The sequence below is a fragment of the Rhamphochromis sp. 'chilingali' genome (genome assembly GCF_963969265.1).
Source record: "Rhamphochromis sp. 'chilingali' genome assembly, chromosome: 14".
NCBI lineage: Eukaryota > Metazoa > Chordata > Actinopteri > Cichliformes > Cichlidae > Rhamphochromis > Rhamphochromis sp. 'chilingali'.
The window spans coordinates 16,428,922-16,698,840 of NC_137941.1; the positions used below are offsets into that span (position 1 = coordinate 16,428,922).

Consider the following 269,919-nt stretch of genomic DNA (forward strand, 5'->3'; position numbering starts at 1 on the left):
GTCTTAAACAGTTAGGACACACTTACTTCCTGTCCCCCAACACTTCATTTTGTTAACAAATAGACCACATCAGAAAACTTTTATAATAATGTGCTATAAAAAACAAAACTGTTCTTTTTAAATAGCTTTTAATGAACCATAACAAACACACAGAATTGAAATGAAAAACCCTAAATTTAGAGTCACACTGAACATGGCAAGTTTCCCTGGTGCTGCAGACACTTCAAAGGTGTTTGGACACCTGTTATTTTTCAATCTAGGTGCAACTGACAACAGGTACAGTTAAGATTTGCTGTGAAAAAGTGCAGGTGTAGTCTAGCTCTACCAGGATAACACATAGGTGCAAGGTGATTTTCTCTGTCTAAAAGCACAGAGAAAATCTAATACATGAGGAATGGAAGACAGGAAAGAACTGAAGAAAGGCATCAACTAAGCTTTGGGACCAATGTCTTTGTGCAAAGAGGAAGACAACAAACAATGCCAGTCCTTTTAGTGAAACCTGTGCTCACAGTCCAACACCATGCAAATTGACCAACATTCCTCAGAGAATACCAGAACTGGCTGGCATGCCAGTCTCTTCACAAATGAGAAGAGGTTCACATATTTCTTAGGGGAAGATGACCGCCAGCCATCTGCTCAAAGTGTTCTTCTTCCCTTTATCATCTTTCCTTTTATCTTGAAGGCAGCTGTTGAATTAAATATAAACATAAAGAGACAAATGACTGCTTAAAAAAGAAGTGAGAATCGTTTTAAACAGGAATAATAATGATGATGCAGTAAAAATGATTAGAATTAACACTGAAAGACTACATGGAGGGAACACTGAAGGAAAAACTTAGTTTATTATCAAGACTGCATTAACTAGTGCTTTTCAAAAGTATCTATAAAGGTTTCCCTGCAAAGTTTTACATTATGACACAAAAGATGCAACTGAAGGTGACAGTGAGCAAGTACCAATCACCAATAGCAAAGCTATTGGTGATTGGTACTGCTATTACTTAGATTTGCTAAGACCACCCTCACCTTAATATCATTTACTAATATATGAAGATTGAAAACAATTATACCCTTGTTCAAACTCCTACATTATACAACATATCTGAATGAACAAACTCATGTAAAATTACAGAAACTTTATTTCTTTTTCTTTTTGTCTTATTTTGCCATTTTACACTCAGTGCATCAAATTTAGATATGCATTTACGGCATAAAACTGGAAATTAACACCTTTATCTTCTAAATAAACATAAAATATTTGGGAAATTATTTTAAACATTTTTTCTTATTTTTACAGTCTTTTTGTGTGTGATAATGTTTTAAAAATCCGTAAAAATGTAAAACAAACAAACAAACAAACAAACAAACAAACAAACAAACAAACATATATATTCTATATATTCATAGTACAGTTTTTTGTGGTATTTTATATTAGACATTAGTCGATATACAGACAGTTTTTTTGTAATTTTATTGATATTTCACACATTCAAAAATAACAAGACATTTCTGTAAAGTGTCAACATTCAGGTAAATTTGGGGGGGGGTCTTAACACTGTTTAGGTTAGCTTAGCACAGACTGGAAACCAGCCTACTGTGGCTTGAACGGTAATAAAATGCACCTCCAAAACCTCCCAAAGCTCAGTAATTAACATATCGTTGCTTGACTGGTACAGTATGTTAGAGCTGGAGGCGGGCTGTGGTTATCACATTACTTCTGAAATGGGAACTGTGAATTTCCGTGGTCCCACTGGTTTCCTGGCAGTGAGACACGAAAGCAACAGTGTAGACTTTGATAGACTGATTATGGTCATTCTCTCCATATAAAATAAAGAAACGGAATGGGTTTGTGTTTCTTCAGGTCCAAGCTCTACACATCAACAACCAGTAAAGATACAGTTGAAGACAAAAAAAGATTAAAAAATAAATAAATAAATAAATGAAATAAGTGTAATAAAAATTGAGCGAGAAATTTAGTGTCAAGGGGTTGGCGCTCTTCATTCAATTTTCAGTGGAAAAAAAACACAGAGCTCCGGCTGAAGTTGCCAGTTCAGTAATTTTTCCGCTGAACTGGCTGTGCTGCTTCTTACCCCCGCGTTCTCTCCCTTTTGGTGCATTTTGTCACGCAGCCATGGCAACCCTTAGAGTCAACCACTATCCCCGGAAGTTTCGGAGAACTGGCAACAAATTAAATAGAGGAGAGAGAAAAATGAGCTTCTTACTTCTTTTCGGTGGAGGTTCATGCCTCGCTGCGCTGCAGGTCTCATTTCATGTACTGACTTTGGAAAACACGGAAGTGAGTTGTTTTTTTATATCTTTTTTTTTTTTTTACTTACACTCCATATATGAAGTTTATCAATCTTTCCGCGCCTTGAAATTTTATATTTTATATAACAGGCGGGAAAGTGAACTAAAGGTGACGAATTTAAAGTTAATGCGATAAAAGGCTTGGCTCAGTGTTACACCCAGTAACTTCAGTTACTCGTTTATTCTGATCAGTTCAAAGGTGTGAGGCGCATTCACCCCACCACAGGTAAGGCTTTTGAATCTACCTGCAGCTGAGGAGGATAATCAACTGATTTCATAATCAATGAAGTGTGTGGGTCAAGATGAGTATTATTAAGAGAAATCTTACTGAGGAAAAAGTATCAAATACCCCCCAGGTCCCGGCTTCTAAACTGTGATTATTTCCTGTTTTCCTTCTTTCTTTTTTCTTTCTTTTTTTTTGTTTTGTGAAATTAACTAATTTGAATTTTATTTCTTGTTCTTGACTCTGTGTGAGAATATCACTGTGGAACAACATTAAGAGAGATTTTTTGTTATTCCTCCAGTGTTTTACAGATATGTTAGATCCAAAAATCTAACATAAAGATGAATCCAGATTTTCAAAATTAATTAGCTTGTGCGACTCCTGCATAGCCCACAGGGCATTCCTGCCACACCCAGCTCCAGTCACCCAGGCTGATCCCACCTCCATCCCCACCTTAGTACATTGTTCCACCGGATAAACCTGTCAACTAGTACATTTACTCAAGCATTTCTCCTACTTCCTCATCTTGACTCAGGGGAACATATTTTAAAATCGGTATTTTCAACTTGGAAAAATAAAAATAAATCTGAACCTAAATTGTTGTAATTATGATACACAAATTTCGGCCTTTTACTTTAAGTACTTTACCTAACCTAACCATTCACTAGTTTAAAGACCAGGAGGATCCACAAAAACACAGGGGGGAAACACAGATAACTAGCAACGGTGCATTAGAGCCAGCATAAAATCTGTGTCAGATCAAACATGTGGATCGATCTCCTATGGTTAACCTTTGGGGAAAGAAGGAGAGCACCCAAAAGTAGCTTTAAATGTATGTTCGTGCTAATTTCTTTTATAGTGTAATATTTCTAAATTTACTCACAATAATTTAAATACTTCTTCATCCGCTAGACGAGAGTGTAAAACTTCCCGTGGCCATTTCCTTTGTCTCATTTCTCAAATGACAGTAAAAGTCGTCAAAGTAATATGTGAAATTCTTCACAGCCTTGTGTTATCTCTCATTCTTTGCATTTTGCAGATGTTTAGTTTATCTTTATATTTCCGTCTGCAGTCTCACCAGTTGCTGATTGTGTTTGTAGTAGGGCTGAACGATTATGGAAAATAATCTAATTGCGATTTTTTGCCCCAATATTGCGATTGCGATGCGATATGCGATTATTTTTTAAGGTCTTTGTCTTCTGTATTATTAAACAAAGACAAGCAATACATCATATAGTATGGCCAATACTATATTACATTAATTTTAAACTGTTCTTTCCTGGAAGACAGACCTCTGTTATGATGACATGAGGTGATGCATGAATTGATGACTGACATTTTTATTTAACTTCTTCAATCACAACAGTATATTTGAACATACACAATAGTTTATTTTTAGCTTACAAACATCTGAGCATAAAGTGCTGACAAGGAACCCTGGTGTAAACATTAAAATGAAAGTCAGTACAATGTGCAGATTGCAGAAATATACATTAAAAAAAATCAGTGGCTTTACCACACTCAGTTTTTCGACATCTGTGAACTACTAGACAGTCATTCAATTAAAAAATAATATTAAATAAATAAAACTAATAAATAAAAAATACACACATCTTACTGATCTCTGCAGTCAGTAACATTACACATAAAGTGCAAACATAATAGCAATTGTATAAACACACACACAAACACGCCTTTAAAATTTAAAGGCGTGAAATTGGACGGTCTAGTTCTGATTAGCGTCACCGCTGTCTCGGTGGAGTTTAATAAACTCGGCCGTCTGCTTCTTGCTATCTAAAATATAACCAGACACTGGTGTAAATTCTCGACTGTCTCATACTTCTGTTTAATAAGTTTTCTGTTTGACGTTTAGTCAGCTGTGTGAAAACCAAGGAGGAACCCACCCGGGGGATTAATAAAGTTTTATTTTATCTAATCTAATAACTTTAATCTCAGCCAAACCGATTTACTCACGAACAAACAAAACACTGAAAAAAGCCCAACAATAACATTTTTAGGTTGTCTAAGTGACTTATATATTACGTTTAACCCGAGCAGCGAAACTCCGCGGTGATCTGAAAATGATGTGCCGGGAGTTGTGCCGTTCTCGGCCGCATCAGTAACCCTCGAGCTCCCGGCTAGCTGTCGAGCTGGTGGGTAGCAGATGCCTCTGAAAACGTCGAAGCACTTTTGCAAATATGGGATATCTTGATAAACCGAGCAGATATTTGATGTTTACACAACTACTTTCTCGCCTGAAAATATGTTAAAAGTTTATTTTGTGACCCTGAAAGATTAGTATGAGTAATTTTAAAACTTAGTAGCGGCCGCCATTGCTGGAAACTGGAGTTTGGCTGGGCCGCGCTATGAATTCTGGGATATGGTAGTAATTTGGACAGCCTTCGGCGCGTCGCTGTGACGTAATCGGTCTACAAATGCGGCCTCAGGAGGATGCAGCCCATGAATTTGGACATGTCCAGAGTATAATCGCAGCCTTTGCGGTTAAAAAATTGCACTTGATCATGTCGCGATATTATCGCAAATGCGATATATCGTTCAGCCCTAGTTTGTAGTCAAAACAGATGATTTAATCTTTCATTCTAACAGGTTCCCTCACAGTGGCGCCATTGTGTATATATGTAAGGCCTTCATGCTACATGCTGTCACCATCTATAATGCATGATATCAGTCTGGGAGAGAAGCATCTGCCAGATGTTATTGTCATCACTTTAATCATCGGGCATTTTTAAATAATTTCACAAATAAAGTATTTCTCATTTACTAAAAAAACCCCAAACCCAAAAAGTTTAGTCTTTTTGGTTGTCTGTGAAGTCTGCCAAGCCCACAGGCATCACGTCATGAGCGCTGTAAAGCATGTTTACGGAGCTTGAGTGTGTCAAGTCACAGCAGGTTGTTAACCTGCAGTAGCATGCTCAGATGGTTTACAGATGTAAAACTATGCATGACAAATAGGAGTGTGAATGTGTGCGCAAAGTCAAGACAACATATTACAGGAATATGCAGAAGAGTAGGTGTAAGGTCATTTCCTTCATTGAAGAAAAGAGCATTAGGTGTACGGTTGGCCAAACAGGAGTGACAGGATGATCCGTAAATCACAGCATGGTTTCGTTACTGTCTATTCCTCACATCCAATGCAAATACAAGTGCTGGTTTTCTTTACAAAGTAGATTCAGATATGACGAGTATTTGTACAAAAGAGCAGCCGGTTAACCAAAGAAGAATGATGGAGTAGGCATTCAAATATGACAGGTCTTTTAAGTAATTAAAATAAGGAAAACAAGTCAAGACTTTAGAGTCATACCTTATTAGAAACCCTGTCATTCTAATAAGGTATGTAATCATATTGGCCAACCGGACTGGCACAATTCAGAACCGTGTCATTGATCTCAATGATTTAATCATCAGATGAAGCTGTCATTTATCAGCAGCCTACACTCGTAGTTTTGACCCCCTCACACAGCCGCTAAGGGTTTTGGCTCAACCTCCTATGTTATTGCACATCAACACCTATTTGTTATAATCGTTTAACCATGACCTATAATATATATGTATAAAAGTTCCCGAAGTTATTTGAATATAACCTAATAATAATGTTCCACCTTCTTCTTGACCTTAGAAAAATGTTTCTGTACATCCTCGGGCTGGTGGCTGTTTGGTTCGTTTATCGCTGGTACAGAGAAACCAAAAGAGTCTCCAACAAGGAGGACAAGTATGTGTACATCACAGGTTGCGACTCCGGGTTTGGTAATCTCCTGGCGAGACACCTGGACAAGCTGGGCTTCCGCGTGATTGCAGGCTGTTACACCGGGAAGGGTGAGGATGAGCTGAAGAAGGTCTCCTCCGACAAACTGACCACCATCCACCTGGACGTCGCCGACTCTGAGAGTGTGAGCAAAGTGGCAGCTTTCATCAAGACTCTGGTTGGACAGAAGGGTGAGTGGCTCAGTGTAAAGTCTCCCATTTTTAACTGATGAACTTAAATGTCAAATATTTGGATTACATGCCAGGAAAAACCAGGATTAGTTAAAGTGGCTGTTAAGGCAATTCATCTGTTTTCACAGTCATTTCTTTATTTTTATCGCAAAAGTAGTCCATCACAGTAATTTTTAATCGCTTTAGATAGGCGTGAGTAGAATAAATATACTAATGAAAGAATTATTCAGTATTGTTTTCTTGAATAAAATGTGAACAAGACTGAAACTTAATGTAAAGGCCTTCCTTTTTCACAGTGAGGACTGTGTCAGTCTGTATACTCCTATCTGTTGTCAGTATAGTCAATAACCCAGCTACCCACCCACCCACCCACTCTGTTTATTCCAGCATGAAGGAAAATAAAATAAAAACCCTGAACAACTGAACTGTAAGAACAATGAAGCAAAGAGAACATCTCATTATGTTAGTGTTTTTATTCATCTTTAGGCACGAAAAAAATATTTTTGAACTTCATTTTTTTTTAAAAGCATGTACTTTTCAAAGAATTTTTTACATGTCAATTTCGGTGGACAACATATGTTTTGACTTGTGAATTTGACAAACAAATAAATAATATACATTGTGTGTTGTATTTATGTGCAAGTATACCACCAACGCTGACACAAAGACAAGAAAACAGCCTTTGAATAGCTGTCCACTGTAGTGACCACTATGCGTAAAAGGGTTAATGTATTTAATGACTCAGTGTTTGGATTTGAAGTGTGCCTGCAGGAAGAGCCAGCCTGTTTAACTCCTTTCCAGTCATTTTAGGGTTTGGGGCTTGTTTTAATGGTTGATGGCCGCCCCTCCCTGAGCCTGGTTCTGCCGGAGGTTTCTTCCTGTTAAAATGGAGTTTTTCCTTCCCCCTGTCACCAAAGCGCTTGCTCATAGGGGGTCATATGATTGTTGGGTTTTTCTCTGTATCTATTATAGGATCTACTGTACAATATAAAGCACCTTGTGGCAACTGTTGTTGTGATTTGGGGCTATATAAATTGAATTGAATTGAATATCAGACCTGGGAAATGAAAACAAAGTTCTGAGCCCAATTTTTAAACTGGCTTTGAGAAGTTAATGTTATGCAGTGGAAAGTGAAGTGTATCTGCAAATCATTTGACTTTATTGTAGTAGATGCTTAGCTGCTCATATCAGTGATTTTTCAAAGTGTGGATTCATGGAATTGAGTCTAGATTAGAAACCGGCAGAGCATGTTTATCACTTTAAAGTGGGCCTACATGACATAAAATGAGAAGCAAATACACAATGTTCTTAAGAGTGGTTTGCTATGATTTCACAATCAGTCTGGGTTAATGACCCAGAAACAATATCTCCCAGCAATAACACAAAGAATTTAAAAAGTTATGACATTTGAGTTTTCCCAAGGGCCACAGTTGGGGAATATTTTTGACATCTACTCTCTCCAACAGCAGTTTGTAAGGAGATAAAGTTACGTTGAGTATAAATTAGTTAATCTTACTGTTCCAGCCCTCAACAACAGTCCCAATTCTCATGTGGCCCTGTTTTTATGGTATACTATATTTCAACATTAATGATTATAACACGCAGTCCAAAGCAGGGATTTGTGTGTCCGTACTGTGGCTCTCATTGTGCTTCTTGTTGTTGGGTTTGTGTTACTTCAGGCCTCTGGGCTGTCGTGAACAACGCTGGAATCTCAGTGCCGTCCGGTCCCAACGACTGGCTCACCGTAGAAGATTTCAAACCTATGATAGTGGTCAATCTGCTCGGTGTCATCGATGTGACCCTGAGTGTCCTCCCCCTCATCAAGAAGGCCAAAGGCAGGGTGATAAACATCGCCAGTGTGTGTGGTCGAATCAGCCCATTCGGCGGACCTTACTGTGTGTCCAAGTATGGAGTGGAGTCCTTCAATGACAGCCTCCGGTGAGAGCACATCTGACTTTTCAAGCCTGTACATGCGTACCCTGTGAGTCTGCTGACTTGCAGCATCTCATTTTGTGTTTCAGTATCGACATGACACCATTTGGAGTCAAGGTGTTATGCATTGAGCCCGGGTTCTTTAAAACAAACGTGACTGACACAGCTATGTTGAAGAATAACTTCATGAAGCTCTGGGAAAGATTACCTCAGGAAGTGAAAGATGACTACGGGCATGGTTTCTTGGACACAAGTGAGATGCTTTATTTCATTTAACAGATAAGACTTACTCGGATACATTATGTTTTCAAGCTGTTCATCCATTGCACTCCTTTCCATCTTCAGCCTGACATTGTATCTACTTTAATCTCTTCATTTCATGTGACTGTGCAGAATCAATATGCAGCAGACAAGATTTCGTGCACCAGAAGCTTTCTGGACTCTTTTCAGCTGCATTAATCTTGCCTATGATCCCGACTGATGATCATTAGTCCTTTAATTGAATTGAATCATTTTTACAGAACTCATGTGTGAAACATTTCTCTTTTTAGCGCTTGAGCAGTTGGACGAGAGGTACAGGCAGATTGTAGACGGGGACCTGATGAAGGTGGTCGGCTGTATGGAGCACGCCATCTCTGCCCTTTATCCACGCACTCGCTACTCCCCCGGGTGGGACGCCAAGTTCCTCTGGTTGCCGATGTCGTACATGCCGAGCTGGCTCTCAGACACGTATTTAATTAAAAGTAAACCCAGACCCAAAATATCTGCGCTGTAGTTTCTGTCACGTCAGTCAGTGAAGCATTTTGGGCTAATCTGAAGATTATATGGGCGTGTGTTTATTTTCTTACGATAATTATGACTCTAGACATTATTACATCTATTTAATTGATTAATAGAGCTGCACTCAGAAGAGTACATGTCAGGTAATGAAGAAACCTTTGAGCACTGACAATTAACTTTGTGTCAAGTCATGTAATAATCTTGAATGCTGTGTCATCTCACCTTTGCTAGTAAAGCAAAAAATCCTAACATGTATTCGTCCTACATATCGAAGAGTGTGCTCTGTAACCTTTAGTCAGAGATTTTGTGCTTTCACAATTGATTTCAGTTGAAAGGGGAGTGCTGTTATCAGAACCAGGGCTCATGGACTCTGAGTGTATTACACAAGCCCAAGCGTGTAACCTTTTAGACCCTCCTGTTAAATCGGACTATGACTCTGCAGACTTGTTACATAACTTCACCTTCAGCACCAGGTTTTGATGTAGAAAGCACCTTTCAGTTAATTTATATTCCCAGGGGTGAAGCAGCAGAAACATCTAAAGCTGTAACCATGGTATGTTTGTATTATTTTTATGATTATTATTTGTTCTACTATTGTACATTTAGTGGTGCTTAAATTTGTGCTGTTGGGGTCTTGGTACCCATTGTGATCACCTAGCTCAGCTAACGTCTGGATAAGTTATTGGCTGTTTATTTATTTTACACTAAGTTAATTAGCAGACTTGACAGGAGTGGCTCGATTGAAACCTTTTGTTATTTTTGTATGCGTTTTTTGGGGGGGGTTTTGTTACATTTTACTTTCAGTAGATAGCCTAATGAGATCTGATGCCATCTGGTGGATGAATGAAAATTGTCATGTTTTTAAAAATCTGTTTACCCATAGTGTAGTTTCTAACATGCAGATAGTTTGGCTTTGAGTTTTCACAGGGTTATGTTAATGAAACACAATTGGTGCACAAATAAAATAAAATGTATTGAGAAAATGCCCAAAATCGTACACATTTTTTTCCAACTGCATACTTCCTTATTCCCGCATGTTCGTGTGAGAAACAAAGAGGACAGGATTAAGATCTTTTAATAAAATCTCTCACACCACAATGTAAAAGAACATTGGAATAATTCTTTACAGTTTTATTGTTCAAGTATATCGCTGAGTGTCTATAAAAAGTAATGATCCAGTTTTTGGTAAGTCTTTTATAATCGTGACCTCTAAGCAGCATTTTCCTGTAGTTTGAGCTAACAGATGTCAGATAACTGGGCTGTAGTTCTAGTGCTTATCAGTTCAGTTTGAGTTCTCAAAGCACTCTCTCACTTCAAGCTTCATTCACTCACACATATACACTTTTTTTTTTTTTTAATGCATAACATTCATGCACACACATCAGGGGCAAGTCAGGATTTAGTATCTTGCCCAACGATACTCCAGCATGCAGACCAGGGGGGCTAAGGATCAAACCACCAGCCTCCTGAATAATAGATGAACTGCTGTACCTCCTGAGCCACATCCGCTCCCTCATATATTCCCCTCTCAAATGAGTTCTAGGATAACATAATGTTACCATATGAAATCTGGTAAAGCAGAAGTAAAAAGTAACACATGAAAGGTCAGTAAACCTGTGCTCACAAATATGCTGATTAAATCTCCAAAAGTTGATTCTGTTCATCTGGACGTAGCGTTTTGTGGGAGAAGCGTTTCGACTGCAGGTTTCCCCGATCTTATAAACAGTACATTTGCATAATGACTGAAACCAGCCCACTGAAGGAACAATGGGCTGGGAGGTCAGTTCCTTAATCTTAGTTATGCAAATCCTCATGACCATTGATCAACAACCACCGACCAAAACCCACTGATCAAAGACAACTGATCAATGGCCATGAGTATCGTTCACAGAGAGTTGGGGAATGGCTGCAATCACAGCATTGTAAGATGGCGAAAGATGTACCCTTAGGCCCCCTCCTCGATTCAGAGATGGTCTTTCCCTTTTCACATAAATGGCCTCCTTGACTCCGCGCTCAAACCAGCGTTCCTCCCTGTCCAGGATGTGCACATCCTCATCCTTGAAAGAGTGTCCACTGGCCTGTAGGTGTAAATAGACTGCAGAATCCTGGCCTGACGAGGTAGTTCTTCTGTGTTGTGCCATCCGCTTCGCCAGAGGTTGTTTGGTTTCCCCGATGTATAAATCCTGGCAATCCTCCTGGCACTTAACAGCGTACACTATGTTACTCTGTTTGTGTCGGGGGACCCGATCCTTGGGGTGGATCAATTTTTGGCGCAGCGTGTTTTGGGGTTTAAAAGCCACAGAAACCTGGTGTTTAAAAAAAATGCGACTCAACTACTCCGATACTCCTGACACATATGGGATCACTACAGGTTTTCGCTTGGGGAGCGGTTGTCCTTCACTCCTGGATCGGCTGGGGCTTTCTTTAGGTGCCTTTCCAGCTTTTCAGTCATTATGCAAATGTACTGTTTATAAGATGAGGAAACCTGCAGTCAGCTGAGACTGAAGAAGTCACTTGGATGAGTGACGAAACGTTTCTCCCACAAAACGTTACGTCCAGATGAACAGAATCAATTTTTGGAGATTTACTTACCTGGATGATTGAGAATGCATCAAGACATACTGATTAAATGTATTCAGTTTAACCTTCCAGCTTTCAGACCTGTGAGGGTAGATGCCAATTTTCTGTTTGGGTGAACTGAACTTCATTTGGGGACATATTAATCAGGTGTGGCCACATTTTCTTAGATCTCAGTCTGTTCTACTCAATACTGGGTTAAGGGCTCACTTAGTTGTGAATGGCTTTAAAAGCTATGTAATTCTGCCATAACCAGTTGAGCCACAAGGGGGAGCTGAAGCTAAATAATAGCAGTGGCGCCCTGGTTTGCTAATGTGGTTACAGGCTTTAACACTGAGACAAGTTTTAAATCTTTTATTTAAGTGTTAAATTGCTTTATTCTTCGATGTCCAGAACTTTTATGTGATGCTCTGCTTTATGAAAAATAAAACGAGGCTAAACAAACATTAAGAGGCCGTGTGTATAATTCAGGTTTCATTACTGCTGCTTAAATGTTTTGAAATGCATCCCAAGTTTCTCCCACCAGGTATTTACAGACCGTCTAGCAGCTTATTTGGCAGGGGTAAGACGATTTCTCTGTTTTTGTATAAATTAATTACTTTATCCAGAGATTAAAATAAAGTAGAGGATGGCATTATGAATGTGTGAAGTCTTTCATTTTAGTTGTAATTTTTGTGTCTTAGGTAATCCTGTCACACCTGGCCCTAACCTGTGTTTTCCTTCTGGCCACGCTCGCTGCCGTCCGCTGGTACATCAGAGATTCCTACAAGGTTGATGGTTTCAGCCAGAAACATGTGCTCATCACAGGCTGTGACAGCGGCTTTGGGAATCTTCTGGCCAAACAGCTGGACCGAAAAGGTTTCCAAGTCATGGCCGCCTGCCTCACAGAGAAAGGTGCCGCAGACTTGGCAGCGGCTGCCTCCCCCAGACTGAAGGCCTTCCTGCTGGATGTTACGGACAGCGCGAGCATCAGGAAGGCGGTGGAGTCTGTGAGCAGAGAGGTCGGAGAGCGAGGTGAGCCGGGCGGACAGCAGGGGGTGCACACTGATAGGGTGCCAGTCAGAGTGAAGCACTGGGAGAGATAAAGCCAAGCTGGTCCATCCCGTCATCAACCCATCATCCTCCTACTGAAACATGTAACACATCTTGCCTTTTAAGGGAGAAACCTGCTTCTGACATAAATCAAGACTGTAGACTGAGATCTGACTACCAACTGTGGGACAGCATGTGCTGAAAACAAATGTTATTACTGATGGGCAAAAAGTAATTCCATCATTTGATTTTATCTATGAAAAAGATTTTTACTGAAAAAAATAAAGGTGGCAAATGTGTAAAACAAATGCCATAGATCAGTTTGTCAGGCCCATGCTCTATGTAAGTGGCTCCTAACCTTTTTATCTTATAGATCATTAGAAAAGAACCCATATGTCTGTTTTCACCTGCTTCTCAGATGTTCAGTGTGTCAATGACAGATTTTCACCACATAGATTTTCAAATTTTTCGAAACCCAGGGGGCAAAAACATCTGATTTTCCACAAGAACCAAACAAATTTTACATAAGTTGGGAAAAAATACTATTTTGTATGCAAAAGATGTCCAAAGTCATCTCTGCAATGAGTCTACTCCAGCAAATAGGAATTATAGACCTGGCTTCATCCAACATTCAGATGCATATTAGCACACACACAAGGAAGTTTCATGCCATACTTACAAAATGCCTACAGAAAAGGATACAAACCAAAATTTGGCCAACCTGTGTATGTGGAGCATCTCATACTCTTCTCTAGGGTTGAACATAGGTAGCAGATTGATCAACTTGTACTAAAACCTTGCACAGCAGGTCAGTGTTTGACATCTGGAGATGCAGAGAAGCATCTGCATGGGCTGTAAGCAGTTTAATCTGTCAAGATTACAAAGCAAAAGATTTAAAAGATGAAGGTCATGAGCTGTTTTCTGGTGGTCGTTATTGTGTATCCTGCAGGTCTGTGGGGTCTGGTGAATAATGCAGGAAGATCGACACCCATCGGCCCAACAGAATGGATGAAGTTAGAGGATTTCACAAAGGTTTTGGATGTGAATCTGTTAGGAGTGATTGACGTAACCCTCCAGTTTCTGCCTCTCTTAAAGAAAGCTCGGGGCAGAGTGGTGAATGTAGCCAGTATTCTGGGACGACTGTCTCTCACTGGTGGAGGATACTGCCTGTCCAAATGGGGAGTGGAAGCCTTTTCTGACAGCCTCAGGTATGAACATGTGGTTAAAAACATACTGCTGAGGTGGGGTTTTTTAAGTCATAATTTAAAAAAAAAAAAAAAAAGAAAGGATTAACACTTGGGTAGGCAAGATGGTTTTGGTGACATTGGACCAATAAAATAATGTGAGTGTCCTGATGCTTTGATAACTCCACACTACAGTTAGTTACGCATCTTTTAAGGGGAGATCAGGAGACTACTATAAAGCGATGTTAGCAGTAGTTGAAAGAGCTGAAATCTTCAATTCACTTTTATTCAGTTTTATTTATATAATATCAAATCATCTCAATGCACTTCATAATCCCCCAAAATACAGAGAAAACGCAAACAATAAGAAGCCCCCTATGAGCAAGTACTTGGTGACAGTGGGGAAGGAGAAACTCATTTTTAACAGCAAGAAACCTCCAGCAGAACCAGGCTTTAAGAAACACTTCCAAAGCTTTTGAATTCATGCCTATTTTCAAATAACAAATATTTGATATTTGTTATCTGTTAATGGATCTTTTGTCCAAAAATGGACCCATTGACCTCTGCCTATAAAAAAAAAAATACATACACATAAAAATACACATAAAAATATAGTAAAGCAGAAATGACATCTACCACAGTCTAATGAAAGTATCAAAGGATTGAAAATACTCACATATTAACTATGCCGCAGCATAGTACTGATGGAGAAGTGCTCAGTAAAATTCTTTCACTTGCTTTCAAGAGACACGCTGTCTGCTTTGTCTGACCAGGAGGGACATGCAGCACTTTGGTATTAATGTGAGCATCATCGAGCCCGGTTTCTTCAAGACTAACGTGACCCGCATTGATCTTATTGACGCTAACCTGAGGAGGCTGTGGTCCCGCCTCCCTCAAGATGTGAAAGACTCATATGGAGCTACATACTTTGATGAGTGTGAGTAAAAGTGCACTTTGTTTAAATCAGCTACAGATCAACTAAACAGATGCTCTGTAAGATCACTTTTATCTGATTATTGATCTCTCAGATGTGAAAGCTCAGACCTTCTCCATGGGACTCTTGTGCAGTCCGGATATCTCTAAGGTGACGAGGTGCATGGAGCACGCGCTGACCGCTCGCTTCCCACGCACACGTTACGCAGCAGGCTGGGACGCAAAGCTTTTCTGGATCCCTTTGTCCTACCTCCCTTCATTCATTGCAGACTTTATAGTCAATTTGATTCTCCCTTCTCCTAAACAAAAGATGTAAATAGCAGACAGCCTTTAACATCGCTGTAAAACTTTGTATGACTGTGTCATTACTTCTCTCCTGTGTATATGTTGACCATGTTCACCCTAAGCTAAAGCTGATTGAGATTTTCCCACACAGCATCTCTAGGGGTTAGAAAAGATGATTCAAAAAAAGATAAAACAGTAGCTCAAATAACCACTTGTTAAAACCAAGATATACAGAAGAGCATCTCTGAACACACAACACATCAAACACTGAAGGAGATGAGCTAGAGCAGCAGATGACCCCACCGGGTCCCATTCCCATCGGCTAAGAAGAGGAAGCTAAGGTTACAATGTGCACGGGCTCACCAAAATTAAACAATACAAGACTGGCCTGTTGAGTCTTGATTTCTGCTGTGACATTCAGTTAATCGGGTCAGAATACGACATAATTAATATGAAATCGTGGATCCGTCCTGTCTTGTATCAGTGTTTCATGGTGGAGGTGGTGGTGTAATGGTGTGGATCTAAAGGACCTAAAGTGTGCCACATATTTAAGCTCATATGTTTGAAATTGTTTAAACACCACAGCCTATGGTGGCGACTTCCAGCAGGACAACACTAACTCATTTAGGATGTTGTGGTAGGGGAGATTCACACCATTAATGTGCAACTGACAAATCTGCAGCAACTGTGTGATGCTATCATGTCAATAAGAACCAAAATCTCTGAGGAATGTTTCCAGCATCTTGCTGAATCTGTGCTGTGAAGAATTAAGGCAGCTCTCAAGGCAGAAAGGGGCAAACATGGATGAACATGACCCTAAATCTTTGTCTCCCTCTATGCATTTGTTTGGTGTCCAAGGCGTAGCCCCCAGACCTCTCTAAGATCTATAGATGGACCGTAACAATAAAGTGATGAAAAAGAGACCAAGTTACAAAATAAGAAATTTATTCATGCACGTCTCAGCAGCAGAAATTGAATCCATTTGGACATTTCCTCACAGATAACATTTTTTATTTGTCCTCATTATGATACAACATAGATCAATCTGTAAAGAACTTATTAGAAAATGTCTACATCTGTATTCTTGGGTTGTATATTGCTCTTTAAGATGATCAACTACATATCCACGCAATAGACTTGGGCACATTCAAGTACTGTTCCAAACTAATTTGGCCATTATTCATTTCAGTAATATCACTAAAAAACAATCGTATCAATTCAAAAGTCGCAAAGGTGATGTAAGGTAAAAATGAGTTTGATTAAGAAGGATAAAAGTATGCTTTGCACACGTATTTAAGCCTATGCATCTGTTTATATTGGAGCACATACTGAAGAGATATAAAATCGAATCTGTCTTGCTTCAATTAAGCCGTGAAATGAGGTATATATTCAGTGGTGAAACAGATATTATTACCCATCGCATTTCTCCAATTTCCTTTGATCATTTTGTACATTCACAATGCAGCTCGCCTTTTATATGTGTTATTTTCTTCACGCCGAACTATTTAGGATCTATTCCAGAATATTTCTGAAAAAAAATCTTACTGTCCAAATTTACAAATATACAACATATTTATTAACATTTCTATCAGCAGCTTCAGTGCAAAGATATACATATCGTACATCAGGATAAAGAAACAAAAAACATTAACACAAAATTGGCATAAGAAATGTCAGAAGGCATAGTCACGGAAGACGTTTTTCTTTGTTCTATAGAAATGTACTTCTCTCCTAAAACGATTTGAGTTTTGTACACAGGCTGCATAAAAAAATAAATTCTGTGCAAAGTGTGTTTCATTTTTCAATTCCCGTCTGCAAGAGAGGGGTTATACGTCACTGTCCTCTTTAACGAGGTTGGCCGTGTCTTTGAAGCTGTCCTCGGTAGGCGAGAAGGTGTTGGGGCGATCCCTCTTCTGAGGTTTGGCAGGGGGGGCAAACGGAGATGGCTCAGGGGCAGAAGAGTCCCCGCTGCTTCCTACGGGCTTTTCATCCCTCATCTGTAAAACAGCACAGACGGTAAAAAAGAGAAGCCCCTCCCCACCCCAACTTTCTGTTTAATTTCTGATATCTTAGAAAATGGCCGGACATACCTCTGAATATGAAGGGTTTTCAAATGTGGTGCTTGGCTTTAATTTTCGTTTGAATAAGCTCCACTTTGACTCCTGCAAACAAAACACAGTCACTGAGGTGGCTCCATGCACGGGTGCTTTAAAAGTATTTAAAGTAGATTTCTTTTGACTTTGTGCACGTATGATATTCACATGGACAGGTTGGGTGCTGACGGTAGACGTGTTTACCACGCCTACGCTCGGGTCTCCACGGTAAGTCGGGTTTACAAAGTTGTTCTCCCGCTGATCACTGCTCACATTCACAGTCACCTGTTTTAAAGCAAAAATGTAGCAGTTTATGATTATAAATCAGATTAATTAAAGGTTCATAAAACACAATCTAAAAAAAATACACAGCGATGTCTTTGTGGTTTGTTTTTTCCTCCTTTGTGTAACATAATAGAGGCACCAGATTAGTGTTATTTTGGCAGCACAGGATCTCCAGTAGTTCCTCTTTATATTGTTCATTTCTATTTCATAATAAATGTATAGTATACACTTTGTATAATAGTCATAAGGAGATACTAACCCAGCCTCAGAGGGTCAAGGCTTAATGTGGTGGGATGTAAGTATATTATCTGCTTCTATTCTATTGTTAATTTGTGAACCTCTTTCTTTTTTTCTTTTTTTTTATTATTTTACTTGGTTGTTAGTCAAAATGATTTTAGAGCCAATTTCAATTCCTATTCGTTTTCTTTAATTAATTTCTACAAGCTGTGTAGGTCTGAAAGTCCCTGCTCTAACCTGTAAAGTGCAAAAGATATTCATTTGTGAGTACCTGCGTGGCATGAATAACAGCAGGGTCCCCAGACACGTGACCAGTGGCATACAGTGGGTTCTCAAATGTAATCGGCTGCCTCCCAGGCTCCATGGCAAAATGATCATCCTATGGGGATATTATAATGGTGAGATTGTTGATATAGTTATTACTGAACTTTTAAATATTTGTTAAGCTCTCAAACAAGCACTTCTTGAAGTTGTACGCGAACATGTTCAAAAACGCTGATTTTGTACTTTTAGTGATCCTGGAAATGATTAGCTGCTTGTATGCATTTATCCAAGACTCACCATCTGCATGCCTGTGTCAATGAATGACACTCCAACGTGTGAGGGTCCGAGATCCACATTATCACCCGACCGAAACGTCACCCCATTCCCAGTGTCAGCGGATTTCACCAAGCTGCTGAGGCTGAACAAAAACAAAACACAAACACCTGAACTTTGGTCTGAAATCTATACCATGAGCTCCATCACAGTTTTAACTGAAAAAAACTGAACCGAAAAGAAGTGGTAGAAACCTGGGTAGTTTGGGCATGGAGGGGATGAAAGAGCCTGTTCGTTTGTAGTTGAGGAAAACTCCAACAGCCAAACCTCCAGTAATCAGGATGATAATGACTGCCAATAAAATAGCTACAGCTAAAGGAAAAAGGGGGTAAATATGCAGATTCATGATACAGGACATTCGCAGTGAGATGCAGATCATTAACGTGACTAATAACATTTTGCTGACAAGCCCATTAGTGTTTGTGACTTTTAGCAGACCTGTTAGTTTATGTTAAACATTGGTCAAACTAATGTGTTAATTAGCTAGCTATTAAAAACTCTGAGATTTCATCCACTCAACAAATTCTGCAAATGCTGAGCCAGAATGTTCCCACCTTAAAATTTTAGGCAAATAAGCAGTAAATAAATGTGACGTCTTCAGCATGCATGCAGGAAATATTGCTTTAAGTAGAGCTTGACTGATATAGGATATAGGATACAGGACTGATGCTGATATTTGGTGATTTAAAAAGCAGCCAATATTTTTCTGTGTGAAACATTTATGTGTAGTTATTTATGAGCTCTTACTAAGATAATATGACAATGCAGTTTATAAATAAACTTCTTTTCATCTCTCAACAAGTCGCAGATTACTCGATCTGCTCAGATCAGCTGGTTGTTGCTTGTCGCTTTCCAAACAGTGAGTTAGCGACAAAAGTCGCAGAGTGCCCTCTGGTGGACAAAGTATACCACTCGTAACGTAGTTAAATCAGAATCAGAATACTTTATTAATCCCTAAGGATATTGAAAGGTCCCGTCTCTTCTTTAAATATTTCTTCTTTCTAATGCCAATAACAATATAGTGGCAAATAGCTGCTACTGGCTAACAATAACACTGGGTCTAGTTTCAATACTAAGACATTAAAAAATGTTAGTTAGCTTATAAGTAAACGACCATACCTGTTCCTGCTGGGGCACCCCTCGACTTTCCCATCTCACAGTAGCTGCCCACATAGCCATAAGGACATCTGCACAGAATCATGATCAAATGCGATAACAATCTTTAGCCGCAGGAAAACCTCACTGGTAAAACAACCCGAAGTGTGCTGGGAAATTCCAAAGATATGAGGTATCACTGACAGCGATGGGTAAAAATGGCCGTGGCACATGAACTCACTTGCACTTGGGCAGGCCCCCTTCATCAGTGTAGCAGGTTCCACCATTCATGCATCTACATGCAAGCGGCATTGCAACAGGAGCCTCAATGGCTGCAGGAGCAAAAGCCAGGCGTACCAGAGAGTCAACAACAATGAAACAATATCACAGCACAGTCTCTCAAAACCACACAGGAGCAGCCAAGCACGAGTGGAGGATGGATGTATTGATGCGAAACCCCAGCTTATGTGAGGGTGCAGACAGTACATGCACTGCGGTTGTTGTTATTTACCTGCGTCACATTCGTTGGAGTCAAACTCCACCGGAGAGGAGCCTTGCGGGCAGGCACAGGTGTATCCACCAGGTCGAAGAAGACACAGGTGACTGCACACATTCTTACAAGGGTTGGAAACTAATGACATCAGAGAGCGAAAGCAACACAGTGAGCAAAATAAAAGTATTTTGGGAAATATCTTAAGCTGGCAACACATTTCAAGACATATTACCACTTCACTAGTCCTCATCTACAAGAGAAAACACTTAAAACTAAGCCCTTTATAATTACATTGGTCCCTGTGTCTGTGCTTAACTACATAAAAATAAGTTTAATGTATTGTGCTTCCTGCCTGAAAATTAACAAATTGCAAAGATTTGGTCTAACTCTGTGACTTCAAATGATTTCTACAGAAACTCAATTTATCTGGATCTCAGTTTTATACTCGCAAGTATGCCTATTGTCAGTGAGGGTTTAGGTTTTTCAAGCTTTATATTAGTATTCTTGGATTGTTTGCCTTTATTTATTCGATAGAACAGCATACAGTGGGGCAAAAAAGTATTTAGTCAGCCACCGATTGTGCAAGTTCCCCCACCTAAAATGATGACAGAGGTCAGTAATTTGCACCAGAGGTACACTTCAACTGTGAGAGACAGAATGTGAAAAAAAAATCCATGAATTCACATGGTAGGATTTGTAAAGAATTTATTCGTAAATCAGGGTGGAAAATAAGTATTTGGTCAATAACAAAAATACAACTCAATACTTTGTAACATAACCTTTGTTGGCAATAACAGAGGTCAAACGTTTACTATAGGTCTTTACCAGGTTTGCACACACAGTAGCTGGTATTTTGGCCCATTCCTCCATGCAGATCTTCTCGAGAGCAGTGATGTTTTGGGGCTGTCGCCGAGCAACACGGACTTTCAACTCCCGCCACAGATTTTCTATGGGGTTGAGGTCTGGAGACTGGCTAGGCCACTCCAGGACTTTCAAATGCTTCTTACGGAGCCACTCCTTTGTTGCCCGGGCGGTGTGTTTTGGATCATTGTCATGTTGGAAGACCCAGCCTCGTTTCATCTTCAAAGTTCTCACTGATGGAAGGAGGTTTTGGCTCAAAATCTCACGATACATGGCCCCATTCATTCTGTCCTTAACACGGATCAGTCGTCCTGTCCCCTTGGCAGAAAAACAGCCCCATAGCATGATGTTTCCACCCCCATGCTTCACAGTAGGTATGGTGTTCTTGGGATGCAACTCAGTATTCTTCTTCCTCCAAACACGACGAGTTGAGTTTTTACCAAAAAGTTCTACTTTGGTTTCATCTGACCACATGACATTCTCCCAATCCTCTGCTGTATCATCCATGTGCTCTCTGGCAAACTTCAGACGGGCCTGGACATGCACTGGCTTCAGCAGCGGAACACGTCTGGCACTGCGGGATTTGATTCCCTGCCGTTGTAGTGTGTTACTGATGGTGACCTTTGTTACTTTGGTCCCAGCTCTCTGCAGGTCATTCACCAGGTCCCCCCGTGTGGTTCTGGGATCTTTGCTCACCGTTCTCATGATCATTTTGACCCCACGGGATGAGATCTTGCGTGGAGCCCCAGATCGAGGGAGATTATCAGTGGTCTTGTATGTCTTCCATTTTCTGATGATTGCTCCCACAGTTGATTTTTTCACACCAAGCTGCTTGCCTATTGTAGATTCACTCTTCCCAGTCTGGTGCAGGTCTACAATACTTTTCCTGGTGTCCTTCGAAAGCTCTTTGGTCTTGGCCATGGCGGAGTTTGGAGTCTGACTGTTTGAGGCTGTGGACAGGTGTCTTTTATACAGATGATGAGTTCAAACAGGTGCCATTCATACAGGTAACGAGTGGGGGACAGAAAACCTTCTTACAGAAGACGTTACAGGTCTGTGAGAGCCAGAGATTTTCCTTGTTTGAGGTGACCAAATACTTATTCTCCACCCTAATTTACGAATAAATTCTTTACAAATCCTACCATGTGAATTCATGGATTTTTTTTTCACATTCTGTCTCTCACAGTTGAAGTGTACCTCTGGTGCAAATTACTGACCTCTGTCATTATTTTAAGTGGGGGAACTTGCACAATCGGTGGCTGACTAAATACTTTTTTGCCCCACTGTAGATTAGACAGAAAAGTGGGGAGCGATCATGTGGGGGATAACACGCGCTGCAATACTGCCACACCCGAAAGCCATTGCCTGCTGTTTCTTAGTTGTTATAGGAGGGTCGCCAGCTAATGCAGGTCACCTGTGTCTTGCAGGCTATAAAAGCTGGCCCAGATAAACTTATTGGTGATCGTTATGTCTTGGTTTGATTATGTTTAATAAATGATTTTATATTTAAGTCAACTTCTTGTGCAGACTCCTTCCTGGCCACCTGCTCTGATCCAGTTTGTGACAAATGGGAGCTCATTCAGGATCTTTACATTGTGACTAATATCTTAGGGATATCCACGTAAGATAATAGTTGGTTACTTTAGTTTATTTATTCTGTGGTTAATGTAGGAAGAGAGCAGTAAAAGGTTCTATCTCAAATTTAAATCCAGGCCACTGAAGCATTAAAGCATGTGCTAACATACTTAGCCAGGTGAGCCAAGCTAGCACCCAGCCCTACGTGCTTATTGTGTAGCTTTGCATGATTCACAGTCAGAGTTGTGAGTTTAAGATTTGGGATATCCCCCCTGATGTCCTTTCGATACGGTAATATCTTCCACTCATAAAAATGTTTTTGTTCATAAGCGAAACATTTCTAGATGTAGAAAAAAAATTACAACATTTAGAGTCTCTTGGAGTTTTTTTCATACTGTTTGAAATAGGTTTGAAATTCTGTTCAAAGAATGAATTAAAGAGAACTTAAACTATCAACGTTGAATCCAATAGTCTCTGAATGCCAACACTTCACTTAGACTAGTAAGTGAATGAAAGTAACCATGACTTATTTGGCATCAATAGTAAGTTGCATGTAATTACACTAACATTCTTAATATCCAACAGAAGAGTGAAACCTTTACAATTGTTACATAATTGACATGATATATATTAGATAAATGAGTTCTGACCTGACTGATTGTGTCGGTGCTCCTGGTAAATTCGGATTTGTGTCAGCCAAGGGTTTATGGTGAGAACTTTCACTTTGTTTCCTCTCCCGAACTTGTTTATCCTCCACACTTCACCTTTGTCTTTTGTTGTCCAGTACACATGTCCCTCAAAGACATCCAGACTGTAGGGATGTCCAATGTCTGGGAAAAATAAGAAAGAACACAAACTATAACTTACGCTGAATCTGTCAGGGTTTTATCTGTTTAAATGGTTTCCGCAGATATTAGTGCACTGACCTCCTGATATGACGATTCTCCTGTCTGTGCCATCAGGCTTCATGGATTCAATTATGTTTTCTTTGGAGTCACACCAATAAATTCTGTTTCCATTCAGATAGTCCACAGTCAAACCAGTAGGCCAGCCCAGGTCCTCCTCCTGTACCAACACCTGTCTGTGCTGACCATCCATCCATGCGGACTCTATCCTGGGGTTCCTGCCCCAGTCTGTCCAGTACATCATCCTGTCCAGAAGCAATCACAGAAATAACCCATTTTTTCTCCAAACACTTTAAGCTTAAATCTTTATAAACAAATGTTGTATACATCCTCATACCCGAGTGATGGGTTCACAACAATGGCAGCTGGCTGGTTGAGATCAGTGTGGATTAACCACTTCCTGTACCGCCCATCAAGTTTAGCCACTTCAATTCGATTGGTCCCAGCATCCGTCCAGTAAATGTGCCTGTGAACAGTGATTTAAAAAACTGAGTAGAGATCATCATCTACAGCATAAAAGTAAAGCCTCATTCCTGATTAATTACCTGCCAACCCAGTCCACAGCGATACCATCAGGATTGGCAATGTAGCGCAGATTCAGGTCCACTTCTTTCACCGGGTTGTTGCCGTAATCATTGAATGTGGTCATATAGGCACGTTTGATAGAGCCAAACTGAGATCCCCGACCCAGAACTGTCCAGTACACAATACCTGCACACCAGAGGAAGACCTATTTTACTCATATACCCTGCATGCCACAATATTTTAAAGCTATACCGTAGCAGTCTTACTCAGGCCTTGACCATCTGGATCCCACAGGTAGTCTAAGGCTTGGATGTGCTCAGTGTTGTCTACATAGTCTGAATACTGCTCAGAGGACAGGTTATACCGACGAATGCGAACGTTGTCTGGCAAAAGCATCACTGGTGGGTTTCCTATACAGACAGTGAGGTGTTGTAAGTGAGGTTGGGAATCATAAGAATTAAACTAAAAGGTTTATAAAGAGCATTATCCTTTACCTTGAGCAGCACACTCAGTCCCATGGGGCTCGCCAAAAGAAAGAAAGCCGTCAGCACAGAAACACTCATAGCTGCCCTTTGTGTTTTTGCAGTCCTGTGGACACGTCCCATACACCTCACACTCATTCACATCTGAAGAACAACAAAAGACAACACAAACTGAATGCTATAAAACACGTCTGTGGGAGTGTAACTAGTTTTAATACACCACTGACTAACGTGTGTGTTGTTTACCTTCACAGTTGTGTCTTTCTGTTGATTTGGGCTTATATCCAGGTCTGCAGGAGCAGAGGAACCCTCCTCCTGTCAGGTCTGTACAGTTGTGTTCACAGATGTTGGCACTGCATGAGTGCCCACTGGTTTGGTCTGAGAAAAGTGGATTTAATGAAAACATGCTCTGAATGTAAAGCTGGACACTCACAAATGTTAACTGCGTGTTAACCATTATATCATGCAGTCACTTTTTCTTACCAAGTCAAGAAAAGTGAAGTTAAAATATGTATTCTGTCACAGTCCCAGAGTTTGGGGTTTGATTTCTACATTTTCTTTTTCTAGTAGTACGTTGTCATTTTTGGGATTCAGCATTTGGATTCATGTTCCCACTGTTTTTGTAGTGTGATGAGCTTCAGTTTTATAGTCTAAGTTCTACTTCTTGTCTGGTTTTATGGAGCTGTGGATGGCTGATCTTTGATTTACTTACTTTTCTGACTTGCGTTACTTCTCATCTCCGCTTCCCTTTTCGGCCCATTCTGTTTAAATAGTCTTGCCTCCCTCTTTGTCCTTATGACATAATTTTTCTACCTTCTCCACTTTTTCCATTTTATGTTCAGTCATGTTTCTTTCAGCTATGTTTACTTCTATGTTCTGGAGTGTTTAGTGGAGGTTTCAGACTTTGTACTTTCCCAAGTAAAGCGCTACATTTTGTTGTGAGGTCAGCCTGTAGTGTCCTGCATCTGGATCAGTCTGTTTGCCTACACTGTTCAACAGCCCCCAGACTACAATGAGAAATCAGACAGCTTCTGCTACAGATATATTTATATGTTGAATCTGTTTACACATACGGTACTGGATTAAGTCAGTTTAGATTAGAAATTTAAGGGGTCTTTTTGTACTTATTTATCCACTCTGACTCTGTTATTAATTTGCTCTTTGCTGATATTACTTACGACAGCCAAGTTCATCAGATTGATCTCCACAGTCGTCATAATCGTCACAGGCGTACTGAAGAGGGATACACTGTCCGTTACTGCATTTGTACTCATCATCTGTACAAGGTCCATGCGTTGGCTTTTGACCTAAAAGAGGAGAAACATGGTGATTCTCAACAGAAGCTGTAAAGATATTCAGCTCTGTTCAAGTATAGTAGTAAAGAGTAAAAAAATGTGTACTTACAGTTTTCCTGCCTCTCATCAGAGCCGTCACCGCAGTCATCGACTGAGTTACACAGCTCGTGGCTGTAGATGCAGCGGTTATTGTCACAGTGAAAACGAAATGGAGCCTCACATTGGATGTCCACTGTGGACGAACAGAGTAAACCTACTTTAGCAGATTCAACCATTCAAATGAGCAGCACGCTGTACAAAAAAGTGTACACGAGTTAGCGTGCTGTTAGATTTGGCTTTGTGTGCGGTGGACTTGAGGGACTGTGGGTGTTTTAATAACTTCTTACAGCAGAGATGAAGCTCCTCGTCTGAGTTGTCTCCGCAGTCATTGTCTCCATCACATTTCCAGTGAGGCGGGACACAAATGTGGTTCTTGCATTCAAACATGAATTGGGGGCAGTATGTGCCATTGGGATAGCGGGTTGCTGAAAGTCAGAAGCAGTCTATTAAACTAAATCTGTGACTTTCACACAAGAAAATCAATAACCAAACTCACAATCATCTCTCCTAATGACGCCTCAACAATCAGGAAGCAAATATAAAGAATCCAGTTATGTTATCAAAGAGTGGACACAGAAAACCAAATGATGAGAGACACTCACGGCATGACGTCTCATCCGTGTAGTCCAGACAATCAGCATTCCCATCGCATTTGAAACGTTCGGCGATACAGTGTCCACTGCCGCACTGGAAGTAGCCAGGATGACAGGTCCGCAACTCTGCAAATAGGGAATAGCATAGTCAGGTGACAACAGCTAAACTGCATATAGCAGGTTCATCAGCTACACAGTTTCTAGACTGATCAACCTCATAGTTAACCTACAGGTTACATCTACAAACAGCCTTAAATGATTAGTCAAATTATAAAGCTCAGCCTTAATGATGCAGTTACAATGCATAACCTAAATGTGTGGATGAGGCAAAAACAGTGGCATTAGGTCCTGAATTTAAAACACTTAATACTTATTAGTTAATGTGTATTTGAGACATTTTACGAGTTTTTAAGGAACCCCTGACAACCTTTTATTTCACACATATATTCATCAAGAATAAGTTTCTAAAGCAACGACCCGTCTGTCCAACGCTCACTGTAGAAACTCTCATTTGTAGCAGACTGAATAAACTCTTTTTGAAAAACGGACTGTTGGTGGTCCTGTCTGTCTGTGCTTCAAAACTGAAGGTTTTATTGCTTCTTTGTTTAGTGCGGCCCTCTGTTACTCACAAACAGGCCGACCCTGAGCCAAAACAAAGAGCCTCCACTTACCACAGTCCCTTTCATCCGAGTTGTCCTCGCAGTCGTTGTCATGGTCACAGACCCAACGGTTGGGAATGCAGCGCAGATTATCGCAGCGATACTCGCTCTCCGTGCATGCGCGTGGTGCTGGGAGAAAACATGGAAACACAAATTAAACAAGGTGGAATCCAAGAAATGCACAAATATGACTTCTGAGAGAAAATGATGAAAACTACATCAGAGGCTCTTATGTATGTCGCAAACTTTTCAACATAAAATGTTTAATGTATGATTTGCTTCCATATCCAAATATTAAATACTGGATCTTATGTTAACTACAGAAGTACACGCACACATTACTCTGCACTGAGCTCATGAGTTCAAGAAGACAAACTCTCTTGGCGTGGGCAACCAGCACAGCAACACTGTGCTGCTCTGATTAAACACCATTGCTTCCCCTTTGAGTAGCAACATTATCCCTGTTACCTGGCATATTCTCAGACATGTTTAAATTCTTCAGGGCAAAAGGTGACAGACTCCTTCACTCCCTCTTTCTCAAACACTGAGGACAGCCTGTTTCTCCAGCAGTTGATAAGACTTCCTCTCTCACCGCTCCGCTGTCGGCAGAAGTCTCGAGCCTCTTACGAAAACCTCCCCAAATGTCTGAATAAATGATAGCGAGGCTATTCTTTGGGATCAACATCCTGCTTTTATTTGCACTACACTAAAACCCCACAATAAAAATAGTTAAAGAGACAGCTGTCGGAACAGCCGACACCAAAACACAACCAAACCGCTTTCACACATGAAGTCTGGACAGTTTGGCGGGAAATGTCACGCACATATCAGGAGATCTATTTTCTCACTGTTTACTTGGACTGTGCCATGTCAAAACATCTACGATGGTACTGATGTACATTTTTCTGTGATATAAAAGTGACAGCATAACTTCACTTTCAATGACACAAGCTAAGAGATGTCTGACAGCGAGAGCCACGCGCCAGCATCCAATGACCTAAAAGGGGAGCTACTTCAACAACCTCCAGCTTATCACAATACTTTGTGAAATATGTTAGAAAATTGTTCCTGCTAAAGGTGGAAACAATAAACTTGTTTTACTACTTGAGGAAAAATACCTCGTCATTACTATTGCACTATAACGCTGCTGCCGTTGGCACCTCGTTTTAATAGATTTACACTTCAAATTAGGTGGCGTGGCATCATTCAGAGCAGCTTACGGAAAAGGATGGAACTTTGTTTTGCTTTTATTTGTCAGGGATCATGCACATTACTGATCTAAAAAACAAACAAACATGCCTTGTACCTGATTTAGCTATTAGCTTGGCCTAGAGCAGATGCACACAACAACAAAAAATAATCTTTACTTTATTTTTAAACATTTTTTATACATGAAATCTCTTTGTTTATTTCTTTTGGCTCCTGAAGCTTCTTATTGATATCAGCTATAAGTGCATTGCATTGCATTTCCAAGCAACAACCTAACAACTGACTAAATTATGTAGCAGTTATCAGAAGTATCATATCACTTCAATTTAATGACAACAATAATTCATTTCAGTTATTGTTTTATATCCACAGAAGTTGAATTATTCATGATTATAAACCACAGCCCTCTTTGCTTGTGTATGTGCATCCCAATAACCAGACTATCCCATTAAAATATAAGTACAGTATAAAAATCCAGATTAAAGGTTATTAAAAAGTGCTGCATTTAAATAATGCTGACTTTTTTTCTACATGATGAAAAAAAAATCTACATATCTTTTCCTGTACCATTGTCAACATCCTTTGTCCAATATATCCACTGTCTGTCCTCAGCACATCTCTAAACCGTCTCTCTTTGTCTCCAAACCACTCAAACTGAACGTGATCTGATATTTTTAGAAATAGTTCAAAGTGTTTATCTGTGAGGGCCAAGGTGACTCACTGCAGCTGCGCTCGTCTGAACTGTCCCCACAGTCGTCGTCCCCATCACACCTCCATCTCAGTGGGATACAGCGGTGGTTGTCACAGCGAAAGTCTCCGTTAGGATCACAGCTCAGTTCATCTGAAGAGAAGACCAGGGCGCTTTAAAGCAATAATGGCTGTTATACACCAATATTTTTTTTTAAAACTCAAAACAATTGGCTTAACTTTTTCAAACCTCCAGTAGAGGTACAAAAGACTTGTAGAAGCAAGCACAAGAAAACATCTACTACTGTATTTTTATATAGGGATAGTAGAATTTTTTTAAACTAAAATACACTAAAGTATTATCGTATTTAAAATATTTATACAGACAGGATATTTAAAAAAATCTACTAAATACATTACAGTGTGACAAATTTGTCCTGAAATGTCAATTAAAACTTTAAAAACACAAATATAAATTTGCTGTCAGTATACAGCATACATTACATTAGACACGCGTATTTAAACTAATTGCAAATAAGAAACAGTAAACTGAGTGCATTCTTTGTTTAGCATTATTTATTATAAACGTTCTCCGGCACTAGCCTGTCACTATGTCGGCACCAGTCTATGATGTATTAACCATTAAAGTATTCTCACTGTTGAGAAAATCTTATGTGCAGCAGTAAGAGATGAGAAAATATGAGGCTTTATCAGCAGGCACACTGAATTTCTAGACATTTAGGTAATGATAAAATGTCAGTTTGAAATAAAAGAGATCTTTCTTTTTAATTAAACTGCAAAGTGGTAGAAGGAGGGGAGCAGCCTGCCAAAGACAGATGGGTGACCTCTATCCATGCCAGTGTATGTCTGTGGAGGATAAGGCTGCAGGAGATGAGAAGCACAGAAGGGAGAGGAGTGCAGCAGAGCTGGTCTGAGCCATCGCTACCACACAGTGCTGGGGGTCAAAGATAGCGCGGTGTTAGCTAGTCCTGCCCTCTTAGCCCCTCCACCTGGCCCATCTGGTACATTCTTACAGAAAGATTAGCACAGATCTCCACTCCTGCGCAGGCATGGCACTAATGGAGTGAGGGCCTCTGATAAGAGACGGGAGGGCCGCGGCGAGTGTGTTTGGATCGTAGCAAGTACAAAGAGCCTTGTGTGAACCCTGCCCCCACGCAAGGACAGAGCACCAACACACACATATGAGCACGTACAAGTGGACTCAAACCAGTGGACAGCTCATAAATCTGCCGTGCTCCCTGGGAGAGGTAAAAGGTGGGGGAGGGTAAGTGGTGAGATGCTCTCCATCAGCATCAGCACCTCCCACTATCACACCGTGTAATGTAAACACAGGAGGCTGAGGCGTTGGCTAATTGCCCTTCACTCGCTCCTTCAGCTAATTTCTTGTTTTGAATCTATTTTGAAATCCCTAAAAAATCTTACCTTGGATGTAAAAAAAGAAACATCAGGCAGTAACGCTTTAAACGAAGGCATGAAGTGTGTGTTTAAGAAAAACACAACATTTTCAGATTGCTGCCGCTACAAAACTGGACTAAAACTCACCACAGCCCTGTTCATCACTGTTGTCTCTGCAGTCATTGTGGCCGTTGCAAACAGACCAAAGCGGCACGCAGCGGTAGTTCGTCCTGCAGGCAAACTCTGTATGGTTGTCACATCGATATCCTGGTCCCACTTTGGAGAAAACAGTTCAATAATTAATATATTTTTTTAAATACTAATATCTATGGATACTTAACTTATTTTAAAGGGTAACATTTCTATAAAATTATTACAGATTTAAGTTCTTTAATGTTTAGTTGATATGCTGTAATTTACTTACTGCATTCTTCCAGCGGTTCGTCAGAATTGTCACCACAATCATCATCTACATCACATTTCCAGCTCTGTGGGATGCAGCGTCCGTTGCGGCACTTAAACTGTCCAGGGCGACAGGTCCTGGAGGAGCAGTGTGCAGGGTCCTCATCGGACTGATCGCCACAGTCGTTCTCACCATCACACTGCCACGACTCAGGGATGCAGCGCTTGTTTGCACACTGCCACTGGTGTGACTCACACATGTGTGTAGCTACAAAGTATACAAATGTGTACTTTTAAAATCATTAGGACATGAGAAGCAGGTAGGAAGACATAAAAGCCTCAAAAAATGAATAAAAAACCTACCACAGAGCACAGCGTCTTCATCTGATCCGTCGTGACAGTCCTGGTTGGCGTTACACAAAAAGTGCGGACTGGTGCAGTTTCCATCGTTGCACTGAAACTGACCAAGCCTGCAGTGTCGAGACGGACAGGTGGAGGGCTCGTCTGAGCCGTCCCTGCAGTCCGCCTGACCATCGCATTTCCACCAAATAGGAATGCACCTGTTGAAGCAGAAGTGAGCATTATGTAAAGCTTTAAACTGCTTACTTATCCCATGTGTTGAATAACAAAGTCCAGTCCTTTACCCATTCAAATGTATTGAATTTCCTACATATAGACTCTGATTTTGAGGAAGGCTGAAAAAATACATCTCCAAACTTTCACATTTTCAAATACAAGGGCAGCTATATAAATACACAAAACCTCGGCAAAAGTATTTAAGACCTGTAAGCATGTATTTTACACAAACACTAGGTGGCACTATTCTTCAAAGGCAGTCTTAAAAAAGTGAATGTATTCAAGTTTTTGAACTGGTGGATGAGAAACTGGAAAGATGAAGAATTTTGGGGAGAATCCCCCAAAAAAGAATAAAAATGCATAAAGTCATATGAAGGCTGTAAGCAGCAGGGACATTTTTGGGTAAAAACATGGTTATAAATAATCTTGTCCTCCCTATTTCCAATAATGTATCACAGTCAATTCAAAAATTATATTTAAAAAATGTAGCAAATAATAAAAAAAGACCAGAAAACATGCCAAAGATTAAAGAAGCTTTAACAAACCGTTCATTGTTAGCACATCTGTATTGGGTGCTGGTGCACATGGGAAGGCATCGGGTCACACCTCCTATTTGAATTGTCAGGAAATGGTCTGGGCACTCACAGGTGTGTTCTCGCCCCCCGTGACGGATCAAGCACAGGTGTGAACAGCCTCCATTGTTCACCGCACAGGGGTTGTTTACTGTTAGAGGAAGAGCAACACTCATTAAAACACTTTGGTCTCTAGAAAAACAGAGACCAGGTACGGTTTAGTCCTTGGTGAATACCTGCAACAGGATTCACTCACCAATAGGCTGCCTGTAAGGATGGTACACGTGGATGTCAAATGGTCTGTGTGTGGTGTTAACAAGTACTTGACGGCCGGAGCCGTCGTATTTGTTGCCTTTCTCCACCGTGCGCGTGTTCCAGTCAGTCCAATATACAGTGTCCTCAAACACAGTCAGGGCAAACGGGTGAGGCAAGTCTCCGTCGTACACCGTGTGTCTGTGCTGACCATCCAAGTCAGAGTATCTGACAGAAGAAATACATTCACAGAGTTACTGGCTTCCTCTTACGGCAGGGTAAAAGAATCTGCCTGTTTTCAGGTGCACTTACTCAATGTAGTTGAGGTGAGCATCGGACCAGTAGAGCCTGTCGTTTGTGTAGTCGATTGTAATACCGTTGGGCCACTCGATCTTTGTGGTGATGATGGCCGATTTGTTGGTTCCATCCATTCCAACACGACCTATAAAGGCTTTGTCACCCCAGTCTGTCCAGTACACAAATCTATCAGGGGGATAAGACATATACATTATTTAACCTCTTGAGGCCCTACATACCTTGTATATAATGTTTTGCACTTTGCCAAAAAATGTAGACTGTTTTGTGTTGTGCTGTAAAATGACCCCACTACCCCGACGTGAAGCTGTATTTTAAACAAGCAAAACAAAAAAACAAAGGATGTAACAACTATATAACCAGGTACGAACTTCTTGTTCAAAACAGAAGCTGAATTTATAGACTTATAAAGTGCAACTAATCACAAATAGCTAGCTGAAATTAAAAATACAACCCAAGCAAAAGCTCAGGTTGCAGGAAGTCAGGGAAATACCCGCTTAGCATTGAGAGTAAGTGTTTTAACCGCAATTGATGGTTATTTAAGTGCTGTGCTACATGTTTTGGCAGCAGGATAACAATGAAACAATAAATGATAATTAAAAGCAACAATAATATTAAGATACAAATAAAACATTTCAAAAAATTCTACAGTTTGGGGATTACTTAATGTTTTCCAGGTACCACAATAACAGTTATTTGCTTACTGAATGCTTCTAATCAGATCACTAATATCTACACTGTGAAAACTTTGGACATGAGTAATCTGGTCCTTGTTACACATCAAAACTAAAGGTAGAGTCTTCAGATAGTATAATTAAAATCAATAAATTCTGATAAATTGCCTCTGGCTTTACACAAAAACAAAAGGTTGTCCACATTTGTGAACAAAGGTGCAAGGAACAAAGTCTTTATAATTTTAAGTGGGCTTGAAAAGAGAAGATCTTCAGTTTTGCTTATAATTTTTTTTTTTTTAAATCTGTAAAAACACACCAGAACTTTGTCTGCTTCTATACTAAGCATAGTGAAAAGAGCCTTAATGGAGACATATGAGGGAAAGTAAGAGGGAAAAAATTTAATAAATTTCTTTAATTTGTTAAGTTTACTGATATTTCAGAAAATCTGCCAACATGGGTTTGGGCCTGAATCAGAATGACCCTTTAGAGTGTGACACGTCAATAAGCATAAATCTGTACCAGATGGTTATTTCTGACCATCTGATAAGCAAACATATTTATTATATTTGGATTCCTCACCCATATTTGGGATGCAACACAACGCCTCTGGGGTTTTCAAAGCAGTAGGTGTTATTGGCATCCACGCAGTGTTCGGCTAGTTTCTTGACAAAGCGGCCATCCAGTTCAGACACTTTGAGACAATCCAGGAAGCTGTCCACCCAGTACAGTTTCCTGGCTACCCAGTCAACTGCGAGGCCCTCCCCATGCAGAACTCCATTAACCACCACCTCTCTGTTACTGCCATTGTTATGCATCCTTTCTATCACTCTGCGGCTCACATCAATCCAATAGAGACGCTTGTCGACGCGATCAAAGTCCGTGGCCACCACACTGGTCAGACCCTGCAGAATGAGAGAATAGGCCACCCCATCTGTTGACAGATTCCTCAGGTAGTAGCGGTTGCTGAAGATCAGGTACGGTGAAATGTTGCTGTTCTGACGGCAGCTGCGCCCATCCGGCTCTCTGAGGAAACCTGGAGCACACTTGCACATGTGGGAACCAACTGTGTTTTCACACAGTTGACTGCACACGCTGGGGGTCTCTGTACACTCGTCGACATCGTCGCACGTTTTGCCGTCAGACATGAGGCGGTAGCCAGGACGACAGGTGCATATAAAGCTAGTAGGTGTGTCGGTGCAATTGTGATCGCAGTGGTGAATGGATGGGTCTGTGCACTCATTGATACCTACAGTTAGAGAAGTAAAAGAGCCCAAAAATTAAAGTAATAAAAAAAAACATTTAACCTTTTAACTTGCTATTAATAAACAATTACCAATTACTATATTATAGTGCTAGATCTATAATCAGTTTGCTAAATTAACATTCTTGGATGTATTTGTTTGTTACAGATAAGTGTAACAATTTTGCAAAAGTGGATACAAGAGGAAGAATTTGCATATTTGTCTCTCTGAAGCTATTCATTTGAAAAATCCTATAGATATAGAATCATCATTTCTATATTAAGAAACAGTTGTTTTACTCCAGAACTTCAGCCACTGGATACATTTAGAACTTCTTCAGATCTTCTTTACTCCAAGTAAAACAAAATAACTGCAATGACGCAATTACCCTTTTGCCACCATAACACTTACAACTATGCTTGAACATTTAACTTTCATCCAGTGACTGTCATTCAAACTCAAAGTCAAATCTCATTTACACTCGGCTCATGTTTGCACACCCTGTCCTCAATTTTTATTATTATTATCATTATTATTATTATGGTAACAGGCATACATTAAGAGTCAGATAACTGTGTGTCACACAACCAGGTCCTTTAGAATCACCAACTGACCTGATAAGCAGGTCTTTGGACAGGTTCAGACCAGGCGGCTGATACACTGCTGTGCTTTTAAGCCGTTTGCTAGATTGGCTACCTCGTGTAACTACTCTAACTACACTATCAAGTACTTAAGGTTGGGTTGGTAAGTGTTCTCTGTGTTCTCTTTTAGTTTAGTCTATGATATGGACTCATACAACGCTTTTTTTTTTTATTCAAAGCACTTTTCAATGTACACATTTTTAACACTCACACACATGCAAACCTGGACAGATACATCGTGGGATACTTGGGATACTCTTCCCCAAGGATGCTTCAACATACAGATGCAAGAGGTGAGGACTGAACCACGAACCTTCTGAATAGTCAACAGCCCTCTCTAAATCCAAGCCTAGGTAAGAATTGTGCAACCAGCAAGGAGTGTAAAATGTCTATAAGTGTGGCTGAACAAATAGTATGACTTCTCTATAACTGAACATGTATGATTTCACACTAGTACAATTCAAAAAGGCAAGTCTAGTTTATATAAATATGTTTTCTTGCCTTTCCCAACAGCCAGATTGAAAATGGCTGCCGTCTTGTGTTTTTGAAAGACTAATGAGGTTTATCAAAGGAGATAATCATAAAAGAGTTTACATACCATATTTGGTGCTTGTATGCACCTGTGAACAATTTCCCTGTAATGTTAAATTATCTGAGGCTCTATTGTTTTACAAAGGTAGGAAAGCTTCAGTTGAGTCTGTTGCTGAGCATTCTTCTCAGTGAGGCTCACATCTCATCAGAGCGAGGAAATGCTGTCAAAATACTTTTCACTCACCGCATCCTTTCTCGTCGCTGTTGTCAGAGCAGTCATCACTCCTGTCACACACCTGGCTCAAGGAGATACAGTGACCATTCTCACATTTGAACTCCCCCGGGGGGCAGGTGGGTGCTGGCGTGTGGCACATGTGCTCCAGCTCATCGGACTCATCCCCGCAGTCGTTGTCGCCGTCGCAGACAAAGTCACGTGACACACAGCGGCCGTTCTGGCAGGTGAACTGATGTTGCTGGCAAGGTTGGTACGTGCAGCCCTGCTCATCGCTGCTGTCTCCACAGTCGTTACGACGGTCGCACCTGATTTGAAGAGCAAAGAAAATGAACTCAAATTTCCAGTCAGACTCATCACAGATGATATCCCAGCGTTCCTTCTAACCTGTAAGAGCTGCGTATGCAGAGACCATTATTACAGGTGAACTCGTTGATGCCGCAGGACCTGCGCGTGCAGTTTTGACGCTCATCTAAAGCATCCGCACAGTCCGCATCGCCATCACACACCCAGTCACGGGGAATGCATTTCCTCTGAGGTGGCCTGTTGTTCACACATGTGAACTCTGCACTTGAACACGTTCGATTGGCTGAAAAAGACAAACAAAACAGGCAGGGGCTTTACAAGAAGTTAAATATTGAATGCGGTGACCCAGCGTCAACCTACATATTTTGTGAATCCAAAAACATTCCAAACTGTATTTCAAAACATGCGGCTATGACCACAAATTCTTTATCCGTCTCATGTGATCACTTCACATTGTTTGAAGTGAGTCTCCTACAGCGCTGAAGTCTTTAGCTTCAGGCATCTTATTTTTGGAGCGCATGTCGGTGAAATATAAGAATCTTGATCCACCTTGAGCCAGGAAGCCAAAGAAAGGAGACATGCACAAAGTAGCGAGTGAAGCAGGAGAAATTAGGAATGTCAGCTCCTTGGACTGGAGACCTTCTACAGGACACTTAGATGCTGGCAGCTCACTTCCATTGTCCCTACAAACAACACTCACCCAGTGGTGTGTACCTAAATCAGTATCCCGAATAACAACAGGAAGCAGGAGGGGGCAATCGAGAAGTGGTGGAGAACAAGAGGATGGTCTTCGAGGCGGGATGGGGCGGTAAAGAAGTGAGAAGACGTAGTAAAATAATTAAGCAGAATTACCAACTCGTGGCTTAATACCTCTGCAGTCAATAGGATTTGCTCTTTAACTGAGTCAACGGTGTAGGGACGAGCCTTCCATTTTCATTTTGAGTTATTGTGTAAAGTTATGTTCAATAGCGTGTGTTTTAAAGCATTACATCACACCAGAGTTGACCTTTAACCTCTTGGATATTAAATCTTATTTAATCATTTTATCTTGTTAAACATTTCTGTGAACTTTTGCTCGAGTGGCTGAGTGTGTCCCAAGATTTTTGTGATACTGTAGTTGGGTGAATATAAAGTCAGGTCCAAGATTTGGTTTTTTTAGATCGTGGTGACCTTTGACCTTTGAAAAGCAAATTTTAACTCTAACCACCAATTTTTCCAAATTTGTACCAAGTTGGACATTCTCTCAAGGCACTCGGGCAAGCTCACACTCGTGATCGTGGCAAAATTTAGTCGAGATTTCAGGTTATTATCTCATAATTTTACTCATGGATACCCAGTTGTTTTTTAACTGCTGGACAGCTGCCATAGTTACTAGTGCCAGTCTTCTTCTTCGTGTTCTTTTGGATGCTCCCTTTAGGGGCTGCCATAGTGAATCATCTGCCTCCAGGTGACCCTATCCGATTATTTCTCATTAGCTTATTGGATATAGCAAAGATGACCAACTGTCCTCAATGACCCATGCACGGACCAGCACTTGTATCCATGCTGGTTACAAACACAAAAAAGACAAATAGAAAAAAGAGTGAATGAAAAAGGGGGAAAGGATATAGGACTAAAGGACACATACCACAGTTATGTCTCTGATCTTCATCACTCATATCACCACAATCATTGTCCCCATCACAGATCCAGGACGAGGCAATGCACCGGCCATCATCGCAGCGAAACTGGTCTGTGTTGCAGGTTCGGATCAATGTGGCTGCAGGCACAAATCACACACATTAAAATGTATATAATACACCAACATGAACACAGTGTGGCGACTTTATAACATATGCCAACTCGTTTCTATCCAATGTAAATGTTCACTCCCTGTTTTTTTATTTTTGTAATTGCCAATTATCTCAGGTACTTCCCCCATCTGCTTTTCCACTAATAAAGAAGGCACAATACAACACTGGCAAAGCTTTCAAAATAGTCATGGCAACTCCACATTCCCATGCATGGTGAGCTATCTAAACAAAAGCCAAAGTGAGGCTCTGTAACCCCTGGTGGACAAAAGGAGGGGGAGGTGCTGTTTGTCAGAGGACATTGAGGGGCGTCACCACACAGGAATGCAGCACACAATAGGAGGCCTGACTGACCACATCATCAACAAAGAAATACACCACTGACTTGCAGTCCCCGCTACATCACTCACGGAGCTCTCTCACACAGCACACAGATGCAGATTGGCGGAGAGGCATAAACACACAATAACAGAGCAGCTGATGACGGGGAAGGGGGCAGACACACAAAGCCAAAAGGCCCATTTTGGTGGTGAGAGAGTTTTTTTTGCAACACTCACTACAGGAGAGGGGTTCATCAGAGCCGTCACTGCAGTCAGCCCCTCCATCACAGTACCAGTGGGCGGGGATGCAGCGGCCACTCGAGCAACGGAACTCGCTCTGGGAACATGTGGATTGAGCTACGGAGAGGATGCAGAAAGTCATGAAATCTCTTTTTATTTCTAATATCATTCTGGCTCATAATGAATCTTTTTGAGGATTAATATACAGTATGCTGATTTGTAGAATCTGGGAGCTGAAAAGTAAAGATCATTATGTGACAACCTACTAGAATAATTACTTATTCATATTTTTTAAATTGTTTTCTCACATTGTATTACAGAAAAATGGTTGCAAATAAAAAACTTAAATATCTGAAAAACCAATAAGTGTCTGAAGTAACATTATGATGCCACTTGTACAATTTTGTGTCAAACAGCAAACCTACATAATATTCATTATCTAATTGCAGTACCTGAATTCTCTATCCGCTTCCTAGACCATACAGCATTTTACCTCTTTAGGGTTGTAATAATGTAATACAATATGTCAGATGTTATTAAATCATTACGTTGCCTAGCAACCACCCAGCAACGAACTAAAATGACCCATTTTTAGCACATAAACAACATCTACCTCTCCTATTTTTTATTTCATTCATTCTTTTCCTTTTCTTAATGTGATTAAGTATATCATTTTGCCAACACCACAAACATGCCGATGGAAATGTACTAGTAATAAAAACACAGGAGAATAGCAGAATGAATGAATGAATGAATACATAACATAAAATCCCAATACATCAAATTATAGCTACGTACAATGTAACGCTCCACCTGTCCGGTCCAAGTCCATTTACTTATCCTTACAGAAACTGTGGGCTGGTACCAAAGTTTAAAATAACAATTTGCCTGATGGCACATGCTGACAATTATATTTCTTTAGGTTACTTATACTCACTCTTTTCTTCGTTGTGCCACGGGAAACAAAGGAACGTAATTATAAATGAATAAATGTTTTTTCACTTATTTTTCTTCATAAATTAAATAAATGTTATTAATAACACCCATGTCTTTTCTCCTACTTTGGCAGAGATTTTTAGCAACAGCAACAGTTACCTGATGCAGTTATGCATCAGGAAAAAATAACAACTTGATCCTGATATTGTTGTTGAACTTACCACAGTGTGTAGGACTCTCATCACTCATATCCCCACAGTCGTTGTCTCCATCACACAGATACGAGCGTGGGATGCAAATGTTGGTAGACTGACATTTTGTTTGCTCTGGCTGGCAGGTTCTCTCCGCTGAGATGATCGCAAATGAAAGCACATTTAATGCAAAAACAACTTCCAGTACTTTCCTCTATGTGGCACACTAAGGATACTCACGGCAGTTTCGTTCATCAGAGGTGCCATTGTCGTAGCAGTTGTTGATACCATTGCAAACATAGTCCTTTGCAATACAGCGTCCGTTGTTACAAGCAAACTCTGTGTTTGGGTCACAAGGTCTGAACAGACAGCCCACTTCATCGCTATTGTCCCTGCAGTCATCATAATGGTCGCAGCGGTAGTGGTAGGGCACGCATCGCCCATTGCCACAAGTAAAGACTGTAGGCTCACAAGTGTGGAAGGCTGCCAAACAGAATCGAGATGAGATCAGAGCTCTGGCCAGAAGAGTGAGATTGAAGGAAATGGGGGCTTGTACACTCGACCATTAAAAGCTCATTTTACCTGACAAGGCAATAAAGGATGACAGCAACTGTGGGACTGCATGCAAAGACAAGTATATTGATTCATGTGTTAGTACTGATTTGTGTTATTGCTCAAGACGGTCATTGGAAAAATAATCATAAATATGCAGGAATACACACCAGCGTAGCTGAGGATTGTTTTATGTCCTTGGAAATAAAATTTTAAAGCAGAAAAAGAGCATTTGTTAGAATTAGTAACTTTAAATGATTAAGAGTTGCATTTAACAGAGAGGAGAAGGACCTCAGGAGGGCTCTATAAGGACTGCTGTGAGAGTGAGATTGTTGGTAACCCAATAAAACTCGTGACAAATTTAGGATTACCGTGAACACCTACCACAGACTCTTTCTAACTCGTCACTTCCATCTCCACAATCGTCGTCATTGTCACATTTCCACTGGGCTCGAATACAGCGGCCATTCATGCAGGCAAACTGCCCTGGCTGGCAGCGAGTCCCATTATCAGGGATACAGTGTTTGTTGTCGGCGAGGTACCAGCGGCCCTCTGATGGACACCGACACTCAGCTCCATTAGGTCCTAACGTGACAAAATTGCAGAACAGTTTGTGTTATTCCTTCTCAATTAAGGCACTAGAAGAAAAACATGCTCGAGACAAAGGGGTTTCTTGTACCTGGAGTACAGATGTGGCTGCAACCTCCATTAAACTGCTGGCAGGGACTGTCACACTGCTGCTGCTTTCTGCCAGCTAAAACGTGGATGTCCATTGGTCGAGATGGAAGGTTCTGGATCATAACCCTCTGGTCAGAACCATCGTGTTTGTTGGCTCGGTAGATGCTGCGGGTGTTCCAGTCAGTCCAGTAGATGAACTGGCCAAACATGGTCATAGCAAAAGGGTAGATGGCTGTGCTGACAATAACTTCACGGTTGGAACCAGTAAGAGAGGATCGCTCAATCTTCTGTCTGATGGCAGAGCAAACAGATTATAATGGCAGTTGCTGCAGATTAACAAGACAACAAGATAAAATAAGATTTTTTCAGCTCTTACAAGCTGGCATCTGCCCAATAAAGCCTCTCTTCTTCATAGTCCAGGGTCAGGCCATTGGGCCACACAAGACTACTGTTCACGATCTCTATTCTGAAGTTTCCACCTAAGGTGGCACGCTCAATCTTTGCATGGGTTCCCCAGTCTGTCCAATACATGTATCTGTTGAAAGAGAAAGATTCATTTATAAATGTGCCGTTTAGTCTTACGAACGAAGATAGAGTGCTGTGTAAATCTTACCCCCTGCAGGGATCTAACATGATGGCCCTTGGCCTGGACACATGAGCAATTATAGTTCTTTGGGAGCCATCAACAGACATAGAGCTAATGCTCTGGTTGACATAGTCACTGTAGTAAATTCTTCTGTTTATCCAGTCATAAGCAATGCCATCAGGAGCACCAAGATCTGTCAAACCACAGAGATCACAACGCCATGAGCAACGCATCAACACAACTAAACTTACCAACATGAGTGTAAAACATACCTGAAGCCACCACTACAGGAGCCGAGATGGGAGAGGACAGGCTGATGTAGCTGATCTTGCTTGATCCTGCACCGGAGCTCTGGGTAAAGTAAATCCTTCTGTCCACGATGTCAAAATCCAGTGCCACAGAAGTACGAGGCACATTGACGACAGGGAAGGGCAGCGCATGGTCATCCGGATCGAGTCGCAGACTCCGGACAGTGCTCTCCGTAGTATAGATAAGGTAATCGTCCCTTGACACCACACAGCTTTCTCCATCTGCTCCAAGATTCCCAAAAGCACAGCTGCATTTTTTATTCTGACTGCCTGCATTAGAACCTGGGAGAGCAAAGCAGAAGTGGGCACAGCCTCCATTGGCTTCCAGGCAGGGGTTGTAGTTAAGCGCTTGTGCACTACTGGGCTGGGTTCGCTGGTCAAAGATGGTAATGTCCCTCAGCATATTGATATTGTCTCTAATGACAGCTGGCTGCTCTGTGTTTCCTGGCACTTTGCTTGCTTGGAACACCTTCTTCAGGTTTCTGTCCACCCACAGGATGTTATTCTCAAACACTGTAATCCCGTAAGGAGTTGGGTAGCGGCTGCCATACCTGACTATTTCTGTCTCTCCTCCTTGGGGGCTGACTCGAGCAATCATATCCAGAGAGTCATCGACCCAGTAAACATAACCAGTTTGAAAGTCCAGAGCGAGGCCTCGAGGCGTGATGATCCCTGAAGATACTAAAACCGTGCGATTGGTTCCATCCAAGAGCGCGCGCTCAATTTTTGGGTTCTGACCATAATCAGCCCAAAATAAGTATCTGTTTCTGGGGTCTACAATGATGTGGCGTGGCATGTCCACCTGGGTCTTGAGCAGCACCCTACGGAAAGTTGTGTTCAGGTGGAGCACCTCAACATACGTCTCAGTCAGGAAGGCATTGGTGAAATACAAATTCCCTTAAGAGACAAAACCAGTAAAGTGTGCATTTAATATAGTATCAACTCCAGTCATGTTAAGATAGTTTTGAAAGAAACTGGTCGGTCATGCTTGGTGTAGCAGTATAAGTTACTGGGATGATTGTGTTATCAGTACAACATGGTAACTGGACTAGCATTTATAGTCTTTTTCTAGTCTCGGCTCTTTCACATGTTTTCTGCCGTTCATTTTCTTGAGTGTAACCAGCATTTTGCAGCTTGTTGTAAATCCTGTGTATTTACAATTACTAACCTACCTCCTTGACTGCTCTCGATTAGGTAAGATGTTGTGAAGTTGTTTTTCTTTATCACAGAAGTAACTGTGATATTGTGCATGTTAGTTGTCTTCTGTGGTCTCTCAGGCCTTTTTGTGTTGCTGAGTTGGCCAGTGCATTCACTCTTCAACACTCTGAATCAACTGAATCAACTTCAGATATTATCTCTGCTTCATTTGTCATGAAATAACAAGGCAATGGGCCTCATTTGACCGTGAAGCTACTTGTCAGTCAATTGTCAAAATTATTTTTGAGCCTCTGAAAATAGAAGACTGTGGGTAGAAATGGCCACAATTCCTAAACAGTCATTGCAAAAATTCAGCAAAGCTCCTTGAATTAAAGCTGAAAGTCTGCATTTCAGTGAAGTCTTCACTGTTTTATTTAAAGTCCACTGTGATGGAAACTGAGAGGAAAATAACAGACAGTGTGACTGTCTACAAACTACTACAACTCCATAAGAAGGGACTGTGATCTATTTGTAATGTATTGTACATATATTTATTACGCTCAGATTTAGCCATTCTTATATTTTGCTTGTTTTATGTTATTGTATTTTTAATGCTTTACAGTTATTGTATTTTTTTTCTCTGTTGCTTGTGAAGCTCGCACACAAGAATTTCACTCACATGTACTGTACCAGTGTACCTGCACATGTGATGTGACAATAAAAGTGATGTGATGTGATTTGATTTGATGTGCTAGAAGTTAAATGAATCTCACTGCTGCAGAGTATTGCTTAATGCTAAACAATAAATGACCTCTATAGGAATTAAAGATGCTAAAGCCTAGGTACAGAATACATCCTGTAACACAGATTAGTTTGCTGTAAACCCATCTGCACATTACTTGTGTGGTAAACAAAACATGTGCTTAAATGAATGAACGGCATACCTGCCACCCAGTCGACACCAATGCCTCGTATCCCGTTGCGTCCGATTCCAGATGTCACAATGCTACGTAATCCTGAGCCATCTGGCTTGATTCGTCTGACCCCGTTCTGTATCGCCACAGTGCTGCTGAAGTCACACCAGTAGATGAAACCAGAAGCCATGTGGACATCAATGTGTAAAGCATTACGGCCTGTAAGAGGATAACCCAGTCATTAGAGGTCATTACTGTCTCTTCAGAGGGAATGAATGCAAACAAACAACAACAGATCACTAATTTATTTAGTTGATTACAACAAAGACTAACCCACATTTTAAAAACGTTATTACTAATTTTATTATAACCTGCATAGTTAATTATGTATGCAACAGTATTACAATCTCTGACCTCTTCCAGCTACTGGCACCATGGCCTCAGAGTGGTCTGACCCTTCTAGACTGAAGCCTTTAATAGCAGACAGAGTAGAGATGACGACGTAAGACTGGTAGGGAGAGCAGGTCCTGTTGTCGGCATTAACTTTAAAACCTGTGGCACATGCACAGGTGAACAGACTCTGTGGCCGAGGCAGACAGAGCTGTTCGCACGCTCCCACGTTGTTTGTGCAGCCATTAGATGTACCTGCAGAGGCTGAGAGCGTAAACAGAATCCAGTGAGACTAAAGAGCAACAGCAAAGATAATATAGGCAGTGAACTGAGGCAGATCTGTGTGTTACTCACTCTCTCGAAAATGAACTTTCAGAACTCTGAGTCCAGACACGTTGTCTCGCATCACGACCTTGTTGGCTCCAGTGGACTTGTCCACACGCTCTATCACCTCAAAGTTGCGGTCAGTGTAATAGAGGTAGTTCTGATAGACAGCCACACCCCAGGGGTGCGACAGGCCTGTCACTATGGTGATGCGGTTGCTTCCGTCGGGATCGCCACGTTCAATCTGCGGCATTTTAGGGAAACCAAAACAAATTAGTGCTTTAAATAAATTGCAAATAATTATCAGGATTAAAGCACCTTAGAGAGAGCTAAGTAAAAACCCACCACGCCAGTGCTTGTTACAGCCCAGTATAACTTGTTCTCTCGGATGTCCACAGTAATGAACTCAATGTGATCAAGATTGTTTGTGAACAGGGTGACGGGGTTCAAGCCATCCATGTCTGCAGATGCCACCTTGGCAGGGATGCCACTCTCGGTTCCCTGGTCTGTCCAGTACAGTTTGCTTAAGAACATGACAGACAGTGTCAGCGTCTGCCTTTGCAATTTAATCACAGATGCAATACACATGCATATCACGTTTAAAATTTTTTAAAAGTTCTAGCAAAACAGAGAAGCACACTGTTATCGCTAAATGTATACTGTTTAAATATGAGGCGCAACAATATCAGCATCTACAGCAATAACACACTTTCTAAGCTGAATGAACTATCTTCCATTTGAGAACTCATGCCGATGAAGTCATAGAGCAGAAACTTAATGAGCACATAGTGTCTTCATGCGGGAGTAAAAAATCTTAGAAATATCTTGTGCTTGACTGCACACTGCTGGGGTTTTAGAGTGCAGTGTAGTATTCAGTAACACAAGTTGAGATCTCTCTAGAGGCCGAGCAGATGGCAATGAGGAGGCTGTTAGAGCTCAGTAGCTGTGTGGTTGAGCGATCTGTGCCAGGACTGTGTTAAATAGGGCTTACCCACGTGCTGGGTCCACGGCAATGCCAACAGGACTACCAGCGCCAGTTGGGGAGCCGTTATTCGTGATTAGGGTTTTCCGGTACTGTACCTCCCCTCTCAGCTTTAAGACCTTTGCCAAACACAAAGAGGTGCAATTATTGTGCTGCACAACTGCATTGCAACACTAGTTTTTTTTTTACTGAACATGGCATTATTCGTTTCACCTCAATAGACTGTGTAGCTGGATTGGTGTAGTACAGATTCTCTGTTATCCAGTCCAAGGCCAGCCCAACCGGGGAGCCAAGAATGGCTGCAGGGGCAAACTCTGTCCTGTTAGTGCCATCTGACTTCACCCTGTGGATCTCACCCTGAAGGAGGACAAAGACAGACATATTAACCTCAGCATGAGTCTGTATTATGTCTTCTTAGCAAGTTTATTGGCTTTCTTTTTTTTTTACAATGAACCCTTATGACATGCACAGGATGTCTCTACACAACACTTGAGTTCCTTATTTACTTTTGGGAAAAGGCATAAAGAACTATAAAGCTGTATAGTATTTCTGCACAGTCACTTACTGGGTGCTCCACCCAGTAGATGGTCTGTTCATTGTCATCAAAATCGACATCGTAGCCATTTTGAAGCCCAGCGACAGGAACCATGGCATCATTACTCTTGTCATCCAGGTTCAGGGAAATGCCATAGATGATGCTGTCTCTCACAACGACCAGGAACGGATCCTCAACTAAAGATGGAGTAAAAAAAGCAAAAAACATTAAAAAGACATTAAATGTTTTTTTTCTACAGTATGACAGCAAACCCAAAGCAAAAAAAAAGAAGAATACTTTTAAAATTATTAAACAAATTCCAAGACAGAGCTCAAAAGATTTGCCCCCAGGATGCTTTCAGTGCATGATATCTGGTGCAAATCACACATCCCTAGACATCCCTAAAAAACCCTTATCTATAAAGAGGATTGACTGGTGAAAGCTGGTTGCACAATCTGATTTGCTTTGTCATCACAGATTAAAATCAATGAATGGTTGTAGGGCATTTTCATTCTTGGATAATCGCTGGCCTCAGGGGGAGACTGTGTCCTGTTTGGTTTGAATGGGTTGAAACCTGAGATGAGTTAAGCTGGTGACCTAACTAAGACTCCTTGAACACTGAATTAAAGGTCCCTTGTCTTTTTAAGACCTTGAAAGACACGCATATGATTCTTAATATTTATAACTGGAACAGCAGTTTACAGGAGAATCTAAATGGGAGACTGTTGACAAGTATCTGGATCGTTCAGGTTAGTGTTTTCAAAGATTTATTCTCTTACCAGCATTGAGATAGCTGCAGATAAAGCATGAAAGCGCCATCCTTTCTGCTGTAGCAATAACCACAGCTGATGAAGACCTGAGTATTTCAACATATCTGCTACATCTGATCTGACTTCCTTTTTCATCAAACTGAGTGATGAGTGTTTTCCTCCATGTGGCAGGGCGCATACCTCTGGTGCAGGTGATTTGGTCCGCTGCCAGCATCCAGCCTGAGGGGCAGGCACACGAGTAATACCTCGGTCCCACAGCAGACAGGAGGCAGATATGAGTGCAGGAGCTCCTCAAGCAGTGATTTTCCCCTGCAAGTTGTCAAACAACACATGCACACAGACAGAATCCAAAAAGTCAGGTTCTCTCATCATGTGGCCAACAAAATGGTCAGCATCAGCGGATAAAGATGAAGCAAAGACTAGATCAGGTTCAGTCTATTCATCATACCTGCTGGCTGCCTGGCTGGGTGCACTGCCACCAGACCCATGGGCTGAGGGAGGTTGAACAGCATCACTGTCTGGTTCTCCCCATGCCACTTATGAGCTCGCATCACACGGTTGATGTATCTGTCGGTCCAATACACAAAATCCTCAAAAATGGTAATTGCGTGGGGGTGTTGCAGTACCTTTTCATAGAGAGTAGCAAAAGAAAAAAAAGTGTGTCTCACACATGCTATTCAGAAGAAAACTGATTATTAACATAAACGTTATCATTATAGATGTATCACTAGCATAAAGTCTGCTATCTCATACACTCACCAGGTCACTGGCCAAGACTTGCTTCCTGTTGTTGCCGTTATAATCGCAGAAGTCAATGAAATCCAAGTAGGCATCGGCAAAGTACAACAAATTGTTTGGGTAGTCTATGGTTAGACCATTAGGCCAGTACAGTTTGCTGCTTATGATAACAGTTCTTTGCTTTCCATCCATGCTGGCCCTCTCGATGCGGGGGTTCCTCCCCCAGTCGGTCCAGAACATCAGGTGAGCACTAAAACAAAAAACTCTCTCTTAATATCAACTTCTTTGGTGATGAGAAGCTGTGACCATAAAATACAGATTAAAACACACAGATCCAAATTCTTCTCACCTGTCTCTCGGGTCCAGCACTAGACCTCGGGGGTTGGTTACATTTTCACTCACTAACACAGTTCGGTGGGTGCCGTCCAGTTTAGACACTTCAATTGTCTCCAGGACGTAGTCAGTCCAGTACAAGTTCCTCCCCACCCAGTCCACTGCAAGGCTCTCTGTCACAGTCACTCCACTGTCGAATATCTGTGCATTAGAGACTCATTCTTAGTTAATGTGCTTGACGGTCAAATCTGACTTCATTCAAAGCTGTTTGCAAACTACACTCACCACGACTCTGTCGCTGCCATTTTTGTGAGCACTCCAGATTCTGTCCTGGCTCGTATCAGACCAGTAAACCCGCTCAGTGACTGAGTCAAAATCTAGGGCGACAATGTTGCGTCCATCTCGAACAAGTGACCGGACTACGTTGGGTTGGGTGGTAATGTCATCTTGTACAATTTGATTCCGACTTGCCACCAACAGGAAAGCCTGACGAGAATCTATAAACATGAATCAAAATCCCTGTTATCTATTTTTCAGTTTCCATTCTTGTGCTAATAAGAGGACTTATCAGCTTTTGTGTGCAGACCAAAACCATACAAAAGACGGTTAAATAGCCCCTACTCAAATGACAATCCTTTGGGAAGGAGCTTTTGTCCAAATAAGGTCCTATTGTATTGCAAAGTCTTTCAGCAGGTTATCTGTTGGGAAGAGGAGCTCATGTCAGGCACGCTCCCCATACACAGCCCTTTGTTTGTGATTATGTCCTAATTACACTGGTGATGGGCAGTGAGTGACATACATGTTATTTGCCTTATCCTATGAAATCAGAGCAGCAAAGAGAGACAGGACAGAAGAAAAAGAGTGTCAGTCTTGCAGTCTAGGGTCTAAGCTCCCCTTTTGATGTGCCTCCTTACAAGAAGAAGCACAGTGGAGAAAGTATGTGCTGTATAGGCAAATGACTACAAGGCTGATGATCTGCCTTTTTCCTACTTTTATCCATCATGAGATTATGGATAGTTTTTAAATGAGTTGTATTCAGTGCACAGAAGGTTTGAGCTGTATCCATCCTCACCTGATGCCTTGCAGGTACGCTGGTCTGCTTCAAGAGTGTAACCATCCTGGCAGTGGCAGCGGAAAGAGCCTCTCTCATTAAAGCAGTGCTGGCTACATAGTCCAGGGGGATTACACTCATCAATGTCCTCGCAAGTTTTGGAGTCATTGCTAAGCTGATAACCCACAGGGCATGTGCACTGGGCCCCAAATGGACCTTGGATACATCCATGGGTGCAGCCAGCATTGTTGTCTGAGCAGCTCTCCTGATCTGAGTTAAAAGCAGGGAAAAGACAATTAAGTACTGGGGGAAAAAAAGTCAATTAGGCCTTTAATAAATATGCAGCAATCTAATAATAAATTTTTAAAAAAGCAGTCACTACATTAATTAGGTATCCTCAGAAATATTATTCTGAGCCAGAACTATTTTTATGCCTGTTTGTGGTACATAATGAATAAACATCTATATAACTATTAAAACACTAAATAGAAATGCTGCATCTGTTGAAACATGAATCAAAACTACAACTGCAGAATTTCTAGCAGTGATTGAGAGTTTGCTTGTTCCTACCTGGCAAAGGTTCATCTGAAAGTTGTGAGAAGGGCAAGAAGGGAAAATCACAGATCATTTTCAAGTTAATACAGGACAAATCACATACATGCTTGATTTTAAAATGAGAATACAAAGACAAACCGATGGCATTCAACACAAAATTTCTGTGAATTTAAGGCCCTCCTGCTTATAGACAACAAGAACCAGAAAATTGTCAAATTAAACTAAATCAGCTGAGAGATTGATCCTGTTTCGCCATGTGATGTGAAAATGTAATTGAATTTGGTGAGGCCAGACTCAAAAATAAAACAATTAAGTGCTGATATCCAAAGATTACGGTCTAAGCTGAAGAAAGCAGAGAACAGACTTACTGCAAAGGGGAGACTCGTCAGCACCATTGGGGCAATCAGGAGTGTTGTCACACACTGTGGTGAGGTTTATGCACACACTGTGACCGGGACACTGCCACTGCCAGCTTGGACACCGGAAAGGTGGTGTGGGACAGTCTCTTTCATCACTCATGTCTCTGCAGTCGTTGTCCCCATCGCAAATCCAACTGCGGAGCACGCAGTTTCCGTTATCGCAACGGAACAGCGAGGAAGGGCAGGTGCGAGGTGGGCAGGCGTGGTGCTCATCACTGCCATCCTCGCAGTCTGGATGACCGTCACACTCCCATGAAGATGGGATGCAGCTTCCGTCTGATTGACACTGAAACTCACTCTCGTGGTGGCACATCCCTGGGGGCCTGGTAGCTGAAAAAAATTTAAATACATTAGCAAGCTAAATAATTATGCAGGACTTTGCTAGTATAACCTCTGACCACTGGAAGCATTTAAATACTTACGACAGTTCTGCTCATCTGAACGATCGCTGCAGTCAAAGACTCCATCACATCGGTAGTAGGAGTTGATACACTGGTGACCCCTGGAGCACTTAAACTCATTCATAGTGCAGTTGTATACTGAAAAAAATCCAGCCACATACATTAATGCTGATATTTTATATTTCTGAGCTTAGCTATTATGCATATAGATCAATAAATTAAGAAGCTTGGGAAATGTTTGTTGAATATTAAAGAGGATACTGTAATGCATGAATGACCGAACAAATTAATTAATTCCTTATAGGGAAATGGGCTGTATGAATAAGACACCAGTTCATAACAACTTCTCAAAGTAAGAGACCAGGCTGCAGCAAGTCTACAATTAGGTCTACAGAAGTCAAAGTGATCTAGTGAGCAACTAATATTATTAGTTTTATAACTGCAGGCAAAATGAAATTAAACTGATTTTATCAAACACGCACATGTGCTCTAAACACAATGCTTGGCACACTGCAAGTAAGCACCACACTAAACCAGCAAAGTTTATGGGGCTAGCAACTCTGTGTATAATCTAGAACGCTACTTACTGCATCCCTGCTCATCCGCCCCATCCACACAGTCCCTGTCTCCATCACAGACATAGTTAGGATCTATACAGCGGTGGTCTGGACACTGAAACTGTCCCGGATGGCACGTGTTTCCCAGATCTGTCAACGCAAAATGTTAGAAAAAAACATGAGCCTGTGAGTTCATCTCCTTCATTAGTGGGCAATGCATATAATAGTGTACAAGTCTTAGCTTAAAACGATGTTATTTTTAAGAGGAAAAACAACCATGCTTCTTCAAAATCTAATCAGTGGCAACGTGCAGCGAGTCCACAAAAGAGTCAGTGTTCTCCAAAGAAATAAACAGGATCTTATTAGGGAACTTGGGTCTGGTAGCGAGTTGATGTGCATGTTGCCTGAGGAGTTAAATCATTAAAATAATATTTATAAAATATTAATCTTCACTAGCCTACTGACTAGCTTTAACACACTCACACACACATATATATATGTAAAGAAAGTTTTTTCAGAGGACTCTATGCAATCCTGTGAAAAACTAATACAACCTCACTGGTTCTATATATATTAAGAGCAAATAGCAAGCAGGTGCTGCTAATCTAATGCACGTAATTAACTGATTATTAGTGAGTATCAAAGGTTTTGCCAGATTGCTCATCTGTTGCTGCATCTGCTCATCTGTTAACACAATGCTGCAATCTGCCCAGGAGTGGAAATCTCATCAAATTCACCCTAAGGTGAGATCATAGAAAACTTAGAGAAATACAAACGCCCTCCCCAAAAAACAATAATTACATCTCAGACTCTACAGGCCTCACTTAGCAATTTAAATGTTATATTTCTTGAGAGTATCGTTAGAAAAAGACTGCACGAGTGTGGCTTGTATGGGTTCCCAGGAGAAAGCCTCTCCTTTTAAAAAATGAACGTGGCGGCATGGTTTAGGTTTGCAAAATTGCATTTAAACACACCAAAGATTTTTGGAACCACATCAAAGATTTTTGGAACATTTGTCAGATAGATGAAACCACAGTGTAGATGTTTGGCCACAATGCACAGAACCATATTTGGGCAAACCAAACACAGGATACCAGTACAGACATCTCCAGCTATCAAGCATGGTGGAGGAAGGGTTATGAATTGGGCTTGTTTTACAGCCACAGCTCTCACCATCTTTTGGTCATCGACTTGACTACAACACCTCTGAAAATCAAAGTATTCTAGAGTCAAATGTGACAGCTGTCTGACAGCAAAAGCTTAGCTGAAATCGAGTCATGCTACAAATCAATCAAGCAGCAGATTTACAACAGCATGGCTAAAAAAGAATCAAGCTGTTGCAATGGCCCAGTCACAGTCCAGGCTTCTACCTGACTGAAATGTTGTGATTGAACCTTAAGAAAGCTGTGCATAAACAAATGCCTGCAACCCCCAGTGAAATAAAGCAACGATGTAAAGAAGAGTGGGCAAAATTCCACCACAATTAGATGAGAAACTGATAAATTCATACAAAAATCAGTTACTTTCCCGTGTGTATTGTGTTGAGATACCATGATAAATCTCTAAGCAAATCCTATTTATGTTAAAGTGTTAGCTTCTTTAACAGCACTTACGGCAATCAACTTCATCCGAACCGTCGACACAGTCATTATCAGTGTCGCAACGCCAGGTGTGTGGGATGCAGCGGTGGTTGGCGCAGGTAAACTGATTGGCAGGGCACGTTCCAGGCACGTGTGTTGGGCAGTTGATTTCATCGCTGTTATCAAAACAGTCATTTTGCCCATCACAGCGCCATCCTGCAGGCACACAGCGCTGATTGGCACAGGTGAACGCAGAGGGGGAACAAGTGGTGTCTAAAACAAAAGAAAAGGTATCATCTTTAATTTAAACCATATTAACATAAGCTGAGTAAAAACCCAAAGGCAAGATTTTTTGTAGGGTTTATGTGGGATTATATAATCAACTAAATTAAAGAAAAAAAAATGCATTACTATTAATGCCACAGTTGACTTCATCACTGTTGTCATGGCAATCATCAACACCATCGCATCTGTAGCTGTTTGGGATGCATTTGCCGTTGCCACAGGAGAAAGAGTTGGCCCCGCACTGCAGTGTGGGGGGCTCATTGGAAAGGTCCTCCACACAAGCCCGTTGGTCTGGCGACAGCTTCATGCCATATGGGCAGCCACACACCCTCTGCGAGTCTGGGGCTGGGAAGCAGAAGTGGCTGCAGTCTCCATTAGGATTTGCCGGCCTGTTGCAGAGGTTGGAACCTGAGAAGAGGAGTGGAGGCTAATTAACAGGAATATGACTGACAATTGCAGGCTGAGGCTACGCATGGCAAGCGGAGTGAGAAGAACAGTGAATAAAGGTACTCACCAATCTGAGAGTTGGAGTTGAAAGATTTGACATGCATGATGCCACTAATGCCTCTTCTGATAATGACCATCTCCCCACCGTCGGTCTTGCGCACACGTACAATGCTTCCCATGCGCCAGTCAGTGAAATATGCATAGCCTTTAAGGGACAGGAGAAATGGAGCACAGCCACAGTTACTTCATCTTTCACCAACATCTGCTAACAACAATTGTCCATTTAACATGATCATCACCAAAGCAAGACATGACAGTTTTTAGTAATCAAAACTCACTCATCATTTAGATCGAATGTATGATATTGTACTAGATAACAGGGTAACTTAAAGCTGATGCCTAACCTTCAAAAATGGTGAGACCAAATGGATGGGAGATCTGGGATATGCGGTCCAAAGAAAGTCTGTTCCGTCCATCAAAGTTGCTGTGCTCTATTTTGTCAAAGAAGGCATCCACCCAATACAGACGCATAGAACTGTGAGGACAGCAAAGCAAAGAAATATCAATTTACAATCAACAGCCACATTGAAGCTAAGAGTGGTTCATAGGAGCAACAGTTTATGGGTAAAAAAGAGTAATGGTATATTGTTCACCTCCAGTCGATAGCTAGGCCATTTGGCCAACCAAGAGTAGTGTTTACAATAGACAGCGCATGTGACCCATCACCCCAAGCTCTCATAATCTTCGCTGGCCGGTACCAGTCAGTCCAAAAAATATACCTGATGAAGAAAATGAATAGCACAACATATTTAATTCAGAAACTCTCCCACTTAAGCAAAACCATTAAACTGCATGACATGTTTATCTGAACTTTTGTCAGCGCAGAGCATTTTTGTTTATTTGTTTGTTTGTTTAAGCCAACTTCTTAGTCTTCATTACGATACTGCCTTTCACATAATCAGCTAATCTCAGCTATTTGGCACAGGGGCCTTATGACTTTGAGGCCAAAGGAAATAACAGCTTGTCCTAAATAATCATTCTTTTTAATCAAGGCAGAGTTTAATTTGTGGATACTTTATGAATGGGTGACCAGGGACCGCACTTTGCATGGGACTGCATGGCATTTTTATGCCTCCTAGCTGTATGAGCTGTATATAATTTAATCTTTAATTTCACATGGGGGACAATATGACATGAAGAGACACAGCAAATGTGAACTCTACAGATATGGTGCGAATTTATGTGAACAGCAGCTGAATGCAGTTTTTACAGTTACTAGTATAGAAAAAGGCAATATATTAGTGCAAGAACATTAGAGCATAAGGTTAGATGGACAAACTTGTAGTTTTACATTTTCCTTCAGTCCACTGTAAAGCCCTGGCAAAGAGAAGATGGAGGCATTTCCCAATCATGTTCACATATGGCTTCTTCTTTGCATCATAGAGTTTTAACCTGCATCTGTGGCTGGTACAGTGAACTGTGTTCACAGACAGTGATTTATGGAAGTTTTTCAGAGCCATGCAATGATTTCCATGATAGAATCATGCCTGTTTTTAGCACAGTGCCACTTGAGAGTCCAAAGTTATCAGGGTTATTAGCTATTTTTGGCCTTGTGCACATAAATTTCTTCACATTCTCAGAATGTTTTGATGCTATTATGCACTATAAATGATGAGATATTCAAAGTCTTCACAATGTACCTGGTGCATGTAATGGTGAGCATGAATTTGCTTTAAGGAAAAACAGACAGAAAAATACTAACAATTCGTTGATGTTAAAGTGATTTACCCAATAAGAGGATGCACTACAATGGCTCTGGGGTTATTGAGGTTACGAATGATGGCCCTCCTGGACTTATCAGCTAGCTTCATGACGGATATGCTTCTATATCGGGGGTCAGTCCAGTAGAGGTTCTTTGAAATCCAGTCGTAAGCCAGGTCCTCCACTCCGTCTACTCTGTTGGCTGCCAGTACCTCCCTGCCTGTGCAGATCAAAGCAGTCAGAGCACCGTTTAACATAGAGATGAAAGAGGAACACATTTAAATAAATAGGCTGTCAGCTTCCATTTTCCTCTTCCGGACCGGACAGAAAAAACTAGAGCAACTCCAAAAACAACACCCCTGATCAGAGCAGTGCTGTTTCTTTCTTTCTTTCTTCCTCTGTGTGTGTGTGTGTGTGTGTGTGTGTGTGTGTGTGTGTGTGTGTGTGTGTGTGTGTGTGTGTGTGTGTGTGTGTGTGTGTGTGTGACATAGTAGCTACTTTCACTTCATAACAAGAAATTCTTGGTCCTTATTATTTCTATTTTCAGGTCTTTAGGCTGATATCAGTTATATGAAATATGATCTATTTTACACGATCTGTGCTCCTGTCAGTTCCCTCCCCCATAGCAGCAGCCATATCTTTAGTTTAAATTCAGCTAGACAAGCTGCTCACCTGTCCCATCCACCTTCTGTTTATAGATAATATCTTTGGCTGTGTCTGAGAAGAAGATGGCATCATCCTCAGCACTAAAATCCACTCCAACAAAGTAGGAGGGGGATCCAGTAACAGGGAGAATGATGTCCTCTTGAGTAGAGAGGTTGAAAGGGATCCCTCTTATAGCCAGCTGGCTGGAGAACAGCAGAAACTGTCTCACGGCTGTGGGTTTGACATCAGCAGACAAGATTAAAGAAAACGGACATTAGTGACACAGAGCTGAGTAGAAAACAGTATAAAACTCATGTTGATTTCTGTATACACACTATTTTTGGCATTTTAAACCAAGAAACATACTAAAGTCTGCAAAAAAAACCCAAACTTGCAACAATTAAACACAGAAATAATCTCTTACCTAAACATCGCTTGCCATCAGCATGCAGGTCGTAGCCCATGCGACATTTGCAGCGGTAACCCAGTCCTCCATTGTCACTCCTGTGGCTCAGGACACAAATCTGCTCACATCCACCTCTGTCTACACTGCAAGGGTTTGGCACTGGACACAAAAGAAAGCAATCCAGGTTACTGGAAAACTTATATAATCTCGGTAGACTTATACTTTACATTAGTAGGAACCATGAGAAGTATGAGCAGCATCAGGACCATCATAATGAAGATTTGTTTCTCTGATGGTCTTACCTTGTGGCTGCTTCAGCTGATGTATCACTGCTACTCCATGTGGGGTCTGAGATGTTCTGTAAACCACTTCAGAGCTTCTATCTGTAAACTTGTTGGCTTTCATCACAGCCATCTTGGTCCAGTCCGTGAAATAGACATTGTGCTCAAACAGACTGATGCCAAATGGATGAGGGATCACAGTACCTCCGTGAACCACTGTTTTTCTATCAGAAAAAACATTAGGGATGTTTATTTATTAGAATATATAAATGAAAAATCTTACTACTTGTTGCATTTGATTAAGTATTTACCTATGCAAGCCGTCATAGGTTGCAGTTTCAATGTAGTCATAGCGGCTATCAACCCAGTAGATGCGCTTAGCTTCTATGTCTAGTGTGATACCAGCTGGCCAGCCCAATTTACTGCTAATGATACCATAGCGGTTGGTTCCATCCATGAAGGCCCGCTCCAGGCCCGGTTGTCCATTCAGTGACTCCCAATCTGAGAAGAACATATACCTATGAAAGGAGGGGAATATATTGAAGTGGGATTATTAGATCACAGCTTCTACATATAAAAAGTACAGCACATGTATTGTCTAACAGAAACTCCTACAAAATCTTTAAAGGATTTTCCTCTTTTAATTAAATCCAGCATGTACAGAATAGCTATATGTCTCCAACGTGGGTGGCTGTACATTAATTTAGGATAAGCAATTTCTCTGTAACCACCTGGCTCTCCTTCCCCCATGAACTAAACTATTGGATTACAATAAGGGTCATCACTTATATTGCTCCTCACTAATCCACCCAGGGCAATCTGCTAATCTCACCTGCCTCCCCCCCCTCCACCCCATTATTCCATGCCAATGGAGCACGACAGATACTGAATGTGGGGATTGGGAATGGAAACACAGATGAATGGAAACTGGGAGATGTGCTTACCCGACAGTGGGGTCCACCGCCAGTCCTCTAGGGTTTCCGAGGTTTTCAGTGATGAGTGTGACCCGGTTACTTCCATCAAAGTCCACCATGTCAATCCTGTTGACGCTGGCCTCCACTACATACAGTTTATTGTTCACCCAATCCACTGCCAAATTCTCAGGGTAGTCAACTGATACATTTAAAACCACCTGCATGTTGGAACCGGCCATATCCACGGAAAACACCTGTACACAAAAGATGCCATTGTTTTCAGAATATTAGTCTTTAGGTGGTCACGCTTTAAGAAAAAAATATAGGAACATTTTACAGGCTTCATTCATCTGCTTTCTAGTGAATCTAAATATAATGCTTATCCAGTCTCATTAAAGTAAACCCTAATATTAGCTTTATTTTTTATTTATGTATGTATTTTTAAGACCATAGGCCCAAGATTTTGTCTGTCACCACTGAAATTAAAGCCAGTATGAATGTGGATTGCATACTGGCATACAGTTATAGCTTAAAGCTTTGACAAGTAAGTATTTAAGTGCAATATAGAACAGTCAAGAGTCAAGGAAGCATCAGACAGTGTGTTTGCTTATTTAAGTTTTCTGGCTTTTGACATTTCTGTCAAGTTTCTGTCTCCCATTACTATGAATTCAACAGATTTTTGGAAAACTTGACAGTGTGCAGGTGGTTAGACGGGCACTGCTTTTAGCAGCTCTGCTTCATTTGAAACAAGATCCACACGTCTTAAAAGCAGGATTTCAACTGACCTGTTTAAAGAGAAACTGAAGATGTGGAAATAGCCTGGTAGTTTAACCTTTCCGGTTGCATTCACATGCCCTGTTTGTGCTCTCCCTACTTTTAATCGGACATGCTGCCATGGAGGTGGCTAATATTCACAGATGCCCAGTCAGCGGTAAAGTCATGTGAGAAAGTTTTCACAGGACTCTGTGTAATACTGTGAAAAACTAAGTACACTTTTGCTGCTTACATAGGAATCAAGAGGGTAAGCAACAGCCAGGTGCTGCTAATCTAATGATTATCTGATCATCAGCACGTGTGAGCGCTTCTATAACAGCAGAAGCTTTTTCAGTTTGCTGGTCTGCAGCATTCAGGTGTGTGTTAACACAATACCACAATCTTCATGAGAGCGAATGCCAGCAAATTTACCCCAAGGTCAAACAGAACAATACTCAAGAGCTAAATCTCAGACTCTACAGGCCTCAGTTAGCATGTTAAATTTAAAGTTTATGACAGCATAAACAGAAAAACACTGAACAAGTATCAAGGCTCATTTGGAAGGGTTGCCTGGAAAAAACCTCTTCCCTTGAAACACAGTAGCATCACTGTTCGCAAAGCTCCATCTGGAAACCAAAGCGGAGATTTTGGCCATAATATACAGCACTGAAAACACAGCACGTCATGTTATTGCTACAACAGGAGGCTCTACAAGCTATTTAATCATGGCATAGAGCCCTGTGAAACTCAACTTTTTCAAACAAATAATTGTTCTAGCTTTAGAGGTGATAAGTAACAGAGAAAAGAAATATTTAAAAAACTGTACTTAAATAAAATTAGAATTTCAAATGAATTAATTTGAAGTTATTAATCCCCTAAATTCATCTTACAGCTGTAGGTAGTGGTTACTTTAAAACAAAGAACAACTTTAAAACCTATTGTGACATAATGACTGTATAATTAAGCTACTTAAGCAATCTGACACCATATTTAATGAGTAAACCATGGTTTTTACTAAGGTACCTGGGTTTTTCCTGCAATGGAAACACAGTAAAGGAAAAATGCCTTCAAAAGAAATATATACAGTTATTTCTGAGCATTTGATCAGCAAAAATCTCTATTAGGTTTGAGGAAATGAAACCCTGTCTGCCACAATGTGCGTAACTCCAATCATGCTGTGACTAAATCCTTTCTGGGAAACACTGTGCAGGAAAAACTAGCTGCAATGTTAAAATGCGGGTCATACCAGTACTAAAACCCAGTGGTATAATGTAAAAGGTTGCATACTGGCAAAGCCTATTTTGGTATGTAATAAATACTTTATACACTTTATTTCTTTTTAGTTTACTTAAGTATGGTTTGAAATCTAACAATTTCACTTTATTTTGTATTGCTACTTTACTTTAGTAAAAGTACTTCCTCAAGCACAGTGTCACCCTTTCAGCTAATTGGCTACAGTTTAAAGCAGAGACAAGCCAAGACATAATCTGAACAAAGACATTTTACCCGGCCAAAGAATCCACATTAATGGACAGTGTCACTGAAAACAAATACTGCGTGATTAGATCCTACAGGATTGAATTACAAAAATTGCACTGTGGTATGTGAACATCATACCAGCCTATCAGACAGGTTTCAAGATTAGGCCATTTGGATTCCACTCCATATCTACTTCCCCTTCATTATGACCCAGCCACAATGGGGCCAAAAGCTATCCCATTATTATAGTATCAACACTGCTGATATCTTATAGGATGACTGAAAGAATTTGGTCCTGGCCAGCGCGAGTCTAACTCGAGCATTTGCACAAACAAGAAATTGGTCTTACATTCTAAAAGATGAATGACTAACACAGAAGTAAAAGCTCAAACAAAACAATGAATGTGACAGTTCTTTATAAAACACCTTATTCTGGATGGTATCCGTCCAGAAGATCATATTAAGATTGTAGTGAAAATCGACTCCCACTGCAATCCCTCTGTTCTGTGAATTAACTAAAGTGCGCAGATTGTTGCCATGGATGTCACCTATCAGCAGGTCTCTGCCATTAGAAAATATCAAGGAAGGGACTCCAGCTGGAAGGGAAACAAAATACAAAACCTTAGAAAAGAACGCAGCCAAATTTTTTACACAGGTTTCTCACTAAAGCCAAAGGCACAGAGGTCAGCCTCTCGGACAACACTCTTTCTATGTTACACAAAGGCTAGAGACAAACTAAAACAACATTTACTATGCAACAATGCACCACAAAGAAACTCGCACAATGTGTTCAGTAGCTGCCAAAAAGGAGAGGTGTCTATGCTAATAGACCTCATTTGGCTAGATCATTCGAACCTTCAAAATGTGAACATTTGTTATGTATGTTAAACTGTTTAAACAGAGAGAAAGTGACACTTACTAGAGGAATCAGCTCTGCAGTATCTGTGCTGCTCCAGGATGTAGCCCTCTCGACAGCTGCAACGATGGGAGCCGATCCGGTCCTCACACAGCTGGTCGCACACGCCCCACATAGAACAGTCGTCAAAATCTTTAAACAGAAATCAGTATCAGCAAGTGAGGACTAAACTCTTGTTGTTTTATTTGAATACACAAACACACCCGAGAGCCGAATCTCAGCCTGGTCTGTTGCGCTTGCAGCTGCGATCAGAAGCTTACATACACTAATCATGGACATGTATTTTGTAGTTATTTTAGGTTTTTAATAATTTCTTTGAATTGTTCTTCAAACATGCTGGTATGATTATAGCAAATACATCTTTATGGATTCTAAAGAATTAGACAAGAATTAGATGCATATAGTTGAATTTATTCTGAAATTTCTCTAATCCACACAAGGTCAAAAGTATGCATACAGGCTCAAATATACACATACATTCACTTAGATTGTTTAATAAGTGGTGCTTAAGGTTCTACAATGTATTTTAATTTGACAAGTCTATTAAGTTCTTGGTTGTGATCAGGACTTCTAAACAAGTTGCAAGATCATCCGTTTGAACGACTGTATATAAGCACAAAAGACTGAGACAAAGAAAAAGATTGAGGTATTTGGCCACAATGAGAAGAGGAGAAGTAAATGCGAGGCTTTCCAACCCAAGACAACTGTATCAGTTGTCAAGCATGGTGGTGGTAGCATCATCCTCAAGGACTGTTTAGCTGTCAGTGGTACTGATACACTGCACAAAGTGGATGGAATAAAGAAGGAGGACAACCTCCAAATTCTTGAACCTCACCTCAGATAAACATCTAGATGGTTAAAATTTGGACACAGTTGGGTGTTCCAACAGGACAATGACCCTAAACACGCATCAAAACTGGTTTTTGGAAAGAATAAAGCAGACTAACATTAACACTCTGGAATGGTCTTCCCTATTGAAAGTTTATGGGCTACACTTAAAATCTGAGTCTTTGCTAGGAAACCAACCAGTTTAAATGTATTCTACCATTTCTGCGAAGAAGAGTGGTCAAATTACACAAAAAGCTTATTGATGGTAACAGACACTTATTTATAATATAAGGGTTACAAAGCCATTTCTAAGGCTTTGGGACTCCATTGAACCACAGTGAGAGCCACTATAAACAACTGGAAAAAACCTGGAACAGTGGTGAGCCTTCCCAGAAGTTACCAGCCTACCAAAAGTACTCCAAGAGCGCAGCAAGAACTCATCCAAGAGGTCACAAAAGAACCCAGAACAACATTAAAGAACCACAGGCTTCACATGTCACAAGTTAAGGTCAGAGCTCAAGATTCAACAATAAGAAAGAGACTGGGCAAAACTGGCATCCATGGGAGAAAGAATAAACCCACTCCTCTCACATTTGTCATAAAAACATCTTGACAAGACAAACGCTTTTAGGAAAATACTCTGTGGATCGACGAAACAAACGCCGAACTTTTTGGAAGGTGTGTGTCACATTACGTCTGGCATAAAACTAACACAGCATTTCAGAAAGGGAACATCATACCAACAGCGAAATATGGTGGTGGTAATATGATGGTCTGGGGCTGTTTTGCTGCCTCTGGACCTGGAATACTTGCTGTGGTAATTGCAACCATGAATTCTGCTGTCTACCAAAACATCCTGAAGGAGAATGTCTGTCCATCTGTTCGTGAACCCAAGCTGATGCACAGGACAATGTTCCAAAACACACCAGCACCTCTGAATGGCTTAAGAAAAACAACATGAAGACTTTAAAGGGGCCTAGTTGAAGTCCAAACCTGAATCCAACTGAGATGCTGTGGCATGACCTTAAAAAGGTGGTTCATGCTCAAAAATCCTCCAACCTGGCTGAATTAAAAAATTCTGCTAAGAAGACTGAGCCAAAATTCCTCCCTGGTGCTATAAAAGACTCATTGCCAATTATCGCAAATGCTTGATTGCAGTTGTCGCTGCTAAGGGTGGCCCAACCAGTTATTAGGATTAGGGGGCAATTACTTTTTCACACAGGGCCATGTAGGTTTGGATTTTTTCCCCTTAATAATAAACACCTTAATTTAGAAACTGCATTTTGTTTTTGCTTGTGTTGTGTTTGTCTGATATTTAAATTTGTTTGATGATCTGAAACATTTAAGTGTGTCAAACAGAAAAAAACATTGGAAATCAGAAACTCAAAAACGTTTTCACACCACTGTGTATATTTGAGCCTGTGTGCATACTTTTCACCCTGTGTGGATGAGAGAAAATCCAAAATAAATGAAAACTTGTGCACCCAATCTTTGGTTTTTGAAGTTGTTAAAGATGTATTCCATATAATCATATCACCCTGAAAAAAACAACAGTTCAAAATATACTCATACTTCTACCGTCACATGACTTGGTGCATCAAGATGTCAACATAAACTACACATGTTTGGCTTTTAGAAACATAGCAAAAGAAACATATTTCTGTCATAGTGAAAAGCATTTAAAAAATCCCAACTCACCCATACCACTGTTTAGTCAAAGATGTTAGTGATAGCTACAGTATCTACCTATACATGTGCGACTGTTGTTGCTGTTGACAATGTATCCAGAAGGACAGGAACAAGTTCCACCACCAGGAGAAGCATGACAGTGATGCTCACAGCTCAGGGAGGCACATCTCCAAATACCTGACCAAAAAAGAAACCTGACTGCTGATATATTCTTCAGTGACACCGTTTGTGAGATTAGATTTCCTAATGTGTACTCAATAGTACACAACACTGGTTGTGTTGATACTAACTGCAGTTGCGTCCAGCAGTGGTGTTCGTTTCATCCTCTCCATCTGGACAGTTAGGCGTCCCATCGCAAAGCTTGTCCAAGGGGATGCACAGGCCAGAAGATGGACATGGCCATTCTCCTGGGTAACACTCCCGTTGTACATTATCTGTAGATAAAAAAAGAAATTCATCCACTTTGCAGGATTATGCACAGAAAGGGAAAGCAACAATAAAAAACAGAGCTGGAAAAAGTTTTAAAGGTGGTACAGTTGTTGGGAATAGAACAGATATTCAGTGGTTCTGATCTAAAGAAAACTGTGGCTGGGTCATTGTCCGGGAAATGGCTGTCACTTTAAATTGACGTAAAGGAGTGGAGTTTTGAGGGGGGTCACATGGGGGCTCAGAGAGCTTCTGCAGCCCATCCTTTAAAAACACACACTCTTCACAGCCATGTGGAGGAATTCTAAAGCACTTTGGGGGGCTGCACAATCTTGTGCCACAAAGAGGCATTTGAATACCACACTTAAGGGAGCACAGGCATAGTATCACTCTAAGCCAAACCAACCATGGTGACTAAAGATGAATCAGGTTTACACAGCTCCAGTTCTTACCCCTTTCAATGCTATTTGTCCAGCTAAAGTACCAACGCTTCTCATTCTAATTTTACAGATAAATCAGATAAACGTTGACTGATTTTTTTAGCTACTGTATACATACCACAGCCTTTTTCATCTGCATTATCTTCACAGTCATCCTCTCCATCACAAAGCCAGACTTGATGGATGCAGCGGCCACTGGGACAGGTGAAGTAGTTGCCTCTACATGTAGGATATGCTGCAGAGCAAGGGGGGGAATAAGACATTTGTTTATCTGCACCAAAATAACTGTAATTAGTGACGGTGACAGTGACAGGAGCCACATACTGCAGTTAAGCTCATCGCTTCGGTCTCCACAGTCATCGTCGTGGTCACAGACGTAGCGTTGAGGGACACACATCCCATTATGACATGAAAACAGGCCCGCATTGCAGCGCTGTGCTAAAGAAATCACAGCAGAAAGAGAACAAAAAAGGGCTTGATTTGTTGATTTTGTCATCTTTCTGGTTGTATTTTTGGAAGACCCCAAAACGTCTTTCACTTCATGCATTAGCACCAAAATTTATTGTCTCCTTACTGCAGTTTGCCTCATCAGAGCCATCACGGCAGTCGAGTATCTGGTCACATCTTTGGGTCCGGTTGTAGCAGGCCCCATTGGCACACCTCAGCTGTGTACACTCGGGATAATCTGTAAGATTAACCCATCATCAGGCAAATGTTATGCATTTAAATCAACCTGACAACTGTGCTCTTTTCAGCCTTTAACACGTGAAAAGCTCTGTGAATAGGAGGGATAAGAGACTAACATTTAACAGCACCACCACAGCACCAGCAGTTGCCACAGCATTCTTTATGCAACTGTGAGATTACCACCGTGTGCAGTGCTGCGAGTCTACCATGTCGGCACAATAATGGCATAGCAGCTGAACTTCAGCTTGACTAATCCACCAAAGAATCTGCAATCAACCTCTGACAACAAGAAGCATATTGTGGTCCATTCTGTCAGTCAGCGAGCCTCTTAATCTTAACAAATTGATTAAAATGCCACAGGAGCCTGAGATAAAAAAAAAAAAAAAAAGTGGGGGGAACCACCTTGGAGAAGACTTACGGCAATTTCTCTCATCGGAACCATCTGAGCAGTCTGCCAGACGGTCACATTGGTACTCTCCTGGGATGCACGCACCATTACTGCAGCTGAACTGGCCACTGGTGCATGTCCTTCCAGCTAGGAAGAGATAAAAAAAGTTTGTATTCATCTATGTGCAGTTCAAATTTCATTTTATTGTAGATAAAGGGACTTAAAAGTCATCACCGTACCTTACTTCAGTCCCACAGACTATGTGGGGGGTCATTGTTAATCATTTCAATGTCCAATCCCACATGGCCATAGTTTATGTTTGCAAGAATTCAAATTATTTCAAATATTTCATTCTAAGTATTTTTTAATAAGTTTACTTAATCACTGAACAGCTCCCTTTATAATCTGATAATGATGTAATATACTCACGGCAGTGCTGCCTCTCATCTGAGCCATCCTCACAGTCTTCCTCATCGTCACACACCCATAGGTTTGGGATACACTCGCCGTCACTCAGACACTGGAAATGGTTGCTATCACACGTTACCTGAGCTGTGAGACAGAGCATTTCATTACTTACGCCTCCTGAATGAAATCCAAAAGTACAAATCTTACTGCTGATCAAGTGTATTTTTTTATTACTTATACTTTACTTGTGCTTAGCTACAACCACACTAACGTTACTAATTACTGTACACACAGAAACACTTTATTGCAATATATTTTCATCGATAGCAGGATTTAGTTCCTTCCACTACCGAAAGCACTCACATCTAACAAGCATCGTACATGAAATATTAAAACCTTTGCAGGCATCATATTGGCAAAAAATGCAATTTAATAAGTAACTCACGGCAGTCGTGCTCATCAGAGTCATCGACGCAGTCTGACGTCCCGTCACAGTGCCAGTCACCGGGGATACATCGACCTGTCCCGCAGCGGAACTGCCCCAATTCACATCCTGCATGCAATCACAGCTTGAGTTCAACTTAAGCTTTTTTTCCCCAAAATGTGCATTCTATGTTAAATTTCAATTTTAGTTCTATTCCTGTTTGTCATCCTGTCCAAAACAAAACATAAATAAATACAAATAAATTATGAATCAATTGTCTTTTATATATGCATTGAAAAACAGGCCATGGGGAGGGAGGGTAGGTGTTCTCTGATATAGTCTGTTGCAAACAGCATTGATGAGCCTTGGAGACAAACGTGCCAGCCATCCAACCGACAGTTACACAACCTTCACTGCGCTCTTCCCAAGCTTCCTTTTGATGTTCTCACTGAGGGGCAATGGTAGAGATAAGGTACCATGGCTCTACCTTCCCTGACGTTTACCAGGAGAGATTGATTCAAGCAGCATAGTTCAGAGGCAGAGCACTCCATCAGACCCCGTTCAAATAGGAATGTGCAATTTTGATGGGCTCTTTGAGAGCCTGATTTATGGTGCATGCTTTTCCTGTCCAGTCAGAAATGTAATTAGAATAAATACTGGTACTGGGTGGTACCGCAGCCATTTCAACCCAAATTCTTTATGAGAGGAAGTGTGAGGTGGTGATTGGTGGTGCATGCTCAGGGTTGGGGGTCTGTCTCTGTCCTGTCTTATCCAGCATTTTGAAAACAACGTTCCCCTTTGATCAAATACCTTCTTGAGAATTTTTAAAAATCGAGAGTTTTTATCTAAAATCTAGGGCTTTAGTAACCTATATCATGCCTTTACAATTTCACAATAATGGTTTTGGCCACAAGGAAACATTTTTATGGTGCAATTCAGCTTTAACTGAGTGAAAAGGTGTCTGCAAGGTCAGAAAAGCCAGCGGGCAGTTGAGTGATGGTACTAAACGCTATTTAAAGGAAACACAGACTATATTTAGCGCCAAGAGTTTATCATTGCTTTGAGTTATGGACTATTTTAATGATAGATTGCTTCTAAAGCAGTTGTGTGGTCACTGCCGGTGCTTCTGCACTAAAATAGTTGTGTAGGTTGCCTTCTTGTCTCCAATTAACTGCTTTACAAACAACTCAACAAAAAAAAGGGCCACATTTTTAACTCTGCCAGCAGCTATCCAGGAAGCAAACCTTTTTTCCTGCTCAGTTTACTAATGATAAAATTGCTCACAAACTTGCTCAAAGGAGGTCGTTGTTACAAGTCAATAATCCTGGAGGTTTCAACTATAGCACGGAAGAAGCGTTGGATGCAGGACACAAGTAGCAAAAAGACTAAAACAGCATATTAAACAAAAACAGCATATATACGCTGATAAAAAGAAGTGTTGTCTGTGCAGGACAACTAGGAGTTTCAAAAAGAGAAAAAAGAATGACAAATAATAACAAAAATATATTGATTGCTATTGACTGTGAAACTGGACGCAATCTTATCAATGTAAACATCTAAAAGAAAGTGATTTTTCCAGAAAAAATGTTTCATTAAGACTTACATAAGAATATAATCGTGATTTGTAAGTAAGTACACTTTAAGGTGACAATTTTTATTGTGACATGATGCTTCACTCGGGAACTTTTAAGCAAGTAGCATGCTGCTTACCCATTGATGCTTGCCAATTAGTTATCTAATGATATTACATGTAACAATGCTTAACTCAGGGAGGGCAAACACTTCTTTTATAGCCTTCTGCTTTGACTACATCTTGCTGGCACTACATTACATCATTTATCTGAAATCAGTTTTCATGCTGAAGATTTACTTGCAATGAAGTTTTTTAACATTTATGTATTTCTCCTTATTTACTTAAAGAGAGAAGTATTTGGAGTACTTCTTCTACCACTGAAATAAATCTAGAGGTGTATAGACGCTATAAATGCACACAGTGACACCTTAAAGGCCAGTATGCCAGGAAGAAACCAATCTACTGGATGCTTTCAAATGCAGCCAGTATTTCCTGACAGCATTACTTCTGGGAATGGTGACAGATACCGTGCACTGATGCCGAACCTTTAACGGCACTATCTTGTGTTAGGTTTCTTCTTACATTCACAATAGAACATTTTTCCAAATCCTTAAATTATGTTGTTAAACTGAGAAAGTCAGTCAAAATTAAGCAAGGACAAAGCAAAGGTCTTATTAAGAATGCTTTTTTTAAGTGAGTGTGTGTGTGTGTGGGGGCGGTGATGATGAGTGTTTTCTAATGAGAGTTTTAGCTGAGGCTTTTCTGTAATGTTGTTGTTTTCCTTTCCCCTTCCTTCTGGCTTTGTCTTTTCTAATTAGCAACTTAAACCCACAGAAGGAAAGAGCACTGCTCTGTCTGAGGATGAGGATAAGAACGCCCGACAAAGAAGCGCACGAGTGGAATTTTCCTCCGAATGAAGTCCTCCAAACGCCATAAATCCCTCTGTGAAATTACAATGGCACAACAGAGGTGTGAGCAGTGATGCAAACTCGTAACTCTGAAGTGTCGTCCTAAAAAAAAGTAGAGGAAAGTAAGCCTTACAAGCTGCTGAACCAGAGAAGAACATACTATATGCCACCTTCTGACAAAAAGAAAAAAACTTGTCTGTCCACTGCTGTTGTGAAACATCTCTTTCTTGTCACATGGGGTATGTCAAAAGAAGTCTTCACGCTTTCATCAGTGCCGTCTTGTTTTGGTGCAGCCCTCTGCACTCAATGGATGTGAGCGGAGAAAAGTTGAGAAAACGTCTGCTGGCAGCATGAAACGCTGTCAGAGCGAAGTGCTGCTGCCCATTTCATATGGAAATCAATGCAGCAGAATGCAGTCAATTGCCAAACAAGTGACTTTGGCTCTTAGTGCTACACTCAAAAACGTCTAAAAAAAAACAAAAAACGAGGCAGCTTTGGCAGTGGCATGGGAACAAAAGGAAGGCATAAATAGGGCGAGGAATAAAGCCTTGGTCTGGTTGGAATCGAGGAATGCTCAGCTTTTTGATGCATGGACCAACAAAACAGTAAGTGAAAGGAATCATAAATTAAGTTGTCACAACCCAATAACACAGCTACTGGACATCTTACTTCTCCTCTACGCTGTGTGTCACAGCTCACGAAGCAGCTGGTTGGAGGCTAAACTCCATCCTTGGTGTCTTTAACGTGGACTTTAACGGGGGAGCTACCAAAAGGATTTGCTCTCAATTTGTGTCAACTGTGCTCCAGTTTCTCCCGCAGTGTTACTGTAGCATGCAGACTTAGGCTCCTACACCGGAAAGACGCTTGGCCACGGGCACAAGGTTTAAGGTGCACGTGCTGGCTGAGCTTGAAAAGTCTCGAAAAGTTTCAACAAGAAGGAAAACATTTTTATTGACGTCATTACAGACTGGAACTAAAAATAGGTTTCAGTCTGTAATCTGTCTTGCAATTTGCATGTTGTTTACTAGTATATTTAAATAAAAGCAATTTATAGAGCTATTAAAATTTGCACTATGCGCCTAATAGGCTATTAAGATTCCCTGGTAAATGATAATTGGAGATAACAGCTCAACTTGCTGACAAAACACATCCAAAACAGCAGAAATGGCAGATAATAGTTAATAAACCAACACCATGAAATCTTCTCAAACAGTCACGTTAGCTATTAATGCCAGTGTAAGCATTCAGTAGTAGTATCAAGCTCAAGGCCTGGATAATGTTTTCCAGAAGGTCCTGGAAGAAACAGTTATCAAACTAAAGGATTTTTGTGGAGGATCAGGAAGAGATTAGAAAGTACCCTGCCCCCCTCACAGTAAAACAAGCCATCACCAATCTTATATTCTAAGTGACAAAGCAGGCCAGGGAAGCCAGGGAGGCAATGTCCAGCAATATGGTTTAACACGGAGTGGTCATTCATAAATTCAGGTTAAAGATAAATAAATAATATTTAAGCAGTCAACTAATCCAAGCTAATGATCGACATGCACAAGCTGACTAAGTGTGCTGGACGTCTGCTATTTTTCTCAAGTCATCATTTTGTGCCCTTCAGCTGTCATCAGCAAAATTCATCTTCAAGTTGCATGCAACTGCCAAGATTCAAAGGAAATGCCAAGTGATTTTTTTTAAAATGCTACAGTCTCAGTTATACGGTACAGTTATATTGTCTTTGTTTTTTGTTGGGTTTTTTACATAGACAGGCCCGATTTTCTGCCTTTTAGCCAGTGAGGAAATAGGTCTAGGATATTTCATAACAGTAAATAAAAAAGCTGTAGCATTGACCTCACTTTAGGTTTATTTAAAAAACAAAAAAACTTGAAACTGTTTCTCTCTTGGTTAGAAATGATTCCTTTCTGCAGCAGCTGCACTGTAATTAGTTGCTTGATTCACAGTAAGGAGCTTACATACTAAGGGTTGAGCAAAAAGAAAGCAGATTACAATTTGAGAAGTAAGATCTTAGCCGTGTTCCTAACACAACAGACAAGCATGAGACTGTCACGTATAAAGAGCAGTGTGTGAGCTTTTTTTTCATGTGTGTGTGTGTGTGTGTGTCTCTCTCTCTCTCTCTTGCATTAGAAAATAAAGCTGGAATCTGAGCCGAATCGGTGGGTTTGCAGCGTAAAATCTGCTCCACTGAATGAGACTTGTACCAGTGGCCCACAGTCCTCGCAGATTGCCTGTAAGTCACATGCTCTTTTCCGTTACCTAGCAACAGTAAAGCTCAGGCAAAAGTTCCTCAAGATAACTTCCAATCGGTGTGAGGAAGGCTTTGTGCTCAACCTTTAAAGTAATACTATGTGTAAAAGCATTTAGCGCCACAGACAGAATTACTTTACCTGGTGGCTAAATTAAAAATAAATAAATAAATAAAAATACAGTATCATCCTGAGTGCAGGCACTAAACCAAAGGCTTTTGAATTAACAATACTATTTCCACCTTCTTTTGCTCTTTAAATTCCATCAAATATGATTGATTTTCAGTTTTCTCATATTTTTTTCCTATGTGCAACAAGTGCAGTGCAGCGCAGCAGTTATGCAGTTCCTCAATGAGTCATTCAGCTAACATCCTGTGTGGACAGAGAAAAAAAAGTTTAAAAAAATCACAGTACTTACCTTCAGAGTGGTGCCATGTAACACAGCATATAAGGACAAAAAGGAATTTAAGTAGCAGTGCTCTCCACATCCTGGCTGGTCCGTCCAGCTCCGCTGTGCAGATGGAGGAGCTGTAAGGACTGGGGCTGGGATGCTGTTGCTTTCCTCTGTCTTTCTTGGCCCGCTAGTTGATGAAAAGGGGCGTGCACAAAGGCCAGGACAGCCGCTCCCCCAACCCAGCCTCGGCCCTCACGATAAATCCCTCTGGGCTCTGGAATCTGCATAATGCCGAGTAAGGTCCGACTCGTCCCAGTGCCAGTGATTTTTCACTCTCAGCGGGCTATCACTTTGATTTAGGGATTGAAATGGGTGCCTACTGGTTCTTGGGGGGAAAAATAAAGAGTGGGCGACTAAATAAAAAAGCATGCAACTACAACAAGGCCTTCTAGGGCGTCCAAGAAGGCCCAGGCAGAGAACTTAATCCCAGTATGGTTGGTTAGAGCCCGAGCAAGGGCCATGTTTCTGGCACATATGACGACAAACATGCACTTTGTTAAGAGTCTTTGTAACGGTGCTTTGCAAAAGGAGGTCAAACGATTATTAGATTATCTAATGGTAAACTAACGGAATTATGGTGTAATGATCTCCCTAAAATAAAAATATACAAATTTAGCGCCACGGAAAAATGCAATCATCAAAAAAAATAAAATAAATAAATAAAAAATATAAACTGCTACTACTAAAATAATAATAATAATGGTTTTTTTTTAAAAAAAAGAAAACCTACTGTTAACCAAGTTGGCGGCCGATAATAAGCTCAACATCGCCCTCATGCGGCCGAATAGTGGGACTCGATAAATCAGAAGAAAGGGCGGTTCAAAGATGGTTGCCATTAGCGACGGTGCAACCGAAACTACCGAGACTTTTAAAAGATATTTTCAACGAAAAGTGGAAGTTAGGTACGGAAAAAATGTGACTGAAAATCTGTATTATATGAACTCGACATGGCAGTTTCACAGAGCAATGCAGAGGAAAACATGAAGATGGAGGGCAGCGAGGTGAAGGTGTGTTTAAAAAAGCAAAACAAAAAAGTTAGTTCAAACTAATACTAAGTTTACTTTCTCGACAATTCTTAACTTTAAGTACTGCTGTATTACTTAAATGCTTTAAATGAGGAATAAATTTAAGCTAAGTGAGCTAAGTGTGTGAATAAACTGGAAACATGCTAAAAAAAGAATAATAAGAGATGGGTAACATAAAAAGTATAAGCTAGCGATCTTTTAAGATGCGCAGAGTATCTAAAACCGTTAATTACCTAAAAGTGTTTAGTCGCAGAAGTACATTTAGCCCAATAGTGTACTTAAAGAAAATTATGAGCAATTGCTCTACAACAATAGCACTGTACTTAGTACATTTAACCGCTATAGTTAATAGTCAGACCTGGGGTGTCAAACGTAAGGCCAGAATCAGCCCGGCGAAGGCTCCAATATTGTTAGGTGTCTTTTACAACTTTGCCTTATTATAAATATCTCATCCCATGGCCATTCACGTAACAGCAAAGTAATTATTTTATAGACTGAAATTTTATACATTTACTTCTTACAATTGAAGCCCAAAGAGTCATGCTGACAGATTATCTTTCAATTACTACGCATGTAGTAGAAAAACTGAGACATACTGTTGAAATTTCTCTTCTTTGTCTTGTATTAAGATATCTCATTGATTAAATGTGTAGTAAATTTCTTTTTACATTGACTAAAATTGGAGTTTCACTGGCTGAGATCAAAGTGGGCTGTTTGTGGCCAACGATGTAAAATGACTTTGACATCCCTGAGTTAAATACACTCACCAGCTGACTTGTCCCCATTTAAAATGGTCAAGACAATCTGCTTCAGTGTTTTAATATGCTCTGCATTCAGAGATGCTTTTCCACAAGTCATCTGGTTATTTGAACTACTTAAATTGCTGAATCATGAATTGAACTATTTAAAATACTTAAATTGCTTTTCGTCCCCATTTTGATGCTGAGTTTTAACTAAGGAGAAGGTTGAATTAACCATGTCTACATGCCTAAACACACAGGCTCAGGATGGACAGCTGCCTGCCTTGTCAGATTGGTGTGAGAGAAGTTATTGCCATGTTTTAACATTAGGTTTCTTCCCTTTGTTCACAGCATATGGACTGCATTCAGAAGTCACCTGGGAAACTTCAAAGTCTTCCCACGGAGGATCTAACAGAGGAAAAGATGTTGAGGTCCAGAGTAGATGAGCAGTCAAGTTTGATCTGCATTCTGAAAAACAGAGCCGACGAGGTGTTTCTCCGATATCAAGCCCTGCAGAAAATCAATGCAGAGCATGAGGACCAAGTGGCACGCTGTCAGAAAGAACTGGAAGAGGAAAGGAACAAATCAAAGATACTGGAGAAAAGATTTATGGATTTAGCTGCCAACAATCAAGCAATTATTGCTTTCATGGAGGAGTATAAAAATCATAACAGCCAGTTAAAACTCGAAAACGAAAAGCTGCAGTCAGAGAATGAATCGCTTTTCTCACAGAGGTTACATGACAGCCAAGTGTTAGTGCAAAAACTGGAGGAAGAAGTTAAACGGCAGATAGAGAAATATGCACACAAGAGAAAGGAATATCGGTAATTAACTCTAATTAACTCTAATGCTTGAATCTATTGAGATTCAATCTCAGACTTTTGAAAAACAAGAATTATTGAACAGTAATAAAAATCATTAAATATATAGTTGTTAATTTCTTTTGAATTGTTTTACACTAAAACTTAAGGGAGAAATTAGCTGGATGCCAGATGGAACTCCTGGGACAAGAAAATCTGCATATAGCCAGGGAAACATCACTAATCAATGAGCTACAGGATGCACACCAGCAGCACAAAGAGGCTGTGGACAACTGCAAAGGTGCGTAGAAAACTATAGGTCTATCTCTACAGTTTACAAAATAATGTCTTTCTTTCTGCAAACAGAACTGAAGCTGCAGCTACAAGAGGCTGAAGAACAGCAAGCTTTGAATGAAATCAAAATGAGAGAAAGGATAACAAGTCTCATGAAGGAGAAGGACAAGTTTTTGTGTCTTTCTATGGAAAGAGGCAAAGTGATACAGGTCAATAAAAAAACAGCATTGTTCTAACTAATAAACACACACAAATGCTCATGAATGAATGAATGGCTTCATTAACATACAAACTGCTCTTAAATGCAGGAGAAACAGGAGGAAATCCAGAACCTGGAGACAAAATGCAAAGAAGAGAAGAAAGTGCAACTGGAGGCATTGGAGAGGTACTAACAGTGCTCACGTTACATTGCTCTAAGACTTTAAAGTTTAACTGACTTTCTTATTTTCTCCTCTACTCCTGTCCTCGTGTCTTAGCCCTTCCCACTAGAGAAGTATCAGTTTTGCCTCAAGCCATCACTTTAAAGTGTCAAATGAGAATGTTTAACATCTGCACTATAAATTTTGTTATGCTACTTACAGCACTGCAGGACTAAGACTTTATGATCTCCAGTGTTGCAGTCCTCATGCTATTCTTTTATATTGATCGATTCTTTTAATTTACAACATGACAAGGTATATCTAAGTTTCTTAATCACAGTGACAGTGAAGGCCAGAAAGTTTGATCATCTTAAATAAATGAAAAAAGTTATAAATACAGACAATTAGTTTAGGGACTCCTTCCTCTGTGATTTGTCTATTCCAGTTGTGTGCTTCACCTTTTATACACTGAAGGTAAAAATGCATCCTTCATTTTTACTTCTGTAAGCGAGCCTCTCTCTTCTTAACACACTTTAGGAATTGCGACATCCTTCAACATGGCATACTAAGATTTATTTCCAGGATCACGCACAGAAAGACTGAAGCACAAATGAGAGCGATCTTCCGTTTGTTCTCGACTTTCAGATTTGCACGTGAAGTAGAAGCTGTTAACAAAGATGCAAGAGTGAAGTCCCTCCAGTCTGCTCTCGATCAATCTGTGAGAAAGTTCGAGAAGCTAAAAGAGGTGCATTGAAATAGGCAGTCTGCAAAATTTCATGGTCGCCCAAACTGAGGCTGAGAACATGTTCCAAATGTTTCATTTTCACAGGATTTCGACGCTTTCAAGGAACACAGTGACAGCCTCCTCACACAGGAAAGGGAGCTGAATAGGAAGCTGCGCCACATAATTGGATAAACATCTGGTATGTTTTCTAATCAGTATGATGGTTTTTATTTATTGTGAACAAGTATGCATGTTTGTGGACAATTTCGAGGGAAGGGTGGGGGAAAAAAAAGAAAGAAAGAAAGAAAGAAAGAAAAGAAGCCATGGATACAACACAAATTTACTTTTTTTTTTTTTTTTTTTTTTTTAATTTAATCTTCCAGAGAAATGGAACCACAACAAACATACTTAGCATGACACATTAGAAGTTCCTCAAATAGAAATTACACTGTACAAATGTTCATCTCAAAACTTTCCGGCCTCAGAAAGATATCGTTTACGCATGTTCCTCGGCCAGTTTCTCAGCCTTTTGGACTACTTCTTCAATGGGGCCCACCATGTAGAAAGCCTGTTCTGGCAAGGCATCATATTCACCTTGAAGAGAAAAAAAAAAACAACAATAACCATTACTATAAAAAGCACACCAAGTTGATGCCATTTAAAAAATGTCTTTATATCAGTGGTGCACTTTACCTCCTAGAATGCTCTTAAAGCCTTTGATTGTTTCCTTCAGAGGGACCAGCTTGCCCAAATGACCGGTAAAGACTTCAGCTACCTGGAAGGGCTGAGACAGGAAACGCTGGATCTTGCGTGCACGTGCTACAGTTAACTTGTCCTCCTCAGACAATTCATCCATACCAAGGATAGCAATGATGTCCTGTAATGACTTATAGTCCTACAAAAGAAAGAAAGAAAGAAAGAAAGAAAGAAAGAAAGAAAGAAAGAAAGAAAGAAAGAAAGAAAGAAAGAAAGAAAGAAAGAAAGAAAGAAAGAAAGAAAGAAAGAAAGAAAGAAAGAAAGAAAGAAAGAAAGAAAGAAAGAAAGAAACAGTCATTAGTTTTTGCCTTTTGTATTGATTGTTTGTTATTAATAAATTGTTATGGCATACAGCTTACCTGAAGAATTTTCTGCACACCACGGGCAACATCGTAGTGTTCAGAACCAACAATATTGGGGTCCATGATGCGGGAAGTTGAATCTAGGGGATCCACAGCAGGATAGATACCAAGCTCGGCGATAGCGCGGGACAGCACGGTTGTCGCATCCAAGTGAGCAAAAGTGGTAGCTGGAGCGGGGTCAGTCAAGTCATCAGCAGGCACATAAATAGCCTGCAATACAAATCAGTTTAAATAAACCAGAAAACAAGAGCATGCTGACATGTAATTAGGATTAGCATCCTGGGAATTCTTACTTGTACTGAGGTGATGGAGCCTTTCTTAGTGGTGGTGATTCTCTCCTGCATTGTACCCATATCAGTGGCCAGTGTTGGCTGGTAACCCACGGCAGAAGGGATACGACCCAACAGAGCAGACACCTAAAGGATAATGATATAAATATTAAAGTGAGATGACATAACTATTAGGTCTAACAAAAAGTATTTTTTATTTATTCCATTTCAAACCTCTGATCCAGCCTGGGTAAACCTAAAGATGTTGTCAATAAAGAGGAGCACGTCCTGTCCCTCCTGATCGCGGAAGTATTCTGCAACAGTCAAACCGGTCAGGGCAACTCTCGCACGAGCACCTGGAGGCTCGTTCATCTGACCGTACACCAGTGCCACCTGAGAAACACGATGCAAGAGTCCCAGGAAACTGAAATCCAACAGCAGAGCTAAAAACCAAACTTTTACTGCTACAATACAATGACTACGTATGTTTTAACAGCTAACTTGTTAAAAGGCTCTGACCTTTGAGGTCGTGTCCTTCAGGTTAATGACACCAGACTCAATCATCTCATGGTACAAGTCATTTCCTTCACGGGTTCTCTCGCCCACTCCAGCAAACACAGAGTAACCACCGTGAGCCTTCGCCACATTGTTGATCAGCTCCATAATCAACACAGTCTTGCCAACACCAGCACCACCAAACAGACCTTTAAGGAATGACGCATACACAATAATAAATTAACAAGGAATTCTTGTGTGAAAAAATAAATGTGGATTTTATAAAAAAAATAATAAAATAAAATAAAAAATAAATAAAAAATCAACAAACCGATCTTTCCACCCTTGGCGTAGGGTGCCAGCAGATCTACCACTTTGATGCCAGTCACCAGGATCTCCTGCTCCACACTCATGTCAGTGAACTCAGGGGCTTCAGCATGAATAGGAGCAGTCCTGCCAAGTAATGTTTGTTATTGTAAACATGCTTACAATTGAATAAGACAGGTGCCATGTGTGCTTTATCATCTGTCAAACCCATTAATAGTAAAGACACATTTTAACTCTTATTTGAGTAAAACAGACAAAAGCTGAGATATTCACAGAGGGTGGAAAAGTTTGAATCCTTTCAATACTCACTGCTTTGTACTAATTGGACCCCTCTCATCAATGGGTTCTCCGATGACATTCATAATCCTGCCCAAGGTCTCGGGGCCCACGGGAATCCGAATGGGAGCTCCAGTGTCAAGAACCTTCTGACCACGGACCAGACCCTCAGTACCGTCCATGGCGATGGTTCTGACTGTGTTTTCACCTGAATGAATGTACAAAGAAAGACATTAAAGGACAAATATTCACTCTGGAGCGTTGAGCTGGCTCGTTTCAGCACACTCACCGAGATGCTGTGCCACCTCCAGCACCAGCCGGCTCTCACGGCCTGCCACCTCCAGGGCATTGAGAATGGGAGGCAGGCCCTCATCAAACTGGACATCCACCACAGCACCAATCACAGCTACTATCCGGCCATTGGCCAGCGAAGCCTGAGCAGCTGGGGCAGCATAACCCCTGCCTGAAAGGACAGTGAAATGAATGGCAGCACATGACAGCAACAGTTCATGCTTCCCAGAGAGACCATGCATACTAAATTAACCTATGCAAGTGAACTGAAGTACATCTAGAGGGCAGGCAAATTAACTGCCTGCCTATAAAATACTGCCACATTTTTAGGTTTTCTTAAATGCACTTCCGTATTCTGTTGTAACTGAAGCACACAGACTAACTAAAACTTTGGAACAACGAGAGCACAGGGTCTGTGGCAAAACAATGACCCGCTTACGAAGGTCATTCATGGAAGACAGCGAAGTAAAACATATCAGGAGTAAAGACAAATACCTGAAGCAAAAACATGCCTAAATAACTGGTTCGCTCATATTTTAGATCCTTTGTTTGGCTAAAATACCCACTGATCTTCAATGAATGGAGCCTTAATGGTACAGGCCTGTTCCGCCGGGTTCGCATCTACTGGCTGTAGTAACAAGCGACACATAATGCTGACAGTCGGCCACAGTTTTAAACTTTACTTACTGGAATAGAGAGCCGCATTTCTCCCGGGGATTGTCTTCAGAGAGCTGAAGCCAGGCTTCAGAGCCTGCAGAGACCCGCTGCAGCACCGTCCCAAGGCACCCAACATGGTTAAGATGGCTGAAGGTGACGGCGCACTCTGCTTATGGCAGATCTCTAACCGCTGAACCGGGCCCTTCTGAGCATGTGCGGTATGAGTTGATTTTATGCCTTCATACACCGCTAGAGGGCAGAGCCGACATTTCCAATAACATACAGTCGCGATACAGGTAAAGGGAATTAGTCCTTCACAGGCCAACTACTCCCTGTATATAGATTTACTCCAACTGAAAGGTTTGGACTGGATTTTTAACTGGGAGTTTAATTAAAGGGGGAGTTATTGGTCAGCAGATTTTTAAAAAAAAATTTATTTATGTATTTATTAATTGGGGTCAACTGTAAATAAAAAAGGCTTAGGAATGCTGATTATGGCTGCAAGTTAGTTTGCCAGCTTAATATTAGGAGTTTAGTTTTATTCACTCACAAAAATGATTCTTCACCCTCTCAAGCATTAATTATAATAATATTGAAGCAATAATTTTGAATGAAGTGCAACTGAAACATATCAAATCAAAGGTTTATTTATTCAAACAATTCATCAAGGAAAAAGTTATTTGTATAAACTATCCATTAAATTTAACTTGTGTAATAAAATTACATGTTAATAAATTAGATAAATTCAGCATTTTGTGAAAATTCATGATGAGATGAGTACGAAGGAACACCTCAAATCTTATCTGTTGGGGGACTGCTGTTGCTCACTTGGTTAAGTGGATAACCTGAATGCTGAAAAGCTGCAGCGGCTTGGGATCATGGTGATTTCCTCCATGTCATTCTTTCTCACCCTGCCTTTATGTCTGGCTTTAATGTCTGTCTTTGCCTATCAAATGAAGGCGAAGATGGCCCCTACAACTCTTCAGGTCAGATTGTGCTTGCATACATAGGTTGGGATAGTGTATTTTGAAAGAGATACTGTAGTAGTAATGCATATAACTAATTTTACAGCTTATAAAAACACACTGTGTGATGCAGAGATGCTTTATGAAGCCAACAGCCGAGACTGAACATATGACAGTGCTGCGAAATGTGGAACTTGTTTCTGCCAATGAAAATAAGTTGGAGTTTTTATGCCATCTATAAGTTCAAAAGTTTGGAATTATTTGAAATTAAATTTTAAATTTATTAGCCCTGCGACAGACTGGTGACCTCTCCAGGGTGTACCCTGTCTCTCGCCACAAGACAGCTGGGATAGGCTCCAGCCCCCCTTCGACCCTGAAAAAAAATAAGCGGCAGAGAATGGATAGATGGATGGAATTTAGATTTACTCAAGAAAATTCAGACCTCTGGGAAAATCTTGACTCGTGGATGGCAAAAAAAAATTTGGTTCTGGTAAAAAAAAAAAGGTTTGTTTCGGACCTTTCCATTTGGACTTTGGGTGCTCTTCCTTTGCACATCTGGTCAACAAGTTTAGGTTAACTGATGATTTTACATTGGTGGTACATGTGAATATGAAAGTGAATAGTTGTATTTCTCAGTGAGCCCTATAACAGACAGGCAAACATATCCAGGGTGCACCCTTACTTTCTCGCCAGGCCATTTGGTGACATTCATTGGATAAGCAGTTGCAGATCAGAAATATCGACCGAATTCTTTGTAATCCATTTTGACCACACCTGAACTTTACAGTCATACACCCTACATACGAAGTATACTGATAGGCTGTCATTTGTCATAATCCAAAGATGCAGTGTGTGTGTTTTTTTCCAAACCATCATTCAGTGTTGCATTCCTTTGTGTCAGAAAGTCTCCTCTAATTACTCCTAGCCTGCAGGTCTGTAATACAGAGCCTCTTCACTTTAAGCACAGCAGGCAGAATGCTCTGTGAATCCTCAAGAACCGTCCTCATCTCTAAACCACACCAGGAGCACAATGAAAGGTCACCTCTGCTTCTGCAATATCATAAGGTCATATTTCATGGTCTGGAAGGTGAAATACCACCTGCAGTTTCCTTTTATTTATTTTCTGAAAATTGAAGTGCCTGTCACTGACTTGGAGGTTTTAAGCTTTATTTGAAGCTTCTGAATAGCATAGCATAGCATAGCATCTTTATTTATAACGCACTTTACATCCAACAATGTTGACCAAAGTGCTACAAATATAAAACAGAGAGGAAACAGTTTAAATTACATATAAAATATCTTAAAATTAAAAATAATATAATTAATAAGAAACATATTAAGAGACATCAACAAGTCCTGCTGTGCTAAAAGCCAAGGTAAATAAATATGTTTTAAGACGTGATTTAAAAACAGATAAGGAAGGTGCCTGTCTAATATGTAAAGGCAACTCATTCCACAATTTTGGTGCTGCCACAGCAAATGCCCGATCCCCTCTGAGCTTACGATTAGTCCTGGGCACGCTCAGGAGGAGCTGGTCTGCCGACCTGAGGGACCGGAAAGGTATGTATGGATGAAGAAGCTCAGAGAGGTACACAGGGGCAGCATTGGACAAACATTTAAAAACAAATAAAAGCAGAGTTAAGCAGAATCTATCTTTCTTTGTGGAGAATACTTGGATCAAAATTCTATTTGATTGCCACCTTTTTGCACCTCTTCACTGGTTTTCATTGCTTGGCATTTAAGCGAACATAAATCTTGGACCTTTTAACCCATTTTTCCACAGGCAGCACTGTTATGGTCATTCCAAAGCCCCAGTGAGACCGAAGGTGACGAGGAATTTGGCTTTAGAGCCTTTAAATTTTGAACCTCCCACACCCTTATGGAATTTAATTACAAAAACATCACTAAAACCATTCCAATTTTACGAGCTCACAGCAAATACAAAGAATTAAGCATCTAACATAACGCTATTTAACTATAGTGAGTTTAATGACATTAATGATTATAGAAGAATCTAAATGCAGCTAATTAAACTCTGTAACTATAATGATTTCAATCCATTACTTAACATGATGAATATAATTCTGTGTTATTCTGTAGTTCAATTTGTAGTCATTAAAATACCAAGTTCACCAAACATGCACTACATTGCTTCACTCTTTCAAACATATCTCAGCGATCTCTTTGCCTCAGGCAAGCGCAGGAGTGTTGGCCTTGCTCCATTGGATCTGGTCTGTCGGTGCCTCCTTATAAAGGAGGAGTGAATGTCTGAGGGTCTCTTAGTCTCTTCTGCCAGCAGAACTGACGCTACTGCTGCTTCACAATCAATGAAGTGCAACCCACGGTGCTAGTTGTCCTCTGCTGGTCCTCTGCCCACCCTGCTGCCTTTTTTAATTCTGCATTTTTCACGACTCCGAAAACAGGACTGACTGCAGCAATTGCACAGGAAGCTGGCTTGTAAGTCAATGTGAAGAAAGTCTCTTAATACTTTTAAAGATCTACTACCTTTCTAAATGTCACATTTAAGAGTTTGATTTCTCCAAAAAACAACCTGCTACACTCTGATTTGATGTGAAGACCTCTTTTGTACGGTGTAATTTTGACTTTAATTTGTCGTTGCTGTATTCTCTAAGGGGCAAGGATGTTTCTTACACCACTGCTGCTGGCCACAGCACTTTCCAGCATATGGGCCCAAGACTTTTACCAAGCGAGGAAAACCATCAAGAATTCTGGAGCCAAACCTCTTGCTGCAAATATCTACAATGATCAAGGTAAGAAATAAATGAATAAAGAAGACAGTTTTTAAAGTGATGCATTAATATTTCTTCATTCTCAAAACTTAAGCAGTATATTTCAACAAAATAAGAAACACAAATTCATAACCCCAACTGATTTTGCAAAACTTTTTACATCTTCTCAATATAAATTTTTGGATTTGTTACAAAAATTGCAGCATTTTCTCATCAAATTGATTGAGATGCAGTCAATCAGTTAATCAGATAACTTGTTCTGTGTGGTCACAGCCATCCTTGATGAAGACTGTAGCCTGGAACTTGCCTTCCTGTTGGACAGCTCTGAGAGTGCAAAAGACAATCATGAGGATGAAAAGCAGTTTGCCATGAACATGGTGGACAGACTCCGAGGTGTCCGGCTGCAGACTGGACGCAGCTTGAGTTTGAGAGTTGCTCTGCTGCAGTACAGCAGCCACGTTATCACAGAGCAGACCTTCAGAGATTGGAGAGGAGCAGAGAATTTCAAGACCCAAATAGCCCCAATAGTCTACATTGGGCATGGCACCTACACCACGTACGCCATCACCAACATGACCAAGATTTACCTGGAAGAATCCAGCCCCCACAGCATCAAAGTAGCAGTGCTGCTTACAGATGGTGTTTCCCACCCAAGGAACCCTGACATTTTCTCTGCTGTTGCTGAAGCCAAAAACCAGGGCATCAAGTTCTTCACTTTGGGCATCACCCGAGCAGCCAATGAGCCGGCCAATGTTGCTAATCTCCGCCTCCTTGCCAGCTCCCCTGCTTCTGTCTTTCTCCGTAATTTACAGGATAATAACATAGTCAAAAAAATCTCCACTGAAATTGTGAGTATTTAGCATTAAAGCTCATCTCTCAGTAGACAAAACAAAAAAGAAAAGTGATGTATTTGCTTTGAATGGGAGTTGGTACATTGATATGCAAGCTTCATGAAATCTTATAGAGATGAAGTGATGACAGTGCTGTGGAAAAAACAAATGAAAGATGTTCATGTCCGTTATGGATTTATGCCTTTCTCCCGAACCTTTAAAAAGACACACAAAGGAAAAGCCCCCAGGATTTTCTTTTCCGTCTGGTAATCTCTAATTGTATTACTGTTGATATTAAACTGCCTTAACAATTAAAATTAATAATTGGGTTAAGGCGGTTAGATTTCCTGTGGAATAATACATGGTGTGCATATATCCATTTCCATTGCATCTGACCACTTTATTTATTACACACACTCATTCACTCATTGTAACTCATCATTTTAAAGGACTTTAAAAGTTAATAGATAATGCAAAGTTAAGATTTGTATACCAAAATCTCATTATTTCCTAAATTTTTATCAAAACCAATGCATGTAGACACGTAAGTTATGCTGAATCAAGACAACACATCTTGGCAATAACAGAAGAAACCTAATAAGTGTCTGAAGTATGTTTGTACAACTGACAACAAGTCCATTTCTATTTTCTTTGCAGATTGGCTTAGCTGATGAAGATGTAAGTACAAGTTACAAATATTAACTCACACGAACTGTAGATATTTGATATTCAATAAAATGTCATTAAGTAGCTAAATTATTTAATTTAATTGACTGTTAAAAAATGGCTTTTATCACAGTTTAATAATCGTATCTCTGCTCTTTGAAGTGCCCAGTGGCTCAGAGATGTGCTTGTGACAAAGGAGAGAGAGGACCCAGTGGGCCTGCAGTAAGTATGAAAATACACCATAAGCAATGAGTTTTCTTTGAAGTGTCGCACTCATCGGTGAGAAGGATTTCAGAAACATTTTATACGAACCTGATATTTTAGTTATGATTGCTGTGTCGTTTTTGTTCAGACGGGATAATTGCTTGCTTTTTAAATGCAGCTTAGAGGCATTTGCACAAACAAAGAGGATGGGTGGTTCAATCCCACCATCTTAAAGAAGATTAATGAAAAAGGACCAGAGACTTTCATCTTCTATTTGAAGAGAAATATATTTACTTACCCTCATCTAGTTATTATACTAATGTGACATCGGATGTGACCCATGGAAGACAGAAGCATCACATTTAGAGCTTCCTGTAAAACTGATTCTTTGGCCATAGTAAATCTCACTAATCTTGCCATGGTCAATGGGACGAGGATAGAAGAATACTTACACAAGATGATCTGAGCTGTTCTACACACATACTCACATATTTTACTCATAACAACTTTAGTTTAAGCCCTTCTCCTGCTCAGATAACGTGGTCAAGTTATCGGCAGACAGTCATATTACTGACTGACAACTACTGTGAGACCAGGTGCTTTCACCACAGAGAGATTCTTCACATTCTTACACTCAGACTAAGAGGTTCTCATAATTGCTCTTATTGGTAAAATTACCACAAACTAGGGATTTCTGATGAATAATAACTGACACACACTATCCAGGTGCAGCTCAAAACAATGACCTATGGCCATGTGGACAAGATGTTTCATGTTTCATATTTTCAGCGATCATACAGATCTGTCAGAAAGGTCCCTGACCTTTTTCCACACGGTTACTCGGCAACAACTTGGTTGAGGTTAAAGGTCATAGTGTTATCTGCTGAAGTCATTTTGTGCACAGCAACAAGAATGCAAAATTTACAAAACAAATTATCAAATCTCTATCTTGATTTTGTTGCATTTTCCAGGGAAAGAAAGGTCGCCCTGGTGATGATGGAGCCCCGGGGCCTAAAGGGCAAAAGGTGTGTGCCCTTTGATAGATATGTGGACTGCTCTGAATGTTAAGCTCTTAGCTTGCAGAAATATTCATGAGATACTTAATACTTCCGTCTTTTGCAAAAAGACGTTAGGCTTCCCTGAACTTACAAAACTCGTGCTTTTAATTCACTTCTTCGCTTGTGTCCAGTGGAGTACCACAAGGTTCAATATTAGGTCCGATTTTATTTTCCTCATATTCATATTACCTTGTATTTAAAAATATGTGAATAACAATCTGTTGTTGCTCTTCCTTACCTCTAATATACTGGTGACAGCAGGTAAGAAATTAGGTTCATAAGGGTAACTTTAGTGCCTATGATGATAAACATGCATTTTGTATAATAGCAGACATTTTTTCCATGACTATAAATGCTTGCAGAGCTTTCAACCCATGTTTACGTCTTGTAATTAAGAGCTACTTTGTAATTAAAATGTTTAAGAACTACATTTACATCTTTCCAACATTGCTTTACATGCTAGTATTGATTTACATTGTAACTATGAAATGTCTGTGTTGTCTTTCTTAATCTTAACTTTTATTTACTGGCTTCCATTAAGTATAGTGACTATGAGGTCTTTCTAAATTATTTCAGAATTATTATCTGAATTGCTTTAACACACTAATAATGTACAAGTATCCATTTTTGTTTCTAAACCTGTTTCTAATCCCACCTAAGGGTGAAGCAGGATTAAGTGGAGTACCCGGGCGAGAGGGTCCAGAGGTAAATGACACTATTTGTGATCAGCATCTTCATTGTTTCTGAAACTTGTTCACACATGGCGTCTCAATCATGTTTATTTGCAGGGAAAACCAGGTTACAGAGGAGATAAGGTATGAAATTTAGATTAGTAACAGTGGTGGGATGTTTTGGAGCGAATTGAAGCCTGAACTGTTTTTGTAATTTCTGCGCAGGGTGAGAGGGGTGAATGTGGCACTCCAGGAATCAAAGGAGACAGGGTATGACATTGCTCTTGGTATTAAACATTCTAACATTAACTAACATTTTCAATTTAATGGATTTTACTAATTGTGTATATGGTAATTGGGTTTATGGTCTGTTTCCTATGGTTGTTTAATGTGTTTCAGGGTCCTGAGGGGTCAATAGGAGAAAGAGGACCCCGAGGCCTGCAGGTTAGTATGAATTCATGTGTCTTAACATAAATTTAATAAGCAACTTAATAAGCAGACAAAACAGAGCAGCAAAGTGTTATACCTCAGAATCAGTGGGTACTGTCTTCATCACTGTTTTTCATCAGTTTTTAGTTGCAACTCATATTTTCTCCTGTCTTTGTCATCTTGTTCAGTAGTAGCCTTCATGCCTTAGTGTCACCTGTTTGTTTTCTTCCCCTAATTTTATCATGAAGCATCATTTTTTTGTGTTGTTTTGTTTGTACTTGCTGTTTTTGTTTCCCTGTGATCATCTGGCATCACAGGTTTGTGGTGTGGTTGATTTTTCACACCTGAGCTTTGTTTCACTTGTGTCTTGTTTTGTAAATGATGCTTTGTGTGTTTTAAAAAGGATAGACCATTAGGAATTATTGAAGATGATTTGTTGAAATATAGCATTTAGTTGAGCTATTTGGCAATTAGTTAATGATAACCCATCGTAACAGAATGCCTGCAGTGATAGGAATAAAGACAGGATCTCCTGGAGTCTAGACACTGGTGCCGGCGAAGATGAAGATGGAGATTTGGATAGAGCTGTGAGTGACCAGGTTCAGCAGAGATAGGGACAGGGAAGCAGGCAGATGAGTGATTACAGATTTTCCTTATTAAACTTACACATAAGCTTCATTTGAAATCCTGTCAGTTTCTTTTTTCTGGTGCTTAACCATTTCATGTCCTGCATTCTTTTGGATTATTACCTTTGAATTTGTTTTGTTATGCACTTTAGCAATTAGCATTTAGTAACGCTGTTTTTTGCTCCATTTACTAAACAGTTCAAATGTTTGTGTCAACATTTGAACTGATTTGAACTGCACACCCACAATATTGTGATATTTCAAGTGATGATCAGTCACCGTATGCTGTTCTTATCCAGGGTTTACCAGGACCGCATGGAGACAGGGGACCTGAGGGCCCCCAGGGAAAGCAGGTCTGCCACTTTCTGACAACTTTTACTTATCCTACCATGCACATCTGCTGTGACCTTTGCATTTCCTCTTATGTTGAGTATAAACAAGAGGTTAGAGTTTTTCTACCTCGGTAATAACTCTATAACACAGAAGCCGGTTGTCTTCTAATAGACCCCTGCGTGAAGACTTGGCAATGAGCCAATGTCTTCCCCATCATTACTTCCATTCAGGAGCTCAGGGAAAAAAACATAATGAAAAAGTCTCACTCTAGGCTCTCCCAATGGCCCATATCCTGTGTCTAAATACAGATTATGGGGTGCCCACACCATCTTCAGCTTTTCCAACAAGGCTTGCACTTAATAACACACATGGAAAGTCTGTGTATGCTCAGTGTCTCACCATGTGAGGACCTGTATGCATTTGGAAAGATTACAAGGAGTCTTGGTGGTCCCTATGCAATTTGTGCAAGCACACAAGCAAGTCGAGTAGCTGTAAGACAAGTCTTTGTATTAATTCCTTGTATCAGTTCAGATTAAAACTGTAGACAGAGACTTTATTAAACAGTCTAAGTGATTACATGATTTTGAGCTTATTCTTCTTATCTTTAGATAACAGCTACCATTACCCCAACTTTGAGAGTCACCTTTGATGTAGTAATGACCTTTGGGCCTTCTTAACCTTATACACAGGAAAAAATAAAACATTTCAGTCCTTTTTCCATCTTTTTCATACAATGAAACCAAGCTACTAAAGGTTTAAATTAAGTGGTAACAAACGATGAGAGATATAAACATTGTCGTTCAGTACGTCTATATGCTAATGCTTGCAAGTCCAACATACAGTTGTTTAAATAATATGTTTGTGAATACAGGGTGAACGGGGCCCATCCGGCCCTCCAGGAATTCAAGGGGAGACTGGTATTGGGCTTCCTGGACCAAAAGCAAGTCATGTTATGAACTTTCCTCTGAATATTGATCGTCGTGATTGTGTTTGGGTGACTAATTTGCACTAATATTTCTCTTCAGGGTGACATGGGATTCCAGGGCAGACCAGGTCCTCATGGTCCTCCAGGAGTGGGTGAACCCGGCCTTCCTGTAAGTTCAGAAGCATCAGAGTCTGTGCTACAGTTTTATAGCTGTGAAGTCAGTGTTGGTGTTAGTGGGAGATCTGCTCTCTGAAGAAAGTCTGTATTTTGACTTACAGCTAGCTATATTGTACGCTGATTATCTTTACAGGGGGCGCAAGGACCACAAGGTGTTCAAGGGGGAAAAGGACCCCAAGGTGAAGGGTTTCCTGGGCCAAAGGTATTTCTTTAAATCTATCATTAGAGAATAAAAAATTTGGGGTTGTGTTTAAAAGGCAGGCGAGTGAAAGACAAATGATATTTTTGAAAAAATATTAAACATTATTAGTGTATCCTCCACCAAGGCAAATGTCCTACATTGCATTTAAGATAAGATATAATTTATTAATCGCAGATTTTGGAGGAAAAACAAACCTGAACCAAAGCCCATTTTAATAGGTTCTTTCTTCAGCCATGCTCCACTTCTCCCCAATTTTTGATAAATGTGACACTGGTAGTTTTGCATAATCTTGCAAATAGAGGAGGAAAACACTATTTTGAAACCATAAGAAATATGGCAAAATATTGATCTGAACTAATCTGAGAGTGCTTCACCTCTATATCACGACACTGAAAACACACCTCTGATCTCACACTACTAGACAAAATGAGTGCTGCAGATAATCTGCCTTCATTATAATGATCTTTAAACTAACTACTTTCATCATTACCAACTTCAAAATCTATTACAGTAAATATTCCATGAATCATTTGCTGTATCTGAAGGTTACAAAGACATAAATTGTGATTAAATAAGCTCCTCAGCGAGCATTACTAAAAGAAACAAAGAGTGTATGATTCAGTCTCAGGTAACTAGTTGATACACATCTGTCAAAATCAGCCTCTGTTCCAGCTCACTGACTCACAATACAGGCGTTCACTCAAGCGTGTATACACACTCTGTTGTTAAGCCTAAAAACTATGTTTTCCCCATGCTGCCACATGCTGCATTTTAAAACACACAGCAGACGTCTCATTCAAATAGAGATAGCTGGGATTCAACCAAGGGCTTAGCAAGACATGTTAATACTAATGACAGCAGGTCTTACTGTGTAGCAGCAAAGAAAACAACCTAACCACAGCGAAGTAAAAACAGTATAATAACCGAGTAAGAGTAAAAACCTAAAATAATGTTAGCAACACTCTCTTTATAAAGTTGTTGAAGTTTCTGTGTAAAGAATTCTAAAAGCAGTTTTATTTGTTGAGGGAATTAACACTGAAATGTCCTCAAGCAGTTTTAATCGCTTTCAGACTTTCTGGTGATTATACTTTTTACTATACCATCCTATTGAGAAAAAACCTCCTCTCCATTCAGATTTTTTAAATGAACAAACACTAGTTTAGATAAAAGTATTGTACACTCAAAAATTGTCAGAAAGACAAACAAACAAAAACATGTCATTCCTGGGTCATGGGATCATTGTGAATCACTCAGCAACAGGAGCAAACATGCCCTCCTGCCATGCTTTACTGAAACAGTGGGATTTGGCTGTGACCCAATCTTGACTAATGGAATTAACCTGACTTTGGTCTACAGGGGGATCGAGGGCTGCCAGGGCCCAGGGGACCGTGGGGACAGCAGGGTGTAGGCATCAAAGGAGAAAAGGTGGGTTGTAAATGAAGTTAATTAAGAAAATTCAGTGCAACAACAAAGACTGTTCACAACAAAGGCTCTAATGAAATCCACAAGGGGAAACTCTAGAAGTCCTTTAGGCTACAATGTTGTGACTGAGTGAGGCAAAATACAGGAGTGCGTTAGATTAAACATCTGGTTACTGTGGGAATGTTAACGGTAGTGCATACAGCAGGGCTGCACTATATACTATACAGTTAGGTAGCTATAACACAATCTTTCATTGGCTGCTTGTGAGTTAAACATTTATTAACCTGAAAAAAGGTTGATAAACACAACAAATGTGAAAATACAGTATATGAAGATAAAATGAGTCTGGGAACTTACTGTACATAACCATATTCTGTATGTGTGTACAGGATATGATGAAGTGTAATCTATAAAATAAAAATGAGTTTTTGTTTGCATTGCTGTTGATCTTTACAGTCTTTCTCATGATATGAGTTTCCTATACACTATAATACTAATTCTAGCATTTTCAGGAACAAACTAAAACCCACCGGGAGGCTGAGACTGGGCCTGCATACTTTTGTGCAACAATAGTGATTCCCTGAAATCAAAATCAACTTTAAATCTTTATTAATGAAAGGGAAACCAAAAGGACACAAATTTAATGCAAAGTGCACAAAAAAATCTCAGGGATCACAAAAGAGGAAAGGTTTCCATTCACCCTCTCTTCTACAGCTAACACTGGGTGAACACATGAATGTTAACAGTAAGTATTTATGATTATGATGGTTTATTCCCAGGGAGAACTGGGCCAACCAGGATTGCCAGGGCCAACTGGACCAATAGCAGTGGGCATACAGGGAGAAAAGGTCAGGGCGACATCTTTATCTAAATGCTATTTGATTGCCTTTATTTGTTCTGACACATATGCTGAGGAATTGGAATGCAGTAGCACCACACATTAAAATAACCCTAGAATCATTATTATTATTGTACAGGGAAATGAAGGACCAAGAGGCCCTCCAGGAGTCAGAGGTCTTCCAGGAGAAGGTCTACCTGGGCCCAAGGTTTGTTAAAAAACCCTTAAGATGCATATTCAGATTATTCGGGTTTACTTGTTTACTTTAGTCACGCAGACAAGATAAGAACTTGATTCCCGGTCAGTCTAGAACTAACTTTACCCTGTCCTGTTATATCAGGACAAAATAATTTAGCTGCTTGCCATAGTTATCAAACAGAGACAGCAGAAAATTAAAACTACTACAAATGAATAAAATAAAAGGTAAAATATTTCAAATTTAGAATTATTATTAAATCTGAAATATTAAGTTTTCAGATTTAAGTTTAATTAAACGTGGTAGGATATGACTAGAATATGACTTCTCTTCAAAGGGAGACCAAGGTTTACCAGGAGAGCATGGAGCTCCAGGAGAGACAGGTGTTGGTGAACCTGGGCCAAAGGTAAGATAAGACATTTCCTGAACAAAGTGTGTCAGGCTAATCCTGGTCTAGCAGCATAAAACAGTACTGAATACAGCAAAAGCTGGATGTGAAAACATTCTGCTGTTACAGGGAGAACCTGGAGCGGCAGGAGTGAGTGGCCTGCCTGGTCTGCCAGGAGAAGATGGAGCTCCAGGGCAGAAGGTAAAGCAGTATCTGACTGATCATTTTAACAATGGTTATGAAAAAAAGTCTTATTATTTATTGAATAAACCCATTCGTTCTTTTAGGGTGAGCCTGGTTTGCCTGGTTTAAGAGGTTCTGAGGGGCCACAAGGAGTTGGCACTCAAGGCGAGAAGGTATGTTTATAATTCAGTAGTCTTGTGTATCCCACAGTTTTCTTAATGCTACTCACAAAATATATTTGGTATTCACTCCCAGGGTGACCAGGGTGTTAGGGGCATCCGTGGGTTACATGGACCTCCTGGGGTCTCAGGACCATCTGGACCAAAAGTAAGAATTTCACAGAACATGATGATAATATCTTACTGTGGTACAAAGCGTCCGTGATAGTGTATACACATTAACCCAAACTTTGAACGAAGCCAAAAAAAAGAGTCTTCTACCAGTTGTTGGCAGCACACTTGTTGTTAAAATAAAGACAAGTGTGAATAGGATCTTAAGTTCCTCAACAACTTCCTTCCAGGGCGAACGCGGGATACCAGGCCAGCAGGGCATGCCAGGGCAGCAGGGACGGTCCATAGCAGGTGCAAAGGTAAATAAATTTTCTCTTTACACTGATCTTGGTAAGCATCCACCAGTGTAGTCTGATGCAACATAATGCATCAAAAAACTGTTGCTGTAGTCAGACTTAACTGTCTCGCGTTCAGGGTGATATTGGTCCCGCTGGCCCACCTGGTCCTATTGGAGAAACAGGCCATGGACTACCTGGTCCAAAGGTAAATGCAGTCCTAATTTATTAGACGCACTGATTAAAACACAAAGGTTTGGGCCTCATTGTTGAATTTGTTGTACCAGGGTGATCGCGGCTATCCAGGTTTACCAGGTCCTGCTGGCCCAAAAGGCCAAGGCATCCCTGGCCCTATGGTTAGTATCAACTGCCAAGACATGACAAATTTCTAAATGTTTTTCCTGCAACTCTGTAATTAGTTAATGTTGTGCAAGGTTGCTAAAACTGGAATAATCTCTGTACTTTATCCAGGGTGCTCCAGGCCAGCCAGGACTACCAGGTGAGCCCGGCCCAGAAGGAGTGGGATTTCCTGGACCTAAGGTTTGTACCTACATGCTACGTGATTCTGGGATAATCTAGTTAGTCTGTTATTATAGTTTTTGCATCGCTGTTTTTTGGGAGGTGGGTTTGATATGTATAAGGATGCCTGTTTTATACTATCATGTCTTTTTCAGGGAGACATTGGGTTTAGAGGATTGCCAGGTTTGCCTGGTCCGCCAGGAGAAGGCTTACAGGGACCACTAGTAAGAGCGATTACAGTTTGATCTAATTGTTTTTAATTCTACATGCTAATTCTAATGTTGACAAATTATAATATTGAAAGTTGTATTTTGAACATATTTAATGTATGTGCTGCTTTGTGTAGAATATGGATTCACTAATATACTTGAAATTCTATGTGTTAAGGGCAATGTTGGAAGGCCAGGTCCTCCAGGCCCAACTGGACCTCAAGGAGAAGGTATTCAAGGTCCAAAGGTAAGTTTTTTATATGTTTTGTATATTCATTCATTCATTTTTGTATATGAAAGAGTGAAGCGGCATTTTATTGGTGCTGACATGTTTCACAAGTGAACTGCCTGGCAAACCGGCCGCAGGATAAACACAAAAATAATTTATGACCTTTCTTGAGTTTGGATCTCTTCTGTATGATTCAGTGAATAACACAGTCTAATTTCAGGGTGAGCCAGGATCGCAAGGCATGACTGGGCCTAGAGGGCCTCGGGGAGATGGGCCTCCTGGAGAAAAAGTGATGAATTTACATGCTGCTTTCAAATATTTTATTGATGTCGGATTACTTGGTCTCTGACTGATAATTTATTCTTCTGTTATGATAGGGTGATCGTGGACTACAGGGTGAGAGGGGGATAAAGGGTACAAAAGGAGACATGGGAGATCCTGGAGTCCCTGGTGAAATGGTAAAATAGACCAAAATAACAACGAGTAAATAAATTACTCATATATGTGTTTTTAACAGCACAAAACTGAAACGTGAATGTTGTTTTTCATCCTTTTTCAAATTACAGGGAAGGCCTGGAGAAAAGGGAGAACCAAGCCTCACTGTAAGTTCAGTAATTCAACATTTTTTTGGGGCCATTCAAAAAAGTAAAAACATTTTCCACCGACATATGTTTTCCATATTTTTCAGAGAGAAGAAATTATTAAGCTGATCAAAGAAATCTGTGGTAAGATTGAGCCTTGTCTATTTTAATAATGATTAATAAACAATTGTGTAGAAACAGACAATGTGGCAAAGTAAAATCTGCAATTAAATCTTTTAAATCTGTGTGCAGAGGAGCTTTGAATTCATTACTGTCATGCTGGTATTTTATTAGTTTGCCAAAGCAGCAGCCAAAAAATATATGATTATGCCATTTGTTTGTCTGTATTTTTGAATGTCTGCATTCTAAACCATAGACTTTAAATGCCTTTACAATGCAACACGGAGCACTGACATTGGCACTGATGGAGGATGTGCTCAGTATGTGCCCCTCTAGTTTAAACTTAGTCAAACATCTATGGATGTTTTGAACAAGAAATTAAAATGTTTTGATGACAGGTTAAAGTACTTAATACTATTCTGTTTAGTAAGCAAAGTGCATGTAAAGACTGCAGTGCTTAACAAATGCATTAGATCATCTGTATACAGTATACATGCACTAGTGAGATAAAACAGAAAATGCTAGAATTGCACTCGCAAAACCTGGAGTGAAGACTTCTTAAACAGGGTTTTAGTAAATTAAAAACTATAATTAGCCATGGTATCTTCAGAATAAATTGGAATAAAAATATTCCACTGACACTGCAAATCCACGAGAACTTGTATTAGCTGAGGCAAGAACTAGCTAGTGGCCTAGTCGACACCTACTTGTCATAAAGTTGCCTGACCCTAGCTTGTTTATCATTTTAATAGCTAAAAGAGGAAAATTAGCTTTAAAGACCAAAATCTGTTTGTACCAGACTGTCAACATGCATATTTTTGTTGTAAAGTTGGTTACTTTGAAATTTGAGTCTGTAGGGACTGACTCAGTTATGGAGCCAGCCTCAAGTGGCCACTGGATGAACTGCAGGTGCCATCATAGCAACCAGCTGCAGAAGCAACACTCCTAGGTTTAAGAGGGTTTATTGTTATTGCAGATTGTGCCAGTATGAGTAGCCGCTGATGGTCTGCCTTTGCCCATAAACTGCACATGTGCAATAAAGCAGTCATGTACTAACTGCACTTTATACCTTTTCAGGATGTGGCATCAAGTGCAAGGAAAGGCCAATGGAACTTGTCTTCGTCATTGACAGCTCAGAGAGTGTTGGGCCTGAGAACTTTGAGATCATCAAAGATTTCGTCACAAGGTTAGTGGATCGGACCACAGTTGGCCGCAACGCCACCAGAATTGGCCTGGTCCTCTACAGTCTGGATGTTCATTTAGAATTCAACTTGGCTCGCTACATCAGCAAGCAGGACATCAAGCAGACGATCAGAAAAATGCTTTACATGGGAGAGGGCACTTACACTGGCACTGCAATTAGAAAGGCGACTCAGGAGGCTTTCTTCAGCGCCCGCCCCGGTGTCAGAAAAGTAGCCATCGTCATCACTGATGGTCAAACTGACAAACGAGAGCCTGTCAAGCTTGATGTAGCTGTGCGGGAGGCTCACGCTGCAAACATTGAGATGTACGCCCTGGGAATTGTCAATTCCTCTGATCCAACCCAGGCTGAGTTCTTACAGGAACTCAATCTTATAGCCTCAGACCCAGACAGTGAACACGTGTACCTCATTGATGACTTCAACACGCTAACAGGTGAAAGTCAAAGCCAGATACTTTAAATATCGTGAGGAGATTTAAAATGCCTAATAATCCCACTTTTTCTTTCATTTTTCCACAGCACTGGAGTCCAAACTTGTCAGCCAGTTCTGTGAAGATGAAAATGGTGCCTTTATTTACAATCACATTACCAATGGACACCGGAATGGTAACAATGGGCTTAGTGTTAGTGGAAATAATGGAGCAACTACTAATAACTATAATAGCTATGGCAACAATGGTTACATTTTTGGAAACAATGGATATGGGAACAGTTATGAAGAAGAAATCCAAAACCATAGACACACCAACAGCCGTGGCCGTGGAGACACTTTCACACTGCCCATCAGTGCCGATCCTCTTCCTGTTCAGGTCTCGTCTTCACTGTTTTAATTACATAATACTTTGTTACTTACAGTAAATGTATTTATTGCAATATTGAAACACTGTGCTGCTGTTTCACACAGGTAACAGAGGATGATGATGGTGAAGATTTAGATTTAAGGGCTCACGTGCGGGGTGACAAGCATCTGTCTAGAGTCAACAAAACAACATTTATATCACCTGGTAGAGAAAGTTCTGTGTCCAAAACAACTGTTGTATCATCTTCATCATCATCTGTATCTGGAATATCTTCATCAACACTGACTTCAAGTTCCTCCTCAAACTCAAATCAGTTACAGCCTGTGGTGATTCCAGTTCAGCCTGGAGGTGAGTACCACACTCCTGTACTGGATATGTCACAGAAAGAAAAACATAAAAACTAAATGAAAATTACCTGCTGAGGCAAATCAATACACTGTGTTAATAAAAAAAAAGGTTGTAAGCAGTGTGGGGTTGTAGTACATGGAAATTCTCCAAAGTAGAGTCGTGAAAAGGGAAGATTTCAGGGGACTCTGTGCAGTATTGCAGTCTAACTTGTAAAAGTTTAGTAGCAATAACTTAAAGCAGCTGTTTTCTGTATAACTTTATTAGTCTCTCACATCATTTTGGAATTTTGGCCCAACTGTTACAGTTTTTCTTTAGTATGTTAAATTTGCAGAAATTCATTTGTACACATCTCTTTTAAGGTCCTGTCACAGCATTTCAGTTGAGGGTCAAGATCTTCATTTCCATTGGGCCATTAAAAGACATTGGTTCTTTTCTTTTTAGCCTTTTTTTTTTTTTTTGTAGCTTTGCTGATGAGCTTGGTATCAATGTCTTGTTGCAAGAACTAATTTTGACTATACACTTTAAGAAACCTTGAATCTATCAGCGTTAGCTCTGTCGGGAAAGGGCTAAGTCTATTCTTCTAGCACATAAATGTTTTTTTTAGTAAACATGTGTCTCACATACCATTCCCTCGTCTAGATCCCCGCTGTGACCTCAGCTTGGACCAAGGCACCTGCCGAGACTATATCATACGCTGGTATTATGACAAGCAGGCCAATGCTTGTGCACAGTTCTGGTACGGAGACTGTGGTGGAAATGGCAACCGTTACGAAACAGAAGATGAATGCAAGAAGACTTGCGTTCTGCTCAGAAGAGGTAAAATCTGTAGATTTTAAACAGTAAATGTGCATTTTTGTTTATTGGTGTTTCTTCTGTGAGTATCATTTTGTCACTTCATTGTCCATTTCAGGTGGATAAAAGGAGGAAACAGCATCACTAGGAGTCCAGCTCTACAACCTTCAGCTTTCCTCATTTTAATGAGATGCCTTGTGACTCTTGTGTCACAGTTGGCCTTAGACACAAAAATATTTTTAATAAATAGAAAGACAGCTGACATGTTCCTGGTTTAACAGAAACAAAATCAGATTGACTTTTATTTTATTAAAAAGCCTTTCTTACCTCGGCGATATTGTATTGTCCTTCCTAGGCTTAAACTTCTATGGATTATTCTTATACCTCACCCAGACATGCAGTTTATATATGCTGAATATATTTAGAGTAAAACAGCATTAGTGAAATGTTTTATATGATGCTGATATATGTGTTTTGAGTACTTTTGTGTTTTCCTGTTGGTTTTTCCTGATTCTATTGCAATGTGTCCACATGGGTAAAACTGGCAGCTGTAATAAAGTAACAAAGGTGTTTTACTACATGTGTCCTGCTTCCAGAGGTCTGCTGCAGATCAGATCTTCTTCTTGATGCATTCTCAATCATCCAGGAAAGTAAATCTACAAAAGTTGATTCTGTTCATCTGGACGTAGCGTTTTGTGGGAGAAAGGTTTCGTCACTCATCCAAGTGGCTTCTTCAGTCTCAGCTGACTGCAGGTTTCCCCAATCTTATAAACAGTACATTTGCATAATGACTGAAACCAGCCCACTGAAGTAACAATGGGCTGGGAGGTCAGTTCTTTAATCTTAATTATGCAAATCCTCATGACATTCTCATGAATTTTCTAAACACCAGGTCTCTGTGGCTTTTAAACCCCAAAACACGCTGCGCCAAAAATTGGTCCACCCCAAGGATCGGGTCCCCCAACACAAACAGAGTAACATAGTGTACGCTGTTAAGTGCCAGGAGGATTGCCAGGATTTATACATCGGGGAAATCAAACAACCTCTGGCGAAGCGGATGGCACAACACAGAAGAACTACCTCGTCAGGCCAGGATTCTGCAGTCTATTTACACCTACAGGCCAGTGGACACTCTTTCAATGATGAGGATGTACACATCCTGGACAGGGAGGAACACTGGTTTGAGCGCGGAGTCAAGGAGGCCATTTACGTGAAAAGGGAAAGACCATCTCTGATACTCTGTACATCTTTCGCCATCTTACAATGCTGTGATTGCAGCCATTCCCCAACTCTCTGTGAACGATACTCATGGCCATTGATCAGTTGTCTTTGATCAGTGGGTTTTGGTCAGTGGTTGTTGATCAATGGTCATGAGAATTGGCATAATTAAGATTAAGGAACTGACCTCCCAGCCCATTGTTCCTTCAGTGGGCTGGTTTCAGTCATTATGCAAATGTACTGTTTATAAGATCAGGGAAACCTGCAGTCAGCTGAGACTGAAGAAGTCACTTGGATGAGTGACGAAACCTTTCTCCCACAAAAAACTACGTCCAGATGAACAGAATTAACTTTTGGAGATCAGATCTTCTTGTAAAGATTGAGGTTTTCTGCAGTTTATTCATTTAAGTTATGTTGATTTGAGCAGTCTGTATATCTCAGGTGATTTTTAAAAACATTTTAATAATAAAATCAAAAAGGATGATTGTTTGCTTTGCATCTATTAACTTAAGCACTACAATTGTTTCCACTAATTCCATTTATGTTGATGTGTCTGCAGTAAAATAGGATAATGTCAGTTAGTGGAAACTGGTATAACTACCAATTGTATTTTGCCAGTTTGTGGATTCTGTACTGCCGTTTTATAAAATCCTAATCAGTAAAATTGAAAATCCAGAGCATATGATACCATAAACACACACGCAAATAGTATAGGTTTTCAAAAGTTTTCACAAAAATATTATCCCAATTTAAAATGTAAGCAACTCAACATTATAATTACATTATAATTTCAATATAAAGCTTTGTTGTTTTCCCCTGGTGTTGGTTGTTGTTTGTTTTGTTTTGTTTTGTTTTGTTTTAATTAGCACCGTCCTCCTTATCATACCTGCTTATAATAAAGCCCTGATTAGTAATCCAGCTAGGCTTAAATTTGAAGCATTTGGCACTATGGTTGAAATAAAACAAATATGGAGAAGAATTGGGGCCATTTTTGTCTGAAAATGGTTAGGGATCAAGTATTCGCCTTAAGCACGGATACACATTTTTGACCTTTCGGCTTGCCGTCTGTTGCCGTGGTGATTATGACGCTGGGATGGCTTTTTGAGATTAGCCTCTTTAGCTGGAATATCGACTGCAGAAGTACATCAAGCTTTACCGCAACGAGCTGTGGGGGTGATAACCTGCAGCCATGGCGTCTGTTTTAGATGCTCTGTGGGAAGACCGAGATGTTAGGTTTGACATCACTGTACAGTAAGTTAATTTGTCACCGCCCGTAGAGGCTAACTGGTTAATGGAGCTTAGCTAAGCTAATTGCCTAGCGTCATTATTTACACCGACACTGTGATGCGAGGTTTTCCTGATAAATATATTAAGTTTAAAGTGTTTTCGTTTTTGCGGTGGCTTTATATCGCACGCACTGAGTGCCAATATTGTAATCCATGCTGTTCATAGGCAGATGAAAACACGTCCTGGAGAGGTGCTCATAGACTGCCTGGACTCAATTGAAGATACGAAAGGAAACAACGGAGACCGAGGTGCTTTTGCTACCTTAGAGACTGCAAATATCTAGACCAGATTTTTTATAGTTTAATTTTTTTCTTTCTTTTCATTTTGAGTTTTTGACCTCAATTCCATTTCAGTGAGTTGTCCAGTGAGGGTTTACTCGTTACATTTGAGTTTTTTATTGCTTAACATTTTTAGTTTTCAGTCTAACGATGATAACCTTGATGCTGAGAGCTACTAACAAAAATAATAACGGATCATGGTGTTCACTTTTTTCCAGGACGGCTCTTGGTGACAAATTTGAGAATCATTTGGCACTCGTTGGCTCTGCCAAGAGTCAATTTGTGTAAGTACACCTGGATGCCTCCATTATTTGACTTTGTGTTGTATGCATCTTTTTTTTTAATCTATTTGAATTGTTTAGTTAAAAGTTTAGAAAGGATGAAGGGAGGGTCGCTATGAAGAGGATATAGAGTAGAAACACAGTTGGTCCAGATGACATACAGTGGGATGCAAAAGTTTGGGCAACCTTGTTAATAGTCATTATTTTCCTGCATAAATCGTTGGTTGTTACAATAAAAAATGTCAGTTAAATATGTCATATAGGAGACACACACAGTGATATTTGAGAAGTGAAATTAAGTTTATTGGATTTACAGGAAGTGTGCAATAATTATTTAAACAAAATCAGGCAGGGGCATAAATTTGGGCACTGTTGGTAAATGGCCTGTATTTGTATAGCGCTTTTCTAGTCCCTAAGGACCCCAAAGGGCTTTACACAATCAGTCATCCACACACACTAGTGATGGCAAGCTACATTGTAGCCACAGCCACCCTGGGGCACACTGACAGAGGCGAGGCTGCCGGACACTGGCACCACCGGGCCTTCTGACCACCACCAGTAGGCAACGGGTGAAGTGTCTTGCCCAAGGACACAACGACCAAGACTGTCCAAGCCGGGGCTTGAACCAGCAACCTTCCGATTACAAGGTGAACTCCCAACTCTTGAGCCACGATCGCCCCGCCCTGTTGTCATTTTATTGATTCCAAAACCTTTATAACTAATTATTGGAACTAAAATCGGCTTGGTAAGCTCAGTGACCCCTGACCTACATACACAGGTGAATCCAATAATGAGAAAGAGTATTTAAGGGGGTCAATTGTAAGTTTCCCTGCTCTTTTAATTTTCTCTGAAGAGTAGCAACATGGGGGTTTCAAAACAACTCTCAAATGACCTGAAGACAAAGATTGTTCACCATCATGGTTTAGGGGAAGGATACAGAAAGCTGTCTCAGAGATGTAAGCTGTCTGTTTCCACAGTTAGGAACATATTGAGAAAATGGAAGACCACAGGCTCAGTTCAAGTTAAGGCTCGAAGTGGCAGACCAAGAAAAATCTCGGAAAGACAGAAGCGACGAATGGTGAGAACAGTCAGAGTCAACCCACAGACCAGCACCAAAGACCTACACCTACAACATCCTCTTGCAGCAGATGGAGTCACTGTGCATCGTTCAACCATTCGGCGCATTTTACACAGAGAGTGATGCAGAGGAAGCCTTTTCTCCGCCCACAGCACAAACTGAGCCGCTTGAGGTATGCTAAAGCACATTTGGACAAGCCAGCTTTATTCTGGAATAAGGTGCTGTGGACTGATGAAGCGAAAATTGAGTTATTTGGGCATAACAAGGGGCTGGGAATCTTGTTAAAGTTGGATTCCTCTCAGTATCAGCAGATTCTGGAGACCAATGTCCAGGAATCAGTGACAAAGCTGAAGCTGCGCCGGATCTTTCAGCAAGACAACGACCCGAAACACTGCTCAAAATCCTACGGGAAGCGTTTAGAGCAGGGGTGCCCAATCCCGGTCCTCGAGAGCTACCGTCCTGCAGCTTTTAGATGCATCCCTACTCCAACACAGCTGAATCAAATGGTTTGATTACCTCTTCAGCATGCCATCGTGTTTGGCAAAGGCCTGATAACAAGCCATTCATTTGATTCAGCTGTGTTGGAGTAGGGATGCATCTAAAAGCTGCAGGATAGTAGCTCTCGAGGACTGGGATTGGGCAGCCCTGGTTTAGAGGCTGTAATTTCTGCAAAAGGCGGATCTACTAAATATTGATTTCATTTCTTTTTTTGTGGCGCCCAAATTTATGCACCTGCCTGATTTTGTTTAAACGATTATTGCACACTTTCTGTAAATCCAATAAACTTAGTTTCACTTCTCAAATATCACTGTGTGTGTCTCCTATATGATATATTTAACTGGCATTTTTTATCGTAACAACCAACGATTTATACAGGAAAATAATGACTATTAACAAGGTTGCCCAAACTTTTGCATCTCACTGTACCTGTGGAGGTATGGAGATGTCTCGTAGAGAGGGGAGTGAACTTTTTCACCAGATTTAAAACAATCATGGCAGATGGAGAAGAAGTGTACTGATAGAGATTTTTAAGAAAAAGGGTGACGTGCAGAGCTGTTATAACTACAGAAAGATAAAGTTTAGGATCCATACTATGAAGCTATGGGAAAGAGCTGTTGAAGCGGTTACAATCAGTGACCTGCAGTATGGCTTCATGCTCAGAAAGAACAATAGTGATGTGATGTTAGCTTTGAGAGTGTTGATGGAGAAGGTCAATATAAGTTGTTCTTTGTTGTTTTGGATCAAGAGAAAATATATGATAGGTTGGCCAGAGAAGAACTGTGCTACTGCTTATAGGAAGTCAGGATTGACAAAGTACGAGGACAGTGAGACAGTGGTGAGTTGTACGTTACGAGTCAGAGATTGTATATGTGTGGGAATGAAAAAGGTGACAGGTTTAACAGTGAAGCAGCAGTAGTGAACGTGGATAAGTTTAACTACCTGGGGTCAACCATCCATAGTGATGTACGTTCCACAGGAGAGGAGAAGAAGAGAGTGCAGAAGAGTGAAAGGGAAGGTTTGCAAGATGTCAGTGAGACCTGATATGATTTATGGTTTAGAGACACAGGCAGTGACAAACAGACAGGGGGCTGAAGTTTTTCTTTTTTGTTTCAGCTGTAGGTTACAACACCATCATTAACATCACAACAAGGACAGCCAACTCAGTAAGTAAACTCGTTTTACCTGTGCATTTTGTTTCTGTTTTTAAACTATTTGTTCAGAATGTTTTTACACTTCCTCACATCAAAAATATTTAATTTCATTAACACTTCTTAACTGATGCACCTTAAGTGTGCCAACAGGTTTTTTTTTTTTATCCATTATTCACATAAAGTGGACAAATGTCAAACCTGTAGGACAAATTACGGCAGCATTGTTTTTTTGTTGTTGTTGTTTTTTGGGGTTTTTTTTGACGTGCTAAGAATTAAAGTGTATAAAAGTGTTGGTAATTTAGGAAGTAATTACTCTCTTCCAGAAATTAAGAGGTCAAACTGAAGCTCTCTACATCTTGACCAAGTCCAACAACACGAGATTTGAGTTTATTTTTACAAATGTGGTTCCAGGAAGTCCGAGGCTTTTCACCTCTGTCATCGCTGTCCACAGGTAAAACAGCACTGAGGGAGTTTTTAAATTATCTATCAAACATACATCTTTCTCATTGTTTTAAAATGTGACTTGTGTTGTTACAGAGCCTATGAGACTTCCAAAATGTACCGGGACCTGAAACTGCGAGCTGCACTGATTCAAAATAAGCAGCTTAGACTCCTGCCCCGCGAGCAAGTGTATGATAAAATTAATGGAGTCTGGAATTTATCCAGCGATCAGGTACTAGTGTGACTTTTAAAATATTTGTTTAGTGTTTCTCAGATAATATGCATGCACAGACTAAAATTGAACAAGTTACCACACTGTTTTAAAGAAGTATTTACAGGCGATTGAGATGTTTTTGTGAAGAGCTGTTTGATTGATTTTATTTAATTCCAATACATATCCCAAACCAATAAATATCACAGACAAACACATGTAAGCATATTAAGACGCGCATGATAGTGTGCGTGCAGTAAGTACCAGAAACGCAAAGATCAACTTATTTCCATTGTTTGTTTGTTTTAAGCGGTTCACATTTAAATTATGACAGTTAAAAAAATGTGAAAACATATTATAGAAAATAATCTCTAAATATGTGAAAGTGAGTTTCCTTTGATGACGCTGTTTTAGGGTAACCTTGGAACCTTTTTCATTACCAATGTTCGGATTGTGTGGCACGCAAACATGAATGAGAGCTTCAACGTCAGCATTCCTTACCTCCAGATTGTAAGTACAGTCAAGGTCCTTCTAGAAGCAATTGTTACCACTTGGCAAACATCTTGGCAAAAACTACAGTGTAGGCAATTGTTTCTGCAGTTAATTTAAAGTATCTTTCTAAATAAATAGGAGAAGAACTGTTTGATTATCATGTCAGTGATCACTGAGATACAATAAATACAGAATCGCAACTGAAATCTGATTAAATCTGCTTTAAAAGTTTGACGCTCTGATTGTTAGATTTCTGTTACACACATTACACAACATTATAGTTTAATTCCTAGTTCAACCCAGTTTGCCTACATCTTATCAGAGCATATCATGTGAATGGACACAGTCAGCCAGGAACAAATAATAAGTACACTTATCTGTATCTTTACCTTCGTTAGGCGTGGATATGATTGCCACCACATGATTAAAATTGTCCTGAACACGATTGGCTCACATATTTCCCAAATAGAACTATATGATTTTTATTCAGGGAAATGTTTCTCTCATAAAATGTTTCTAGTAAAGCTCGAACAATCAGTCATTGTCTGTAAATGCATTTTATGTGTTTACGATTATAAAACACACTCAGTAGCCACTTTGTTAGGTACATCTCATCAAGTGTAGTCCATAAGAGCACATTTGGGTTGTGGTGGAACTGGAGATTCTCATCACGGACATGCCGCTGACAAATTTGCTGCAACTGTGTGATGATGTTGTGTCAATATAAACCAAAATCTGTGAGCAATGTTTCCAGCATCTTATTGAATCTATGCTACAAAGAATTAAAGCAGTTTCCACCGGTACTTGCAAGATATACCTAATAAAGTGGTCTGCCACATAAATCAGAAGTCTTATTATTTGGTTCTCTTATGAAGTAATGTGTCCTGTTCAATGCAGATCAGGATGGTGTATAACATATTTTATTTCCTCTCAAGTGGTCTATCAGAATAAGAGACTCAAAGTTTGGCCTGGCGCTTGTGATAGAGAGCTCACGCCAGGTAACTTCTATGCAATGTCATTTACAGTCTTCTGATATAATTCTATTATTGGGACTTTCTTCTTTAGTTTTTGGTCTTCTAATATACCAAAATATCCACTTTGTGATTTTTAGAGTGGTGGGTATGTGCTTGGGTTTAAGATTGACCCAGTGGAAAAACTCCAAGATGCACTCAAAGAAATCAACTCCTTGCATAAAGTGTACTCTGCTAACCCCATCTTTGGAGTGGATTATGAAATGGAAGAAAAGGTAGGCATACATACACAATATAAGAATCACAAACTCAAAAATAGCCTGCAAGTCTATTTTTGAGTTCACAGCTGTTAAGGAGATATTTTAATGTAGCTGGCTTTCCCGGCTCTTCAGCTGATCGTGTTGTCATAGCACTGTTTGTCCTAACAACGATTTCAGCCGCAGCCTTTGGAAGAGCTCACAGTGGAACAGCCTCCCGATGACGTGGAAATCGAGCCCGATGAGCAGACTGATGCATTTACTGTGAGTGTGCCTGCTGGCAACCCTTACACTCATCACTCGTCTGGGAATCAAAGGTTTAGCTTTCACACTCTCAGAATAGCTATTAGCTAATATCCTCCAGCATAATGAACAAACATAAATTTATGTTGCCTGGCGCTCGTGTCTGGGAGTCATCAACTATTTACTACAAGCAGAATGCTTTATTTTAATTTACATTAGCTTTTTTAACTACATGTGTTCATGTGTTTGGTTGCAGGCCTACTTTGCAGATGGCAATAAGGTAAAATTTCAATATATATATAATAATACAATCATCACAGCTTGCTATAAAACTTAAAAAGTGCTATAAACCTGATTTCTGTTTTGTTTTCCCAAAGCAACAAGACCGTGAGCCAGTTTTCTCTGAGGAGCTCGGTCTCGCCATTGAAAAGCTAAAGGACGGCTTCACTCTTCAAGGGCTGTGGGAAGTAATGAGCTGAGATAACATCAAACACATGTACATATTTTATGTAGTTGTTCTGCTTGTATAGACAATATTGCTTATAGCTCTGGTTAAAAGATGTACAGTTTTGCTGAGTGCAGTTTCCTAAAAAAGAAAAGTAAATTGTGACGTTTACTATATAAAACATTTTCTTGTAGTGAACTTGAATGTAATATAAATAAAGATATTCAAACAGATGGTGGAAAGTAAATTTTTTGATGTCTTTATATCTTTGTAGCTACTGTGTGTGTAAGGGACACAATGGTCTGAGAACAGGCCTTGAGCTCTTGTGGCTGCAGCTGTTCGCTGACCCCCGGCTGCTTGTTTGGTAACTCCTGTGGAAATGCCTCACACACCGACACAGGCTTGCACACTGTAGCGTAGAAGTCATTACTATCACTGAATTCTGACTCACTCCACATGTAGACGTCCCTGCTCACAGCTGTGGTATAGATGCCAGCTGTTTGTGTAAACCTGCAGAGCACTGGATTGCACTGTGGTGCCACTTTGTTTAAAAGGTGTTTTGTGTGGATGATTTTTTTTTTTTTTTTTAAATTTAGTCAAAAGTGAATAAAATAAGGAGATGATGTGTTTTTCTGTTTGGTACAACAATGTTGTTACTAATCTTTCGGGGTGACGAGGCACATCAGTTGCTTTTACTCCATGACAGCTGTGTGAGCGCACTGCTTTGGCCAACCTGAATTCTTCATGGATGGGGTGTTTGGCTATATTTAGAGGGGCACAGTTATATTGAACTGGCTTCAGACCTGCCTGTCTATAGTTCTGTCTTCACCAGCAAGGACGGTCAGTTTTCCCTTACTTCAATCTACTTCCTGTCCCACAAGAATGGATCCCCAAGGTTTGAGGGAAGATCTTCGTCTGTTTCAGAGCACTTTGCTCCAGGATGGGCTCAAGGAGCTTCTCAATGAGAATAAATTGATTGACTGTATCCTAAAGGTCGGAGACAGAAGCATCCCCTGCCATCGGCTCATTATGGCAGCATGCAGTCCTTATTTCCGGGAGCTCTACTTTTCAGAGGACGGTAAGGAATCAAGCCAAAAAGAGGTTGTTCTTGAGAACCTTGACCCCAATATTATGGAGGTGATTGTGAATTACATGTACTCAGCAGAGATTGACATCAACGATGACAACGTGCAGGATATTCTGACTGCTGCCAATCGCTTCCAGATTCCCTCAGTGTTCACAGTTTGTGTGAATTATCTCCAGAAAAGGCTGAACAAGAAAAGCTGCCTTGCCATCTACAGACTGGGACTGATGCTGAATTGTGCCAGATTGGCAATGGCGGCTCGAGATTACGTCGCAGATCACTTTGAAACCATAGCCAAGGATGATGATTTCTTGGGGCTTGCTCCACCTGAACTCTTTGCCATTATCGGAGCAGATGCGCTCAATGTGGAAAAGGAAGAAGCGGTGTTCGAGTGTCTCATGAGGTGGATCAGAAAGGACAAGGACAAGCGTGTGAAGTCTTTGGTGGAGGCCTTTGACTTCATCCGTTTCCGACTGCTGCCGGAGAAGTACTTCAAGGAGAAAGTGGAGAAAGATGACCTCGTCAAGGCTGATCCTGAGGTCCAGAAAAAAATCAAAATCATCAAGGAAGCCTTTGCGGGGAAGCTACCTGAGAAGAAAAAGGGGCAAGATGCAGAGGAAGGAGAGGAGGGGAAGCTGCCTGGTTACCTGAATGATAACCGCAGATATGGCATGTATGGCAGAGATGTGGTTCTGATGATTAACGACACAGCTGCGGTGGCCTACGATGTCCAGGAAAATGAATGTTTTCTGGCAGCAATGGCTGAGCAAATCCCCAAAAACCACGTCAGTCTGACAACAAAGAAGAACAACCTGTATGTGCTGGGAGGACTGTTTGTGGATGAGGACGAGAAAGAGAATACCCTGCAGTGTTACTTCTACCAGGTAGAAAGTGCTCCTTTAATTCATATTAAAGCAACAATTTGAATCTTTTTCTTAATCTGAAATCATTGTTTGCAGTTGGACAGTCTTGCTGCTGAATGGATCGCTCTGCCACCCATGCCCTCCCCCAGGTGTCTCTTTGCTATGGGTGAATTTGAGAATCTCATCTTTGCTGTAGCAGGAAAAGATTTACAGACCAACGAGTCTCACGACACCGTCATGTGCTATGACACCGAGTAAGTTCAACACATTTTACAAAAGCCTTGCTTCACGGTTCTGCATTGAACATTTCCTATTCCCTTATTATCTGCTTCAACAGAAAAATGAAATGGACAGAAACAAAAAAGTTGCCCTTAAAAATCCACGGCCACTGTGTGGTCTCTGAGAACGGGCTGGTATACTGCATTGGAGGAAAAACCGATGAGAAGTAAGGCTGCAAATACCCCAAATATTTACACGTTAAGTCAAACCACGATTTTCACATGTTATTAACTCTTCCCTGGAATCGTTTCTGTCTGTTAATAAAGTAAAGCAATCAATAAGATGTTTGCATACAACCACAAGAAGTCAGAGTGGAAAGAGGTCGCTGCCATGAAGACACCCAGATCCATGTTTGGCGCTGTTATCCACAAAGGAAGGATCATTGTTGCTGGAGGTGTCAATGAAGAAGGCCTGACAGCTGTGTGTGAAGCCTACGACTTTGGGACCAACAAGTAGGTGCTGCTAATATAAACCATACAAGTTCCCTTTTTTAAACCAGATTTAGATTTTCTGATTTGTAGAAGATATAGATACTGTTAAAAACATAAAAATAGATTCACTAAAAACTGTTTTCACACTACCATTAAAAGGTTTTACACAACCCCCCATTTTTTTCTGTTTTTAAATCAAACATGAGCAGCCAATGTCCAGGAGACAATATTAAACAGTACAAAGGTGAGCGGTAATCCAACTGGAGTAATCTAACTGGAGTAAATAATGATTATTGACAAACTAAAGATTCAGGGCAAAGTCAAAAACTGAAAAGCCCTTCATTTTCATGGAGAAATGGGGCCTGTCATTAAATTAAATTCAGTTGTATTTATATAGTGCTAATTCACAACAACCGTCCCTTCGAGGTGTCTCTCGTAGATTAAGAAAATGATGAAGTTACAATAAAGTAATTTAAGCCTTGTTCACACAACAGAGGCAATGCTGGAGAAACCTGTGTTACTACACCCTCTGATGCCCTGTAAAGGCATTACCTCTGCAGGAAGTAGAACTTTATTTTGATATTAGAATGATTAGAAACATTAGACTGCAAGATAATAACCCCTAAACATTAAAAGAACTGCATGGTTGACTAAAAATGATGGACAACCAGCACTATCTCTGAAAATAACCCCCCTTGGAAGTGTTCTTTTATGAACTGGACAGAAAGATGAAAGGATTTGGTTTCCCTGGGACAAACTGCAGTAGGGTCTTTAATGCTCTTGGCAGATTGTTGTGGAGCTTACCCCAGCTGTCACTCGTTGAGAGGTGGGTGCACCCTGGATAAGTCACCTATTTATCACAGGGCTAATACAGAGAGACAAACTTTTCAGAATACATCTACAACCAATTTAGAATCACCAACTAACCTAACATGCATGTTTCTGGGCTGTGTGAGGAAGCAAGGACTTTGCAGACATGACACGAGTGGTATCTGAAAAAAGCGTTTTGATGAGAGAAAAGGCATTCTGTAAGGCCTACAAAGCTCATTTTTAAATAGATCTTTCAGGAAATTAAAAGCACACAGGAATTGCTTCATGTTACATTTATGTGCATCTTCTTGCAGGTGGACACCATTTACAGATTTTCCACAGGAGAGGAGCTCAATCAACCTGGTGAGCTGTGGCGGACTGCTGTATGCTGTAGGAGGCTTTGCTATGGTGGAGAATGAGAACAAAGAGTGTACACCCTCTGAAGTCATTGACATCTGGCAGTATGTTTTTTATTTTACTTTTGCATTATGTATTACAGTTTTCTACATGATATTTATTTTATTTCGGGGGGATAAAATATTTTAATTCATTTATACTTATTTTGACTCTTTTTTTTTTTTTTTAAATAGATATGAAGATGACAAGAAACAGTGGACTGGCATGATCAAAGAGATGCGTTATGCAGCCGGAGCCTCGTGTGTCTCTATGCGCCTGAATGCAGCCAGAATGCCCAAACTGTAACAACACATCATGCATGTTCACTGTTACTGATGCAGGATAGAGAATACTCTGTACATGTTTTTATTCAGCAGGTTATTTTTCTCATTTTCACACATGCCTGCCCTTCTTTAATAAAATGTACCATCATGTTATAAAGTTTTAATGACCGAGTGCTACTTTAGGCTGCCAGCATGTGATTAGAGTCCACACAGAAAAATGGTTTCATTACTCTACGCGTACCTGATTTCAGTTCTCATACATAGTGTCCATGTTGAAAGAAATCTCCGTCCCGGGTTTCTCCGTGGATCGGGTTTCCTCCAAGGCGTGAGCACCGATAAGCAGAGTTTTGTCCTTTCCTTATAAGATTCCTAATTATTCAAAGTAACGCTCAGGTATGCCGTTCAGCTGGGTTAGTTACGACGTCGGGAGCAGTTAGGAGAACAAAATGATACAGAGACTGTTCAGGTTGCTCTCCCACAATCAACTCAAAGGTTTATTCAGTATACAACAGTTTATATAGAGGAAAAAAAGGTTCGTGTGTCAGCAGGTTCTCAGTTCAAACCGGTACAGACCAAATAAGGAAACGTCTTCCTGCCTTCTGAGCAAAGAAGTATCCTTTGTGTAGTTTATCAGTTCAGCTACAATTTATGATCATCCCAGCAAAATACACTCCTAGACATAGAATACAGAGTTCTTTCATTAGTGAATTCTGAAACAAACCACCTGGCCTTTAACAAGCTCTTTTCTAAAGGATAAGGAAGGGAGGATGGGAGTAAGGAAGTGGTCTCGTCTCTGTGGTATTTTCGACCTTGGGGTACCAGCCTGTGAGTCTTACACATTAATTCTTGGGTCACAGAGAAAGAGAAAAACAACTAGTAAATGGGCCTTATTGAGTAACAGTTTTCCTGTATAATATCACTATAAAACAATATCCTGTAAATGCTACCATGGTATCAAAATATCACAACACATGTGTACCTCCAAACCTTCTCTAGCAGAGCTTCTACTTTTAGAAGTCTTGCACAAAATCCTTTCTCTAGATTTCTATTTTGGGTAAAAGGAAGAAGCAGCAAGGGGCAAAATCTGGTTCTGTGACACTGGAACACATTATTTGTGCATTAGTCTTTGATGTGACTCTTCCACTGAAAGCTGCTGTTTGTTGCCTCATCATCCTCAACATTTGCAGAGAGCCCATGAAAGCACATAGAGGAATAAAAAAAGGATAGCCGTGCTGAAAGTGATCTTGAAGAGTAGATCAGTGTTTAAACTTTTTTAAGTGAATCTCATTTTAATTGTGGATGATTAAATTATGTACTAGTGCATTTTACTGTGCTCATGGACCACAATCTGAGAACCCTCGCTCTATAGCACATCTGAGAATTCCCCAACACATGGTTTTCTTTTATAGTATTGAAATCAGTCACAAATATACCATGGCTCTTTGGTATTTTAGACACGGTGTTTTAAGAGGTCAACATCATGTATGCAGAAAAATAAAAGCAACTTTAAAAAAAAAAAATCTAAATACTGTTGGATGTGTGATCCCCTGATAGCAAAAACTCAGGATTCCACTCTTGTGTGGCCCTGTGCAATCTGACACGTGTCAGCATAAACATATAATGATGCATTAAAACACTAGTTCTAAGTAACAGATATGCAATGATGTTTAAAAGCTGGACAGTCATTTTTTGCAAAAGTTCACTGATCTAAATATTGAAAATATAAAGCACAAATACAATTTTTCAGATTTTATTTAGAAAAAATCTTATTAATTACAAAAGCACATAATACACAATCTCATTTAAGGTGAATGAGGTAGACTCATGTCAACTTTAGACTATAATTAAATATGTGGGGATTTTCTGTGCTGCGTGTTCAGTCACAGAAACTCCGACTTCGGTGCTGAAAGCAACATTTCAATCATGATTTTATAAATAAGGGCTTTCGGGAGGAACGCTATCTGAATATCTTCTTTTTTAGATATTCCTTCCAGGCATCCTGTGTTGAAAGCTCCATAGAGTTCCATTCAAAGTGAGGGATCTGCGAAACCGAAACATCACCAATTACTGCACAGCAGGTGTATTGTAATATTGCTAGTATTTAAACTGGATGCAGTTAGAGAACGACATTTAACATCAACCAGAGTAAAACTGTCTCACCTGAACAACACGGTATCCCAGAATTTCAAGGTGTCTCTTTCTCATCAGGGCTTCACCTTTCATGTGATGAGTGTTTTTGCAGAAGTACTTTGAATCAAGAAAGTCCACAGCGACACTGAGAAAAAGGCAAAGTGAGGATGTCAACATACTAAGTATCCTTGATCTGTGTAAATACAAGTACATATAAGGATCTCCATACCGCTGAGCTCCAGTTGGAAGCTCATCCCTGATGTTTTCCAGTGAGCTTGTGTCCCAGTGAACTTTTCCTCTGTCTGAGATCTGCAGTGTGCTTGGCTCGATGTAGGACAGCGGCTTCAAGTGCTTGTCCAGTTTGCATTCAAAGTCTGGAAAAAGACAAAGTGACGTGTCGCGTTTTTAAAAATGAGACTGCGTGACAACATCATGTGCAGAGCTCCTCGAGAAAGAAGGAAATCTGGATCAGGATTTGTTTATGGTATTTTCCTGAGAAAGTAGTTATCAACTTGCGAAGTTAACCCTCCCCCATCTCCCCCAATCACAATTACTGGCGAGTGTACTGGCAACAGAACAACTGATTATTAACCCTTAAGTTATCTGGATATGACAAAATCCTCCTTTGTAGTAACAGACCCTGTGGTGCTGATTGAAGACTGCTTCCTACCATGTGTCATATGCATGTCGTTTCAGGACCAGAAATTTAATATAACTATATGAAAGGCTTTTAATTAGGAGTTAAACTGATAATATTTGAACTGAATCAGTCCATTCAATACATTTAAAGACTTTTACAAAAGAAAAACAGTGTAAGAAAATACGGTCACCTCATATTACTCACCTATGGTGTAAAAATATGGCGTAACAACTGCCATTTGAACACAATTAAGGCCTCCAAGAACTTCACCCAGCATTTTGTGGATCTGCTGCTGCACAGGACTCACAGAGCCATTCCCTAAAAACAAACAACTCCCATGTAACTGATATAGCATTAAGTTGCAGCAGTTTTAAACCAAGCCTACATAAAAAGAGAAAATTTGATTTCAGGGCATCCTCTTACCTTTCCTATGCAACTGCTGGCAGTAGCGCTCATGAAACCAAGGCACCTGGTACTCCGGACACTCGAGACACACGGCACGGTTGAGCTCCATGAGCCGCAGTCGTGTCCGCATGTTGAGCGCATCGGGCAGGGCTGGAGGAAGCAATATAAACACTTATATTAGTCCCATCAGATTTCACTATGGAAGCTGTGGCACAGATGCTCAAATTTAAGGAAACTGGCAGCTTACTTTCCAGTTGTGAATCCAGCTTTCCCAGAAAGTCTATGCTGAAAATTGCTCTGATCAGTTCCTCGGGAAAATGGTCAGCTACAGCCAAGGAGTATGCCAGGAGGACCAGCAGATGTGGGTCAAAGGAGCCTACAAGTACATACAGTGAGTGTAAGCCTAAAAATAAGAAAGAAAAATTATCTGCAATCACACATAATAACTTACTGAGATGAGGAGTGAAGCGTTTAATACAAGCATCATACAGCTCGTCTACTTGTGGAGGGTCATAGTTAAGGACAGAAAAGGGGAGGAGTGTGGCGTATGTTGCTGAGTAGTGAATCTTAAAAAAAGAGACATGAAGAATAGAGGATGTCAGTATGCAGTATTTAACATAGTGATCCAATGAATGTCTCTTGAAGCACCTTATGGATGTGTTCAACAGTCACACTGGCGATTCGGTCCATCAGAGGAGGGCTGAGATGATTTATCCTGGTTAGGAAGAAGGCCAGTTCGGAGACGTTGGTCCAGTTTATTTGGTCGATCATCCTCTGCAGCGTGATCATGGTTTCGTCCAGCAGCATTTCCTCAAACCACTCCCCCGAGACGTACTTGAGCTCGTCCAGCAGTAAGTCCAGCCGGTCGGCTGTTTGCAGCCTCTCGTGCCCGCAGCGGTTCAACGTCTGCAGCAGACGCACGTACTTGCTGTGAGTGTTGTGGCGGTAGGACTGATCGTTGCGCACCCACTTGGCCACGGCAAAAGAAATGGTGTTAAGCTCGCTGAGATTACACTGCTCCACTACCGCGTCTACCCGAGAGACCACGGCCTCCTCGAGTCGCGGACAGGGCAGCATGGAGAGCACACGGGTCAGCATGGTCACTTCGTAGGGGAAGACGCTGTGCTCCAAAAACCTGAGAGACAGAAGGGCGTCAGTCTGCATTTTATCCAAATAAACTGTGAAGCAGCAGTTGCGCCTTTGGCAGACACTTACTTGATCAAAATGTTTCTCAGTGTGGCGAAGAGCTCGGGGTTTTGATACTGCAACAGAAAAAGGGCTTGTGTGATTCTGGCCACCTCCACTGACTTGTAGAGGTGAAGGTTTCTCTGGATTACCGATGCAATTCTGAAAAATGATTAGTTATAGTTACTGATTATCTCTACTGTCAGGCTACAAAGGCTCTGATCCAGGAACTGATTATAAGGCACACCACACACAAGGTGAAGACAACACCAGGCATACTGTAACAGGTGGTAACACATAAACAACTCACTTGTTCATTAAGCTAAGGTTCCTGCTCTGAATCTCTTCTAGTGCTTCAGCTACAGCCAGTGCCTGCTGTGCATTGAGCTCATCCGCCAACAAGAGGGCAGTGTTCTCCAACCTGTAAAGAATCAAAGTGGATATCAGGTCAGTGGGAACTGCTTTAAAGAGATTTCCCCTCATATCACGCTACTGATAATGAAACAAACCTTTCTCTGATCTCTGGAGTAGCCATAGGGGCCAGAGCAACAAACAGTTTGGTGAAGGAGAAAGGATCGATGCTCGAGTCGATCAGCTCGGTCAGCTTTTGTTTAGCAGCTAGCCTGAAGTCACAGTTGTTGAACTGCAGTGACTGATACAGCCCTAGGATGATGCTGAGATTCTCTGCATCCAGTCTGGGGATGTTACGCAGGAAGATCTCATTGCACCTCTCCAGCAGCGGTCTGTGAATGTACTTGATGTTGCGCAGAAACTGCACCATTCGTCGCGGGATGTTGTAATTCGAGGGATCCGTGGTGTGCAGCAGGTGATCGGCTCTGCTGATGAGAGCGTCCCGCAGCTGGGGAGACACCAGGGATGACACGCTGATCATCAGAGCAGTCAGGATCCTGAAACATAATAAAGCGGGGGGGAGTGACGACACAACAAGAGGTGGTTATATTCAAAACACTGATAAATCATGGGTCGCCCAACAAACCTGGCATCATCAATAGTTGGCAGCCTCTCATTCACAATGCTGGTTATGCGGCCCATTAGAGGACTGTGCTGAAGGTGCTGATCATTTAAGCAGACAGCAAATTTGGACAGAGAAGCCATTGGAAACCTGCAAAAAAGTAAATCATGACTGTGTTTTAACCATTACACAATTTTCTTTTTTTTTTAAATTAGCCAACATTTTCTTACCGGTCTATTCTTAGCCATGCTTCTGAAACCAGTTGCTGAATAAGAGAGTCATGTGGCTCCATATTCAGCCTATTAGAAGGAAAGCATGCATGTTAACCTTTGCAGTCATATAAACTGAATACACTGGATAATGTGTGACCATGTACCTAAGAAAAGCGTAGAGGATATCGATCAACATGAAGTCATCCATGAGATCTATTTTGTTTTCTGCCAAAACCCGAAGAGTCAGGAACTGTTGGTGACTCTTGATGAGGTCCACAGTCCGGAGCATCTCCGGTCTCTCCTTCTGAAATTGCCACAGCAACCGCACAGCATAGTTCACGTGGTCCACTGTGAGCTTAGCCTTGTTCTTGCCCACTACATCAAACACATGGTTTTCAGCAGAGCACACCTGCAGCTGCTCCAGCACCTGGTCTCTGGTCACCGCCCCTCCATGAAGGAGCCTACGGAGGCAGGAGTTCACAGATCGGAGGCGAAACATCATCGCAGGCTTGGGCTCAGCTCTTCATTGTACCTGTGTCCACTGCTCTGACCTCCTCAAAGTGAGCTGAGATCAAACCCCACACAGTTACAGTCTGGAGGGATGAAAACAACCTGCATGACATGGTCTGCGAAAACACAAAAACATTTCAAACTATGCTCAGAAACAAACACTGACTCGGGATGAGGGGCTGACCTCTTTAACCAAGAAGCTGGTGAAGAAACTGTCCGCTCGGAGGCTTTCTACTGGTAACCACTGGACTGAAGTGGAGGCTGCTGCCTCACGTGTTTAAAGAAGCAATCACCTAAACCCCCCAACAACCTCGGACTTGCCCTTACAGCTGCATTCTTGCCTAGATTTCTGTGTATAATCGAGATTCGTGCATCACATATCTTAATACAAAAAGGTAATAAAAACGTCTCAAAGTCAAATTTACCCTACATGTGTGCGCTGAAGTTTTACTTCCGTAGCAGTGACATAAGGCAATGAGTGTTTATTAAACCCTGGATTAGGGCTTTCAGGCAGTGGCTCGTTCAGGTTTATATATTTAAATGATTTCTTGCAAATCAATCAATCAATCAATAGAAAAAGGTAAAATATGATAAAACATATTTTGTTTTATTTTATGAAAGTTTGTTTCTGGTGATGGAAAAAAAACTTTACCCAGGCAAAGCTTTGTCGAAGTTTTGACTTAATGTGTCAAAATCCTTGTTACTTTTGAGTGAATTAAAATGTTGAAATGCTTAAATGCTCAAAATTTATAGTTATCCAATCGAAATTTGAAGATGCTAAACCGTAATTGTGTCTTATGAATAAAATAAACAGTAGGAGAAAGAGCTTCTAAATTGTTAATTATTTGTTAGTCATTCAAAATGTTACTTGTTTACAGTAACCAAAACATTGAACCGACCGTATAACAAAGTAGCTCAAATAAAGTAGAATTGCTCAGTAACATAAAATACAATATAACAAGACAAAATTGCGCAATAAACTATGGATATGAAGTGGTCGCAATTTTTAGCAACATGAAACGGCAAATGTAACTGGTTTTATGTCATTGCAGGAAAGTGACTCGGCAGCCCAATCGAGCATTTGCGCCTGCCAGGCCAGTTTCAGGGTAAAAATGGCCCCACGCCCTGACCGGTGCACGGCTCTGGAAACACATTGACGTCCTCGCCGCGCCATCTTTAGAAAACACTGAGCCCAGCACTGAATGAAACTTCATTTTGCTTGTTTGGGAGAGCTGCTCGCCTTACGGTGCGGTATATTCGGTTTTCCAGGTGATGTACTGTTGCGTCAGTCTTACTTTTATGCGCCGTTTAAACTTGCTGAAAATGTACCGCTCACTTCTTGCAGTAAATTCTATGTACATGTCTGCGGCTAACGATAGGTGACTTGCTAATGCTAATGCTAACGCTAGGCCTGCCGTTAAAAAGATACGGTGGGGGGGGCGTGTGAAACTGTAACGTGAAGGTCCACGTTAGTGAGTGTGTGTAAGCGTCGGTATTTGTTATTTTTAAGCATGAAAACGTGTGTCTGCTGTCCGCTCAACCAGTCGACCGATACTTAATCGCGCGGTTAGCTAGCCGAGGCTAATTTGCAGATAATGCAGCTGCTATAAGTCGCATGGGAACTGTATCGGTACTTTGTTTGTATTGATATCATGCAGGCGAACAGAACTTAAGTGAACTTTTATGTTACATTTAAAGAAGCCACCCGTGTGTTTAATTTCTGCTCCTGAATGAAGTTACTGGTAAGGTCTTAATGGTCAGAGTGGGGGTTGTTCGATGTTCTGTCATCCTTGTGTTCATACCTTGTTTCTCATTTTCAGGTGATCATGGGGATCAAGGTACAGCGCCCTCGCTGCTTCCTTGACATTGGAATCAGCAATGTACTTGGTAAGAAGGAAAAAATTCTGGCTGCTTTTTGGTACTTTAAGCCTTGTGTGGTTTACCAAGAAAACACACGTGGTTTATTTTCTTTCGGTCTTCTTTAAGTTTGTGGGGGGTTTGCCTGTACTGAATAGAACAGGGCAAACAGGAGGGTGGGAAGAGAGTGAGGGGACAGACAGCAAGCTGTTAAACCCAAGTCCCCTGCAGTGAGGACTATAGATGGGTTGCATGATCAACCAAGTGAGCAAAACATCACAGTTAATTCATAGTCTGAAGATGAGGTTAATGCTGACCAAAACAAGCTAGTCAGCAGCTGGCAAAGGGAAAAATATGGATGTCAAAAAATGTGACAAGTGAAGGCAATAATCTTTAGCTTTGTTCAACAGTACTCTGTAATCTGCCCTTAAAGACATGAATGGGGTAGTAAAATGTTTCAGTATATGAACACTACACACTGTTTATTAAATTTGCTGAAAATAGCCTCAGTGTAGTCTGGAACTACATCAATGCCAGTTTATATTATATTGTCAGATGAAAGCTCCATCAGGGTTCAACTTGCACACATCTACACAGTCCTTTTATTAACATTATTTCCATTTTTTGTTCAGATCCTGAACTCTAGACCAGGAAAAACTTCTTTTAGAAGCGCTAGTGGATTTTATTTTATTTTTTTGTGCATTTTCTGCAAGAAAGTGAGCAGTCTTGTGTCATCACAAATCTTACCATCCTTACTATTAATCAAGGCATTTGATGTGTACTAGTAAATTTAAAAATTAATTACTTTTTGTGCACCTATAACACCTGTTCTTTTGTAAAAAAAAAAAAAAAAAAAAAAAAAGGTGTTTGTATAGATTAAATTATAATGATGAAACTCAGACTAACAGTGCAGTGAATGGATACATAACCTCGTCTGTTTTGTTTTTCTCTTCTTCTTGTTTGGTTAAAGAGATTATTGTGTTGTGTGATGATTAACTCGGTGATTCACGCTTCTTGTAACCACTGATCAGTGTGCTCCATTGTACTTTACACAGAAGTAAATTTCTCTGATCTCACTGTCTCCTCACAGTTGGCAGAATCGTGGTGGAGCTGTTTGCAGACATCTGTCCCAAAACTTGTGAAAACTTCAGATGTCTCTGCACAGGTGAAGGAATTTACTCAATAAAACTATTCCACAAATGATGACAATTAACAGCACAGGTTATTAATCAGATATGTGGTTTGGTCCAGGTGAGAAAGGCATTGGGAAGGGAACTCAGAAACCGCTCCACTACAAAGGATGCCTTTTTCATCGAATTGTAAAAGACTTCATGATTCAAGGAGGAGACTTCAGCGAAGGTGAGTTTACAGGACTTGTAAATTTTATATTCGACATGGAAGGATGGTGTTACTTATGAGTCAACAGATTTTTTCATGGTTCATGTTTTTTTTTTTTTGTTTTTTTTTTTTTTTTTTGTTTTTTTAATCATAGGTAATGGAAGAGGAGGCGAATCCATTTACGGAGGCTTTTTTGAAGGTAAAGAGGCCACTGTGAATGCCATCAGTTATTATCCAAACTGACATTGGCTTCAAGATGTCAGTACAATCTTCTCCTTTTCCCCCCCAGACGAAAGCTTTGCAGTCAAACACAACAAGGAGTACCTGCTGTCAATGGCCAATCGGGGTAAAGATACAAATGGATCCCAGTTTTTCATGTAAGCAACATCTGTTCCTACCTGTAATTGACATCGTGCATTATTAGTTGCATTTCTGAACTTTGAAAGTGATTAGATGCTTCTTTTTTTTTTTTCCCCTTGAATGTCCTGCTTTCACATCTCAGAACAACAAAACCTTCTCCACATCTCGACGGGTAAGTGCCTCCCAACTACATTTTGAATTATTAATTAATCCCATTATGCACAATGCACGCAGCATGTAATGAGGCATTGCTACCACTTTATTTTCTCAGTGTGCATGTGGTTTTTGGTCACGTGATCTCTGGCCAAGAAGTCATTCAAACCATGGAGAGCCAGAAGACGGACCCCAACAGCCGACCGTACGCTGAGGTGAAAGTTTTGAACTGTGGAGAGCTCATCCCCAAATCTAAAGGTGTGTTTAAATAAAGTATATTCAAAGTTTTTTGTTTGTTTGGTTTTTTTTTAAATGAGTTTCAGTCATCATAATAATGCTGTTTATGTTGTTGCAGCAAAAAAAGATGCAAAAAAGAAGAAGAGGGCCTCATCAAGCTCCAGCAGTAGCTCCAGTGACTCGGAGAGCTCCTCAGAGTCGTCCTCCGAGAGCGAAGAGTCAGAAAAAGAATCCAAGAAGCGGAAAAAGAAGGCAAAGAAGCAAAAAGAGAAACAGAAGGAGGACAAGAAGAAGTACTTCATTTATTTTCACCTATTCACTGTCTGCTGTGTAAATGGCACCAAGTGTCTTGCTACTGACCCACAAAATCTTTACAGATCAGAAGCTGAAAGTGCTGAAGAGAAGGAACAAGATGAGTTGGTTACATCTACAGTGCGTCCTGAAGAAATCCCACCCATCCCTGAAAATCGATTCCTTATGAGGATAAGTCCCCAGATAGCCCAGAAGCCAAAAGAGGAGGTTAACAAGGATCAGCGAAATAAAGACGAAAGACCAAGAGAAAGGTGTGTTTGAGAGTCAGCCAATATCACAAATATCAAAAAGTAATACAGTTTGTTCATTTTCACGCCTTCTCTCACCTACAGTACTGGTGCAGCTTACAACTCTCAATCAACATATCACAGAAGACTCGTGATGACTCGATCTGGCAGGAAGATAAAAGGCAGGGGTCCAAGGGTAGGTGGACCAAACGTTTTGCACACTTTACGTCATACAGCACGATTTATTTATAACAAGCTTTGTTTTGTTTTTACTTATGCACAGGCATGTTGAAGATGCTGATTTATGTTTCTCCCATCTAGAGATACCGGACCCCATCACGCTCTCGTTCAAGGTCTAGAGATCGTTTTCGGCGCAGTGAAACTCCCCCACACTGGCGACAGGAGATGCAGCGTCAGAGGATGAGGGCAGTCACAGTAGAGCGATGGATTAAGGGTGACAGGTAAGATGATATCACCTAAAGTCAAAGATGTTGTAGAAGTTCCCTGTAGGCAGGACTTGTTTTTTGTTTTTTACTTAATCCACTTTAAAGCACTTGAGAAGAAATTTTTGTTGGGCTCCATATTTCAGATTTAAAAATCATACATTGCAGTGTGCATGTATGATTTTTGTTATTTTTTTTACGGTCTTTGCATTGCTTTATATTAAAAAATATAAAGCAATTGAAAGGGCAGTAAAAAGGTTGTGAACACTGCAAATGGATCCTGACAATCAGCAGCTTTAGCTCCATTTCCTCCTAAGCTGGTAAATATTGACACCTCTGCTGTGCACCTAGCAGAGATGAAGTGTTTGTCATAAAACGGAGAACCTGCTGAGCCTCGAGCCTTGTACCTGAGATGACCACAGACAAGCTGTTGGTAAACTGCAGTGACCACTGAAAAAGCATGAATATTTAAACTGTTGGAATATTATTCCCAACATGTATGATTTCATTTCTATAACACTTTTTAAAACTTTTAAGGGCCTAAACCATTTCTTTTGAGTTACAGTACCTTTGAAACTCTTAATACATAAAGATGTGACAGACTTTTTTTTTTTTTTTTAGTTAATAAATGAGCCATGTGAGTGGCTTTTTTCCCCCTCAGAAATGACAACTCAATTTGACCACTCTCAAAACCCTTAATCAGAATTACTTTGCAGGGCAGGGAGAGTCCTGCTAAATCATTTTTGTTTCAGATATGCACATGTTGTCTTGAGGTGGCTTCCATCACTCTGACTCGTCCTATGAGTTTTGTCTGTTAGAAAAATTAAATATTTTCAATCCCAAATGCATACTCAATATGATTATTATTGACATACACAACATAGAGTTACATGTGGTATATGGTGCATACTTAATAAAATTCCCATATCATATGATATCCCAGTTTCAGACTGAAGAAGTCACTTAGCTGAGTGAGATGTTTCTCCCACTAAAAATGATGCATCCAGATGAAATTACCTGGATTACTGAGCAGGCATCAACATTATATCACATGGTGCATGTACACTCACTGGCCACTTCTTTAAGTACACCTTGCTAGTACTGTTGTACCCCTTTTTACTTTCAGAACTGTATTAGTTCTTCTGCAAGGTGCAGGTCACATTCCTCAGACATTTTGGTTCATATTGACATGACGGCATCACACAGTAGCTGATTTTCCAGCCTTACGCCCATGATGAACTTTCATCACGTCCCAAAAGTGAGATCTGGTGACTATTTGAGTACAGTGAACTCATGATTTGCTGATTGAGCTTTGTGACATGGCATGTTATTGTGTTGGAACAACCATCAGAACATGGGGTACACTGTGCTCATAAAACGACAGGCATGGTTAACAATAATAAGGTGAGCTAAATACACTCAATTGCTGTTATGTGATTGACAGATTATATATTAGCAGCTAAACAGGTGTACTTAATAAAGTGGCAGGTGAGTGGATGTGCACTTGATTATATAACAAAACAACAGAAAAGTTACTTTTTTAAAATATTTTTTTTGTCTGCCAAATTGATGTTTTGTCTAACTCCTAAAGTTTATTATTGTTATTATTCTTTTTCTACTATTTCTTTTACAGAGGTGACATGAATGAGGGTCAGGATGAGGCTGCTAAAGCACAGAAAAGAGAAAGACGGACTTCAAGTTCAAAAGCTGAACATACAACTGAGGGTAAAAAAGACAAGAAAACTCGATCTCATAGATCTAAAAGTAAGGAGGAGGATACTGTAGCGAAGGATGAGAAGCATGATAAACAGAAGGCAAAGAAAAAGGATAAATCCCATAGTCGCAGTAAAAGCCGAGAAAAGAAAAGGTCAAAAAGCAGAGAGAAGAGTCACAAGCACAGAAGTGACGAGAGGAGAGGTCGCTCAAGGAGCAAAGATAGAAATGTTCATAAGAAAGAAAAGGAGGCAGAATCTGATCACAGTAAAGATAGAAATAAGGGTCATGAGTCTGACAAAAAGCATAAAGAAGACACAAAAGGTAGAAATGGTGAGAGAACCAGGACAAAGTCCAGAAGTAAAGAGAGAGCTGCCAAAAAGGATGAGCACAGATCAAGCAGCAGAAACAAAGACAGAGGTAGGACTTCAGCATCAAAAGAGAGAGAAGAAAAAAGAGAGAGGGGCAGAGAGAGGGGCAGAGAGCGCAGCAGAGAGCGCAGCAGGAGTCGGGAAAGAAGACACAACAGTGATAGGGAGAGTAAGAGACAAGGAACATCCCGGGATAAAGAACATCGAACAAGAAGCCCAGACAGAAGTAAGGCTAGGGACTCGCACAGAGGCAGGCGCTCGAGAAGCAGGAGTGGCAGGCGAGACCGAAGCAGGGATCGATCCTCTCATAGAAAAGTCAGAGACAGAGAGGCTGCCGGCCAGAGGAGGAGACGCAGTAGCAGCAGCTCTGAGAGTGACAGAGAAGAGAAAAAGAAGAGTCATAGGAGCCCAGATTCTAAAAGAAGAGACAAGTCCAAAGACCGAAGGAGCCCGGCCAGCCAAAGACCAGACAGTACGAAAGGCAAAGATAGAAATGATAGCAAGAGGAATCGGTCGGGGTCTAGCTCCAGCTCTGACAGCAACTAAACGCGCAATGTTCTTATTTTCTACAGCGTATATGTAGTACGCAGCGTCAGCTTTCCATCTACAGTGGGGCACAATCACAGTCCTCATACAGTACAAAATAAACAGTTCTGCCAAAGATAACATGACTGTAAAAGGTTCCTCAAAGCTAATTACTTGACTGTTAAATAACTGTGGTATTCAGATAACAGACTGTAGAAAAGACCTTAAATAAAAAGGCTCATACCTGAAGGTGCAAACTGTAGCATCCTCAACCTTTGGCTGAAGTTTGGACTTTATGGGGATTGTGGGTTTGTCCACCACTGAGTGTGTAACACAGTTAACTGGTAGCTGACATTTTGGAGCCATTCTAGAAACAAAGGATTTGTAACTACAAAGTGTGTGTACTGCACAGGCAGGGCTGTAAACGTACCAGGTATTCTTCTAAATTTTACATTATTTAATCGCGTGAAGTCAGATTGGAGGCAAGTTTTCTTTTTGTTGTTGTTTTTTTTCTGAATTTTACATCATGTGGTAAATTCTGTAATTCTGTCTTGACTTACAATTTTCTCTGATTTTAGTTTGTTTTAAAAAAAAATTTAAAGAGGGGGAGAAAAAGATTTTGAAGGTATCCTCGAGTTATTTTAATGTCAATCAGCCTGGAAGAAAACACTCGTGTCTTGCATGCTCATCTTTGTCATTGTGTGTCAGATTATGTACACCCATGATGTTTCTTTTGTTTTTGTTTTTTAACCATTTACTGTAATTCTGTTGAAAGAGAAAATGTTAATGCCAAGCTGTTAAGTATAAGATAAAAGCAGTTTGTTTCTGTTCTGTTTGGTTCAAACTGATTTTAAGAACTGCTGGAGTGTTTGAAGAATTAAAAGGCTCTGTTTGATTTTAATTCATTGTTTTTTGTTTTTATTCGTTAAGTGATACCGTTATTAGTGAGTCATTAGTGGTTGTATCACTCTGTCGTTGCAGTGGAAATCCGTTCCCAGGTTATTTTTAGTTTGGATGAGTCATCTTTCCATCATTTCAAATAACAAATTCTGAGTGATGTTCTTTTACTCCCTTCAAAGCAAGGGAGTATGAATTCTGTTTGTCTTAGTCTAGTGTCCAGTTTTCAAGATATCATTTTCAAATTTTGTGTGATTGTTGTTGCCATAACGGCTAAAGCTGATGTAATTTTTTCCCCCTAAAATGTATAATCTTCAACCTTCAATATATAGTAGGCTTTGGGGAACATGAGTACCGAGATTGGCCAAGCACCCTTATTCTTAGCACCCAAGGTTAAAGTTAACCTTAAAAAAACAAATTCTAGAAACCATATCAAGTACTATATAAAAGGGCATACAGAGGGCTGTGTAACACACTTTTTGTATTATAATACAATGCCCCACAACCTCACATTGATACATTCATGCAACGTGAAACTTCGAGTATCTTAAAATCTCAAGTTTTATAGTTTATATAGCTAAAGTTTGAAGCAGAATTGGCTGAAATTATATGGGTAAAGATTATAAAATGCACTTTTAGTATATAGTGCTTGAAGGTCAAAGTTCAGGATCATACTAATTATGAAAAAGCTTAAGTTTCCTTTGGATCATCTCCAAACTTCAGAGCAATATATTAGTTATCGGGGTGCATAAGCACGTTCCTTGTTTGAGCTCTTTAAAACGTTTAAGTAGAACATGACTTCACAATGACACAAAGATTAATGTACTACACTACATTTCTATATTAACGATGCTGACATCAGCATAAAGCAGCAATGTTTTAGTGTAGCCCTTTCCCTTCAAGGCAGTGGTCATGTGGTTCCCACAGTTTGTGTCGTGGCCCCCTAGTGGGATATGAAAGTACTGCAAGTAGGGCACAAGAGGTTGTGGGAAGTCTGGGGCCTATCTCGGCTGTCATAGAGCAAGACAGGCACACGCTGGACAGATTGTCAGTCCATCACATGGTTACCTGTGCTCAGATGAGCTAGTGGATTCAAGCCAAGGACCTTCTTGCATTGAGACACCAAAGTGAATTACTCTTCTGTTCCTCAATATATTAGTTATATATTAGTTTAACATTGCCATTAAATATTCACATTTTAAAAATACAGGACCAGCAAAACAGTGGTATGAGAACATATTCATTCCTGATCACTGACTGTAGATAAAAGTTATTATACTGTTATTGTTTCTGATCTATTTCTGAACTTCAACTCTGCTTGTATTTTGTCAAAAAAATAAAGGGGAGCAGTGGCTAACAGCCAGTAAATAAACTCATCAGAAGATCAAAATTGACCAATGAAAAAACAAAGAGAATATATTAAACTTGGACAATGAACAAAATTGTCTTTAAAGTTGAGGTTGAGACACAGAAGATTTCTATATTTTGAAATAAGCCATGGCAGTCTCAACCTTGGTAATGATGGCTTTTTACCACTGGTCTCATTGTTTAGTGGATGTTTACCATGACTAAAACCTTCAAAACATTACGGTTTATTAAATACAACATGGGCTCCCTGGCCGCAGGGAGAGTAAGGAGGCACAATCAGTATCAAGATGTTTTTAGCATGTTTGAAAGCAGGTTCAAAAACCTCTGAGCAGATTAACTCTTGAGTTTTTAGTCCCAGAAAACCTGAGTATGTTGTCTCTGAGTTCAGCTCGTTACTAGGATTCACCATGGCAACAGATAAATAAAGATCAGAGCCTCTATTTAAAATCCAGTGGACTAATACGAATCTTAGTGTGGTCCGTGACATTTATATTAAAGAACCGGATGGAAGAAAAGAGCTTTGTCTACTTAGTGATAATCACAGACAGCTTCAAATACACAGTGCAGTTTACACTCATCATGATAATTTGGGACTTTTATTGATTTCTTTGAACTGTTCTTTTTACAGGTTGAAATGATCGTGCAGCACACATCTTTAATAACCTTAAAAAAACAAAAACTGAGTACACAAGTTTGAATTTAATTTAGATTTGTCTAAACCACACAGGGTCAAAATTATACATGCACCCCAGCTAATCTTTCTTAAATGTCCCTTAGCAAGTTGCACCTCAAACAGACCTCAAGCTGCAGCTCTACAAGCTGAAGTTCGTTTAAAATGGTTGGTTTCCTGGCATAAATTTGTTTTTTTAAGCATAGTTCACAGATTTTCAATAGGATTCTGGTCCAGACTTTCAGAAAGCTATCCCAGAAGCTTAATGCCAGCCTGCTTTATTCCTTCCAACACTGGTTTTTATGTGTGTTTGGGATCATTGTCCTGCTGGAACACCCAGTTGTGTCCAAGTTTCAATGGTCTAGCTCTGAATTTGAGATAAAGTTGAAGAATTTGTCAATAATCATCCTTCATTATTCTATCCACATTGTGCAATGTACCAGCACCACTGACAGCAAAACAGCCAGAGCACGATGGTACCACCGCCATGCTTGACAACTGGTACAGTGTTTTTAGGTTTTACTCCTCGAAACATACCTCTTGTCATCTCATTCTTTGTTTCATCTGACTGTAAAACTTTATTCTAGAAGGCATTTGGCTTTTCGTGTGGGCAACTGCAAATTTCAGTTCAGTTTGAAGGTGTTGGAGATGTTTGGAGCTTTTTTTCTTGCTTGTCACCCTCTCATTTCACAGGAATGTAAAGCTGTCTTCGTTGTGGACATTTCAAGCAGTTTCTAGGCATCAGTATTGGTGGTTACTGGGTTGATGCTGAGCATTTTAACAGATTTCATCTAATCTGAGGTAACAGTGTGGTTCTTCACGCAGACCATGGCATTGTGTGCTATATCTGAAGAGCTTGCACTTGCGTACAGTTGTTTGAACTGATGATCCTGGAATCTGCAGTTGTTTAGGAATGGATTGGAGCTCCTTGGACTTGCCATTGTTCTGAGTATTGGTCAATCCAATAAGTGCTGTCAAACAAATCCTTTCTATGTTGGCAAAGAGAAACTTCCAGTTTTAATCAAACATGTTCACTAATGAACGGTCTTGTGAAGTTAAAATACATTGTAGAACCTTCAACAGCACTTATTAAAAGATTTAAGTGATTGTATGTATATACTTGAATCTTCATTTTGTCCCTGTCCAAATCTGACAGGGACAAAATGCAGGTGACATTAGGGCGTTCGGGATGTGGATGTGAGACCGAGTGTTTCGGCTGATTCGGGTGTAGAAGGGGTTTGTGAGTTTGTTCATGAAACCTGATAGCAAGCAGGTTAGGTTCACACAGCCTGACTCAGGAACAGTGTTTCCCTCATATCAGAGTTAACAAACTCACACTTACTGAACCTGCTTTCTGGAAGTGCACTCAAACTGGATGTAACCTATCACCATGTGAATCCAAGTCTTCTCTTGGCATCCTGAATATCTACAGCTTGGTGAAGCTTTTTGATGTTCTGGGTGGCCAATGACACGTATTTGGGCATCTGAGCTCCAGTGCGGTCCTGAACAAGGTAACTTGGCCTGACTCCACTAAAAACAGGACCGGACCCACCTCCGATCCCTTCCCTCGCAGCTTTACAAAGTGGAAACACGTTTCGCTGAGCCTCTGCTGCAGCATTGATGATTTGCTGTGAATACTGCTGGAAGCGGTTTTCCTCTTCAGCGATGAGTTCTGCATTCTTCACTTCAAACTCATGTTCCTGTTGTCTCAGCTGCTGAAGTCTGGCACCTTTTTCAGCCTGTATTTGCAAGGCAAAGGCAAACGAGTTTCAGTGAAGAAGGTGCAAAGTTTCTGATTAAAACTTAAGTTTTGGCCGACATTACCATTTGCGCAGCATTGAAGTCTTGCACCTCTCTTTCTTCTTCTCTGATTTTCTTAACCTTTAGTTGCTGCTTCTCAGTAAATATTCTGTCAGCCTCTTTCTTGGCCTGCAGTGCTTCTTGGGCCTTCTTCCTCTCTATTTTGTCCTTCTCCTCCTTCTCTTGTCTCTGGTAAAACAGTTTGCATTACACACATGATTACATTTTGTCAGCAACAATATGGATTTCTCTACACAGAAAAGACACATTGGAGGATATATATACACTGTGATGGTATATTGAAATAAATAGAGCTTGTGTACCACTTTGGAATATTTAAACATCTGCAACTCAGGGATCTTCTAACCCTAACCCATGTAGTTTACGAGCACCCAAAGCTGTTGAGCTCATAAATAAAGCTCTTAAGAAGACATGGGAAAGTGATTTAAGTCTGAAACAGGATGAAAAAGAATGGAAAATAATGTGTACGAGCAGTAAAAGGTATTTAAGGTACGACTCTTTCAATTTAAGATCATGCATTGCCTTACTTTCTGTATACTGTTGAATACCATTATAAATGTGTCCATTAAAAATAAAGAATGCATTTACAACGAGACATTTATGTGATGAGATGTGTTGGGGCAGGAGAGAGGATTGTGGTTTTTTTCTTGTAAGTTTAAATAAAAACTGTTAATTAGGGGGGATGGCACGACATTAAGAAAAATTGGACTTAGAGGAAACACACTGGATGTTTCATGCTCGGTTTGAGATACCATTAGCTCTCTGTGTACACTGATGGACTTCAACATTGCAGCTTTCTTCTCATCCTCCTCCAGTTGCTGCTGCGCCTGTTTTGCCTCGCTCTCTGCGACAGCCTTTGCGATCTTCTGCTCCTCGCTGACAGCTTGCTCCTGCTGTGTGACCGTCAGTTTGTTTATGATCCTGTCTCTACGTGTCTGGGCCTCTCTAGAGAAGAAAATGCATACGAGTATCCATTATATTTAAGAAGATGTAGCACTGGAGATACTTTGATCCAGAGCTATTTATTGATATATACTGTTTTACTCTGTCTTACCTAAGCAGCTCTTTTTCTTTTTCTTTGCGTAACTTGATGATTTTTTGCTTAGTAGAGAGAAACAGTTTCCTTTGCTCCTCTTCAGCTTCCCGTTTCTGAGCATCCGTGGCTCTTACGAGGTCTCTGTTGGTGATATGCTCCTGTAAAATGCATTAAATAAACTTAATGTCCAGTGAACTAAATACTAGATAAGATTCAGATAAGAGCCTACCTGGCGAGCTTGCATGAGGCTTCTTTTCTGATTTGCTTGTCTTTCTGCCTCCATCCTTCGCTCCAGCTGATGCAGCGCTTGGAGACGCTGGATTTCGTCTCCATCCTTCTTGCTCTCCAGCTTCTGTCGCTCTCTCAGTAGCTCATTTTCTTTTATTCTGAGGAAAAGTAATCATATAATTGTCATTGTCCTGGGGTAGTGGTGTTTTGGGGATTTAAAATTCTTAACACATACAGCTGGAGCCTGATTGTTAGGTCTTACTGGTTTCTCAGGTCTTCTGCAGCAACCTGTCTCACAAGCTTCCTCTGCATTGCCTTCTCCTGCTCCTGTTTCGAGGCTTCATCCTCTCTAGTCTGTACCATATGCAGAAATGCTTTGTCCACATCTATATTGGCACTCTTTCTTCTTTGTTTAAGCTCAATCTGAGCATCCCTCTCCTTCAGCACCTCTGTCAGCAGGAGTGCACTCTGTGGAGGAAGTGTTAATCATTTGTTAGGTGAAATTGTGCAGTTTTATACACAAGTGGCATAATAATGCACAAGCGAGACTAACATGTAGTCCTTTGACTCTGTCGGTTTGACAGTAGAGCTGAGTCTTGGCTTTTTCAATAATCTCCTTCCGCCTCTGCTCCTGGTATTTTGCTTCTTCTAAATCAGCCAGTCTCATTTGCTCCTCCTCAATTTCCTTTCGAATCTTCTTTTCCTGCAGCCTTTTCAGCCTTTGTCCCTGTGACAAGACATAAGTGTACGTAAGATGCAGTGTGTTTTTGTCTTTGTGTTCCAGCTCTTTTCAACCTAGCAAGTGCACATGACTTTATTAGTATAAATCTAATCTTAGGAAATGTCTCTCAACATGGAACTTACATGGAGGGTATCAGGCCAAAGTTTCACCACCTCCTGTGACTGCAGGTGTAGGTTCTCTCGCTGTTTAGCTGCCTCTCTTATTCTCTTCTCTTCTTTATTAACCCCACACAGTTCATCTTGAATCCTCAGCCATTCAGTCTTACGTAAGACAGTAACATGTCGGAGGTCTGGTGGCTGCATAGCTCTAATGGCTTCATCTGCTGACACATTAATAAAGAAATTACCACTGGAACATGTGCTACAGCAACCACTGATCACACCAAGGTTCCTACTACGTCCCTAGAAGATATTATACTCATATAGAGAAAAAAACCACAACACCCCACTTGTAAAATAACTGACTTTCATAGTTGTACTTCTTGGTTGAAGTGAAGTGAAGCAGGATCTTGGAAAGACTTTCAAAATTTAAAATCAAAAGCACTTATAGGCTAATAGCCTCGACAAACAAATAGCTTAAATAAATGAGCATTACATTCGGCTCCATCTAGAGTTTTTGGTTCAATAATGGCTTAAAACGGCTCTGGTAGCAAAGGTTAACTATATAACTACACATAATAAACTTTGAAATATCTGTTTGGCTCTCACCATTCTTACTAGCTCCTCTACGACGGCCGTACAGAACCACCGCTGCCATTCCTATCGGATGGAGTGGCTACTATTATAGAAAATAATGTCAAACACAAAAAACAAAGTAAAGGTTCTCTTTTATTTTATTATAGTTGAAAGCTGGCGTTCATCAGACTGCCCGCTCTACGTAGCCTGAGTTTGTTGCGTCGTATCCAGGCAATGACGGAACCAATCAGAATCATCCTCTGAATACTGATAGGCAGAGCCCTCGGAGGGTCAGCGGGGCTCAGGAGAGAAAGCTCTGTTTTTCTCAAATTAGTAGGCAATAAATCCATTGATCTACAACAGTATTTTATACCGCAGTCAAGTGTATATATACACACTCGTATACACTCTGAATTCATTATGTAAAAAACTAGGGAAAATGAATGGCGTGACACACGTTTTTTTGTGATCTTTCCATAGTTATACACATTTTCTGCATGGGGATGCATGTTCAGTTATCTCACTGACACCAAGAGGAGAAAAGTGGTTGTCTAAACTTAGAAAGAACAATCTTGTCTATGGTTTAAAACAACATCAAATATGTAAATTAATTTTTTCTAAGCACCACATTTGTACTTTGTACAAATTTGTTTTTTTTCTTACAAACATAGACCAGAACGCTGTGAAGTACAATGTTTGGTTTATTAAAAACAACAAGCAGGTAAAGTTTTTCTCATTGCAGTCTTCAGGCTGAGTCCACCTGTGATTCACGTGCTGACAGTTAGGGCTCAGTTTTTACTACTTTTACTACTCTGATGTGTCAAAATATGCCCACTGACAAAGCCTGTAGTTATGAAAAAATGTTAAAAGAGTAACTGAAAGTAATAGATGAATGGTTCATAAAGTTTTTATTTACAGTATACTAATTAAACATGATGGGAAATCTGATGACAAAGATGGAGTCTCTGATTTGGACAGTAATTCTGGTTTGTAATAGGACTCCTGGCAATTTCAGATTAAATAATTTTGTTGTCTTTACTCTTGTTTAAGATCTTGGTCAATGAAATCCATTGTAAAATCTGGTCCTTTAGGCATATGCAGCTGTGTGACCATGACAGATGTGCTAAATTTACTGAGCCAGCAGTGAAACATGGCCTGTCATGTGCTGCCTAATGAGTCAGGTGATGAACAGTGTCTGTTGAATTAAGACTCGCCTGACCTGACTTACTGTTAAATGGGGAGAGTTATGGACCAATTTGATCTTTAGGTGATTACATCTCTCAGATCCTTTACTTTGCTACTTATGTTTCAGCTGTTATAGTTTATACTCAGTTATTTGATAGAGTTTTGAAGGTTATTCTGAACTGTGTTTCATACAAGGCTATGCTGGTAAACTCTGAGAAACAAAATATGGATCTAGAAATAAGCATAATCAACACCTCATGATTAGAATTTGTTTTCAATTTGTAGCAGAGTTTCACTGAACGTCGGAGACAGGCTAAGAATAATATTTTTCTACTGTTTGTACTTAGTAAAGGTAAAGTACTTCATAGTACTTACAAACTAAAGATGTATCCCTTTCCAGCTATGAATGCGGTTTATGTGTTTACTTTTATTTGCAATCTTTCAGTTTCATTTTTTCTAATTTGTACAGCATACAATTCATATATTATCCCTGGTATAACTAAAAACTATGCATCGTTTAGAGTCTCGAGTTAGGGATTGGTGTATGGATAAGCTACACTGAGTAACCTTAATATCATCTGATAGTTGCTATACTGCTTGTATTACATTTAATAAGCCATTGCTGCTCTATTGAACTTACAATATTTTACCTTTTTATATATTATTTTTTATTTCAGTTTATACTCATTTCCCTTCAGTATATGTATCTGTTTAGATTAGTTTGATACTTATTGATATATTTTTGTCCTATTCTGTTTTATTCAGCAACATATCATTCTACTTATTGGCACTATTTCTTATATGTATTGTGTGTTTGTCTTAGTTTTTAACTGCTCTAACAAAAGCATTTTCCATCTTTGCCATAAAGGAAACATATCCTATCCCATCATATAAAATAAAAGCTAGCAATCAGTTAAAGAAAATCTCAAGTTGACAAATAAAAGTATGTACAAAATAAAACACCCTATCCAAATAAAATCCAAGTCAATAGAAATTTTTAAATGAGGATTTCATTTATCAAGGGAAAAAAGTTTACAAGCCTGGCCCTATATGAAAAGGAATAATGAATTAACTGTGATAAACCATTGATTTTGGAAAGTTAAGCTTCATTAGCTAATACGAAGCCTTATTGCTGCCAGACTTGTTGAATCCAGAAATCACTTAAATAGAACCTGCCTGACAACGTGAAGAAGGCTAAAAGCTCTCAAAATCTAAAGAAACAGCTGAGAAACAAAGTCATTGACATCTATCCGTCTGAAAATGGAAATGAAAATTACTCCAAATGACTGCGTTCTGCTGTTTCAGGTGCTTCCATGACATGACTCCAGAAGGACATAAAATAACTCAACTGCAGGCCTCACCTGCCTCAGTTAAAGTCGGCATTCATTATTTAATAATAAGAAAGAGACTGGGTAAAAAATATCATCCATGGGAGAACTCCAAAGAGAAACTCACAGCTGAGCAAAAAGAACACAAAGGCTCATCTCACATTCACCAAAAGAAACCTTATATAATATGAGTTTAATTTATATGAAGCTTTGAGTCCCGTTAAATCTGACATAAAACGAATACAGCATTTCAATTAAAAACAAAACAAAACATCACATCAGCATGGTGGTGGTAGTGTGATAGCCTGTGGCAGGACAGTGATATGAAGCACACCAGCTAGTCCACTGAATGTCCCCAAAAAATAAAAGGAAGGTTAGATGGAAGATTGAGATGCTTTGACCTGACCTTAAACTGGCTATTCACACCAAACGTCTCCCACTGTGGCTCAGTTAAAGCATTTCAAAGAAGAGTGGGCCAAAATTCCTCCATGTGAAATGTGAAAGACTCATTGCCAGTTATCACAAAAGCTTGATCGCAGTTCTTGCTGCAGAAGTGGCACAAGTAGTTATCGGGTTTAGGAATAGCTTTTTTCACTTAATAGTTTGAATTATGGTTTAAAAACTGCTTTTTGTATTTACATGTATGTGTGACAAATGTGCAAAATAATAAATAACGCTGATCCATTTTAACAGGAGGCTGTTGCTAACCTTGAACCAGCACTACGTGTAGTCTTACAAACCAAAAGCCAGTATTAGCCTCAGTTAGAGTACTTCTGCACTTTTATTTTGAATGCAGGCCATTTCCAGGATTTCCAGTATGCATTGTTCGGATTTGACTTTCTATGCTTTGAGAGCTGCAGGCGGATCCACGTAGAAAGGGGGCGTCTTAGATCAGAGACGACCATTCAAAACCGGCAGAAGGAAAAAAAAGAAAAAAGAAAAAAGAAGCAACTCCCCGATCCATCCATCCATCTCTTCTCCCAGATCACTCAGCACCCACCGGTGGCCCACCAACGAGCGACCCGCAGAGAAAACACCAAGATGGCCCCGATCTCCATCAAAACCGTGCTGATTAGTGAAAGTGTCGACCCTCGCTGCAAGACGATTCTGGAGGAAAATGGCATCCGAGTCACGGAGAAGCAGAACATGACTAAGGATGAATTAATCGCGGAGATAAAGGTAGTAATGGCACTCTGCGTTATATTGCGTGATTTCTTCACATGCACCCGCTGTCGGGTTTATTTTTTTCTTCCTACCAAGCAGGTTTCTATAAAGTTTAGTCTAAAGCCGCTTTCGCTCTAATCGGTGCGCATGTGCCCCTGCACGCCTAAAAAAGTTTTTGCGGACTAGCAGCCGGCATTTTTTATTCCGTAACACAATTCAACCTGACACGTGTAATTAAATGATCCCGGCAGCCAGTTAAAAACTGATTTATTCGGTTAGTACCGCCCATTGTGAAGCTGATGCAACTCATTCGTGGTGTTGTGACTATTGCCGCACGGTCAGACCTCCTATCTGCTGCAAGTGCATCGGGCGGCCATTGATTCCACTTCTACCCCCAACCCAAACTATTCCATCAATCCCACATTTTCTCCACAGAGCCAATGTGTGTATGTCTAAGAATATGTGAACAAATTCAATTTGTCAGATTAGAAATAATGAGCTGTTCTCATGTAAGCTGAATGGACTGTACAGGGCTGGCTCTAAAACTTCTGGTGCCCTAAATGACATGAGGCCCCTGCAGGGGTGTCTTAACATTATTGTACACCCTGGGGCTGTGAGCCTTTTGGAGCCCCCATAGTCCAAAATGTATTTATTTTTAAAAATTTATTTTAGCCTATTCTCAATAAACATTTCAATGTTGAATGACCATTGGATGGCTGTTTCTCAGCATCTAGTCTTAAATTTAAAAAAAAAACATAGCTCTGAGATGAAAATGGACTGGTTGTGTTGCTTAAATAATGCCTGTACATCCTTGTTGGGCTTTCTAGCAAGAAAAAGCTTCTGTTCAAGAATTTTTAAATGATTTATTATGCTTTTGTCCTCTAGAATAAAATAAATCAAGAATATACACCACAAGGGTAACACAAAGTGTTCATCTCTCACACTGAGCTAACTGATCTAATAACTGGCTGCAACACAGGCTAATAAATCACCATGCAACAAATGGGATAGAATTTACATGAAGATCAACATAAGCGGCTTAAAAGTGTCCTTTATAGTTAATAAGAATAACATTTGGTAATAGTAGTGTGTGTGTGTGTGTGTACACGAACCAGATGTTGTTTGGCACTCTGCTGACAACTATTTAACAACGTTATCAGTCAGATGTCATTTTGCAGCATGATCAGTTTTGAATGCTGCAGTTTCAACCATTAAAAAAAAAAAAAAAATCTTTACGATCTTTGTTTTTTTGTTTGTTTGGGGTTTTTTTTGCTTTTTAGTCTGTATTTAGACAAGAAAGTGGAAAGAAGAGAGGGAAATCTGAGAGCAGGAAAAAGACACACAGTGAATGGTCTTGAAGCAGATTCAAACCCAGAACTCGGCACCTGAAACAACACCTGTCTGTGTCATGTCATGTGCCATGACATGACACAGACAGAGATATAAAATCACATTTTATTGTGGAAAAAAGTTATTTGCATGGTTAACAGGTGTCCCCCTGGCAATGGGAAACTATAGAAGTCCATGTTACATTGTAACAGGGGAAAAAACCCCACTATAACCTGTCTTGTAACATTTCTGGTTGAACAGAGGTAAATCATTTGGCATAAAACAGGCCAAAGATCAGTGTTAGAAATGAGGAATTAATGAGAATTATTTAGTAAGTATATCATATCCTGGCATAGGATTTTTGACTGGTTCACAGTTCTTATGCTGCTCAAAATAACTGACACCCATTGACTCTGTGTGAACTATTGGGTGTATTTAAAACAGCTCTGCTTCTTTCTGAATCTCAGGACTATGATGGCCTCGTGGTTAGATCTGCAACCAAGGTAACAGCTGATGTTATCAGTGCTGCTAATAATCTCCAAATTATTGGAAGAGCTGGGACCGGTGTGGACAACGTAGATGTTCCTGCCGCTACCAAAAAGGGCATTATTGTCATGAAGTAAGCCTCCAGTTTAAATGCAGATTTTCTTCACTGTGCAGTTCCAGTATACCACTGACTTTACTTTATAACTGTGTTTTTCTGCAGCACGCCGAGTGGCAACACGATCAGTGCTGCTGAGCTGACATGTGCTCTGCTCATGAGCCTCTCAAGGCAAGACGAGTCATGTCATTTCTGAACAATTGCCGAGAAGCTCTGTGGTTGTAATTGAAGTGCAGTAATATTCCATTATTACGTTGATCTGTTTTCAGAAATGTGCCACAAGCAGCGATGTCAATGAAGCAAGGAAACTGGGATCGCAAGAAGGTAAAAGCATTTTCGCTTGCTCTCCAGTGTGCTGTTTGAACGGCTGTTTGCACTGGGAGCATCAAGCCATTACTGTTGCATGGTTGGCTCCATTGTCCACTCAGTTGTGAATAATCAGATGGGACACTTGGATCTGTGTACTTTGAGATTTTTGGAGGTGGGTCATTGTTTTGCTTCCGATTTTTCAGTTCATGGGCGCAGAGCTGTACGGCAAAGTGCTCGGAATAGTCGGACTTGGAAGAATAGGAAAGGAGGTCGCCTCGAGGATGCAGTCATTTGGCATGAGGGTCAGCATATGATATCTGCTCACAGTTACTGTGATATTTAAAATAAACAGGCATAAAAAGATGACAGGTTGTTTTCTCCTTAACAGACTATTGGCTATGATCCAATCACTCCTCCAGAGGTGTCAGCCAGCTGGGGAGTGGAACAGATGTATCTGGAGCAGCTCTGGCCCCAGTGTGACTACATCACTGTCCACACTCCCCTGTTGCCCTCTACTGTCGGTGAGCTAAACACCAATCATATGTCGGTCGATTATAACGGTGGCGCAAAGTCCATCAGCAAGATGTGGAATTTCTCTTTGATGTTCCCAAGGTCTGCTTAACGATGAAAGCTTTGCCAAGTGCAAGAAAGGCGTGAAGGTTGTGAACTGTGCAAGAGGGGGCATCATCGATGAGGAGGCTCTGCTCAGAGCCTTGGAGTCTGGACAGTGTGGAGGAGCAGGCCTTGACGTCTTTGTGGAGGTTTTTCTTTTTGTCAAATTGATTGATTGACTTTATTTTTATTAAATAAAGAGATGTTGTTGCTTAAATTTCACATTGTCTTTATGTTTTTGGCTACAGGAGCCACCTAAGAACCACTCACTGGTGGAGCATCCCAATGTCATCAGCTGCCCTCACCTGGGAGCCAGTACGAAGGAGGCTCAGGCTCGCTGTGGGGAGGACATTGCCCTGCAGATCGTGGACATGGTGAAGGGAAAGAACCTGGTCGGAGCAGTAAGTCCTACATGCTCGTCTTAATACTGTGTTTAAAAAATAACTCCTCAGACCAGAGTTATAAATTTGCTAAAGGGCTACTGAAGTGATTGTTTGGCGGATTTGTGTAAAATGAATCGCTAAAGAAGCCTAAATATTCTCAAGCTTCAAAAGCATCACTATCAACAAATCAGACTTCATACCCACAGTTATCTGTACAGGAAGTAGTGGACTGTTTTACAGACTGCCGTGCAGCAGGTCAGAAGAAAACAGGAACCTAATGGATATCACAGCAGTGGTTATTAGCTTTCTTTGTCAAGCCAGGCTTTCTGCTTCGGGTTCTGTCCACACTTGCCATAAAGTGGGAATTTGATGCATCATTTCACTTTTCATCTGCACCAAATGGACAGCAGAATATGTCAAGTATTATCAGATAAGCAGATGATTATAAAGCTGTGAAGAATATAAAAAATAAAACTGCAGCGCTGTTTCTGGAAATAAGACAAGCGAGCAATGCTCGCAGAAAACCGTCAGTCTCAGGAATTTGTGAGTTAAATTTTTCTTTATTTCTTTTACTCCATGTGCCGTCAGTGCTGCAGTTTATTTTGAATATGACAGCTGCACATTGGACATCTGGAGCTTTAAAACTGATATATTTTATTGTTTGTTTAGTACAAAAAACATAAAGCAAACAGTGGTGATACATACAAAGAAACAGAGACTGAGCAGGAAACAGTATCAGTAGATAATCCAGTTTGATCACATTTGGAGGGTGTTGGTAAAAAAAATTATAAAAAAAAAAGCCCTCAACTAAAATAAATAATTATAACCTTTTTTTTAAAAAAAAGAAAAAAGAATGATTTTGTAACAGATTTTAAACTGTTCTCCTTATGCAGGTAAATGCTCAGGTCTTGGCTAGCACGTTCTCCCAGGAGTCGCAGCAACTGATTAAACTCGGAGAAGCCGTTGGATCTGTTCTTCAGTCTTTCAGCGCGTCTAAGAAACCATTCAGTCACGTTCAAATTACTACACAAGGTAACATTTCTGGTTTAACCAGTTTCCTGTAACCAAGCGACCTCAAGGAGAGTTCATCTCATAGGAAGGAAAAATACTAGGAAGCAGTTTTTCCTCCCTCTGCTGGTGTCACAGTGAAACTGTCCAATCAGTCGTGTGGGTTTATAAGCTATTATAGGAATATCATTTCTGTGTAATTTCTTTTGTCTTTTTTTTTCTAAAACAGTTTTACTTTAAAATATTTTGCCTATAATTAAAAGCTTTTTGCACTCTGCTCAACAAACCAGGGGATTGCATGAAGTCCTCCACTGGTTACATGACTTCAGCTGTGCTGGTGGGTTTACTCAATCATGAATCAGGATGTTGCCCGAACCTCATCAACGCGCTGAGCTTAGCTAAGGAAACTGGAATCACGGTACACCGTCAATTTATTCAGGCAAATAAAACATGAGAAAAACAAGTGGAATATATGTCAAATAAATCTTTTTCCTTTATCTCAACTTCTTCAGGTTTACCAGGCCCACTGTGCATCTGCCGGGGCCACTGAAGGCGTGTGTAAGGTGGAGATTGCGGCCAATGGCTGCAGCTACAAAGCCAGCGGTTCAGTTCAAGGTGGAGCACCTGTCCTCCTGGAGCTGTGCAACAGTGTGTTCAGACAGCCCATCTCTCTCACTGGAAATCTGCTGTTCTTTAAGGCCCCTGCGAATCCTCAACTCCTGTCCTCACTGGCTGGTAAGAAAATGTAGACATCAAAACTATAATCTGTGAATATAAAAGATTTCACTGTACACAAATGGCCTCCACAGTCATCAAATCTCAGAGCAGGTTTGGGACATGGTTGAAGCACAGATGTGCTGCCAACAAATCTGTAGCAACTGTGCAATTCTATCATATCAATACTGGTTTGTTTCAGCACCTGTTTGAATCCATGCAACAAAGTATTAAGCGAGAGAAAAAGCAGGTCCAACCCAGTAGTGCAATAGAGTCGCCACCCTCTGGACAATAGATAGAATGCACAAACTCTCCCTCATTGTATATTCAAATGTATATTCAACATTCACAATCAGTAACTGAGAAAAGTTTCTTTTCAGTGTTTTACGAATTAATTTATGACTTCCATTAGTTCCATCAGTTTTGGAGGCTAAGGCAGTAACCTTAAACACAATATAAAGAGTCAAAATTGTTTCTCACTTCAGAACAATTAAATGGAAAGTTTAGGTTGGTGGTAGATAGTTTGCTTGTCTGTTAAAATGTGTGTCTGAAAACAAAGCATGCATTCTTGTTGTTTTTCCTCAACTGCTTCTTTACGCACATTTGTTTTTGAGTTTGAATTTAGATGAAAGCTGGCCCTGAGTTGTGAGAACTAAATTGTAACCTTCACCATGTTTCTTTTCTTTCCATTCACACCTATTTTCTCTCTTCAATTGTTCTTTGTTTAGGAGTGTTGGCCACAGAGGGAGTGGAGATTGAGTCTTTCAGTGCTCCTGCAGACCGCTCTGGGGATCTGTGGTATTGTGTGGGGGTGTCCTCTCTCTTGAGAGATCTCAGTGCCTTGAACTCCGTGGTGAAGGATGCAGCGCAGCTCAGCTTTTAAATGACAGCGCAAAGCACTTACAGAGGCACTGAATAGCATTCAGGATGTGAGATCTGTAACATTTTCAGGAGCGTCTAATATAAATGATCCGGTCTTTGTGTTTACAGCTAACAACTTGTGCAGAAGTTGCAGTTTAAAACCTGCATTTTATAACATTCCAGTGTTTAGATGTTTTTATTAACTTGTAGAAGTAGAAATTAAATAAAAATGTTCGTTGTACGCTGCTCAGTTTGTTGTATGATCCTTTTAAAGAAGACTTTCTAATATGAACGCCTTATATTTTAATATTTTAAAAATACTTCACTACACAGCTCGAGTTCAGTACGACAGCCCTTCAATAATTCCTCTATTAAAATGTTCAATGTGTGATTTGTGTCGGTTCTATGGGTTTTTTTTTGCCCCACTGTTATTAATTTTTGGTAAGATTACACAGTAAAGGGCTGCACAACACATCCCAGAGCTAGTGGCAGAAAGCTGCTTTGTAGGTTGTAGCAAGCAAGCAACAACACAACTTTTTTTCATATGTAAATCTGTTCCTGTGGCATCATGGAAATCTCACTCACTTTAGATCATCTCATCTCACTACTTTCCACTTCTAAATAAGAATACATTTCAGCTCATTGTCTCAAAACAGAGTAGCCAGAAATAGGCATTTACTTTCTGTAGACCTTCAGAAAATATGAGTCCTACCACATGCAGTGCATATGCTCAGTTCTCTGAATCCTTAAGCAAAGATATATTTTACTCCATCCTCCCAGAAAACCACAGTGGATGCCACAGTAGTATATTTTTCAACAATAAATAAATAAAGAGATTAAATAATGGAATCTGTGGAATCGTTGCATGAAAAACTTAATTCAATCTGTGTCCGCTGCCTAATCAGTCATGCAGTTAGTCCAGCCTACACAGCAATCTGTTTAATCCACAGCAAAGCGCTATGGCTTGTGGTAAATGTCAGATACAACAGTCCTTCTGCATCCATATATTGGATGATGGATTTGAAACAAGCATTTCACATTTGGATTGTTCACTCTTTAACGACCTGTTGTCACTAATTTTCAGTAAAGTTGTTGTGTAATTTTGCATACCTCAGGCTTTTCTTCCTCATTTCCCTTCCTTAAGAACGACTTCTTGACAGCCACCTTGAGACGATTTCTAATGTCACCAGCAGATGGATAAACTTTAGGACCTAAAGCATCTCTCAGGTCCTGTGTCAGGTCTTTGCTGTTTTTCCCCCCCTTCTTTCTTAAGAACGTGACTTTTAGATACTGTTCGTCTGCTGAACACAGAGTTTGATTTTTTTTAGGCCTGCAAGCTTTTGTTTGTCCTTTGCTTGTCCAGTTTCTTAATTTTTATTAAGGACACAGTGAATGGCATGCTGCCATATGCCGTTTTTTGTCTTAATAGCTCTTTAGAAATCATGCTGTTGTTGCAATGCCTGTCAAACTGTGATGGAATTTTTCATAGATTCAACTAAAGGAACAAATTAGGTGTTTGTACGATAAAGTGGCTAAGGATACAATTTATAATTGGTTCTTTGCTAAGTTGTCTGTTATGTGTATACACAACACTGGTTCATCCCTTGATTGAGGTGGCTTTTTATGCTTGAATGATTCATATATCAATGTTAAAGTGCTTAACAAAACAAAACAAAACAGAAAATCTCTATGAAAATGGTGAGGTACAAGAGCTGGACTGAAAATAAGTGAAAAAGCAGCCAATGTGCAAAGGGCCTTCAGAAAGCCCAGAGAGCTATCCCCTAAGACCACCTGAAACAAAATTACACGTCTGGCTCATTGGAAGCAAACTATAAAGAAGTTAGCTCAAGTTTTTTTGCACGTTAATATAAAATTAAAACATTTCACCCGTTCACACAGACTTCTGTGTTACATAAAACCGGTTATGATGTTGTAACAAGAGACAAAGTGCGATTCATTTTGAAAGTTTAATTCGATATTTTACCTCAGTTGGCTGTTTTATCAACATCAGTCGTTTGATTTATAAGTTAAACGTTCAGAAAATACTGAGTGGGACCGTCGCAGTGCTCATTTTAACAACAGTTAAACGATAGAATAAATTCATGAATAAAATCCTTCATTGGACTAAAAAGAAAAGACCTGCCTCTCTGTTGCTTTATAAACCCAGGCGGCTTGTTATGGGGCACAAAAAACAATCTGTCTTTTAAAAAAAGGTTTTACAAAGGCTCTGTTATTACTAGTTCTAATGCAGTAATATTGTTTCATTATATATGATTTGCTGAGATTAACACATATTCCGTCTCTGCAGCCCTGTGCTGTTAATCCTCGTTAGGATTAGCTAAAGCCTTTACCGCACTCGAATTGGGTTCAGAATACCATGGCAACGCCAAGAATGGTGAACACATGAATGGACCAGTGCAATGACTTCTTCTTCGTCGTCGTCTTCCCTTTCTCCTTCTTGCGCCCTAGTAAAAAGCGACGCTCATTTGTATACTATTTGTATTCTGTTTGCGCCTGCTGGGTGCACAGAAAATGTGCCGTTCGTGAGCGCGTCACGAGACTGTGGATGGATGGAGGTTATATTTAGACTCTGAGAGAAAACGGTGGGGTTGGGTGATTCCTCTGAAGGAGTTTTGTCAAGGACCCGCTGTTTGAGACTACAGAGCAGAGGAGAGGAGAAGAGAGGAGGAGGAGGGGGTTATGGACGCTGCGCACAAATACCAAAATAGGATCGAGCTGCCTGCCTGCGACTGTCCTGCGTGAGCTAAATTGAGGCTCATGTGTGGTGGAGACGGGAGAGCTTGAGGACAGTGTGGAAGGAGAGACAGAAAAAAAAAGCTCGAGTCATTCATGGAAATAGGGTGAGTGGTAGTCAAGCAGTGTGTCTGCTTGGATACATGGATTAAAGCGTAAATGCGAAGACTCTTCTATGACCAGTCACACTGCAATTAATTATAAATGGGAATGTGACGCCTCGGTATTGCTTTGATGTTCGCCAGCCCTGTGTGTGTGTGTGTGTGTGTGTGTGTGTGTGTGTGTGTGTGTGTGTGTGTGTGTGTGTGTGTGTGTGTGTGTGTGTGTGTGTTTGGCTTACATTAGACACATACTTTCTCCATCTCTCTTTTCTAGATATCATGTCACATAAACAAGCCGAAATCTACACATATGACTTCTGTGATGGTGACCATCCGGCAGAGCTCCTGGATGCGCTCAGGCACTTCTACATTAGCGGGCTGTTTACCGATGTCGCTCTGCAGTGTGGCGAGTCGGGACAGGTGTTTCACTGCCACAAGGCGCTGCTGTCAGCCCGCAGCTCCTATTTCAAAGTCATGTTCACAGCTGACATGAAGGAGAGATCAAACAGCGTCATCAAACTGAGCGGCATAGACTACGGGGTGCTGGGTGCTCTGGTGGACTATGTGTACACTGCTCAGGTGTGCATCACTGAGAGCAACGTACAGAGCCTGCTGGAGGCTGCAGACTTGCTGCAGTTCGTTCCTGTGAAGCAAGCATGTGAGGAGTTTCTCATTCGCCTCCTGGATGTGGACAACTGCCTGGGCATGCACGCTTTCGCTGAGCTGCACCTGTGCCCTGGGCTGGAGAGGGAGGCACGCAGAGTGATGCTGAGCAGGTTCCCGGAGCTCATTCAGCAGGAGGAGTTTCTAGAGCTGCACCCTGAGAAGATGAGAGAAGTCTTGGCTGTACAGAGCCTCACTGTGCAGAAAGATGAAGTGTTGATAGATGCTCTCGCCACATGGGTAAACCATGACTTAGATAATCGCATACACCACGTTTCAATTATGCTACATTCCATCCATCTGGATCTGGATGAGATTTACTTTAAGACCACGTTAGACGTGTATAGACAATACTTAAAGAAGAATGATGGGAAATTGAAATCTATAATCATCCAGGCTTTAAGGTCAAATGGAAAAGAGATACCTGCGGCTAGAAAAATGTCTGCCAACATGTATATCATTGGAGGGTACTATTGGCACCCCCTTTGTGAAGTCCACATCTGGGATCCTATCAGCAACACATGGGTGCAAGGAAAGGACATGCCCAACCATGCAAGAGAGAGCTACAGCGTCAGTTTACTTGGTGCAAATATCTATGTGACAGGTGGCTACAAGACAAACACTGTTGAGGCCCTGGACACTGTTTCAATTTATAACTGTGACTGTGATGAATGGACTGAGGGCTGCCCCATGATTACAGCCAGGTACTACCATTGCTCTGTGGCGTTGCACGGCTGCATCTATGCCATCGGAGGCTACCGGGGAGGAGCTCCAGAACGAGACACCGAATTTTATGATCCGTTAAAAAAGAAATGGTTCCCTGTGGCCAAAATGATCCAAGGTATGCTGAAATACTGGGATTGTGTTATCTCCAGGGCTGAAATGATGAGCAGGATATAAATAAATGAAGGCAGAGGAAGCAGTTTCACCACAAGGTCCATTTAGTGGAGTTGTATGAGTTCTTTATGGGCTTCTTATAGGATGAAAAGCTGTTGTTTAAAACACATGGTCATAATACCATCTGCTGATGAAGATCATGTGATTTTTGACTGAAAGCTCCTGAGCAGTTCATACATGGAACTTGTTGTTTCTCAGTTCAAGAATGAGCATTAAAATCAAATGTCATTATATGTTTTTTTTAAACAGTATCATTGACAATCATTTATGTGACTCATACCATTTACGGTAGCAGCTATTTATTATATGTTCTGCACAGAACAACAAGCCGACAGAGTTCACATTAAGAATTGTATCCACCACCCAAAGGGAGCGAGCAGGCAGCTAACATTACAGCTCAACAGAAGGAGACACCATTAATGTTTAGATAGTGTCACACTGTTGCGAACTCATGCTTTTCAGCATGGTTAGATGAACTGTGGGGGTATAGCTTAGCAAATAATTGAGTAGTTCATAACTGAAACTGCTTGAAACAAGGTTTGCAGATTTTTGAACGACTAGGCCACAGTTTCTGCGAAAGCTGCTGAGTTTTTCCAAACAGTGCTTTGATAACCAGATGTCAAGTGCCAGTTATTTCCATTTTATTAAGGAAAAACCAGAATCTGATAGAGCTGATATCTACTAATCTGAACAACTCACACCAAAAAGATTCAGATGGATAAATGGCACTACAGGCCAGAGGAAAAACATGTAATTTTGATTTTGGGTGAACTGTGCCTTTGCACTGTGCATATATATATATATATATATATATATATATATATATATATATATATATATATATATATATGTATATATATATATATATATATATATATATATATATATATATATATATATATATATATATATGTATATATATATTACGTGATAGACAGTTTGGAGTGTTCAAGTGATGCTTATGATCTCTGTTTTCTTTGAAGGTGTAGGAAATGCTACTGCGTGTGTAATGGGGGATAAAATCTATGTAACCGGAGGTCATTATGGCTACAGAGGAAGCTGCACCTATGAAAAAACACAGGTGTACAGACCAGATGTCAACGAGTGGAGCATCATTACAATAAGTCCCCATCCAGGTATGCGTGCTAAAGCAGACCAAACAGAAGCATGAGTATATTAAATGCTGTTTTCTAAGGTGAACTCCTCTCATTTCAGAGTACGGGCTGTGTTCTGTGTCTCTCAACAACAAGCTGTATGTGGTGGGTGGACAGACGACGATTGCCGACTGCTACGACACAGAGAGAGACGAGTGGAGAACGATATCGGTGATGAAGGAGAGGAGGATGGAGTGTGGGGCCGTGGTAATAAATGGTTGTATTTACGTAACAGGTGGATACTCGTACTCCAAAGGGACTTACCTTCAAAGCATCGAGAAATATAACCCTGAGCTGGACTCGTGGGAGATAGTGGGGACTCTCCCCAGCCCGACCAGGTCACATGGCTGTATTTGTGTTTATGGTGTTTAGTGACACAAATTTTTGTTTACTGATTATTTTGTGCCAAATGGATCTAACAGTGACTCCACTGAAGAGAGCTAATATTCCACACTTCATATTTATCTCACAGCATGTCAGCCTGCACCAGATCCTTTAGGAAGCTATTTGCCAAACTGTGAATATAGTGATGAATACCAGCTTTTCATACAAAACTCAGGGGCCTCATGTTGAGCGTTTTTTGTTTGTTTGATTGTTTGTTTAAAATAGACTGAAAAGAAATGAAAAAAAGAGAAGATGACATTTTATAATCTAATAAGTATTATTTAAAAATCACACTACAAATAGACTTTTATTAGTAGAGGTGTACTAGGTTGTACCTTGATTAAATAAAGTACTAAAATGCTAATAAAGTTCTGTTTGAGTTCAGTGAATTTTATGGACTTAAGAAATTTATTTGGCACTTCATTTGTTATATCTGTTAAACTGTTTGTTAACACAAATATTAAATAACCAGTCACATAGCAGCAACTCATTGCATTTAAGCACGTAAACATGTTCAAGATGATCCCGTGAAGTTCAAACTGAATGGGGATGAAAGGTGATTTAAGTAACCTTGAATGGTTGAGGGTTGTTGGCATTTCACAAACTGCTAATCTACTGGGTTTTTCCCAGATAGCTATCTCTAGGGTTTACAGAGAGAAGATGTCCAGTGAGTGGCAGTTCGCAAGTTGAAATAACTGATCCAAGACAGAATGACCAGACTGCTTTGAGCTGATAGGAAGGCAACAGTAACTCAAATAACCACTTAAAGCGGGGCTAACTTGGCAGCAGAAGACCAGACTGCATGCCACCCCTGTCAGCTAAGAACAGGAAACAGGCTACAGTACAAACAGACTCACCAAAATTTGAACAATACAAGACTGAAAAATGCTGATGAGTCTTGATTTCTGCTGCAACATTTGGATGAAAGGAATTCGGCAAAAACAACATGAAAGCACGGCTCCATCCTGCCTTGTAACAAAGGTTCAGGATTAGGGTCTTACAGTATGGGGAATATTGTTTTGGCACACTTTCAACTTCTTAGTAGCAACTGAACATTGTTTATTCACCACAGCCTTCCTGAGTATTGTTGCAGACCATGTCCATCCCTTTATGACCACAGTCTACCCATCTTCTGATGGCTGCTTCCGGCAGGATAACACTCCGTGTCACAAAAGTGAAAAACTGGTTTCCTGACATGACAGTGAGCTCACTGTATTCAAATGGGCCTCCACAGTCACCTCCACAGTATTTTATTCTTCCATTGTTTTTATTAATTTTTGTTGCTTTAACTTTGCACTGTTCACTTTCTGCTGTGACACAACAAATTTCCCACGTGTGGGACTAATAAAGGTTTATCTTATCTTAAATTCAAATAATTAAAAGAAGACGAGCTACATTGCATTTTTTTAAAGTTGATATCAAAAGAGAAAAATACTGATAATAATAACATCAGTCTTTTCCCAAACTTAGGTGGGTGATATTTACGTCACACATACAACAATAAAAATACAATGTAGATGTCTCCCAAAACAAAGTCAGGAAAGAGGCAAAATTATTTTAAGCTAATGAAATGTCAGCCTTGATAAAAGTCTGACCTTTCTTACAACAATCGGTGCAACTGAAGTCCTACTATAATTGTTTTTAAAAGGTACACACATCAATAAAAAACAACCTAATAAATACGAAAAACAAAAACTTTAAAATGACACATAAAAACTAAACGCCGTGATTAGAATCACAGCGGCATCTTGTGGTTGTGATATATCATCGCAGTTTATAATCCAGGTATCAAACTTAACACACTGTTCGCGTAAATACGTGACTTAGCAAAAACAAAAAGCAAACAAAAATTCTATTTTTAAGCGCGAATATGAAAAGCATAAGAATGTTTAACAGGTATAGGAACATGTAAAAAGAATACTGAAGTTTTTGGATACATTTGTAGTCTTACGTTATTTTTATTTCAGGCTTGGGAATCTTCCTGTGTTTGAAAAACAAATGCACATCGATCAGTTTGCTTAAACTTTTAAATAAGAAGGTAATGTCTTGTGATTTTAAAGTGCACTCTGGCTAAGTTTGAATTTAAACATTGTGCACTGATAAATTAAGTTTCTTAATTTTAATTTTCTGATTACCCAAATATGTACTAGAGAAAATTATTCCAAAGCATTAGCACGTATACATAATGAAAAAGACCAAATTTCTTGTTGTTCTGCTGCAGGGATCAAGCACAGAGGAGCTTGCGCGAACATGAGTCTTTTTTGGCCCTTGGTGGGCTCCGTAGCACGCAGTTCCACAACGTGCGAGCAGTGAAGTGGGGACTGTTGGTTTGAACAGCTTAAACTGCTTCTAGCTGCGACTTATTATGTAAGTGTAACTTTTTAAGAGTGTGAAAACAATTTTTAAGGCTTTTTATGTTACCCAGGGAGTGTTTTATAACGTTACTAAAGAACAGAGTGGATTTTCTTCCAGCAGGTTTAAACAGCGTGCTGCAGCTAGAATAGTGTTAGCAGAGTAGCGGTGACTACTTTAATTTACCTACAAAAAAAAGTAATTCACGCACTAACAAATCACGTAATTTAGTAAAACATGTACCAATAGCGTGGATAGACAAATGAGAAGCTGCTTTTGTTGTGTTGATGCCAAGCGTGGCCCGTGTACTGAAAGAGCTAAGCTAACAAGTTAGCCGTGGAGCTAGATGAGCCCGTAGTTAATTATGGTGACTGAAACACGTCGGTTTAGTCCTGCGATGTGCTACAACTCACAATTTTAGGTTTAGGTTCCCTTTTGTAAGATTTAAAACTGGGCATCTATCTGAAGGTGTGTATCTAAATGTAAATATATAGCAACTAAATGATATTTAATAGTGCATATAACTGTGTAACTGCATTAAGTTATTACTTTGGTTATTATAATCAAGTCTTAAAGATGGTTCCTGTATGGCCTTGCAGATAATTTACAAAAACTCAGACAACAGCAAGGCCTCATACCAGCGTTTAATAATATGACAACGTGGCCAATAGCTAATCATATTTTTTCCCTAGTTCGTTTTGCTTGTATGTTGTTTTTCAGTTTTGGGTTTTATTTATTTATTTTTTTGCTTTGTGTTGTTTGTTTTTTCCGATTTCTTTATACTCTTCCTCGTGCTGTATTTGAACTTTCAGCCAGCACAACATTGATCAATGTCGGCTAGGGAGGTTCGTAAATATTATTTGGTTTGCGGATAAGCTGATGTCAAGCAACATCCCTAGAAAACTTTCTGTGTTTACAAACATAAAATATCAACATATAATAATTCTAAGGGTGAAAAAGCCGATTTCCCATTAACATGGTTCAGGCTGCCTAAGCCTGGCAGTTTTTTGTTTTTAGTCATTTTATACCTTCTGTTTAAAACAGTTGACTCTTTGAGTACTAAAGTCTAATATTTGTTAGAACAACCTGTTGTATAAATTTAATCTTTGCCATGTTTTAGATTGTTTAGATTTTTGATTTCACAGGTTGTCATACAAGTGTTTTTCATGGTTTTTGACCTTCAGATATTTTTACTTGATTCTCAAAAAAATTCATTTCTAACAAATTAAGAGGTACATCAAAAATCAAATGAAATGGAAAATAATGAAAATATTTAAGTGTCATAGCTTTGTTTTATGTGTAATTCATGCAAATTATAAACAATTATAAACAAAATTACAAAACCCAATTTAAAAGTTCTTTAGGATTTGTTCCAGAAAAATCATTTTTAATCCAAATTTTATTCCTTTTAATCTTTAATGTATTAGTAAAACCAAAATCTTAATATATTTGGCCAAGCTAATCGTAAATTGTAAGTTATCCTATAGGATCTTATGTGTGGGTGTGTGTGTCCAGTCTGTTTTAAAACTTATGACAATCAAGAATTTAGATAAGTGAATTGAAATTTTATTAAATATAGATAAATATTGTGAATGACGTCACCTGCAGTACCTTCACATCCCAACAGAGGGCTGCGACCCACATGTTGGGAATCTGCCATTAATATAAAATTTACATCCATCCATCCATCCATTCGCTTCCGCTTATCCTTTTCAGGGTCGCGGGGGGTGCTGGAGCCTATCCCAGCTGTCATAGGGCGAGAGGCAGGGTACACCCTGGACAGGTCGCCAGTCTGTCGCAGGGCTATTTAAAAAAAAAAAAAAATTACAAATTTACAGTTAATACAAAAAAGCTCCCCGAAAAAAACATTTCGATTTTTTTGTTTCATATGTAACATGGATAAAATCTCTTCTTGTAAGATATTTTTATTTAAATGTTTGTTGTAAACATCAGAGAAATCTCTAACTCAGTAGGACACCTTTCTTTTTGTTTTGTTTTTTTCTATGCAGAACCAAAATGGCAGAAAGTCAAGAAGAGATGTCTCCACTGGAGGGGAAAGTGGTGCGACAGATCGAGGTATTTCCAATTTAAAGTTTAAACTCATAATTTGGTATTTACCAGGTAAAACTGGTCCTGATTTGGCTGTAAATGATTCCTACTCAGTACTACTTTGGCGATCACAATCTTCCAAGAGACCGGTTTCTCAAAGAGCAGCTGCAGGTCGATGATGGCTGGGTGACTTTGGAGACGATGCTTAAATTCAACAGGTTTGTTTATTTCTCTTTAATGCTTTCCGTGTCAAATAATTACTGTATTTATTTTATTTTAGTCTCTATTTTTGGCTTTCATTTATTTACCTATGCTTTTTGTTTATTGAGATTTTAAGGGGGGGAACTCTACTCTGAAGTATATAAGTGGGGTTTAAAAGTCCAGGCGCTATCTTCAATTTGTTCATCTTTAGATTACTATTCAGTACTACTGATGTACTTACTTGTGTTTACTGATTGATGAGAAGTCTCTTTAACTTAAGATTTTTAGCTGATTGCATTGTGTATTTATAAATGTCATCATCTGAGGTCTCTAACTAAACTTAGGACTGAATTTTAGATGCACTTTTTAAGGTGTTGTTTGACATTACGAGACGCTGCACTAAAATCTACTTTGTAAATTTGTTAATTAAAATTCTTTCACTGTGAAATTGTATATACCTGTGGGGTATATTTGTTGGTTGCTTATATTAGACACTTTTTATTACAGATTAACTAAATACTATGCTTATCACAACTCGGCATTAAACACTGTGCTTACCTTCTGTGCAGTGCAGTTCTAACACTGCTTTATCTGTTGAAATATGAGCACAGAAAACTGGCCATAAAGCCTGCTAAAGCACAGAAATTAGCCACAGAAAATTAATAAATGAAAGCTGACACATGATGTAAAATGCTCTGACAATTTCTGCTAGTGTGTCCTATCAAGTCCCACGTTTTGTCATCCTCTAGAGGTTGTAGTTTTGGATATTTTGGATGTTGGTGTATATATGTGTGTGAGGATCTTTAAATGCAGCATGCGAGTGCAGCTAATAGGAGGAGACAGTGCCTGTGGCTGTAGTGAATGTTAGTTTCAATGTGCGTTCACATTGTGGTCACTGCATTGTTGAAGTGGCTTTTTTCTCTTCACCACACCTGTAATGACTAAAGGAGGTGTGATTGAGGGCTGACAGTAATTGGCAATTAACTAGCTTAATACCAGTATATTATTTATTATATTTATTGTTGTGAAAAACAGCCTTTTATGGACTGCAGTTCTATTCCACTTAGTGTAAAAATACTAGCACAACATGACATACTGAAGCTGCAGTAACAACCTTCAGTCCACAAGGACAAGGGTAGGCTTTTGAGTATAGCTGTTTGGGGTGGGTGTGCTGGGCAAGAAAAGGAGGATAGTGATGACTAATCGGTGTGTTTGGACCCTTTCTATGATTCATGATGGGCAGGATGAGATGAGAGCATGCTGTGCCTCAGGTTCACTTGTTAGCAGTCAGGTCACAAGTGGCCACAGCAAGGGCAAATTAACACAGCAGGAGGAATCCATTCCTGTAATCCCTTTATTAAAGTGTATATTTAGAATGTAATGTAGTGTGTGAGTCAGCAAATTACATTCTAATTGAGCTTTATTACTTGAAATGGGAGTGCCCACCCCACTCACATACATAACATGACCAGGCTGAGAGAATTCAAAGAGGGACAATTAGATAAACTGCAGGGTCTTCTCCCTTATAATGCAGATGAATGCATGCATCATTAGTGTTAACACACAGCCCTACAGCCGCCTGTAGCTGAGTGTTTGTTGAAAGATTTGCATTCTTTTCATAGGTTGAAGTCTTTAACCACAGACAGCAGCGTCCTCATTGCAGCTCTGGAGAAGTCAAAGACTGGTCTCTTGGAAATCAGTGAAGACAAGACAAAGATCAGGAGGTCTCCCAGCAAGCCCTTACCCGAACAGGACGATGAATACAAGGATGCACTTAAACACAAATCTGTATACATGGCAAGTTTTTTAGTTTTTTTAGTTTTTTTTTTTAAACTGTATGCAAATGCTTTGAGAATGCGTAAATATTTGTTTGTGCTCACAGTGGCATTCAGACAACTTTTATTTTTTTCAAACTAATGCAGCGTAATGCAACAGTGCAATACATCTTTAGCCTACCCACACTCTTATAAATTGTGTAGACAAAATCACAATTATTCTCCACCTTGATTGTATTCCTACTGTTTTCCCTACATTTTGTTTTTTCCTCATCTAGAAAGGTTTCCCTCTTGAAACATCCCTGGATGAGATTCAGGAGTGGCTGAATGGCAAAGGCTCGGTAGTAAACATTCAGATGAGGAGAAACCTGCAAAGGCAGTTCAAGGTACGGGAAACAGAACTTGAGATGTATATAATTTAAAAAAATATTTTTTTTCAATTTTAGGAGACCTTCCCTTATATAATTTTTGTATTTCTGTTTTTTCAGGGATCTGTGTTTATCTGTTTTGACACTGAAGAGTCAGCCAAGCAGTTCCTAGAACGCACGGATATAAAATCATTCAAAGACAACGAGATGCTTGTGTTATCAAGGTAGGCTGTGATGCTTTTTAGGCACTAGCTAGCAGCTATCAATGGTGTCAGTGATTTAATAAAGAATTCACTGATTTAAGAGGTGTGGCAGATGTGTCATATATGTACTTTGATGCCTTTAAATCGGATGAAGTAGCTTGCATAACTTCTATTTTATTTTTTTTTAATCTTTTAAATTGAACAAAGAAACTGAACTGTTTTGTGTGTTGGGCCAATATAGACTTACAGGCCCATCGTACTTGACCTTGTGAATAATGTGACAGCACATCTGCTGATGATGTTTCAGCTTGCTGTGCACTTCCCGGCATGGAGCCTGTAAAGTTTTTACCAGCATTTAAATGATATTAGTAGAGAAGCCGAGAGAATCAGAGATTACACAGGGGGTTTTTTTTTTTTTGGTGAATCATACAAAACTACTATATCCCAGAAGAAAAATACAGGTGGTATTTCTGGGATACAGAGAATAGAAAACAGCTGTAACAAAGTTTTACAATTATACTAAACTACATACATATATCTGGATGATAGAGGTGGGAATCACCATACATCCCACGATACGATATTATCACAATACTTAACACACGATATGATATTATTGCGATTTTTTTTTTTTTTTTTTTTTTTTTTAAATATTTTGCAATATTCAGATTCTGTACATAAAGTTAAACTTTATCAATATTCATTTTGTCTAATATCAAAGTCTCGCACTCAGTCTTTCTCTCATTTCAGTCAGTTTTATTGTTGACAAAGTGAACGGTTTGTATTACAGTCTAGTCCAACTTAACTGAATACAACCATCTGGTACAATTATAGCTATTCTGAACTAAGCAATTTATGAAAACTATGCAGCCCCTTCAGCAACTGAAAAATTTGAAAGTAAATTAAAACAAAATATAAATTTACATCAAATAAAAAAGTTTTAAACTTAATTAAAATAAAACATGTTCTTAAATTAAAATAAGTAAACTGTCATGTTTATTGCTGCCAAAAAAAAGTTAAACACATTTGGACAGTGAAGGAATGTCAGGATTCTTGCTCAGAAAAAGGATCAACATGCTCTGAGCACAAAAACCTTTTTTGTAACAAAATATCGATTTCTGCTGTCCCTGTATCGATACATTATTAGCAAACAAAATATCACGATACTACACAGTATCGATTTTTTCCCCCACCCCTACTTTTCGTTCGATCATGTCGGTTTTAACAAGTAAATGTTTCCCGGCATGGAGCCTGTAAAGTTTTTACCAGCATTTAAATGATATTAGTAGAGAAGCCGAGAGAATCAAAGATTATACAGGGTTTTTTTTTGGTGAATCATACAAAACTACTCTATCCCAGAAGAAAAATACAGGTGGTATTTCTGGGATACAGAGGATAGAAAACAGCTGTAACAAAGTTTTACAATTATACTAAACTACATACATATATCTGGATGAGATGCATTTTTTTTAACTGGGGTTTTGCAAACCTTTGAATTTCTCTGTGTGAAACAATGTAATTGATCAGCTCTTTTTTTTTTTTTTTTTTTTTCAGGGAAGCCTACCATGCCAAGAAGGTAGAAGAGAGAAAACAGTTTAAAGCAGAGACAAAAGCAAAAGTTAAACAGTGAGTACATATTCTTTAGTATCTTTAATCATAAAACTGGATTTTACACTTTGTGAAAAATAACCTTCCTACTTCTGTCTTTTTTATTCAGGGAAAAGGAACAACAGCAGAAACACGCAGAGAAAAAAGAAATGGTAAGCTCTCCAAGTGTTTGTGAGCTTATTCTGCTAATGAACGCACCACTTAAAGAATAAATAGGCTTTGTAATGATGTTTTCTCATTTTACTTGCAGGATCTGCTTTTGGATGAGCAGTCAGGACGTTTACTGAAGTTTTCAGGAGAGCTTGAAGGTGTTTCAAGAGAAGACTTCCATGAATTGTTCTCTGGCATCGAACACATAAAGTGGGTTGACTTCACAAGAGGGGCCAAAGAGGTATGTTCTCCATCTGTTTCTTCATACATGTGGTATAACCTTATCTACTTACATCATTTACTTGTGTAATTCAATTCAACATGTTTTAATTGTAACCATTTGTTTTGTGTGTTTGTGTTTTTATATTTGTGCGGGTTGAGGACATCTGGTGAAATTGTGTCCTTGCAAGAGAGACGAGATGTCTGGGGTTGTTTAGACTAGTGGGGTGATGAATGATAATATCCACATCTGTGGTAATTATAGGAAATTTCCAAGGACAGAAAGCAGTTTTCATTGACAGTACAGAGAGATTTTGTCTCTTGGAGAAAGGGGGTGATGTCTTCCTCAGGTTTCTAATGTTTGCATGACAATAAAGAGACTGATAAACCAGAAAACTGAAGTCAGGTTTACAGACTTTTTTTCCACAACACAACATGGTGGCATGACTCAGGATTGAAAATGAGTAGAGCTGTTTCATTTCAAAGAAATACTATTTGTTTAAATATTTTTTTTTTTTCTCCTCCTGATAAGGGCACCCTTCTGTTTGACGGGAAAGCACAGGAAGCGTTAGATAAAGCCAAAAAAGAACACGGAGAGGAACTGAAAATCAACGACAACACTGTCACATGGCAGCTGCTTGAAGGAGATGAGGAGAAGGATGTGATGAAGAAGATAATAGAGGCTCAACAAGGATCATTCAGCAGGTGCAGAGGCAGAGGTGAGATGCATTTCCATGTTGTTTAACATTGTTGACTGCATTGGAATGTAATCAGTTAATGTCAATAAAGATACAGTTCCACAGTGTCATCTATATGATTTAGTAAGGTAGTCTTGTCTGTCGTAAAAGGTGGAAGAGGAAGAAGAGGCCGACGGGGAAGAGGTGGCAGAGATCAAGGCAGAACTCAATACCAAGGAAAAAAGATGAAGTTTGAAAGCGATGATCACCATGAGGAGGGTAAGTTCAAAATCATTTAGCGCTTTTAGTTCATTCAACTCAAAAATTTCATATCCTATTCATTTTCAGTTCCTAATGGAGTCCCCCAGGGATCTATCCTGGGCCCTCTTTTATTTGTCATCTGTTTCCCATTTGTCATTTTTCTAACAGTTAAACTCATGCAGATGAAGGCACAACATTGCTGCCACCCTTTCCCTCCCTTTGATAGCAGATCTCACGTGAAAAACAGAAAACAAAGTAGTGATATATACTCACGATATACACTAAACTATAGATGTGTAAGACAATGGGCCACTATATAGAGTCAACATAAAATAATCATGAATCCATTTCGCAGGCTTACATATTCTCAACATAAATAATGAATGGTTGCCAGGAAGCATAGAATTTTCCAGCACACCCTCTGATGGTGAACTTAATCTTCTCTAGATGAATGTGGCTCACCACGTCTCTGATCCACTGGCCAAATGTTGGGGGCCAAGGATCCTTATTTTCTATAAACTTAATATCAGTTTCCGTTGTTATGTTGATGACATTCAACTCTACCGGTCTACTAAACCTACTGCTGTCATCCCACCCACTGTCCTATGTGTTTACCTCCAGAAAATCAAATCCTTGCAATTTTCTCAAATTAAATTGATAAAATAGAGGTTCTCCTCATTGGCACCAAATCCACTGTCTAAATGTAACAGTTTCTCCTTTCCTTCTGGTCCAGACTCTGGGTGTCATTCTTTTCAAGCACACTCGCCTCCATCCATCTCTTTTTACCTGACTGTACTGCCATCCTTGGTCACACCTCGGTTAGGACCCACCTACTGTAGCTCTTTTTGGTCTTTCTCTCAACTTGTTCATAAACGTCAATTGTTACAGACTTCTGCTGCTTGCATCATCACCAGAACTCAGTCACATCACACCTGCCCTTCAAAAGCTCCATCGCCTTCTGCTAAAATATTGCACTTCAATATTCTGCTTCAAAATGTAGTCTTGGGAACATATTGTAGTCTGTGTTAAGATTATTTCTTATCTAATTTGTATTTTCTTTTTTGTTTGTGTTTTTTCCCTTTAACAGCTGCACCTATAAAGAGAGAACGGGAAGATCCCGATTATGGTCCTGCAGCAAAAGTTATCAAAACTGAAAATGGATCTTAGTTATGACTTAAAATCAGTTTTTCTTTAATGAAAACGTTTATTACAAACAGTGAAAATGGAAAATACAGAGACAACTTGAGTCCATTCCAGTGAAAGCTTCAAGCTTTGGAAAATCGTAGGAAGTCCACCTGGATGTCAACCTGGAGAAATATGTTCAAAGCATCATTTTGCAGCCTTTTATGTCCCCGAATACTGTGCCTCTTATATTATTTGTGTACCCATGTTTCTCTTTTGAAGATGTTTTGCATTGCATTCACCTTAAACTTTTTCACTATAATTTAATTTCACCAGGAGATTTTAGTTTATTTTGCAAGACCTGTGTGACATCTAGAATGTGTGTGGAGTTAGTTTTCCTACATTGACTGATTGAAAATATCTTCTTTGCTAATTTGTTGTTTGCATATGTGGACTGCAAATAAATCATTTACCAAAAAATGGGGGAAATCTGTCCTGTGTCACATTTAGCTGGAGAACATGTACTGTCTGATGTAATCTTACCGATTTCTTTTTGTGGAACTTGTAAGATGCTGGCAGGTCATATCGCAGTTCTTTAATAAAAGTATTTAGTGAATATTTGAATATTTTAATAATAGAAGAGAAAAAAAAAGATTGGCCTTATTTTTCTTACCTGCTATGACTTCCATCTTTACTCCCCAGTCATTTGCCTTCTTTTGTATGTGCTGCAATGGGATCATAAAAAACAGATCAGGCATCACAACATTCATACTGTAGATAGAGATATGAGTTTTGGCTTCATATTTAATGGTCACATTGATAAATTAACTGCTAAGTAAGATGTAAAAGATCAGCTTTCAGAGACCTGAGAGACTGTCAGGGGCTGGTGAACTTACTTCTCGTGTTGACGTTTTATGAAGTGAGTAAACGGCTGTCTTTGCCATGGTTAAAGCAGCTCGGAGGAACTTCATGTCCATACCTTAAACAAAACAGAACAATAAGTAACGGGCTGTATGAAGGGTTAAAGGGATGCTCCTGTGACTACAAATGCACAGCCTGCCCGAAAAGATGTGACAAATTAGGCAGCTGGTGAGTGGACGCTCAGGTGGACAAAACTGTCGTCACTGCCTGTCTGTGGCACAAAATGGTTTAAAAGAAATAAAGAAGCATGTTTGGGGGCTAGTTGGTTCATTCTAAACTTCATGGACTGATCAGCTACTTGTGGACACACACACAGTAGTGAGGTTTTAAACAGTCAGCGCTCCACAGCTGGACACATGAAGTGAAGAGAGTAGTGTGCACATATAATTGCAACAGTAAAGAACTGTGCAAACGACAAGTTGCCGCTAATCCTTACTACCATAACATAAACACGGAATAAACTTAAATGTATTATTTCTTTGAGTTATTTTGCATTTTGTTAGGCTGGGGGGCTTAAGTCTCTAGTGCTTCAGTTATAAGAGGATTTTCAAAATTAGTAAAGAAAGAAACCGTTCAAATTTAAGGCATGCGCTCACCTTGGTTGTGTTTTGTCCCAAATGGTGGATTCATTATGACAGTGTCAAACTTTTCGGCGTACGCCTCTGGCTCCAGACGACACATGTCACACTGGATCAAATCCACGTTAGAAATCTCAAACTCCTCTGCGTTTCTTCTGAATATGTCCAGAGCGTCATCGTCAATATCGAAGCCGACGCACAAACTGCAGAAAGAAGGAAAAAGGATAGATACAGCGCAGAGAATAGACTACAGTAAGCCACGGCTATGTTAAACTTATAAACAATGCTCTCACCCTGCGTCAAGCATCGCAGCTCCGATGCTGAGGACTCCGCAGCCACATCCCAGGTCTGCTACGAGTTTACCCTCAATGTCATCAAATGTACTCTGGATTGTGTAGAGCATACATGCTGGGGGGCGGGGGGGAATAATGAATACAAAATATGTGCTGTTACACGCTCAACTGATCGTCACTGTTACCGTCATACCTGCAATATGAGCACTGGTTGGATACTGCTCAAGAAGGATTTTTGGCGCTTCAAATGTGTCCACCTGCTGCAGACAGCTTTCTAATTCCTTCAGTTTCATCGCTTAAAATGTCCCAACTTTGCGTGCAACAGTGGGTTAATTTAAATTTCCTTCTTTAGTTTAAATCACATTGAGAGGATAATTTGAGCCATGATTTCTACTGAAGCTAAGAAGTTCCACGGGGTAAGCAGCTGTGCACGTCAACCAAAACAATCCGACGATAAACCGTGGTAGCGCACATGTTCCTACCCGCGAATGGTGTTTATGACACTAATAATAATATTAGTGATTAAATTAATGATGACAATATTGTTAAACCGTTTTACAAAAAAAAAAAAAAACTTTTAGTTTAATATCCACACTTTTATAATAATCTGTCATTTCCCTTTGTTATCAAAAATTTACAATGTTTTTTTTAAAAAAAAATAATAAATACATATTTTTTGCTACATAGACACGCAGATTGCTCTGTGCGGACAGTTACTCTATGTGCTTTTTGTTATCTGCACATGTAGTATTTTATTATTATTATTAGTAGTAGTAGTAGTATCTTCTTTTGATTACACAAAAGATAATCTGCCTCTATCTCCTTCTACCTCCAGTATCCTGTTCTGTCACCCCAACCATCTGAATGTTCTCCTTTACTACATGAATCCACTCTTTGAATCCTCTCTGTGGTCTTCATCTTTTATCCATTATCCCTTCTCTACACATGTCCAAACCATCTCTCTATTTTGCTATTCCGGTCACAGTGAAAACCTCAGCTCTGACAACTCTAGCTCGCTCTCCTTCACTTCTCTTGTGCACTGTCCATTGTTTTGGATGGTTGACCCTAAGTATTTAAACCCTTCTGTCTTCAGTACCTCCAGTCCTTGGAGCTTCATTCTTACACCTATGTCCCTCTCATTCACACATGTGTTCTGTCTTGCTTCTACTTCTTTTATTCATCTTCTCTCTAGAGCAGGCCTCCACCTCTCCACCCTCTCTTCCACCTGCTCAATACTCTCACTATAGATCACGATGTATTCTGCAAACGTCATGGTCCATGAAGAGTCCCGACCACTGGAAACAAGCAGGGGCAGTTCTCACCATCTCACTGTCATCATACATGTCCTGCACCACCCTTGCAAAGTTTTCTACCACTCCTTACCTTCTCATGTCGTATCAAAATTGAACATATATTAACATAACATAACATTATATTATATTATATTATATTATATTATATTATATTATATTATATTATATTATATTATATTATATGTACCTTACGTCTTATTGCTTAAAGCTAATTTATGTGATAGATATTTTTTACACACTTAGATTTTTGTTAGTTCTTGCGATTTTTTTTTTTGTTTTTCCCCTCTCCTATTAGATGTGTCTACAAAAAATAAAAATAATGCTGATAAAGATTCAAAAACTCAACCCCCACAAAAAATTAACGAAAAGAAAATAAATCCCTAAATTCCAATACTAGGTTTAAGTAGGTCAAATACTGTGTAGATTTATTTCCAGTACATGAAGTACAACGAGCGGAAATTACTTCAGGAAATTCTCTAGCCAACAACGACGTAATCAGCCGTATCGCGAGAAAACCCGAGAACATGGAAACAAGACAACAAAAATAAATTTGTGGACAACAAGCCAGAGTGCATGATGGCGGCGTCGCTGCTACGCCGGGACAAGAAAGCCACTGCCGCCCACTTGAAGGCAGACTTAAACCGGACTGACAATAGCTCCGGAGTCCGGCAACTACAGGAGCTTCTTGACGCTGTACTGAATCCCGAAAAACCAGCGGCGGACGGAGAAGCTCTTGACTGGTGTAAATGTCTGATTGCAGGAGGCGAAGGTTTCGATGAGTTCTGCAAAACGGTGCGCTCCTATGACAACGCGACTCTGTGCGGCTTGGTTTGGACGGCTAATTTCGTGGCATATCGATGCCGGACCTGTGGCATCTCTCCGTGCATGTCGTTGTGTGCTGAGTGCTTCAATAACGGAGACCACACGGGCCATGATTTCAACATGTTCCGGAGCCAGGCTGGTGGGGCCTGTGACTGTGGAGACAGTAATGTCATGCGAGAGAGTGGGTAAGTCCGAGCTAGCTAACCCGGCTATGCTAACCGGCGCAGCCAGTGACATTTTCTCATGTGTGTTGTCAATGACAGTTTCCATATAAATTTATGAGATGCTGTTGCAGGCGGACAACATTTTTCAATCTAGCGATACTCCTGTCATTTATAAATACAACCCACGGGCTAAGGGTTACCTAGGCTAGCTAAACTCCAACGATCATACTGGGAGGTGTAGCTACAGGTTTCCGTGTACCTCTGTCTGTGGCTCTTTAGATATGGTGTGGTCTCCTTTCTGCTGTCAAAGTCTGAATGATCGTTAAGTAAGTGTCATCATTTTATCTTAATGTTTAAACAGCGACTGTCTCTGTTACTCTCTGACTCAACATCATATCTCTGTTCTTGATTACAGTTTCCTCCTAATCATAAAACTTAATTTCCACTCGCGGTTTAGATAAAATAATGTAGTAAACTATTAGCCTGCTTCCAGAGTTGGCCTGATTATCATGAGATGATAATTTAGTTTGTTACGTGGAAAGCAAAATACTGGGTAACTGAGTAAAAACCTATATAGAGATTCAGCATGCAAGAGTCTTTACTGCTATTAAGTAAGCATAACGAAATTATAGTTATTGTCCCTCAAATGGTGCATAAAGTGTACTTATACTGACACACACACACACATACTAATACATAATGTGAACATATACATACTTGTGCATAAATTATATAGAAACGTATGCCATTTTGGATGATGTAAAGAGTAAGATTGGACTACATCTTTATAAATATGTGATGTATATATCAGGGTTGTAAATATGTGGAATTGAGCAGTAATGCACTTTACATGCGTTATTTACAGATTATGAAATCTCTATAAACAGATTATATGAATGTAGATATATAATTCTAAGTGTTATGAACAGATGATCATTTTTTTAAAAATATTACAGTCTTATGATCTTCAATAACATATGAATAATTTGTTAGACTATGTTTTTGTGTCATACTGATTCATTAGCTCATAAAATTTGTGTATGGATATTTAATGATGTATGAGAAAGAGGTGTGGTAGTGTGTGGGCTGCTGTGAATAACCCTTTAGTTCCCACTTCAATCAACCATTATTACCCAAAGCCCAATCCAGTAAATATCACAACAATATATTCATGAAATAAACCAAAAGGAAAACTCTTCTGCTCAGACCTCTGGGCTGTTTCAGAAGCTGAATGCAAATTGTACTCAATTTCTACCTGATAATTAAAACATGCTAACAGTTTCTTGACCAACTTTATCTTCTTTTAGTGCACATGAAGGAACAGCAGGAGCGGTCAAATGTACCTTTCTGTGTGACACTGTTTTAAAAAAACATTTCCTTTCCCCTGACAGGTTTTGTCGAAGGCATCGGTTGAGAACTGGGGAAAATATCCCCTTAATTCCCAGAGACCTGCTCTTGATGTCTGAGATGGTTCTTCCCCGCTTTATCCTGTGTATCATACAGTATCTGAGAGATGGATATGTTGAACCAGGTGAAAACAGTCATAACAGACACATGAAGTACAATACTTATTAACCAACGTAAACTGAACCTGTAACTTTAATGTGTGGTTGTCACCAATTAAAGGTACAACACCAGACACTTTCATTCGCTTTAACTTCAGTGGTTTACATCTGATATGATATTATATAAGATGGAAAACATGAGCTGCTGTGCAAGCCTTATACAAGTGTTATACAACTATTTACACGTAGAGTTACTTTCACTGAGTGCTGGGTCTCACGGGTCTCGCATCTCTTCTCTTATTTTACCAGACACCTCAACTGAGAGAGATCTACAGAAAGTCCTGCAACAGCTGGAGCCTCAGATCTCCTTCCTTGAGGAGCTTACAAAGATGGGAGGAGCAATGAGGACTGTGCTGACAAAAATCTTGACCAATCAGCAGGCATTCAAGGAGCTGAGCATGGGTAAATATCCAGCTTAGGGTTTGGGCTCAATTAACAGAGCATTACCACTGATTTTTTTTTTTTTTTTTTTTTGTAATTTTAGGTCAGCAATGTACTAATTGTGAAAAATATTTTACTTGATATATGTGAACCAAAAAAAAAAAAAGAAATTAGAAGGTTTTCTTGCTCACTGCTTAACTGTTGCAGGCCAAGAGGAGAATTTGTATGCTAAGAAGAACTATGACAAGTATTTGTCAGCACTGAAGAATTCAGGTCTGGTATCAGTGGAGGAAAAAGGCCAGAGTGCTGCTGCTGATGTTGGTGTTGGGGCTGAAGGAGGTGCAGGCGCGATGGTCCTGTTAGGTAAGATGACATGTTTTTTTTTTTTCTTTCAATAATCATCCATCTGCTTCACATCTTTAAGATAAAAAGAAAAAAATCATAATACTCTCCATTTGTTATTAATTATTATTTTTATTTGAATACATTTTAGTATTGTAAACGAGTCCACATTCCTATAAACGTATATTAGATTCTTTTTCTACCAAGTTTTATATATATTACACATGCAGTACTTTTTAAAAATGTATAAATAAATGCACGTACAGTGAATAAGAGACCAAACATTTCATAAATAAGTTTGTTGGTGCTATAATAACAGGTGACATATGTTCTAACTGTTGCTAAATAGTAATTAGTCCATTTGTTTTGTTAGGAAACAGCGGACCAGGGAGTCCAGACGAGCAATGTAAAGAGGTATGTTAAACTAATGCTTAAAATGACACTGACCTGATAATGAATGTGTGTTATTTTAAGTAATACGTTTTTTTTAATTCCTCTTTTTATAAAACTGGTAAAGCCATATCACTGACCTGTGCAACATTAATGTTGTTTCTAATTTATGCTCAGTCAAAAGATGCTCAGTTGATGCCTTAATGAAAATTTGCAGACTTCTTGAAATTTATGTTGTTTTGTGTTTTCTTCCAAGGAGGATCAAGATGGAGGACAGTCTGTTGGTCAGAGGAAGAGGGTTAAGCTGAGTAGCAGTACCAAAGGTGCATGAAAAGAAAGGCATTCACACTATAATGTCTGAACTGAGCTGAACTGTGTATTCATTATGTCTCTTTATTGTCCTCAGACCCTTGTATTATTGAATCTCTGAAGCATAAATGCTTCCTGGAAGAGTTGCTGTTTTGGACAATAAAATACGAGTTTCCTCAGAAGATGGTCACCTTCTTATTAAACATGTTGCCAGATCAAGATTACAAGGTATTTTCTTTTCCAATTTTTCATGTGCAAAAATTAATGCCGCATACCACCTTTCAGATGCCTGTCTGATCTTAATTTTAACCTCCTAAGACCCAAACTCTTCCACGGCATGCATTTTTAATTTCTCTTTGATATTTGGGCATATTGGGACCCGATGAATGTAAAAACAAAGAATTACCAGCTTCTTTTTTTTTTTTTTTACCTGATTTTTGTTTCTTAGAAAAATAAGAGCCACATATGAGGATATTCGTTTAAAATTTCGATAGAACAGTAGCAGTATAATGTCCTTGTAAGTGGATATCAGGCTCTCAGAAAAATTAAGTATTTTGGTCTACAAGGGCCTGAAATGTGATGTCCACATATGTGGACGCCAGGTCCTTGGAGGTTAAAGGATTCCTTCCTATGACATGGTGCAGACCAGGAGCAGTTATACAGCTCACAGGCTAAAAGTGGTCCACAAAGGCCTCCAAAGGGTGTCATTTCATTTGGCTTCGTTCTGCACCAGAAAGCTGTTTGCATGTCATTGAGAACAAATTAGAGATGGGAATTATCGTCATCATCTTCTTGCTGACGAACGCATTAACCACAACCTGCTGCATGACACCAAAGTGGTATTGTTAAGCCAAGGACCTGCACCCACACGTTTACAACAGTGGTGTTTCTTTATGAGTTTACAGCAACTGAATGTGGAACAACTGACGCATTGTTGAAATCGCACAAGACATTTCAGACTTTTTTTTTTTTTTTTTTTTTTAAATAGATGGTTTATTAAATTCTTATTGCATCTCAGTATTTTTGTCCTTGCAAAACTACTCTAGTAAATGATTTACAGGAAAAAAATCCTTTTTGAGCTTAGACCTTGGTGCAACTTCCTCCCCTCCTTCCTCCTCCGTTAAAGCCAGCTTTCTTCTGATTGGTTGCCCTTCGTAAACAGAAGGTTTGAACACCAGAGAAGTGTGGTCACAGCCTGAAATAACCGTATTATGGATATCTGGTCCCAGTTACACCATACACAGCCTGAAATTGGAATGTTTCAGTTGTTTAAAGCTTGAGCTGGGATTACATGCACATATTTGAAATTATGTTTCCTGTGTTTAATATAAGAATCTTACCTTCTGTGCTTTGGGATTCATGCATTGCCTTTTCATCATGCCTTTTCAATATCAAACTGGGCTTAAAAAAGCTCAGTATGTATGAGTTTTTGAAGGCAAGCCTTAATCGTGTTATGGGCTTCTTGTCTTTCTCTCTGGCAGATCACCTTTACAAAAACATTTGTCCAACATTACGCTTTCATCATGAAAACGCTGATGAAAAGCCACGAGTCGGATACGATGTCCAACCGCATCGTTCACATTAGTGTGCAGCTGTTCAGCAACGAGGAGCTGGCTCGACATGTCACAGAGGAGTGTCAGCTGCTGGACATCATGGTCACAGTCCTCCTCTACATGATGGAGAGTTGCCTTATTAAAAGTGAGCTTCAGGGTAAGTCGGCCAGTTTTCTCACTATTTTGATAAATGCTCACTCGGGTTGTATTATTAAACATGAGAAGGTTTTTTTTGTTTTCTTTTTTTAAATGGTATTTTCCAGGTTATTCATTGTTGATATTTTTGTCTTGAACTTATTAATAAAACTGAAATTTGGATTTAAATGGTTTTATATGCACCTGGTCAAAAGATCCATCATGACACAAATAATGGATGGCATTAGCTGCCTTTTTTATGTCTAATTGTGCAAATCTGTTACATGAAGCCACTGAGTTTTCTAAAGCAATAATTAAATATAAATGCTTCCTAAAGAACAAAGAACAGCTGCTAATTTTGCCCTATGTTTTTAATCATTCTTGGTGCTTGTATAGCCTGCACAGATGTTTCATTTCATTGCTGGCTCCAAGTAAAATGAGCTTGAATCTTTACCTGTTGGGTGAGTGGATGACGTGGGCACCCAAGTTTGTGGGTGCGATGACGTGAGAACATGGCGAGTTTAAAATTAATACCATAGTTGTTAGACAAGTTTGAATCTCAGTGACCTAGACCTCAAGGTTAAGGTCGGAGGTCAAGTTTTCTGAAAATTTTGCAAATGCGGTAACTTGAGAAGGAAGTCACCTAGGAGTTTGAAATTGATACCATAGGTATCTACTAAGAGGCTGAGCAGTAGCACTGGCATAGACTCCTTTTTTAATGCAGCACTCATCATTGTTGGCAGTGTTATAATAACAGCCAGGTGTTGATTTAAATAACACATTGACCCATGTCTATGTATTTCTTTATGTTTATTTTCTTGTAGATTCCTAAATACGATTTGATTCCAATTGTCAGTGTTTCCTGTCTCGCTGTCTTTCTTTTTTAGATGAAGAGAACAATCGGCATGTTGTGGTGAACTGCAGTGAAGCACTATTGAAGAACAACACCTACTGGCCCCTAGTTAGTGATTTCATTAACATCCTCTCACACCAAAGTGTAGCGAAAAAGTTCCTGGAAGACCACGCATTGTTGATGCTGTGGATGAGCTTTGTGTCGTTTTTCCAAGGTAAGTCCTATTACTTTCTTACACTTACTTACACTTTAAGATCACTGGATTAGATTGAGGCTTGTATTAATTAATTCTTGATTTAAAGAAAAAAGCTTCAAATTTTCCCCTAGCCTCCTTTGTTAAATTAATGCTATGTTATCCCAATGAAATGTACTCAAACAAATGTACTTACACCACAAAAGTGATTTTGTTATTATAGTCAGTGTGAGGCTAGTGAGTATTTTCATCTGTGACTCAGAAAGTTAATTTCAGACAATGCTTGTATCCCATCTATTGTTGGTATGGTGGGTTCAGAGATATCAAACCACATGGATATCAGTGTAATAGATCTAGTTTTTGTTATTCAGTCACAGTCAAGTCAAACACAACGCTTGATTTAAAAGCGTGTTCCTGCAGATTTATTTAAACTTCTGGGCTTATTCAGAAGGAGATTTGTTGCCCTCCTTTTAAATAGTTCAACCAAAAAGCAGAGTTGTGGTGCGATAGATTCTTTATCACTGGATTTGAATTGTGGTTGGTGCTGCTGGCTTTTTACTGCACTCTACCACAATCCTAAAAATAACGCTCACCCTTGTATAGTGGGCCTGAGTATCCTCTTGCTGACGCTATGAGGACAGTGTCACTATTACCCTGTATCCATGCGAGCCACAAACTGACACATTCAATAGAGAGTTTTGTAATTCACATACTTGTTGACATTTTATTAGGTTACATATAAATATGAGGGGAAATGTTGAATTTTAAAAACGCAGACTTGTATTTTAAACTTTTTATGTGCATTGAGAAGTTGTGCATAACAGGTTATAACCATTCTGCTGCTGTCATAGGTATGAATCTGAATAAGCGGGAGTTGAATGAACATGTGGAATTTGAGTCTCAGACGTACTATGCAGCATTCGCAGCAGAGCTTGAGGCCTGTGCACAACCAATGTGGGGTCTCTTAACACACTGCAAAGTCAAAGTAAGTCTCACTCACAGGATTAATGGAACATGCGTTATAAGCACCCCAAGCTGCAATCACTTACTACATAATACTATATCAAATTTTTTACATCTGATTTTATGTGTTACCAGGAAACACAAGAATACACTAAAACTGTGGTTCGATACTGTCTGGAGACCTTGCAGATCTGGTTTGATGCCATTGGCTTCATTGATGAGGTATATTAATGGCAAACTGCCGTATGTACAAGTAATATTTTCCCTCCCCTGTTTCACATAAATGTCTGTATATCTGTCATAGCCTGCTCCGAATCAAGTGACATTTCACCTGCCACTCCACCGCTACTACGCCATGTTCCTCAGTAAGGTATGCCACCTCATCTTTTAGTGCACAGTCTATTCTCTTTGGTGTCTGTGTTTATGTGTTTTTAAAGTTGATTGTTTGGTTCAAAATCCCCAGGCTGTAAAATGCCAAGGACTGGATCTGGACAGCCTCCTTCCTGACCAAGAGATGTTGATGAAGATCATGGTGCATCCACTCCAGATCCAGGTATAACAGTGGAAGACAATAGATTTGGTTTTACCTGCATGTCTAATGCACATCTGTGTCCATGCACTTATTGTAACAAGTAAAAGTATTTGCAGACTACGTGGCTTCAGGTTAGGAGAAGGTTAAGTGATTCCAGCCTACCACGTCTAACACTGGTCTGCAGAGACTCCTCACTCAATTAACACTTTGTTCTATGTGACTGTAGGCGTGCCTGTCAGAAATCCACAGCAACATGTGGGTGAGGAATGGACTGCAGATTAAGGGACAGGCTATGACTTACGTGCAGTCACACTTCTGCAACTCCATGATTGATCCTGACATCTATCTGCTGCAGGTGAGGACTCCTGCTTCACAGACAATACTTGCTGAGTGTCACTTGTGTGTGTGTGTGTGTGTGTGTGTGTGTGTGTGTGTGTATATATATATATATATATGTATTTCTTTTATAATTTCAATTTAGTTTTTAAGTCTGCTTTCTCTCTTTTATTATTGAAGGTTTGTGCATCAAGACTAGACCCTGACTACTTTATCTCAAGTGTTTTTGAGAGGTAAGCTATATTTCTGATAATATTATGCTACATAAAACATTTAACATTTGCAGATGGGTAACATCTGGTTTATAAACTGTCCTCTGATGCAGGTTTAAAGTAGTCGACCTGTTGACCATGGCGTCTCAGCATCAGAATGCCGTGTTGGACTCTGAGCAAGAGAGACCAATGCTAGAAGGAGCACTTACCTTTCTGGTCATACTAACAAGCCTTCGCATTCATTTGGGTGAGTGGTACAGCAGAGGGCTGTGCAGCATCTTTATCAGAGTAGCAAACTACCTTACGGTATATAGAGTTACCCTAGAGCTAATAAATCATTTGCTGAGGCTCTGCGAGGTGTTGATAGCTGGTAGGTCGTGTCGCTGTTGGCACGAGTTCATGTAACCATTGTTTCTCTTTGCTGGTGCAGTTTTCCTGTATTTGGCACTCATCCCAGGAGTGTTTTTCTTTGCTGTATTACAATAAGAAGTGACTTTTTCACGTAAAACTCTCCAATGAAGTCCTTTACTTGGCTGAAAATGTCATTTGAACTATTTCTAGTATTTGTTCATGGAGATAACCAAGGACTTTGTAAATTATACTCTGACGCAAAAGGCCTACATTGACACTCCTCTCTTTGCATATATTGAAATATAACTGTGATACAATTTCTCCCTAGGGAGATAGTGCTTTCAGATGTTCTGCTGACTTATTCATCCATATTACAGAACACTGCATTACAAAACTGCATTATGTTAAAGAGATAGTGGTCACAGTCTGTTTTTTTAAAAAAAAACTCCTCAGTTCATAATTATCTTGCCAAACCTCAAAACTGAGCTCTTACTGGTGTTTAAAGTGGCAATCTTGAAGTTTTTTCATAGATCATTTTGAATTTATTGAAAGAATAGACCTGTAAGTTGTTCCTAATTATTCATTTATTTAAGACATAAAATTAAATGTCTGTTTCATTACGGTCTCAGAAAGATGTAACCAACTGGTGATTGAGCCTGTGCTTCAGTGATACACTTGTACTTTTATAAACTTTGTAAGCTCCCAGGAAAAAAAAATACCAGTATAGTGGCTTTAGGTTAAAAAAGTATTTAGCTCCTGAAACACAACTTGTGAGCATATCTTCTCCAGTGGCATGAAATGTAACATGTTTGTCAGTGAGATTACGATTTACTGCTGCACTCAATCAGAAAAGCATCTACAAATCGTGACAGTGGTCAGTGGCTCTGGGTTTCAGCCGGTCAGTTACCATAGCGAGGTAACCGACTCGCTGTGGTTTGCTGACTCATGATGTGGGCAGCAAACAGCACTGCCTGATTCCTTTATTAAAACAAAAAGTTTCTTTTGTTTCCCCACTCTGTAACTCTGTGGCCTGTAACCACCTCTGGCTTGGTTATTGCCAAGACAGCCAGCACTAAAATTTTTAAGATTACATATTGTCAGCCATTTCTCCTATTTTGTCAAGTTTCTGTACTGGTGAAAGTCAGATCCCCTCACTGTCAGTTTGCCTTCACACTCTTCTTCTCATTTTCACCGACAGGGATGACCGATGATGAGATCCTTCGGGCTGAAATGGTCTCTCAGTTGTGCATGAACGATCGTACGCACAGCGCACTCTTAGACCTTGTATCCTTCAGTCATTAACAAATACTTTCTGAAGAGAAACTGTATTCAGTTATCCACAGTATATATGTATTTATATATGTTTTATTTTTCCTTAAGAGATTTTTCGTAGATTCCTGAAAATCCCAACCCAAAGAGTGGCATTGTACCCGGTAGCTGTAGTTTTGAGGATATGCTCTCTGCTGTAGCCGACTTCAAAGCACCTGTGTTTGAGCCTGGAGGATCCATGCAGCAGGGCATGTACACACCCAAAGGTAGGATATTCTCGTGAAGGAGAAGGCAGGATTTCCTAACAGATCTTAAAAAAAAAGTAACAGATGTTTATAAAAGTGTTGTTACAGATTTTACAGAAGTGTCTGGTATGGTAAAGGCAGACGTTACACGCAGTCGTTGATACTGTTATAGAAGTAGTTTAGTTAAAATATGAAACCTAAGAATCTATTTGACGTTTTTCCACCAGCAGCTAAACAAAATTTTCATCAACAGTTGTAGTCACAGTGGGACGGAAATAAACAACATTGCAAATAACTGGTGTTTAGTTCATGGCTTGTTTGTGGGTTTTAACAATTCTGGGTTCATGTCCTCGCTGAGGGCTTTCTGCTTGGTGATAGCATCATCATCTGAGCAGCATGACGATATGTCTGCTGCCCTCCACTGGCCAACAGTAACATTAGCTTTAAGAATGCGTGTAATATTTTAATATATTTTTGGAGGCTTTTTTAGCTGTTATTTGATAGGATCGCCAAGATAACACAGGAAAGCTGGGAGAAAGACCAGGGGGAAGAGACACAGGCGTCAGGACAGAGTCAAACCTGGGTCTGTGCTTTAGACTTGCAGCTAATGGGTTGCCTGCTCAACCCAGTGAGCTAAATCAGCACCCCAAAAGACTGTAATATTTAAGAGCTTTTTAAGACTAGATCTAATGAGCTGGTCGCTGAGCTTTGAATAGAAATTATGATAAAATATATTTTTTTTTTATCATATTTTTAAATATTGTCTTATTTTTGTTTTATGGCCTAGAACTTACAGCAAATAGTTTTTCAAACCAACAGCAGTCATTTTAATCACAAAGCTGATATCTGATTTCTAGGGAGTTTACTTTGTTCTCCAGCAAGAAGCATATGAGGTAATATACACACATTATGGGTGGTGCATTCTTGTGAAATAACTAATTGTCTTATCCAGTTCACGGAAAGAATAAATGTTGTCACTTAAAAACGAACATATGTTAAATCTATTCTATTGCTTTTTAGATCGCTCCCTGTTATAGTTAAGAATGGGGCTCAATCTTTTGCACTAGATCTATGTCCTCAGGGCACCACTTGGGGGCAGACTTACACCACTTATGATGGTGACAGGTGAAAAACAGGGAAACCATGAAACAGTGTCACTTTGTACCTGAGATTGCAAAGCATTTCTCTTCCTTTTTTTCACTAGCTGAAGTGTGGGAGAAAGAGTTTGACCCCATCATGGTCGTTCTCAGAACAGTCTATCGCCGTGATGTCCAGTCCGCAATGGACAGATATGCAGCATTGTAAGTTTGATTTTCCCCACACATTTCTATTTTCTGTCACCTTCTAAACTCTGTATAAATGTTTCCTTTGCTCGGCAGTAGTTTTGTTGCTGTTTTCATGTTCAGTCATGACAAAAATCAGGTCGTCTCTCTTTCTGCTGGTGAAGGGACATGATTACAAAGGTCAGCTCTGCTAGGTGTTGAAGTGATTCCAATTAGATTGGTGTCGAGAGAGCTCAATATTTCAGGCTAAATTGTAATGCAGTTGTGGAAGTCTTTCTTTTTTTGATTGTCCTGAAGACGTCTCCAAGGATAAACATGTCAGCGGAGGTGAAGGAGATACTTTGGGGGTTAATTTTCTTTCTGGCTTCTGAAAATACTCATTAAACTAAAAGTGGCTCACTCTGTTTCTGTGTTTGAAATGGCAATTGGTTAGAGCCTTTGTAATTCATGGATGGATCACTCATCCGCCTCTTTCACGTACATGCTTTCAGTTTTCTCTTCAGTTTTTGTGTCCAGTACAGATGAAACTAGAGCATATTTCTCTCTCAGACATATTGAAGCTGCCTGTGCCACCTTCAGAGTCTGATACCAGCCTCATGTTGCTCATTCACACTGTTTGAATATGATGGATTACATGTCAGGCTCGCCCTGGCTCGTGTGATAATAATCCCATCATCACTAATAGAGTGCTGCCCCTCGGCTCTTCTGTTGTGTAGACTGAAATCTTTCGTGATTTATTCTGAACAGCATTCGGTGTCACTTTCCCAAACGCTTATTTCTCTCAACCTAACTCTGACTTCTCTCATTATTACTTGTATGTAATGAGTATAAAAATTGATTATTGCTAGTAATTGCTTTTTTGATTTGTTTTCTCGCCTCCTTTTTGATGATGATGTCCACTAGTTTGAAACAGTTTGGCATTCACACTGGCAACCCCTGGCCACCATACAAGGAAAGGACTCCTCTGCACCCATGTTACAAAGGTCTAATAAGGCTGTTGCACTGCAAGACGCTGCACATTGTGATATTCACTCTACTTTACAAGGTGAGTCTTTCACCCACTACCAGTGCCATATAAAACAGCCAAATCCATAGTCTCTCTTTGCAGTTTGTAGTATGACTTGGTTTGCAACTGGTGCTGAAAATTGGCGCATCACCAAATAATCATCTTCATAGTATCGATCAGGCAAGATGTATTTAAGAATACAAATTCATTGACAGATGGCCAGTTGAGGGCTTGGTATCAGTAATGAGAGGCTGATCTATGGATGCATAATAACTTAAAAAAAGCAAACACATTGACAGCTAAACCTTGTGTTATTTGTTCTCTGGGGTAAGCTAATGGTTTGATCATGTTCTAGATCTGGATGGATCATCAGAACATGTCTGAACACGTGCTGTGCATGGTGCTGTACCTGATTGAACTGGGTTTGGACAACCAGATTCAAGACAACAAGGAGGATGAGGTAAGATAATTTGCTTGGTTTAACTTGTAACCACTTTCCTCACTGTCTAGGCCCCTAGTGCCAACCAGTTTCTCACTGAGTCATTGTCGTCGTCGTCTTCTTCCTTTTTTTTTGTTTAGGAGCCTTGCATTGAGGAGCACTGTCACGACAGCTGGTTCCCAGGCACCAATCTCCTCTCCAATCTGCACCATGTCATCAACTTTGTCAGGGTGCGGGTTCCTGAGACCGCTCCAGAGGTAAAGAGAGAGGCACCTCCCAGCACCAGCACCGAAGCTTCTTCTTATGGCCAGGTAAAAGGAAACTCGGTGACAGGCCGTGCTTGTTTGCATTAACTTTAAATTAATTTGAGTTACATTCCTATTTCCATCCTCTGTGCTAAGCTAACTGCCAGCTTGCATCATAACTATGGAAAAGGAATGAGAAAGCAGGATTTTTTTCTAAAAACATTACTGCTTTTAAAATGTGTTTAATAAATAAATAAAATTACCCATCAGATGCTGTATTCAGAATATATCTTACCGCACCACTAGGGGTGATCCTACATGGAACTAAATGCTCTGAATAAAGAGTTTGTTGTCAAGATAAAATCAAAAAAGTAGCTGAGAGTCACTTAAAGAAGGTCTCTCTCTTGTTGATGGGGTTTTGGATGGTCTGGATAGTTTTTGGCTTGTTGCCACTATATAGATTTATTCTCTAAAAACTTTGTCTTCTTAAATAGAAATCACAGCAGATTTTGACTGATTGTAGGCCTTAGTGATCTATTGGTCTGGAAGTGAGGGTGTAACTCTTCTTTTAGGTCTGTCCTGTCAAACATGTGGTTTATTTATCATCTTGCATTACTGGTTGCTTCATGCACCACTTTCATATCATGATTACTTTACTCGTTCCACAGAACTCCAGGCGTCTTTCAGGAAATTGGAGAGAGGTAGCTGTTTGTACTCATTTCTATGAAAAGACTAATGCTCGAATGAAACAATCAGCTGCATTAGCCTTTGTTTTATCTCTACTTTGAAAGACTTCTCTTGTATGTGTTTCTTTGATGCATTTCAAAGGAGTTCTGTCTTGTTGTGTTATGGTGTGTGTATGTGTGTGTAATGCTATGCTTCAGCAGTTCCCCTCCCTCTTGACTGCTGAAACTAATTACGTGTGTAATGCAGGTTTGGGGTAAACGCTTTTTAACCGCATGTCAGAATGATTGATGTCCCTTGACTGGGCTGTATGATGTATGTTTATTTAACAGTGCAGCTCAGGTGCTTTTTTTATGTCAGGTCAGGTCAGGGCAATCCTTCAGATGGCTTGTATTTGAATTTTCGTTAGGAGTCTGGTTGTCCCAGCGCTATCAGCTGCAGTGTTCATAAAATGTCAGCTGAAATAATGAACATTTTATTTGACTTTTACGTGCACGTTCCCGTCTGAATATGGTAATGACACCGACCTACAATCCATCAAAGTCGACCAGACTATTAGTTATATTAATAATTGGAAATGGTCTAGGTGCTCCATAAAAAAATTGTGAAATTTGAAGAGCTGTGTCATGTTTCTCTTTATTGTGAGCTTCACGTGTGATATGTAATATTTATTCATGTGTGTTCTTCTAGATTCCTGTACTTTTATTGATAAATAATGGATTATGGTTCTTGATCTAATGGTGTCTCACTATATTGGCCAAATATTTCATCTTTTTGTAAAGAAATGTTTGCCTTCAATGCTTTCTTAGAACCTTCGCGAAGCTCAGGTGTTCAGTCTCGTGGCAGAACGTAGAAGGAAGTTCCAAGAGATAATCAACCGCAGCACCACTGAAGCCACGCAGGCTGTCAGGCCCAAGAGCTCCTCGACACGCTGGGTTCCGCCAGGCACGCCCCCGCAGCTGGTCACAGAGATCCTGGAGATCCGTGAAAGCATGCTGTCCCTCCTCATCAAGCTCCACCAAAAGATGTCGTCTAAGCAGAACTCTCTTTCGGCATCTTGGCTAGAGGACATCGAGTCGAACCGCCTCGCTCACGGAGACGGCATAACAGCCATTGAACGTATCCTCACCAAGGCAGCCGCGCGCAGCTGCCAAATCAAGCGTAGCATCCAGGACATTTGTGGAAAGGTGTGTCCACCAGTACCACCAAAGAAGAACAGTCCCACTGACAAGAAAGCCATGGACAAAGAAGAAAGGTAATTATAACTTCAGATTTTCATTTACACACCTCCGTGCTACATCATTAACTTTATTCTTAATTTCTGTTGAGTAGTATTTTGTTATGTTTTTATGATATTGCATTCAATAATTGATCTTTATCGAACCTTTTGAAGTCATGGTATTGTTATCATTTATAAGACATGTGAGTGTAAATAAAGAGATCTTTACTATTTAATCTAATTATCTTGACTAGAGGTCCAGATGTGCAAGATGCAGATACGCTTTAATGTGTGCTTTAATGTAATGATTTCATATGTTCTTATTCGATATAAATCCACATAAATAGTGGCTCTATTGCTGCTGGCTTTGTACATCTTGTACTTGAATGGAAATGCACTCCATTGACTGTGTGAAAAGTTAAAATGTGCAGGATTTGCCTTTTCACCACACATTCACCCACTAGTCCTCTCCTTCCCCTACTTTAATGATGATGGAACGGCTTATAGCGATTTGATAACAGTCTGCTTCTGGGGTTGGTTGGCTTCACCCCACAGCTAAAATTAAAGTTACAGCCTCTTCTGTTCCCATGAACTAGATCAGTGTCCGTCACACAGCAATATAGGCAGTGGCAGTGAGAACTAAGAAGGCCATTCTTCAGTCTGGTTGTCGGTACCCCTTAAGCCATCAGTGAAACTATTGAGCTGTGACACTCCTGTCAGCATTTGTTTATGTCCTCTTATTAGGGACTTAATTTACAGTCAGCTCTCGCCTTTGTATGCACTGGTGAGAACTAAACCCACGAGATTAGCTTAATAATCAGCTTTTCCAAATTTTAAAACGCAGCCTTGTTGAAATCAGAAACATCCTGTGTGTGTGAAAATAGCCCCTGTTACATGCACATGCTATGGGTGATCAAGCAAGCTCTGCACAATAGGCATGCTTTTCCACAGAATACTGAGGGATCACTTATTCGAAGGGGAACGCTAATAATAAATCCTCTTAAAACGAAGAAAAAAATCACCATATTATGCAACACTTTCCATCAGAAATTGCTGTTTCTGTAAATGAGGGACAATCATTTATCACAGGACTGATTGTATCTCCCTCAAAACAATCTGATCGGGGGAATTAAAGCAAATTCTTTCAGTAGTTGATTAGATTATATGGAAATATAGACACATGGCATTTATTTGGTTATGATCTCAGTGACCTATCAAACAAACTACTTCATATCTACCAAAACATTTCTGTTTTTCTTTCTTTCAGGCGTCAAAGGGCTAGAGAGAGACAGCAGAAACTGCTTGCTGAATTTGCCTCCAGGCAGAAGAGTTTCATGGAAACAGCCATGGATGTCGGTAAGAAAAGGCTGACTGATCTTCTTTTTTGCCAGCTTGTTATGTATATTTTAGAGTTTCTGAGCTTAAAATTCTTAAATATGATATGTAGCTAAAGTCTGTTTGCAGAAAAGCAGCAGCAGTAGCGCCAGCTTCATGATCATTGCTCGCAGGCGTTTGACAGTTATGAAATGAAAACTGCAAAAAAACAATGCAAACATGTGCAATATCATATCACAGTATCACAGTCATATATTTCTCACCACATGGTGGCATAACCCAATCACAGCTGTTCCCTGCAGCTTGAAGTTTTATGAGTTAGTCTGGACAAGTAACACCAAGTTAAATGGCAGATATACAATTATATGCAAAGGGTGATGTGTTTCTGCATCGCAAAGTAGCACAATTACTTAGTCACCTAAAAACACACCACAAACTACAGTGTAAATAATACTGTACTATTAATTGGTTCTAAATTAATAATCAATACAGAATTTATGAATTAGATATTAAGGATCTAAGTTAGTCAATCTAGAATTAAAAGCAGTAAAGACAGAATAAATCCATAGATAAGCTGTAGCAAGTTTTCCACGGCGTTTGGATCAACCTTCATCTCCAAGTTCTTAAACTGTGAAAAATGTGAAGTATTGATTAGTATTTGCTGCTGTACTTTGTCAGAAGTTATTAGTAAATAAGAAAACGATTCATTGCTTTTTTTTTTTTTTTAAACGTCCTTATTTTACCCTTAATGTCTTATATTTTTGTGCAGTACTGCAGGAGGGAAAGACCTTTTAAAAATCATAAAACACATATTACCACTTTCTGTTTCAAGGACATTTTGCCAGTGTAGCCCTTGAAGCGCTGTTAGCTAAAATAAACTCATCATTGCTGTATGTTTTTCACTGGGGCAAGGTGACAGTGGGCCGAGCCCGTGCGTACGGTCTCTGCAGGCCTTTCAGGAGAAATTGCGAGTAGGGTGATCCTGTGGGAGTGTGGGTGGCTGCTAGCTGTGAGGGCACATAAGATCAAAGCACTAATGGTAGACTGGACTCCCAGGGCCCCCCTCTGACACAGCATGGTTAGCAAATGAATAATGGCCAGTGTGTTCAGAAGGACTGTTCTGATGTCTTTCTAAGCACTCGCTGCCGAGCCAGAACACCAGCTGCAGTCTCAGTGCTGGATTTTCACAACATAACATGAGTATTTCCATTATGTTGGTGACAATATCGGCACAAAGAAAAATTATTATTATTATGATTATTGTTTATTCAGTCTCCGCCTTACTCTGTTAAACAGACCCGTCTGTGAAATGCTGTATCTGTACCAGAAATACTCTGGATCATTCAGAGTCAACTTACTGCTGTTTTTTTGGGAAAAAGATCTTGCAGCTGAAATTTTAAATGTTACGTTTCAATTCACCACACATCAAATTCCTGTTTCCTCTTCTGTATTGCTGGAAGCAGAAATATCAAAGATGGCATCTTTAATTAAGCCAAATGGATGCAATTCTATGTAGATGTTATTAAGATAGTTTGTTAACTAGGATCTTTTTAGTAATATGTTGCAGTAGGACGGCAGCACAGTGATGGGGCGGTTAGCACCATTGCCTCACAGCAAGATGGTCATGGGGTTTTAAGTGTCTGGTTCTCTCCATGTTATCCTGCTTCCTCTCCCAGTCCAAAGACATACCTGGCATGAAGTTAATTGGAGGATATGAGTTGGCCATAGTTTTGAATCTGATGGTTGCTTATGAGTTGGCCCGGTGATAGACTGGCGACCTATCCGAGGTGTACCCTGCCTCTCGCCCTATGCCAGCTGGGGTAGACTCCTGCCCCCCCTTCCGCAACCCTAAATTGGATAAGGAGAGGAAATGGATGGATGTTGCAGTGGTTTAGCTGTCATGGTTTTTGATTTGGGGTCTTTTTTATAGTTTGAGTCTAACCTTTTCTAAGAACTAGGCGCCAACCTTAACATGCAATATTTTTAGGAGGGTGCCACAAATGCATGCTGTTGCTGGTGTGCTTGTTGTCTTGCTTTTTGTGTGTGTCTGTGTGTACACATGCACGTACGTTTATGGCTCTATGTACTCAGATGGCCTGAGGGTACAACTGTAGCACTGACATCTAATGCAAACAACTTTCATTTCCTCAGGAACACGGTGACCTCTCCTGCGAACATGTTTTCCCAAAAAGCAATAAATCAATTTGTAACACAGCTCGACATTTCCGCGATGTTTATTGCTCAAATTGAACACAGTTTTTAACATTTAAAATGAATTTCACATCAGTAAGTAATTTCTAGCACTGTGCCAGACTGACATGTGAGGAGTAGTAGAAAACAAATCCCATTTTAGTTCCCAGTATTTTTAAAACCCCACTGTGTATGCAGGAAGGGCACTGGGGGACATGCTTTTATTGAAATCAGTACAGATGTTTCCATTACAAGTAACATCAGAATGAGAGTGATATCATGCGTTTCACTTTTTGCTTTCCTTCCAGCACTCACAAACTAGCATGCCATCCCAGTGTCATCTGATAATACTCCAGAAAGCTTCTTTGTATGTCAGACCTTTTTGTCTTTGAGTGTCAAATAAATGTTCAATGAGACTGAGGTGGGAGATTGTGAAGGATAGTCAGCAGCACTTCTCGGTCTTCTTTGGTTTTCAAGTAGTTTTTGTGAAGCCTTTATGTGTTTGAGTTCATTATCCTGCTGTAGTGTGAATCCTTTTCCACAGAGATGAAAACCAGAAGGTATGTCAGGCCTCTTAAAAAATCAAGAGGTACTTCTCCTCTGGAGGGTGTAGTCAAATTGTCCAGGCCACTCCAAGCATTTGGCCTTGTTTTCCCTTACAAAATGAGGTTTAGAGACACTACTAGATAGTGGTACTACTTTATCTTGTGAAGTTTGCTCTGATAGATCACGCTTTGGATCTGTGGAAGGGATACAACCAACTGACCCGTGACAAAGGCACTGACATGGTCAAACATGTCTTCTTTTTTTAAATTATTTAAAACCAGCATACTTTTTTTCGTTTATATTTTTTTACTGTGATAGTTTATTTGGATAGGAATAAAGTTTTTACACTTCAGCCATAAAAGGCTGATGGAGTATTGTCGTCGCTCCGATGGACAAGTGGACGGCGTGGACACCTAAGTTTGTGTATGTGATAGCTCGAGAAGGAGGCAACATAGTTCAAATCTCAGTGAGCAGGCCTCAAGGTCAGAGTAAGTTTTCTGAAACTCTTGTGAATATGGTTGAGAACAAGATGACATAGGATTTTGCAATTTGTGTATTTATATATTTTTTTTAATCAATATACTTTTTTCAACACTGTTACATAAAATTTTGCATGAAATGTTTGTCTTTTTGTCTTTATTGTGGCAGAATCCCCTGACACTGAAGCAGCCATGGACTTAGGAGCATCTGAAGTGATGGAGTCCGAGATCCTTTATGACTGCGTCATCTGTGGCCAGAGTGGACCTTCCACTGAGGACCGACCCACTGGCCTAGTAGTTCTCCTCCAAGCCTCTTCAGGTAATTCATTTGCCAGCAATTTCATCTTCCAACATGAAGCTTCTGACCTTGAAACAAAATTTGCTGTCAGTGACCATCAGTGGATCACCTATATTATTACTGTCTTCAGTGACTGGACACCATCAAACTTTAAGTTGAAAAAAAAATCTGCTTAATTTTAATATATTTTTAGAAATCTAAGTCTTAAGTGTAAAAGTCTAAATAATAATTTATTGGTTTGAAAAATAATTGACAAATTATTGTGAATAATCCTAGTTAGCAGCCTGGATAATGTCTGCCCACTGCCACAGAGTGCAACTTTTCTCACTGGAACATCTCATCCCACATGCCATGTCTTATTCATAAAATGTTCATCATATTAACTTAAAATCATTGGGGCTGACGGTTGTTTCTGTGTTGCAGTGCTCGGGCACCGCTGCAAAAGCACGGAGCCTAAAAATCTGCCGACGAGCGACGAGGAACACGTTTACCCAGCAGACACGTGCGGCGCGGCTAATGATGTCAGGCTCACACTCATGCAACAGTTCTTCAAAGATGTACGTGATTCACAGAAAATACTGATGCCTATACACAAAAGATTAAAAAAGTCACAGATCACTATTGTGGATATGGATTTATCTTGAATCTTAAAATAGCCTCTTACTGAGATCTATTTTAAATGTATGTCACTAAAGTGAGAATCTACACCTGTTCTTAGGTGTTGAAGCTGTAAGCTTAAATTAGTCTAAAATGTTATTTATAGGCCTCTGTGACATTATGTGTGTTATTCTCTAAACAGTGATCACTCTGAGTATTGAATATAATAAATCCAAAGATGACCATTTGCTTCATAAGTAACACGAACTTATTTACATTTGTTTTATTCAGTTTGTTAAACTTCTCAGCACCTTAAAATAAAATACATTTTCCTGAAAGACAGGAGCCTGAAGATGTATTTGCATACTCTAATGGATGTTTTTTTTTTTTTCTCTTATGATTTCTGCAGAGTTCCTGTCTGCAGTCAGTGTCAATAGGTTGGGATGGTGGCGTCTATGTCCAGACCTGTGGACACACTTTGCATATAGATTGCCATAAGTCCTACATGGAGTCTCTGAGGGTGAGGATAAGCCTGACCTCATGGAATAATTGTTTGCTTTATTGCTTTATTGGTCAACTATGTCAGTTGGTTAATCATTCAGACCATTACTCATGTTTAAATATCAAGAGTCTCTGTTTCCTATTTGTCAGATTTTTTTTTTTTTTAATGTTTAATTGGAAATTAAAATTATATGATGATGTTTGGAGCTAGAGCCTTATATGTTTAGACCTTTCAGCTGAAAATGCTCTTAACTATTGAGTTTAGATTCTATACTGTAGGTCACATTTGATGATTTTTTTGTTTTGTTTTTTTTCTCCACTCCCAGAATGACCAGGTCCTCCAGGGTTTCTCTGTTGACAAGGGCGAGTTTACATGCCCGCTGTGTCGACAGTTTGCCAATAGTGTCCTCCCCTGTCGCCCTGGGAGGGGCACTGAAGCCGGTACCTGGCACACACCCACAAACAAGAAGACGTCTGTGCTCGTAAAAGAGGTGGAAGAACTTCAGGAGAAACCTGGCCTGTTCCCAGTAAGTTTGATGATTAACCCAGACAGCATGTCTTTAAATCTGTACTCTGCATTTAGCTAGTGGCCACATTGGCAGTGATATTAATGACTGAAAACAGTACTTTAGTTTGTAACGTTGATGGAGATTGAAACAGGGCGGTTCTTTTTCATAGAGACTGTTCTCTCCTTTTCTTTTTTTTTTTTGCTTAAGCTAGATTGATGCCAACTCTAAAAATTTCTCAAATGCCAGTGTTTTATTGTCTTTTTCAACTTTTTGTTTGCACGTGACCTGTGCACCAGACATTTTCAGCTTTCAGATTACCACAAATAGACTTGAAATATCTGCCCAATTTGTTATTACCAAAAAAATAAATAATTAAATGCAAGCAAAAGGACATTTTCTTTGAATCTTTGCAATGCATTTGTCCCATTTATCCTGTAGTTTCACTAGTCCAGCCCACTTGAGATCAAAGTGGGCTGTATGTGGCCCATGATGCAAAATGAGTTTGTAACCACTGCCTTAGGTTAATCGGTACTTTGACTTAATTTATTGTTGTTTTTGGTCTTAATCTCCAGACGGAGTCTAATTTGAGTAAAGAGATGGAGTTAGTAATCAAAGACATCAAGAACACCACCCAGAAGAAGTACATGGACTATGGCAGGAACCCTGGCTCCCCTGACAATGATTTCCTCTTCATGTATTCAGTGGCAAGGTAAGAACCAAGTTATAGTGGGATTTAAAATTTAACACTACTTATTTTCCAGGATTTTAACATTAATAACTCCTATGTGACTGTGCATTGGAAAAACCTCCATTTTTGGAAACGTTCCGAGCAAAAATACAGGGAAAGGTCAAATGTGATTAATAAATTCAGAAATTAGGGGAAATAGGGGCTTGGAGCTGTGGAAGGGATAAGATGATAATCTGTTAAACTAGTTGCTTTCTTGTGGAAAATGATACAGCCCACTTTCATTCAGATCAGAAGCATTAGCTTAACTTCTGTTGTTTGTGAACTAGTAGTCTCTTTAACCTGCTTTCCAGTCTTAAAGGATGCTGCATGAGAGTATTCAGTTTACAAGTGACTGTGATTGTGTCTTGTTACGTTTTTGTTCTGTGTAACATTAATAAACAGAATTCTTCTGAACCATTTTGTCTACATCAAACAGACCTTTTACCTTATGGCAGATTGAACTTGAGTATAAGGAGCTTTGTGAGAACTCAGTCCTTCAATCGCTGAGCAGTTTTTCCCTGTATAGAGGAATACTTGGCACCCTGAATACATTTTTTTTTTTTTTTAAAGGTATATTTGGTGTCCTTCTAGCCTTTATGGATTCTTTTTGATTCACTGCATTCCTTCATGGAGCTCCTCTTTCTCCACAAACTCACACAGTTTTACACACTTGAACACACCGCTGACTGTTGGCTGCAGCGCTTTAGATACCTTTCTGCTCTTTCTTTTGTCGGTTAATGTCAGATCTTCAACTTGAATAGCAATGATCCTTCATGCAAACAGACAGTAGAATCCTCTCTTTAGTGTGAACAAAGTCTTCTCTAGTTTTTTACTCCTGAAAGGCTTCTGAATAACTGATACTGAAATTCAGTACTGGAGTTTATAAGTTGTACAGCAAAAATTCTGGACCGAAATGCATAGTTTCTTGAGTTGTTTCTCTTTGTGCTTCTCATTGTTGGTCTTAAAAGTGTTTTCCAAACCAGTATAAGCAGCTTTGTCACGATAGTCTGCAATAAAATAATACTCACTCTTACTCCCTTCCTACTGATTATGTCTGATTGAGGATACAGTGATTACACACTCTGAATGCATCTTTCAGGTGTTTCTTCTCACCAAGTTATGGCAAGCTCGCCAAATCACATCTCTTTTCTGCTTGTCTTGGGATTAACTAGCAGTGTGCAGTATTAATTGCATCAATCGTTAGCCACAAAATATACTGGAATGGCTGAAAAGTCAAAATTACACAGTCCTTTCTCTGGGTTTTTTGTATGTTCTCAGCAGACTGGTCACAGGTAAGAGAAATGACTGCCCTCCAGTTCACCTTGGGGTCTCTGACTCCACCCCACTCCCATTCCAAAAACTTTGCCCTTTTTGAAGCGTAACCACCGAGGCCTTTTGCCCACCCAATGCTGTGGTTCCCTCAGCCCTCCGCCCTGAACGGAATGATCCCTTGAGTGTGTCTGGGTGCCTGTTGGCTCTCTGAAGTTCAATGAACAGCGCAAATTGCCTGAGGAGTGGAAAATTCCTCTGTCACAGGGGTGCTCTTATCAGCAAAAGCCAGATGGAGCTTCACCGTGGCTGCATTATCTAAGTGAAATTGCTTTTTCTCCCAGGAAACCCGAGGATTTGCCCCCCCTCCTCATTGGCCCACAGGAAGAAATGGCCAGTGATAGGCTAAAAACAGGCCCAGATCAGTCTTATTTTAGCGATGCCTATCTGTTTTTACCATCAATGTACTTTTTATCTATTTTTTTCAGTGTTCTAGTTCTCTGTGTGAAATAGCATGAATTAAAATTCAGAAGGAAAAATGTGTCGATATGCATGAGAAATCCGTATTGGGGATTATGCACGAACTGTATTCGGAAAGGCTTTTATGCTAATGGTTTAGCTTGTGCAAAATCAGTCTTGGAAAGCTGTCACTTATTTGATATGGAATTGCTGCTGCAAAACAGGCGCATTAAATAGCAAATGGCGTGACTAGGCAGCATCCTTCATCTTCCTAATCAAATTGGTAAAAGAGCCAGGCCATGTAACCAAAAGCTGAATATGTTGATCCTCAGCCATTTATGCCAATACACACCTTCCCTCACAGACAACCGTGCTCTCTGCTGTTGTCCTGTAAGGAAGTTGGCTTTTTTTTTTTTTTTTTCTTCTTAAGTGGCAAATGTCTCAGTTTATACAATTGGGCAGTATTAACACCTATTAATAAACATGCATTTTACGTGAAATAAGTTTGCTAGGTCAAAAGTAAAATATTCTTAAATGGATGATCCATGTAAGCTATGATGCTGTTGATGCTGCTGCTCGAAGAACAGAGCCAGCTGTGTAGACGAGCCTGGAAACCTCTTCTATCGTATTGATGAAAACTTGTAAATGGTGCTTTTTATAATGTTTAATTGAGTCTTAACACTGAAGAAATCTGCTTTAGCTCTGGTATATGTATACAGTATAGTACCTTTGTGTCTGCTGCCAACTTGGTTCAGTCTCTGTTTAAAAGGAGATTTTGAATCTTAGACTTTCACCTGAATATGTGCAAGGGAGATGTATATGTATTTTTGTGCATGTCTAGTGTGTTTCACGTGTGTACCAGCTGAATTGTCTAATATGTGTACCTCCTGTCTGCTAATGCTCATGTCTCTGTCACCTCAGGACAAACCTGGAGTTGGAACTTGTGCATCGAGGAGGAAACTTGTGTTCTGGAGGAGCCAGTGCAGCTGCCAAACGCTCATGTCTCAGTGAGTAGCTTCTCTCTCACTTGCTCTTATTTTTATATTTTTATTAATTTTCGACTCGTTGTATTGGATCCTATATTCCATACCATGTGTGACACTTGTGGCTTGATACTACTGCCTCTTTTAAATGTTAAAAGAATTACAATTTAACGAAATTCAAATGAACAATTCAAAAAAAATAATCTTGATTTATTTTAATATTAACAATCTGTGTCTCCTGTCAAACATACAGCAAGACGTGTGTTTATAACAAAATGTTTTCTCAGAAAAAAAGGGCCACAACATCAAAAAAGTTCAAAAACAAATCAATTAAAAGGATAGAATGAAGCCAAAATGACATGGGTCACAACAAACAAGTATTTCTGTTAGATCTGAGGCTCCAAAAATGTTCAAAAATGGTCCCCAGGCTGGTTGAATCTCCTCGAAAGCATGACATGAAAGTTAAAACCACAGTCTAACCAAAAGTTCTCAGGTAAGGGGATTTTTTTTATTACACACACTGGATAGCAAAAACCCCCTATCACTGAAAGCAGACTACTCCTGGGTGAACCAAGGCCAATACAACAAACGATAATGGCTGTATTCCAAGGAACAGTATACATAATTTTTTTTGTGTAGTTTAATGCTTCATCACGTTTTTATTATCAGATTTAGCCTATATGTCTATGTTAACAGTTCATTTTCCCCAGTAATGATCACGTATACTTTTATTTCTGAAACTGACACAGAAACCATGATACAAACTACAATATCATATCAAACAGTTGTTGAAGCAGACTAGAAATCCTTTAACTTAATGAGTTTCAGAAAAGTGTTGTATTAACTGTTTAGGAATGCAGTTATTTTTACACATTTTGCTTTTTTTCTTTTCTTTTAAACCCCCTCTAACGAAAATCAGTTGATGAGTTTAATGTAGTTTTTGGAAAATTGTCTCATATGTCGTGTTTACAGTGTAAGACAAAGTTGGTGCAGGAAAAGAATAAAATGTAAATCTTTGGTGGCGCAATAACAGATTCTGAAATGTGTTTTTAGGTTTAATATCAGTTAGAGTGACATGTGTTACTACAGGTGGATGTATCCTGTTCTCCATCAGCTGGTATGTAATAAATTGTCTGACTTGCAGTCAAACCCATTCTTGGATTTGACTTCTATTGCTGAGGGGGGGAAAAAAACAACCCAACAACAAAGGGTCGATTAGAAATGGCAGGAAAGGATAGATGGTGTCCCAGGTGAGCAGTTGCAGCAGTCGGGGTAAATGAAGCTGACAAATGGGTCAAGTGCTGACTTGGTTGATTGTGTCACAGCTGACAAGGGCATCTGTCTAGGGCAGGAGGAAAACTGTGATCTTAGCTGAATCTCAAAGGAAAAGCAGAACATTGCATTGAATTATCAGTTCTTAGAAGATAAATTAATCTCAGATGTAATCAGTTGTAAAATAAAAACGAATAAAGGATGGATTATTGCAATAGGAAGTGTGAATCGTGAGTCTGGAGAGAGTTAAGGTTGTCGTGTAGCCTACACGCCATTCTCCATTTGTTTAATTGTTCTGTCAAAGTTGCGGCGGCTGCAGTGAAATGGCCTGTCATCCCTGAGTGGCTGAAAAGAGATTTCACTCCAGAGGTTTGCCATTTTTGAGCTACATTAACCATGTAGCCATGCTGACAGCCAAATTTACTCAGTTGCAGTACATTAGTGCTCATTCTTCTTAGGGAAATGGATTTAAAGGGAAAACAGCCGACGTCTGCTAACTGTGAGAGCCCATGGGGGTTTTCCTAAGCTTGTTTCCCAGTAGGGGTTTGGTCTTTTCAAATGACGAGGATACGATTGACCACACAAGCAAGAGCTCTTCAATTCCCCTGAGATGAGCTAAATCAAATCTGAAAAGTCCAGGCTTGAAAGTGGCATCAGTTCTGGGTTTATTAAACTGCAAACATTTGAATTAATCTTGGGGACTACATGGCTCCTACTGTGCAGCGACATTAAAGGCGACTCGTGCTGACCTCAGTTGTTGGTCTTCTAGTACATGGCGAGTGTCAGCGGTGATATTTGTGTTCTTTGATTGTGTGTGGCTGATGTGATTTTTTTTTTTTCTTTTTTCTTTTTTACATGAAGACCACTGTGCAGTGAGATGTGAGTATGCAGCAGTATTCCCTCAGTGAAAGTCTCTGCTGACGGTTTTAAAGATCTTTTTCAAAATGTGGTTATGGTTTAATAAATCTCATGTCTGACTGGATTTTAGCTGCTTTGGTTTCCGGCTTTGGTTTTAAGGGTTTACCGACTGTCCATCCGTCTGCCCATCTCCTTAACTGCTTATCCATTTCAGCATCCCGGTTCTCTCTGGGTACTCTGGCTTTAAAGCCAAAAGTCAGTACTAATTATCATTCACGGAAAACGGGGGAAATCAAAATGAAGGTGGGGAGTAGGGTTGATCAGATTGAATAAAGGGTTAGGATTGAGAGACAAGAAGACTTAAAGAGTACAGCAATTAACTGATGGAGCACCGCAGTTTTAATTACATTAGTATATGGGATTTTAATTTCTGTGATCTAGCATAAGAAACAACAATCGTCATTAGCGACATCTCTCCTCCATTTCTTTCCTCTGCCGGGTTAATTCCTGGTAAGAGGTGAGTGGTGGTGAGGGATGAGAGGAAATGGGCTCTAGTGAAGACAAATGGTTTTCAATTGAGGACTGAAAGACTTTTTATGCTGTGCCTGTTTTTTACCTGTGGGGGGCAGTGTTGCTCCAAGTATAGGTGGCACGCACAAAAGTCAAATTTGCAGTGGTGATTATTTGAAGCACTTTGCTGCATTACAGCGTGATAATTCATTGTCAGCCAGAATCCAACAAGATTCATGTTGGTCATTAGAAATGTTAAACAGAAATATGTTGCATATATGTCTGTACGTCACAGTCAGACTATATAAAACTTGGTGGTTTATTGGAACTAGCATCATTTAATTTTGAGGTTGAAGTTAGATTTAAGAAAGCCTGATTAATTTGTGCCAGTACTCCACTTTGAAACATTATAACTAAATTCTAAATAGTCGGACATTTCCCTGCTTTTTGTGTCTCGGCATACATTTTGGCACTCGAAAGGAGTCCAGACAAAGACAGTTGAGGCTCTGAGGTGTCCTGCTATTAAAGCATGCGTATAAACATGCAAAACTGTGTGCACAGGAGGTCTGTCTTCATGTTCCATTAGTTTCACATCGAACAGGTGCAGCCCGACTGAAGAGTTTGCTCAAGGCTATCGAAATAGAGTGAGTCCATCTGGCCTGGCCTGGTTTTATCTGAGCCGAGCATTAGCCTACAGTCAGCCCGAGTCAAGTGCTTTCATCGTTTGATCTACGTTAAACGCTGCCATGACAATAGACACAGAGATGAACCTCATAATAATAGTGTGTTTTGTCTTTGCCTCTTTCAGATCAGCTGTTTCACGTGTTGGCCATGCACATGCGTCTGTACAGCATCGATTCAGCCTACAACCCCTGGACGAAGTTGACTCAGATTGTACAAATTAAAGAGGCAGAGTGAGTGGCGTAAAGCCTTAAGTACCTCTGCTAATGGGAAATCTATAAATCTTTTCATATGTTGCTCATACCTTCTAGGCTTTACTGGTTCTCACACAGCTCTGCCCCCACCCATCGACATAAACATGCAATCAGAGTGCCACTTTGTCCTCTCTCTAAACACCACCATTTCCTCCTGCCCCCAGCCGCTTTTCCTCCACACAAAGAGGTGCTAAAAACAGAAAAGGGACCATGCTTGGTTTCCATAGATACCAATAATTGGTACATCTAGCAAATTACCGGGCACTCCACAGAGAGCGAAACGACCCTTTCGAATTCACTGTACTGAGAAACAACGCCATCACACGAGCAGCGCGCCTCGCCTTTCAGCTCTCCACCTAGCTTTGCACTCATTCGCGCACGTCTTTCTCTGCCTTGAGGACTACTTTACATTTGAACATCTTAAAAATATGAATTTTCTTGCATGCTGTAAAAAAAGAAATTAATTTAAGTGCTTGCAAACATTAAACAATACAGTACAAGTCTTTGCAACCTTTCTTCCCTGTTAGTGTTGTAAGACAGCTTTTACACCTGTTACTGTTAAGTGCTCGCAGCCATACAGCACTCTCAGTGGACCCATTTGCCGTTTAAAAATACTTTGTTAGGGTTTTGGGAGGAGCAGTGTCATTGACACCCTTAGGCAGTAAACCCGATATAGTCTGGTTAAATAGGGCAGAGAGAGATGTTTCTACATAGATGCAAAACATTTCTCTCACCTTATTGTTTATGATAGAAACGAGAGTATTCCAGTAAAATTTGTTCGAAGGGACGGAAGGTTGAAAGCTCTCTTTTCTAAGGCTTTCTTCAAGTGCACAAAGGAATTAACTGGCGAGTGGTTTGGTAATGGAAGGTATTATTCTTTAAGTGCAGTTCCTCTAGTGCAAAACCCTCAAGGCCTTTCAAGGGTAGAGCGGAGATGGGGACCTCGCTAAATTGTCAACAGAACAAAAGATATTTAAATGGAGATGTCATGGCACACAAATTGAATATGTAACTAAGGTTGCATTAAAGATACAAGGAACGCCTTTTCAAGCCTTGTATTAATTCAGCACATTTACACAGCAGGACCTTTGTTCTCATGCCTTTTAAAGTCCTTTCCACATATTCAATAAATAACATTGCTTCCCTTATCTACCTGCTTATATAGATGGCTTTTTGCAAGTCAGACATAGACATTACACAGAGATGTTCCTTATTACTTTATTAAAATATGGCAGGATGTTTACAGGCAGAGAAGGTCTAAAATTTGCATGATATTTCTGCCACAGGTTGGTCTTGAAATCTATTTCACTGTCGAAGCTTAGAAACCTCCGTAAGCACAAATCAAGCTCATCTCCACTTCTAATTGTAAAACCAACAATTCTGACATCTGCTTTATCATTTAAAGTGTTTGAAAAAGAGTCCAGCTGTCCTGTATATTCAGGTAGCTATACACAAATGTCAATCAACAAGAAGTGACAGGTTTTATTATTGTATATGTCTGAAAGATGCATGCAGAACTGCTACAGCTAAGCCGTTTGCATATTCCTTTTTAATTTGATGAAGGGATACTTGTGCTTTGTCCAGTATGTGCTTTCCAGGGTTTCCCAGATATTTGACTTGAGGTTAAACTTAAGCTTTTTTTTTTTTTTTTAATTTTTTTTTTTTTTGCTTTTTGCAGTTCCTTTGATGAAGAGAGGCCTGAGGTACCCATGCTGTTTCGAGACGTCCCGTCGCTCCTGATTATCTTTGTGTTAACGATGCCCCAGCCTCTGCGTAAAGGTACAGTAACTCTCTCTGCATCATGGCACTACAAGGCAGCAGGGGCTTTCTCAGTGGATGCACCACAAGGGAAGCCCCATTATCAGTCGTAATCCAGGCTGAGGAGAAAATGAGAAGCATTTTGCATGTCTTATCTCGGTTGCTGTTGCTGCTTTGGCTGTGTGTGGGGGGGATCGGGAAGACGTGACCCAGACTATGGGGGTGCTCTCACCTCCTTTGTGGTGCCCTTCATTTCTGCATCTGCCCCATCTTACTTCTAAACTGTGCAGAGCCACCTTAGAGACCTAAGTGGAAGAATCATTAGTGAGTTCTGGAACATGAACAAGGCAGATTTAACAGAAGGGTTAGCTCATAAGTGGAAATGGCTGCATTTTAATTAATTGGATGTCTGTTAGATATATTTTTGTTTTAAGGATTGCCATATTAGTCTCAAGATGGTGCTGCTTAGTAGCACATGGCACACCACTGCGAACTGAAGATATATACTGATTATTACAGTGTTCTGGAAGATGGAGAATATACATTTTATTTTAGAGTGGTGAGAGATGCTCGTGAATTAACATGCACATGCATTTTCAGGTGGATTCCTTTATGGGAAATGGAAGGAGCAAGACATTTTCTGTCTCCGAGAGGTCCTCTGCATGTGATTCCTATAATGGGAAAAGCCCAGTTTTTAAAATTCTATGCATAATTGTGTGTAGTGACACTAGTTACAGTGACCAGGACAGAAGCTGTCAGCAACCCCTTTTTTCTGCAGAAAACAAATTGCACTCTTTGTTGCTCTTTTCAGTCACCAAGTTAAATACCTTTCAGGCTACATTTTCCAGCTGAAACACTCTGCTAATTACTTTGCAACACAATGCCCCTGTGAATAACAGCCGTCCTCCTCCAGCGAGCGTGTTTGACGAGAGAAGATCTTCATGAATTCAAAGTGGCACAATGCTCACAGTGTCACCTTTTGTCCTTTTTTCTTTTTGTAGAGCACTTTACCTGCGTGGTGAAGATGTTGTACAACCTGCAGTTCACTCAGGCTCTGGCTGCACTGTCAACAAAGTTCAGCTCAGAGGAAAGGCAGGCCTGGAGCACATCTGGAGCACTCAAGAAGGTAAAAATGAAATCGCATTAGTGTCGTCGTACTTTTCTGTTCCCCCCTCTCCTTCGCACAGAGTGGTGGCTGCAGGGGGAGACAGAACTACTTGAGTTTGTGACCTTTCTGCTAGTGATGCAGTACACTGCCCATTTCTTATTTTGTATTGATATTTATTCTATGGCATTGTGTTTATTTTTGGCCTTTTACTTGAATTTCTTTATTTGCTTTGGTTTTTTTCCCCCTTTCTCCTTTGCCTCTCGTGCAGTTTGCCTCCTCCTCTCTAGTCGGTGAATCAGCAGTCATTATGTCAGACTTTAGGCCACAAATAGATGGTCGTACCATATAGATAATGACGAGCACTAATGACTTCACAAACCTTAAAGTGCTGCTGAAACTGTTGTCACTGTTTTGTGGTTTTCCGAGGCTTAACACTATCATTGGGTCCAAATGACATCTCCTACTTGTTGAACGACTAGAATCTTGATTGTTTGCGAGCACCAGCTTCCAGCACTGTAAATCATTGCGCGTGAGTCGCTGTTCAGCTGTTTTAGGCCCTGCAGTTTCAATTATGTGCATTCCACAATCGACAGTATCAATCTTCATTATCTGGAAAAGCAGTGTTGCTGGAGAGTGCTGCATTAATTGGCAATCTGTCTTCAGTCTATTACCATTGTGTTAGTGAGTGGCTGGTTTGAATGTCAAAAGACGAATAGCCGAAACCCTCCTCTTTGGGGTGTTGTCATCCATAATGGAAGTATGGATTTGTATCTTCCCCCTACACAGTCACGAGCAGTGGAGCGAGGGCATTCACGGGCTTCCATTTTTAAATCTACAACAAGAACAGCATCTACGCTATTGTAATTAAATTGAATTTATTTTTTATTTTTTTAAAAGATGCAGAAATATCACAGCCTTAAGGAAGGAAATCGGTAGACTTGAAATTCCTCCACTATAAATCTATGACAAAGGACAGCAGACGAGATAAGGTGGCTGTTTTATATTCCGCCACCTTCAGCTTGATAAATGCTCGCAGCTTTTGCTCTGTATAACATACGAGCCAAACCGGTTGAATTTTTATCAGAACACACATTCAGTAATGTCTCTACTGCTTATCAGATGTTATATTAAAGAATTATTCTGTGTTAGCCATTATATTCTATAGTGCAGCACATTGTATGCACAACAGAAGGACTGTGGAGAATTTGCTAGAATTATATAGAGGGATTTTGTTTTTTTTTTATATTGAGAAATATGCTGGTTTAATAGTAGCCATTTCTAATTTAAAACAGTTTTTTAAATGTCCAACACGGTGGTCTGGTAGCAAACCAGAGAGCATGGTCTGTCTCTGTGTTAGATTGGACACATGCTCAGGATGTACTATGCCTCTCGTCCCATCATAGCTGGGATAGCCTCCAATCCCAGCATAACCCTGAATTGGATAAGCAGAACAGATGGATGGAGGGGTTTTGGTTTGTTTTGTTTTTTCTTTTAACGTATTTGAGCTCTTCACTTTCTTAGAAATGATCACACAAGTTTCCAATACAGTCATTAAACAGTCTTTAACCTGACAGCCTCTCTGTGATGTCCAGATTTGCCTCTGTGACTATAGTTCTTGTGTAAATCTAATTGAGCATTTCCAGTCATCAGAGTGAGTTTGATTCAAGCTACCAACTCTTCCTTGGTTCACATGAGAAAGGACAACTTCCCAGCCTGATTTACTCACTGTGTGGAAAACAGTTTAGGCCAGCTCCTGGAGACTCTTAAAGATCCAACACCTGTTTTTAGCTTTTCCTTGAATTCATCAAACGTTTTCAGATGTTTTGTACTGAATGGTACAATAGATATTAACATCTAATAGGTTCTTATAGGTTTAAGTTTGTGGAGACAAGACACCGGCGAACACGGAGAGAGACATAATAATATCAAAACAGCAGGAAGATTTGTGTTAATGTTCACCAGTAGATGAAAGCTTATATCTGTTGATCCTCCAAGAAGTTTATGTGTCCGATTAAACGGAGAGTTTTGGCCTTTTTAATGTTTGTCTGCATTTTTATTTTCTTCCACAGAGCGCTGCAAATTCTGATAAGTCTTTTGAAGCACTGCTCAGTCATGTTATCAGTGAGCTCTCGAAGGACAAGAGTGTCTACAAGGTGAACTCTGAAGAAGCAACAATGGTGAGGCACTAAAATGACTGCTTAGAGCATGACTGCCTTCAGGATTACACTCTTTCTCCTCTCTGCCTCTTTCGTTTTCCCTTTAACAATAAATTGCCCATTACCGTGGGAGACTGTGTTTAATATCTCTACTGATCTCTCTAGGGGAGATATACATCACTGTATTATCAGCGAGCTGTAGGCTGATTATTGATCAGGTGTTACTGCTGTTTCCCTCTCCAGCTGAGCTCCAGTGTGTGGTCCCCGCAGTCTATCGAGTTCAGCCTGCAGCAGTTCTGCCTGCCCTTCCTGCGCCTCTCCTGCCTTTTGCAGCATCACCTGTATGGAGACAACCTAACCGGCTGCTTGGTATGATTCATCATAAATGTCATCCTAAATGTTAAAACTGCCTTTTCAGACTAACTGACTGCAAAGCGGTTTGGCTTCTTACAGGAGGAAGAGGAGTTTGCATCCTTGGCTGTATGTTTAGGGCTTTTACCCTCCGCCCCTCAGCCTGCCAACACCGTGCAAAGTGCCTCGTGTCTGGAGTGGCCAGTCAACACCTTTGACTTGGTGACGCAGTGGGGCGCTGAGGTCAAAGGGCTCTCTCAGATACATGCTGCCGAGTCACTGGTATGTTTATGAACTTCTCATTTTTAACAGCGTGCAGTCGAGCAAAGCAAGTAAAGGTTTCTTAAAATGACAATCAAAAAATACTCACATATTCTATAAGAAATACTTGGATTTTAATTTAACTTAATGTGCCAGATCTGATTCCTGTATTTAAAGTTTAGTTTTAGCCTTTGTTGTACCTCTCACATGTGTCTAGCTGACCACGTGTCTTGTGGCCTCCTCCTTTGGGTCAAAGTGTAATAAGGAGATAAAATCAGTTCATTGCTGGGTGTCTGTCTTCTCCTCCTCAGACCTTGCTGGTCCACGATCCTCAGTGGGCAGCGCCCCGTCTCCTGCAGCTGCCTGACAACTACAATATCATCTTCCAGTACTATCACAGAAAGGCCTGCTCTGCCTGCAAAAAGGTGCCAAAAGACCCCGCGCTCTGCCTTGTTTGCGGCGCTTTCGTCTGTCTCAAAGGCGTGTGCTGCAAGCAGCAGGGCATCTGTGAATGCGTTTTGGTGAGTTTTCCCACTATAGTTCCATTTTTATCATCTTCAAAGCATTCTCTGTGAGGCTCAGCATGCAGAATTGACATAGCTGCTTGTTGAAGTCGTCAGCTTTTAGCAAACCTTTTTTTCCCCCCCACACTTGTCACTTTGTAGCACTCCCAACATTGTGGCGCTGCGACAGGCATCTTTCTACTGATAAATGCTTCAGTCATCATCATCATCCGTGGACATCGTTTCTGTCTGTGGGGCTCTGTTTACCTTGATGCACACGGAGAGGAAGATCGGGATTTACGGTAAGACGCGTAACACCCAGTCACACTTTTTTGTTAATAGATAGCATAGAGTCTTTAGAGCAACTCTTTAAGTACACTTATAACACTTGGTGTGATTCTAGTATGAATTTAAATGTAGTTCCCCCCCCCTTTTTTTTCCTCACTCCTGTTTTCCCCCCTCTGGGATGTTTCCAGTCGTGGCAAGCCTCTCTACTTATGTGAGGAGCGGTATCGAGTGTTGGAGCAACAGTGGGTTTCACACACCTTTGATCACATCAACAAGCGTTGGGGGCCTCATTATAATGGACTCTAAGATCTTCCAAAGTCCACTGAAAAACCACATCCCATGATGGAGAAGATTTTTTTTTAGTTTTGTTTTTTTTTAGGGATTTTTTTTCCTTCTGGCTTATGTGTCTGCCTTGATCAAAATATTTGGAAACTCTTGCTGTGATAAACACAAACATCCAGCGAGGGCTATTTCTGCTACAGCCTTGGTTTATGTGAAGTTTGGTGTACAGTCATGCCTAAAGATTTAACACGTGTGTGTGTTCAAGTGATTTATTGTGTGGTTTTTCTACAGGGAAAAACAGAATTTGGTGAGATTAAAGTAAAAAAGTAAAAAAAGAAAAAAAGGGGGGGGGGATATAAAAAAAAAAAAGCACAAATTTGCCCACAAACCGAATTGGTTTGGGTCAGGCTTTTAAAGTCGCTCCAGTTTATTTGGTTTAAAAAAACAAAACAAAAATCAATTGCCGATTGTCCCTGCAAAGTTTGATTACTTTACCACCATTTCTGATGTAAACGCATATCCCTATTATTTATCAAAATGTGCTCTGCTGTGCTGGCATGAGTTTCAAGCTCCTGGTAAGTATAGCGATGTTACTGCAGTGTGCACTCATTGTCTGCTGACATGTGATAGGAGGCAGGACAAGTCCACCCATCAACACACTAGAGTTTATTTTGCTAACAAGCAAAGACTCTTTCTTTTATGGGTCTAGTTGCAATCCATCCTCAGGAATTTTTTTTGTTCTTTTTTGTTTTTGCTGAAATACGTTTTAGATATTTAAATAAATGCTGCTGCTCATTGTTCAAGTAATTAATTTTAACTTTGAAGAATTTGTTTTTGTTTTTTTCCTAAGGTTGTGTTTTGGGTTTACCGTAGATGGCTGGGAAATTTGACTCAAACTCAGTTTAATGGTTGAGGAGGTGTGCGGTCACCAAGTTACACCCACTACACTTTTCATAGCGTTGGCCTTTTCACACTGTTTAACTCAAAACTCCACCTTTAAGACACTCAGCTGTCTTAAGCCTCATCATCACCACCCCCATATAAACATGTAAGTCTAAACATTGAGGGAAGGCAAAGAGATCTCACTGCACATCTGGTGTCCTGAGCGTCATGCAAGAGCAAAAATGCTACATGAGTTCTGTCAGTGTTCTCTCGAGGTATGAAACTCTGTGGGAGTTGTGTTGCTTCTGTGAGGATACTGCAGTACTTGTCACTCGTCTGTCTGTGCCATCAGAAAAAGGCTTTCCCTTTACGCTTCTGATTGCCAGGTCATAAACTGCAGTACAGAACATTTATTATTATTATTATTATTATTATTATTATTAACAACTATCTGTTATACATCATGCATCATGTAGTTGTGGTTTATAGTTGCATTCCAACATTGCAAGACTATCAGACTTGAGTATCTGTTGTACACTGTGCATGACATCCTTTAAGCCACCATTATTTAAGTGTCTTAGCGATTATCATCTTTTTTTTTTTTTTTCCTGGAAGAGAAGTTTCATCCAGCCGTGCCTGCAAGATTAAGGGGGCCTATTATGCTTATTTCCAGCTCCATGATTTTAAATGAGACTTCATTAGAGAAACTTTGCTTCTTCACAGTTCACAAGAACATAAAAAGCCCCTTATTTATTATCATTTCTTCTTCTTCTTCTTCTTTAAAATGTCTCTTCAAACCTCTGTCAACCTAAAAGCTCACTTTCTTCTGATTGGCTGCCCTTTGCCTGGCGTCCCAAAAACCAAAACCTAGTGCTTGCAAGCTCCGCCTCCTCATCTCACGTTCAAAACTGCAGTTCGGCACAGGAGTTGGGGAAAACTGTTGTGAACTGAGCAGCTTAAAGGAATTAGTTGTTATCAGCATCCAGCACATCAATGACCCAGTTTATTTGTAAATGACAGAAAAAGAGAAAAGGCATAATAGGACCCCCTTTTTTTAATGCTTACTTTCAGTGATGAGCACACAGCTGATATCCCTGATGTTTGGTTTTGAAATGCTGGGTCACATTGTGCTGCATCGCAGAATCTCTAAGGAACAAGTCGACACTTGAAAAACTTCCTCTTGAATTCATGCATGCTGCTTTTTGTGTTTTTTCCTGTCTCTCTTATTTTTGTTGTACCCACTTCGTTAATGACCGCAACCAAATAGCCAACGATGGGTGTAAATTGTAACTGAAAGCTTTTGTGTGTTTTCCTGTATGAATGGGGAGAGAATACAGTACATTACTGTAGGTGCTGACTCAAACTTTCTGAGTTTGACCAGAAAGTGTGACTTGGGACATTTAATGCAAAATGTAACATATGTGAATAAAATATAAACACAGTGATTTTGTGTCTTTTTTCATTTTTTATGATCATTTTGAACATGACAGTAATTTCTCTGTACTGGATCTCAATCCAATTTATCTCCTTTGGGATGTGGTGGGACAGGAGATTAATATTTTTCTTTCATTTATCTAATCTTGGCTTACTTCAGTCTCTTTTCACTATTGTGACTTGTAGAGGTAATGCAAATGTTATGACACGTACACCTCTGAGCCTGAACAGCAAATTCTGGAGATACTCATTCAGACTTTACTGTATTATTCCTGCTGTGAGAGGATGCTGCCATCCTTCTCTGGGGGTAGACTGGTCTGCAACAATGTTTAGCTAACATTCCCACAGGAAGATTACATTGAAAAGAAATGATATTATTTACTGTGCTGAGTGAAGAAGTGGTGACTAGTCATTGTTCAACTCATAATGAAAACTGCAGGTCTCTGGGCCATTGGTGCTCAAATCCGAGGAGGTAGAGACAGACAGATCTGGTCAGGTTTTCAACAAAGACGAGAATAGAGGTGCTGCAAAAAAACGTTGAATATATTTTAAAATCCAGTACTCAACCATTATCATTATAAAAAAGAAAAACTACAACACAATTGCAAACAAGTAGCCGTCTGTGCTGGTTTCTCCTTGCACTGCTCCATCTAGTCTCTGGCCCAGTGCTCTGAAAAGGGTTTCACTGCCATGTGACTGAGCAGGATAATTGGTGTGAGGCCCTCTGGGTAAAGACCAATGGTCACACAAAGGCTTTGGTTGCTACCAATTAGGCCAAAAAGAAGTAAGAAAAAAAAAAAAAGTAATCTGCACAGGCTGGGAGTTTTTATGAAGGACACAGCTGAGACCGTGTCACCAGTGTCAGGCTGGGAGATGCTGCTGTTACAGGCCGTCCTCCGGGGGGCCATCACTCGACATCTCCTTCTTTTCCCCCCACGCAGGTAAGTAAAACGCTGCTCTCCACAGCATGAATATACTATTCAAGGTTACATCAGGTGATACTGGTCAGCCAGTTAACCGTTTCCGGTCTGCAGGACAACATGCTCAGGTGTCCATACTGTTAATAATTAAAGTCTTTGCTGAATAAACAGGGAAATTACTTCGCATATGTTGCTATGGACGGTAAGATGGGTCTAAAGAGTTGATTCAGACAGTGTGCTTTAGGCCTTTATTAAACTCACACGGAGATGGAGATTCAGCTGTGCAGTGATGCTCTGTCTTAAACAGGTTCCTGTTTTGCAGATGACAGAGATGGAAATACTGAGGCGACAATGTCGAGGTAGGTACGAGACTCCTCATCTGTAGCAAATGTACAGCCCTAAATCTTAAACCTAAATATCTTTAATCACTGTGTCAGTTTGGTTTTTACTTTACTCTGTGAAATACTGTAAACCAGCAATCATTCAGGGAAGAAACCGGAAGTTACATGAAAAAAAGTTAAATAGGCTACATTATGATAGTTATGCAAAAATCCCAATATATACAACACTTTTTGTGTTTTACACTTACTTTAGCTTAAAATGCTCCTTTTTCTTTTCTTTTCTCTTTGTCTCTGTTCATTACCACAGTGGGTTTAAAGCAGAACAATAAAGATGTGAAATGTACACTTCCATCTTTAGTACAGAAGCTTCATCACACTCTGAATTTCCTTCTTTTATAGGCTTTGCCAGACCTATACCACCTTCAGTTTTGTCTTTACTTGGTGAAAGACATGGTCAGGTGACTGACTCTGATGTTTAAGAGTATTCTCTTTATTGGCATTAAGAAGCATTGGGCTTCAGCAGGAAGTATAACTCCATGCATTTAAGAAGATGTCCTGCTTCTGGTCAATAAACAGCAGTGACCCAGTTCCGTTGGCAGTCAAACAGGCCCATGTTGTCACACCACCTCTGTGTTTTCAAGGGGTCTGTTTTGCCTCAGAACTGCTGTTGATTTGGTTAGATGCTGTGAAGTGGTTTTCCAAGTAAAAGATTCTGTAATCACCCTCTTTACTGCATTGTTGATTTGGCCACTTCGGAAGCTTCCTGTCTCTCTGATAGGTCAGTTTGGTATTTTTCTGCCTTATGGTAGCCTTCTTTAGCCTTCTTTACTTGGTCTGATGACTCTTTGTGCCTCTATGTTATGAATTCTCATTCTCAACAGCTGCCGAACTTAAACAACTGGAATCAACTCCAGACTTTATATGCCAATAATGTGGAAACAGACCACACATGGCTCAAAGCTGCATGTAAACTGTGTAAAAAATGAACAGACCTTATAAAAAAAGGTTTTAAACCTGTTTCTTAAACCCCTTGAGTTAAAGTTTAAAGTGTACAATTAAATCACTTGCTGATTACATCAGGTGTTGGTGTCCATACACGACACTGTGTGAAACACTTAAAGACCTGACTTCAGGTAACACATTATTAGAGTAACACTAAAGAAAAAAGCACTGGGTCACCTACACATTACATTAACAGGAGCTGCCTGGCCATGGAAACCCCGGCCATGAAGCTCCCAGCACACAGTTTTGGTGCTGATGTTAATGCCAAATGAGGTACAGAGCTATGGACTTATCAGAGCATCGGCAGCTTTTACATGCTATCCGCCTCACTCGACTCCAGTCTGTAAACTTTACGTGGTTTGCTTGTCATGCCTAAATGTTTTCCACTTTACAGTAATACCGCTTACAATAGATCAATTGATTATCCTGAAGGGAAGAAAATTTCACAAACTGCCTGATGACTGACCAAAACAAATGTAAGACCAAAAAATTGCTTCCCTTGCGTTCAAACAGTAGCACAGCCATACTCACATCCATCACAGTGGCACAGCTGTGGTGTTTGTGATGATATGGCTGAGGTTAATTTATAATTAATTATAAATAATAAATTATAATTCATTTAAGACTGATTACTTAGATGGTGATGGTGCCTTTTTGTTATTACAGTTGATGCTTTGTGTATCCAAAGATGTCAATCAGGGATCATTAATCATGCAGGTGCACCGCTAAGATTAAAGATGTTAATGTTTAAAATAAATGCATTTGTGTCTGCTTGTGTGAGGCTTTGGCCTTCCAGGGTGAGAACAAGGGCGAAATGCTTCAGGCCTGACTCATAGCTAGTGGAGGTTTACCGTAAAGCCTCTTCATATCCCCTTAAAAGGGATTATTGGTTTTTTCCCCTCTCCATAGACTTACCAAAGGGGTTTACCCAGCGGACTTCCCATAAGGCTCTGCCACAGAGGGTGGAATTGTGCGAGTTTGATGGAAGCAGAAAATTAGATTACTGCCTTTCACTCTGTACTGTTTCTGGTGACAAAGATGTGCTGCAGCCGGTCACGTCATGTGCAGCTGTTACCGCCTCAGACCTACACTTAGCATTATGTAGATGCACAGAAAATGTGCCCGATGAGCAAAGGCAGAGCAGGGTAGTTTTTCCAAATATAATCACCGTGTTACTATGCACATATTCCTGTTTTGTAACTGAAAATACCATGTACCACTGTGTATCAGACACAGCATCCCTTTTTTAGCTGTGCTGACAAGAATGGTAAACAAAGGGTAACCTGAGCACTGCAATCGAAGAGCAGCGGTGTCCTGTTCTTAAGCGCTATTTCACTGTATCTCCTGCCCATTTAAAGAAATTCTCGTTGCCTTCTTGCAGTAAAAAAGAGCTCGAACAAGTCTTTATTGATCAGATTTGGTTCTCATTTATGTATTTACATTGTTTATTTATTAAGTAGGCACCGAGCGGTTTAACACAGTTCCAGTACAGAGCATAAAACTGATGCTGAGCTGAAAAGAGACATTTTATAGCTGATGCTATTTTTAACCTTAGTTGGCTTCCACAAATACATTGTATAATTTAAATGCTTTAATGGTCACTATTATGCCGATAATCACTTAGCAAACATGTCAAGTGGAATGCAAGAAAAAAAAAAATCAATAAATTGATCTTGTTCTCTTTCAGCATCTGTTTTTTTTTCTTCTCTTAGATGCTATAAAACTTTGCTCAGTCTATTTTGTGATCCCTCGTCATAGATTGTACCTGTCTACAAATTATAGTCAGAAAAGTTTTATTCAAGAAATATAATACCAGTAATTGTGTAGGAGATTAAATGAAGGCATGGTTGTTTGGAGCGGCTGTTTCAGCTCCAAGTACACGCGTGGAGAGAACCTTTTGTGTCTAAAAATGTTTTTAATTTGCACAAAAAACTGAAGAAACATGCTCTCTATGTTTTTAATTAGTTTGTTAAAAAATAATAGTCATATTGTGTTTTTCCCCCCCTTATTTGCTACTGCTGTAGTGATTAATCAAAATGTGACAAATGCCCATATTTGGGAAAACGTTCAAAATGAGGAACGGTATAAAAATGTTAGAAACTTTGTCATATTGCTTTAAGGTTTATAAGGCTGTAGAGCATCAGAAGCTGTCTGAACGAGTGAAGCAGCAGCAGCTCGGTGTGTAAAGGACATTATGAGCTGAGTGAAGATAGGCAGAAACCATGTGACTTAGAAACTGTCACGGACTTCCTGGTTACTGGGCTGCAACAGGGGATGCTTCATATCAGCCACCATTATGAGTGGCTACATCTGCCACCTGAATATTTAACAGCACTGTGCATCAGGTTGCAGATTACTAGTGAATTATTAATCCCTATAGATTGGCATGAACTAGCCTGGAGTGTTTTGTGGTGAGGCAGTGGCAAGCACGTTCACAGTAGCAGGTATGTCTCACTTACAGCTTTATCATCTGCACTTTATTAATTTTAAATGAGTTATGAATAGATTTAAGCGAGTGAGCTAACATGTGGTATGTTTTTGATGGATTCTTTTCAAAAGGTAGGTTTTGGGGAGGGTTTGTTGCTCAAATTGGGTGAGATCAAAGTTCTTGTGCTTCTTGTAAAGTTCTAAAAATCTAATATTTACACATTAATCACTAAATTAATTGTACATTTAACAATAATCTGCATACAGGCTAGTTGGAGGAAAACGTTGCAGATATCTCAGAGAAAAGCTACTGTAGAGAAATATGAGCTGTCTGTTATAGAAAAAAATAGAAGGTGTGGTGGCAACAAGTGGCAGGTGATGTTACAGTACTTACAGAACTTGCAGTAGACATCCTTAAAGAAAAAATATATTATTAAATCTCTATTATTAAAACTGAATGACTGTAATTAGTCTTTACTGCTACTTATGTAAATTCCAACAGTGTGTGCTCCACTTATGTGGGCAAACTAACTTTCTATGTGATGAGATAAAAACATTACAGCTCATGGGGGGAAAACTCTCCACTTTGATGGTTTTGCAAAGAGATGTTGATTGATGGGTAAGACAACATATTTGTTTATAAATAGTAATATATAAGTGATCTGGTATATTTGTATTTAAATGTGTGATGTGAAAAAACTCATAATTACAGCAGGCACTTTGGCTTTTTCTGCGATCACATGCAGCTCCTTGAAGGACACTCTGAAGGGTGTCACTCTGTGCTGCATGTCTGTGCGTCTCTGCAGAATCGTGGTATATCCATCTAATATCAGTTAGCATGCCATTGCTCACGGTGCATGCACAACATTTCATAAATCTGTCCTCATGTGTGAGTTGCTGCGCCCCTGAGGGTTAAACATCATTCACTGTTTTTCCCATCAGTATGCGAACTTCCCCAGCCTTTCTCAGGGTCATACAACCTCCGTGATGCATAACACATTTATGACAAAAGGAGCATTCGTGGGATTGCACACAAACATCCCTCTCCATCACGCTTATCTGGATTATGTGTCGTTTTGTAAAAATAAGATTCATGCATCCCGACGTGGCTGTATCACTTGCTGATCCATCATGTTATTTGTTCTCAGCTGTTTTGACACTTAATCCTTTGCATCATTGGCCATATATGTTGTATTTTGCCACAGAAGCATCACATGTTGACTACAAGGATGATTTACATTGGTGTTTTCCATTCCCGTTGGTCATTAGTGCTGAAGACGTGCAAACGCTTTATAGTTTTATACAACAGTTTATTTGGAGGTGTGGCAATGCTTCAGTGTTCACTCAGGACAGCGCTTCTCAAGATAATCTCTGACCAATCCGATTGATCTTTAGAAGATTGCACTTCTTAGTGTGCAGTGACAAGGTCCCTGTGGAGAGGGCTAATTCAGTAGCTGTGGGAAATGCCACTTGTTGCCTGTCCTCCCATGGAGGCCATTCCTGTTGCTACTGGTGTTGTTATATTATGATCGCCAGAGAGTCTTTGGTTGTAATTCTTCTCAGCCCAGATGAGTCAGGAGAAAATAACACTTGCCATGTAAGTAGAGTGTTGTCCTCTCCATCCATATCTGTGGACTTATTTTGCTTTGATTTGTCCAGGTCGATGCAGTCATTGGTTTTAGCTGAACAAAAATGCCTCAGGGAATAAATGTACTCTGTGTGCTTTACCTGCACAGTTTATAGGTTTTAATTACTTGCTGCTCTGTCACGGTAAGGTTCAACTGTTATTCACAACAAGCATCCTTTCTGCAAGACGAAGTAGTGAAGGTTTTAAGGGAATTAACATTTCCATTTGTTTCTGTAAACTTTGCAAATTATTCAAGATTTATTTTTTTAAATCTTGGTAGGACTGTTTTTATTGTCCAGGAGATCACTATATGGACTGTACCCCTACAAGTCCAGCATGCTTGGACTGGAGACTCTGGGCGATCCATCAGGTGACTGGGATATAGTGGAAACCATTGGCAAAGGAACTTATGGAAAAGTCTACAGAGTGACCAACAAAAAAGATGGGAGTCAGGCAGCAGTGAAAGTGCTGGACCCGATTAATGTAAGTCTGATTAAAGTGTGTTTACTGCTGGACCCGGCTTCTTGTTGACTGTTTTCAATCTCACAGAACTGGTTAGGGTTTAGATGCAGTATCTGTTCAGGCTATTTTTGCAGAATAGTAATGATGTGTATGTATGATGTCAGAAAGTTTGAGGTGTATGAGTTTATGCTGATGCTGTTTGGCAGCGAAGTAATGGCGATCTTAAGGTGTTTTGTTGTGGGAGTAGATCTAGCTCTGGATGAGCACCCATTAGCTCAGTGGTTCCCAGCTTATTTGGTTTATAGCACCCTGAAATGACACTATTTGATTTAACCAAGACAGCAGGCAGAAAGAACAAATGAATGTTTGCAAATGCAGAAGAAATCTGTTGAACAACTCCTCACCTGACTGCCATGACCTTTGTGATTATGCGATTATGAGAGGAATATGCTTTGTAGATTTGAGCTTTTGCTGTTTGCCCTTCCTGGTGCTACCCCCAAGCGATTTGTGTTTCCTCTTGGTCTTGAACCAGGGATCATTTGCATGTTAGGTGAATGTGTAAACCACTACCTACACATGCAGTTAAGACCATGGAAAATTCAAATACCTGAATTTCACTAAACTTGGTGCACAGACTTCTTGGATATGAAGATAACATATAAACTGCACAGCAGTTATTCGTCAGATAATTGCATTTCAATAAGAGAGAGATCATTTGGAAAAATAAATTATTTATTCAAAGACAGAATTTGAATAAAAGCTATTTGGTGATCAGACTCAGATGAACCATTCCAGCAGAGCGGACACCCATCAGTGATAGAAACTGAAGATGAAGATGACAGGTTAGATGGGGCTCCGAGAGACTGGGGTAAAAAAAATAATTATAGTTGAGGTCTAACCGACCACCTGTTTAGATACCCACATGTTGCTCAAAGGAACCACACGTGACTTTAAGTCTTAATACAAGTAAAGCATCTGAGTTATAGAAGAATGTATCCCCATGGAGTTGTCACAAAAGGGAGAATTGGAGACAAATCCTTTTTCTTTTTGAAATGTCACTGTCAGCCTCCTAGATTCACTTGCATGGCAGTGGACCGTGCTGTTAATTGAATCTGAGGGCTTTGACCCACATGTTGGGAACCACTGATTTAGATTAGGGCATGCTAATGTAACGTGTAAATACAGCCAGTTCTGCCAGGTGTTATCTCATAGCTAAACAAAAGCATAACTAAACCTGCCTAAAACTCCTAAGAGGTTTAATTACTCTGCAAATCCATTTTTAAACACTTTATTTAGTTGAACCTGCACCTTTTTTATTGTTTGTTACCTTCTATGGCCTTTTTTGGCTCTTTGTACATCACTCACAAGCCTATCCTGTAGAAGTAAAACTTAGCTTAAAGATGTAATTTAACTGCTGGCTTTATGCACATTAAACCTCCAGGTTTTCCCGATGAATGATATGATATCTGACATTGCATGTATGGCTCACTGTAACCTTTTATTATATAGTGTTGGTGAGGAGGTTTCTACCTTGCAGGACCTCATAATACTGCGACAGAAAACTAAAACCACTGTGTTTTTCTTTGTAACCAACTTGTCTCAGCATTCGAGCCATTCAAACAGAGTAAGTTGCCGGTACTTTTCCCCCTCTCCATCTTGATGCAGTCGTACTTGCACTTGCTCCTGTGATATATATCAATGTCTCCCCTTTTCATTTATTTCCTGTCGTGCTAAATTTAACGTGCTCTTACCAGAAACTGTAGCTCCTGCATCGCCTGTATCCTCTCTGTATAACCGTCCATTTGTTTGCGTGATAAGGATACTGTAGACTCTGAATTGGCAGCATATTGTGGGAGTGTGACTCGGTCTGAGGCGAGCCTGTGATTGTGTCAGTGGAACAATCCCCATCCTGGCAGCGCTATCCACCATGATGCGCCCCTGATGGCCATGAAGATGAAGCTGCCTCCTCTCCCATCCCTCTCCCTGATTAGACTGCTGACACTATCACTCAGACATCCAGGAAGAGAAATTCTGCCTCTCTGACTGTTGATCTTCCCTCCCACTGAGATTTACTTTGATAGAAAAGTGCTTCCAGAAATAGTTCAGCACAGTGGCCCATCCCTTCCTTATTTACTGAGTTTATAACCCCAATTTTAGGTTTCTTATTATAGTAGCCTAGTTCACTAAAAATGAAACGCAGCCTGAAATATTGAAGCACAAATACACCTTTTATAACACATCACAGTGTTGGTTTATCTCTTTCCTTGCTGTACTTAAACACTGCTTGTTTGCTGATGCTGTTTAAAGGATGTGGATGAGGAGATTGAGGCAGAATACAACATACTGAGGTCCCTGCCCAACCATCCTAACGTGGTGAAGTTTTATGGCATGTTTCATAAGTCCGACAAATTAACTGGCGGACAGCTCTGGCTGATACTGGAGGTGAGCACTTTATTATGTATATTTGTATAACACGTGTTACACTTTTCATACTTTATGAAGGGCTTATTGTCAGTTCTCATTAATGCAACTGTGGTTGGGAAAATTATTGCGACCATGTTCTATAAACTGGCAATCTGAAGAAACTGAAGACAGGGACCAGGTCTGCCACAGCACACAGTTAGTTGCTGTCTTCAAAGTGACGTTGGTGTTTCAAGACAGCCATTAAAACAGTCACTCTGTCAGTCTGTTATCAGTATGTGATCTCATTGGCCCTGACAGGCTAAGATTAAATGTAATGTGTTGGCACTTATTTAGAAACTGGCTGACTGCAGTCTTTCTGAGTCAGACTGCGATTGTTAGGAAATAGGTTGCCTCCCGTCGAGCAACTTGTGCAATCGCTTTGTGATCAACAGCTAGTCTCCTTGCAGTCTGTTGCTTATAGCAAACAAATTCAGTGCAATCACCAAATTTTTCATAGTTGCAAGGAGGTTGCTGTCTAGTTTTTACTCTAGTGTGATTGAGCCATAAGAGTTAGATCCTTATGTTTGTAGGTTAAATATGAATCTACACCATAGCCAGTTAGCTTAGCATAACAAAAGAAACAGCTAGCCTGGCTCTGTCTGAAGCTGTCTAAATCTGGCTCTCAGCCCCTTTAAAACTCGGTAAAGATGATATTCTGTCACTATCATTTAAATCCCTGCAAACAACAGTGTAGAAAGAAACAACACATTTTGGTTTTATTACCAGGTTTATACCACTTGGAAGCTTTTGCTAATGCTTTATGTCTGCTTTGGCTCAGTGGGAAATGGGCCATTTGTGTGTCAGGTGTACTCTTCAGTTCGGCCATAATAATGGTGGATAAAGCTGTCATTTACCTCAAAGACCACCCATGTCTCTGACAGTCAACAAAACGGCAGAAAGGAAGAAGCGTGCTAGTCAATAATAGCATTACAAGTTTCAGAAACAAAGAAATTGAGAGAAAAACACGTTATTAGGCCTGAGGGATACACAGTGTGAGGTTGGTGGGGAAATGCCAGGGTTATTCCAAGCTTCAAATTAACCATGCCTGTATGCACAGTTAGTGCAATGATTGTGATACCAAACAATCTGTTACCTGGAGTGTCTTTTTCCTGTATTTCGTCACAATTTCATAATCAAATGGCTCAAGTAAATAAAACCCCTATTTAAAAAATGAAGTTTAAAACTCTTAAATCCTTTTTCACATAGACCGGTGACAAATTAAAGGAAAAACATTAATCCACTGTGGCTCACAGTCTGAGAAACCTGGGAATTAGTTATGCCAGCAGAGACATTTTGCTGGGATAGCTTTTGCCTTTAGTCAGAAGGTCAGTGCAAATCAATATAAAGTGTTCTGAGTTATCAGCTTTACAGCTTTTCAGGATCAGGATCACAGTGACTGGTTTGATTAGAAGTCACCAGTTCTTAACCTGTTTGAATGCTCTGAGACGTTTTGGAGTGATGTGTTAGGTTAGCTGATTCACAGACATGAAGAATCTTTGCATATTGAAGCTGCTCTCTGACCAAGTACTGACCAAACACAATAACACCATACTGAGACACTTTATGTTGGTTTACCCTTTAATTTGTCGCTCTTCTGTATATAAGAAAGCATTGATCTGGGTCTCAGTTAGCCAGGAAACACCACCTACACGAATGTCAATGCTATTGTGCTGCTCTGCTTTCTCTAACTTGTGTGTGTGGGCTAGCTCTTTCCATGAATCATAATCTGGAGTGGTGAGTGATGGACGAGTCACTGGAGTTTCTCTGTCTCCCTCCCAGCTGTGCAACGGCGGCTCTGTCACAGAACTCATCAAAGGCCTGCTGATGCGTGGCCAGCGTCTGCAGGAGCCTGTTATCGCATACATCTTATGCAGTGCCCTCTTGGTAAGATGGCCCTCTGCAAAGCTGCAAATGCAGGGGGAGGAGGTGGGACACCAACATGCAGAGAGCTGGCTGAGGATTTATTTTCAGCTGGGGAAGTGTGACAAGCAGTTATGAATGTCTCTCCTTACGAACAGCTGTGGGAGTTCTTTTATGTAGTTTGTACAGCTCAACTTTTAATGCATCATATGCAGATTTATTTATTTTTTTACGCAAATGACTAATTGTGTGTCGTGATTCATGCTCAGCAGCACCTTGCATTATCTGTCCTCTAATTTAAAAGGGTCTCCAGCATTTGCACAACAACCGGATTATCCATCGTGACGTCAAAGGCAACAACATCCTCCTGACAACTGAGGGAGGAGTCAAACTGGTTGACTTTGGTAATGATCTTTGAAAGAGGCAATTTAGCCGCTCCAATCTTTTCTCTGAAGTGCGCTGTTATAGATAAATGACTCTTTTTTTGTGAGTGATCTTTTGGAAGTGTCAGCAACATTGTTTGTGAAGGCAAACACAAGCGCAGGATAAATCATTTAACCCACACTTTAGTCCCATGCTCACCATAACGTCTTTTAATTCATGGACCGTAGCCTTAGCCCGAAGCTATTATTGCTCATTTAAATTGCATTATTTGATCCTTTGCATATTAAAAGAAAGCTGCTATGGCAAATGACTTTGAGTCACCCCCAGGCATGTTTATGTCCCCTGTGTCATGGAGATGAAGTGGACTCACGCTGATAAAAATCTGTCCTACATAATTTGAAATGATTATAGCCCATTATTATTGCTGCTTGGCAGGTTGCCACACTAAATTATATGCCAGGATTTATTGATTAGTTCAAACATTTACTGTCTGCTGTAATTTATCCCAAGAAATATTCACGCTAATGAAGTAAGATCGAATTTTGCGATTCTTTTTCCATTTCCATTTTTTTTGGTAGGTGTTTCAGCTCAACTGACGAGCGCACGACTGCGGAGGAACACGTCAGTCGGGACACCGTTTTGGATGGCTCCTGAGGTCAGAGTCTAAGGGCTGCACACGCATGTTCATGTCTGGTAATGCAGCAGTAAAACATGCACACGTGTTTTAGTGGCTAATGGATTCTTTTTATATACATGTACAGTGTGATGTAGCTGTTAAACAGAGCGCCTCAGTTATTTCCGTGTGACTCTCCCTCCCATGTGTCATTGTGTATTCCTCTCCACGGGTGCAGCTCTTGAGGTCGCCTCAAGGTTAATAGCTGGGAGTCTGTGGCCCCTCGGCTTACTCTTTTGGCAGAAATGAGGTGCGGTGATTGAGCTGGTAGGGAGGGACCTCGGGGGCAATTAGAATAAACTCAGCTGTAAAATGTAGTGCCAGTTATAATTATTGACTGTGGCAAAGAGAAGCTCGTACCCGGAGCTACTGCACTGACCTGCCTTTCAGTGCTTGTTTTTAAATGGGCTGTGAATGAGCTTGGCTGACTGTTTTTGGCATTAAGAGGATTTTTTCAGGTTCACAATGCTTTTTTTTTTTTTTTTTTTAAAGTAATTTTCTTTGAATCATTAATCTGAATTTAATACCCTAAAAATCAAACAAAATTAATCTCACCCCTCTTAAACGGACTTTCCACTCGGTGACTGTCTAAAATGGACCCTGTGAATTGTTTCCAGGTCATAGCCTGTGAACAGCAGTACGACTACTCCTATGATGCCCGCTGCGATGTGTGGTCTCTCGGCATCACAGCCATCGAGCTGGCAGACGGAGATCCCCCTCTGGCTGAGATGCATCCAGTAAAAGCCCTTTTCAAGATCCCACGGTGAGTCCAGTAGAGGGCGCTCCTGCCACACAGCTGGAGGCAGCTGCCACAGGGACATAAAAAAAACCCCTTTCCTTACTGTCAGGAGGAAAATTCTGAACTGAAATTTATGATCAAATGGATAAAAGGTAAAAATCACTGCGGCTTCTCTGACAACTGATTTTGTGCTGAATTTAGAAAATAAAAAGCTGAATCGGTAGGCTCTGCTTCACTCTCCCAGTTGCCGCTGCATTTTCGTCTTTGCTATCTGAAAGGACGCATCTGCTGAATAATCAGTGTTTAAAATCTCCATCATCAGAAACGTAGAAGTGTTTGGCCTTAAAATTAATGCAGTGATTGAATCTGTAAAAATATTCACTGCTGGAAACCGTGTGTGTCTGATGATCATCTGAGAGCTTAGTGGCTACACGCAGTTGACCTTTTGTTATCAGTACAATCGCGCAATTATCTCTCAGTTAGGTAGAGATATGCCCCTTCTGATTGCAATTTGCATTGGTGATTAGCTCCATTCACATTGAGATGAGGCTGTCACCTCCTCCCAGTCACAATATTATCTCCTCCCTGCCAAGACTCGGGAGCAGGCCTTGTGTAGCAGGAATTATGGGAGCTAACGCAGCATTTCATCAGCACCAAATTTTAACCAGAATGTAAAATAATTATACGAGAAATTACAGCTGATGGCAGAGCGCATGGGTGAAGATTTTGTCAGGCTTTGACTCTGTAACACATTTGTAACTCTTTTTCTCGCTTCGGGATCGAGTTTGGAGGATTCATCATTCATGTCTTTATGTTTTGCACGGAAATAAATGCAATTATTTATTGAAATGTGCAAAAAATAAGTAAGGCAAAAACAGAGTTTGTACAATTCCAAGTTTGATTGTCAACACTTGGTATGATTGCATTTTCTTAGAGCAGTCTTCAGGAATAGTTTTCCAGGCTTCTTGAATGATATTCAAAGCTCTTCTTTGGATGTCAGCTGCCTTTTGCTTCAATAATGTTGAGGTTTGGGCTCTGAGGAGGCCAATCCATGACTGATAGTGTCCCACTGTGTGCTTTTCTATTAATGTTTGCTTCTACTGCACTGGCAGTGTGTTTGGGATCATTGTCAGGCTGAAAAATAAATCCGTTGCAAATCATAAACCAGTCTCCGTGATGTTTTACAGACGGCTGTAGACACTCACTGTTGTACCTCTCACCTATACATACATATATATACATATAGATGAGAATTTGAGACAGAAATGTCAAATTCTTCCCTATTTTTTAAAGACACGACTTTCAGATGCTGTTCATCTGCTGTAGATGTTTTTTAGGCCTGCCATTTCGTCTTTTATCCCTCAGTTTCCTAATATTTGTAAGGACACACTGCACAACATGCTGTTATACATTTTAGGATAATGTCTCTTTGGGAATCACCTCGATAGTGCAAAAACTTTATTTTGGGCCTGTCAAACTGTGCCATCTTTGGCATATTTTGTCAATTCAGCTAAAGACATGGAAACAAAATATGTGTTTTTGTGACAGGCTGCTGGTAAAGGGCCTAAAGATGCACTTTAAAATGTTATGTGTAGATGCGACACTGGTTCATCCCTTGAGTTAAGCGCCTTTCAGATGCATGTATGATTCAGAGGTCAGTGTTAAGTAGCTTAGCAAAAAAAATCCCAAAAATCCTCTAAAAAATGATGAGGTACCACAACTGAACTGGACTGAAAATGAATATAAAAGCACCCAGTGTCCAAAGAAACGTTTTAAAGACCTTCACAAAGCCGGGACTGTTAGTCAAGACCACAAAAATTAAAAGAAAGTCTGGCTTCTTGGAGGCAAAATATAAAGAAACAAGTTGCAGTCATACTTCCCTATTAATCACCAGCCATAATATTAGACATTTCCATTTCACCAGACAGTTTTCAATCATTCCTTGAGGTTTCTTTGACCTTTCGCCCTTTATGAATAACTCTGATGATGATAGAATTGGAAACAAATACTTCAGTGACATTTCGTCATCTTTTTTCCAATCAAAATGTGTATTTTAGCTTTTTAGTGTAAAACGGGACCTTAAAGGTTTAGAAGTTGTTATAAATCACCATGAATGTGTCGAACCATGAAATGATTCTGTTAACATGTCATTTATCTTAAATATGTTTTCCCCCATTGCTGCAGCGGCGCAGGCAAAATCATGAGAAAAACCTTTTATGACTTTGAGAATAAGGAAATGAGTTTCACCTTTGGGTCTTCGGTGGCAGTGAGAGTGATTCATGAGGAAATCCAAGAGATTCATCGTCACAGGTTTCGATCAATCCACAAATTTTTTTCCTTCTCAATTTAATACATCACAAACTATTACTAGCCCCTGGAGGATCTTAGAAAAATGCATACGCTATCGGACCTAGAGCCACAAATCGACCACGCCCAAAAAGTGCTATAAAAAATTTATATATTAATATTTTATTCCACTTTAAATTAGCCAATCTTTTAAAACTACTTCTCCCTGAACTATCAATGTAAAGTTTTAATTATATTTCGGGGGTTTTAACCCTTTTAATCGCAGTTTAATTACATGTGCGCACCGTTTTTTTTTTAGCCCCCCGAAACAAAACGAAATATTTAAAAAAAACAAACATTTGAAGTAATATTTGATTGTTATTATAATTAGGCCTTTAGATGGACTAAAGATTGGCACCAACCTTCATTTCGATCGCCTTTTTTTTTTTTTTTCCGGACCAGAAAATGGTCTCCAGGCGGCAAATGCTCCTCCTCTAGGCCGGAATCGGTGCATGCTCCCGGGTTGACTCGCGACGATGACCGGGGCATGTTGCGTCGGACCCCTTTTTCCAACACACACATCCGGTACCACGTCACAACAAATACGTCATTTCCTGTTGATTAAAAAAAAAAAAAAAAAAATCCAACCTCAAACGGTCCTGGGGCCGAAAATTGTCCCGCCCGATCAGCGGGCGAAGCCGCTGCAGCACGCCGGAAATGACGCTTCATTCCCCGCAGGTCTCTTTAAGCAGCCCGCTGTTTTCCAGCCCCGGGTCAAATGTGGAGCAAGGGCGCCACCCGGTGGACAAATAAAAAAATTACAACTCTAAGGCCAGTACTGCAAGCGGAAGCGGAAGCATTACCGATCACGATCGATTTGACCGTAATTTTTTTGCCGTGAAAAATAGCGTTTATAATGGGTTTCAATGGGGCACAAATCGACCACTAGGTCCGATAGCGTAAGTTTATCGATAGCTTAGCCACTGAAGCTAATTTCCGGAAGTCATACTGAAATTTTAACAGTAAATGTGACCGAACTTTTTTTTGCAGACTTTCGCTATATTCCATTCAACACTGTGCAAATGGCAGGTAATCAAAATTTGAAAATAGCCACAAATCGACCCAAGACCCTCCAGGGGTTTTAAAGGAGCCTCTACCTGGAGTATTGTCCTTGAGTGGTGCATGTTTTATGAAACCTGTGTAAGCGCTAAAACATGTAATGAGCATTTTCATCTCTCTGGTATTTTACAGTTGCACGTAGTAATGTGTTTCCAGGCTAAAGGTTTCACTGTCGGGTAGTTAATCTTTTCTGTATTATCCACTTAGTCATTCTTTCTCAGCTGAAACACATCCAGATAGTAAAAAGGAAGACAAATATGCACAGTTGTGGATCACATTCCTTGCTTTCCTATGCTGTTTGCTGGACAGTCTCTCGAGTCAAGCTGTGGATTTAATTGCCCATGTGTGGGGCCACTCCTGAGCCCAGCAGCAGATAGCCATTATGTCACCGCTTTGGCCGTGCTTTTGGTGGAAATGATTCTCATCCCAGCAGGCTACCATGGATGATAAGAGAAGCACTGACAGCTGTCAGAGAGGACACTGATGAGCTCGATGAATTAGGGGCACCTTGGTAAATGGTCTGTTTGTGCGACAGAAAAATCACACACTTGATGAGTTGTGACACCCTGTTGAAGCATGCATATGCTTGTTGCTTAATTTCTAAATTGAACCCAAGGTGTCCATGATGCTTTTTTAACTATTACCTGCTGTTTTGAGTGCGTATGACAGATGTATGATGATCATGGTGACCATGAATGAAGGTAATGGAGCATGTCAGAGGACAAAGCTGTAAAATCAACTGCAAAACTAATTATAGATACTCAAGATGGTGTCTGATATTTAATATGCGGAAAGGTTAATTGCTTGAGCCAGTGCTCTCGTTGCCACACAGCCTCACAGTTTCCATGTAAAGTCAAACCAAAGTGTGTGTAAAATACTTTGTAAAGCTTAGAGGCGGCTGGCAAAGATGTCCAAGGTTGTGTTTATTCAGCGTTACCCCTGTCGATATTAGCTACGTATTAGATAGTACATGTATGTGTCTGAGTAAGACCAGGACAAGCAGAATAAAAGTAAGTGATGGCTTGTCAGAGGCAACAAAGGCTAACACAATCATTCAGCTGAAGGAAAGATATCCAGACTTGTGTGCTGTTTTGTATTATAGTGTGTGCAGCAGAACAGATGTCAACAGAAGTGGTGTCCCCTATTGCTTTCAGGACACCATATTTTGAAGCCTTGGTGTCAGCGCTTTTTTCTGCCACCATGCTGGTCGTCTAAATATGGCAAACACTGCCGTATTTAGACCAGAGGATGGAGTGCTAATTCAGCAGCTGATGCTAGCAAGCTCGATCAAGAAGCTGCATTCATAAGCTGCGTGGGTGGAGCGCACAGAAACAGACACCTGCTAATAAAGCAGGATATTAATACTAGTATTACTATCGCTATTTTACTCACCAAAAGTGCAGCATAAACCTGGTTATTTGCCAAATATTAATTTAAAAAAACAAACTTTGAAAGCCACCACAGATAGAGACGAGAGGTCCACATGAGGAACTGGAACTGTTGTGGTTGGCGGCAGCAATAAGTTGAACTCAATATTAGTTTTATTTTTTTTGTAAATGTTCAAGGGAGATGGGGGTTATTGTAGCTGTCATAGGGCAAGAGGTGGGGTACACTCTGGACAGGTTACCAGTATATCTATAAAAATGTGGACTAGGTAGAGTAAAACCCCAACAGCTAATTAATCAATATTCCCATTTTTTCCCATTTTAGCCTCCGCCTATCCAAGCATACATTTACCTGTGTGAACAAATCACTCTCTGTTGTGGTCCCTTTCACTGATTGCATGCTGCCATCTCCTCTGTAACCTCATGTACACAGATTAGTAGTTGGCATATGCCATGGACATAACAGCTCTCGTCCAGAGCCAAGGAGAAAAGTCAGAATTGCACACTTTGTTTATGGCCATGTTCACGAGTGTTATGGATCCCATCCCTGCTATATAGATTACTTCCTGGTTCCAGAGTTATCCGAGTTTCATATTGTAATTTTTTGTAGCGATTTCTCCATTAAAGCCACTCTTTAAGCTTTAGCCTTGTCTCAAGAGTCATGCATTTGAGTCATGCATTCAGCCTGTCTCACAGCTACTCTTGACAGATTTCCCGCAATGTCCTCGATCCATCTTGTCACGGTTCACTGCTTCTTTTTTCTCAGAGAATATAAGGACGGCAGAGTCCACCAAACAATCTTTGAGAAATTCTCCATTAAAGAATAACTTATTGTTTTTTGCAGTATTATGGGAAATTGCTGAATTCTGGTCTTCTAGCACAGGAGTGTATGGGGATTGACTCGTGTTTGCAGCCTGCCTCGAGTGGCCATTGAAGGAACTGCAGCTTTGGCACTTTAGCTTGGCTTCATTTTTCAGTCCTGAAGGTTGCTGGTGGATATAGAAATGTTAGCATGTATGTGCCCTGTGCTGCAACCAGTGGTTAGAAATTAGTGAGGTTCCTTATTCCTCAAACTGTGCCCCAGTAGAAAAGGCCATTCTTCTGTAGAGACTAGGTCCTAAAGCTGCAACACAATCAAACCCAGAAATTTTGAAAGCTATAAAGGATTTTATTTTGTACAGCTTCCCTCTTTTGCAGGAGCAACAGTGTCTATAAAAATATGAACGCAGAGTGTTGTTTGTATAAAACAATGAAATAAAACAAAATGTCAAAATACAGATTATTCCTTCCCCTGAAATTAAAATAGCACAAGGGAGAAAATTGCTTACTCAATGGCTCGCTGTGCCTCTGGTTCACCAATTAGGATTCCTCATGAGTTATGCATTGAGCTGACCTCCTAAACGCCAAAACAGAGGCCAACAATTCTCCAATTTTTCCTAAAGTCTTTTCAAAATAAAAGCCGTCTAGGTTGTCAGACTGTCCAAGTGATTTGTACAAATTTCTACTGTATTATTTAAAAGGTCCAGACTTTGGCTGCCTCGTAGCTTGTTATGACAATGATCTGTGCCTAAGGCTGTTTTTAGGCTTTGTTTTAAATGCTATTTTTTTTATTGCAATAACTGCTGATGAACATTTAACAGGTTATGGAGCTAAGACTGAGAGAAAACGCATCCATCCTTAGTTGCTTTCTTGGCTCAAAATCCCTCATCCACCAGCAAAAATGAAATATTTTTGTGGATGATCAGGGTTGGAAACCTGCCACATTTTCTGTCACAGATGAATGGCAGAAATAATGCTGAATTTTGAAACCGTGTACCCCACTGATGTTTTATCAAATCGCTCATTGTTACTGTAAAAAACCTGCCACATCGCCTTGATTTTTCTATATTGGCATTTTATGTAGGAAAATAAAGTCAGTGTAGTGAAGTAATTGTACACTTAATGTTCCAAATTTCCCATTATCTGACACTGACGATCCCTGACAGGAAATCACTGTCTGGTTGGATGACTTTCCAATCACGATTAAAGGCTTCTCATATCTCCACCTTTGATGCAGTTATCTTACCGTCTCTGTGTGCTGTCCTGGACTGGAGGCACTGGTGATGTAGCTACCAAGGACATGATAAATGTAGCTGTAGTTTCTCAGTGTTCATGCATGTATGCTCAAAGAAGTACTGGTGCTGTGGCGGCAGTGATGGATGAGCCAAAATTTTAAGTATGTGCTCCATTCGCTGACTAAGTCTTTATTTGGGGCCCTGGTACTCCTTCTCTGTTAAGCTTATATAAAGGCCACTGTGTCTCTGCTTAATGCAAGCTGGAGAATACAACAGCAGTGTGTAAGGTACTGAAACCTTAAGTGTGGCTTTAGTTGATTTGTGAAATTTAAAGGATGTCACTGCTTGTTTCAGATGCTGAAGAACGGTCAGGTTTTATAATGACGATGTTGACTGTAATCACACGTGCTGTTTGCAATGTCTGCATTGTGTGTCCAGGCTGGAGAATAGACTATGGAGAGGCTTGAAGTACTTCTTAAGTTTCTCCTTGAATATAAATTGTAATATTTTATGTCCTATGGTAAATACAGGACTTAAAAATTACACATATCTAGTATCATATTCAGACATTTTACTGACTTTATTTTTGTCTTGCTACAGCTGTCAGGGGTTGTTGACACCTCGATCCACAGTGACTCGAGCCTGACAGTACGAGCTCTGCCTGGTCCAAAATTTGAATAAGCCATTCTTGTTTACAACATTAGCTGGCAGTACTCGCAAAAACTGAAGGAAAAAATGCGGCCTGAGTTCACTAAGCACAATGAGTGCTCTTGACAGTGTTATCAGCAGTGCGCTGCTATATTGACTACGTAACGTATAAGCAGTATGGTACGACGTCAAGGCGAGAACGTGTCTTCGGGCTCATATTAGAGGTTGCATTGAGGCAGTCAGTTACTGGCTTTGATCTGCACTTTGGAAAGGATTGCCTGTCTGAATTCTTATCAAAGACTCGACTAACTTAGTGCTGTAGAAAATGACAGATTTTGTGCCCTAACACCCCCCTTGCCCTTGTATCTTTAAAAAAAGATATTAAACATATGCCGTGTTTTTCATAAACTAAACTGTTTTCATTTTTAATTCAAACTGTGTTTTTCCCTCTTTGCTCTGCTTGTCTGGCAGCTTTCTAGAGCAGCATGTGCGATCTAATTAACACAGTCAGTAAATGCATTGACCAGGTGTGTCACTGTTTGCCTGACAGTGACAGAAAGCTCGGCCTCCGGCTGTCAGGCTGACGGCTCCTGGTGAAGATGACTGTACTCAGGCTCTTTCCAGCCTTGGCTCCTCATACAGACCTGCTTCCTGTCATCGTGCACACTTGAAAAGTGTTAGGCTCATTATGGATGGCCTCCGTAAATGCTGCTGACAGAGGTATAACTAGCTCCCATAATTTTGGCTCCCAATGGCAGATGCTTCCTGCCAGACAGTGGAGGAGCAGTTATCATTTGTCACTTTTTCTCTGGCTGCCACAGACCTGGACCCCGATCAGCTTGTCCTCGGACCATCAGACTCTCAGAGGAGTGTCATGGTCGCACTCTAACTGTCAGCCGTCATTTGTCAAATGATTCAGGAGACATGCTGACAATCTTGGTCATTTACAGCAATAATCATTTAATGCGAATTTCCTTTAATATCTCCTTAGCTTTTGTTTTTTTTTAAATGTTGTTTTGATTTGTGTTTCAGAAATCCCTCACCCACATTACGACATCCTGAAGAGTGGAGCAGGAGTTTCAGCCATTTCATCAGCCAGTAAGTCTCCTCTGACTTCAGCCTGTCAGCCTTTGTCATCTTACAGTCAAGATTTTGTAGAAAAGTGGACGTTTTCACAGAAACGGCTGTGAAGAAAGAAAGATTTAATATTTGGGCCTCCTGCGGGAAATTACAGATTTTGCTGATTTATGGTGACAAGAAACAAATAGAAGCATTACAGGAATTGATTTGGGAAAAAAAAGGTGCTGTGGACAGAAGCTCAGACTTCTATCCACAGCACAAACGGTATTAAGGAGAAAAAAGGAGCAGCATTTCAAGAACAGAACATTTTTACTGTTATCTGCTATGTCATAAAAGTGAAACTGAGACAATATCTGCTCTCACAGCAGGATTATGTTCCACAGTGGGCTTCAGCTTTGAAATACAAGCTGTAGCTTATGAATTAACCTTTTAAATGCCACTGAAGATCTTTGAGGTGACCTTAAAGATGCTGTGAGTGCCAAGGCAACCTAAAAATACTGTATCTCAGAACTATGGGTGATCTACATTATGTCGTATTAGTGCCATTGATACTATAACAAATACTGAGCTCAGAGGATAATCATTCTGAGAATTTCTCAGCTTGGGTGCTGGTAAAGCTCAGTGGGTTCAGTAGGCAGACTGTTTGCTGTGAGGCTGCTGCAGAGGACATGGTTAGAATCCACTGCGTGGCCTTATACTGTGTTGTCTGTTGTCTCTCCCAGCTTTTCAGTCTTCTCTCCACTGTCCTATCTCAAAAAAAGGTCTGAGATTAAAGCCATAGATTTACAAGAAGAACTTGACATACACCAAAAGTCTGTAAAATTGTATAGATTTACATTTACTGGATAAAGTAATACTACCTTTCAAAATATGTTCATGAAGAATGTTAAACATTAAATGTTCCTGGAAAAATAATAATACTAATTTTAAATATAATACTTTCATTACATTGCCTCAAATAAAAGAGGAAACTTCAAATAAGAAAAGGTCAAATGTACAAAGCAATAAAAACTGTGGATAATTAATTGAATAATTATTAATTCATTAGTTATTAGTTTTCACATATTGAGATCCCTTCCCAGACGCCTTAAGGCCCACTCACATCCTGGGCCATCTGACCTCAGGAATTTGCATGATAAGGTGGGGCCAGGTTTCACAATGAACACACCCGAAACTCTGGCTGATTGGGACCCACGCCCAGTTTCCCACCTTGGCTCAGGCGATTAGAGGATCATCAGGGGGTCCTTTTGTCCCTCTGTGGGGGGTCACTCCCACTAGGTTTATATCTGGGACTCTCCACCATTTGACCTTAGAACTGAAGAAGCTTCTCGGATGAGAGGTGAAACGTCTTCAAGCAACTTAAAGAAGTCCAGACGCTTTCACAGACATATCACCAGTCGTCTGTTCATGCACAGAGTATACTGAAAGAAGAGCTGGGCTTGTTTTTGTCATAATTATGTGATACACCCAGTGAGTGCTGGTCAGCTGGACCTTCAGATAATTTTATGATGAGAGCTGTTTTCTACAGACAGATAACAAAAAAACAGAATTAATTGAAGAGGTCACTAAAACATGACCTCTGAAATTTAATTTAGACGTGACTCTCGTAAATCTGTTTTCGTTTTGTTTTTGTTTGCTTTTATTATTTTTAGTGCTTTATTAATGTCGTTCTGAAGCGTGTTGATGTGTGTTTTTAATGGAGTCCCCTAAATGATCAGCTGCCCTTACCCTAATGGGAATCCAAATAAACAAATAAAAAATACCATGTCAGTGCCTCCACACATAAGACAAATAATAAGACAAATCTTTTTTCTTTTCTTTTCTTTTTTGCATTACTATTTTAGTAGTGCAATGAGTGTGTGAAACTGTAAAACATATGGAGACAGATCTGTACATCAGGGGGGAATGTGCATGTAAATATAGAGGGAACTGAAATTGATATTTTATTGCCCGATTCTATCAACCTCTCTTTCTATTCATTGACTTTCTTTTGTATAAATCTGCCACAGAGGAACAAACTAATTCACCTGAGTTATCAGTGCTATCTGAGGGCCAGATAACTTATCATTTCCTACACTGTGCAAAGCTAATAATGTCAGAGGTGGCTTGTAGTGGAGGCCTAGAAAATACAACCCTAATATCTACTGCAGAGAGGCGTGCAGGCCTTAACTGTAATGAGAAAATAAATTCAATTTGTTTGGAGGGTTATTTGTGTAGGGATGGTTTCTGATTGCATTGGTGGAAAAAAGAGTAAAAACAAGCAGACGTCATCTGCCTCAAAGGCCTGTTGGATTTTTTTTTATGTCACTTCAGTTTTTGATTGGTCAGGAGGCATATTTCTCCTTAAATCAGCACAGATATTACTTTTTTACAATGTCATTGTCCTGGTTTTTATTGGCTACTCTTTGGATTGCAGCTCTGTAATCTGGGTTAATGGATTGTGTGATATCATATCAAAGTTAATCTCCTCAAACAAAGCCCACCAGAGTTCAATGTGAGGAGGCTGGACAATGTTATCAAGCTTTGCAGGCTTTTTGTGAACCCTCTGACAGTCCTGTCAGGCTTGTTGTGTATATGTGTGTGTATGGAAGGAGGAAACTGAGGCGGAGGGTGGGGGGGATAATAAATCCATCACCGGTGTCTGCACTTGTGCAGCCAAAGAACTGACTCCTATGACAAAGTGGCCTGCCTTTCAGTCTCCCAGCAGCACAGCCTTGCTAATAGCAGCAACCTCCACTTAATGTTCTGACGCTAATGAATTCATGGAATTAACTTTCTGAGCCTAAACTGATAAAAGAAACAGAATTTCAGTGTCGATTAGGTGTTAGAAGCTAGATCAGTGTTTTTACTCCTATCTTTCCTCTGAGTGCAATTGTTGGTGTTCAGAATCTTTTAAGTCTTTGGCTGTAAACGAACAGCACGAATCTGGATGTCTGGTAGATGTATCGTGGCACTCGGGTAGTGATTTCCAGTCTAGCAATATATCAAAACTGTCAGAGGGTGAAGCCAAATGTGTTCTGCGGGTGTTTCAGTGTGTGTGTGTGGCGCAGAAGAGTCAATATTAGAAGAGCCTTTGTATCAGCAAACTGACATCAGTGGCTGAAGGGTTGCTGCAGGCAGGCCTGTATCACAAAGTGACATCACTTGCTGGCAAACACTGCAGATCACAGATAGGACCTGCCGCTGTGCCACAGCAGGGCTTGTTTGGACTCGGGGCCATGGTGATAGTGACCATGTGGTCCTCGGAGAAGGATCGATTAGTGACCCACGCTTAAAAACACTTGCAAGCGGCACCGCACTGGTATGAGTATCACTCACAGTTGATCCAGACAAATCAGCTCCCCGCAATGTTCAGGTGACTGCACTTAACTGTTTAATTCACTCTGATTTATAGACTGATGAAGGACAGTTTGTCTGTCTGAGGGTTTTAGAGGTAACTGTGTGATATTTTGTTGCTTTAAGGTGTCTGATAAAGGATTTTGAGGCACGTCCATCTGTGACCCACCTTCTGGAGCACCCCTTCATCAAGCAGGCCCATGGCAAGGACATAGCTCTCCGTCAGCAGTTAGCAGCTCTCATCCAAGAGCAGCAACAAATAGGCTGCAAAACCAAATCCAAGTAAGTATCCCAAATCTTATGTTTTGTTTTGTTTTAAATTTCCCTGTTATGAAATAGTAAAGATGCAAACTGTATTAGTTCATTTGGATGTTGAAGATCTCTATTTCACTGATAGGCATGGATTGGGTGCTGATATTTTTTCTGTCCAGTAGGGGGCAGGGTCTCATCTTCTTACACTCCAGCACAGAAATGAAGATGAAACAGAGTAATGGAAATTACAGTATGTGATTAAAGAGAAGTAAGGGCAGTATGACTAATTCAGAAGGAGTTATTGTGCTGAGTAACCTTAGATTAATAAATCCCAATTAGTCCAGTGGATGTACTTAGTACACATCACTTCTCCAACCAATTAACCCAATGATGGAATAATTAAATATAGATTTGCACCCAGAAATAGGTGACATGGCAGCATTACAGCCTGTTCACTTTTAATGAGCTAATTAGTTATTTCCTTCATTAATTAAAATAGCAACTACCTTACAACCTCCTTATGTGTGTAAAAAATGAACGCAGCCATATGAAAAGGCACATGTTGAAAGTTAAATCTTCACCCTGACACTCACATGGCAGCAAGCGACAGAGCAGAAAGTCTCCTGTTTACTGGAGAAATACTGACTTTGGCATTGCTTAATCTTCATTATAAAGGAGTTTGCTGAACCTGCCCTTGACTGAGAGTCTTGATGTTGTGCCAACTCTGTTTACTCCCGGGAGTGTGCAGAGTCTGTGCCTGAGCCTGATCCCGAATTCCTGTCCACAGTGAAAGTGGATAATGGGATTAGGAGCTTGTAGGGTGAGAACTGGGCTCGCCTGGTTTAGTCTCTCATGCCACAGATCAGCAAACAATGACTCCAGATAAGAATAAAGACATAGAGAACTTAAAAGTAGCTGCCGTAGGTGGAATAGTGTGATTTACTTCAAAGCAGGAGCGAGTGAGACGCTAGAGGTCTCAAGTCTTTCTCTAAGGGACATGATGACGGGGATTGACTTTATAGGGACCACATACTGAGCATATTTCTGTGCTGTTGCATTTACACTATATTCAGAATAGAGAATTAATTCAAAAAGTAGATGAGGAAAAAGCTCCTAACCTGAAGCTTGAATTTATATTTCGAGCTAGTCTTATGATTGTATATTTATTATAATGGAATATGGATGCATGTTACAAATGTGACAAAAGAAAAGAAAAAAACTATTGTTTGTGCTTTTGTTGAAGCCCCAAACCACCAAGCATTAAAATTAGGTTGCACAATGCAACCTAACTAGTCCACGTTTAGAGATTACTTGTTACTGTTACTTAACCCTGTTTTATCATAAGCTCTTCAGGCTTACGAGTCAAAGAAGTGAAATTAAATATGGCCCACTTATCTGACCTGACACTTGATTAAATGCTTATTAATATTGTTTGAAAACTGGGACGGCTTTCAGCTGCATGTTAAAAAAAAATAGCATAGACAAGTCAAAATGTCATGATACTAATACTGGGCTGGTTAGGTTAAGATATGTTATGGCTATCTCAGTATTACTATATGATTTCGCTGAGTACATTCGGCAATATTATTATTGTGGTTTCTAAAAAAAATGAAAGAAAAAATCTGTCAAGTTCATTTTTAATTGTATTTGCTTTTTTCTTCTTGTTTGGAACGTTAATAACTCTGGAAACAAAAGTGGTGAAAGAAATGTTAACGCTATCCAAAATGCAGTATTGCTCCCTGTGTTGTAGTACCAACCACAAAGCTACTGGTTATTTATAGAAGTGCATGCTGCAGTATTGTTTAGTCTGTCGTGCTGCTAATAAACTGATGTACTTAATCACACTTACAAAAGCAAAAATAAAAAAACCAAAGTAAATAAAAACTAGGGGTGTTAGATGTTGTTTAGATATAAATGCACTGCTTCCCCTTTCAGCCACACACTTTCCACCCCATTCAAGTATATATAATGAAAAATTGGTATGAAAGATTTTGTTCAATCAAATATAAAAATCACAAGGTCAAAGAGGATTTCACAATTACCTATACGTGTAAATAACATGCTGGAATTATATTCCAGCTAGACTCATTCTAGTAGCTTTAAATGCCTTTGCCTTAAAGTACAAATATACAAATATTTTTCTAATATTAAAATCTTGATATGGTCTACAAATACAGAAACCTTGATTTCACAAGGTAATGTGACAGTTAGTGTAATTTATTATATGGAAATGCAAATACAATTTGGAGATGCATAACAAAATGAGTGTATTGGTATTTACTAAAGTAGATGTTACTGTTGTGAAATTAAAACATTACAGAGCTTAAGTGTCTTATAGGAAGATAAGGAAATGGGTCACTCTAGCCCAATGGTGTGTGGTTGCTGTGCAACATGATGTCATAATAGAACCTTCAGTGATTTGGTGTATTATAAAAAGGTTATCATAGGAGGCTGGACAATGAATATTTATATTATTAGCACAATATAAATATTTGATTGCTGAAAAAAAACCCCTAAATAACCCCCTAAATTTAAGAAAGATTGTAAGTTTGATTTTTTTATGCTGTTTTAAGCAACTATTTTTGGCAGTTATTCTCAGATTTGTGACACTTTATTGACTTTTTAGACTGTAGATGGCCTTTGACTGGATGTTGCTACAATTGGCTCCCAGCAAGATTTTCACACTAAAGTCTTAATTGGAACAAAGTGGGTTAAGCTCAGCAAAGGGCTAGATTGACTAGCTAGTACTGGTAGTTACTCACTTGTAAAAGGCTTTGTATGCAGACTTAACTATTGGAGTCTGGATTCATGGTAGTATATGGGATTTTTGACTCCACTAAACCATATTACGCTGATAAAAATGGTCTAAATTTTATGGCTGTTAGGTTTGGCTGATGTCAGTCTCTTCTCTGTGGAATTGACTACATTCATGTTGTCCTAAGCGACTATTATTGGTAGTCATGCTAAGATTTGTGATGCATTACATGTTATAGAAATGTCAAAATGTCCACTCTGTGTTGTGCATATACACATACAGCACACAAAGCAGTAGGCACTCACAAGCACCGCTCTGTTTTACTCTCTTTCTCACACTCTGTGGTTTCCCCTGAGGTTTTCGTGGAGCCAGCTGGAGGTTAGTTGACCTCTGTCCACAGGGGCTCTTTGGAGAGTGATAGGTCAAAACATGAATAAAGTGCAACCACATCCTGTGATAATAGGAGTTTTGTCCCCTGGGAAAGCTTAAAGGGCCTCGTGAAAAACATGGAAGTGACTGGGTATTACATTCAGCCAGTCACACTACTGTTTCTCATTTAGTGGTCACTTTACAGGCTTAAAAGGCATCTCGTGTCCTTGACTTCATACAGGCACGTCCGGATCAATACTCGTAAAACCCTCATAATAGAGAGCTGTCCTGATGATGATCTGGTGAACCTGGAGTTCTTAGACGAGGTAGGATTTTATGTGTTTATCTCGTCATGCATTGATGAGCCCAAGCTGAAAAGTTGTTGATTTTAGGCTGTGTGTGTGTTTTCTTTTCTGCAGGAGACAATCATCAGCCATCTCCACAAGAGGTATGATGAGCTGCAGGTGTACACTTACGTCGGTGACATCCTCATCGCTCTCAATCCTTTCCAGAATCTCAGCATCTACTCTCCTCAGGTCGGTAACACATCAGTCACAAATAGTTTTTGTGTTTTTTTTACAAACACAGTGGAAATGATGAATGGATGCCAGTCATGATGCAGGTTCTGCTTTAGTGGATACTCTATTTGTAGGGCTAGTTATTGTTATTATTATTATTTTGTTTTTATTCACAGTAACAGCAACTATTATGGCAATTGTCATATTAGTTAGTGCAACAATCTGGCCCCCAAATTTTCTGCTCAGTCAGTTTAAATCAACTATTTTTAATCTTTTAAATTACTCTAAACATCTCTAATGCATAGTCAGCAACTTTGCATGCATTTTTCCTCAAATTTTCTCTTCACTGGATATCCGATATTGATATTATGTGACGCTGCAGAGTTTTGTCTTCTCCAAGCTGTTGGTTGTTAATTTCTTCAAAGCCGTAATAAAAATAAAAGTCTTCATGAATACTTTTATGCCCCTTTTAGTTCTCTAAGCTGTACCATGGCGTAAAGCGAGCTGACAACCCTCCACACATCTTTGCTACTGCAGATGCAGCTTACCAAGGCATGGTGACATTCTGCAAAGACCAGGTATCTTCCAGAAAAGTGACTGAATAGGTTGAAGCATTGTACCATGCAATCCTAAAACTGATAGAATAATAATGAAAATTATTTTGTATAAAGCACTGTAGGTTTTACAAATGCTTTCGAGCAATTTCTTTTAATTACAATCAGTTATTTTTTAATGTCGATTTGGAAACTTTTGGACAAAAGCAAAGGAGCAAGGAAATGTTAGTAAATAACATATGAAAAAATTATGGTATATGATGTCAGTGTTCCCGCTTGATGAACTGTTATCTCGTTTGTTTAGTGTATCATCATTAGTGGAGAAAGCGGTGCTGGGAAAACAGAAAGTGCTCATTTAATTGTTCAGCATCTTACTTTCCTGGGAAAGGTACTGCATAGTAGCTCTTTGGTCACTATTTTTCATCATCATTTCTAACTTGTTAATACCAGACTTAACTACTTGATATAACTACTTCATAAACTATCTTAAAAATCTACCAGAGTTCATGAAATAATTATTTTGTTGCTCTCAGGCAAACAATCGGACACTCCGTGAGAAGATTTTGCAGGTTAACCCTCTCGTCGAGGCCTTTGGAAACGCTTGCACGGCAATCAATGACAACTCCAGTCGCTTCGGCAAGTACTTGGAGATGAAGTTCACGCCGACAGGAGCGGTTATTGGGGCCAAGATATCTGAATACCTGCTGGAGAAGTCGAGGGTCATCAAACAGGCTCCGTAAGCAGCTGCCCTTGCTTTTTTCCTTCCTGCGGTTGGATTTGAGTAATTCATCTAACTTCTGCTTGTTTTTCCTTCAGAGGGGAGGAAAATTTCCACATATTCTATTACATATATGCCGGCCTTTACCACCAAGACGAGCTGAAGACTTACAGGCTGCCAGATGGGACACCTCCCAGGTTTGTGATGCAAATAATCCCATCATTCGCTCCTCACAATGTGGAAACTAATTTGACTGTCATAACATGAATCTGCAGGTACATTGACAGTCAGCACTGCAAAGTGATGCAAGACATTGTGTCAAGGAAACAATATAAAGAGCAGTTTGATGCCATTCAGGAGTGCTTCCGAAATATCGGCTTTACAGAAGAGGTACTAAACACTCAAGCAATCACATATGCAATGTTTGGGCACAGATCTATTGAGAGCTGTAATATATAAAATACGTAATATGTAACAATTTTCTTTTGATATCTTGTTTTTAGGAGGTCGACTCTGCTTACAAAATTCTCTCAGCAATTTTGAATACTGGGAATATTGAATTTGCCTCCATCACATCCCAGCATCAGACCGATATTAGTGAAGTGCCTAACTCAGAGGCCTTAGAGAACGGTGAGATGTTAGGCAATGTGTGTTGTAAGCATTGACTGTAAATAAAAAATGGTCATCGGTGACTCCCATAAACTTGTACGACCTGAAGTGTTTTAGGAAGTTAATCACTGGCTGCAAAAAAACAGGATTGTACATCTTTAGCTGCTTTAAAAACAAGAACTTGTAGGGTGTAGTGTGATTTTGAATGTATCTTGGATATTCTCTAAACCACACATGGTCAAAAGTATGCATATAGGCTCAGACATATACATTACCTCTCACTAATATTTGGTTAAATGCCCCTTAGCAAGCTGCACCATGATCAGCAAGCTTGGATATTTGACCAATCTTGTTGGGAGAATTGGTAGAGCTCAGCTGGCTTTTAAATAAAGTCCACAAATTTTTATCCATCCCCAAAACAGTTTAGATGTGTGTTTGGGATCATTGAGCTGTTGATTTGAGGTGATGTTGTAGAATTTGAGAAAAGGGAATCTTTCCACTTTCCACTTTAAATATCTGCAGTATAACCATGTTATAGTTTGTTATTATAGTATTGTGATAAGATGCAGTAATCTCTTCACTGTGAAACTGATTGACTGTCTCGCCTTTTTCTCAGCTGCGTCTCTCCTCAGCATTGGACCCGAGGAGCTCCAGGAAGCACTTACCTCTCAGTGTGTGGTCACGAGGGGCGAAACCATCATCCGCTCCAACACCGTGGACAAAGCCGCCGATGTCCGAGACGCCATGTCCAAGGCGTTGTACGGACGCCTGTTCAGCTGGATAGTGAATCGCATCAACTCACTCCTGCAGCCTGACATGAATGTCTGGTCAGTGCGTGCTAGTGATGAACAATTTGTTTGCATGCCCACTGTTTTTGTCTTTTCTGTAATTTCTTGGGGTGTAATTTCTCACTCAGTTTCTGCAAAGCTCTGATGACCTTTCTGGAAGTCTGCAGAGGTAGATGCAAACATGAAGAGGGGAATATCAATGGGAAAGCACAAGACAAGCAAAAGGAGAGCAAAAAAGAAAAAAGTTTTAATAAATTTTTGATACAGAGTTGCGTGCAGAGAAAATAATGTTCAGATGATTAAAAAGACTTCAGAGAGACTGCAAAGAGGCTTTTCATTGATCCAAAAGAATTCCTTCATAAATATGAGCATTGACTGTCAAGGAGTCGTCTCTCAGAGATGAAGCCAGAGTTCCCGTCTGCATTCCAGTCATCTTAGCCATTTCCTTATTGCCATTAATAACCTGGTAGCACTGGTTAAAGGTGACCTCTACATACTGTGGGTAATGACTGATCATGAAAGTAGCAGCTCCAAGCACTGAATATAAAATACAGGATCATAAATATCTATGCTGTGTTGCAGAAGTGAGTATTGTTAGTGCAGACATTGAAAATAACTGGAGGTTAAATCAATAGAGACTGAAATAAAAGCCATTTAAGAAGATCTGACTTTTTCAAAGACGGTGTTTATGATTTCTCGTCAGACTAGGCCATCCAGACCAGACTCCGTATTTGGGTGGAACTTGGATTATCATTAAAGTTTTATCAATTAATATGGCTGCTGGGGATTTGCTTGTTCCATCGCATAGAAGAATAAGTTTGTTTGTCCCCCTTTTTTTCCTTTGAAGTGCCATAGAGAGCGGCATGAATGTGGGAATCCTGGACATCTTTGGATTTGAAAACTTCAAGAAGAACTCGTTTGAGCAATTGTGCATCAACATCGCAAACGAGCAGATTCAGTTTTATTTCAACCAGCACATATTTGCTCTCGAACAGGTGAGTTCTTCATGCATAAATAGGTTTTAAATGATCCGCTCTAATGCACAAAGTAGAAGATACCACTGTAATGTGTTTGGGGTGAAAGAATAACACAAAATATGCAGAGAACATTCCATTTAAAACACTATTATGGAAATTAGTCACTTAAATAAATTTGGTGTTTACACAGTTACCAATTCAGAAAAGCTCTCAACATTAATTTTTCCTACAAGTCACCCCAAATTACTCTCTTAATTGATTTAATGAAGCTGTTTACCCTGAAGTGCGAAAAGCCTTTTTTCCTCGATGGAGATGAATTGACATCAATCAGAAACCCTTTTGTTTGAAGTAACTTTGCAACAGTCTTTTTTAAAGAGAACTCAAGAAAAGTGGCTCGGTTTAGTGATGTGGCACATTTTCTCATTAGATAGCTCAGTGTGCATTTCTTTAGAAAAATACAAACTATTATTTATTGAGGCCAAACTCCGCACGGCATATGGACTAATAATAGCCTCTGCACTTTCATTTACATTCACATTTTTAGCTCTCTCCAGGACCAGAAGTGTTATTGGAAGCTACATTTTCCCCGTTCAGATTAATTATAGCAGTGATCTCTGAAAAAAAGGCCTTTAGCTTGTGGAAAACATCCTCCCCTGATGTAGGGCTAATGCTCGGTGGAAAAGGGATCTTTATTTTGTGTGTGGATGTCTTCAGTCTTGCTGTACACAGAAACTGATTATTCTGACTTAATGATTTAAACATGAGGATGGTTTAGATCCATTGGTTCCACTTTATTAGTAAAATATATATTTAAAACAACTTTTTGATCTGAAATTAAATAGATGCAATAATGTGATTTGACTCTGGGTTATTTGCACATTGAAATAAATTATGAATAAGTAAGTGGCTCTATTTGTTGGTTTGGAGCTGTTCTGTTTTATGCATTCAGTAAAAGACTCTATTACGCTGTAAATTTCAGCCGTAGACACACACAGCTGGCTGCAAGTGTGTGGTTTGCTTGATTAGAAACTCTTTTTTTTTTTTTTTTTTTTTAAACCACACATGCACATTGCATATTTAGCCTAGATTGTTTAATTGGGTCATTTAGGGAAACCATAACTAGATTATTATTCTGCATTCACTGGTTCTAATTAGATGGAATACCAGAGCGAGGAAGTTGATGCCAGCCTGGTGGAGTATGAGGACAATAGGCCCATTCTGGACATGTTTCTGCAGAAGCCCATGGGTCTGCTGTCCCTGCTGGATGAAGAGAGCCGCTTCCCTCAGGCCACCGACCAGACCCTAGTGGGTAAGATTGGAACTACAGTCGCAAACATGCTGAGATGTAGCACATAAAATAACTCAGTTACATAAGAGTTCACAGATCAATGCATAATGAGCCTTCACGTGCTGTAATTTTCTTCTACATGTCTTCTTTACAGATAAGTTTGAGGACAATTTGCGCTGCAAATTTTTTTGGATACCAAAACGAGTGGAGCTTTGTTTTGGAATTCAGCACTATGCCGGACAGGTATCAGATACTTCATTGGATGTGTTTAACTAACAATCTACTGCCTTGATGATGATGGGTGTGAGCATGTAAACCAGTGTTCAGGCCTTTGAAATGCTTGGTAAAACCTTCTATTCTGATTATGCCTTTACTTTGAGTATTTCATAAACATCTGCATACTTTATGGAAGGATTTTTCTCTACATCTGTTTTGGGGTCTGATTAGGTTTGTTGTGACTTAAAAAAAATTATTACATCCCATATAGAGAAAAATAGGAAACAAAATCCTATAAGTCTGTGATCCTTCACATTTTCTCATAATGTTAACTTTTTTCATACTTATTTCTTATAAATATCTTATATGAAGAAAATGTGAAAAGAGACACTTTTTTGAGTGGATTATAATATGAGACATGCGAACATATGAAGAGTGGCACAGTGCAGCAGTGGTTAGGACTGGAGCCTCATAGCAACCAGGTCCTGGGTTCAAATCTACCACCCAGCTGGGGCGCCCTACAATGAGTCTACCCTCTTTCCCTGCACCTGCATAGATTCTCTCTGGGTACCCGAGCTCCCATACTACAAAGATCTGCCTGTGTAGGTAACTGGTGATTCTAATTTGGCCAAAGGGGTGAATGTGAATGGTTGTCTGTTTCTCTGTGTTATCCCTGTGACAGATTAGAAACCCTGCCTGTCAACTCATGACAGCTAGGATAGGCCTCAGCCCTTTTTCCCTGTTTCCCTTCTTTAAGAATGGCTTCTTGACAGCCATCCTTCGCTGGGAAACCATTTTTGACGAGGGTTCAGCAAACAGTAGATTTCTTCCTATTTCTTAAGGCCATGACTTTCAGATACTGTTCATCTGCTAGACATTTTTTAGTGCTGCTACTTCTTCCTTTGTCCTTTAGTTGTTCAGTTTCCTCAGATTTTTTAATGACATACTGCACACCATGCCGAGATATGCCAAGCTTTCAGCTAATAGCTCTTTGGGAATCACCAAGCTGTTTGAACTGTGTTATTGGAATTTTTCATAAATCCAGGACTGGATAGCGGCACAGCAAACTTATCGCATGTCACTGAGGAAAAACGCAGGTGTTTCTAAAAACATCTGTATTCCAGTAAGCTTTGACAGTTTGGCAGAAGCAGCATGCGCAACACCGGCAACTGAACCTCAAATGGATTTCAGCCATCAGTATTTTTATTGCTCACACCTGTGGTTTTTCTGTGGTTAAAAGGAACATCAGTTTTCTCTGGGATCTTTTTACCCTCACATAAGATGTGTGTGTGTGTGTGTATGTATGTATATATATATATATATATATATATATATATATATATATATATATATATATATATATATATATATATATAAATTAAACCATAAATTAAACCATACCCCAGCATTAATTTCAGCCTTATCATAGAGTGATGACAATTCAGATTCAGAAAATGTGAATTGACTGTTACACGTACGTGTATTTCTCATGTCCTACTCAACAGGTAATGTACAATGTGAATGGCTTTTTGGAGAAAAACAGAGACACTCTCCCTGCAGACATTGTTGTGGTGTTGAGGACGTCAGAGAACAAACTTTTGCAGCAGCTGTTTTCCAGCCCCTTAACTAAAACAGGTATGATATAATGCTATTTAGAAAATCTCAGCAACTAACCACTAGCCACAGAGGAAATGGAAACTTTCCTTTTGTTAACAATTGCGGGACTATATCACTCAGTGAATAGTGCTGCTGTGTACTCTTCCCATAAATGTTCAGGTAAGTGGGTTTCTTTAAGACGCGACTCCCAGGCATCTGCTGCCCCCCCCAGCCCCCCTTCATTTCAAGCCTCTGCGTGCCGTGCTCGGATAAATCTGCAGTCTCCATTATCTCTTGAGAGGCTCAGCTCTCCGCATGGCGCTCTGTTTTTATTTTCACTAAGCTGTCCCTCTTGGTTTCCCTCTGCTGAATGCTATCTACAGATTGTGGGTGCAGTGGGATATTTTTATGATAAGGTTTCTAAATACCCAGGGGATGAAAAAAGAGTATTTAGAGAACACAAAAGCAACTCTTCCCACCTCTTTTCTGTTGGTTAAATGAAGGTAGAGTAATGTGCTTGTCATTAGCTGGGGCTGGGGCCCTCCTGGTCACTTGATTTAGCTGAAATGCTAATAGATGTTTTATATTATCAGATTCCCACTTCCTACTTTTATTTCAGCTAAGCCACTTTATGTGATTCACTTCCTTTTTTAGGCACCTGTAAATTCCTGCTTTCTCTCCCAGTGGCATTAGAAGGAGATTCGATTCACAAAAGGCACCTAAGCTGAGACTCCTGTAGAAATCTGTGCAGCGTGTCTGCAAACTTCAATTGCTGGCTGTGCACGAGGGAGCCTTCAGCCACTTCCTTTCTGCAATTACGAGCTTCAGAAAAGTACACTCTATAAAACCCAATTCAGTGAACACTTAATTTCAGTGCACAAAGGCACTGAATAGAAACTAAGATGTGCTGCAGTGTTTACTGCTGCACTCCTGAAAGCTTCTTTATTTCCTTTTTTCTTTTCAACTGTGTTTGTGTCTGTCCTGACTATCCTGAAATGTTTAAGATTCTTTTAGAAACACCGTGCTTACACAGATCTTTTTTAATTTTAGAGTCAGAGGTCCGATTTTCATATTGCAGCTTGTGGACCCGCAGATCATCTCGTTAGATAAAGAGCTATGAAACACTGCTCGGGCTTATCGTGCCGGAAAAGATGGAGCACTGTTTAAGTGAGATACAGTAACGCATGAGAAAATTATAAATCTATTCTTCGGGGTAAAATTTGTGGGGAGATTTAATTTGCATTTTACTCCACATTATGGATTCTCTGTTATCTGTGAAATTACCATTATCTGGGGCGATCTGATGGAAATCTGTTTTACACCAGGGTGGTTTCACTGTCTGGGCCGCCCCCTCAGTGTGTCACCACTAGGGGACATCATCGTAGACCTGCAGCGGCCTGGATGCAGAGATGAAAGCGAAATGCTGGATCTGGGGTTTTGGACTACACATATTGTGCATGAATGCACTGGAGGTTAATGTTTGTGGTGATGCACATGTCACACTGCAGTGAGGACACAATACCTATAAATCAGACAATTTAGCTTTTTGGTTTCTGTCGACTGTAAAACAAGCGACCGCAATTTGAGAATGTGATATCCCGACCGTTCATGATTGAAGGGTAGCAGGGAAGTGTGAAGGCCTCAGAAAGTAAAAAGTTCCCAGGCGGTGAATAGCGAGGGCACTTGAGCCTTGCAGAATGTGGGTCCTTGAGGCTTGGACATGTGGTGGTGTTTTGTCAGAGGAAATGGGATGTATTTGCATGGACAAATTCCTCAGAGCCAGGGCCTTTCCCAGATCAGGGGAATCACAGTGTTTGAATTGGCAGAGCTCACTTGGGTCTACCAGGGCTTGGGCAACCCACGGTCACAGTACAGTGGACGTGTGTGTGTGCGCGTGTGTGTGTGGCCTCAGGGCTGCCTGGCCCTGCTGATTGTAGCATAGCACATCTGCACATGCACACTGCTCATCGAGACTGCCAGTTCTTTGTCAGAGGATGGAGTTCACAGATAGTGGGCCGCGCAGGCACACACATGCTATATTCTCATTCAACCGATAAGGTTTTAACATCTTATACTGTACGCTGAAAAATAACAGGTATGAACGGGACCTGCACTGATGTAATTTGGTGTCATTTTGAATTATTCATTGGCAAGCCACCATTTAAAAAATTAATCACGGGATGATTTCTGTATATAAAGATTTACTATTACATGCCGTCTTTGAAAGGGATGCTATTAGCACCTAATACATAGCATTCGTGACTTCTTATTACCAGCTTCTAAACAAATAAACCCTCCCTGAGTTTGTATGCATCTTTGTATTTTCCTCTTTGTATTTGCAGAATAAATAATTAGATATATCATAGATCCTGCACTATCCTTCAGAACAAATGTGAAATATTTATCCTCTGTCTGAGTTTTTCCCATTTATTTTCAAGTTTATACTATAATTTAATGTCCCTTTGATTACATTTATCTCATACCTAACTCCCCTAGTTATTTTGCAGATTTAAAAGCAAAAAGCTGTTTTTAATGGTCAGTTTTACCACGTCACATCACAATCTGAAGTCTAATATTTGTCAGCTGGAGCATTTATGCCATTTGCCAATTGCTGCAGTTGCTAAAGAAGCTCATGCCGTTAATATGCTCTGCAAGATCTTTAGGGCTGTGGAGTTCATATTGAGCAATTTACATATTGGTTTTACATCTTCACACAAAGCCACAGTTGCAGCTCTCCCATCCTCTGCCATCTCCCTCCGTCTCCCTTCATGTAAGGAGATCCTCCTGTGTGGAAGTGACAGGCTTCTCCCAGCGATATGACATATTTGGCTCTTTGTTCTCTGCCTTTTTTCATCCCAGTCGGCAGACACTGCAGTCTTTCACTGCACTTCCACATATTCTCTCTAGCAGGAGAGACACTCACCAAGTAATACTTTTGTTTGAATTCTCTCCTAATCGCAGTATTGGGGAATGTTTTGAGTCAGCAGAGGGATTTTTTTTTTTTTGACGGGCCTTGCACATCAATAGCAAGAAGCCGGCTCTCCTAAGTCACATGGTACAACATCCTTTGATAAATGCAACACTGTGTTGTGTCACTAAAAGCCAATTACACCATGCTTTTTTATGATTGATCTGCTTTGACAGTAGTGGATGGCATTTAAATCAACAGCCCCCGAAGCCATCTCTAGGCATAACCGGTGGTGGTTATAGAGGGTGGGTAGGGTGGCGGGGGGTTACGGGTGCTTTAATCTAATTTGCTTGGTTGCTGAGTTGAGTTTCTAGATCACATGTTTTCAAAAAGAGAGCGGGAGAGCGGGCAGAAATATCCAGCAAGGCTCTGCTCACTCAGCTCAGGAAGGCTGCTCTCTCTTACAACTTTGATTGTCCCCCGTGTCGACAGCTCGATCCACAGCTTCTGAAGTACAAGGCGCACACTGGCACTCATAAAAGCATGTAGGGAGGTGTCATATTGAACGCGGGATTGCTTTTTAATCCCGAGCACATTGACTATTCTTGTCAATAGAACCCCAATACAACTGCCAGCTTGAGCTTTTTTTTTTCCTACAGGATTCTTGCTGGGCTTAATTTTCAAAGTGAACGCACAGATGCCAAGGAAGGGTTTTTTTCTTCTCTTTCTACCCCCCACTCCCCACACACCGCTCTGCCTCTCTCTGTTTGCGTCTTGGTAGTCCATGCCAAGAGCAACATGCGTGAAGCAGAAACGATCAGTGGGACGCTCCTCCACCTGTTTCTCAAGTCTGAATGACCTGGGAAATATTCCCCTCACCTGCTCGCCCTCCTTTTCAATTATTAACCTCTTATATTTCCACTCCTTTTCTCTTTTCGTTTTATTTTTATCATGAGAACTCTGAGAATAAGGGCTGTCTCCATCTGTAACTTAAAACACATGTAGCCTATTCTTCAGCTGAATCCGCTTTCAAAGAACAAATCTTCCTTTTCTAGCTCGTCTCTGTGTTTGAATAATTATTATCCACATCATTAGACAAGCTCCTTACTGTATCTAAATTAGAAGGTCTTCTTTTCAGGCCGGACATCACAGGTGTTCCCTTGGCTTCGTGTCTCAGGAGGCAGAAATCTTTGAGGATACTGACTATTAACCAATGCTCTAATCATCTAGTCAGGAGGGGATATGAAACCCGCCGGAAGAATGAATTAATACGACCCGCCAAGGAATACACGAAGAAAGCAGCGAGTGTCCATTTGCAAGGCTTAGGTACAACTGTCATAGTTTCTCTCATCGCAGCGCAGCCCCTTCATCTCCTCTTGATGGTGTCATGGAAGTGAGAGGCGTAAAAGCACAGTGACACTCCACGAGCCCGTTCCACTCGCAGCCGCTAATTCATCATGACAAATGTGCTCAGATGATCTGGCCCAGCAGCACTAATGGGGAGAAGAGAGAGCGCACTTCATTTGCACAAGACCCACTCCAATTAATCCATCCAGCTTTACTCTGGGCTAATTGGAGCAGGGCCCTCCCTGCCTGTGTGCTGGTAATATACCCGACACAGTTTAACAGCCCCTGTTCTCAAAGATCATACTTTTTGTGCGTGCGTGCGTGCGTGCATGTGTGTAGGTTTTGCCGAAGGGGCCTTTGAGGTTGTAAAATCTGTTCCCGGTATCCTAAACACAAGACCTTCTCACAAACATGTGTTCATAATGAGCAATTAACTGCTCACATTTCCATCATATCGGGCTTTACTCTGTCCTTTCTTCTATTTTTGGGTTCCAGTTTTGATCCGTTGGTTATTTTTCCAAACGTATTTACAACAAATATAAAAAGCATATTTTAATATGGCAGAATGTCTTGCATTTAGTTTGTTGCCTGATACAAAAAAAAAACTGATTTATTAGCAGAATAAACAAGCAGATGCATAAATAGAAATCGGGAGATAACTGTCAAAAGCTAAAAGCAACATCAGTACTAGCTTAAAAGACTCTTTTGAAGAGTGCTCACATCATATGTTTTTGGTTGTTTTGACTACAGCAGTGTGTGTGTGCACATATTTGTGTGTGTGTGTATCTATGTGTGCTATGAACGGCACATTGCTTTGGCTCAGTGCAAAACCCTTTGGCACCAGTAGGACACCCTTTGTCTAAAGTTAGAAGTGCACTGCCTGTTAATTAATCCATCCTAAATTGATTTTGATCAGTCCGGCTTTTGATTGAAGCTTCTAATACATGTTTGATAGTGCAGCGTCCTCTGGGAAAAGGCAGGCGCTGATCCGGTGTTTAAGTTTCTGGCTCGCTGTCAGACGATGTCCTCACCAACCGATGCGAGTCTTGAAATGATATCGCAGAAGACGAGAGCATATTTGCATTTTCGAAGTTTGTCTGTGTGCGGTAGAAAATCTAGAACAATTGTTGGGCTGTCACTTTGGCTTTATCTTTAAAAAAAAACTTAAAAAGGTTTTCCTTCTTGCCATACACGGCTGCTCGGGTAATGCTGCCTCCTGTGTCTGCAGACGTATTTTTCTAAAGGTGTGTGTGGCACATCTGTGCAGCTATTGTTTATTCATGGAGTAAACCCTTTGAAATGTGTTAAGATACTTCCCACTCATTATAAAAATCCTGCCACCCATGGATTAGGACTTTGATGTCACCAATCCTGCTTCAAAGGCTTCTTTCACTGCTATTAATCACAGTTTAGCCTCTGAAGATATAGCCAGAGAAAACATTTGGACATCTTGTGCAGAAACTTTGAAATGTTCAGACTGTCTTGCATATGCTATGTTCACATCCTTTCCACTGTGTGTGGGGCTGTTGGACTGCTGTGCACACAGATGCACTCCTGAGCCCATGGATTCAGCTTAGTTTTTTTTTCTTTATACTCTCCTGCTCTATGAACACCAACATAGTGGTGCACGCTTTATACACCTTTTTCTTGTATGTTGAATAAAAAAGAAAAGAAAATCAATCCCGGAGTGTTTACTGAAACGCCGCTGGCTCATTCCCAAATATTATTTGCTTTCTCATATTACTGCATGAAAGTCCACTGGCTTCATTCTTGTGTTCAACAGGAAATCTGGCGACGTCCAAAGCGAGAGTCACCGCCGCCTCCAGATCTCTCCCACCACAGCTTGGTTCAGGACGCACCAAGGTGAGCATTCAGCCGTAGCCCGAATCATCACGTGCAAAAAAAGCCCCATAATGCTTTTTTTACATTTTTTTTTTATTTGTTGCTCACAGGCATTGCACCATAAGAAACCCAGTAAAAACCTGTGCTGTGAAGCATAGCCACATTAATTGACTGCCCTGTTATGTTTGCTGTCTTGCTTGTGGTGATACAGCATCGCCATCTGGCACTCAGTGTCTACATCATAAAAGTAGTTTCTGAGACTTAGTGAATATTGTTGTTTTTGTCGCTGGCAGGTAGCGTTTTAAATTTTAAGGATGACTTTTGCAGATTCTCCTAAATCAGCTTAAATCACTGCATTGGCTTGACGGTTTTCTTTCCATGATATTTCATGTAGAATCTCTTGTTGCATCCAGCAATGCTGATTGTTCATGTTCACTCTAAGTTTGTTTGAGCTGAGTCTTGGCAGCATCAGTGGCTGGAAATTTTCTTAAAAGAAAAAGCTCTTACTGCCTCTCCCTCTGAACTTTAACACTTTCATTTCTGGACCTTCTTTGTTTAAGGGGCAGAATTTCACAAGCTAATAATATCTCTAAGATCGCGTTTCTTAAATGACTGAAAATATTCAGCCTATGTTGACTAACTTTAATCTGATCTTTGTGTAGGAAATACGAAGTCACATGATGCTTTAACACTCGAACCTCTCTTAAAACTGAGTTTCAGATTCCTCTTGTCTTTCCATTTCTCTCTTCCTTTCCTTCCATGTTATTCGACAACATGTGCTGTACTCAAAGTCTCCCAAATACCTGTTGAAGGTAAGAGCCCTGTTTGATAATAGTAAAACTTTCTGAATCCAAATGCACCACCTCTGAAGCACAGGACAGATCTGAGAAAATAAACCCAACATAGTTCACTGAAGTTATCATCGCATTATTGTAATCCAAAAACTAAAACTTCAAACTGCGCTTCACAGACTGACTGTGCAGCTCCAGTCATAAAACATCAATCACAAGCTGCTTTTGGAAAATGTAAATCATCCCTTTTGAACCATTTTTTCTCCACACAGCCACATTCCTGAGTTATTAATGTAAACAAATGCACTGCGATGTGTCTTTTAGATTATAAAAATGCTTCATGTGAGACGGAAACAAAGGCCAGAATAACAGTGGGAATAATAACAGTCCTACTTTGTTGAGCTTCCACTAAGCACCTACTCAGTTATTCTTGAAGAAGAGAGGACTTCTTAGTAATAACTCTGTGAGACTGATGTAATATGTATGCGTCTCGTTCTCAATCAGAGTTGGAGAAAAGTTGACAGAAACTGACGCTTACGAGAAGCTACCAGTGCGCTCAGATTAAAGTGACAGTTGTTAGAACAGTGGAAGTGAGTCTCCGATAGCCGTTTGCTATTCTGAAAGCAGATCATACAGAAGTACAAAGTGTCGGAGCGTCTCGTTCCTATGCAGCTCGCACAGCCTTTCACGTACCTTCCTTTCTCCGTGCAAGGATGAAATAAAGTATTAAGATATTCACTTACTATAAAATATCTATTGCATCATTAATTTTGATGAAGCCATGAACTGCGAAGGCCATTAGAAAGCTTATATTGTGTCCTCGTTAATCCGCCGTCATCAGGATGACTGTCTGCTCGGTGACGGCTAGTCTCATTACTCAGAATGCTCTGCAATTTTCCCATGCCCCACAGCAGTGCCGAATTATTCTCTAGATTGTTAGCTTTAAGTGTTTATGAGGCTGTGTTATACAGACGGCACAGTTAGTACAGCTGTGTTTTCCCAACTGGCCCATTTAGAGGAAGGGGACCTGCTGTAATAATACCTTTATTTCTGCAGAGCCCGCTGAAGATGTCATGTCGCAAATGAACAGCATCTCATTTGAATCTGCTGCATTTTATGTTGCAGTGGCCTAAGTCTGGCCTGATCATCAGTGCAGCGTGCTTATCGCGACTGTTTGTGTTCAGGTGGACACCATGGAGATGATCCGCCACCCAGAAGAAACCACCAAGATGAGGAGACAGACGGTGGCCTCCTATTTCCGTGTAGGTGTTTGCATTTCTCACTAAAAATGACTGCCCGGATGACACGTACTCCACCATACATCAGCAGGAAAATGAGACTGAAGTCTGCGTGCTGGTCTCATTTTGCCGTTGAGCATTTTTAAACTGTGTACTTTGTTTGTAAGAGTAACAAAGAAAAGCTTCAAATGTGAAAATAAAATGATAGCTGCTTTTCAGGTTCAGCTGAGCAGCTAATGATCTTCATAACATATGAAGCTGCAGACTAATTTGAAGCTCATACAAATATGATTAATTTATGCTGTATCAATAACTCCAAACAGCAAGATTCAATGACGTAAAGCAGGAGCACTGATTGTCTGAAAACAACTAAAAGCCTTCCACTGATGAGTGGATTAACTTGTTATTAATATGATGTTGTAACTGATATCAATGGATCCTTCAGTTATTACTGATATAATATTTACATTAAATGAATTATGGGTATTCATGTGTTCTTTGTCAATTTACCTCTGATGAAAAGCATTAAAAGATGTCCTCAGCTTGCTCTGGGGACTAGCTGGGGAATGTTTGCTGAAGATGGCTGGTGGACAGCAAAATTGAATTTAATGAATTTGTTCTGTGTAAATCAGTAACTGTCTGCCAACAAGTCCACTGCAGCTTTATAAAGTAGGGGTTGTACTCACTTGTGGACACAAATAGTTGCAGACACCATGGATGAGTAGTCATTTCTGTTATATTGCCTTGTAGGACGAGTGTGAAGTTGAACAAGTTAACACAGAATTGGCAGGTACTTGAACGTCTGCAGGGATGTCATGCTCATGGCCTGATGATGAAATGTGCTCTGCTTTGGTCAATTGGATCCAAGTGAGAGGACCTTAGCATACTCATAGACTATGAACCTGTAACACACCTTTCATTTCATAAAATGTAAATACATCTCAGTAAATACATCTTTAATTAGTGCTTAAAAAGAAAGCAAGTGGACTTTTTTGGTTTTTGAAGACGTCACTTCTAAAACAACTGATGGACAAAACCCTATATTTAATCCCAAAGCAGGTCACATACCTTGTTTTTAAGTGCTGAAGACTGCCAGGACCTGGATGAATGAGAATCTACTTGCACACTTTAATTCGTTTTGTTATTACATTGCATTTTTTTTAACATTACCATAACTGATACCAACAATTCTGCAAATAGAATTACACAGTGTTGCTTTTTTTTCAAATCCCTAAATAATTCATGATGTCTTTTACTTTAGAATTGAAAACACTGTTGTGTCCTGTTGGGATAGATTTGTTTATTGATTCATACTGATTCATTCTCGTGGGTACCATCGAGCTTGTTATGAGACTGTCTGGAAAAAGTTTGAATGCTTCTTCCAGTGCAGATCTGATCTGACCTAAAAACCCTGATAATATGAAACGATATAACTGCTCTCTCGTGTCTTCTCTTGCTTCTGCCCTCATTGTTGTGTTTGTGCAGTACTCCCTGATGGACCTGCTGTCTAAGATGGTCGTGGGCCAGCCACACTTTGTGCGCTGCATCAAACCTAATGACGACAGGCAGGCACTCTGCTTCTGCAAGGAGCGGGTGATGGTGCAGCTGCGTTACACTGGGATCCTGGAGACGGTGAACATCCGCCGCCAAGGCTACTCCCACCGCATCCTGTTTGAAGACTTTGTCAACAGGTAAGAGTGGCGTCGAGACAGGCGGCGCCTCCACTCTGCAGCACGCACGCACGCTGACACAACCCCAGAGATGGCGTAGAACAAGTGAGCCGTGCTCTACATCACACAAAAACACGGGTTCTTTAATTAGATAGGGGTACATGTTGAGCAGAGCAAGAGGCTGACTAATTGGCAGTCATTAGTGATAGTGCAAGACTAAATCCTGCAGCTCTTTTAACTGGGTGGATACTCCAGTCTGGAAGATATGGATTAAATTCAAACAAGGAGGAACTGTGATTATAAGGGGTGATGCATTTTAATAGATTTCCTTTTACTATTCATAAAGAGTTTGTTCTTATACTCGGTGACCTGAAAAAGCTCAAACATAGTCTCCTTGTCCCATCGGTATTACATTAGAGCACAATTAAAACAAGTCTCATCATTAACGGGGGGCTTTACGTAAGGGTGTTGTTTTGGGTTTTTAAAAATATGGGACAGGATCCGTTTAACTGTTACTAAGCACTACACGCTTCCTCCAATTTAAAAGCGTACACCTAAATTTTAAGGGGAAAAAATCCACACATTTAGATGAGGCTGTGCGAAAATGCCAGAAAGCTTATGTTTGATCAGTGTTCCTTTGAAAAGTATTCCAGCCACCTCTAATGTGGAGACTTTAAGATTATATAAAATTTAATTAACTTAGACTTGTGGAAAGAAGAACTTTGAGATGACTGGTTAGTGTCGTTGCTTCGGGGGAAGCTTTAAAAATGTGGGCCTAATTTTGGCGAGCTGAAACTTTGAATGACCACATGGTGTTTCCCTGCATGTCCTACTTTTGCTCCCAGTATTGAAGGCCGATTACTGGAAGATCGCACACAACCCCCGGCACGATGACGTCCCTGTTGTCTCCTGTGCCTGAAGTGTGCCTGTGTGAGAAGGAGAGTGTGTAAATATATTTTAACCTTGCTATTGAATCCATATCATCCTACCTGAGCCAGGCAGAAGTCATACAGACAGACCTGAATGGCTAAACTGCACCTTTAGTGAAAACTGATTTAAATTTGTGCTCCCATATCAAAGGCTCGTCTGATGTTGCAGTGCTTTGTATTTACCATCAAAGAAATAACAGGTATCAACAGGAATTAGAATGAAAGGCTGTAGACTGAGGCGGGGAGGGGAGTTCAAAGAAGTTTTTCTTCTTGTTGTTCTTCTTCTTTTTGACCACTGCCAGAACACGAAAGATGAACGAGTATTTCTGGAGCCTTGATGTCCCTGAGCAAACAGTTAGAACCACTCTGTCCTATGCTGGTATTTTATAAACAGCAGGATCAGTGGATGGATCCAGACAATGTGAGCAATAAACAGCGGCGTGGGTGATGCACACTGATAGGCCTGCGCTAATGAGGATCTTCTGTGGCCACTGAAATAGGAGACGATGATGCATTGAAAAGAGATCCAGCGCTGGTCTCTGTTAAAGAGTCATGTTTGACTCAGATTTCTGAGCAGCAGGAAGTTTTTAACTGTGGTTCTCTTAACAGTACTTCTAGTAGCAATGTGCAACAAGATGTTGATATTGATAATGTCATTTCTTGAAGACAGTTAAGTAAGTAGGCACTACGTCATCCCCTAGTCTACCAAAACTAAGTTAGCTAAATTATCAATATCTTGTCAAATATTCAACATTTCAAGATTTGTATATCAGATGGCTCCAGTTTCAGACACATGCTTGATTTATTCTCTATAATTTAGTGGTTTATATATTTTCCTAATAAGTGAAAGATTCCTGGTTCAATCCCAGGAGAACACAAAGATCCCTTTGAGCTTGCATTAGGAGGGTATGGAGGCTTATTTCACTTAAAAAATCAGAAGTTTGAAGTTTGAAGCTGTAAGTCAACATTTTTAGATACCTAACTTGAAACTTTTAGACTGCCTAATCAAAAAATAAATGAATAAGTGGCAGAACAATCTTTTATAGGAATGACATACGTTAAAAATGTGTTAAAAAAGTTGCCAAATCAAATATGTGATCCCTTGTCACTAAGAAAGCAGTTGAAAGTAGCTTTTTAAAATTCTTTAAATCTGTTTATATTGTTCTATTATTGGCATGTCAGTGTCTCAGGAGGTAAAGCAGGTTGTCCACAAGTTCATAGTTTGATTCCGGGTCTTCTAGTTTGCACATAGTCTTCTCTGCATCCATCTGACTGCCTGCTACATGCATTTGTGTGCATGCATTTGTACTGCTTAAAGACGTCGAATAAAGCTCTGTCAGTTGTGTGTCAGTGAATCTGTGAATGCAGCTTGTAATAAAAACACCTTCAGCAATTCGTTAGCCTCTTGACACCCTGTGTTCTCATATCGGGACACTGTATTTTGGGTTTTCTGCACAGTTTTTCACTTAACTTAGTGTTTTATCCAACCTTGATTTTATTGTGTTATGCTTTTTGAGGACGTAAAAACTATGTAACAAAGTAACGACTTCCTGTGCAAAGATAATGCTTAGTTTTTATATTTATCAGCTCCAAATACTCCCAGATTTTTTTTAAAATAATAGCAAAACACAATATCTCTGCTTGAGTAACTACATTTGTTCAAAGGTGTCCTTTTTCTCTTCATTATCTCCTCTTCCAGATATTACTATCTTGCATTTCGGGCTCACGAGATGCCTGAAACTAGCAAAGAAAACGCTGTTGCCATACTGGAGAGGGCCAAATTAAAAGACTGGGTGCTGGGAAAGACAAAGGTGGGGTTATTTTTAAAACAAAAAGTTTAATATTGAAGTTATTTGTATTTGTAAAAGACATTAAAGTTTGTAAAGACATAAAAGAAATAGACATAATCAAGCTTTGGATGTCCTAAGCAGAGCAAAATGTCCTGTCAGGTTTTTCTGAAATACTACCACGTGGAACAACTGAACCTGCTGCTGCGGGAAGTAATAGCTCGGGTGGTGGTGATGCAAGCTTACACTAAAGGCTGGCTCGGGGCCCGGCGTTATCGAAAAGAGAAGGAGAAGAGAAGCCGTGGGGCCACAATCATCCAGTCAGGTACGCTGGTTTTGATTAAACAGTAAACAGGAAGAGCGATTATTCAAACTTAAGTCAAAAATATGAAAAGAAAGATGAGTTGTGATATATTCTTTTATCGGTCGTGATGAAACAGGTGCAAATTTGATGTGAGGTGGTTTCTTAATGACATCTAGCCTATTATGTGCCTGTGAGTCTTCATAAAAGAGATAGTTTGATAACCACAGCTTGACCTATGAGGGTTAAGAGCAATGCTTCAGAGCAGACAATAAGACCTCAGAGAGTTCAAAGGGATCCATCCCTCTGCCACCTGGTTTAGCAGTGTTTTGAAGTGGGATCTTGTGTAGTATGCGCAGTCTATTTTGTTTCACAGAGGTAGGTCAGCAATCTCTCGCACACACACACGCATACACACACTGTCTCTTTCTTTTCCCCTTAGCCTGGAGGGGCTATGTTGCTCGGCAGAACCTCAAGCAAATCAAAAAAGAGCGGGAAGAGGCAGCTGTCCGCATACAATCAGGTAAAGAAATGTTTAAATTTTCAAGTTCAAATATTCAAGTGGAGACATCTGGAATTTCTCACGCGGCCCCATGTCCGGTGGAAATTCGCGCCAGTGTTTTCATACATTTTCAAAAGGAAACGGGATAAAGGCCTGGAAACCTTACATCTTTGTGAAACACCTTTTTGATCTCCATGAGTGGCCTACGAAATAGTAATAATTAATTAATAATGCATACAGAAAAGCTTTTGAAAGTTTGGGCAGCATTTGGTCCCCATGTTTCAGAAGAACAGTGCATACTGAGATCCTTTTTTTCCTTTCATCTCTTTCCCAGTAAAGGCAAGAGAGGGGCTTATCCCTTCTGTTTCCTCACGACTTCCTCTCTCAAATTCCTGGCCTATTACACAGCTCTCACATACCAGAAACAAGATGCCTTTTTATACTGTCAACCTTTTCATCTGAAATGTAAATTAATTCTTACTCAGTGTGCCTTGACGAAGATCAAAGTGGGCACATTAACCTTCCCAGCCCCCCTCCCCCTCCTCGGAGGCTCTCACTGGAGGACAAGGGAGGGTGCCAAAAGGGGCAGGAGAGAGGAGGGCAGGAGGGAGGAGATCTGGCATTGTTTCCCCTGGCTCTCCTAAGGGCTGCCCTCATCTGGCACATGGAGCATCTCAGTCGCCTGCACACCTTGTGTAAATGTCCTCCATTAAACCCTTGTAAATAAAGCTGCAGAATGGGTAAACATGGTTTTGGTGTTGGGAAAGCCTCTCTGTCGCCGCTGTCTTTCTTTTTAGAGAAGCGTGTTTGTGTGTGGCCGCCGGGGTTCGGGAAGGGGATGGAAGGCGGGGTGGGGGGAGAACCTGAACCTGACATAAGTGGGGCCTCAGCCCCCCGGCGGAGCACTCCAGCACATTCACTTTGTGTGTTCTCTGCAGCTTATAGCCTTTGAGGTGGGCTGCATTTGCATTCTGAAAATAAACAGATGCCTTTCAAATGTATGAGCCTGGTGGCTTCTCAGATCTCAGCGGGGCCTGGGGGACATGCTCACCATCGATCAGATTAGACCATGCAAAATAGAACCATTGCTCAACAATGTACTTGAGCCTTCTTTTCCTGTGCATATAATTTTACCAGAAAAACACAAAGCCCGTCGACGGAGTAAGTCAGCAGGCTCCTTTTACCATCCGTCTGAGCTCAGTGTGTCTCAATAATCGCACAAAGTTTCCTCACTGCAGCGCCACAGACCATATATGCATGCTAAACACATCTCACTTCCTCGCGGGTGAATCCAGAGTTTCTTAATACAAAACTGTTTGGTGCTCCTGATTAATATATAATAAATACACTTTGTGTGTAATTGTGTGAGCATGCAACATGTATATGAGGACAGGGGTGAGGCATTTGACCATTTGACGGCGTGTCTGGCATTCATATCCTGTGCAGCTTACAGGGGCCATCGGGTGCGTCGGGACTGTGGACCCCAGGAGCACAGATGTCACCCTGAGGCTGGAGAAAAGACCACCAAAGAGGAGCATTTAGGGTGAGCTTTGACATTTGTTGTCCTTCAGCATCTGTTCTCATTGGTCTCATTTTTCCTGTACTTTGATTTCTTTTGTAATTTCATTTGCTCCTCATTGCACAGACAATAGTCCACCAGTAGCCATGGCTGACTGAGCAAGAGGCCTCCCATGCTTGCCATTCATCTTCAGCCTTTGCTGGATGAGCTGCTTTTGCCTCATAATGAACTGCTGTTTCACCCAAAGGAGAAAGCTCCTCCCTGTGCACCACCTCTTTCAGTTTTATAAACGTAATAAATAACTTTCCACCAAGATAGCACACTTGTCTGACCACAAGCGGGGCTGGGTGCTGCACTGGTGTCCAGATGTACGAGCTTGTGTTTATTCAACATATGGGCAGGCCAGACATTAAGAAAGTATTTGCTAAGCGGGAGAGCAGCCACTGAATGAATAGTGGCACACGAGGTGTTGATGGCAGCTTTTACCTTTTTTTTGTCATTAAAAAAGTCTCTAAGCATCCTAAAAATTGTTTTAAGTATCCCCGAATGATTTCAGACCTTTCACAATAGCTCTTAGAAAGAAAGACGTAAAATTAGAGATGCATTGCATATCTTGTTTAAATCTTCTGCGACATTTTGGTCAAGGTTGCGCATTTCTCTCCCGACTCCAAAACTCCAAAATACTAGATTTACACATCTGAAAATGTTATGCTTGTTGTATACTCAAACCGAGCAGAGCCTCATCTGGGGATTTTTCTCTCCATGTTTACAATCATATTCCTTGGTGGGAAAAAACTTCAAACCTCCACTTAACAATTCTGTTTAATCAGTGTTGGAATCTCTCCATATATATTTATTTTGACATGATCTGGCCCATTTTCCTGCGGTAAGATTTGTGTTCTCACCTACATGCTGTTCTTTTCCCTTTTGATACCCCTCCTGTCTGCCATGCATGAATTCTGTGTTTGCATCCAAACAGCAGAGCCTCCGGTTGCATTGCCAGTTCCAAACTGGATGAGATTTTTGTTTTTCTAGACCCGAAGCATGACTGCCACTGGCTCGCGGCATTGTGCGTGCAGATGTTGTCTCGTTGGTGTTTGCTTTTTAAATAATGCAACATGAGCGAACGGGCGCAGAAACACATCGGCGCTTTTTTGCTCCGCAAATTACATAATCATAAAGTGGAGATGTTTTAGGAGCAAAAAAGACAAATAAAAATCATCCTCAGCTCTGGATTTCTTTGTAATAAGCTGATGCAATATGCTTTATTTTGCAGTGATCATTTTCGTTCATTTTAGTTAAAAGTGCGTCTTAATTTCACAGGTACAGCCCGGACAACAAAGAGGCAGACGGAGATTACACCCATAAAAAAGATGTAAGTAGCAGAATATCAATGAGCATTTTCCTTATGCCTTACTAGCTGTGTATGTAAAAAATAAAATAAAATAAAACAATGCTGCTCCTCTACAAAGCAGCTTTAACCCAGATTATTCTTTGGGAATTTTTTGAGTCCTTGAGACAAAAGAGTTCTCTTGCTCCAACCTCCATCTCAGCGGAGAAGAAGACAGGGTGGTACAGGAACGAGAGAATCAAAAGGCTGGAAATTCACGGCTGAGAATAAATGCTCGCTCTTCCCTGAGGTGATTTGTCTTTGCGCTCTTCTTTCTACAGATGTTAGACCCCTTTTTTAGTAAAGACCTGAGGTTCTTTGGTAGCACTTTGATATCCTGCTCGGATTCAATATGTGAAATAGAAGAGCCACTCCGTGACTTGGAGCACATCACAGTCTTTGAAGTCTGATCCAATTTTTGCTGCTCACCATTTGATGTTGAAAGGATGAAATGAGGAAAATGTACAGTTTTTGCCAGTAACTCTGCTGAGCATATGTAAGATTAAAAAAGCAAAATCCTTTGGAGGATGTACTTAGAAATGTTAAGCAGATTAATACTTTCCTATAGCTCTTTTATTCAAAGATAAAATTAAATATGAGAGGAAGTCTGTATGTGCTGTTTTTCATACTCTCACAATTAAGTCAGTGTGGTGCTGTTTGCTAGGAGGTAGGGCTAGTAAAGGGGGGGGATATGCAATTGCATTAGCATTTGATTAACATTGCAAAGCACATTAATGGGTTTGAGTTATATGAGTGCCAAATTGTAAATTGTAAATAAATGAATACAACATCTACATGACTAAATTGAAAAAAAAAAAAAAAAAAAAACGCATTACAGGGCATGCTTTAACTTGTATATATTCATTCAGTGCTTTCATTGACATTGCTCTTCTGGGTGTGTTTACGCCTCCTCTTTCAAGGTTGGCCCTGACAGCCAAGACAGACAAGTGAAAGACATCAAGAGAGACAAAGGCAGAGCAGAAGACAGTGTAACGACGCCGTGCAGGGAGACGGCAAGGCTGCGAGACACGCAGTGTAAACAAGGTAAGCCCGAGCACAGAGCTGGCGGGTGCAGGTAATTACACAAAGAGACAGCAGAAATCCCGCTTTAATGGATAAAGTGCCATTTTTAATACGAGACCCCTTTCAACCTTTCATCCCAGCCAATCCCCTGCTGCCATTCTTTGTTGACAGCAAAAAAGAGCGGCATTATGGGCGATCATTTCTGTGGTATTTTAATAACTCAGGTCAGCTCATCATAAACGTCTCAAGGCAAGTGGAGGGGGGGGAGTTTCGAAGTGGCACGAGCACTTCAAAGCTTTCGTTCTCCTGCATGGCGGGCCCTTCACTAAGGATCTCATCAGTGACTCTAATAGACCTGCACAGTAACGGTGACACGAAAATACACAAACCCTGATTTGTTGAACATATGTTTGGTTTGCTTTTTGCCCCAGGCGACGAATTACATTAATTCCTGCTGCCTGGAAGGCTGAGTGGGTGGCTGTGCAGGGGGCCTCTGATTACGGCCGTCACCCAGCCCACCGCTAGGGTAGCCTTGGTAATGGGGCCCGGCCCTTCATTAATGTTATTAAAGGGGTATGAGGTAAGAGACCGAGGTGGAATAGTGTTTAGCGTTGCGGCTGAGAGATTATGGGGATTAGACATGATAATGTAACACAGACAGGGCTCTCCAGCAGGCCCGGGATTAGTGTCAGCACGCCACAGCAGGTCTGGGTTAGATAGCGGCTAATTCGGTAATGCTGCATACAGGTGACCCCCGCTCCCAGGCATCACTGCCGCTGAAGGGAGGCAGTGTTTGATGAATTTATAATGTCAAAGTGATTATTGAGAGGAAACATGGCGGTGAATGTGAGGGTATTTTGCCTAAACTGGTGCTTTGCTTTGCTTTTTTCCTCCAGTCGGTCCACATGTAAGTTTAAAATAATAGCTGAATGATTTTCTGTTTTTTTGTTTTTCTTTACAGTTTAAAGCCCAAGAATTTGTTCAAATGTAAAACAATGAATTCATAGCATCATTGCATCAATAATAAAGCATGCCCACAGTAAGGCTTCGTGGGTATACCTGTAAAGATGGCTTGTGTCAAATTGCTTTCTTTCCTAGATTAAGTAGTTTGAAGGACATTTTTGGGCGGTGCGAGGTGAAAGGAGAATAAAGCCACTACAAGCAAATGCAGAAGAAATGCTTCTGCAATTGTTTAAGCATCCTTTGATTGCTATGCATAAAATGTCCATCCTTAAGAAATTAAAATGCAAAAGTAATGTTTCTGGAAATGTTCCTCTTTATTTGTAAATAATTTTAAAAAAGCAGGTCGCTCATGTGCACTGAAGAAAAATTACATTTGATTTTGGATCACTGTGAAACATTGTACAAAAGACTTTGGTCAAAAAAGACTTTTAGGGTTCATGTTGATGTAACAAGGGGATTTTTGCAGTGATCTTGCAACCTCTGAGATTTATCCTGGGGGTAAATGAAGGTTAGTCTTTTAGTCTCTTTTCCTGCAGCACATCAAACTCTAATGCTTTTTTTAAGTAGGTAAGTTGTAAGTTTTCTAGATCTGACAGTTCAATTATGTTGAAATTTTCAACAGAAAAAATAGCCTGGACTAATTCCTTAGATATTATATGTGGAGAGATTTTCAGGTATTCATCATTGCCTCTTTTCCTGCTTCATTTATGTTCCTGCTTGTGGCTCTGACGTCTTTCAGGAAACCCCATTTGAATATGTTGAGGGAGGCCACAGTGGCTCATGCACCCAGGGCACACTTTGATCCCTGCAGATCTGAGGGTCTTTTTTTTTCATCCCGAGGTTGAGCGAGTCATGGAAGCCTTGCCCTGCCAGATGTTTGGAGACCAGACTTCTTCCTGTGTCTCATCCTGCCGTCGCCTCTGGTGATCGCATTGGTTCTCTCGGGCTAGAGTTCGACCTGGAGTGTTTCAGGACACCAGTAGAGGGAAAAAAAAACAGAGAATTAACCGTGGTAATTGAATTACTCCACCCCTCCAGACACCCGCGCGCTCTCTACACGCTGCTCCCATTAAAGCCAAAACACCAGGGCGTGACCTGGAACCTCTCAATGTGTTTGACGGACGTTGGGTCTTTCCTGCATGATTTTAAAAAGCCTGGTGTTCAACTGAGAGATCTGTTTCACTGTATATCCGACACCAGGCTAAGCGACTGTTCTCCCTCTTTAGGCAGATACCCACAGTGCTGTATTTTATGATGGGGAGAGAGCATTAAAACACTTTGTACTCCAGGCGCTCGCAGTTGTCTTCAACACCAACCTTTGATTTTTCTTTTTTTCTCTCTCTCGCTCTCTCAGCGGAAAAAGTTACACATACGCAGTGTTGTCTTGTAAGCTACACGTTCAAGGCGATGTCACCTTCCGTCACCTGTCTCCTGAGCACTAAATATTAATGCAACATGTTTGGAAATGAGTCACAGAGATGTGTGCAGAAAGAAAGCCTTTGCTAGCAAGCAGCAGATATGATCAGAGCGCTGCTTATGCTCCTCAGCGTGGTAAACAGGATGGTGCCGAGGATCAGTCAGAGCTGACTTTATGGTTTATGAAAGCTGAGCTACTTATGTTAACAGGCTTTTTGAAGATTATAGTTGTGGTAAACATACATGTCAAGAGAGAGACAGTGATAAAGTGGGGCTACGACACAGCCCAATTACCTCTGTGCCTCAGAAGATGGTTAACCTGCTGGCTTGAAAGGATGAAACAAGAAGAAGAAAAACAGGAAAATAGTTAAAGTAATGTCTTAATGGTTATAGTTGCATCCCCTCTGCACAGAACACGGTACAGTCAATAAGAATTGATTTGGGTTGTTGCTCCGAGCTGTTTCTGTGCTTTATAGCTGCAGCTGGGAGCGCTTGTTGGAAATGTGGGCGCAGTTTTTCCCCACACTGAGGTCATCCCACACTCACAAGAACATTTCACTTTCCTCTCCGCCTGCTCCTTCCCTCAGCTCTTAAACGTCTTCCCGCATGTCCTCCCACAAGGTTTGCAGCCACCAGGTGCTGCTCCACAACGCCCCCCCCCCCATACACCAACACCATCACCACCAAAGCAGCATCACGGTATCAACATGCATCTGCCAGACAAATGATCCACCCTCTCCATGTTCTCTAGACAAATACTCTCCCTCCCTCTCGCTGTCTCTCAGCCTTTTGATTTATCTGTCTGTCTCCACATATCGCCGCGTCTCCACCGGATGCCTTCAGTTTTAGGCAAATTACAGGCTCGACGTAGCGGCAGCAGAGATTTGGAAGGGATAGGAAAGACTCAACTTAACGGAAGGAGTTGCCTCTGTCTGACGCTACCTACGTAATCCTCTTAATGTCAGTGGGAGTAGTTAACAGGATGTACTTCCAAACTACTCATCATCACAATTCCAACAGCATAATCTCCTCAGACATTAAAATCAAGGTGGAAAACGATGCTCAGAGTTCTCTGTGATTTTTCACATGTCGATTGAGTCACTTGGTGTACTTTAGCAAACTTTTCCAAGCACAAAATGCTATTAGGTTGTTATTGTACTAATTTTATTTAGCAAAATTTGCTGGTATTCCACTGATCAAGAGAGAAAAGGCTCAGTGCCCTTCATTTCCATATTTAATCTGTTTTTGGCTTTTCTTGTCATTCATCTCTCCCTCATCGTTCTTTATTCTTTTTTACTTGTCCTTCTTGGTCAGGGTTATAGATTACATGTATTAAGCTCGTGACAAATGATCGACTCCCACAATCAGATTTCTCCTCCTAGCAAGCATTTTTGTCAGGAGTCAAAGTTCCAAAAGTTGCTGTCAGTGGAAATGATTGATTTCAGTGTGAAAAATTGCTTGTAAGTAACAACATCCTCTGCTTGCACTAGTGAAAACAGATGCAGGATCTGCCCCCTTTTTCTGCATTATCTGCGAGGCTTGATCAGTTCGGCTTCTAATTTAAAGCACATGACTGGCTATTAAAGGAATGAGAGAAAGTTCTGGAAATGCTCTTCCACTTTGCATATCTGGTTTGGGTCTTTGTTTGCAAGTTAAGAATAATATCTGTTACTGTTTGCGTGCATGTGTGTGCACGTTTGTGTGCATGCTGTCTGGGCTAATGTGTGCGTGGATGTGTGTGAAGAGGCGGTTGTGAGGTAAAGAGAGGGGTCTGGATTGCACATGCCTCATTTAGACATCAAAGGCCTCTGCTGATGATTTTTCCTTATAATCGATGCCTTTTGGTGCCTCTGCTCTCTCCATCTGAATAAACAAAACCCGAGCGGTTCTCTGTGGTCTGGGAGAAGTCAGGTGATTGCAGCACGTGACTTTGGAAGTAAATCGATACATCTCTAATTTATTCCACTAAAAATCCCTTTTAGCGGCTCTTTTATGTTGTTTCTGAAGAGCGTTCTGATTTTCAAGGGATTTCAAAGTGGTATTTAGAGATGTAATACGTCTCATCTGCTAGTCTTTGAAAATAAAAGAAGTACCTATCTCCCAAAAAAAAAAAAAAGAATTCTTTTTATCTCAAGAAGCAAACATGTACAATATGTAAGTCTTTCACCAAGAAGAGCAAACACTGCTTGGCTTTCTTTTGATAGGGAGAAATCAATATTGCATGAAACTTACTGCCTCTGTATTCCCAGTTGGCTATTATTCCTCCCCACCCCAAACAGCAAACGTTACCCACGATCATTTAGCAAACCCTTGGTGTGAGCCGCTGCCTGACCCCTTCCCAGCTCTGCCCACCCGTGTCCAAGCTGTGCTCCCATGCCAGAAGCCAGTTTGGCAGGCTCCCTGCCTGTAATGTATCTGCAGGAGCAGCATTCCTCTGGGGCTGGCCTGGATCAAATGACAATGATTTCCCAAATGGAGGCACAGAGATGGGAGGCCTGACCCATCCTCTGATCTGCTACACGCTCTGATCGCTGCAGGTCAGGATGGATAAATTGTGAGGCTAAACCTCCTGTGAGATCTGCAGGGTTAGATACAGCACCTGAGAGATAAGAACTGCATCCGTAGAAACAGACACATTAATATCTCATCAATGTCAGTAGGAAAAAAAATGTCTTAGTAGAAACTGATAAAATAATAAAGCTGCTGAGAGATTTTGCAACATTTTCCATTAAAAACATCAAAGAGTGCAGTCGTTGTTGTGTGACTGTAGGTACTAAACTACAAGGTCATTGTCCTACATGATCATTTTTTTATCACGTAGGCCCTTATTTTCCAAATTCGCCACCTCTGCCACATTTCAATAAAGTTTTATTGAAAGTTCTACGTCACCATCCTGACAAAGAGGAGCTGTAAAAGAGCGAATTCCAGTGCCAGTACCGTATCCCACAAATCTGAAGTAAGCGATCCCGAGCCAATGCTGAATATTTTTCTTCTTTTTGCACAAATGCCACCTCTCAACCAAGTTTCATGAAATCCATCTGAGTAGCTTTTACATAACTTTGCAGGAAAACAGACAAGGTTCCACATTTGGCTTCTGTCTTGATAGTGGTATTTGCAGTAAACACAGCTTCAGTTGTAGGGAATGTAATTTGGAGGTATTTAGTCTTTTCGTTTTAGATCAGTTAATATTTTTCACCTACTGTGACATTTGCTGGGAAAAAAGATATCCTCAAGGGGTTAGAATCTATCCTGACCTGAACACGATTAAAACAAAATTTTCACTAGCTGTTGAGAGTTGTGGGGGGATCGGCCAACAAACAGATGTTGTCATTCCTCGCAGTACGACTAAAAGTGATGCAGAGTTTTGTTTGTTTCGCAAAGCCGTTTGAAGCTCATGTTTACAGACACCAACTGGTAGAAAACAGTGTTTACATTTATTTATCTATTTATTTAGCAGGATTTATGTTAATTAGCTGCAGCTGAGTAAACTTACTGGCCACAGTTTTCTTTACAGCCAGTCATCGGGTTTAGCTTTCACTTGCTACAGTTCTTGGGACACAGTTAAAGCATCAGCTAAAGAAACCTATTATGCTCATTTCCTACCCTATATATTTTTTTAAATGTAAAAGAATAACTGACTGAGAAAGACTCACAGTTTAAAGTAATCCTTGTTCATCTCATAGTAGGCCTTGGCGTGGCCCCCTGAGACTTTTTACCTCCCTTTCCCTTCAGCCCAGCTTCTTTCTGATTGGCTGTCCCTCGCGAACAGAAGATTTGAACAGCAGGTGGGTAGGACTGCTGTGCTCACAGCAAGAGCTGCCTGAGAAGACAATATTGAGGATATTCATAAACAGACATAAAAGCACGAGTAGAAAAAATAGAAAAAAAAAAGAAACAGAGCTTCAAAAGCAGACTGATGTCTGAGCTTTTGGCTCACAGGGATTACTTGTACATACTCTGGCCTCATTATTATCTTTAGCCGTGTTTATAAGGAGTATCCAAAGCTGTAACTGTATATATATATATATATATATATGTACATGTAAAGAAAGAGGAAAGACATAAATCCCCTTTAATTTAATTTCACTTGAGGTTTCCAAATGTTGTTTTTCTGCATTTTCAACATAATCTATGAATCACTCAAGTCATCAGGGAATTGGGTATTGTCCTAATTGCACTATATGCAGGTAAGAGTTTGCATTATTCTTAAATACTTGTGGACGTGCTGTCACAGCTAATGTGTTTTGTTGAAAGCACAGAGTACGCAGTCTGTTTCATAATACGATTTAATTTCAAAAGTCTGTTCAAGGACGTTAGGATTCATTATTTGTGATTGAGGGCTTTGATGCAATTTCAGGGGAATAAAACATTTGCTTATCAAAACCATTTTCTGCATCATTAGCAGAACAACGTCCTACATACAGACATTGTTTAACTGAGACGTAAAGTGTGAACATTTTATTTGTGCTGATTTTTCTCTTCGTTGCAGCATGTCATGCTCTTTCAGGTTTCAAAGGCTAAGCAAGAGCATAATGTCCAATTAATTTTAATGTGAGACTAAAACCTAAGTGCTTCTGATGCATCCAAACACAGCTGCTTTTTTTTTCCTGAGCTATTTGCCTCAGTACATGAGATTTCTTCCAAATATCCTCAAATACTCAGGGGTAACGGGGATCCACACAGCGGACAGTTAGCACCTCTGAGGCATGGGTAGATAAGATTCACGGTAAAAGTTGGCTAATATCTCAAAACTGACAGGAACTTTCTGGGCATTTACAAAGTGTGACTTTAGTAAACCTGTGCTGGTTTGAATAACATCAAGAAAGCCGAGGAAAGATTGAAGGGGTGGCGGGGGATCCTGCTCTTTGATGTATAGGATTGAGATGTGATGAGGTCTGTTCAAAGTGAGTACAAAGTAGTGTTAAGATGGAAAAGGCAAATGCAGCTTTAGTCAAGGTAGAGAAGCAGAGGTAGCAAGACATGATGAAGAAATGTCCTGTCTCACATGAAATGCAGGCAAAGAGGATGAAACGTTGTCAGACATTAAATATAGATGGTGAGCTTTAAAAACACACTTTTGTAACCAATGAACTTTGAAATGCTAAGCAAGGTGTAGTAAGGAAGAGCAGCCAGCCCTTATTACTGTGTTATGTTTGAATATCCACATTGTCACATTTCTAATTGTCTTTGGTAAGCCAATAAGATTTCCCTTTCTGTGGTGCAGTTGGGAAGAACAGCCTTCACACATCTGCAGAGAAGAAATCACTCAGTAAGACAGGATCTGAATGTAGTAATTGCTTTTTATTCCTTTTGACACACTGACCGCAGCTTCCATGTGTCACTCATTTGAGTGGAAATTGGAAGGGTGAAAATCTACATCTAGAATCCTGCAGACCTGCTTAGTCAGGCTCTTATTGAAGTGTGCACGGTGAAAATATGTATTTATTGGCCATAAAATAGACGTCACTTCTCTTTAAAACCGCTAAAACTTTTAAATGTTAAATTGCATTCACTTGTGTTTGGGTGGCATAACCATAGACCACATATGGGCATAGCCACAGTGACGTCACCCATTGGTTTATGGACTCCCGCTTGGAAGCCTCGACTTGAGCTTTTTTACCATATTGGAAGAAAGGGGAGGCTCTGACTGAGGGGGAAAAGGGCACTGCACATTCTAACAGCAGTACTTGTCAATTACAAAGTAGCCATGCTCTAAAACATACTCATCTTTATCGTCTCTTGAAGTACAATGGGGGCCACAATTTACAACATGAGCATCAGTTTATATTCTGTAAGACCTAAATCTTGCTATTGAGACTATAAATTTATCAGATAAGTGTTTACCACATACATAGATTAAGTGAGAACTAAGGCCATTTTCCAATAGACTTCCATAAACTAAGATTCCTTTTTTTTTTTTTTTACCCAGAGGAGTCGCCCCCTACTGGATATGAGTAAGAATGCAGGTATTACTGCACTGGTTTTACTATGTTGATCTATGACTTATAAGCTCTGATAGATATGACACTGTAGTATCATCACATTTTTCTCCCTGCAGCCATCCTTCGTCTCATCTAACTAGTGTTTTTCCCCAAAATGTCACCCTGTTGGATTCCACTTTATTTTCCAGTCTTTATTACTTTGTTTGAATTTTACCATCACGCAGAGCTCTCTGCCTCTGCCATTAACACTTTGACATTTTCACTAATTTCAGTTGTGGTACACTGGAAATTGCCACCTGACCCTAATAGTGTATATTGTCAAATAGTTAATTAATTCTGTGTAGCTAATCATAAGCCTCTGCATACTCGTGTAATCCAGAAAACTATCAATGCTCCACTGAACAATCCTCCGCTGACTACTACTGCTGCAATTAGTAGATGTATAACTGATCAGCAGCACACTTTTTGATGTTTCCTTTAATAGGTTAAGGAATTGGATAGAAACAGGCAGTTTTGCATTTTGGAGAATTGTTTTCTGGTTATTAAACTACCACACGTTTCTGGGTAATAAGTCACAGCATTAAACACAATATGTACTCTGTTACCTTTATTTATTCTAAGAAGAATGCTGCAGGCATAAGTCAGCATTAATTCCAGCACTGTGAATAGTATCCTTATGTGTTAAACCATCAACTAATATTACTGTTTTATGAGATTAAGGCCACAAGTTAGTATTTTAAATTTTTAATGCACAGATATTAACATTTTATTGTTAGCAGGTCCTGTTGTTACCAATATACTATTATTAACTGATTTTGCTTCATAATCATACACTTGTTTCCACATTATTACACCCACTTTCTACCCTCTTAGTACCAATTATGTGATATTAGTCTTATAACTACTACTGTTAACTACTTGGCATGTGGCTCTTTTGTCCTGGCTACCTCTCCTCACACCCAACCAGTTATGGCAGATGGCTGGCCTTCCCTAAACCTGAGTTTTTCCTTCCCACTGTTGCAAATTGCTTGCACACAGGGGGCTGTCCGATTGTTGGAGTTTCCTCTGTATTGTAAAGAGTTGAATTGGCTATTACTCGGTAATAATCCCTTATTAACCAAAGTAATACAAAGCTAGACTAGAAGGTGCTGCCCAAATGTTTCTCCTCAAACAACAGATACTAAGATTTCTCATCTTGTAAAGATAGTCATTTAATACCCTATAAACTCTTAAGTACCCAAGATTCCAAATACTTATTTTCCATTTGTTACAATCACACATCCATTGAATATTTGCAATGAGCAGTACTCATTACTGAGTGAAATACAGTTAATGAGATTATCTGCACTTTTAAATGCTGACCTACTTTTTCTGTGCCTACATCCTGCAGAGTTGAGTGATCCAGGACTGTCAGCAACAAATATGAGATCTTTCTTAGCTTAAAACTACTGACGTTATTACCAGGATGAACTCTTCTCTGAGTGTGAAGGTGAACTTTTCATGAACGCACGGTGTCACTTCTGCCTGTTTCTTTTGTAATTCGGCTACTACAAACATCCCCCGCTGTGCACCTGTGATAGATGCGGTTTATGTAATAATAATAAGCTGTTATTGAGTCATCTCATCAATGAAATGACATAATCTCACTTAAGTCAATTTAAAGTGTTTCTGTCACTTTTGCGTCACACACGGGCGCCGATTTAAAAAGAAGGCAGAATCGGTTTACCGCCGCTGTCATCATCGTCGGCATCATGTTGGAGCTTGTTGTTGTTTTTGCCTGGTTGGATCACTGCCCTCGTTTCCTCTGTTGCAGGTCCAGTGATGAAGCTGCAGCAGAGAACTCCTCGCCGGCGGGGCCAGCAGCCCAAGCTGCTCAACAGCCCCGAAGACAGCCTGTACTACAACCAGCTAAATGTGAGTTCAAAGTGCCGATAAAGGCCTTTGTCTGACTTTGGTTCCACATGATAATACAATTAAACCTACCTGTGCCAGACCCTGGAGCCCCACCCCCACGCTTCTCTGCCTCTTGTCTTGAACATGTGCTTATGCTCTTTATCTGTTGCTTTCATGTCAGGATGTCTGCCTTCACGGTGAATAATTGATGTGGTTTATCAAAGCTGAGCAAGATGCATGCTTCATCAGACTCACTTGAGCCCTTTGATCAGAAAAAAATTATGCTGTGACTTCTGATATTATCAGCATCTGCTCGCATTCAACACAAAATCACTTTGAATTAAAAATTAATGACTCTCTGCTCATCTTTTGACTGTGTGCTCTTGGCCCTTTCCTCAGAGAACTCTGGATTACCAGGGGAGCAAGAGGAAGCCGAGAAAACTTGGGTAAATAACTGCTTTCCTACTTACAGCAACTCTAAACAGAGCAGGCCCTTTGTGGAATAGGAGAATCCAGAAATGGAGTTGTTTTCTTATAATGTAAATGGAGAGCCGAAAATAACAGGGTTTTTATGAGGAGATGCTCTGCGTCATTGGAGAGGGGGTTACATATTAGGGCCTTTGTCATCATGCTAATTTTAACTGTTGAAGGTCTGCACTGTGCCTGTACTGTAATTGACGTTCTATTTCAGAGCAGTATGCTTAAGCAAACACCTCATCTCAGGTGCATCTGCAAATAATACTATTGCAAATGTCTAGCTTTACACAATATTAAACTAAAAAAAGGCACCATTCCTCTATCACAGTAATGTCTCACCACTATCTTTTTGTCTCCTTAAAAAAAATCACAGTCAAATCAAAGTGCTGGATGGAGAAGATGAGTACTACAAATTACTGTCAACTGTGGAGTCGATCCCTGAGGAAGAGCACTCAACCACCGCCCCTACCCACCCTTTCTAGTTGGGCCCCTCGTCAGTCAGAGCTGAACCTTACAACCATGTCAGCCGGTAAGACAGACGCTTCAGACGTGTAGACAGACACTCCAAAGAACATCCTCTGCTTTGGATGTGCTTCGGTATGTGGAGCAAGTAGCAGCGGTGCAGAATAAGCGACCTGCGCGAGCCGTGCCCTCGTCTGCTAATGCAAAGCGATCAGAAGGTGTTTACAGGAGCAATTCGCTCGTCATCAGTGACAGTGTTAGGATAGTTTCTTCCTTCGACTCAGAGTTTGGAACACATAGTTCTACTAGATTCTACTAGACTAGACGTACTAGATTTCTACCTCGTGTGCACAATTTTTCCAGTCTTGTTTTTTCTTTTATTACGATAACTTTAACTCTAGTAAGTTACACATCCGAGCTTCTGTTATGTGTGTTCTACTGCATGGTAAAGAATTTTATTTCTAGAGGCTGAAATCCTGCATGTAATCTTCAAATTGCAATAAAAATGGTGCAGAAATTCATAAAAACCCACATAAGAGAAGGATAAAGAGGAAGTAACATTGTCCCAAATATCCAAGCTCCACGGGGCTGCATATAGTGAATATTCCTATTGTCCATGTAGCTGTTAATTGGTTTATTGATTGATTCTTTAGTCTAACTAGTTTAGTTTAAAAAAAGATAAAAGGAAGCACGTCTTATATATCCTCTTATATTCATGACTAGATAAATTATAAGCTCATTAAATGGCCATTGATAATTTTCAGTTGTTTTTCTAAGGGTTGAATTGAGCCATCGTTTCTCTGTTACAATGAAGTGCCCCTCATTTTGCAGGCAGTGCGCTGCTCAGCTCAGTGGGGTTAACTTGACATGGAAACATCTACCTATTCCCGAGCATTACGTCTATTGTCTAAGACGGATCCGGAGACAAATCCTCGTGAAACCCAAAACTCTTTCGACGAGTTCTCCCACAGCGAGTTGCCTGTAGTTAAAGGGGCTTTGTGCTGTCTGAGAGCTGGAATCACCACACATAGCTTCACAGAGGCAGAGCTAGAACTCACTTTGAATTTCACCCTAAATACAGGAATTTTCTTTTAAGATGTGAAGTGTCGGAAATGCAGGGCTGGCGAGTTGATTTGTAGAGCTTTTTTTTTTTTTCTTTTCAATTTGCATATCATTTACTGCATCTCCCTTTGTTGACACCCGAGGGCCTGAGAGGAGATTTTGATCTTAATAGGAAGAGTAGGGTGGTATGACTGAGGATCTCATCCTCCTTATACTCAGCGGGGAAAACATTAGAGCTCTGCCTTGATAGCAAACCCAGCTCCACTTAGGTTCAGATTCACAGGAATCCTGGTGGGTTTAACGAGGTCCAGGGTGTTCATCAAATCCTACAGCTCAATGCTGTGAGGGTCAGACTCGGGTTGAGACACTGAGGCTTTACTACTTTACTACTACAAGCTGTAGTAGTAATCTTTGATTTTCCTTCTTTAACCTCTCAAGTCTCCTTTTAATTTTCTGCATGGTTGACGCTTTTGTCTCTATTTTTTTGTCACTTGACACCACTGTGGTTTAAATCTGCCATTTTCCAACCATAACTGTGCTGTTTGTTGTTTTAAACAGCCACAGCGTCTTTAGTGGTGATGTGGTTAATCCACATAGGTTTAAAAGTTGCACATACTGTCTCCTGTGAGGAAGACATAGAGGTAGCTAAAAGGTGTTTACATCTTTCAGTAGACTTACTGCAAGGTACGCATATTTAATGTTATTAAGCCTTTGGTTGAGCTGGTCTTGAGCTGATTGAGCTTTTTATAGCATAACATCAATTGATGAGGGCTTTTTTCTCTATGCTTTATAGCCTTGTGACAAAGTTTGGGAGTTCTGGACAAAAATATCTGAAAATATTTGTGATATTTATAAATTCTGTTCTGATCCAGATTTTTTTTTAGGTAATATTTTAAGAATTAGAGCTATAAAATAAAGAGAAAAGACAAACTAGCATCACAAGAGGCAGACTGATTAGATATTCTGATGATAGACTGAATTGTGCCCACAGTACAAGGGTCATATAAATTGAGTTATGTATCCCAGATCTCCCAGGAGTACTAGACTACAAAATGTGCCCATTATAAATGAAGACATGTGTTGACAGCCACATATTTGGTGAATTTAAGTGGTGAGAGTATAAATATAATGTATAAATAAGTAAAGTATAAATAGCTGAAATACTCTAAAACTGAACACGGCACAGTTTACAATAAAATACGAAAGGAACATTTTTGGTTTTTCTAAATTAAGATTTTATAATTAAGCTAAAAAAAAAAACTATTTTTCAGTTTATTGTCATATTTAAGTCCATAAAAATTCAAAGCGTAAAAACCCCGGACCACTGGCAGTGTTATAATGTAGTGTCACAGTTACTTGAGAAGCATTTCACCTCCGGTCGTAGCCACAGATCCTGCAATAATTAAAATCCTCGTTGTGCATTACTCCCTTGCTGGGATAGTTGGTTCCTCTGAAGAGCAGTCTGAAATAGGTCACCCCAGCACCCTGTAGTGCATCTTAAAAGTACACTGAATCAATTAAGTGTGATCATGCTCCCTTGATTATTTTGGCCCTGTTTTACCACAGAGAGGAATTTCAAATAGGCTCGCTAGTTTGAATAACAAGGTTGGACTGTAGTGACAAATGGTGCCAGAGTGGGTGTTTCTTCCCCTGTTTTCCTCTGCCAAATTAACTCCCTGGCTGATTGCCTGCTTTAGCATATGAGAGGAGGTGAGCAGAGGTGTGCGCGTAATTGCCTCGGATAGCTGATTATGTGTTGCAAAAAGGCAAATGTTATGAAATGCTGTTGTCATTCCGATGAGGGATGTTCTGACCTGACGAACCAAACCCCTTGTGTTTGTTTAGCCTCCGGGTCATTTTGGGGGACAGCGGGTAGGTTAGGCCAGCGTTGGAGGCCTGACACCTGTGTTTTCTTTAATACGTTTTTGTAAAAAAAAAAAAAAAGCCCAAAAAAGCCGCTCCTTCTTGTTTTCCCTCATTAAATCTGACAACATCTGGTGTGCGGGAGAGGACTCCTTTAATGTGGCTAACGTTACTGCTGCTGTTATTCTTGCCATTTTAGCTATTTGCTTCATGTGCTGCACATTCATTAAAGCTACATCCAAGGCAGCTCCAAACACTGTTATCCAAAGTTTTTAAACCACCTTTATGAAAATCGCCTGCGCTGCAGCCTTAACAAATGATGAAAAGCTTTTATTTTCTAAAGAAGCATACTTACCTTTTCACCTAATAGTGATGTCTCACTTCAAAGAGGGAACACGATTAGGCCAACATTGTCCTGTTTCTCTATCCTTTGAGTTCAAAGGGAGAGTTTCGATGCAGCATTTCATGTGCAGCCTTTTCAAATACTGTTTTAATGCAGTTTACGTGCTTTTCATATCCAGATCTGTCACATTTCCACCACACTAAATGTATCTTGCTATATTATGGTTGCATACCATATGTTGGGGTTTTTTGTGAGTAAAGAATTAATGCCTTGCTTCATAATGCAGACTACTAAAATAGCTACAAACTCAGCATTGCAGTGCTGTTTGCTGGCTAGCGTTGGAAAGAGTGACATGCAAGAGTGTCAGCCAGATGTCAGATGTATGTGAAAGGGCAAAAAAAGAGAAACATGCCCTAAGAATGCAGTAATAAAGAAACTTGTTGAGCAGGTTAAAAGCACAGGGAGGAAGAGGAAGAGGAGGAAGAAGGAGATAAAAGAGTCCGTTGAGCACATACATCAAAGGTCTCTTAATGACAAGGGATGCCATTAGGGTTACAGTCGCTTTTGTTTCAGCTTCCTCTCACCTGCAGTTTGTCGAGGGCGCTCCATGCGCTGTTTTTGTTGTTGGCATTTGCATGAATGTAAAATGCATGCATGAGAGGAGGAAAGAGTTTGCTAATCTTACAAGTGACTAAATGTTTTGGTCCAAATTACAGCTACCTTTTCATTTGCAAAGGAGACATCTTACCCTTGATGTGAGAGGGACAAAGCTGGAGAAAGCCAGCATAGAACAATAGGAACAATATGGGAAAGCTGTTATCCTGTATGCCATGAAATTTATTGACTTAAAAGTTTTTTGGGTGCCTCCGGTGCTGGAATGGGATTTGACAAATCAGAGCGTGAAATTATGATTAGCCCCTCTCAGTTTGTCGAGGGAGCGGGGCACTAGCAGACTTGGCATGGCCAAAGGTGTAACCTGTTTTGTTTTGCCCCAGCATTGCTTTCCCAGATGGTGGGACCAGCTGCCGTTGAATAAACGCTGGACTGGTAACAGTGTGAGAATTACCACGGCCTTGTTTCGGTTTGGGATGCATAGCTGAAAGGTTGTCATTTTTGCCACTGCCAGGAGGAACCGGAGCGGTCACCTGGTGTTCAACCAAACAACCTTGATTGAGGTCACACTAAAGTAGTATACAGTGTAATTGTTTTAATACTTTCCTTATATGGGCCATGAAATACTTTTTTTTTACCAGAAGACTCTTAAAATAAAGGTGGACATTTGCAAATTGCTTATAAATTGTGTTTTTTAGTTTATTTGCTCAGTTTTCTAAAGTAGAGAAGTGGCTTAACACAGTTCTTGAATAGAAACAGGGTTTTTTTAGGCAAACAAGCTGTAACTATATAGCACATTTCAAACAACTTAAATTAACAACAAAATGGAAATAAAAAATATTTATGTAACACCAATACAAAATTATGAAAGATAGCCATAAAAGACAGGTAGTTAACACAGTATTTATCTTTTATTATTTCAGGTAGATACAATACTTGTGTGAAGAAGGAGGACATTTTTTCCATGCAGATTATTTATCTTTTATTTGTTTTTGCTCCTCCAATATCGGTTAAGTCATACTAACATTAATTTTATATAAATCTGAGCAAATTAAAGATCTTCTAATTAAAGACCCAGGCATTTTTTCGTGACTCCTAATACTATTGTACATGGGGGGAAAACAAAGTTCATTTTGAACAACTCTAAAATCTCAAGAATAGCTTAATAAATGCCTCTCTTCAGAAATGCCATTATATCTGCCAGTGTACCAGTTGATGGGGCGATCCACTTTCTCTGTATATTAACTTTCATGGCTAGCTCTGCATAGTAATCATGGCAACATTCAATGATGTATTATTGACTCTCTGAGGTCAGAGCTACTTTGCCTGTTGTCGGTTTGCCTGATCTGAATTTGTTTCTGCCACTGGAAAATAAATAAGTGGATAAAAATTTGGTTAGTACCTCAAAATTTTGCCTTGCTGACCAAGTATCTTGACATTTTGGCTTACTTCTGATTAACTTGAAATTTTGGGATACATAACTCAAAATTTACAATTTAAAATTTGACTGGCAAAAAAACCTGCAGAGATGCCATATTAATATAAAAATCTATAGAAATACACATATAAAAGGGGGGGGGGGGGGGGCACTTGCATTGAAACTCCTATAAGGCAAAAACGGCATTAAGCATTGCATAGCTATATAGTGACATATTCTGCCACAATATCTGACAGCTTGTTACGTCTCCTCGAGGGCAGAAGGGGATAACACAACAACTCTGGAAACCCGGTACAGGTGTTATAAAAAAGTTTAATGGCAGCGCGCTCACAAAATAAATAACCCAAATTCAAACAACAAATGCGGGGGAGAAAGGGACAGTTTGGTGTTTTTTTTGGCACAACCTAAAAGACAAAACCAAAACTTAGCTGAGCTATTATCCTAGAAAAACAAAAAAAGGGGGGAAAGACTCTAAACCTCAATTCAAAACAAGCTCAAAATTACATGGGTGGCACCAACCTACTTACCTAGTGTTTCTAACAAAAAGACTCTACGTGAGTAAATGTATGGGGTCCCCAAACTTACCTAGTCCACTTTACTCCCACCACAACCATCAAACAAAAGAAATACAGCAGAGGCGTTTTAGACATGTGCCAAACAATTCGAAGGAGGGAAGAGAGCCGCGCCCAGCCACAGGTCAGTCTCCTTATCAAGGTGTGCCCTCCTGGTTTGTCCAATCAGGGTCTCCCTCCTCTAATTAGTTGGAGATCCCCAAATTGACATCAGCCTGCAGTCTGCGTACCTAAGGGAATGGCAAACAAAAGGAGAGGGAAAGAAAACATGCAGCCTGCAGACACGTAACACAGCTTTATGTTAAAGCAAAGTTACAAAACTGAGTTGAACATACATAACTTTGTAAATATTTATATTCCAACTTCTAGTGCTGTTATTTTCTTGTGTTTTTGCTTTTTGAGGATGACAAGAATTTCTAGTGTAAGGTTCAAATTTCTCACAGTTATGTCGTTGCCACCTGCTGCTTAGTAGATCGTGGAAAAAGGTGATATATTTGTAGCAGCTCACAAACATTTCCAACAAAAGATGACGGTCATATAATAAACAAATGTTTAAAAAGCTAAGTGCAGTAAACTGAAGGGTTGATAGCACTTGATTATCACAGGAGTGTCCATTGGATCTGAGTTTGGTGATTGGAGGTGAGGTTGCTTTATTATAATGTTCCTGGGAGAGCGCTGCAGGCTGTAACTCACTCTGTTCAAGTCTGTACATCATCATCATCATAGAGGGGAGAGAGTTTTCCTCTTTAAGGCTGGACTGGATTAGCACATTCAGGGTGGGCTGAGAGAAGGTAAAACGACCTGTCCCGCCTTACTTGACCCCCAAGCCAACCCTGCACATTGCCAAGGCTTTGCTGTTTGCTCTTGAATATGCAGAGATCCCCGGCTTCATAGGCCTGGAAGAGGGAGAGAGAGGGGAAAAAAAAAAAGACTTGTATCGCGTTGCAGGGAAAATTAGTGAGACCAAAGTTGGAGTTTCTGTGTGTTGGGGGCTGTGAACAATGGCAGCTTTCTGTCAGACAGCAACTTCAAAGGTCTGCTGAGTGACTGTTCTGAGTTATACTTTGTTGTAGATCACTGAGGAAATTCACAGATGTTTTCTCATACGAGACACCATTATAGCGGCTCAAGTACCCAGTAGCCTCGAGCGCCTCTCCCTCTCTCCCCGTCTTTCTCTGTTTCTCCCACACATTCACACTCCCTCTCACACATGCAGCACCCCATCACCCACCTCCACTCATCCCCAAGTCTCTGATATCTCTTGCATGAGACAGATGTGGAACCTGTTTTCTCTCCAACTGTCCAGAGAATATGGAAAGTTAAAAAGGGCTCGTGTTGTGGCGTCGCCCCGCGACTCTGTCAGATCCTCTCTTCTCGCTGTCAGTTCACTCAAAAATGTCAAGACCGTACACAGCTACACTTTTTCACATCCAAAGTTAGAGGTCAATAGAATAAGGTGGAATTCTCCCTGCTAAAATAGGATGTTAGTGCAAACCTGGGTAAAGATAATGAAAAGCATTTTAACATCTTTATTTTTCTCTCTTATCCTGCAGATTGCCTTCATTTGTCTTATGGATCAAAACAACCTGCTTCCCAACATCGCACTTGACATCTGTTGTAAATTTATATTTATTTCATGTAAATTGTTGTTTTATAAGAGTCAAATAAATGTGTCTAAATGTTTTTTAATTCATATTTATTACTGATGTATAACGGTATTTTGATATTGTAGGCAAAACAATTTACCCGCCACAAATCTGTTGTTTTATACATTTTTTTCCTCATTTTAGATTGATGAATTATTTCCCTCTCCCCTTTTAGATCAGACACAATAGTTTGGTTACAGCTAATTGTTTCAGCGCGTGCTGGCACTTGCACATACTGTTAAAAACTTATGGCAATAAAAACTTAATGAGTCGTTCTTTCTTCGCCTTAATTGCCCTTTACAGAAATGATTGTCACCTGTTGAACGTCTATGATCCACCCCACTGTTTTCTTTGATTTGCACTGTCAAGAAAGTGTAAATATATATATATATATATATATAACTACTATGAGTGGGGTTTTTTTTGTTCTTCTATATACAGATTCCTGAATGCAGGTTCCTGCATATCTGCACCCTGAACATTATTTCTGATGCTCAGCTCTCCACTTTATACTAGAAAAGGCTGTATGAAGTACATAGTTGGTGCTGACTGAGTCCATGTTCAAACCTTTCCAGGCAACAAACTGTTGCAGGGGGGGGGGGGTCCCTCCAAGTTAATTTTACCCATCAAATGCTGCGGGCAGAAATTTCCTTTAGCCAAACTGTCGCTGAGGCGGCCCTGTAAA

The 269,919-nt window shown here is 40.1% G+C and overlaps 17 protein-coding genes across 29 annotated transcripts; 12 read left to right on the plus strand and 5 right to left on the minus strand.

Moving 5' to 3' along the window:
* The first annotated feature begins 2,158 nt into the window (after positions 1 to 2,158).
* On the plus strand, positions 2,159 to 16,004 carry dhrs9 (dehydrogenase/reductase (SDR family) member 9). 2 transcript variants are annotated; one of them, XM_080903727.1, is made up of 6 exons: positions 2,159 to 2,293; positions 6,165 to 6,481; positions 8,161 to 8,419; positions 8,503 to 8,666; positions 8,965 to 12,332; positions 12,454 to 12,593. In XM_080903727.1, exons 2-5 carry the CDS (start codon positions 6,169 to 6,171, stop codon positions 9,186 to 9,188), a joined length of 960 nt encoding a protein of 319 aa, XP_080759853.1. In that variant the 5' UTR covers positions 2,159 to 2,293; positions 6,165 to 6,168; the 3' UTR covers positions 9,189 to 12,332; positions 12,454 to 12,593. The 2 variants fall into 2 exon arrangements, with proteins under 2 accessions (XP_080759853.1, XP_080759854.1); XM_080903728.1 differs by lacking the exons at positions 2,159 to 2,293; positions 6,165 to 6,481; positions 8,161 to 8,419; positions 8,503 to 8,666 and adding exons at positions 13,752 to 14,010; positions 14,760 to 14,923; positions 15,015 to 16,004 and having other exon boundaries at positions 9,188 to 12,332; positions 12,454 to 12,784.
* Positions 16,005 to 16,132: 128 nt separating this feature from the next.
* Positions 16,133 to 70,816, minus strand: lrp2a (low density lipoprotein receptor-related protein 2a). 2 transcript variants are annotated; one of them, XM_080903725.1, is made up of 79 exons: positions 70,668 to 70,816; positions 65,538 to 65,645; positions 65,114 to 65,236; positions 64,715 to 64,831; positions 64,184 to 64,294; positions 63,934 to 64,047; positions 63,728 to 63,844; positions 63,034 to 63,177; positions 62,801 to 62,920; positions 60,230 to 60,358; positions 59,737 to 59,906; positions 57,109 to 57,332; positions 56,476 to 56,682; positions 56,186 to 56,388; positions 55,902 to 56,042; positions 55,505 to 55,708; positions 54,860 to 55,052; positions 53,725 to 53,850; positions 53,476 to 53,606; positions 53,139 to 53,276; positions 52,751 to 53,032; positions 52,373 to 52,612; positions 50,790 to 50,909; positions 50,224 to 50,340; positions 49,751 to 50,131; positions 49,398 to 49,412; positions 48,849 to 49,097; positions 48,062 to 48,273; positions 47,793 to 47,977; positions 47,465 to 47,693; positions 47,154 to 47,331; positions 46,886 to 47,014; positions 45,966 to 46,132; positions 45,614 to 45,757; positions 45,410 to 45,519; positions 44,764 to 44,941; positions 44,449 to 44,662; positions 44,119 to 44,358; positions 43,735 to 43,923; positions 41,618 to 42,550; positions 41,373 to 41,538; positions 41,136 to 41,294; positions 40,761 to 41,050; positions 40,466 to 40,666; positions 39,770 to 40,012; positions 39,560 to 39,685; positions 38,400 to 38,519; positions 37,680 to 37,811; positions 36,134 to 36,335; positions 35,759 to 36,054; positions 33,681 to 34,347; positions 32,425 to 32,595; positions 32,117 to 32,340; positions 31,834 to 32,011; positions 31,076 to 31,272; positions 30,735 to 30,980; positions 30,458 to 30,586; positions 28,929 to 29,048; positions 27,011 to 27,127; positions 26,349 to 26,465; positions 26,034 to 26,171; positions 25,757 to 25,879; positions 25,531 to 25,659; positions 24,599 to 24,730; positions 24,365 to 24,496; positions 24,137 to 24,280; positions 23,891 to 24,056; positions 23,683 to 23,811; positions 23,367 to 23,590; positions 23,091 to 23,270; positions 20,023 to 20,142; positions 19,753 to 19,843; positions 19,536 to 19,603; positions 18,611 to 18,728; positions 18,381 to 18,501; positions 18,091 to 18,198; positions 17,466 to 17,582; positions 17,295 to 17,366; positions 16,133 to 17,201 (listed from the first exon to the last, which is right to left on the minus strand). In XM_080903725.1, the coding sequence occupies exons 1-79, from the start codon at positions 70,735 to 70,737 to the stop codon at positions 17,031 to 17,033; spliced, it is 13,986 nt and encodes a 4,661-aa protein (XP_080759851.1). In that variant the 5' UTR covers positions 70,738 to 70,816; the 3' UTR covers positions 16,133 to 17,030. The 2 variants fall into 2 exon arrangements, with proteins under 2 accessions (XP_080759851.1, XP_080759852.1); XM_080903726.1 differs by lacking the exon at positions 49,398 to 49,412.
* A 699-nt stretch (positions 70,817 to 71,515) lies between these two features.
* LOC308410523 (coiled-coil domain-containing protein 89) lies at positions 71,516 to 75,556 on the plus strand. 3 transcript variants are annotated; one of them, XM_080903905.1, is made up of 8 exons: positions 71,516 to 71,605; positions 72,820 to 73,292; positions 73,439 to 73,569; positions 73,635 to 73,771; positions 73,871 to 73,947; positions 74,567 to 74,666; positions 74,751 to 74,844; positions 75,379 to 75,556. In XM_080903905.1, exons 2-7 carry the CDS (start codon positions 72,823 to 72,825, stop codon positions 74,835 to 74,837), a joined length of 1,002 nt encoding a protein of 333 aa, XP_080760031.1. In that variant the 5' UTR covers positions 71,516 to 71,605; positions 72,820 to 72,822; the 3' UTR covers positions 74,838 to 74,844; positions 75,379 to 75,556. The 3 variants fall into 3 exon arrangements, with proteins under 3 accessions (XP_080760031.1, XP_080760029.1, XP_080760030.1); XM_080903903.1 differs by having other exon boundaries at positions 71,523 to 71,737; XM_080903904.1 differs by having other exon boundaries at positions 71,523 to 71,710.
* Positions 74,990 to 78,266, minus strand: LOC308410522 (ATP synthase subunit beta, mitochondrial-like). The gene is made up of 10 exons (XM_080903902.1): positions 78,109 to 78,266; positions 77,420 to 77,593; positions 77,164 to 77,338; positions 76,859 to 76,980; positions 76,552 to 76,736; positions 76,267 to 76,425; positions 76,057 to 76,179; positions 75,761 to 75,973; positions 75,339 to 75,540; positions 74,990 to 75,239 (listed from the first exon to the last, which is right to left on the minus strand). The coding sequence occupies exons 1-10, from the start codon at positions 78,212 to 78,214 to the stop codon at positions 75,142 to 75,144; spliced, it is 1,557 nt and encodes a 518-aa protein (XP_080760028.1). The 5' UTR covers positions 78,215 to 78,266; the 3' UTR covers positions 74,990 to 75,141.
* A 3,041-nt stretch (positions 78,267 to 81,307) lies between these two features.
* On the plus strand, positions 81,308 to 98,007 carry col28a2a (collagen, type XXVIII, alpha 2a). The gene is made up of 36 exons (XM_080902247.1): positions 81,308 to 81,500; positions 81,677 to 81,814; positions 82,067 to 82,641; positions 83,281 to 83,301; positions 83,452 to 83,511; positions 84,465 to 84,518; positions 85,212 to 85,256; positions 85,340 to 85,366; positions 85,448 to 85,492; positions 85,622 to 85,666; positions 86,577 to 86,630; positions 87,482 to 87,550; positions 87,636 to 87,704; positions 87,846 to 87,914; positions 89,271 to 89,339; positions 90,116 to 90,184; positions 90,314 to 90,382; positions 90,708 to 90,776; positions 90,888 to 90,959; positions 91,046 to 91,114; positions 91,197 to 91,268; positions 91,462 to 91,530; positions 91,646 to 91,714; positions 91,794 to 91,862; positions 91,978 to 92,046; positions 92,181 to 92,249; positions 92,413 to 92,481; positions 92,684 to 92,752; positions 92,841 to 92,921; positions 93,030 to 93,065; positions 93,152 to 93,188; positions 94,242 to 94,799; positions 94,885 to 95,174; positions 95,270 to 95,513; positions 96,153 to 96,329; positions 96,424 to 98,007. The coding sequence occupies exons 2-36, from the start codon at positions 81,685 to 81,687 to the stop codon at positions 96,429 to 96,431; spliced, it is 3,666 nt and encodes a 1,221-aa protein (XP_080758373.1). The 5' UTR covers positions 81,308 to 81,500; positions 81,677 to 81,684; the 3' UTR covers positions 96,432 to 98,007.
* Positions 98,008 to 98,580: 573 nt separating this feature from the next.
* Positions 98,581 to 105,392, plus strand: bbs5 (Bardet-Biedl syndrome 5). Its single transcript, XM_080902248.1, has 12 exons — positions 98,581 to 98,774; positions 98,976 to 99,058; positions 99,307 to 99,372; positions 102,062 to 102,111; positions 102,423 to 102,550; positions 102,637 to 102,772; positions 103,166 to 103,261; positions 104,179 to 104,241; positions 104,355 to 104,489; positions 104,652 to 104,735; positions 104,971 to 104,994; positions 105,092 to 105,392. Exons 1-12 carry the CDS (start codon positions 98,713 to 98,715, stop codon positions 105,191 to 105,193), a joined length of 1,029 nt encoding a protein of 342 aa, XP_080758374.1. The 5' UTR covers positions 98,581 to 98,712; the 3' UTR covers positions 105,194 to 105,392.
* A 489-nt stretch (positions 105,393 to 105,881) lies between these two features.
* Positions 105,882 to 109,448, plus strand: klhl41a (kelch-like family member 41a). 2 transcript variants are annotated; one of them, XM_080903360.1, is made up of 7 exons: positions 105,882 to 106,237; positions 106,325 to 107,127; positions 107,203 to 107,360; positions 107,444 to 107,551; positions 107,652 to 107,837; positions 108,941 to 109,087; positions 109,217 to 109,448. In XM_080903360.1, the coding sequence occupies exons 1-7, from the start codon at positions 106,042 to 106,044 to the stop codon at positions 109,326 to 109,328; spliced, it is 1,710 nt and encodes a 569-aa protein (XP_080759486.1). In that variant the 5' UTR covers positions 105,882 to 106,041; the 3' UTR covers positions 109,329 to 109,448. The 2 variants fall into 2 exon arrangements, with proteins under 2 accessions (XP_080759486.1, XP_080759485.1); XM_080903359.1 differs by having other exon boundaries at positions 105,884 to 107,127.
* Positions 109,449 to 109,756: 308 nt separating this feature from the next.
* fastkd1 (FAST kinase domains 1) lies at positions 109,757 to 115,821 on the minus strand. Of its 4 annotated transcripts, XM_080902491.1 has the most exons (16): positions 115,546 to 115,821; positions 115,261 to 115,444; positions 115,016 to 115,155; positions 114,870 to 114,938; positions 114,664 to 114,789; positions 114,176 to 114,574; positions 113,977 to 114,087; positions 113,697 to 113,828; positions 113,130 to 113,616; positions 112,933 to 113,047; positions 112,729 to 112,857; positions 112,500 to 112,631; positions 112,281 to 112,394; positions 111,666 to 111,810; positions 111,467 to 111,581; positions 109,757 to 111,347 (listed from the first exon to the last, which is right to left on the minus strand). In XM_080902491.1, the coding sequence occupies exons 2-16, from the start codon at positions 115,351 to 115,353 to the stop codon at positions 111,264 to 111,266; spliced, it is 2,391 nt and encodes a 796-aa protein (XP_080758617.1). In that variant the 5' UTR covers positions 115,354 to 115,444; positions 115,546 to 115,821; the 3' UTR covers positions 109,757 to 111,263. The 4 variants fall into 4 exon arrangements, with proteins under 4 accessions (XP_080758617.1, XP_080758614.1, XP_080758616.1 ...); XM_080902488.1 differs by having other exon boundaries at positions 115,016 to 115,444; XM_080902490.1 differs by having other exon boundaries at positions 115,016 to 115,477.
* Positions 115,822 to 116,484: 663 nt separating this feature from the next.
* ppig (peptidylprolyl isomerase G (cyclophilin G)) lies at positions 116,485 to 123,787 on the plus strand. Of its 3 annotated transcripts, XM_080902578.1 has the most exons (13): positions 116,486 to 116,630; positions 117,182 to 117,248; positions 118,309 to 118,383; positions 118,470 to 118,577; positions 118,711 to 118,755; positions 118,846 to 118,933; positions 119,059 to 119,088; positions 119,188 to 119,327; positions 119,425 to 119,599; positions 119,684 to 119,869; positions 119,951 to 120,041; positions 120,167 to 120,306; positions 121,922 to 123,787. In XM_080902578.1, the coding sequence occupies exons 2-13, from the start codon at positions 117,188 to 117,190 to the stop codon at positions 122,916 to 122,918; spliced, it is 2,136 nt and encodes a 711-aa protein (XP_080758704.1). In that variant the 5' UTR covers positions 116,486 to 116,630; positions 117,182 to 117,187; the 3' UTR covers positions 122,919 to 123,787. The 3 variants fall into 3 exon arrangements, with proteins under 3 accessions (XP_080758702.1, XP_080758704.1, XP_080758703.1); XM_080902576.1 differs by having other exon boundaries at positions 116,485 to 116,630; positions 119,425 to 119,869; XM_080902577.1 differs by having other exon boundaries at positions 116,496 to 116,607; positions 119,425 to 119,869.
* A 1,961-nt stretch (positions 123,788 to 125,748) lies between these two features.
* cfap210 (cilia and flagella associated protein 210) lies at positions 125,749 to 130,543 on the minus strand. 2 transcript variants are annotated; one of them, XM_080903141.1, is made up of 9 exons: positions 130,367 to 130,543; positions 129,782 to 129,978; positions 129,471 to 129,644; positions 129,180 to 129,385; positions 128,919 to 129,075; positions 128,708 to 128,847; positions 128,406 to 128,598; positions 127,657 to 127,821; positions 125,749 to 127,571 (listed from the first exon to the last, which is right to left on the minus strand). In XM_080903141.1, exons 1-9 carry the CDS (start codon positions 130,413 to 130,415, stop codon positions 127,218 to 127,220), a joined length of 1,635 nt encoding a protein of 544 aa, XP_080759267.1. In that variant the 5' UTR covers positions 130,416 to 130,543; the 3' UTR covers positions 125,749 to 127,217. The 2 variants fall into 2 exon arrangements, with proteins under 2 accessions (XP_080759267.1, XP_080759266.1); XM_080903140.1 differs by having other exon boundaries at positions 129,782 to 129,981.
* Positions 130,544 to 133,697: 3,154 nt separating this feature from the next.
* On the plus strand, positions 133,698 to 140,774 carry phgdh (phosphoglycerate dehydrogenase). The gene is made up of 12 exons (XM_080902779.1): positions 133,698 to 134,025; positions 135,807 to 135,958; positions 136,046 to 136,111; positions 136,210 to 136,264; positions 136,453 to 136,551; positions 136,638 to 136,770; positions 136,862 to 137,010; positions 137,110 to 137,262; positions 138,138 to 138,276; positions 138,543 to 138,670; positions 138,765 to 138,987; positions 139,695 to 140,774. The coding sequence occupies exons 1-12, from the start codon at positions 133,888 to 133,890 to the stop codon at positions 139,847 to 139,849; spliced, it is 1,590 nt and encodes a 529-aa protein (XP_080758905.1). The 5' UTR covers positions 133,698 to 133,887; the 3' UTR covers positions 139,850 to 140,774.
* Positions 140,775 to 142,250: 1,476 nt separating this feature from the next.
* Positions 142,251 to 146,100, plus strand: klhl23 (kelch-like family member 23). The gene is made up of 4 exons (XM_080902307.1): positions 142,251 to 142,688; positions 142,957 to 144,186; positions 145,226 to 145,378; positions 145,458 to 146,100. The coding sequence occupies exons 2-4, from the start codon at positions 142,962 to 142,964 to the stop codon at positions 145,766 to 145,768; spliced, it is 1,689 nt and encodes a 562-aa protein (XP_080758433.1). The 5' UTR covers positions 142,251 to 142,688; positions 142,957 to 142,961; the 3' UTR covers positions 145,769 to 146,100.
* Positions 146,101 to 148,007: 1,907 nt separating this feature from the next.
* On the plus strand, positions 148,008 to 157,258 carry ssb (small RNA binding exonuclease protection factor La). The gene is made up of 12 exons (XM_080903252.1): positions 148,008 to 148,147; positions 150,142 to 150,208; positions 150,296 to 150,399; positions 152,005 to 152,183; positions 152,440 to 152,543; positions 152,646 to 152,749; positions 154,283 to 154,354; positions 154,446 to 154,488; positions 154,587 to 154,727; positions 155,238 to 155,424; positions 155,554 to 155,661; positions 156,731 to 157,258. The coding sequence occupies exons 2-12, from the start codon at positions 150,149 to 150,151 to the stop codon at positions 156,808 to 156,810; spliced, it is 1,182 nt and encodes a 393-aa protein (XP_080759378.1). The 5' UTR covers positions 148,008 to 148,147; positions 150,142 to 150,148; the 3' UTR covers positions 156,811 to 157,258.
* Positions 156,811 to 159,005, minus strand: mettl5 (methyltransferase 5, N6-adenosine). Its single transcript, XM_080903253.1, has 7 exons — positions 158,751 to 159,005; positions 158,558 to 158,672; positions 158,283 to 158,467; positions 157,662 to 157,744; positions 157,439 to 157,490; positions 157,309 to 157,358; positions 156,811 to 156,950 (listed from the first exon to the last, which is right to left on the minus strand). Exons 1-7 carry the CDS (start codon positions 158,848 to 158,850, stop codon positions 156,909 to 156,911), a joined length of 627 nt encoding a protein of 208 aa, XP_080759379.1. The 5' UTR covers positions 158,851 to 159,005; the 3' UTR covers positions 156,811 to 156,908.
* Positions 159,006 to 160,371: 1,366 nt separating this feature from the next.
* Positions 160,372 to 197,856, plus strand: ubr3 (ubiquitin protein ligase E3 component n-recognin 3). 2 transcript variants are annotated; one of them, XM_080901986.1, is made up of 40 exons: positions 160,372 to 160,877; positions 162,248 to 162,387; positions 162,671 to 162,823; positions 163,010 to 163,165; positions 163,518 to 163,558; positions 163,791 to 163,857; positions 163,941 to 164,071; positions 165,325 to 165,553; positions 166,419 to 166,598; positions 167,429 to 167,562; positions 167,676 to 167,762; positions 167,845 to 167,910; positions 168,004 to 168,093; positions 168,299 to 168,427; positions 168,589 to 168,641; positions 168,734 to 168,867; positions 170,170 to 170,255; positions 170,365 to 170,506; positions 171,690 to 171,786; positions 172,672 to 172,813; positions 173,130 to 173,234; positions 173,354 to 173,524; positions 174,127 to 174,159; positions 174,952 to 175,397; positions 176,629 to 176,717; positions 180,081 to 180,230; positions 180,633 to 180,766; positions 181,216 to 181,326; positions 181,634 to 181,834; positions 182,389 to 182,525; positions 185,193 to 185,278; positions 188,703 to 188,808; positions 190,508 to 190,608; positions 191,589 to 191,713; positions 193,765 to 193,872; positions 194,095 to 194,220; positions 194,305 to 194,484; positions 194,775 to 194,984; positions 195,129 to 195,268; positions 195,443 to 197,856. In XM_080901986.1, exons 1-40 carry the CDS (start codon positions 160,444 to 160,446, stop codon positions 195,558 to 195,560), a joined length of 5,568 nt encoding a protein of 1,855 aa, XP_080758112.1. In that variant the 5' UTR covers positions 160,372 to 160,443; the 3' UTR covers positions 195,561 to 197,856. The 2 variants fall into 2 exon arrangements, with proteins under 2 accessions (XP_080758112.1, XP_080758113.1); XM_080901987.1 differs by lacking the exon at positions 174,127 to 174,159.
* Positions 197,857 to 202,548: 4,692 nt separating this feature from the next.
* LOC308409736 (myosin-IIIb-like) lies at positions 202,549 to 210,778 on the plus strand (the record flags this gene model as incomplete). The annotated part of the gene is made up of 7 exons (XM_080902683.1): positions 202,549 to 202,559; positions 204,469 to 204,652; positions 206,939 to 207,073; positions 208,874 to 208,978; positions 209,259 to 209,358; positions 209,917 to 209,993; positions 210,629 to 210,778. The coding sequence occupies exons 2-7, from the start codon at positions 204,506 to 204,508 to the stop codon at positions 210,776 to 210,778; spliced, it is 714 nt and encodes a 237-aa protein (XP_080758809.1). The 5' UTR covers positions 202,549 to 202,559; positions 204,469 to 204,505.
* A 3,077-nt stretch (positions 210,779 to 213,855) lies between these two features.
* myo3b (myosin IIIB) lies at positions 213,856 to 261,744 on the plus strand (the record flags this gene model as incomplete). Its single annotated transcript, XM_080902929.1, is given in 30 exon segments — positions 213,856 to 213,995; positions 219,275 to 219,340; positions 222,785 to 222,940; positions 226,276 to 226,360; positions 226,454 to 226,570; positions 227,026 to 227,130; positions 227,411 to 227,494; positions 227,640 to 227,842; positions 227,923 to 228,021; positions 228,100 to 228,214; positions 228,328 to 228,454; positions 229,050 to 229,260; positions 230,069 to 230,216; positions 231,354 to 231,507; positions 231,641 to 231,729; positions 233,208 to 233,337; positions 239,337 to 239,416; positions 240,187 to 240,207; positions 241,371 to 241,448; positions 242,910 to 243,115; positions 245,723 to 245,834; positions 245,955 to 246,135; positions 246,554 to 246,634; positions 248,060 to 248,156; positions 249,456 to 249,507; positions 250,443 to 250,566; positions 260,680 to 260,780; positions 261,159 to 261,205; positions 261,610 to 261,713; positions 261,716 to 261,744. Coding segments are annotated over 30 exon segments (3,342 nt in total), but the record flags the coding sequence as incomplete, so codon positions are not given.
* Positions 261,745 to 269,919: the final 8,175 nt, after the last annotated feature.

Coding starts and splice junctions, on each gene's coding strand:
- dhrs9 (XM_080903727.1), top strand. CDS start 6,169: ATGTTTCTGTACATCCTCGGGCTGGTGGCTGTTTGGTTCGTTTATCGC. Junction 8,420..8,502: donor TCCTTCAATGACAGCCTCCG/GTGAGAGCACAT, acceptor TTTGTGTTTCAG/TATCGACATGACACCATTTG. Junction 8,667..8,964: donor GCATGGTTTCTTGGACACAA/GTGAGATGCTTT, acceptor TTCTCTTTTTAG/CGCTTGAGCAGTTGGACGAG.
- lrp2a (XM_080903725.1), bottom strand. CDS start 70,737: ATGTGGAGAGCACTGCTACTTAAATTCCTTTTTGTCCTTATATGCTGT. Junction 53,607..53,724: donor GGCCTAGCTATCGACTGGAG/GTGAACAATATA, acceptor CTGTCCTCACAG/TTCTATGCGTCTGTATTGGG. Junction 53,033..53,138: donor CAACTCCAACTCTCAGATTG/GTGAGTACCTTT, acceptor TCCTCTTCTCAG/GTTCCAACCTCTGCAACAGG.
- LOC308410523 (XM_080903903.1), top strand. CDS start 71,651: ATGGCAGTTTCACAGAGCAATGCAGAGGAAAACATGAAGATGGAGGGC. Junction 73,948..74,566: donor CAACTGGAGGCATTGGAGAG/GTACTAACAGTG, acceptor CTCGACTTTCAG/ATTTGCACGTGAAGTAGAAG. Junction 74,667..74,750: donor AGTTCGAGAAGCTAAAAGAG/GTGCATTGAAAT, acceptor TCATTTTCACAG/GATTTCGACGCTTTCAAGGA.
- LOC308410522 (XM_080903902.1), bottom strand. CDS start 78,214: ATGTTGGGTGCCTTGGGACGGTGCTGCAGCGGGTCTCTGCAGGCTCTG. Junction 77,594..78,108: donor AAATGCGGCTCTCTATTCCA/GTAAGTAAAGTT, acceptor CTGTCCTTTCAG/GCAGGGGTTATGCTGCCCCA. Junction 75,240..75,338: donor CTTTAAGAGCATTCTAGGAG/GTAAAGTGCACC, acceptor TTTCTCTTCAAG/GTGAATATGATGCCTTGCCA.
- col28a2a (XM_080902247.1), top strand. CDS start 81,685: ATGTTTCTTACACCACTGCTGCTGGCCACAGCACTTTCCAGCATATGG. Junction 83,512..84,464: donor GAGGACCCAGTGGGCCTGCA/GTAAGTATGAAA, acceptor TGCATTTTCCAG/GGAAAGAAAGGTCGCCCTGG. Junction 93,189..94,241: donor GCTGATCAAAGAAATCTGTG/GTAAGATTGAGC, acceptor ATACCTTTTCAG/GATGTGGCATCAAGTGCAAG.
- bbs5 (XM_080902248.1), top strand. CDS start 98,713: ATGGCGTCTGTTTTAGATGCTCTGTGGGAAGACCGAGATGTTAGGTTT. Junction 99,059..99,306: donor AGGAAACAACGGAGACCGAG/GTGCTTTTGCTA, acceptor ACTTTTTTCCAG/GACGGCTCTTGGTGACAAAT. Junction 102,112..102,422: donor CAACAAGGACAGCCAACTCA/GTAAGTAAACTC, acceptor ACTCTCTTCCAG/AAATTAAGAGGTCAAACTGA.
- klhl41a (XM_080903359.1), top strand. CDS start 106,042: ATGGATCCCCAAGGTTTGAGGGAAGATCTTCGTCTGTTTCAGAGCACT. Junction 107,361..107,443: donor GTCATGTGCTATGACACCGA/GTAAGTTCAACA, acceptor CTGCTTCAACAG/AAAAATGAAATGGACAGAAA. Junction 109,088..109,216: donor GAAGTCATTGACATCTGGCA/GTATGTTTTTTA, acceptor TTTTTTAAATAG/ATATGAAGATGACAAGAAAC.
- fastkd1 (XM_080902488.1), bottom strand. CDS start 115,353: ATGATGTTTCGCCTCCGATCTGTGAACTCCTGCCTCCGTAGGCTCCTT. Junction 112,395..112,499: donor CCAGCAGTTGCATAGGAAAG/GTAAGAGGATGC, acceptor GTTTGTTTTTAG/GGAATGGCTCTGTGAGTCCT. Junction 111,348..111,466: donor TGGGATACCGTGTTGTTCAG/GTGAGACAGTTT, acceptor TCGGTTTCGCAG/ATCCCTCACTTTGAATGGAA.
- ppig (XM_080902576.1), top strand. CDS start 117,188: ATGGGGATCAAGGTACAGCGCCCTCGCTGCTTCCTTGACATTGGAATC. Junction 118,578..118,710: donor AGGAGGAGACTTCAGCGAAG/GTGAGTTTACAG, acceptor TTTTAATCATAG/GTAATGGAAGAGGAGGCGAA. Junction 118,934..119,058: donor AATGGATCCCAGTTTTTCAT/GTAAGCAACATC, acceptor TTCACATCTCAG/AACAACAAAACCTTCTCCAC.
- cfap210 (XM_080903140.1), bottom strand. CDS start 130,415: ATGGCAGCGGTGGTTCTGTACGGCCGTCGTAGAGGAGCTAGTAAGAAT. Junction 129,982..130,366: donor TAGAGGAGCTAGTAAGAATG/GTGAGAGCCAAA, acceptor TTAATGTGTCAG/CAGATGAAGCCATTAGAGCT. Junction 129,645..129,781: donor TTTGGCCTGATACCCTCCAT/GTAAGTTCCATG, acceptor GTCTTGTCACAG/GGACAAAGGCTGAAAAGGCT.
- phgdh (XM_080902779.1), top strand. CDS start 133,888: ATGGCCCCGATCTCCATCAAAACCGTGCTGATTAGTGAAAGTGTCGAC. Junction 137,263..138,137: donor GAAAGAACCTGGTCGGAGCA/GTAAGTCCTACA, acceptor CTCCTTATGCAG/GTAAATGCTCAGGTCTTGGC. Junction 138,988..139,694: donor ACTCCTGTCCTCACTGGCTG/GTAAGAAAATGT, acceptor TTCTTTGTTTAG/GAGTGTTGGCCACAGAGGGA.
- klhl23 (XM_080902307.1), top strand. CDS start 142,962: ATGTCACATAAACAAGCCGAAATCTACACATATGACTTCTGTGATGGT. Junction 144,187..145,225: donor TGTGGCCAAAATGATCCAAG/GTATGCTGAAAT, acceptor TTTTCTTTGAAG/GTGTAGGAAATGCTACTGCG. Junction 145,379..145,457: donor TACAATAAGTCCCCATCCAG/GTATGCGTGCTA, acceptor CTCTCATTTCAG/AGTACGGGCTGTGTTCTGTG.
- ssb (XM_080903252.1), top strand. CDS start 150,149: ATGGCAGAAAGTCAAGAAGAGATGTCTCCACTGGAGGGGAAAGTGGTG. Junction 152,184..152,439: donor CAAATCTGTATACATGGCAA/GTTTTTTAGTTT, acceptor TCATCTAGAAAG/GTTTCCCTCTTGAAACATCC. Junction 155,425..155,553: donor CAGCAGGTGCAGAGGCAGAG/GTGAGATGCATT, acceptor CTGTCGTAAAAG/GTGGAAGAGGAAGAAGAGGC.
- mettl5 (XM_080903253.1), bottom strand. CDS start 158,850: ATGAAACTGAAGGAATTAGAAAGCTGTCTGCAGCAGGTGGACACATTT. Junction 157,491..157,661: donor ATAAAACGTCAACACGAGAA/GTAAGTTCACCA, acceptor ATCCCATTGCAG/CACATACAAAAGAAGGCAAA. Junction 156,951..157,308: donor AGTTCCACAAAAAGAAATCG/GTAAGATTACAT, acceptor ATATTTCTCCAG/GTTGACATCCAGGTGGACTT.
- ubr3 (XM_080901986.1), top strand. CDS start 160,444: ATGATGGCGGCGTCGCTGCTACGCCGGGACAAGAAAGCCACTGCCGCC. Junction 173,235..173,353: donor AAGACAACAAGGAGGATGAG/GTAAGATAATTT, acceptor TTTTTTGTTTAG/GAGCCTTGCATTGAGGAGCA. Junction 191,714..193,764: donor CATCTGGAGCACTCAAGAAG/GTAAAAATGAAA, acceptor TTTCTTCCACAG/AGCGCTGCAAATTCTGATAA.